This window comes from Anomaloglossus baeobatrachus, chromosome 1 (assembly GCF_048569485.1).
Source record: "Anomaloglossus baeobatrachus isolate aAnoBae1 chromosome 1, aAnoBae1.hap1, whole genome shotgun sequence".
Classification (NCBI taxonomy): Eukaryota; Metazoa; Chordata; class Amphibia; order Anura; family Aromobatidae; genus Anomaloglossus; species Anomaloglossus baeobatrachus.
In genome coordinates this window covers 356001506-356257873 of record NC_134353.1, presented here as the reverse complement: position 1 = coordinate 356257873, position 256368 = coordinate 356001506, and the positions used below count along the sequence as shown (strand labels likewise).

Here is a 256368-nt window from a genome sequence, read left to right as displayed (position 1 = left end):
GGGGACTCAAGCAGCGCTCCTCGTCCATGAGTGAAAAGGGGGTGGTTTGTTTTGGGAGATAGTTTGTGATGCCACCCACGGGTCGTGGTGATAAAGGGCACCACCGCTGCTGGTGATGGGGATCCCGGGAGCGATGATAGGGAGCAGCTAGGGTGTTGTCCCCTCCGTGGGTAGGGGTTGGTGATCCCGGGGCCTGGTGGTGTAACGGGGAGGCTGGATGGCTGGGGTGCAGGGTTGCAGGGACAGCGCGGCGCGGTGCCAGATGGCACTGGTGTACTCACTCAGGTAGTCAATGACAGAGTCTCTGGTAAACCAAACGGCTGGATGGACGGGTCCCGCATCCGGCTGCAGTGCTTGTGCTCTCCCCGGACGGCTGATGGTGGCTATCTTTCCCTGGACCTGGTTAGAATGTTCTGACTCCTGTGGTTGCCCATCGGTAGTCCGCTCCCCGGCGTATAGGCACCGAAGGAGGCCGTTTTGCCCGCAGGCTCTGGCCCTTGGATCTCTAGCCTATGGCGGTGGCTGTATATCCTCACGGTGTGGACTGTTGCCTTCTGTCGGGTCTTGGTTGTTAGGAAACCCCTGGGATTCCGGTCACACTCGGATTTGACCGTTGTCAGTGGCTCCAAGCCTAGTCGGGGTCCGATGGCCCTGCCTTTGTGCTTAGCTTCACTCCACTCCCCGGTTCGGTACCGGCGGGCCACTGCCCGACCCCGGTCCTACGGTTCCGCAGAGATCCACTAGCTCCTGCTGACGGCCACCACCTTCTGCCAACCTTGCTGTCAGTGCCTGGGCTCCGACCCAGACACTTGCAGTTTCTACTCCTCCCACTTTCACCTCCAAAACGCAACTACTCTTTTCCCGCCTCCAGACCTGTGAACTCCTCGGTGGGTGGGGCCAACCGCCTGGCTCCGCCCCACCTGGTGTGGGCATCAGACCCTGGAGGGAGGCAACAAGGATTTTTGTCTGACTGGTGTGACTGTCCAGGGGAGGGGGTGTGTGTGGTGTTATGTCTGTGACTACCTGGCTAGTCCAGGGCGTCACACATGGCATTACAACCCCTCTCTCCTGCTTCACTCAATTACTTCTCTCTATGGGGCTGCAGCAGCCGGTTATCCACGCTAACAAACTATCTACAGTAGTTGTGGCTTGCTCAACTTACCCAGGTGAGTGATTCCCTGAACTCTCACATTGGTATCACCAGGATAAGATGCCAGGTTTGCGCCTTTTTGTCTTTTCAACTCCTTTTTCTGAATGAACAGAATTAGTGTTATTCCTCATATTCACATACATGACAGCTTGTCCTGAAAAGTCACCTAAGACTCTGTTCCCACAATGAGTTATTGATGCTGCGCATTTTTGCGATGTCAAAAATGCAACATCTTACTTTCATACCATATAGAGAAGAATCATAAGTCATCTTCACTAAATAATATAAAATATAAATTTTACTTAACTAGATATACAGTACAGATCAAAAGTTTGGACACACCACATTCAAAGAGTTTTCTTTATTTTCATGACTCTGAAAATTGTAAATTTACATTGAAGGCATCAAAACTATGAATTAACAAATGTGGAATGAAATACTTAACAAAAAAGTTTGAAACAACTGAAAATATGTCTTATATTCTAGGTTCTTCAAAGTAGCCACCTTTTGCTTTGATTACTGCTTTGCACACTCTTGGCATTCTCTTGATGAGCTTCAAGAGGTAGTCACCAAAAATGGTTTTGACTTCACAGGTGTGTCCTGTCAGGTTTAATAAGTGGGATTTCTTGCCTTTATAAATGGGGTTGGGACCATCAGTTGTGTTGTGCAGAAGTCTGGTGGATACACAGCTGATAGTCCTATGAAATAGACTGTTATCTGCATTTTTCTTGCCATAATACAAATTCTAAATAAAGAAAAACGAGTGGCCATCATTTCTTTAAGAAATGAAAGTCAGTCCGAAAAATTGGGAAAACTTTGAAAGTGCCCCCAAGTGCAGTGGCAAAAACCATCAAACGCTAGAAAGAAACTGGCTCACATGAGGACCGCCCTAGGAAAGGAAGACCAAGAGTCATCTCTGCTGCGGAGGATAAGTTTATCCAAGTCACCAGCCTCAGAAATCGCAGGTTAACAGCAGCTCAGATTAGAGACCAGGTCAATGCCACACAGAGTTCTAGCAGCAGACACATCTCTAGAACAACTGTTAAGAGGAGACTTTGTGCAGCAGGCCTTCATAGTAAAATAGCTGCTAGGAAACCACTGCTAAGGACAGGCAACAAGAGGAAGAGACTTGTTTGGGCTAAAGAACACAAGGAATTGACATTAGACCAGTGCAAATCTGTGCTTTGGTTTCATGAGTCCAAATTTGAGATCTTTGGATCCAACCACCGTGTCTTTGTGCGACGCAGAAAAGGTGAACGGATGGACTCTACATGCCTGGTTCCCACCTTGAGGCATGGAGGAGGAGGTGTGATGGTGTGGGGGTGATTTGCTGGTGACACTGTTGGGGATTTATTCAAAATTGAAGGCATGGCTACCACAGCATCTTGCAGCGGCATGCTTTTCCATCCGGTTTGCATTTAGTTGGACCATCATTTATTTTTCAACAGGACAATGACCCCAAATACACCCCCAGGCTGTGTAAGGGCTATTTGACTAAGAAGGAGAGTGATGGAGTTCTACGCCAGATGACCTGGCCTCCACAGGCACCAGACCTGAACCCAATTGAGATGGCTTGGGGTGAGCTGGACCACAGAGTGAAGGCAAAAGGGCCAACAAGTGCTAAGCATCTCTTGGAACTCCTTCAAGATTGCTGGAAGACCATTTCCTTTGACTACCTCTTGAAGCTCATCAAGAGAATGCCAAGAGTGTGCAAAGCAGTAATCAAAGCAAAAGGTGGCTACTTTGAAGAACCTAGAATATAAGACATATTTTCAGTTGTTTCACACTTTTTTGTTAAGTATTTCATTCCACATGTGTTCATAGTTTTGATGCCTTAAATGTGAATCTACAATTTTTAGAGTCATGAAAATAAAGAGAACACTTTGATGAGAAGGTGTGTCCAAACTTTTGGTCTGTACTGTATATGACAAATTTACATAAATAGCATAACTGACATAAATAACAATAATAATCCCAATTCATATAATACAGACCAGTTGACCTCTATTTAGTACGCACTATTCATCATAAATACAAAATAAACTTGCAGACTGTAATAAACAAAAATATATCTATATGTGATGCACCTCTATGACCACTAGATGGCAGTAAAATTTGGAGTTAAGTCAGTGTCTTCATTAAGTACCATTTATTTCACTACACATGATAGTTATTGCTCAATGTACACATCTGACCACTGAGGGGCAGCAAAATTCCAGCAATAAAGTAAAGTGCCAGAGCTTATCCCAGTTAGGCTGCTTTCACACCTCCGGTTTTTGCTATGCGGCACAATCCGGCACTTTGCAGGAAAACCGCAACCGTTTTTTTTTGCTGCCGGTTGCGTTTTTCCTGCATAGACTTTAATTAGTGCCGCATTGTGCCGCATGGGCTTGCGTTCGGTCCGGTTTTTGCCGCATGCGGCAGATTTAGCCGATGCGGCGGCCGGATGGAACGTTCCCTGGCACGTTTTTTGCTCCGGCAAAAAAAAACCGCATCGCGCCGCATCCGGCCGATGCGGCGCTTTTCCCAATGCATCCCTATGGATGCCGGATGCGGCGCGATGCGGCAAAAACCGCATCCGGCCGCCGCATGCGTTTTTTGCCACTGCGCATGCTCAGTAGCATGCCGCAAGCGGCAAAAACCGGACCGGCCGCATGTAAAAAACTTATGCAAAGGATGCGGTGTTTTCACCGCATCCGTTGCATAGGCTTCACAGCCGGATTGAGCCGCAGAGCTCAAACCGGATGTGTGAAAGCAGCCTAACAGTTCTGCAGGTGCCAAGGATAGATGTCTGGTTAATAGTTTTTTCTATCTACACATTTGGCCTGGGACAACTCATAAAGTCCCATGGCTTCCAGTACCACCTATATGCTGATGATACTCAGATCTACCACTCTGGCCCAGATGTCACATTTCTGCTGTCTAGAATCCCGAAATGTCTATCTGCTATATCCTTTTTCTCTTTTTCTTTTTCTCCTCTCGCTTCCTAAAGCTTAATGTGGCAAACACTGAACTAATCATCTTTCCTCCATCTCACCTACACTCGCCACCTGATCTATCTATTACAATAAATAACACCATGCTCTCGCCAGTACCCAAAGTTCGCTGCCTCGGAGTCACCTTTGACTCTGCCTTGTCCTTCATACCACACATCCAATCCCTCACCACTTCCTGCCGTCTTCAACTCAAAAATATTTCCAGAATCCGTCCTTTCCTCAACTCGCAATCTACAAAAATGCTAGTGCATGCCCTCATAATCTCCCGCCTCGATTACGGTAACAACATCCTCCTCTGTGGCCTCCCTGCTAACACGCTCGCCCCTCTCCAGTCCATCCTTAATTCTGCTGCCCAAATGATCCACCTCTCTCCTCAATACCACCCCGCTTTTCCTCTCTGTAAGTCCCTCCACTGGCTCCCAATCTTCCACCGTATCCAATTCAAACTACGAACACTGACCTACAAAGCTGTGTGTGCATAATCTGTCTCCTCCGTAAATCTGTGAACTAATCTCCCACTACACTCCAACACGTCACCTCCGGTCCTCCCAAGATCTCCTTCTCTCCTCCTCTCTCATTCGCTCCTCACACAACAGACTCCAAGACTTCTCCCGAGCATCCCCAGTCTTCTGCAACTCTCTGCCTCAACACGTCAGACTATCTGCTACCCTTGCAAGCTTCAAACGGAACCTGAAAACCCATCTGTTCAGAAATGCCAATAATCTACAATGACCTCACTGCTTCACTACCGTGCAGAGCTGCCGCCCGACCACCGTGCGGAGCTGCCGCCCGACCACCATGCGGAGCTGCCGCCTGACCATAGTGCGGAGCAGCCGCCCGACCACCGTGTGGAGCTGCTGCCCAATTTACACCCCATCTACTTTCTCCTCCCCAAAATCCTATAGAATGTAAGCCCGCAAGGGTAGGGCCCTCTTCCCTCTGTACTAGTCTGTCTACTATAACTTGTGTATGTATTCTGTATGTAACCCCTTCTCATGTACAGCACCATGGAATTAATGGTGCTCTATAAATAATAATAATAATAATAGTAATACAGTGAGCATGTAAAGCAGTAAGGTTATTTAATGCTTATCCATAGTCAATGACAGTCTCCCCGCCATCTCCCCGACGTGTGTTTTGCCATGCTAGCTTTTTCAAGGGGTGTGGTTTATACCCCCAGTGCTGGATTTAAATATTGTGCCATATATGGTATACATGTGTGTATCATATACCACACACTTTAATTTATCCTGGTTCTGCGAATGGACACAATTGAGGGACCTCTGCACATTTGTCTTGTGTGTGTGTGTGTGTGTGTGTGTGTGTGTGTGTATATGTATGTATATATATGTATATGTATATATATATAATCACAGTGGGTACAGAAAGTATTCAGACCCTTTAAATTTTTCATTCTTTGTTTCATTGCAGCCATTTGGTAAATTCAAGAAAAGTTCATTTTTTTTCTCATTATTGTACACTCTGCACCCCATCTTGACAGAACCCCCCCCCCCCAGAAATGTAGATGTTTTTTACAAATTTTATTAAAAAAAAGAAAAACTAAAATATCACATGGTCATATGTATTAGACCCTTTGCTCAGTATTGAGTAGAAACACCCTTTTGAGCTAGTACAGCCATGAGTCGTCTTGGGAATGATGCAACAAGTTTTTCACACCTGGATTTGGCTCCTCTAACATTCTTCCTTGCAGATCCTCTCCAGTTCCGTGAGGTTAGATGGTGAACGTTGGTGGACAGACATTTTTAGATCTCTCCAGAGATGCTCTATTGGGTTTAGGTCGGGGCTCTGGCTGGGCCGGTCAAGAATGGTCACAGAGTTGTTCTGAAGCCACTCCTTTATTTTAGCTGTGTGCTTATGGTCATTGTCTTGTTGGAAGGTGAACCTTTGGCCACGTCTGAGGTCCAGAGCACTCTGGAAGAAGTTTTCTTCCAGGATATCTCTGTACTTGGCCACATTCATCTTTTGTTCAATTGCAACCAGTTGTCCTGTCCCTGCAGCTGAAAAACACTGATGTCACCACCATGTTTCACTGTGATGAGCAGTACCTGGTTTTCTCCAAACATACCGCTTAGAATTATCACCAAAAAGTTCTATCTTTGTTTCATCAGACCAGAGAATCTTATTTCTCATAGTCTGGGAGACCTTTATGTGGTGTATTTTTTTGCAAACTCTATGCAGGCTTTTATGTCTTGAACTGAGGAGAGGCTTCCGTCGGCCACTCTGCCATAAAGACCCAACTGGTGGAGGGCTGCAGTGTTAGTTGACTTTGTGCAACTTTCGATCATCTCCCTACTGCATCTCTGGACCTTATTCACAGTGATCTTGGGATTCTTTTTTACCTCTCTTATCAAGGCCCTTCTCCCACGATTTCTCAGTTTAGCTGGACAGCCAGGTCAGGGAAGAGTTTTGGTGGTCCCAAACTTCTTCCATTTAAGGATTATGGAGGCCACTATGCTCTTAGGGACCTTGAGTACTCCAGAAATTCTTTTGTAACCTTAGCCAGATCTGTGCCTTGCCACAGTCCTGTCTCTGAGCTCCTTGGGCAGTTCCTGTGACCTCATGATTCTCATATGGTGCGACATTGAGCTTTGAGGTCTTATTTAGACAGGTGTGTGCCTTTCCAAATGAAGTCCTATCAGTTTAATTAAACACAGCTGGACTCCAATGAAGGTGTAGAACCATCTCAAGGAGGATCATAAGGAAATGGACAGCATGTGACTTACATATGAGTGTCTGAGTAAAGGGTCTGAATACTTATGAACATGTGATATTTCAGCTTTTCTTGTTTAAAAATTTTTCAAAAACTTCTACATTTCTGGTTTTTTTTTCTGTCAAGATGGGGTGCAGAATGTACAATGAGAAAAAAAAATTAACTTTTTTTTCGAAAAAAGTGAAAAAATGTAAAGGGGTCTGAATACTTTACGTACTCACTATATATATCTATATCTATATATATATATATATATATATATATATATATATATATATATATATAATATAGCTGTTGTTAGAGTCAATTTCAACTACTGGGTTCGGATGAACAGAGATTAAATTGTGGTTTTGAATCTAAGGCTATGTGCGCACGTAGCGTTCTGTCCCTGCAGAAATTTCTGCAGCGATTTGAACAGCACACGTGCGCTTCAAATCGCTGCAGAAAGAGTCCGTAGTGAAAAAAAAAAAAAAGCCGATTCCATGCGCTCTGAGTGCAGCCCCTGCCATAGACTGAGCGGGGGGGCTGCAGGCAAAGCGCACGAAAGAAGTGACATGTCACTTCTTAGAACGCGCACTTAGGCCAGCAGCCAAAGCGCTGTGCTCTAATACGCCACGTGCGCACGGCTCCTGCATAATCTTCATAGATTATGCTGGGGATGCAGGACGCATGCAGTTACACTGCGGTGCAGATCACAGCGTAACTGCATGCAAATACGCAACGTGCGCACATAGCTTACAGTTTTAGTAAAGTGGATGGAATTTGTAGAGCTTTCATGTCTGTAAACTTTATGTGCAGATTTTTCCCATAGAATTGTATAGGATGCGGAAAATCTTAAGGTAAAAAAATGCACACATGTTCTTAAAAATGCATGTAATCCGCACATCACATAGCAGCTTTGTTTAAAACATGACATATAAAAAAAGACAAAAAACACAGTAAAAAAACACCTAAAAAATGAAAATAATGTACTGCCCAAAGGTACATAAATAAAAACTTACCAAAACCTCATTGTGGGAACGTAACCTAATATGTTCGGTGCTTAAAACAACAGAAAGATGTTGAAAAGAAATAAAAATCTGCTTACTGCAAAATGTAAACATTATTTTATTCCATCAAATGTTCATTGTAAGATGTAAATATAACATCTTCTTATATTCTGGTACTGGTGCTTTTGTTCTTAAACATTGGCTGATAAATAAAAATTGAAAAAGAAAATTATTTTTTCCAATGCTCATGGATGAGAATTCTAAAGGTGCTGTAGCCAACGCGTTTTACCAATTCATAATGAAGGCGAAGATAAGTCACATTCATCAGTGCAGTATATTGATCTCACCCTATGGATGCAAAGAAACCTGTACAGTTAAGCTTTTCTTCCATTTATATTGCCTGAAAATCACACTTTAAAACACACGACACAATATTTTTGGAACATATAAATAGAGGTATGATCCAGCTATACAATTACTGCCATCTCCAGTGATTTATAGTCTTAAATACCCAGCGGCATTGTTAAATAAATTGCCCACAAATGTGCCCCATTGTGGATGTTGTTATTAATAGGGAATAAGCAGCTTCCGATATTGTACCCAATTCGGATTTTATAGCGTATCTACTATAATGTTGAACTCCTTGCTGCATTGAGATGTAAATGTACATCAGTGTGCCGTATAATGCAATAATAGGGTCTGACATTGCAATAATGATACATTTCACACATGGCTGGTGGCTATCACTGAGAGCGTGGGTCAATATGGAGAAGTCCCTTATTGGCAACCACTTTGTATTTTTTTCCCCTTGGTCCAAAAAGGGCTTCTCTAACCTGAAGACCCCTTTATAAAAAATAATGTGCATATTAGAAAATAATCTTTCCTGCTCTTCTTACTATACTGTTCCATTTTTGTATAGCAAAAATACACATAAAACAGTTGTGCTGGTGGGTTGTATATTCTGTAGGTTACAGTGGGTAGTCTATCTTGGTGTCAAGTTTGCTGTTATAATTTTTATATTTCTTTATCATAACTAAGATACTTATATTTATAATAAGTTACTGTATATATAAACTTATGGCAAAAACATACTTTTGTGTTTTTGATTTAGTGTCATTCATTGTGCCACATATACTGTATGTACCTTTTTTCTATTGGTCGATGTGTTTGCAGAATACTGAATTTGTTAGTTTTATATTTTTTTTCTAAGTAAAAAATTAAAGAAAATTAATCTGTGCGCCTGGCTACCATATATTACAAACCTTAGATATATATACAAAAATGGGCTAATAGCATATAGAGCCACAAAGTAAACAACATCAAGGACTAAGAGCAATTAACGAAACTTACAATACAAATATTAATAATGGACAATGAACTGGAACCAAAGGAAACAAAATGTGGATAGGTCTGCGCTGCTATAGACAAAATGAGTTAAGACGGAGATTATTGAAAAGGTGGTTTAATTCTACGCGTTTCAAAGTGAAACCCCAATTCTTCAACAGGAAATGCCAACATACAGAAAATAACATAAAATAACAAAATAATAATCTTGAACCAGGAGGAGAAGGTCCAAGATGGAGGAGGTTGAGGAGGAGGTGGATATGTGCCGCCCCGTGCTCGGCGGCAGCCGAGCCACTCGGATCCGGACCTTCATTGGGTGGCTCGAGGGTCTCCGGACTCGGGGGTCCTGCGGTCACGTTGATCAAAAGGGGTTTGGTGGTTTGGGGACGTAGGTGTACGGCCGGAGCCGTGTTTGAGTTCGTGAAGCCACCTACGGGATGTGGTGAAGGTGGACACCACCACTGCAGTCACGGGGCACCCGGGGGAGATGTTATACAGCAAGTTATTAACCCCTCCGTAGGCAGGGATGGTGGCCCTGGGACCCGTTGGGGGGTGTTTGGCGGTGCAGGGAGATGGGCGGCCGGAGGGCACTGATGTACTCACGATTAGTAAACAGAAGGTGATGGTGGTCAGTGCCCGCAACCGGCTGCAATCTGGTCCCCCACCCGGTTGGTGGTCTCTGCCTTTCTTCTGCACCTGTTTGTGATGGTGGACTACCTGCGCTTGCAACTTCAGGAGTCCGCTCCCCGGCTTGTGGTTGTCCTGGTATGTGTAGAGCTTGCTCCACATGCTGGGACCTGGGCTGGCCTCTATCCACAATTGCCTCTTTTGCAACATAGAAGCGGTTATATATACAGGTTACAGGTATGTGTGCTCCATTATGGTTCTGCTTTTAACTTTATCTAGGAGGCCGCTTGGCACATGAAATACAGAATATAGAGTAGGACCCCCCTATTGAGATTTGCCGTGACGTTGGCAGGGGTGGCTCAAAGAATTGATCAATTATTTGCTAAAAATCTCATTTATATTATAGTACAGTTGGAATAAATCTGTGAATTTGCACTTTCTATATGATGCATGCCATTTTCAGATCGTGCTGGCTCCCCTCTCTCCCCGGCTTGTGGTTGCCAGAGGAGCCCTTTTCCCGCAGACGCTGGCCCATGGGATCTCTCTGCCGTGGTGGTGGCTTTCTATCCCCCTCGTTGGGCTGTTCCCTTCAGTCAGGACTTTGGGTGGGACAAGACCTATAGTCCTGGCCGCAATCAGTTAATTAGCTAGCCCCCAGTAGCTTCTGGACCTAGCTTCAGGGTCTGAGTACCCCCATTTGTGCTCCGGTTTCCGAGTAGGTTCTCTGGGTCGGTACCGGCGGGCCACTACCCTGTCCCGGTCCACCTCGGTTCCACCGAGCCGTCTCCCCAGCTCCTGCAGACAGAGGCCTCCGTCTGCCTCCTAGCCAGCAGTACCAGGGCTCCTACCCTGGCACCGGTTCAGTTTGCTTCAGGCCTGTCACACACAGGCCTGACCTCCACTTCTGCTCAACACTCAAAACTGATCTGAACTTTCCCGCCCTAGGCTTTCTTAGACTCCTCGGTGGGCGTCTTCCAACCGCCTGGTTCCGCCCCCTGGTGTGTCCATCAAGCACTGAGGGGGGTGACTAGGGTTTTAAATGTTTGGCTGCTGTCATCTTGTTAGGGCCCCGCACTACACCAGTCCCCTATCTGTGACTACCTGGCCCGGCCAGGGCGTCACACTCCCCCTTGGTTAACCAGAGACTGTCCGCGGGCTGCCCGACCACCACCGTTTATTTTTCTTTAACTGGAAAAAGATAAAAACATTTACAGTTATAACATTTGTACAATTTTAAGCATACTTTTGTTTTTTTTTCTCTTACGGGAGGCATGTTACTTAAACTTTGCAATAAACATTTTTATTAACCGGGTATGGGACGGGACCGGGTCCTTTCCATTTTGCCCACCCAAGCAAACCTAGCCCTGATCCTGCCTCTAAAAACAGGTCAGCACCCCTTTTCCCCAGTCCAGGAAACAGGTTTGGGTCTGGGTGTTGCCCACACGGGCCGGGTAATAAGTTACCTAAGCTGCCTTACCCGGCAGTCTCTCTGAGGCCCCACGTCCAGGGGACCACTGACCCGGAGGGTAGTTACCGGTTTCCTTGGGGACGGGACCCCGGCCTCCTCTGCCGCAGGCCCTTCCTCCAACCAGCCTCTCCGGAGACTGCAGGACAATGAAAAGGGTGGTCAGGGATTATTTACAAGGCCCAATAGTTTTTGGGGTGGCCTGCAAGTTCTCGGCCTTGTCTTTATTTAAATGGGGGGTAATAAAACTAGAACAGGGGAGTCAACAAAGTCCCAATGGGGACGGGCAGGTTGGTAGGCGGGAACCGCTACCTATTTAACATTCCTCTTCTTCATCCTTGGGACTGTATGGCGGGGGAGGGGAATGGGTGTGCCTCCGGGCACTGCAGCTCACCCTCCTTTTCACATCTAGGGCAAACCAACCCCTCTCCCCGCAATGCCGGGTGTAAGTGACTAACTAACTAACTCACCAGGTTCCAGGTCCCGGTCCGGGTGACCCATGGGAAGGTGGGGTTAGACATCCCTCTGGGACACAAAGATCTCCGCGTCCAGGTCCGGCTCGAAGATGAACCCCCATCCATTCCGGTGGTTAAAGTGCCGGACCTGGCCTTCATGCGTCGTGCCCCGCACCCGGAAGGTGGCGTTCCTTAGATTCTTTTTCCTGAATAGTCCGGGCCAGCACCTCCGCTTTTCGTTTCTCATGGGCTGCTATCTCCCGGCCCAGCTGGCGCTGCTGCCAATCCAAATACGGAGCGTCTGCCTGCTCCTGCTTAATTTGCGCGGGGGGCGGGCCCAGCCGGAGCTCCCCCGTGTCGGCCACGACCGACACCCTCCTTGGGGCACACCCGCTGTGTCGCGGCCTGCTCTGCTGCTTGGCAGCAGCAACCCCGCGGTGCCTCAGTCGAGGCCTGGATGCTGGGAGCGGCCAACTTTGCCCACTGGGCCGACTTCTGGTCACCGGCCACCTCCATCTTGGCCAGGCGGACTGCCGGGGCCTGGGTTAACTGGGACGCAGTCACTTCCGTGACTGGCGGGCCCACGCCAGGGCAAGGCATCCTCTGGAGGTGAATCTTCCTCTGGGCCGATGTCTGTACCACTGATCGCCGGCGGCTTCTGCAGGCGGGTCCTCGCGGGCTGGTGGAATGGACTCCGCTGCCAGTGTTGGTGGCAGCGGACCGAGCAGGGAATCAGCGGCAACCGATATGGACGGCGAGGGAGGCAATATAGGTCAGGGGCAGACTGGGTCCCTCAGCCGTATCGGACAGTTCTTCGGGGACATAGGGGTGTTGGTCGCTTACCCGCTCCTCTAAGGTTGCCTCCACTTCACGTGACGCCCAGCCAGGGCGTCACAAATATGCTGGTGAAGGTGAAAGAGGCGGAGGGGAAGGTAGCTAACACTGTTTCTTTTTATAATTTGGGGGGCTCCAAAACATTGGTAATGGCAAATAGAGTGAACAAACTATAGTGGAGTATAACAATGGCTGGGTGCAGCTGGTATACTTCTCTAGTCAGCCAAAGGTACGGACAAGTCCTGTGGTATTCATTTTAATGAATGTGAGCTTGCCCACGTTGGCTGTGGAAAAGCAGATGCGTCTGTCAGTTATCATAGCCTCTGCAATGCTAAACACACATTCTGACAGTACACTAGCATCAATGCAACTCCGCAGCTCCAAAGTGTAAAAGGCACGCTAAGGCAATGTGTCCAATCAATTTATAGACCCAGAAGTTAAATTGGACCCATTTCTCGGTCCATGGACACGTACTGTTCCACCATGCTGTTGCAATGCTGCCTTCTGCTAATACAGACTGTATCAGATGGTGGTGCCAAATGCTTTTGTCTCGGGCGGAGGAGGGGACGCTGCGCTCACCCACTGCTCGTGTCCGGCCGCTGCTGCTGCTGCTCGGTGGTGGCTCGAGCGGTGGGCCGGATCCCGGGGACTCGAGCGGCGTTCCTCGCCCGTGAGTGAAAGGGGGTGGTTTGGTTTAGGGATATTGTCCGTGACGCCACCCACGGTTGTGGTGAGATTGGTGACACCACCGCTGCTCTGGACGGGGATCCCGGGGAGCGATGACAGGGAGCAGCTTGAGTGTTGGTTCTCCCCTCCGTGGGTTGGGGGTTGGTTGTCCCGGGGCCCAGTGAGGGGTAGGGATGGATGGCAGGCGGGTTACGGGGCCTGGTGAGGTGCAGGGTCGCGGGGGCAGCGCTGTGCCGCACGGCACGGTGGTACTCACTCAGCCAGTAATTCACACGGAGTCTCTGGTCAAACAAACTGCTGGATGGACGGGTCCCAGAGGCGGCTGCGGTAGTTCTCCCGGTAGGTTGATGGTGACTGCCTTTCCCTGCACCTGTGTTGTGTATACGGTTCCAATGGGTTCCCACCGGTAACCCGCTCCCCAGCTTGGATGAATGCTGAAGGAGCCCCTTTTGCCCGCAGGCTCTGGCCCTGGGAACTGTAGCCTTTGCGGTGACTGTGGTTCCCTCTACGGTGTGAGCTGTTGCCTTCAATCGGGTCTTGACTGCTGGGAAACCCCGGAGGTTCCCTTCACTAACGGATTTGACAGTTTTACGGCGACTCCTAGCTTGGTCGGGGTCCGTAAGCCCTGCCGGATGGTGCTGGCTTCTCTTTGCTCCCCGGTCCGGTACCGTCGGGCCACCGCCCGTCCACAGTCCTTACGGTTTGCTCCAATTGGCCTCTCCTGCAGACGGTCACCACCGTCTGCCAACCTTGCTGTATGTGCCCGGGCCACGCACCCGGACACGGTCAGTCTGTTCCTCCACTACTACACTTCACTCCTCACTTCTCAAACTTCAAAACTCGACTCCTCTTCCTTTTCCCGCCTCCAGGACTGTGAACTCCTCGGTGGGCGGGACCAACCACCTGGCCCACCCCCTGGTTTGGACATCAGCCCCTGGAGGAAGGCAACAAGGATTTTGTTTGACTTTGGTGTGCCTAGCTGGGGTGTGGGGTGTGTTGATGTAGTACCTGTGACGACCTGGCTTGTCCAGGGCGTCACACTTTGGCCTGCTGAGGAAGTTTTTCCAAATTTCAGCCAGGATAACCCTCCGTTCCTAGGTGGTGCCAGTGGCCCTGCTGCATTGGCGATTTCCTCCTCCTTTGCCCTGGGCTTCCATTGAACTCTCGCTGTCACTGTGCACTTGTATTCCTGCTTTTTTCTGATCACACTCCAATGATAAAAGTATGAAAGGATGGCACATTGGCCTTGTAGCAGGGAAAGAGCAGGGTGGCCACTCAGAAATTATCACTGGAAATAATCTTTGCAATTCGACATTCATTGTGGTGGCAGAGTAGCATGTATTCCCTTATATTTTCTAGGATGCCCAAAGGCAATGACAAGCTGTCACGGTGGGAGGTGTTTCATCTGTGTCCTCTGCATCCCCCATGCCATGCTCCAGGGGGTGGTGCCCGTAAGCTGTTTTGATTGCCAACCTACTGTAAACTTGGTTCCTCCTCCTCATCATCCTCCAAAACTGTACCTTGGCTGGACAGTTGTATACCTGGCTACTGTTGGTACAGGAACTCACCCTCCGAGCCATGTGTGAATGACTGGCCTGATAATTTTGTGAATAGTCCCTGTTCCCCCTCCTCTTCCTCCTGTGCCACCATGTCATCCATCATTGCCTGAAGTGTTTTTTCAAGGGAGCATAGAAGGGGGATAGTAACACTGATGAAAGCATCATCAGTATTGGCCATGTTTGTGGATCGCTCAAAGCAGCGCAACACTGCACATGACGCGCCCACGGGGTCGGGGGGGTTACTCGTGGCCGGGTTGCGGTGCTTCTTCTGGGACGCCGCGGTGGCTTTGCCCGGTTCCGTGACCTTGGGTGTCAATAAAATGGCTGGGGATGGGGATGACGGGGGTAGTTGTTCGTGACACTATCTGTAGTGTGCGGCTAATATGAGCCACCACTGCGGAACTTCTCTGCTGGGGAGGATAACTACGCAGCTCGGATGGTTCAGCTCTCCACAGGCAGAGCTGTGCCCCAGGTAGGATGATGGTGGTGGTAGTCTCTCAGACGCTGATAGCGCTGAGGGCGCGATTGCGTGGGCGATCGCAGCAACGGGACGACACAAGCGGTGCAGTTTAAGGTCTCTTTACCCACTGCTCAAAAATTCAGCCGTTGGAAAGTGCCGGTCCCCGCTGTGATGAGCTCCAGCCGATCTCGGATACTTTGGAGGTCATGACCGGCGGACCCTTCTGTTAGTTTCCTTTCAATGGTCTCCCTCTATCCCAGCTCCTGGGCTGTGGAACAGGTCATGGGTGCCTGCTGCACTGCCCGCGAACATTGGGATTCCCCTTCCTTTCTGAAAAACCCAAGTCGAGCCTCCTGCTCCAGACCACGGGCCCCGAACAATTTGTTGCCTGCTGCTCCTCCTAATTGCGACCTCAAACGGACAATGTCCAGTGTAGACTGCCTGTTATGTATCGGATGGCTCCTCACTTCCCCTGTGGGTGCCCCGCCCCCCCGGGTCACTGACTAGTGGGCATGAGGCTATGCCACTGTCTACTGTATGTCAGATGAATGTGTTGGTGGCGCTGTGCTCTCGCACCGGCAATACAATCATCTCACATAAATTACTGACAGTGACTCTCACCTGCCGCGATAGTGACCGGGGGCACGGGCCTGGGGGCCGCACGAAGCAGAGATGAGGCAGCGGAGGGAGCGAGGGACAGGTGAGAAGAATGGTGTGTGTGTGTGTGTGTGTGTGTGTGTGTGTGTGTGTTGGACGTTAACCCCTTAGCGACCTATGATGTACTGGGTACGTTATGGCTCCCTGGTACTTAAGGACCCGTGACATACCCAGTACGTCATGGCGAAGTCGCAGCAAATATCTTAGATTCGGGGAAGAGGGGACCTTAGGAGTGGTGGTGTCTCATCCCCGGACCTACGGAGGCTGTGATTGGCTGACTAACGCCGCCCAGCCAATCACAGCCACTAATGTTTCAGCCATTGAAAATCTCTGAAACATTGAAATCCAGCCAAGATCAGTGCAGCTGTAGCCCTGATCATTGGCTGGAGCTGGGTGACCTGTGTTTCACCTGCCCCCAGCTCTGATTGGAGAGACTGGCCTTGTGACCGATCTCTCCAATCACTGTGGATCTGGGGCCGGAGACCACTCCCCTCAGCTTCACTCCAGTGTCTGTGGAAGGTGAGGGGAGCTGCTGACCTATTACTACAGGATGGGGACAAAGTGCGCACATTACTATGAGATGAGGACAAGGCTGGGGACATTACTATAGGATTGGGACATTACAAGGATGGACATTATTACTATAGTATGGGGACATTATTACTATAGTATGGGGACATTATTACTATAGTATGGGGACATTATTACTATAGTATGGGGACATTATTACTATAGGATAGGGACTAGGATGGGTACATGACTATAGAATGGGGACAAGGCTGGGGACATTACTATAGGATGGGGACAAGGTGGGCACAGTACTATAGGATGGGGACATTACTACAGGATGCGGACAAGGTGGGCACATTACTGTAGGATAGGGACATTACTACAAGGGGACAAGGATGGGAAACATTACTATAGAATAGGGATAATGCTGGGGACATTACTATAGGGTGGGGACAAGGTTGGCACATTACTAAAGGATGAGCACATTACTATAGAATGGGGACAGTACTATAGGATGGGGACATTGGGACAAGGATGGGGAACATTACTAGAAGATGGGGGACAAGGATGGACACATTACTATAGATTGGGGACATTACTATAGGATGGGGACAATGATGAACACATTACTATAACATGGGGACAAGGATGAACACATTACTACAAAATGGGGACAAGGATGGGGACAGTACTATAGGATGGGGCAAGGATCAGTACATTTCTGTAGGATGGGGACTAGGATGGGGTACAATACTACAAGGGGACAAGGATGGGCACATTACTGTGGGATGGGGCACAATACTACAAGGGGACAAGGATGGGCACGTTACAACAATATGGGGAACATTACTAAAAGATGTTGGTCAAAATTTCTATATAGTGCTAATTGTAAGACTATTAGTTACAAGAAAGGAATAAAATATAAAAAAAAATAAAATGTTTATATTTAAACAAAGAATCTGCACGTTTGCTATAATTAACAAGTGAAAATGTTCAAAATCAGTGGGTGTAAAAAACAATAAAATGACATTTTTATTGGTACCATATATAATATACTTTGTCCTGCAAAGAATGTGCCCCCCCAAATTATTTGTTTTCCTCTGTGCGGCCCATACACCCAGCCGAGTTTGAGACCCCTGCCCTAGATAAATATAACAGAGTGTAGTTTTCAAAATGGAGTTCTTTCTAACTTGCTACCATTTCTTAGTCAACATAAACTTGGTATTGAACAGAAAAACTAAATTTTTGCAAATTTCAACATTACTGTTACATTATTTCACATAATTACTTGCTGCTTTATAAAATAATTGATGTAAATGAGACACCCCACATCAGAGACATGCTTCCTAGGGACCCGTCGCCCTCCTTCCATCCCCATTTACACTGGACACTGTTTGTTTTTGTTTTTTTCCATGTAGCTGACGGGGCCACGGAGGCGGGTCAGGCAAGTCAAAGCGACCCCAAGAAACCACTGGCCCGGTGACGAGTACTCTAAGGCCCCGTGGGGCACTACAATTGGCACTGTGAGCAGGGTGATCGTGCCCGCAACCATGGGTACTTTGTGCCTTGAACTTTCCATCTAGTGGCACAAATCGGAATTTAATGTTCTGTAATTGATGGACTGTGCAGGAACTGTTTGCCCACCACTGACCATCTTGGCGCGTGAAAAAAAAGGGGTGTGCTGTCATGGGCAGAGCCCAGAAAGAGCATGAAAGAAAGCCCCATTGCCAGAATGTTTAATGACTTGTTTATTTTTTTTTTTATTTTATTTTAAATAACTTTTTATGCCAATATTTCTTTTTCCTTTCTTTTCTTCTCCTTCTTCTTTCCTTCCTGCTTCTTCCTTTCCTTTATTGGGTCGCAGTAAACGGGACGTGTTAATTTGTTGATCTATGAAAAATTGTGGTGTAATTTCTTTTTGCAGCCCAGGAGTGCTGAGTTTCGCTCTGGGGGAATGTAGCACCCCTTAGACTGGTCGCGACAGGGTATATTATTATATCCTTGCCAGGCAGGAAGAGGATAACCCGGTAAGTTTACACACACCTCACATCCCCATACAACAGGGATGCCCTCCCCAATGGGGACTGGGTTCAGGTTTGGGTCATTATGGGCACTCCCTTAATATGCTGGGTCCATTGTGGGTAAGAGCATGCCAGGCAACCTAGGGGATCCCCAGATCCACTGGACCTGGAGAACCAGGGTCAGGGAGAAGCAGTCAGTAGGAAAGAGTTAATAATTTCTCTCACATGGCTCGTCCAGACACAGCAAGGAGGTGACTACGCCAGTACCTGGCAGACCCAGGTCACCATAACAATGATCTGAATCCTTGCAAAGGTGGGAGGGCTGGAGTAGGAGTAAGTTACAAAGCAGACAGGAAGTAGAGTTTAGTTCCAGTCAGACAGACAGAGCAGACACGCTGTGTAACATTTCCCTGAGGGGTTGCCTGCCAGGCACCCCCTGGGGAGGCAGAACAGAACCGCCTGGGATATAACACCACACCGACCTCTGCAGGAATCTCCTGCAGAGGGGAGCCAGCCAGACCGGGGCTAGTAACACCTGCAGGGATGGGACCGGTACCAGTAATCGTGGGCTAAAGGAGTGTACAGTAGCTCAGGGAGTACTCACAGGACTGAGTATGGCGGGATGCAAAACCCTAGATCAGACAGACTCCAGCCTCATCCAATAACAATTTGCCCTGTGAGGTGATCTCCACAGTTCCTCACCAACTTCAGAGCCCGGAGCACAGCAGCAAAGGGAGAACCCAGGGAGCTGAGACAGAGGTCCAACCCCGACAAGGTTCAATCTGCCTGCATACGAGCCAAGACTGAAAGACCAGGAGGGGACCCTAAACGAGAGAGCCCACCGATTACCAGACTGGACCAGACCTCTGACCTCCCCGGGATCAACCGGAGTCTCTGACGGTGAGAACCAGCACCTGGGGCGCGATGCCAGCTTACCAGTGAATAAAAGCACCTGAAACCCGCACCCAGTGACTGGTGCTCTGTTCTCACCAACCTCCCGGGGTAATCCCGCTCCACCCGTGGGGAGCAATACCATCCTGGCTGCACCCAACACCTGCCCCGGAGAGAAAGACTGCAGCGGCAGCTAATCCCTGGCCGCGCACCACTGGTGGCGCAGCGAAGCATCCCCCATTCACTTCCAACACCGCCCTGGGAGAGGAACAGTCACAGGAAGGGTTTGCGGTGGAGGAGGCTGAGAACCAGTCGCCGGTGGAATCGGCGATATGCTTCCCAGGGACCCGTTGCCCTCCTTCCATCCCTATTTACACTGCACACCTGTTTTTGTTGTTTTTTCATGTAGCCGACGGGGCCATGGAGCCGGGTCAGGGTAGTCACAGCAACCGCAAGAAACCACTGGCCCGGTGACGAGTACCCTAAGGCACCATGGGGTGCTACATAAAAATTAAGATAATAAGTAAAATTATACATTTATTATTTGCATCCTATGTAAAGAAATATTTTATATCCAGCAATTTAATGTCGGATAAATACACTATTTAAATTTTTTTGCAATTTTTCAGAAATAAAATGCAAAACATGTGCATTTCATTTTATTGCCAAAAATACAACACATAACAAAAAAAATTGCTTTGAGATGTACAAACTTATTCTCTGAAATATTCCCGAGAGCTGTGTGAGATAGGAGATGAGCATATCTGGTGTTCACAACGCTGTGATCAGCAGATGTGGAAGAGTGATCAGACTGCTCATCCTTATAGTCCCCTAGGGGATAGGGGATTAGTAAAATAAAAAAAAAGTAAAAAAAAGTTTTGAAAAATCAAAATAAAAAAACCTAAAAGTTCAATTCACCCACCTTTCGCTCCATTGACAATTAAAGGGTTAAAAAATAAAAAACATGCACACATTTGGTATTGCCATGTTCAGAAATGCCTGATCTATCAAAATATAAAATCAATAAATCTTGGCGTAGTGGCAAAAAAATTCCAAACACAAAAATGTTGTGCTAAATGCAATAACAGACAATCAAAATGTAGCATCGGCGCAAAAATGGCACTGTTAAAAACGTCAGCTCGAGATGCAAATAATAAGCTGTAGATTCTGAAAAATGAGAACGTTACAGGTTGCGTAAAATGGCACAAAACATACGCCACTTTTTTTTTGGACAAACTTCTGAGTTTTTTTTAACCTCTTAGATAAAAGTAAACCTATCCATGTTTTGCATCTACGAACTCGCACCGACCTGAGGCATCACAAGAACTGATCAGTTTTACCATATAGTAAACACAGTGAATAAAATATCTCAAAAACAATTGTTCAATCGCACTTTTTTTTGCTATTTTTCTTCATGTGGAATTTTTTTTGCTGATTTCCAGTACAGTATATGGTAAAACTCATGATTTAATTTAAAAGTACAACTCGTTCCGCAAAAAACAAGCCTCACATGCCTATATTGACAGAAAAATAAAAACGTTACGGCTCTCGGAGGAAGGGTGTTGAAAAAAAAAAATGGGAAGCGCAAAATCAGCCGGTCATGAAGGGGTTAAAAAGCAAACAGGCTGCATCTGGTTGAACCATAGCAGGAGGATCTATACATTGGACAAAGTGACGTTACTACCAGTATTTAAAAATTGATTAAAAGCAGATAAAAACCGTTTAGTTATCTACATATCAAGTTCTTAAACCACATTACTCTTTTCTGGACATTAGACTCCATATCACCACTACTGTTGACTTCCTTGGGTTTGAGGAAACTCCTCCATTCGGATTGGCCTCTCTTGCACTACTAGTCCAGGGGATATTATGCTTTCTTCTGATCTTCTTGAGCCTCTTCCTCAGTAGCTTTAGGGTATGTGCGCACGTTGCTTTTTACCTGCTTTTTTGCTGCTTTTTCTTCTGCGCTGTTTAATGCCAAAATGGATGTGTTCTTCTATTCAAGCAAAGTCTATGGGAATTTGGGTTTCTTGTTCACACTATGTTGTTCAAAATGCTGCCTTTTTGTGGCAGAACTTTGGTCAAAAACTCAGCTTTTCAAAGAAGCAACATGTCAATTGTTTTTGCCATTTGGGTTTTGCACTGCAAAGCTGAGTTTTTAACCAAAGTTCTGCCACAAAAAGGCTGCAGTTTGAACAACATAGTGTGAACAAGAAGCCCAAATTCCCATAGACTTTGCTTGAATAGAAGAACACATCCATTTTGGCATTAAACAGCGCAGAAGAAAAAGCAGCAAAAAAGCAGGTAAAAAGCAACGTGCGCACATACCCTCATATTCTCTCCAACCATGACTGGTCTGGCCTTCCCTTTCTTTCTGATCTGAGGAATGCTAGATTGCACTTCTGCATAGACATGGACTTTCTTGTAAACACATAAGGAGTCGCCCTTCACCACTATTTGATTTCATTTGTAGGATTAAAGAGATTATCCTCTTTCTAAAAACTTTCATATGCTGCTTCCTCCTTATATCCAACCCCAGTCTCTTCTGTTGCCCAATCTCTGTTATTAGTCGGCCAATGTGACTTCAAGGCTGTAGATAAACAACCACCTGAGTAACAGTAAGGAGCCGGTACTGGACCTGAGCAGGGTAAGTGATCCCCACTATGGCTCAATTCATCATTGCATTTATGCCTATTTCTTGTCTGTTTTATGTGATTGCTCCTTTTTTGTTTTCCCCCCAATTCATTATTTCATTTGTGCCTTTTTTTTTTAAAAAGTCTGCTTAATACATGCTTTCCTGTAATTTTTTTTTCCACTTTATGGGCAGAATTGAATAATTCCAGATGTTTTCGACTGAATCATCTATTCTGACTTTCTAAAAATTCACAAAATTTGGCACAACTCCACTCCAGTCTCTCCCCCCACCGAGTATAGTTTTACTCATGGATTTATTTTTTACATGAGTGACTCAAAAGGTTACATGACTGGTTAATTCCAAATTCATGAACTGCGTGTGTGCACTATTTGGATGAATTTAGCACCATAAGAGTCAGCGAATACCTCAAGACAATAAAAGAAAAGTGAAATCCCCCTGCAAATGATGAATCAGGCCTTTGTTTTTTTTTGGGTTTTTTTTTTTTTATACCTACTGCAGTCTATGGAAGAATGTTTTCTGAAAGGGGACAACCCTATTAATTCCCTTAAGAGCCAGTCAAGAAGAACCTTGCCCTTGCTGAACAACTCTTGCCACAACTGGAGTGTGACTTGACACTGTTGACCTCAACTTGACTTTTGGTAAGAAGACCAGTATAAGGCCCTGTGCGCACTAGAAAAATTATTTTTCTCAAGAAATTTCTTGAGAGTCTGAAAGAATAGCGCACTTGCGTTAAATAACGCACCAATAACACACTGAAAAACGCATGCGATTTTACCGCGGTTTTAATGTTTTTTTTATGCGTTTTTTTCCCGCAGGTTGGTCTCTTTGTTTTTTTAACATTAACTATGCTATTTTTTTTTTCAATAGGATTTGCTTGGGAATGTCTGCAGAAAGGTTACAACCATTTTCTGAAGAAATTTCTGCAGCAAAAATGCAAAACAAAAAAGGGTAAAAACACACTGTGCACACAGGGCCTAATTACTAATGATCCCACAGTCAAAACAAGACCAGAAGATGCGAGGGCGTATGCACCGTCCTCACAGCGGCAAGGAAAGAATAACACAATATTACACTATCTTCACTAAGATGACACCAGAGAAAAACGCTATGTGCAGGCGCCAACTCCGATGCCATCTTAGTGAAGATGTTAGTAAAACTGTACTATAATGAAATTAGCATAAACAACATTTAGGGCGAGGAAGGACAGGCAGGGGAGGAAATCAATATCAAAACCCAACTCACCTATTAGCTATTTGGCAGCTAATGCCAATCAAAAAGCTGTACATTTCACAAACTTTACTTTCTTATACGAGGGGGCTGCTGATAAGTCTTTGGCTTTACACAGAAAGAAACGAGATAGGATGATGAAACTTCACATTTATTTCACATACTCTCCACTGATGTCAACACATGTCTTACATTGGTATTCCAAGTTCTGTAAGCCTAGCAAAAAGAAGGATTCAGTTGTGCCTCAAACCAAGCATCCAAACCAGGCAGCAGAAATGGTGTGAAATTTGGTACCCTTGAGGTGTTTCTTCAGGTTTGGAAATACATGATAATCGGAGGGAGCTAGATCTGGCGAATAAGGTGGTCAACCAGCTGGAAGCCCAGCTTTGCCAGTTTTGCTGTGGTTGCTTGTGCAGTGTGAGCGGTGGCATTGTCTTGTAGGAACAAGATTGCTTTTGACAGCTTGCTGCGCCTTTTAGCCTTCAGTGCTGCCTTCAATTGGTCCAAAAATTCAATGTAATATCTTACATTGATGGTGGAAACCTTTTGAAGGTAGTCCACTAGCAGCAAGCCCTGCTTATCCCAGAACACAGACCCCATCAGCTTAGTGGCTGATTTTTGCACCCTGAACTTCTTTGGACGAGGAGTGTTCTGGCACCCTCAATCTGTGCGTTGGAAGACGAGTTGACAGACAGCTTAACTCTTTCCCATCAATGCATTGACTCGGACGCTGGGGGTCCTTTACAACTTTTATTAATGAGATCAGTGTAAAACTACAAGAAATAAATGAAAATACTAAGTACAACATACAACATATCTGAGTTACATAGCATTCCATTTGATACAGGACATGCAGGGTAAATGCACTACATGGCGAATACATATTAGCTAATGACAGGATAATACTTGCAGAACAGACCAACTACATTATAATTTTGATGAGCCCTAACCAGGGGATCATAACTCACCGACTGTGCTATGTAGAGGCAAACATAAGGAGCAGAGATCTGGAGAGATATTCAGCATGCAGAATGTGTGTGTTCATGTAACTGAAATGGCTGCTGAAGAAGAAGGGGCAGAGCCTATGCAAGGTCTGATGGGTAACTACATAAGCCTTGGTAGGACAATTTTCATTGCACAGTAACCAGTGAAACATTAAACTAACTGCAGTAAGACAACATTGTCAACAGATGGCGCTGTTGGATATCACTGGACAAGTGGACAGTATCAATGTCAATTACTAAATGTAATCTTATTACTTGGCATAATAAAATAATTATATGCATTTCTATGAAGGCATGACACTCCCCGTCTGGCATCCGGGGGAATGCCACAAACTTAAACTAGAGCAATAGAATAAGTTCAGATACAGGTCTAAGAAACAGCTTTCCACTTTGCTTGGGAATCTTGATTTCCACTTTCCTGACCTGTCCGTCTTGACTTGGGAAGACCTTGGTTACCAATCCTAGAGGCCACTCGTTCCTTTTAGACTGAGTGTTCTTCACTAGGACGACATTCCCAGGTTTCATGTTGGGTCTACTATCTTGCCATTTGTATCTTGTCTGTAATGTAGAGAGATATTGTTTTCTCCACTTAGTCCAGAAAAGGTCTACTAACATTTGAACTCTTTTCCATTGAGATTTGTACAAGTCTTTTGTAGTAAACTCTCCAGAAGTCGGCATACTCACATTAAACTTCTGGGTGAGGAGAGTTGAAGGGGTGAGCAGAGATAGGTCATCAGGGTCATTGGATATGGGAACCAGTGGTCTGGCGTTCATTATAGCTACTACCTCGGCCATGAAGGTTGTTAGAGTCTCATGAGTGAGCTTCGAAGGACCAAGTTGCAGAAAGATGGAATCGAGGATTCTGCGAGCGATGCCGATCATGCGCTCCCACACACCTCCCATATGAGATGAGTGCGGTGGGTTAAAGGTCCACGTACAACCTAGTTCTGAAAGACGTCTTTTTACTTGGTTAATGTCCAGATTTGAGGGAATCTTTAGTTCACCACATGCTCCTACAAAGTTAGATCCTCTGTCAGAGCGTATATGCTTTACATGTCCTCTGAGAGAAATGAATCGTCTGAAGGCATTTATGAAGCTGGATGTGTCCATTGTCTCAATGACTTCTATGTGTACGGCTCTAATACTCAAACATGTGAACAAGACGGCCCAGCGCTTGCTGTTTGCATGTCCTCCCCTAGTCTGACGTGTGACAACTGACCAGGGACCAAACACATCGAGGCCCACGTTAGTAAAAGGAGGTTCGGTACTCAAACGGTCTGCTGGTAGGTCTGCCATTTTTTGGGATTGACAAGAACCACGGAGTTTCCTGCAGATGATACATTTGAAGATGACTCTACTCACAAGCCGCTTAGCTCCTGTTATCCAGAAACCCGCTTCCCGTAGGGCTCCTTCAGTTATCAAGCGCCCTTGATGTCTAACCTGTGCGTGATAATGCTCAACCAGCAGGAAAGCAACATGGCCGTGAGGAACAATGATTGGAGTACACTCGTCATTTTCAAGCTTTGCATTTGAAATTCGTCCCCCGACTCTCAGCAGTCCTTGAGTATCCACAAACGGGTCCAGTTTTTTAAGGGGACTATCTTTTGGGACACTTCTGTGGTTCCGGAGGGACTCTAGAGTCTGGGTATAAGCTTCATGCTGTACACAACAGATGATTGCGTGTTTGGCTTGCGTGAGCTCTTCCACTGTGTAAGCTTTATGACAACGATGCCAGCCTTTGCATGGAGCTGGTCTCGATTGTCTGTTTTTAAAGGATCTAATGACATGTATCAGGCAAGTCGAGGCTCTGTAGGCCGATCTCCAGGTAGAGAATCTGAGGAAGCGGCTGGAATCAAGGTGCCTGTTGGTGATCGTTGTGCTAAGTGTGGAAACTTGAGGCTGTAGCTCTACATCTGATTCGGGTTCGAAGAGTTCATGTGTATGTGTCTCGTGAGCAGTGGGTACTGGTTGATACAGAAATGCAGGTCCGACTAGCCAGTTAGTGTCTTTGAGGCGTGGTGCCGATACCGCTCTGGTCGCATGGTCTGCAGGATTTTGGTCGGTTGGTATTTTGAATATTTTGTCCATGAAAGCAAAGAAATGTACCTCCATTTCTGGCTTCTTTGAGAAACTTGGCTTTAAGTAGGTAAGGCGCTTTAGTGCCATCTCTTTGTTGTTAGGAAGACAGGGTCTTTGTGGCTTGAATGGTAGTGGAGCCACCCAGCTGTCGTTTTCATCCTTGTGAAATCCTTGATCCATTATCTCCAGGAAGGTCTCATCTTCAATGGAATGGGCTCGTTTATAATCTTCTTTGGTCTTTTGAAAGACAGCGCACCCTAGATGATCTTTGTCTCCGTCGCACAATTCATCCATGGCGTATCTGTCTTTCCCACCATCTAAGTGTGCTGAATTGGTGAGATTTTCCTTCACTGGGAATTTGTTGGGGCAGGGTAGGAAAAAGGATGGACGGCCACTCTCCAATGTGTTCGTGTAGAGAGATTGGATGTTGTTCGGCTTGGGAACTTTTCCGAGGCAGACGTCCCCTATAACTACCCATCCTAGATCTAGCTTCTGAGCGTAGGGCGAGTTATGAGGACCGTTTATCTGTTTCCTCACCTTGTGAACTCTGATGATGTCTCTCCCCAGCAAAAGGACCAACTTGGCTTGGGAATTAAGTGCAGGAATGAGATGCGCTATGTTTCTCAAATGGGGATGGTGTAGTGCCGCTTCTGGAGTGGGTATCTCTTCTCTATTGTTCGGGATGGCATTGCACTCGATTAATGTAGGAAGGGGTAAAGATGTCTTCCCATCTAGGGATTCGATTTGATAACCTGTTGCCCTCCTGCCAGATTCTTCACTCACTCCTGTACATGTTTTCAGTGAGTAGGAGCAGCTAAGTCCCTTGATTCCAAAGATGTCAAAGAAAGCTGAGCTGGCGAGTGATCTATTACTCTGGTCGTCGAGTATAGCATAGAGTTTAACCGCTTTTTCTCTGTAGCCCATAGGGTAAACTGTAACCAGACAGATCTTTGAGCAGGATTTGTTAGTGAGACCTTCTCCACAAACTTGAGTGCACTGGGGTGACACTTCAGGAGGTGTACTCTCTGTCTCCTCCCCGCCGTGCTCTGTAAGTCGGTCGATGTGCGTGGAATTCTGTGGGGCTGGTTCTGGGTGTAGAGCTGTGCTGTGCTCTTGACTGTTACACTCCGAACAAGTGATACTGGCATTGCAGTCTCTAGCTAAGTGAGATGTGGATGCACAACATCTGTAACATATGTTGTTTTCTCTGAGGAAGATTCTACGGTCTTTAAGAGATTTTCCTCTAAAACTCCTGCACTGTTGCAGTGGGTGAGGCCTTTTGTGTAGGGGGCACTCTTTGTCTGGGTCAATTGTTAGTGACCCTTCAGGTTCTGTTGTACTGTGGGTCTTGCGTGATGAATCTGTAGCAGACACATTAGTTTTGTGTACAGTGATAGGTGAGCCTCGAGGGTTGCGTACTGGAGCAGGCTTACCTGTTCGTGGGTTGATGGGATCTGCGGTGGAAAGGTCAAAGCTGGGATCATTCCTGATCTTGGCTTGCTGGTGCACAAAATCTACGAAGACATGGAATGGAGGAAACGGCACGTTGTGACGTTGTTTGTAATCTGAACCCCGGTTCAACCATTTCTCTTGCAGACTGTAAGGCAACTTATTCACTATGGGTTTAATACCTCTGGCTGCATCTAGGGACGCGAGGCCTGGCAGGTCTCCTTCAAACTTGGCGACTTGGAGTTCTACCAAGAGGTCGCTCAATTCTCTTAGCATGTGAAAGCTCTTATTAGAGATCTTGGGAAAGTCCTCCAACCTTTTGAAGAGGGATTCTTCTATCCTCTCTGAGGAGCCATAGCACTCATTATTATTATTATTATTATTTATTATTATTAAGTCTCTCCCATAACAGGCACAAACCTTTGCTCGGGTGGTTGATGCTGATATCCCTGATGCGTTTTGCATGTTCTGCTGATTCGTTTCCTAGCCACTTGACCAAGAGATCGATCTCTTCATTGGCAGAAATGTCCAGGCCGGCCGTGGCGTTTCTGAAGGAAGCTCTCCACGCTCTGTAACTTTCAGGACGGTCGTTAAACTTTAAAAGACCTTTGGTGAGTAACTCACGGCGTGCGAAGAACTTGAGGAAATCTGGTAGCTCTTGATTTCTGAGAGGGTGGTCCTGATACATGTTGCTATGATGAGGTCCCAGTGAGTTATTGTTGCCATCAAATACGTTGTCGCCATGATAGTCACCATCGGGGTCCTCCATTTTGGGACGGTTCGCTGTGTAATAGGAATCTACAAACTTGGGTGCAGGTGACACTGATGGTGTTAGGTGGACGGAATTACCTTCATGCTTAACATGGGATGTTTGTTGAATGAAGGTTGATGGCTGAATGGCAGGATTAAGTCTCTCTCTTGGAGCTGAATGTAGACGGTCGTCTGATGCGGTATGCTTTAGCACGTAGTCTGAAGTGCGTTGTGAGATATCCCGATGACTGAGTTCGGGTCCGAGCCTTAACCTGAAACTTTTACTGTCGCTGCGTGCTGCTTCTTCTAAAGCCTGTACTTCAGCTTCTGCTGCTGCTGCTTCTGTGTCTACAGCAAGTTTTGCAAGGTCGGCTTCTAGACGTGCTTTTTCTGTCTTTAATTTCAACTCTTGTTCAGCAAAGGCAGCTCTCACTTTGGCGGCTTCCGCCTTCGCCCTGGCGGTGGCAATTGCAGCGCTGCTCACAGACTTCCTTGAAGCTGACGAGCTTACATGGGAGCGTGTTACATAAACTTCAGATCCTCTATCTGACATGGTGTCTGTATGCGGCTTGACTGCTCTCTGATAGAAGTCGGCGTCTATGCTTCAACCCCGTTAATAGTAGTCGTTTTACTGTTCTGGCACCCTCAATCTGTGCGTTGGAAGACGAGTTGACAGACAGCTTAACTCTTTCCCATCAATGCATTGACTCGGACGCTGGGGGTCCTTTACAACTTTTATTAATGAGATCAGTGTAAAACTACAAGAAATAAATGAAAATACTAAGTACAACATACAACATATCTGAGTTACATAGCATTCCATTTGATACAGGACATGCAGGGTAAATGCACTACATGGCGAATACATATTAGCTAATGACAGGATAATACTTGCAGAACAGACCAACTACATTATAATTTTGATGAGCCCTAACCAGGGGATCATAACTCACCGACTGTGCTATGTAGAGGCAAACATAAGGAGCAGAGATCTGGAGAGATATTCAGCATGCAGAATGTGTGTGTTCATGTAACTGAAATGGCTGCTGAAGAAGAAGGGGCAGAGCCTATGCAAGGTCTGATGGGTAACTACATAAGCCTTGGTAGGACAATTTTCATTGCACAGTAACCAGTGAAACATTAAACTAACTGCAGTAAGACAACATTGTCAACAGATGGCGCTGTTGGATATCACTGGACAAGTGGACAGTATCAATGTCAATTACTAAATGTAATCTTATTACTTGGCATAATAAAATAATTATATGCATTTCTATGAAGGCATGACAAGGAGAACCATTGTGCCTTCACTCTTTTGACTGCTCCTTGTTTTCAGGGTCATACAAATAAATCTAGGTCTCATCCATAGTGACCAGTCGATCCAGGAAGTTCTTATCAGTCCGGAAATGCTGACAAATGGACCGGGAAGGTTTCACTATTATGCTTCTCTGATCTGTTGTCAGTCATTTGGGGACCCACTTTGCAGATAGCTTCCTCATGTCCAAATGTTCATGGATAATGACACAAACACATTCATGGAAAATCCCCATGTTGTCGGCTATTGCTTTAGCTGAAAGTCGTCGACTTCTCCAGTATAAGGTTGTATACAGCATCGATGATCTCTGGAACAACAACCACTCTCGGTCGTCTAGGACGTTCCTCATCAGTTGTGTTGAAGTGGCCAGTTTTATATTTTACCACCCAGTTCTTAACTGTGAAATATGAAGGGCATTGATCCCTCAATGTCTGCGACATATCACCATCAATATCCTTCGCGAACTTTCCTTGCAGAAACAAGAATTGTATCACTCCTCTGCTCTCAGTTGCTGTGAATATCGCATTAGACTCCGCCATTTTGTTTTCCCGCGTGCATAGAACACTGTTGCCATAAGCAACAAACACAAAATTTTGAAAACGTATATTAGACACATAAGGCTTTCATGTGATGTAACATTCGTTACCATAGAAACAAAAAACGATCACAAAGCCAAGGACTTATCAGCAGCTCCTCGTATTTCACAAACTATACATCCAATCTGACAACTAAAGGTATGTATAGAATCAGCATGATAGCACCAGTATAGCACTGGCTTTAGTTTATTTATGAAAATGATGGTGACTGGTTCTCTTTAAGTAAATGCTAAGCTTGACATAGGATGATACTGCCAGATAGAGGGAGTGATTGTTGCAAGGATACCTAATTGAGGGTAAGGTGAGAAATGTTTTCTGTAGGGAACCTTTTGGCTGTCATCATACTGGTATCGGGGGGTCTGATTGTCATAACTGTGGGGGAGGCATAAGCTGGATGTTACTATTTGGGGGCTCTGGATTTGGTTTGAGAACCTCTTTCAGAGTGAAATGTGGCTCTCGAGGTAAGAAAGGTTGGGGGGGGGTCGCTACAATAGAGCATCTTTGAAATAAATTACAGTGGGTAATTCAGAAAATCAGTACTTCCATCTAATTTTTGCATAGTGTGAGAAGCTATCCTCTCCACATGGGCGAATATTCCTGCAGCATGATTTAACACCTAATGGAATCTATGCCCCAATAAATTGCTGTAGTTTTGAAGTATCTGTGTATATGTGTGTTTGAGTGTGCATGGGGCCCACTGAGATTATTTCGCCCGGGGCCCATGAAAACCTGGAGGCAGCCCTGGATATTCGGGAATAGCTCAACACAGAGGATGGGTCGAGGGAAGGCTTTTTGAGGATGGGTGTGATCGAGGCATGTCTAAAGCATGAGGGGAAGACACCAGTTGTTAGTGATAGGTTGAAGAGATGGATTTGGGGATGAGATGAAGACTGAGGTGAGATTTGGGATGAGGTGGGACGGGATTGGTTCAAGTGCATAAATGGTGTGATTTGGAGTGTAGAGAGGAAAGTTTATCTTCTGTCCTGGATGAAAAACTGGTTTTGGGGAAGAGGACTGAACAGTTATGAGCTACTGCTGTGGGGACGGAAGGCCAAAGATTTCCCTAAAGTTGTCAATATTCTGCTTGAGGAATGAGGCAAAGTCTTTGGCTGAGAGGAGAGGGAGAAGGTTCTGGGTGACGGCAGAGAGAATTGAAAGTGTTGAATATCTGTTTTGGGTTGTGAGACAGGGAAGGTATGAGAGAGAAGTAGGTTTGTTTTGTATGTGATGAAGTGCTCATTGGTATGCAGTCTCTTCCATCTCCGCTCAGCAACCCTGGAGTGATACATGTATCAATTTTTTTCGACTGCGGTTTTTATCTCTTGTTGGTATGTCATGTTTCAAATAAAACTACTTGGTTTTGCATATTTTGGCAGAACTTTTTTGATAAATGTGCAGATTATGTTGCATTTCTGCTGCATATACAATAAGAACATGAGTTTCCTAATCCTATTCAAGTCATCGGGAAAAATCTGCTAATAAAACTCACATTATCCACAAGAGAAATTGACATGTTATGGATAAATAAAAACTGCACCTGGGGTCAATTTGTGCTGCATATAAAAACAGTTGGCATGAGATTTCTATAAATCCCATCCACTTTGACGGATGTAACACTGTGTTTTTGCACAGCAAAAATACATAGCATCAAAAATGCACTAAATACTTCTGAGGACTTAGCCTTATGTGTATTCTTATAACAACCCTGCAATACTTTTTTTATATTATTGTTTTTCTTTCAGATCTTCAATACTTAGATATACAATTAGTCTTAATATCCGAGCCATAATCTCATTGTTTGCATGGCAAGGCTTGTAAGTGTGTGTATTTCTGCTCATGGCGCTCAGTCAGTACTTAATAAATTGAGATATTTTGAAAATTTTGTTTCCGTTATTTTGTTTTTTCATCATTTTGCATATCATTAACATAATCCTGTGATTTCCATAACTCCATGACTTTTCCTTTGTGGTGATACAATTCTCATGTTGATTATTGTATTTATTATGAAATTAGCATAAAAATGAATTGGCGGTAAAAGAGAGCATTCACTAGGCTAACTTGAAATCTAACAAAATTTGATGAAAATTTTTTTTTTTTGCCTAAAATACAAAGGAAATGTGTCATTTTTTACTTTATGCCTTTTAGAGATCAGTTCAACTTCAACTTGCTTAAAGGGAACCTGTAACTAGAATTTTCGTTATGAAACTAAAAGAATCCCCTTCTGCAGCTCCTGTGCTGCATTCTAGAAAGGTTCATCTTTCTACTGGCCCCCCTTTCAGACCTAAATAAACACTTTATAAAATCTAACACTTTGGTATGCTAATGAGCTTTGCTGGCCACAGGAGAGGGCTGTATTGCGTCCGTTATTCCCCCTCCTGCCGCTGTTCGCCGTCCCCCAGTGTTGATTGACATAGATGAGGCTGCCGCCCTCATGCTACTCAGTGCTCCTGAAGTCTCGCGCATGCCCAGTGGCACTATCGCGGGACTGAGCACTCTTCAAATCGCCAGCGCCGGTGATCTTATTGCGCAGGCGAGAGATTATGGGCGGGTACTTGGATAATGCTGGTGATGACAATGACAGCCCAGGAGCTGCAGAAGGGGATTTTGTTTTTAGTTTCATAGCGAAAATTCTAGTGACAAGTTCCCTTTAACTGTTCACAACCACAATAATTTTTACCGGGAGTGCCCAAACCTTTGTATGCCACTATAGGTAGAATGTGGAAGAATGTACTATGGTCAAACTTTTTTGACTAAATTCAAAACACCGTGTGTTGCCAAAAACTACCACTGTATATTACACTGAAAACACCATCCCCACTGTGAAACATGGTGGTAGCAGCATCATACTGTGGGGGACACTTCTTCAGCAGAGACAGAGATGCTGGTTAGAGTTGATAGCAACCAGGATAATCCTGGGGAAAAACCTATTAGAAGCTTCAAAAGACTTAAGTAAGGGGCATAGGTTTTCCTTCCAGTAGGACAACGACCCTAAACATATTGCCTGAGCTACAATGGAATAGTTTAGATGAAAGTCAAAATCTAAATTCTTTTGAAAGTTGCAGTTCAAACATTCGCCATCCAATCTCTCTGAGCTGAAGCTAAAGAATGTGCACAAATTTCTATATGTGCAAAGCTGGTAGAGACATAGCCTAAAAGACTTGTAGCAGTAATCGCAGCAAAAAGTAGTCCTACAAGTATTGACTCAGGGGGGCTGATTACAACTGTATCACAATTTTCGGATTTATATTTTTAATATATTTAGAAAACCATGCATCATTTCCTTTACACTTCACAAATACTTTGTGTTGGTATTGAAGCGATGGCTGAGGGACCCCCACTGTGCGGAGTTCAATTACAGTACACAAGACGAGCTTGCAGAAACAAGGGAGCAGGGTTTTTTTTATTAACAGGAAATATATGTATACGCAACTCAATGGGGGATAAAATGTGGAAATAGTACAGTTTAACAAATACTACAATTTCTAGCTGGGCCGCTCCAACATGTCACCCCAGCAATTACAAGTCAATATAAAACGGTTAACTTTGCAAAAAGTATATATTCACAACTACACTGCACTAACAACCTAATCGGCCTCTGCTAATTGGGCTGCGTGGATACCACGCTTAGATTACTGAGGCCTATGCTATGCTCTATTGAGTTCGCACACCAGTAAAAGACTCACTTTACTGTTGAGGGGAACAAGTCCGCTCTCGGGAGCTTGATTCTGTGGTGCTCATCGGTACGCACTTCACCTTGCAGGGCAGGGCGGAACTTTTCTTCTTCTTCCATAGACCTAGGGTATCTAAGGTCCTCTCTTGTCCTTTTTGGAATCACCGACCTCAGGAGATTGTCCATCTGGTACTTGCTTGGTGAATACTAAGGCTCTCTCATGGTCTGGCTCTCAGTCTTTCTCACAGCCAACACCATGTCTCTTCCAACCCAATTTCTCCTGTTCCCACCCTAAACTGTTCTGCCCCTCTTTCTCTGTTTTCTGCACTTTTTGGGCAGAGTTAGCTCAACTGCACAGTTCAGAGGTAAGCGCCGACTGTACTGGCTAGTCCACAAAACACAACACAGAGGCGATCACCATCTCTTAAAGTCTTAGCGTGCTTAAACTTCTTATTGGGGCAACAACCCTACAGTATATCACATAAAACCCCAATAAAATACATTTACATTTAATTAAATTTAAAAATGAATATTTTTTCAAGCAAAGGTGTATATATACCATATTATCCAGAAAGGAGAATACAGCTAAGATTCACTTGTAGACGTGTTTACATCATTTAGGCTTAGTAAGGCATCATTTTCCTTTGGGTTGTCTGTTTGGTGAGGTAGATCATTGTTTATGTTCTCAAAGAACTGATCAGTATCCTTTTCGACTATGGGACTCATGGGAGCAACTTGCTTCCTATACTCAAACTGAAAATCTATCTCCACTTCTGTGTCAACTTCAGTCATTACGAGATCACTATCTAATAGCGTCTTAGTGCGATCCAAATCCTGCATCTCAGTTTCCTTCACAGCTGTCTCAATAGCTTCAGTCTTCATACTGGTCTCTACTATCAATGGGTCTGTATTTTCTTCTTCAGAGCTGGAGGGTACAAGGCAAGGTTGGTTTGAAATCTACAAGTACATAAATAAAACTATATTAGTGATATGTTTCTTTTGTTTCACATACAATAAAACTTGTAAAAACTGTCTGTGTTAGAAACAGTTCTAAAGTAAGCTCCTATTTTTTGTTAACCCCATATTTACGTGTCTTTCCTTTCAATTACAAGTGAACAGGTTTTGGTACCGTGTTAGCCCGTTGAAAAATTATTGAATGTTCTCAGTGAGAGGAACAAAATTATAATCTTGTGATACCTTTTAATGGCTAACTAAAATAAAATAAAGTGATGTTACAAAGCAAGCTTTCAAGACATCTCAGGTCCCTTCATCAGGCATGCCTGATGAAGGGACCTGAGATGTCTCGAAAGCTTGCTTTGTAACATCACTTTATTTTATTTTAGTTAGCCATTAAAAGGTATCACAAGATTATAATTTTGTTCCTCTCACTGAGAACATTCAATAATTTTTCTTTCAATGTTACAGTGAAGAAAAAAATCTATTTTCAATACGGCTCTTTTCCATGTAGCTTGAGGAATGTGAAATGCTTGGCTGTTTATTCAACTCTTACATGCTACAATAGAGACAGCTGCATTCCAAAACGACCCAAGCTAAAAAAAAAAAAAAAAGTACCCTAACCCATAGAATAAATGCCATTTAGAAAAATAAAATAAACTAGTGAAAAGTGTTCAAAAAAGTGATCCAAAGGTGTATAGAAAACAAATATGGTATCACTTAAAAATGTCACTTTGTCCTGCAAAGAAAGTGGGCCCCCAAATTGTTTTTTTTTTTCTATGTGCGGCCCATATACCCAGCCGAGTTTTGGGCCCCTGATCTAGAGTGTTAGAACCATTTTACCATGCACACTACACCTTGTAGTATAACAATATGATGTAATATAACAATAAACCTATTCCTATGTAGTATAACAATAAACACCTTAGTTTTTAAAATCCTATTTCTGAAAATGATTTGTTAGTGGAATACATACATTTTTATTATCACTGGGAACAAATGTTGTTGCAGTACTGTTGGTGGGATTTGGAAGGTCTTGGCATATGCACTGGTTTATTTTGTAGCTGAAAATTAAGAACAATATAATTAGATTTCATAGAACTTTTTCAAGCACTTTTTCATTTATAGTACAAACTGATGTTTTAGGGGATTTGATTATAAAACCAAAGTTATATGGAAGCCAAGGTGATATCACAATAATGATGCAGTGCTGAGGATCATGGCAGAGATACAATGTAAAATATTAGGAAACTAATTATAGACCATGAATATTTGCAATACTTTAGAGTTACAGGCATCATTGGGCTTCTTTTCCCCAATCTGGCAAGGAAAGAGTTAAAACAATATATTGATGATGTCCCTCTCAAGGTAAGGCCAGATAGTGGATATGGGAAGCAGTCATGGTAACGTCTATACAGTTGAAAAGCCATGTACAGTTGACTGCATGTATTTTTTACAGAAAAAAGTATGATTTTAACAGTGCATTTCTTTTACTATTTGCTTTTACTGAATCATTACCACAGGTGTTCCCCATTAATTAAATTGACCCTAGTAAATGTATAGTTTCATATTTTTAGGGTTGAAAGAAAAAACAATTACAGAAAGTTCAACTTGTTGATCCAGAGGAACGCAGAAACCACACAAGGCAAATATCAATTGCCCCATACTAGGGGAAAAATATTCTTCCAATTCAGCAATCAGACCAGTTCTCTGAATGAGCATCCTATCACAGAATCTACTGCCCATCAGTTTATAACCTATACTATTATATTTTTCAAGAAAGCTATCCGGACCCTCCATGTAATTTTCTAATGAATGAACCCTTACAACATCAGGTGAGGGTCACAACTCTCAAACAAGGCCAAAACTTTCAAAATCTTAATATTTTTCAGGTAAATACGATTACTGGGATACCAAACATGCATAATTACTTTTTATTTTAAAAAAAATTCAGATGTACCATGTTCATGTGTTGTGACTTTAGATCAGGGGTGGGCAATTAATTTTCCCATGGGGCCGCATGAGAAATTGGAATGGTTTTAGAGGGCCGGACTAATATAATTAACTCAGTTTTACCCAATACTGTATATAGCATATATACTATCCCTTCATATACAAACAGTAAGTTACGGACTGTGTGACCCCTCGTGGCCCTGCACGCACACATGTCCTTTTTTTCTCTGGCAGCACGGGTGTCACACGGATCGCACACTGATGTGATCTGTGTGACATCAGTGTGACAAATACCAGAGAAAACACGGGTCTTTTTAATAAAAAGATTTTCTATATTTACCTCTCTCCAGCGCTGCTGTCTCTGGCTCTGCTGCCTCCCGCTCCTTATCGCTGGTAATTATACTCACTGAATATTCACTGCAGTTAGCAGCTGGAAGCAGGGACAGCGCTGGGGACTGCATCGCTGGGTGAGTATACAGGTGTGTGTGTATGTTGAGAACCTGGAAGCCGGAGCATCTCGGGGACTCGTCACAGTTCCCAATGAACTCTGATGAACCCATGAAGCTGTAGCGTGGGTGACGCAGGATGGGCATCAAAGTTCATTTGAAACTCTGATGACCTCCTGGAGGTCACTGTGCTTGCAGAATACTCACCTGTCCCTGCGGTGATGTCGTCAACGGTGCTGTGCCCGGTGCTGTCATCGCGATGCTCCGGCTTCCAGGTCCTGAGTGCGGTGAATAATCAATGAATGAGCAGTGGTCAGGAGCGGGAGAGCAGCAGAGCTGAAGAAAGCAGGTAAATATGGAAAATCTTTTTATTTCACAGACTCGTGTTTTCTCCGGTACCTGTCACATGTATGCAAACAGGTACCGGAGAAACGCAATCAGGCCCTGTAATGGCGGTATGGCGCTGCAGGGGGCGGGGAGAGAGCACGTGGTACCCGATGTAACTCCAGTACCACTCGCAGTTACGGGCTTTTCTCTCTGCACGCACGCACACATACATACACACACGCTATATACATATATACACAAACAATCCCCATATACTACATCACTACACCCCCATATACACCTGTAATATACATCACTACACCCCCATATACACCTGTAATATACATCACTACACCCCCATATACACCTGTAATATACATCACTTCACCCCCATATACACCTGTAATATGCATCACTACACCCCCATATACACCTGTAATATACATCACTACACCCCTATATACACCTGTAATATACATCACTTCACCCCCATATATACCTGTAATATACATCACTACACCCCCATATACACCTGTAATATACATCACTGCACCCCCATATATACCTGTAATATACATCACTACACCCCCATATATACCTGTAATATACATCACTACACCCCCATATACACCTATAATATATATCACTGCACCCCCATATATACCTGTAATATACATCACTACACCCCCATATACACCTGTAATATACATCACTGCACCCCCATATACACCTGTAATATACATCACTACACCCCTATATACACCTGTAATATACATCACTTCACCCCCATATATACCTGTAATATACATCACTACACCCCCATATACACCTGTAATATACATCACTGCACCCCCATATACACCTGTAATATACATCACTACACGCCTATATACACCTGTAATATACATCACTGCACCCCCATATACACCTGTAATATACATCACTACACCCCTATATACACCTGTAATATACATCACTACACCCCTATATACACCTGTAATATACATCCCTACACCCCTATATACACCTGTAATATACATCACTACACCCCTATATACACTTGTAATATACATCACTACATCCACATATACACTTGTAATATACATCACTACACCCCCATATACACCTGTAATATACATCACTGCACCCCCATATACACCTGTAATATACATCACTACACCCCTATATACACCTGTAATATACATCACTACACCCCTATATACACTTGTAATATACATCACTACATCCACATATACACTTGTAATATACATCACTACACCCCTATATACACCTGTAATATACATCACTTCACCCCCATATACACCTGTAATATACATCACTACACCCCTATATACACCTGTAATATACATCACTACACCCCTATATACACCTGTAATATACATCACTACACCCCTATATACACTTGTAATATACATCACTACATCCACATATACACTTGTAATATACATCACTACACCCCTATATACACCTGTAATATACATCACTTCACCCCCATATACACCTGTAATATACATCACTACACCCCTATATACACCTGTAATATACATCACTACACCCCTATATACACCTGTAATATACATCACTACACCCCCATATACACCTGTAATATACATCACTACACCCCTATATACACTTGTAATATACATCACTGCACCCCTATATACACTTGTAATATACATCACTACATCCACATATACATCACTAGACCCCTATATACTACACCTGTAAAACTACATTGCCATATACTACATCACTACACCCAAATATTACTCACCAGTTACCCCCCCCCTCCCCTCCACTCCCCCCATTGTTCCCTCAGGTTACTAGTCACCACTCACCTTTCCCTCCTCAGGCACCTCCGTACGGGCTCCCGCTGACATCCTTCTTCTCTTGTACGGCTCCCCGCTGAGCTGCTTCCTCTCTCCGTACGGGCTCCGGCTGCTGCATCTTCTTCTCCTGCCGGGGCGGGAACTTTTCAAATGACACACACGCGCGCCGTACTGACGACATCAGGGCGCGCGCGTGTGTGTCACAGAGAAAGTGCCGGCAGGAAACAGAGGACAGATTCCTGCGTTCCGCTGCTGCACTGTGCGGTGCTGCAGTATCTGTCCTCTGTTCCCTGCCGGCACGCAGCGTGTGATGAGGGCAATCTGACCACGGGCCGCCCGGAGCCTGGAGCTCCGGACAACAGGTCAGATTGCCCTCATCAGTGACCGGCCAGCAAGGACGCCCGGAGCCAGGCGGGCTGGTCACAGAGAGTAGGCGGGCCGGATGTGGCCCGCGGGCCGCCCCTTGCCCAGGTCTGCTTTAGATGTAGCAGAGCTAGATCGTGGGACCTTGTGTGGATTACGTTGTACCTGAAGTGGGGTTTTTCGGGTTAATAAAGGGGTGAAAGAGGGTGTTTTTTTGTCTTTTTATTTCAAATAAAAGATTAATTTGGTATTTTTGTTTATTTACTTTCACTTACAGATTTTACTTACAGATAAATGCCTCCCATTACTAATCTAAGGCTTAGTGGTAGCTGTGATTAACCCCTTATTACCACGATTGCCACCGCACCAGGGAAATCGGGAAGAGCCAGGTAAAGTGCAGGGATTTTTGCATCTAATGGATGGAACAATTCTGGGCAGCTGCAGGCTGCTATTTTTAGGCTGGGGGGCCCAATAACCATGGGTCTCCCCAGCCTGAGAATACCAGCCCCAACTGTCGAGTTTAAATCATGGCTGGGTATCAAAATTGGGATGGGACTGCACGCCGTTTTTTAAAATAATTTGTTTAAATAATAATGAAAAAAATCCAGATGTGGTTCCTCTTATTTTGGTCCACAGCCACGATAAGCGCAAGGGGACTGCAGCCTGTAGCCATGGGCTTTATCTGTTTTGGGTATCATAATGTGGGGGGACCTGATGCTAAAGATTTTATTTATTTATTTTTATATCATGATAGACACACACATAGCATCTGTGATTGGAAGCAGTCAACTGACACGCTGACACTCAGGGTGGGGGCGCGTCTGACTGCAACCAATCACAGATGCTAGTGGGCGGGGAAAGCAGTGCATATGCAATGAAGGTAATGAGCGTCCCCGGAAGTGCATGAGCAACCAGGAACAGTTACAGCTGCACCAGAGCTTCAGTAAGTATAGCCCGCTTGTACCTATCCCCCTATCCCTTCTACCACCATTTTCAATCACCTGATTCTTGTCCCCATAGACTTATATGGGGACCAGCATCTGGCCAGATATCCGGGACCAATCCTATGTCAGAACTGAGTTGTTGTTTTGTGTTAACTTGGTTAGACCCGCTATTCCCGGTTATCTGCAAGTTCGCCCATCACTAGTCATGAGTTAAGCTTGATGGACTTGAGTCTACCTTAAACAGCATGAAAAATTATAACATTGGTCCTTGTGCTATCTGGTAAAATATTGGATAGTCCTCATCCATGTTGTATGCTTGTGTGAGCAAGCCATTACACATCCCACAACCATGTCTATTTGTACCTCCGAGTTAGTTTGACCATCTTTCTCTCATGTCATCCATTTTGCCATCGTTTTGCCTCTCTGTTGCATCCATTTTTTTTCTCATTCATTTTTAAAAACTGAAGCAGAGGTAAATTGTCAAACTTTTTTTTATTCATGGATAAAACTCATATGGAATATTGAAAAACAAAGTACGTCTTCTGTGTTTCTTCCATTTTATATAGAGCCCCATAGATTTTAATGGCAGAGTCTGATTAGCAAAACGGATGACAATGGGACAAATGCCATACTCTGGAAAAAAAATTGATTTGTGACTCCATTATTTGATTTATTATTTAACTTTTTGGTTCTCTTTGTTTGAACAATATGAGGGCTTTTTATCTTTGGGACAAACTATATATAACTTTTGTTGGATTACAAATGTCAATTTGATTTCTTGTATGATCCTATATTTTGGGGGGAGGTAATATTTATTTTTTACAGCATTCTTTGTGTAGGATGTACAGTATCATTTTTAAAGTTTGCAGTGGTACATGTGCTGCATACAGTTACACACCGAAATTGCTTAGTGGTGCTAAAATACCTGCCTTTATAATTTTAGCTCATTCACTACATATGGAGCTGTGAAGGGCACTAAAGAGTTGAAGCGGATAATGTCAACTGAAAACATGTCTTGGACACATGACACAACATACATAATAGCTACGCAAAGCACAAAAATTATATACAGTACATACAGCTTCTCATAGGTAGCAGACATGTGGGTGCTCCAGTCTTACATACTGTTGACCTTTTACAATAGACCATCAATATCAGATTGGTGGTAAACTGACACCTGCCACCCAGCTGAAGTTCAATCATTTCAATAAAAAAATTTGTTTAAAAGAACTGAAGTCCTCAGTGGTTGATACCTTTTAATGGCTAACTGAAAAGATGGTAATAATAGCAAGCTTTCGAGACTACTCAGGTCTCTTCATCAGGCATGGTATAACACAAAATCTGAAGAGTCACATATTTATACACAACAGGACATAGAATGGGGCAGTAAAAAAAAAAAACAACCAAGTTATATAAAACAGAACTATCTATCTGACCATCCGAGCGTGTCACAGCCTGGACCAGACCCTTATCAAAGGACAATAAAACTTTCACACTGAACTGCAGCAAAATTTATGGCCACAACAGTTTGCCCCCCTGCCATAGAGATAGTTCTGTTTTATATAACTTGGTTGTTTTTTTTTTTTGTTTTTTTTACTGCCCCATTCTATGTCCTGTTGTGTATAAATATGTGACTCTTCAGATTTTGTGTTATACCATGCCTGATGAAGAGACCTGAGTAGTCTCGAAAGCTTGCTATTATTACCATCTTTTCAGTTAGCCATTAAAAGGTATCAACCACTGAGGACTTCAGTTCTTTTAAACAAATTTTTTTATCTCTACTGGCTAACACGGTACAAAGATATATTTTACTTGAATCATTTCAATGGCATTTGAGAAGCAGACTCTGAGAACCGCCACTACGTTGTACATGGAGCTTTGGTTTTCCAGCTCCATATACTATGAGATTCTGGAGGCTTCATCTCTACTGTTGCGGCCTGTTTGCGTACTGCAGTTGGCAGCAAGGGAGTTGTCTTAAAGCAGCAGGATTTTGCTCCCGAAATTATTTGTGCCGCCCCCACGTCAGCAGCCGGGCTGCTCGAATCCGGATTTGCGGTCTACTTCTTAGCGCAAGGTTATCGGCATTATGGGCGCAACTGCCGCGGGTTCCGATGCCGCCGCATCAGCGTTAGCCTGGTCGGGTAGTGGCAGCACCGCCACGCTTCCATCATCTGGAGCAGACATTCTCGCGCGCGCCCCCTCAGTTTTCACTCAGCACTCTTCTTGATGCTGTGGTCCTCTGGGAACTTTTGGTTCCGGCCTCACACTCAGGACGAAGGGCGGGGCTTTTGCTTCGCGCACTTTCGCGGGGAAGATGGCGTTTTGGCGCGAAAAGATGGTGGAAAATGGCGGCATTGGCGGGAAACGGGATCTTGACTCGCGGCTTTCGGTCTTCAAGGCACACGTCACCCAGGTAAGTGGGTCCTGCTCATATCCTGTTCGTGACGCCAGGAATTTGAGGTGTGCTGCCCCCACCATCAACAGCCTGGCTGCTCGGATCCGGATGCGCGGTGGCTCGATGGGTGTCCGGACCCGGGGGTCGTGCGGCCACTCAAATGAAGGGGGTATTTACAGGGGATTATGAATGTAGAGTTTGTGTGGAAAGATGAAGTACCACCGCTGCCGTTGGGAAGTACCCAGGGTGATGAAACTGGCAGCCAGGTATTGCAACCCTCCACGGCTAGGGGGGATGCCCCCAAAACCAAAATGTTCGGGACACCGCTGCCGCCGAGGAGAGCTAGTTTGGGTCCCGTCCCCGATGGTGTTGCCTGATGATCTGTGACCTCTTCCCTGGCACTTTGTCTACTTCTTAGATGGCCCTGGTAGCGTAAAACTAATCGGGTTCCACTCCCCAGTGTGGCTAACTGTGGGAGCTTGCTCTCAGGGTTCACGCTTGGGATTTCCTGGACCGTTTTGTGGAAAGTCCTATCCCCCTCGTTGCGTTAGTACCCCGATTTTGGAGCAGGTGGAGAGCGGATCTTGAAGGCTCCGTTCTCGTCGGGTGAATTGTCAGGTTGTATGAAACTACTCCCTGACCTAGGTTCCACGTACCCCGTTGTGCCCTGGTCACAGCCCGGAGATGGTACAAGGCCGCCGTCTGTCCTCCTCGACAGTTCCGTGCCCCTTGTCACGATCCCCTGCGACCGGGGGTCCAGCTCCTACTAGGCCCAGACCACCGTCTGACACCTAGTTACTTCCAAGGAGCCCGGCTCCTGACCTCCTCTCTCCTTCACCTCCAACACTACACTGGCCTACTCCTGACACTCCTGACCTCCCCTTACCAACTCCCCAAGTGGGCGACCCTATTTCACTCAGGCCGTCCACTGGTGTGTCTGGTGGGTGTGGTGCAGAGTGTTCCTAGGATTTTGATTAGCTGGTTTTGGCAACACCATAAGTTGGGGACCCGTAACCAAGGAGGAGGTGGATATTGCACAGAAGGGCAGATTTTACAATACCCTGTGACGACCTGATAGGACAGGGCGTCACATATTTATATGCGCATATAGCTCTTTCAAAACCAAGTCCAGCAGCACTTCTACATGGCCAATCTGTTCCTACTTTACTGAGAAATCAGTGTTTGAATTTATATGCAAATTAGGCTGTAGGACAATGTTAAAGATGAAGCCCCTGTCACTCCACTTTTATTCCTTGCCCAACACCAACTCCTCCTGCTTGACTCCAACCTTTATGCTTTGTGACTTCAGGAAAAGAAGCTGTCAGTCAAACAGAAGGCGGTGCAGGGTATGGAAGAGACTTGGAGTGACAGAGGCATCAGGTCTCTTTTACTTGCCATGTAAAGTTATTGCAGAATTTGTTTTTGAAATAGCTACATACTTTCATTGTTTTTAGGTTGAATGTAGTTTACATAAGTTCATTGAGTACAACTTACTCACTAACATGTTGCTCAAGGGGAAGGCAAAAACACCATGAGACAAATGCTAATAATATGGTCACTAAAGTTAAGGTTCCTGTCCAGCCATACACCCATTTATTCAGTGAGAGTGTACTCAATTTTTTGACATTTAATACATAATTATACAATTATACATTTTCTTTCCTTTGACCAAGTGCAAGACTTTACATTTATTCACATTAAACTTTAAGTGTGTTTTTCAGCCAAAGCCTATAGCTTACATAAATCTGTCTGTGTAATAATAAAATATTTTATTCTATGTTGATTATCTTGCTGAGTTTATTATTATCTGTACGTGACAGCTGAGACCCGACTCTCACAGCCAGGACTAGTAACTGCACCCCTCCAGGCTATTTAACCCTTTAAATGCTGTGATCGATATAAATCACACCATTTAGGAGGCTGGAAGAGGAAGGGTGCTCTCTCCGTCCAAACGACGCCTTTAAGACATCATCGCATGGGTCTGATCGTTGCCATAGCAACCCCAGGTTACGGCAAACCTGTTAAACTATACTAGGAGCATGGTCTAAAGTGCTACTGTCAGTGCAGCACTGACAGGTGTAATACATTGCATTGCTGGTGTAAGGCAATACATTATTTCGGTGATCAGAGTAATGACAGTTAGGGTTACTTTGCACACTACGACATAGCAGCTGCGATGTCGGTGGGGTCAAATCGAAAGTGACGCACATCCGGCGTCGCTGTCGATATTGGAGTGTATAAATCGTTTTTGATACGATTAACGCTCAAAATCCATAGACTAGCCCAGGCAGATTAACTAACCGGTCTGATAGTGCAGAGAGGATGGGTTCTGGCGTGATTACCCTACCCTACCCTACCTATGGGTAGGGTAATCACGCCAGAACCCATCCTCTCTGCACTATCAGACTGGTTAGGTAATCTGCCTGGGCTAGTCTATGGATTTTTATAATGCACTATTTGGGGCATTTGGCCCTCTGTAGGCTTGCCTACATATTTCTGCCAGAGTAGCAGTACTTTATGGGATCTCACATTTTGCTTGTTATTTTGGCCTTTTCAGTATGTTACCATTGATCTCTTGCTAGGACTGCTATTTTATATATTGCTTTATCGCAGGTATTCTAAGCACTATCTGGCTTAGTGAGGCATTGTATTACCTGGTCTGCCTTAGGTGTGAACAGTGTGCCATTGTGCATTTATTCAGTACGGTTTCCCATATACTGTGTATATACTTCCATTTCCCAGCCATTTTTTTGGTCTATATAAAACTGACTACTATCAGTCTCTATAGTATTATATCTTATTGGAGTATTTGATACACAAATTTGCACTTGTCCCATCTATTCCAATAGTGTTTAGTTCACACAGGACTAAGCCCTTGACCTAACCATATATGTATTGTATTGTACTATAGCAGGCCAGTACTAATTTGTTAGTCTAGCCAATGTGATTATATCCTTGCTATAGCTGTAACTGCATTAGTATATGTATTCTATCGGTCCCTTAGGCATTGACCTATCTATGTCTCTTCTGAGGAGCTACATGTGAACATTGCTATTCTGTACTTATTTTGCATCTTTTTTCCAGATACTATGTATAGCTATAGGCCTTAATTAATTAACATTTGTTTGTTTTTTGCCTACCGGTTTCATTATAGAGAGGTTCCTACAAGCATTTTACATGCTAGTATTTCCTATTTCCTCATAGAGGGTTCTGACTTTGAACTGTATGCCTGATTGGCCTTTTTAATTGTTTTTAATCTACATTTCTTGTGTGTCCCACACTGCCAGTGTGTTCAGTAGTGTGGTTTCTGTGCTTTCAAATAAAGATTATGTATCTATTTAATACATGTGTTTGGTGATCCCTTTTATGGTATACTCTTTTTCTTGATGGTCTAGTGTGCTTTGGTATACCGGGAGATCCCATAGGGTGGTGCCCTTCCCCCATAGGTTGTCTCATGATTGTGCGATTTCACAATCGATCGTACCCGCCCCCGTTGTTTTTGCGTCACGGGCAAATCGCTGCTCGTGGCGCACAAACTCGTTTAACCCCCGTCACACGTACTTACCTTCTGGACAACCTCGCTGTGGGCGAAGAACGTCCACTTCCTGAAGTGGGAGGGACGTTCGGCGTCACAGCAACGTGACACATCCCACCCAACTCCTTCCTTCCTCATAGCCGGCGGGTGCCGCGGAACGGAGGTAAGCTGCTGTCCATTGTTCCCGGGGTGTCACACGGAGCGGCGTGTGCTACCCCGGGAACGATGAGCAACCGGCGCCATTTTAATTAAACGAGATTATGAAACCGAGCGACGAGTACACGACTCACGATTTGTGGATTTGTGAGCGATACTGCGTCGCTCGGAGGTGTCACACAGCCCGACGTCGCAAGCGATGCCGGATGTGCGTCACAAAAACCGTGACCCCGACGATCTATCGCACGATAGATCGTCTCGTGTAAAGCACCCTTAAGAGTCTCATAGAGGGACTAAGTAAAAAAAGTAAAAAAAAGATGAAAAAAAATTGTAAAAGTAATGAACAAAAAAACAAATCACAATATAAAGAAAAAAAGGAAATATTTGATACCAATAAATACATATATTTACAGTGTGGAAAATAAGTATTTGATACACTGCTGATTTTGCAAGTTTCCCATGTACAAAGAATGCAGAGGTCGGTAATTTTTATTGTAGGTACACTTCAACTGTGAAGGACAGAATCCCCCTCAAAAGTTCCAGAAAATCACATTGTATGATTTTTAAATAACTAATTTGCATTCTATTGCATAAAATAAGTATTTGATATAATAGAAAAATAGAACTTTTGGCACAGAAACTTTTGTTTGCAATTACAAAGGTTAGATGTTTCCTGTAGTTCTTGACCAAGTTTGCACACACTGCAGCATGGATTTTTGCCCACTTCTCCATATAGATCTTCTCCAGATCTTTCAGGTTTCAGGGCTGTCACTGGGCAACATTGAGTTTCAGCTCCTCCAAAGATTTTCTATTGGGCTTAGGTCTGGAGACTGGCTAGGCAATTCTAGAACCTTGAAATGCTTGTTACGGAGCCACTCCTTTATTGCCCTGGCTGTGTGTTTCAAGTCATTGTCATGCTGGAAGACCCAGCTACGATCCATCTTCAATGTTTTTACTAAAGGAAGGAGGTTGTTGGCTAAAATCTTGCAATACGTGACCCCATCCATCCTCCATTCAATATGGTGCAGTTGTCCTGTCTCTTTTGCAGAAAAGCACAGAGAAAGTATGATGTTTCCACTCCCATGCTTCACGGTTGGGACGGTGTTCTTAAGGTTGTACTCATTCTTCTTCTTGCTCTAAACACGGAGAGTGAAGTTGACAACAAAAAGGTCTATGATGCCTCCTCTGGATCATCCAGATGGTCATTGACAAACTTCAAATGGGCCTGGATATATATTGGCATGAGCAGGGGGACCTTTCTTGCCCTGCAGGATTTTAATCCATGAAAGCGTACTGTGATACTAACTCTAATTTTGAGACTGTGGTCCCAGCTCTAGTCATTGACTAGATACACCCGGGCTGATTCCTGACCTATCTCAGAATAATCCTTATCCCACGAGGCAAGATCTTGCATGGAGACCCAGATTGAGTAAGATTGACAGTCATCTTGTGTTTCTTTAATTTTCTAATGATTGTGCCAACAGTTGTTGCCTTCTCACCAAGCTGCTTCCCTATTGTCCTGTAGCTCATCCCAGCCTTGTGCAGGTCTACAATTTTGTCCCTGGTGTCCTTAAACAGCTCTTTGCTCTTGGCCATGGTTGAGAGGTTGGAGCGTGATTGATTGACTGTGTGGACAGGTGTATTTTATACAGGTAATGAGTTCAAACAGGTACAATTAATACAGGTAATGAGTGCAGAGTAGGTGGGCATCTTAAAGAAAAAATAACAGGCCTGTGAGAGCCAGAATTCTTGCTGGTTGGTAGGTGATCAAATCCTTATTTCAGGCAATAAAATGCTAATTAATTATTTAAAAAAAAAAAATTTTTTTAGGGAGATTATTTCTGTCACATCTGAAGTGTACCTGCGATACAAATTACAGACCTCTCCATTTTTTGTAGGTGGAAAACTTGCAAAATCATCAGTGTATAATACTTGTTTTCCTCACTGTATGTAAAAAACAAAAATAAACAAAGAAAAGCATATTTGATATGGCCACATCCGAAACAACCCAACCTATAAAACAGTCACACTATTTAACCCCTTCTGTGAAGACAATAAACACAATAAAAAAAAACCCTGGCATAAAGTTATGGTTTTTATAAAACTGACAAAAAGTGAAATAAAATACGATCAAAAAGATAAAATGTAAATAAAAAATGGTGTAGCTGAAAATGTCTTCTTTCCACAATAAATATGCTGCCAAAGAGCTCCATCAGCAGAAAAATAAAAAAAGTTATAGCTCTCAGAATATAGAGATGCAAAAACAATTTTTTTTCTATAAAATTGTTTTTATTCTGCAAAACTAGCAAAGCATTGAAAAAAACCCTGTATAAATATGATATCGCTGTAATCGTACTGACCTGAAGAATAAAGCTGTTATCACTTTTACCACACGCAGGATGGCATAACCCCCCCCCCCCAAAAAAAACCCAATTCCTGAATTGCTGGTTTTCGTTCATTCTGCCTACTAAAAATCAGAATAGAAAGTGATCTATGCTCCCTACACCCTTATACAAATTCCTCAGGAGGTGTCCTTTCCAAAATTCGGTCACACATGCGCAGTTTCTGCTGTTTTGGCACCATAGCAGCTCTTAAAGCGACATGGCACCTGCAGTAGTCTATTGCTGCCAAATCTATCCACATATAGCGCTCTTTCCCTTTCGAGCCCTGACATGCACCCAAACATTAGTTTTCCATCACATTTGAGGTATGGGCGTACTCAGGAAAAATTGCACAACAAATTGTATGGTGCATTTTCTCTTGTTACCCTTGTGAAAATGCCAAATTGGGGCAAAAGCAACATTTTTGTGGGAAAAAGTAACATTTTCATTTTTTCATCTCACATTGCTTTAATTGCTGTGAAGCACCTAAAGGGTTAATAAAATTATTGCATTTTTTTTTAGCACTTTGAGGGGGGCAGTTTTTAGAATGGTGTCACTTTTTGGATATTTTCTGTCTTATAGGTCCTTCAAAGTCACGACTTGATTTGGTTTTTATAAATTTTGTTGGAAAAATGAGAAATTGCTGATACAATTTTAACTCTTCTAACTTCCTAACGAAAAAAAAATGTTTCAAAAGTTGAGCTCATGTAAAGTAGACATGTGGCAAATTTTATTTGTTTGTTGTTTTGTGTGACATAACTCTGGTTTAAGGGCATACAAATTCAAAGTTTGAAAATTGCGAAACAATTTCAAACTTTTCACCAAATTTCAGATATTTTCACAATGAAACACAAAAAATATCATCCTATATTTACCATTACTATAAAGTACATTACGTCACAAAAAAAATAATCTCAGAATCACTGGATCTGTTTGAGCATCCCAGAGTTATTAAATCAGAAAGTGACTAGTCATGAAGGTGAATACAGGCTGGCAAGTGAAGGATATATATATAATATATATATATATATATTATATATATATATATATATATATATATATATATAAAAAGGAGATGATCTAAAATAGATATTAAAAAAGATGATGATACTGAATCCCATAGTACACCCCTGTTTATTGTGGCCCAATACGACCGTATTTCATTAATAACCTCCTTATGTTTCCTTTAACTGAGCCAGTTGTGAATCCAGTTAAAAATATTTTTTCCTATTTTCTCCCTTTTTACTTATAAATGAGGTAAAATCCTGCTGACAGATTACCTTTCCGGCTACCGATCACAAGACAAACAAGCAAAATGCTCATTTGTTGGGTGAAATGCTTTTAGGCCATGTGCCCACGGGAGATCGTACCTGCGGACATTTCTGCAGGCATTTCTACAGGTTCATGCAGCAACTCCCTGGAATCCGTAGCTATCCATTGCTGCGATATTTTTGCTGAATTGTTGCGGAATTCCTGCGGAAACAGTGCGGAATTCCTGGGGAAGTCCCGGCCTCTATCTCCATAGTGGAAAGGCAGGAATTCCACAGACAATTCCGCATGAATAATGGACATGCAGTTACGTGCGGCTGCAGGACATCCGCAGCATTTTCCGTAGCCGCAAATACCACAGCATTGATACAGCACTCCCCAAATCCCATAGGATAACATGGTAAGTGTCTGTACTTGCGTAAGCCCGCAAATTTATCTGGAAAATCTAGAAAATCCGCGGGTTTTCAACAGTAAATTACGCCGTAACTTTCTCCCGTGGGTACATGGCCTAAGATTGCTTAAAAATCATAGTTCTCGGCAGCATATCATACCGTGTGAACAGGACATGAATTGCCGAGAACAATGACAGTCTATGCACACAGAACTATTTTTACTGATTGCTTTGTACCTATTGGAAGCATGTTTATCTTGTCTATACACGCTATAAAACAACTGCCAACTGGCCAACAAGTAGCCGCTCAGCGGTTCTCTAAAGTTGCAGTTGGGTTTGTTGAAGGCATGTGGGTGTGTTGATGGTCCATGGGTTACAAGGTGCAAGATACTTGTCTCTCCTCGGGCACTGGCATCCCACACTACGCCACTGGGGTGCTGAACAAGAATTTGAATCAACAAGTAACAGTAAAAACACAGAATCCTTTTTCCACAAAACCCAATAATTTAACAACAACATGAAAGGTTCCATTTATAAAAGCAATACATCATAAGATATGGTAAAAAGTGTTATTTCTTCTGCTATTGTAGAGAAATATTTACCATGAAAATATGGTGCATAAAGGAACAAACAGTAAGGCAGCAATGATCCACACAGTTTTTTCCAAAATCTTCTTATTTGTATTCTCAACTGCAAATAAATAATGATACACTTTATATGTGAGAACCTTTGTTAAAACAATTAGGTAAACAAATGTTGGCAAAGTAATTATTTATATTATACTTATACCATCAACCCAGCCATAAATGGGATGGTATCTCCAAATCAACTGGCATTGTCAAGTGCATTAAAAAATCTGTAAGGCTGTATCAAGTTCTTAAAGGGAACCTGTCACCAGGTTTTCCCTTTTGAGCCGCGGCCACCACCAGTAAGATCCTATATACAACATTCTAGAATACTGTGTATAAGAGCCCATGCTGCTCTGTAGAAACTAAAAAAGACCTTTTATTATACTCACCTGCGGGGTGGTCGGGTCCAATGGGCATCTCTGGTCTCGGTCCGGTGCCTACTCTATCCTGTGCAGCTGCCATCCTCCTTCCCAGTTCCATGTGGATGATGCGTCCTAGGTCATCCACACATAAGCCTCTGTTGCGCTCCTGCAGCTGTGAAGAAAGGTCAAAGACCGCCCACACATGCGCTCTACAATACTTTGATCTGCCCTCAGCGAGGCAGATCAAAGTATGCATAAGCAGCAGTGCAATGGCAGCCTCTGTGTGGATGACGTAAGATACGTCATCCACATGGAGCTGGGAAGGAGGATGACGACAAACCAAGATCAGTGACGCCAATTGGACCCGACCGCCCTACAGGTAAGTATAATAAAAAGTGTATACAGAGTGGTCTTGGCTCTAATATACTATATTCTAGAATGCTGTATATACGGGCTCGCTGGTGCTGGCCGCATGTTATAAGGGAAAATCGTGGTGACAGGTTCTCTTTAAATGGTTATATCTGAGAAAGGCTTACAAAAACAAACTTTGCATTTTACATCGTATTAAAAATCATCTTAGGCTATGTGTACACAGAATCTTTTTTCAGAGCAGAAACTGATCAGAACCTCCAAGTTTTGAGATTTGGACTAGGATATGGAGAGTTTCTTTTCAGTTTCCACTCTGTCTCTTCCCCCCAAATTCCTCAAAAGAGCCTTGGTTCTTAAGAATGGAGCCATTTTTAATTCAATTGTGTACAGCTGCCTCTGTTAACAAAATTGGAAATCACTCAGCTTGGGCCAGTGGCCTGACCATGCCCCCAGCCCAAACTCAAAGTTTCCTGGAATGCACCGCTCTCTGTCATGTTAAAAGTGATAAGAAAAAATAATAATATTTTTTTTATTTGTTTCTCCTCCCTGTTGTGGACATTTAGTTATTAAAGTAGTTGCCACCCAAACATTTTTTTTTTAAGTCCAACTGGGCATTACCAAAGAGATTTCTCTTGGGGTGCATACTTTTTCCTTTTTTTAAGGGCGTAGTCACGCAACGATATGTTTAATCCAAGGATCGAATCACAATGATCAGACTGGCCGGCAGCTCTCCTGATCTGAGAGTGACACCTGCACAGAAATACACTGTCACGCTTGGGTCAGGAGAACCGCCAACCAGTCCGAGCATTGTGATGCGATCCTCGGATAAGTGATACAGCCGTGTGACTGAGCCCTAATTTTGTTTAATCATAAGCAGTCAGCAACACACTTGGGAGAGAAGAGCACAGCCCCACAATAGCATTGACAAACACTCACTGCTGAGTGATGACGTTTTGGAGCAGAGCAAAACTGCATGTGATTACCTAACAGTAGTAATGAGCGAGCTTGCTCACCAAAGCTCGTTACTTGGTCGAGCTTTGAGCATCTGAGTTTCAAAATACATGAGTTACCCATTGACTTACATTATACTCGGTACTCGAGTCGTGCTGGAAAACAGTGATGCTCGATCGAGAAACAAGCAGTGCGAGCATACTCACTCATCTCTACCTAACAGTTTTCAGCTCTCTTCTCTGGCATTCAGCTTTTATATTAATTAATAGATTTTGGAAAAATAATGTCTACAATTGGATGTGTTAAAATATGTTCCTGTGCTGAGTAAATCTTATAAATGTATCACTGTTATGTACTATTATTTGCTGCATGCGACTGTGCAAAGCTGCTCTAGTTCATAGTCGGCACATACCATAGTTCCTAGCAAGAAGAGGAATCTTAAGTCATTTATGATAAGTGAGTATACAGATAAAACAGCAGGGGCTCACAGCTGCTACTCTCTAAAGTAATACCTTTCCCTGTCTGTTTTATCACAGGAGTGAGTATTTCTGCTACATTTCCATTCCTGTGAGCTAATCATAAATCAAATCTGTGACATACAAGCTCAGCGGCCGGTGGACCTTTTATATTACTCACTTGATTTATGATGACATCAAAGGGCTGGAGCACACTATAAATTATTTTGATATATCAGACATATGTTTCTCAGTGGGGGCAGGTCTGGAAACAGTAATTCCAATTTATTTTATGTATTTATTTATTTCATGTATTTTACACACCTGGGCCTCCCATATGGGCATAAGTCCTTTGGGCTGCATTTGAGAATATTATTAAATTTGTTTTATTACTGATTTCTACTGTAACTGGGGCTGATATATTATCCCTAGTTACAGGAGAAAAATCATTTTTTTCTATGCATAGGAGAGCTGACTGGATTTCCAAGGGCCCAGCAGCTTATTTTCTCTCTCTACTCTCAGATGTCACATGATCTATGGGTCTAGAGTAGGAAGAACCATAAAGGCCCAGTCACATACAACGACTTACCAGCGATCCCGAAAACGATGCGATCTGATAGGGATCGCTGGTAAGTCGCTGGGAGGTCGCTGGTGAGATGTCACACAGTCAGACCTTATCAACGATGCAGGAATGATACAGGTCGCAGTAGCGACCTGTATAACGATCTCAGCAGTCACTGTGACCCTGTCACACAGTGTCAAACACAGCGATGTGCCCTGCCCAGCAGCACATCGCCTTTGAAGAAAATGGCCTGGACCATTCGGCAACGACCGGCGACCTCACAGCAGGGGCCTGATCGCTGGTAGATGTCACACATAACGAGATCGCTAACGGGATTGCTACTGCGTCACAGAAACCGTGACTCAGCAGCGATCTCGCTAGCGATCTCGTTATGTGTGACGGTACCTTAAGTGCTTCCTAATCTCTTCCTAATCTGTATACACAGTGATTATTCAGTGCTGTTTATACAGTGACTGAGAAGGTAGACATGATAATAAATGAAGTCTGCCTTGTCTGCAGGGAGTCTAGCCTCTCTACCAGTCGGTTCCCTGACCCCACAGCTGTATAATGACTTGCAATTTCTCTACAATGCAATAATGTTTTAGAATGTCACTGCAGACCAGATGTTTATGGACTATGGATGGTCCTGAAGTAGTTAATATTGTATGCAGCCTGTATTGTGAAATATGGAAGCAGAACCACTTTATAGGCATATGGTGGGTCCCAGAAAATCTATGTAATAAAGAATGAGACAATTTTTATTTATAGCTGGACCAAAGATAATAATTATTTGGATTGGTAAGCCATATTTTTTTTTTTTTTAAATTCACTGTATATTTACAAAATTGCTTTTGACATACCAAGAACTTTTTACATAGTTGTAAAAATAAATCTAAGAAACATATCGCTATATTATATTGTTTCTGATAATTTGTGTTGTTAGTTACCTTTCTGAGGGATGGATATAGGTTTAAAACTGCTCCCAGTTTGCTCTCCAAAAATAGTAATTCCCTTAATCTCAAAGATGTAATTGAGCCCAGGACGCAATTGTTTCGCAAGGTACTGAGTCACGGATGAGTTTTCATATGTCGCTAAAACAATTACATAGAATATTATGAATGTATGTGTTAGTAACTGCTGTCAGCATAGCAATAATAAACAATTTTTTTAATAGATTAATTTTTAATGCGGCAAGAGAGGAGTGATTTGAACTTTGTGGTTATTTTTATTTTTTAAATACTTTTTTTTCTTTCTACTTTTTAGTGTATTTAACCTTTTTACGACATTGGACGTACTGAGTACGTCATGGCTCATCTCGGGGTAATTACCGCCGGCTGCTGCACTGACCAGGCAGTGAGTACCGCACATGTCAGCTGATTTGAACAGCTGACATGGGCGGCTATCAGGGGCAGGTGAATCCTGCAACCTATACATGTTTGATGTTTACGAACTCATGGCAACCAGAGGAGTCAAACCAACACATCAGTTTTATCATATAGTGAACACGGTGAATAAAATACCCCAAAACAATTGTGCAATTGTACTTTTTTTTGCAATTTTTCTGCACTTGGAATTTTTTCACCGTTTTATAGTACATTATATAGTAAAACTCATGGTTTCATTTAAAAGTACAACTCATCCCGCAAAAAAAAAAGCCCTTATATGGCAAGACTGACGAAAAAATAAAAAAGTTACAACTCTCGGAGGAAGGGGAGCAAAAAACAAACCCCCCCCCCCAGAAAAACGCAAAATCACCTGGGGGTGATAATTGTCCCCTTAGGGGACTTGAAGCTGCGATCATCTGATCGCCTGTGCTATATAGAGCATTGCATCAGCACTGCTATGTATAGATGAAATCACGATCTCCTATGCATGCCGGCTACGGGCTGGATCGTGATGACAAGCACAGGGGTCTTCAGCAGGCTAACGGCTGTCATGTGAACTCATAGGTGCCCTGTGATCATGTGATGGGCGGGATCAATGACACGCCTCCTGTCTGCATGTGTTAAATGCCACAGTCAGTGGTTGATCGTGGCATTTAACTGATTAAAAGCTGTGAGTGTGTCTTGGGTGCCCCCATGGCTGTTAGAGGTACTTGTTGGCTGATTAAATCAGCCCTCAAGTGAGGGAAAAAATGCAGGCTCAGTATATAAGCCTGCATCAAAGGCAGGGACACAGACGATGACGTAAAAATAAATCATTGGTCATGAAGGGGTTAAGAATGTGTTTTGTAGTAAACGTGTTGACTATTTCCATTGACAACCAGCTAAACTGTAAATTCAACTCTGCACCATGATACAAATGCTCAATACAACTTATGTAGTGAGGTGTTTTTCCAAAATTACTTACCTTTTTAGGCAGCCTATATTTATATGAATGGTGTTCATAGGTGGACATACACTTCACACATAAATATATATTACCCTTTGAGATGTTAGTTTCAAGATCTTTTGTGATAATAATCCAGTTTTGTAAAATCTCTTGACATTCGTGAAGATCAAATGCATCCCATTTCAGATGAACGGAGTTGAAAGTAATATTGATGACTGTGAGATTTCCTGGTCCTATGCTAGGCAAAGCTGAAATAGAGTTATGCAGATGTCATGTACAATTCCTACTATTTACAAAAACATACACTCTCCAAGTCATAGCTTCATTCAGTTTAGAAGGGGTTTCTCCACTATATATACTGTATATCAGTTCCAGAGGATAGCTGATTAATTATAATTGCTAGAGGCTTCAGCATTGGAACCTCCACAATATAGGAGGTGTTGTAAAATGGCTGTAAAAATGGTTGTAGTAAGGGCTAGAGGGCTGTAAAATGGGGGCAATATGTATACGGAATAAATAAATAAAATTACATGGGGCTCCCGCCTATATTTGATACCTAGCACAGGTAGAGCAGACAACTGTGGGCTATAACCCTAGGCTGTCAGCTTTATCTTGGCTTGTTATCAAAAATATAGGGGATCCCACGCCATTTTTAAAAATTATTGAAATAAATATTTGGTCTCTGCCCTATTTTTGTTAACCAGCCAAGGTAAAGCAGACAGCTGGGGGCTGGTATTATCAAGCTGGGAAGGCCCATGGTTATTTGACCTCTGTCTGCCTAAAAATAGCAGCTTACAGATGCCCCAAAAGTGGCACATCAATTAGATTAGACAAATTCTTGTGCTTTGTCCTGCTCTTTCTGATTGCTCGGGTGCAGTGGCAATTGTGGTATTACTCTTGGGGTTGATGTCAGATGTGAACTGACAGCTGGCATCAAGCCTAGTGGTTACTCATTGATAGACATCAATCAGACACCCCCATTACTAACCTGGTAAGTATAAAATTAAAAAACATACACAGGTAACAAAATAAAACATTTGAATGAACACTCCCACACATGCCCTCGGTCACCAATTCATTGAATTATTAAAAAAAAACAACTTGATGTTTCGATGTAATCCAATTGGGGAATAAACACTCTCCCGCACTCCCTCATTTTACTAATTTATTGAAAAGAAATTCTGGAAGTTACAATGTATTCTAATGGAGTAATATCCCACAATGCCCATCGAAACCTATGGAGCTTGTTCTGAGAACGTTCTCAGAACGAGGCTGTATAGGTCACGCCTGGTCAGCGGTACATACGGCATTTCTCACGAGCGTGAGCGTGAGACCTATGAAGCCTCATTCTGAGAATGTTCGCAGAACGAAACTCCATAGGAATCTATGGGCATCTTGGGATATTACAATTTGATTGCCCCTAGTAAAATAACAATTATACTCACATTCCCGGGGTCACATGAGGTTGTTACATCATGTGAGCTCTGCACCCAGTCAGTACATACTTCCCTCCACCCAGTTTCAGACAAATCAAATAACAAGAAGAAGTGAGGGCCAGCCACAGCTTTGATTTCTTCTTGATGTTTGATTCATATGAAGGCAGGGAGAGTGAATCCAGCGCTGAATTTGCACAGGACTCACGTGAAATAACAATGTCATGTGAGCCCCAAGAGAGCGTGTGACAACAACACTGGAACTACGCCGACACCGGAGGTGAGTATAAGTGTTATTTTACCGGGAGTAAACATGGTGATTGAGAAGGAGTTGTCCGAGTAGTGGACAACCCCTTTAATGTACTAATATTGTTTTATGTACAATGAATAAATGCAAAAATAATTATTGCATTAGGTCTACTTTATTTATATAAAAAGGAATTTATGATGTCTGTTCTTTATGCATGGCCAAATGAGTGGACAAATCTGCATCAAATTTTTACGCATAGGTAAATCAGGCACTTTTGAAAATTTTACACTGGATTTTAGCTGTCTTGGACCTACCATTTCTGATATATTTGAAATAAAAAAAAACCAACAACACAAAAATAGACATTTGTGGCAAAATGACTGGTCCCAAATTTGCTAAATAGGTAAATCAGTCACTGTGAAAGGTTCCCATACCTGGTTTCAGCTCTGTGGAACCTACCATTCTCAAGATATTTTTTTAAAAAAGGATTATAAAAGCAAAGTTTAAGTATTGAATTTATCATCAATTTTTCAAGTAAATATAAAAATATATTTCTAAAGATGCTATTGACATGCATTTCTCACTAGACTTTGGCAACAACCCATCCAATCGACACAGGCAAATAAATAAAACCATAGATTTGGATAAATTTAGGGATGTGTAGTAATGAGAAATGACACAGTGAAAAGTATTGAACACGATTACTGAAATTTATTTAATGCTTGGAACAAAAGCCTTTGTTGATGATGGCAGCTTCAAGATGCCTCCTGTATGGAGAAACAAGTCACATGCTTTGCTCAGGTGTGATTTTTTCCATTCTTCCACACAAGCACTCTTCTAATCCTGAAGGTCCCGTTGGCTCCTTCTATGAACTTCTAACTTTAGTTACTTCCATAAATTATCTATTGGATTCAGCTCAGGTGATTGGCTGGACCATTCTAGTAGCTTTATTTTCTGTCTCTATAACCAATTGAGAGTTTCCTTGGCTAAGTGTTTGTTATTATTATCTTGCTGAAATGTCCACCCTTGATTCATCTTCATCATCCTGGTAGATGGCTAATTTTTTCAAGAACGTATCAATACATTTATCCATTCATCCTTTCTTCAGTTATATGAAGTTTGCCAGTGATGTATACTGAAAAACGTCCCCCACACCATGATGCTTCCACCTCCAAACGTCACTGTTGGTATGGTGTTTTGGTTATGAAACGTAGTGCCTTTTCGCCTCCAAACATGATGTGTATTATGGCATCCAAAGAGATCAATTTTGGTCTCATCTGATCAGACTATATTCTCCCAGTATTTCACAAGTTTGCCTAAATTTTGTGGAGGAAACTTTAAATCTTCTTGTACATGATTTTTGTTCAACAATGGAGTCTTGCATGCTGAGTGTGCTTACAGGCCATGGAGTTTCAGTGTATTACTTATTGTTTTCTTTGAAACAATTTTACCTGCTGATTCCAGGTCTTTCTGTAGCTTTCCACAAGTGGGCCTTGGCTCTTGGATGACTCTTCTGATAATTATTTTTATCTTATTAATCTAATTATTATATCTTGCGTAGAGCATCTTGCAGTGGCTGGTTTATGGTGAAATTATGTTCTTTCCATTTCCAGATTATAACCCAATAGTGCTCACTGGAAAGTTCAATAATTTAGAAATTCATCTGTATCCAATGCCATCAGTATGTTTTGCAACAGTAAGGTTGCGAAGGTCTTGAGACAGCTCACTGGTTTTACCCATCATGAGATGTTTCTTCTGTAGTACCTTGGTAATGAGCCACCTGTTGTGAACACATTTGGACTGGATTCAAGTTTTGGGCTCCCTCTGGTGCACAATGCTGGTAGTGGAGTTGGCTTCCTTGATAGAGGCCAGACAGCTGATGAGGATTGGAAATCAGGTGATTCTGACTGTCCTATATAACTGTGTAGTGTTCTCTTGTTCCTGGCTGGTGCTCAATATTTCCACCTGTGTTGTAGGACATCTTGAAGCCATCCTAACCTTCTGTTTCTACCTGGACTCATTTCAGATAAGTCTGGTCTTTGTACTTTGCTGGTTGCTTCCATTTTCTTGTTGTTTGCTGTTTAGGTACTAAGGCTTATTTTCTGATTTTTCTTGTGTGGAGTCTGGATGGAGTTGGATCATTCCCTGCTGGGAATGTCTGTGTACCTTGCTTCATTTTCTGCAGTATATTTTGTTTTTTCATGCTTGGTACTGATTTCAGTCCCTCCTCTATATTAGTGTTTTGCTTGGATCCCAGTAAGACCAGAGTACTGATATAGTGGGGGCAGAGTCAGTATTTTTCCATATCAGGCATGTTGGTATTTTCTAGGGTTTTGCACGGCTGCAGACAGTGCTCTTTCCTATCCTTTCCTATATAGATAGTTTGGGCCTCATCTTTGCTGAATTTGTTTTCTTCCTGTGTATTGTGTTTTCCTACATCACCGTAATCTTTATATGTGGGGGGCTATCTATATCTTTGGGGGACTGCTCCGAGGCAGATTAGCTTTTCTTGCATTTCTCTCTGTAGGAATAATTAGTTCTCCGGCTGTGTCAAGGCAACCAGGTCATCGTAGGCACGTCCCACGGCTACTTCTAGTTGTGTGTCAGTGTGAGGTCTGCAGTCCACTAAGATTCCAACCACTCTGGTGACACTCTGGGATTCCCAGTTTTTGTCCTTTTTTCTGATCCTCCTCGGTCACTGAATCACAACAGCCACCTTTTTATAGGCCGTCAGTTAAATCAACCGATATTATTTTTCACTGAGTAGCAGAATTTCTCTCTAACTACTAATAGATTTCAGCTGGTGTCATGACTTTTCAAGGCTTTTTGCACCTCTCTTTGTTCATGTGCTCAATACTTTTTTTGGTGTGTAATTTTTCATTATTACACATAATTTAATGTATACAACTAAACAATTCCAAAGATACATTTTCATCTTCTAGTCAACTAGTTCATTAAGATTGATACAACTCCAACAGCCTAATACCAATACAAGAAAACCATGAGTCATTTTCACTCAATATAAGAGGGGCTGCTGATAAGTCTTTGGCTTTGTGATCTTTTTTGTTTTTATGGTAACAAATGTTACATCACATGAAAGCCTTATGTGTCTAATATATTTTTTCAAAATTTTGTGTTTGTTGCTTATGGCAACAGTGTTCTACGCACGTGGGAAAACAAAATGGCAGAGTCTAATGCGATATTCACAGCAACTGAGAGCAGAGGAGTGCTAAAATTCTTGTTTCTGTAAGGAAAGTTTCCAAAGGATATTCATGGTGATATGTTGCAGACATTGGGGGATCAATGCCCTTCATATTCCACAGTTAAGAACTGGGTTACCAAATTTAAAACGGGTCACTTCAGCACCAATGATGAGGAATGTCCTGGATGACCAAGAGTGGTTGTTGTTCCGGAGATCATTAATGATGTGCACAGCCTCATACTGTAGAATCGACGAATTTCAGCTAAAGCAATAGCAGACATCATGGGGATTTCCTGTGAACGTGTTTGTGTCATTATCCATGAACATTTGGACATGAAGTGATCTGCAAAGTGGGTCCCCAATTGTTTGACAACAGATTAGAGAAGCATGCGAGTGAAAATGTCCCAGTCCATTTGTCAGCATTTCCGGACTGATAAGAACTACCTGGATCCACTGGTCACTATGGAAGAGACCTGGATTTATTTGTATAACCCTGAAAACAAGGAGCAGTCAGAAGAGTGGAGGCATAGTGGTTCTCCTCGTGCAAAGAAGTTCAGGGTGCAAAAATCAGCCAATAAGGTGATGGCGTCTGTGTCCTGGGATAAGGAGGGCGTGCTGCTAGTGGACTACCTTCAAAAGGGTTCAACCATCAATGCAAGATATTACTTTGTGAATTTTCTACTGATTGAAGGCAGCTCTGAAGGCCAAAAGGTGCGTCAAGCTGTCCAAAGAAATCTTGTTCCTGCAAGACGCCTCCGTTCACACTGCACAAGCAACCACAGCAAAAGTGACAGAGCTGGGCTTCCAGCTGGTTGACTATTTACCTTATTCACCAGATCTAGCTCCCTCCAACTATCATCTGTTTCCAAACCTGAAGAAAAAGCTCAAGGGTACCAAATTTCACCCCATTTCTGATGCCATGGCTGCTACAGATGCCTGGTTGGAGGTACAACCGAAATCCTTCTTTGTGCGAGGCTTAAAGAACTTGGAATATCAATATATGAAGTGTGTTGACATCAGTGGAGAGTATGTGGAATAAATGGAAAGTTTCATCATCCTATCTCGTTTCTTTCTGGGTAAAGCCAAAGACTTATCAGCTGCCCCTCGTATAACAATTTTATTCAAAATTACACATAAAAATAATAATAAAAAACAGTAAATTTTCCAATTCAACATAAACTGTTTGACCAGTGACTATATGGAAAATAGAATCTATATACAGTTAGGTCCAGAAATATTTGGACAGTGACACAAGTTTTGTTATTTTAGCTGTTTACAAAAACATGTTCAGAAATACAATTATATATATAATATGGGCTGAAAGTGCACACTCCCAGCTGCAATATGAGAGTTTTCACATCCAAATCGGAGAAAGGGTTTAGGAATCATAGCTCTGTAATGCATAGCCTCCTCTCTTTCAAGGGACCAAAAGTAATTGGACAAGGGACTCTAAGGGCTGCAATTAACTCTGAAGGCGTCTCCCTCGTTAACCTGTAATCAATGAAGTAGTTAAAAGGTCTGGGGTTGATTACAGGTGTGTGGTTTTGCATTTGGAAGCTGTTGCTGTGACAAGACAACATGCGGTCTAAGGAACTCTCAATTGAGGTGAAGCAGAACATCCTGAGGCTGAAAAAAAAGAAAAAATCCATCAGAGAGATAGCAGACATGCTTGGAGTAGCAAAATCAACAGTCGGGTACATTCTGAGAAAAAAGGAATTGACTGGTGAGCTTGGGAACTCAAAAAGGCCTGGGCGTCCACGGATGACAACAGTGGTGGATGATCGCCGCATACTTTCTTTGGTGAAGAAGAACCCGTTCACAACATCAACTGAAGTCCAGAACACTCTCAGTGAAGTAGGTGTATCTGTCTCTAAGTCAACAGTAAAGAGAAGACTCCATGAAAGTAAATACAAAGGGTTCACATCTAGATGCAAACCATTCATCAATTCCAAAAATAGACAGGCCAGAGTTACATTTGCTGAAAAACACCTCATGAAGCCAGCTCAGTTCTGGAAAAGTATTCTATGGACAGATGAGACAAAGATCAACCTGTACCAGAATGATGGGAAGAAAAAGTTTGGAGAAGAAAGGGAACGGCACATGATCCAAGGCACACCACATCCTCTGTAAAACATGGTGGAGGCAACGTGATGGCATGGGCATGCATGGCTTTCAATGGCACTGGGTCACTTGTGTTTATTGATGACATAACAGCAGACAAGAGTAGCCGGATGAATTCTGAAGTGTACCGGGATATACTTTCAGCCCAGATTCAGCCAAATGCCGCAAAGTTGATCGGACGGCGCTTCATAGTACAGATGGACAATGACCCCAAGCATACAGCCAAAGCTACCCAGGAGTTCATGAGTGCAAAAAAGTGGAACATTCTGCAATGGCCAAGTCAATCACCAGATCTTAACCCAATTGAGCATGCATTTCACTTGCTCAAATCCAGACTTAAGACGGAAAGACCCACAAACAAGCAAGACCTGAAGGCTGCGGCTGTAAAGGCCTGGCAAAGCATTAAGAAGGAGGAAACCCAGCGTTTGGTGATGTCCATGGGTTCCAGACTTAAGGCAGTGATTGCCTCCAAAGGATTCGCAACAAAATATTGAAAATAAAAAATATTTTGTTTGGGTTTGGTTTATTTGTCCAATTACTTTACTCTATAAATCACTTGTAAGGCCACATCTGGAATACGGGATCCAGTTTTGGGCTCCACATTTTAAAAAGGACATTCAGAAGTTAGTCAGGTCAAAGGCGGGCAACTAGACTATTACAAGGAATGGAAGGCCTCCCATATGATGACAGGTTGAAAAAGTTAGATATGTTTAGCTTAGAAAAAAGACGTCTCAGAGGAGATCTCATTTATATGTATAAATACATGTGTGGTCAATATAAAGGACTGGCACATGACTTATTCCTTCCAAAGACAGTACTAAGGACCAGGGGGCACTCACTGCGAGTGGAAGAAAAGCGATTCCGAAACCTAAATAGGAAAGGGTTCTTTACAGTTAGAGCGGTCAGACTGTGGAATACACTACCACAAGAGGTAGTAATGGCAGATACTATAACAGCTTTTAAAAAAGGGCTGGATGATTTCCTCAGTACACAAAACATTGTTGGTTATAAATGACTTAGTGACTAAATGTAGAACTGGTGGAGGAAGGTTGAACTAGATGGACCTAGGTCTTTTTTCAACCTAAGTAACTATGTAATATGTAACTTTTGACCTCCTAAAATGTGGAGTGTTTGTAAAGAAATGTGTACAATTCCTACAATTTCTATCAGATATTTTTGTTCAAACCTTCAAATTAAATGTTACAATCTGCACTTGAATTCTGTTGTAGAGGTTTCATTTCAAATCCAATGTGGTGGCATGCAGAGCCCAACTCGCGAAAATTGTGTCACTGTCCAAATATTTCTGCACCTAACTGTATATAATTGCCTTATTCTGTCTCTGTCTGTCTGTCTTGCTCCAAAATTGTGTCCTTACGGTGACACAAAGCTGATTGGCCGCTGGGCTCGCCATGGCCCCACCCCCCGCACGGATTGGCTGCTCGCCTCGCCTCGGCTCCGCCCCCCCACGGATTGGTCGCTCGCCTCGGCCTGGCCCCGCCCTCTGCATGGATTGGCTGCTCGCCCCGGCCCTCCGCACGCCTCGCCAGACATAAACTTGCGCTGCTGGGATCGTGACGGAGCCGGTGAACGCTGGTAACCATTATACACATTGGGTAACTAAGGTCCCGTAGTTACCCGATGTGTATCATAGTTACCAGTGTACACCGGCTCCGTCACGATCCCAGCAGCGCCAGACATACCCTTGCGATGCTGGGATCGTGACGGAGCCGGTGAACGCTGGTAACCATTATACACATCGGGTAACTAAGGTCCCTTGGTTACCCGATGTGTATCATAGTTACCAGTGTACACCGGCTCCGTCACGATCCCAGCAGCGCCAGACATACCCTTGCGATGCTGGGATCTTGACGTAGCCCGTGAACGCTGGTAACCATTATACACATCGGGTAACTAAGGTCCCTTGGTTACCCGATGTGTATCATAGTTACCAGTGTACACCGGCTCCGTCACGATCCCAGCAGCGCCAGACATAACCTTGCGATGCTGGGATCTTGACGGAGCCCGTGAACACTGGTAACCATTATACACATCGGGTAACTAAGGTCCCTTAGTTACCCGATGTGTATCATAGTTACCAGTGTACACCGGCTCCCGGTACACATGTGCAGGGAGCCGGCATTATACTCCTCTCCCCCAGGACTACTCCTCCTATTACAGTCCTCCTATTATACTCCTCTCTGAGTATAATAGGAGAACTATTATAGCATGGGGGATGTAGCATGATGGGGGATGTAGCACGATGGGGGGTGCGCAGCATGGGGGATGTAGCACGATGGGGAGTGCGCAGCATGGGGGATGTAGCACGATGGGGAGTGCGCAGCATGGGGGATGTAGCACGATGGGGAGTGCGCAGCATGGGGGATGTAGCACTATGGGGAGTGCGCAGCATGGGGGATGTAGCACGATGGGGAGTGCGCAGCATGGGGGATGTAGCACGATGGGGAGTGCGCAGCATGGGGGATGTAACACGATGGGGAGTGCGCAGCATGGCGGATGGAGCACGATGGGGGGTGCGCAGCATGGGGGATGTAGCACGATGGGGAGTGCGTAGCATGGGGGATGTAGCACGATGGGGAGTGCGCAGCATGGCGGATGGAGCACGATGGCGGGTGCGCAGCATGGGGGATGTAGCACGATGGGGGATGTAGCACGATGGGGGATGTAGCACGATGGGGGGTGCGTAGCATGGGGGATGTAGCACGATGGGGAGTGCGCAGCATGGGGGATGTAGCACGATGGGGAGTGCGCAGCATGGCGGATGGAGCACGGTGGGGGGTGGGCAGCATGGGGGATGGGGCACGATGGGGGGTGCGCAGCATGGGGGATGGGGCACGATGGGGGGTGCGCAGCATGAGGGATGGAGCACGATGGGAGGTGCACACCTCCCCCCAACACACACACACACAACACACCACACACACACTGGGAACCACAAACACCGCCATACACAGACACCTACACACACAGACAACGCTGCACACACACAACACCCAACACACAAACACCGCGGCATACATAAATATATGCACATACCGCACAACACACACATTGCACAAAACATACCTCCCCCCAAAACACACCACACCCACACAAACCGCGCAACACACACACACACAACGCGACAGACACACAGCGCTCCACAAACAACGCAACACATGCAACACACATACAACACCGCTCTCACCCCCCGCCACACCCAGACAACACCCAGAACATGTACAGCGCCCTACACAAACACTTGGTAACTACACACAACAACATCTATATATGTCGCGGGCGGAGGAGGGGACGCCGCGCTCTCCCACTGCTCGGGTCCGGCTGGCACTGCAGCTGCTGCGGCCTGCTGCTGCTCGGTGGCTCGAGCGATGGGCCGGATCCCGGGGACTCGAGCGGCGCTCCTCGCCCGTGAGTGAAAGGGGGTTTTTGGGTGTGGGGATTGTTTATTGTCCGTGACGCCACCCACGGTTGTGGTGATTTGTTAACACCACCGCTGCTCTGTATGGGGATCCCGGGAAGGATGGTATGGAGCAGCCAGTTGTGGTACTGCCCCTCCGTGGGTAGGGGTTGGTGATCCCGGGGCCCAGTGATGAGGTGGGTGATGCAGGGCTTGGTGGGCGCAGGGACGCGGGGGCGCAGGGACGCTGTGCCTTGCGGCACTGTGGTACTCACTCAGCCTGAGACGATGACACAGTTCTCGGTAAAACACACGGCTGGAAAGACGGTTCCCACGGACGGCTGCACTTGCGTTCCCCAGTAAGTGACGGTGACGGTCCCTTTTTCCTGCACCTAAAGTGATGATGGTTGCGATGGGTTCCCACCGGTAACCCGCTCCCCGGCTTGGATATGGGCCGGAGGAGCCCTACTTTGCCCGCAGGCGCTGGCCCTGAGAAACTGGTGCCCTGGCGGTGGCAGTGTCTCTCCGTTGCGGTTGGACTGTTGCCTTCAATCGGGACTTGGTTGTTAGGAGACAGACGTCCCCTTCACTGACGGATTTGGCAAATTATGACGACTCCTAGCCTTGCCGGGATCCGAAAGGCCCCTGCCCTGGTGCTGACTGTTCTTCGTATACTGCTCCAGACCGCCGGGTCACCACCCGTCCGCGGTCCTTCCAGCAACCTCCGAGCAGTCTCCCTGCAGACTATCACCACCGTCTGCTGACCTTGCTGTCACTGTCGGGGGCACACACCCGGACCAACTTCAGGCTTTACTACTGTTTCTTTCCACTTCTTTACTCCTCCACAAGCTCCTCTACCACTTCCCTTGCTTAACTGCCTGATTCTCCCGCCTCCAGGGCTGTGAACTCCTCGGTGGGCGGAGCCAACCGCCTGGCCCACCCCCTGGTGTGAACATCAGCCCCTGGAGGAAGGCAACAAGGATTTTGGTAGCCTTGGTGTTCCTAACTGGGGTGTAGGGTGTGGTGGTGTTGTGACCTGTGACCCCTGGCTTGCCCAGGCCGTCACATATATATATATATATATATATATATATATATATATATATATATATATATAACAAAAATCATACATGAACTACACAATACATAAATTCTAGAATACCCGATGCGTAGAATCGGGCCACCTTCTAGTTGTATATATTTATCAATTCATATTTTTTAAACCAACTGCAGTGAACCATAGATTATGTGTAATGATTATTTCTGGCCACACGAGGGAAACAGTCTTCTATGTGTGCCATACAAATGTTAAACTAAGTAAGGTGTTAGTGCATTATAGAAACCAATGATACGTAGCAATAGTCATAAGTTTAGATCTCATATTATATAACAGTTAGTGCATTATAATAGATTACAGGTAGTGACTATTTCTGGCCACAAGAGGGCAACAAACTTCCATGTGTGCCATCCAGTGGCGTAACTAGAGTTTGATGGTCCCTGGTGCAAAATTTGGACCAGGGCCCCCCCTCCACGTACACCGACACTTAGGGTACGGGATAATGACACTGACACTCGGGGTACAGGATAATGATGCTGACACTTGGCTCTTACCCTCAGCACCCAGGTTTCCCATGATCTGAAATCCCTCTTGTCCTTGGCACCCAGCTTTCCCATGCTCTGCTATACATCATTCCCTCAGCACCCAGCTTTCCCATATCAGAGCATGGGAAAGCTGGGTGCTGAGAGATGTACAGCAGAGCATGGGAAAGCTGGGTGCTGAGGGAAAGAGCCTTTTTCCCTCAGCACAAAACAATCCCATCCCATGCTCGTATCTTTGTCCCCCCTCGTATATAGTTCTCCAATACTATAATGGCCCCCACAGAGCCTTCCATATAGTATAAAGGGTCCCAAATAACCCTTCATATATTAGAATGCACCTCCATAGTCCTCCGTGTACTGTATTATAATGCATTTCCCATAGTCCTCCATGTATTATAATTCACCCATAGTTCTCTATATATTATACTGCACCACAGTCTTCCATGTTTTATAACCCACCCCCTTAGTCCTCCATGTATAAAGTAGCCTCCATCGCCCTCCATATATTATAATGTAGCCCCCATAGTCCTATATGTATTACAATGCAGCCCCATAAACCTTCATATTGTATTATGCAGCCCCATACTCCTCCATGTATAATGCACCCATATAGTCCATGTATAAGGTGTCCTTCATGTTTATTATGCAGCCCCACAGACCTCCATGTATAATGCAGCCCCATAGACCTCCATGTTTCATGCAGCTAGCCCCCCCAGGACCTCCATGTGTCAAGCAGCCAGCCCCTCCAGGACCTCCATGTGTCATGCAGCAAGCCCCCCAGGGTCTCTATGTGTCATGCAGTCAGCCTTTTCCTAGGACTCCATGTGTCCTGCAGCCAGCCCCCTCCAGGGCCTCCATGTGTCCATGCAGCCAACCCCCCCCCACCAGGGCCTCCATGGGGCCTGGCTGCAGGACACAGAGGCCCTGGGGGGGGGCTGGCTGCAGGACACATGGAGTCCTTGGGCTGAAGGCTCCCCCCAAGAACTCCATATGTCCTGCAGCCAGGGCCCTCCCAAGGACTCCATGTGTCCTGCAGCCAGGCCCCCCCCCAAGGACTCCATGTGTCCTGCAGCCAGGCCCCCTCAAGGACTCCATGTGTCCTGCAGCCACCCCCCCCCCCCCGCAGGGCCTCCATGTGTCCTGCAGCCAGGGCCCCCCCAAGGACTCCATGTGTCTTGCAGCTAGGTCCCCCCAAGGACTCCATGTGTCCTGCAGCCAGGCCCCCTCAAGGACTCCATGTGTCCTGCAGCCACCCCCTCCAGGGCCTCCATGTGTCCTGCAGCCAGGGCCCCCCCAAGGACTCCATGTGACCTGCAGCCAGGCCCCCCCAAGGACTCCATGTGTCCTGCAGCCAGGCCCCCCCCAGGGCCTCCATGTGTCCTGCCGCCAGGCCCCCCCCAGGGCCTCCATGTGTCCTGCAGCCAGGCCCCCCCCCAAGGACTCCATGTGTCCTGCAGCCAGCCCCCTAGGGCCTCCATGTGTCCTGCAGCCAGGCCTTCCCCAAGGACTCCATGTGTCCTGCAACCAGGCCCCCCCCCAAGGACTCCATGTGTCCTGCAGCCAGGCCCCCTCCAAGGACTCCATGTGTCCTGCAGCCAGGCCCCCTCCAAGGACTCCATGTGTCTTGCAGCCAGGGTCCCCCCAAGGACTCCACGTGTCCTGCAGCCAGGCCCCCCCAAGGACTCCATGTGTCCTGCAGCCAGGGCCCCCCCAAGGACTCCATGTGTCCTGCAGCCAGGCCCCCCCCCCCAAGGACTCCATGTGTCCTGCAGCCAGGCCCCCTCAAGGACTCCATGTGTCCTGCAGCCAGGCCCCCCCAAGGACTCCATGTGTCCTGCAGCCAGGCCCCCCCCAGGGCCTCCATGTGTCCTGCCGCCAGGCCCCCCCCAGGGCCTCCATGTGTCCTGCAGCCAGGCCCCCTCCAAGGACTCCGTGTCCTGCAGCCAGGGCCCCCCCAAGAACTCCATGTGTCCTGCAGCCAGGGCCCCCCCAAGGACTCCATGTGTCCTGCAGCCAGGGCCCCCCCAAGGACTCCATGTGTCCTGCAGCCAGGCCCCCCCCCAAGGACTCCATGTGTCCTGCAGCCAGGCCCCCTCAAGGACTCCATGTGTCCTGCAGCCAGGGCCCCAAGGACTCCATGTGTCCTGCAGCCAGGCCCCCTCCAAGGACTCCATGTGTCCTGCAGCCAGGGCCCGCCCAAGGACTCCATGTGTCCTGCAGCCAGCTTCCCTGTGTACTCACTGATTTATAAAAAAACAAACAAACACACAAGTACTCACCTCTCTTCTCCTTCCACTGCAGTTCTGTCCTCACCTTTACTTGCCCGTCCTCACTTCTGTCCTCGTTCTCCCGTGGCTCCGGTCGGCGGCGTCCTGTGCTCTCACCACACACAGCAGTCGCACAGGAGTGACGTCACCGCGCAGGCATGGGGGAAGACTGAGGATGCATAGAATGGCGCCGGCCACGCTATGCAATAACAAAGCAGAGCGCAGTGACGGGACCGCGGTGACGGTAGCGTAGTGACAGGAGCGCGGTGAGTGACGGGAGCGCGGTGACGGGCGTATGATGACGGGAGCGCGGTGACGCCACCGCTGATACCAGGCGGGGGGCCCAGTGTCAGCGGCGGCGACCGGGTTATATAGCGGCCGCCGCGCGGTCTGCGGAATAACAGAGCAGCTCCTCTCACAGAAAGGAGCTGGCTGCTGATCTGCCGGGCGGCCGCGGGCCCCTGACCTCCCGGGCCCGGTCGCAATCGCTGCGACCGCAGTAGTTACGCCCCTGCTCTGTGGCCAGGTAGGGGAAGTCTAGGGAATCCATCCTGGGCCCCTTCACCTCTGATGTATATATTGATTTATGACTAACGTTGTAGCAAATTTTTATTGTGCTGTATTCAATTGTGTGTGGTTTTAATTAAATAAAGTTATTGTTTTAACATGAATTTGATTTGCTTCCAGGTATGATGACATCACAAGGCACATAACATCACAGTGCACTTAATATCATAGACCTCCCATGACATCACAAATGCTATAGAATGTACAAAGCTCTAATCCAGAACCATCTTGTGCCACAGCTTGAAGACGACTGGTCCAGGTAGGTAGCTCTTCACTGAATACTGGAGGATCGGGCAACATCGGAGAGGGATGAAGAAGGACTTGCTGCACAGCACAAACAGCACAGCAGCATGAGGAACAGATCAGCAGCCTGTACTGTATGGACTCATCACCATGATTGTTCCAAGAAATAACTAGCTGCATGTTTTATTTCTTCTTGACCCTTCCACCAGGCTGTCATAGGACCTACAATTATCAAGTGAGAAGAATTTTCAGGTTCAGACCTAGGAGGTGTGTGTGTGTGTGTGTGTGTGTGTGTGTGTGTGTTCCAAGCAATGAAAGGTTGTTTGTGTGGCCCCAGCAATAAAGGGACTGTGTGTCAGTTTCTATTTGACCCCACTACTAAAGGGGTGTGTGAGGGTTTGTATGGCGTCCAGGTAATGAAAGGATTTATTTGTGACGGTTTGTGTGGAGTCCCAGCTATTAAGGGGTGAGCGTTTCTGTCTGCAGCACTGAAGGGGTGTGTGTGTGTGTGTGTGTGTGTGTGTGTGTGTGTGTGTGTGTGTGTGTGTGTGTGTGTGTGTGTGTGTGTGTGTGTGTGTGTGTGTGTTCCAAGCAATGAAAGGTTGTTTGTGTGGCCCCAGCAATAAAGGGACTGTGTGTCAGTGTCTATTTGACCCCACTACTAAAGGGGTGTGTGAGGGTTTGTATGGCGTCCAGGTAATGAAAGGATTTATCTGTGATGGTTTGTGTGGAGTCCCAGCAATTAAGGGGTGAACGTTTCTGTCCCCAGCACTGAAGGGGTGTGTGTTTGTGTATGTGTGTCTTGAGGTGAGTGTGTACGTGTGTGTTTGTGGGCATATGTGTCTGTATGTGTGTGAGCATCAAGTTGAGTGTGCATATCTTTGTGTGCATATGTCACATTGTATATTAGATTGTAAGCTCCTAGGAGCAGTGTGTGTATATATTTTTCTTTGTAAGATTAGCGCTCCATAGCTTATAATTACTAGTGATGAGTCAATAGATATTCGGGTTTGGATTAGTTGTACTGAATACCGAGTACTATTTCAGTATTAATGAAGAATAATTAACCTAATGCAAGTCAATGGGGAACCCGAGCATTTTTTTTTAAAAATGTCCTTAAAATAACACTCGAGTTCCCCATTGACTTGCATTAGGTCAGTTATTCATGATGAATACTGGAATAGTACTGGGTATTCGATCCAACAATCCAAACCCGAATATTTTACTATTCGCCCATCACTAATAATTACATATAAATATATTGCAATTTGCAGCAGGACTGACGTGATCCAGGGAAATATCCGATCGCCAGAACTGGGGTCAGGAAGGAATTTTTTTCCCCCCTGAGGCAGAACTCTCCGGGGGGTTTCTTCGCCTTCCTCTGGATCTTTGGGTCCAGTGCCTCTCAGCTGGTCCCCAATGACTGCAGCTGGTTCTGTAGTCCACACGGGGGCTCACCTGAGAGGCACTGTGACCATTGTGTAATTTCTCACAGGGCCAGTATACTTTCAATACAATGCTGCTTATTGATCTTCTAATAAAAAGCAAACATAAATTTAGATATATATCGTGTTGTGTGGTTTCTTTGTCTGAATTTCTCCTCACACAGTGATAATGATGGGAATGATCACTACTACCCTGAATATACCACAACTAGAATCGGGCAGTATAGAGGAGTCAATACAGAGAATAGATGTCATAAATTAAACTCCTGTCCCAAATGACACTACAATTATTATGGGATTCAGTCTCTGTGATTGGGGCACTAACATTGTGCACTTCGTACTACCTGAAAGAAGAATAAAGACCGAGACATAGAGCAGCAGAATACCCGAGACACAGGACCTTGTATAAAAGTAAAAAAATGACTAAAGAGGTTCAACAAGCAGAGAGGTGGCCCCCGGAGGCAACCAGGAGGGGGGCCGAACTCAGCAATGGTCACTATTCAGAGGAAACAGCCAACATTTATTACGTGGCAATCCCTACTTTATGAATATTGTGCCAAGATGGAGCGATTTGTGCCAATTTGTTAACACTTGAAGGCATCTTAATAAAAGTGGCACATTTGGAGCCATCTAATGGACACTTGTTACGTTTGTTCAGCAGCGCCTTTGTACTTGCAACCACTAGGCCAGTGCTGGAATTCTGTTCTGACTGGTCTTTGTATGGAAAGAGAACTAAGAAACCAATGGTAAGACATGGGGTGGATGTGGCTACACAATGTATTACAAAATAAATAGTGTAATCCAGTGGTGTAACTAGAGTTTGATGGGCCCCCCCAACCGTACACGACACTCGGGGTATGGGATAGTGTCGCTGACACTTGGCTCTTTCCTTCAGCACCCAGGTTTCCCATGATCTGAAATCTCTTTCTATCAGCAGCTTTCCTATGTTCTGATATCCATCTTGTCCTCATCATGTACCTTCCCCATGCTCTGCTATATATCTTTACCTCAGCACCCAGCTTTCCCATGATATCAGAGCATGAGAAAGCTGGATGCTGAGGAAAAGAGCTTCTTTTCCTCAGCACAAAACTTTCCCATGCCTTGCTTTATCTTTGTCCCCTTCGTATATAGTTATCCAAATACGATAATGACCCACACATAGCCTTCCATATAGTATAATGGGTCTCACAGAATGCTTCATATATTATAATGCACCTCCCACAGTCCTCCATGTATTATAATACACTTCACATAGTCCTCCATATAATATAATGTAGAGCATAGTCCTCCATATAATACACAGCCCACAGTCATCGATTTAAGATAATGCACATCCCATAGTCCTCCATATAATGCACACCCCATAATCCTCAATATAGTATAATGCACACTCCATAATCCTCCATATAAATGCACACACCATAATCCTCCATATAAATGCACAGTCCATAATCCTCCATATAGTGTAATGCACACTCCATAATCTTCCATATAGTATAATGCACCCCCATAGACCTCTGGCCACCGTTTACTCACTGATTAAAAAAAATAAAAACATGTCCTCACCAGAGGCACAGCTAGGGTTTCAGCTCAGAGCTTGTGTAGACACGCGTATTTTTGGCCCGAGTGCGATCTGATAAAACATTGGATCACACTCGGACCAATGTTATCCAATGAGGCAGTGGTTATGTTCAATTTTGTTCTTGGACCAAGTGGTCTGGGAAAGAAAAAATTGCAGCGTGCATGCGCACAATGATACTGTTAAGTGTAGCAGCAGGGCCGTAGTTGGTGTTCATGCTGCCCCTACCAGTAAGTCAGTCTAAAGCCTCAAGCCGATGTGGCTAGAAGTATGCATATCGCACACTTGTGGTCACATGACTGCCCCCTCTCACTGCCGGCACTGGAAAACCCTGACAGCTCACTGTGTGCATGCAATGAGGATTCACATTTCTGCAGTCACAGGCCGTTAAACTGCCAATCAGCTTCATATAACCAAACGGTCAGCGATCATTTAAAGGGAATCTGTCAGCAGGTTTTTGCCCTCTAATCTGAGAGCAGCATAACATAGGGGCAGAGATCCTGATTCCAGCGATGTGTCACTTACTTGACTGCTTAGTGTAGTTTTGATAAAATCACTGATTAATCCGCAGCAGATTATCATTACAGGACTATTTGGCCTGTTGCCAGGTAGTCCAGCATATTCAAAAGCTTTTATCTGCAGCAGAGAAAACATTGATTTTATCAAAATGACAGCAAACAGTTCAGTAAGTGACACATCGCAGGAATCAGGGTCTCTGTCTCTACATTATGCTGCTCTCAGATGGGGGAGCAAAAACCTGGTGATAGATTCCCTTTAAAGGAGGCGATTGTCCAGTATAAATGTTCCCTTAGATCCAGGTACCTTATTGGTGACTTCTTCTCAGATCGTAATGGTCTCATCCCATTCTTCTTCATCTAGTCCAGATGCCATGATGACCTTGGACATCTTCAACCTATCACTAACAACTGGTGTATTCCCTTCATGCTTTAAACATGCCTCTATTACACCCATCCTTAAAAAGCCGTCCCTTGACCCATCCTCTGTGTCAAACTATCGCCCCATATCCCTTCTCCCCTATGCCTCAAAACTACTGGAACAGCATGTCCATCTTGAGTTGTGCTCATACCTCTCCTCCTGCTCCCTCTTTGACCGGCTTCAATCTGGCTTCCGACCACATCATTCTACCGAAACTGCCCTAACCAAAGTCACCAATGATCTACTAACCGCCAAAGCCAAGTGACACTACTCTATCCTCCTCCTCCTGGACCTGTCCTCTGCCTTCGACACAGTAGACCATTCCCTCCTACTACAGATTCTCTCATCTCTGGGCATCACAGACTTGGCCCTATCTTGGATCTCCTCGTACCTAACTGACCGAACTTTCAGCGTCTCCCATTCTCACACCACTTCCTCATCTCGCCCCCTATCTGTCGGTGTCCCCCAAAGCTCAGTTCTTGGACCCCTGCTGTTCTCCATCTACACCTTCGGCCTGGGACAGCTCATAGAGTCCCACGGCTTCCAGTATCATCTCTATGTCGATGACACACAGATCTACCTCTCTGGACCTGACATTACCTCTCTACTAACCAAAATACCACAATGTCTGTCTGCTATTTCATCCTTCTTCTCTGCACGATTTCTAAAACTTAACATGGACAAAACAGAGTGCATTGTCTTTTCTCCTCCTCACTCATCTCCTCCAACAAGCCTTTCCATCAAACTTGATGGTTGCACACTCACCCCAGTCTCACAAGCTCGTTGCCTTGGAGTAACCCTCGACTCTGCTCTATCCTTCAAGCCACACATCCAAGCCCTCTTCAACTCATGCCGATTACAACTCAAAAATATCTCCCGGATCCGTGCTTTCCTTAACCAAGAATCTGCAAAAACATTAGTGCATGCCCTCATCATCTCCCGCCTCGACTACTGCAACCTCCTGCTCTCTGGCCTCCCTTCCAACACTCTTGCACCCCTCCAATCTATCCTAAACTCTGCGGCCTGCTTAATCCACCTCTCCCCTCACTACTCCCCAGCCTCGCCACTCTGCCAATCCCTTCACTGGCTTCCCATCGCCCAACGACTCCAGTTCAAAACATTAACCATGACATACAAAGCCATGCACAACCTGTCTCCTCCCTACATCTGTGACCTAGTCTCCCGGTACCTACCTGCACGCAACCTCAGATACTCACAAGATCTTCTTCTCTGCTCCTCTCTTATCTCCTCTTCCCACAATCGCGTACAAGATTTCTCCCGTGCATCCCCCATACTCTGGAATGCTCTACCTCAGCACATCAGACTCTCCACTACCGTGGAAAGTTTCAAGAGGAACCTCAAGACCCACCTCTTCCAACAAGCCTACAACCTACAATAGCCTTCAGTCCAGTAGACCACTGCGCAACCCAGCTCTGTCCTCACCTATTGTACCATCACCCATTCCCTGTAGACTGTGAGCCCTCGCGGGCAGGGTCCTCTCTTCTCCTATACCAGTCTGTCTTGTACTGTTAATGATTGTTGTACGTCTACCCTCTTTCACTTGTAAAGCGCCATGGAATAAATGGCGCTATAATAATAAATAATATTAATAATAATAACTCGTCTCCCCAGACTTCCATCTTCTCTGGTTTTCCACAACATATCCTAACACGATGCCCTAAAAAATTAGTGTCATTATTACACCTAAATAAAAAATATCCATACATGCTGTGCACTAAATAACCCGTATACTGTGCACCTGAAAAAAATAATTCCCCCACTATGCCCCTGACAAAATAGTTACCCCGCATTGTCCCCCTTATGATACATGGCCTCCACAATGTCCCACTCATATACTATGACCACTGCACCATTCCTCCACCATGAATTATGCCCCCCATACTGTCTTTCCTTATGAAAAATATTCGTAAAACCATCCCATCTCATTAACCCCTTCACCCCCGGGCGATTTTCCATTTTTGTTTTTTGCGCCCTTTCTTTGAAGAGCCGTAACTTATTTTTCCGTCAGTCTTGCCATATAAGGGCTCGTTTTTTGTGGGACGTGTTGTACTTTTAAATGAAACCATACATTTTATCATATAGCGTGCTGGAAAATGGCAAAAAAATTCCAAGTGCGGAAGAATTTTAAAAGAAAGTGTGATTGCACGATTGTTTTTAGGATATTTTATTCACTGTGTTCACTATATGGTAAAACTGATTTGTTAGTGTGATGCCTCAGTTCGGTGCGAGTTTGTTGACACCAAACATGTATAGGTTTACTGTTATCTAAGGGGTTAAAAAAAAATCAGACGTTGGTCCAAAAAAAGTTGCACATTTTTTGCGCCATTTTCCAAAAACCGTAGCGCTCTCAATTTTCGGGATCTATGGCTCAGTGATGACATAATTATTGCGTCTTGAGCTGATGTTTTTAATGGTACCATTTTTGGGCAGATGCTATATTTTTATCATCAATGAAATAGGCTGGCAGCACTCACCGATAAAACACTGCTTTTATTCATGCTTCATCCGTGCATACAAAAGGCAGGCAAAAGGGGGGAGGGAGCACGCTGGACAACAGCACCGTTTCGCACCACTAGGGGTGCTTCCACGGGTCCATCACACTCTACACCCCCATATGTCACACATCCTGCTTGCCATACAGCCTGCACCCCCCATATCACACACACTGCACCCCCATATGTCACACATCCGGCTCCCCATACAGTCTGCACCCCCCATATCATAATCACACACACTACACCCCCATATGTCACACACCCTGCTCCCCATACAGCCTGTACCCCCCACAGCACACACACTACACCCCCATATACCACACACCCTGCTCCCCATACAGTTTGCATCCCCATATCACACACACTGCATTCCCATGTCACACACTCTGCTCCACATAATCTCCTTCATGAATCGATATCTTCTGCTGCTTTCTGCCCGGCAATCCTGTGGCTCCTCCCACACAGTCACATGGGCGCATGACATCATCGCAGGTCCTGGAAGGATTCAGTCTCCTGTGCAGGAGCGCTTCTCTGCCGCAGCTCAAAAATGCCTGGTGGGCCTCTCCAGGTCAGGGGCCCCTCTGCCCCCTGATGACACCGGGACCTCCTGAATCACAGACTGGCGGTCGCGTGGTCGGCCACTGAAGAGCGCATCTCCTCTCTTAGGCTGCTTTCACACTACGTTTTTTTAACATGCGTCATGAACGTTTTTTTGCTGTAAAAGCGGATCCTGCTTTTACAGCAAAAAAACGCATGCAAACGCATGTGTTATTTTGCAGGATCTTGTCACTTTAAGTTTATGGGCGGGCATTGGAGTCATGTGATCGGGAGTGAGGGGAACTGAACGTGAAAGACTGGGAGCCGGCATCTGACAGCTGCCGAGGCTTGTAACCAAGGTAAACATCGAGTAACTAAGCCCGCGGTTACCCGATATTTAACTTGGTTATGAGCGTCCTCCGCTCTCAGGCAGGGGAGAGAGAGAGGAGAGGGAGAGGGAAGGGTTCTGGGCATGCTCAGTAGAGCAAGCAGGATCCTGTCTATCAGCATGCCAGTGTTCACCTGCGTTTGCGTGCAGTATAGTCAGGATCCAGCGATTTGCAGTATTTGGACGCAGCTCAAAAACGCTACAAGTAGCGTTTTTGAAAAAAGTTAAAAATCTGCAACTCGCTGGATCCTCACTATAACGCACGCAAACGCAGGTGAACACATGTTGACGCGAGTCCATTGCAAATGCATTGAAGTGAAAACGCATTTGCACTGGATCCGTTTTTGCGTTAAAAAAACGTTCATGACTCATGTTAAAAAAACGTAGTGTGAAAGCAGCCTTACAAAAAGGAGCCGGCTCTGCAGAGTGTCGCGGGCGGAGGGGACACGCTCGCCACGCTCGGGTCCGGGGCTTCTGCTGCTGCTGCTCGGTCCCCACCCTAGACAGTTACAACAGTCAATCAAAAATCCTTTTTGCCTCCCTCCAGGGTCTGATGTTCACACCAGGTGGGGCGGAGCCAGGCGGTTGGCCCCACCCAACGAGTAGTTCACAGGCCTGGAGGCGGGAAAAGTGACAGTTTAGTTTTGGAGGTGAAAGAGAGAGGAGTAAACACTTGAAGTGTCTGGGTTGGAGCCCAGACACTGACAGCAAGGTTGGCAGATGGTGGTGGCCGTCTGCAGGAGTTGGTGGAACTCTGCGAAGCCGCAAGGACTGGGGTCGGGCGTCGGCCCGCTGGTACCGGACCGGGGAGCGGAGTGAAGCTAAGTACACAGGCAGGGCCATGGGACCTGACCAGGCTTGGAGCCGCCGTCAATAGTCAAATCCGAATGTGACAGGAACCCCAGGGGTTTCCCAACAACCAAGTCCCGACAGAAGGCAACAGTCCACACCGTGAGGATATACAGCCACCGCCACAGGCTAGAGATCCAAGGGCCAGCGCCTGCGGGCAAAACGGGCTCCTACGGCACCTATATGCCGGGGAGCAGACTACCGGTGGGCAACCACAGGAGTCAGAACATTTCTAAAAGGTGCAGGGAAAGACAGCCACCATCAGCCATCCGGGGAGAGCACAACAACAACACTGCAGCCGGCTACCTCTGGCCCCAGCAGGGCCCGCTCAGGCCGCCGTCCCCGATGGAGGTGGCGGAGTCTGCGCTGCCCCGCCAGGGCCCGGAGGCCCGAGAGGATGCCAGCCAACCAATAGCTGTAGTGGTTGACTTAGAAGAACCGATGGCGGGCCTCCGTACACTGACCGATGACAGATCGCTTGCCACTGAGGAACCACAAGTCTGGGCTCAGTTAGAAACCGTTGCTGCCCTGCCGGGTCCCGTCATTAGCCCCCTGGAGTCAGATGACAGCGGCTCGGGGGCTGACACAGAGCCTGTCTCAGAGGAGGAGGGAATCTTCGGCTTGTATGACATGGAGGCCACTTACATCCCTCAGAGCGGAAATAATGGATGCCGGGCAGCCCTTCCCCGTCGCGCCTGCCGTGCGCTGGAGGGGCTGGAACCCGTGTTTCTTCACCTGGAGCCGGGTGAGGAGTACAGAAGTGAGCAATAGTGGCAGCGGTCCTCCGTTGCAACCAAGTTGTCCCCGTTGGGACCCTCAGCAGCTGAATGAATGAACACAAATCAAACCGAAGTTTATCACCTGATTGTCTATAGTGATTACCCCGGCCGTTGCCGGCAAGTTGTCCCTGGAGGGACCCTATGTGTTTTACCGCCCACATGAGAAACTGCTCATGAACATGGCTGAGAACTTGCAGGCCACCCACGAACTTGTGGGTTTGTAAATAAATTGTAGGCTGGTTTTCCGTCCGTTGGTATGTATGTGACTACCTGGCTAGTCCAGGGCGTCACACAGAGCGGCTGCCGGGCCCCTATAACCCTGCGGGCCCGGTTGCAGTGGCGACCTCTGCGACCGCGATCGTTACACCCATGGTGCCATCCATGTACTATACTAAAGGTGCTAATTAGGGACATGGGTGACCAGGATCAAAACTAGGGGGGGGGCAAGCCATGGTCGTTCAGGTTGTAAAATATTAGAACAGAAAAGGTGCCTGTATCCTCGCCCATCCCCCTCACCCCCTATACTGCTGCACTACCAGCTCTGCCCTCACCTACTGTATCCTCACCCATCCCCCTCACCCCACTATACTGCTGCACAGCCCATCAGCCTCACTTCACTATACATATATAATTATATACAGAAATTTTCAAGAAAAAAACAAAAATAAAAAAAAGAAAAACAGTGGCAATAATGCATTTAAGGCCTCCGGCCGTGGCTCTCCTGACCTGGGCTTCTTCTATTCTCATGGACCGGACCTGCTTCAGGACTGGAGTGAAGCGACCGGTGACAAGGTCCTTATTGCAAAGAGAGGAGGCGGTGTCGGCGCCGGCGTGCGTTACACTGTGGAACGCTTATGGGACAAACAATACCTAGTAATCAAGAGAGGGAGGAAGGAGCTGCCCCCCCATTCGTCATGCGTTCCACAGTGGAACGCAAATGGGAGGAATGCCGGCGTGCGTTCCACTGTGGAACGCTTATAGGAGGAAGTGCCTACTCAGAAGTGAATCTGTGCGCTGATCAGTCTGTGAAGCCCCGCCGACCGCCGTGGGAAGAGGAAATGACGTGCGGGGGCGGCCGCGGCGGGATGACAGCAGCAGGTTGGAGCAGGTCCAATACGCTCCACTCTCCACATTGCAAAGAGGAGAGAGAAGGCGGTCTCAGCATGCGTTCCCCTGCGTCTAGGCGGGACAGCTGCCTCTAGCTGGGTATGCCCATGATTAGGGATGATTGAATACCTCAAATATTCGGCTTCACGAATATTTGCCGAATAACTCGCCGCTATTCGACTCTTATTCGCGAATATTCGATGCGCAATGGAAGTCTATGGGAAACCCGAATAACAACTATTCGGAACTATTTGGCTTTACATAGACTTACATTGCGCATTGAATATTCACATAGCGGCGACCTATTCGTTGGATATTCGTGAAGCCAAATATTTGAGGTATTTGATCATCCCTAGTGCTAATGCAGAACCAAAGGTACACAGCAGCAATCATAAGTTTAGATTCCAAGCTTGTTGGGCCAGAAATAATCATTACATGTAATCTATTATAATGCACTGACTGTTCTATAATATGAGATCTAAACTTATGACTGTTGCTACATATCATTGGTTTATATAATGCACTTGCATTTAGTTTCATATTTGTATGGCACGCATAAAAGACTGTTGCCCTCGTGTGGCCAGAAATTATTATTACATATAATTTATTGTTCATTGCAGTTAGTTTAAATTTTAATATGAATTGCTAAATATATACAATTGTATTTACAATATAGTCACTGGTCAATCAGTTTGTTTATGTTGAATTGGGATCATTACTGTTTTTTATGATTGTTATGTGTAATTTTGAATAAAAATTGTTATATATTGAGTGAAAATAACTCATGGTTCTCTTAATAATAATAAAAATAATAATAATAAAAAAGTTTATTTGTATAGCGCCAACATATTCCGCAGCACTTTACAATCCGGTGGGGGGTTGTATAGACAAAAACAAACCAAATAGTACATGATTCAACAGCTACAGTAGGAATGAGGGCCCTGCTCGAAAGCTTACAATCTATGGGGAAGAAAAGGGGGACACAAGAGGTGAAGCACACTTGTAGATCTGGCCAGTCATTGTTATGCTAATTTATTGGTTACATATAAAGATGAATGATCTGGTCTTTAGACAGTAACCTTTTGGGTGCCCTTACATGCTGTTGGTTGTATGTAGGATGTGAGGACAGAAATAGGAGAGAAAAGGTTATGAATAGCATTTATAAGGTGAGACGGGGGAGAGTTAGGTTAGTAAGTTATTATGATAAGCTTGTCTGAAGAGATGTGTTTTTAATGTACGCTTAAAAACTTGGGGGCTGAATATTAGTCGCATTCTTTGGGGTAGTGCATTCCAGAAAACTGGCGCGGCACCAGAAAAGTCTTGGAGACGGAGGTGTGCGGTTCGTATTATGGAGGATGTTAGTCTAGGATCATTTACGGAATGAAGGGGGCGGGTAGGATCATAGACAGAGATGAGGGATGAGATATATGGTGGTGCAGAGCTGTGGAGAGCTTTGTGGGTAAGGGATATGAGTTTGTATTGTATTCTGTAGCTGGTAGGTAGCCAGTGTAGTGACTAGCACAAGGCGGAAGCATCGGTGAAGCGGCTGGACAGGAATATGACCCTGGCTGCTGCATTCAAGATGGATTGGAGAGGGGAGAGTTTGTTCCGAGGGAGACCAATCAGTAAAGAGTTGCAGTAATCCAGGCGGGAATGAATAAGAGCGACAGTAAGGGTTTTTGCAGTTTCAAAAGTAAGAAATGGTCGGATTCTGGAGATGTTTTTGAGATGCAGGTGACATGTGTGAGTGAGTGATTGTATATGGGGAATGAAGAAGAGTTCTGAGTCAAATATGACCCCAACACAGCGAGCATGCTGCTTGGGAATAATGATTAAATCATCGAAGGTAATTGAGATGTCGGGTGTAGGTTGGTTGGTAGAGGGAGGAAACACAAGAAACTCAGTTTTGGAGAGATTCAGTTTCAGATAGAGGGAGGACATGCTTTGAGAGACAGCAGACAGACAATCCCTGGTATTTTGTAACAAAGCAGGGGTGATGATTGGAGATGATGTATATAATTGGGTGTCATCAGCATAGAAATGGTATTGGAAACCGAATCTGTCCATGGTTTGTCCAATAGGGGCAGTGTATAGAGAGAAGAGGAGAGGGCCCAAGACTGAGCCTTGAGGAACCCCGAAGGTGAGGGGGAGAGGAGTGGAGTAAGAGCCAGCAAAGGAAACAGTGAAGGAGCGGTCGGAGAGATAAGAGGAGAACCAGGCGAGAGCAGTGTCCCTGAGGCCAATAGAGCGAAGCATGGTGAGGAGAATTTGGTGATCCACAGTGTCAAAAGCAGCTGAGAGATCCAAGAGAAACAATAGTGGCCTTTAGATTTTGCTGTTGATAGATCATTTGAGACTTTGGTGAGGGCCGTTTCGGTGGAGTGTAAAGAGCGGAAACCAGATTGAGAGGGATCAAGAAGTGAGTTTTCAGATAAATAGCGGATTAGCCGAGAGTGGACCAAGCGTTCCAGGAGCTTAGAGATAAAGGGAAGGTTAGAGACTGGTCTGTAGTTAGCGGCACAGTTCTAATTGAGGGAAGGTTTTTTTTAACTAGAGGGGTTATGATGGCATGTTTAAATGATGAAGGAAAGATATCTGATAATAGAGAGAGGTTAAACATTTTGGTTAGATAGGTAGTGACAGATGGGGAGAGAGCCTGAAGGAGATGTGAGGGAAGAGGGTCACTGGTGCATGTTGTTGGGTGGGAAGAGGCAAGGAGACGCGTCACTTCTTCTTCAGTGACAGGCTCTAATATTGATAGTGAGCTTGAGGTGCGGGAGAGGAGCTGATCCAGGCTCTCTTATAATGGAATAATTTAATTTATTTACATCCATGGTTTAATTTTCTGCCTGTGTTGATTGGATGGGTTGTTACCGACATCTGGTGAGAAGTTCATGTTAATAGCACCTTTTAGAAAAATATTTACTTAGAAAATTGATGATGTGTTGAATACTTATTTTACCTGTTGTAGGTAAGTCAGGTGCTTTGGAAGGTTTTATATTGGCGTTAAACTCTCTAGGAACCACTGTTCTCCATATATTCGAAAGAAGAAAATAAATAGAATACAAAAGCAACAGACACTTAGTAAAGTTTTATACTAGGTTTCAGCTCTCTAGGTTTGCCAAAAAACAGAGTACAAATGCAAATATTAATTGAATTTCTTTGCCCATAACAATAACAATTCACCATGTCAAATTACTGCAAATAACTCAGATATCCCATATCAGTAGCAAAGTTTTTAACCACACACACAAATAACAAACAGTTAAACCAAATACACCTGAGCAAAGTTAGTTAGATCTACTAGAGGAATATAGAAATATAACAATATGTACCTAAAATTACATGTATAACCACCATCAAGTGTGCAATCGGGTCAGAGGGGTCGGTCTTTAAAGGAAAAGCGTCATGAAAAATATGACCTATTGTTTAGATGAGGTTGTCATGTCAAATGTATTTTTTTAAATTGGTAATTATTTTTTTAATTTATTTTTAATTTTCATATTTTACAGATTCTTGCAATTTTTACATTTGCTACTAAACCAAAATGAAAACATCTTCCTACTGTTGGCGCATGGACATTAGCAACAATTGACTAATTCAGACTCTGTCTTTTGTATTGATGCCTTTGAGCATGCTCTAATCTGAACATAGTAATAAGAGGGGGAGGAGGGGGAGCCATAACATCATTTATTGTGAATGGTGGATCCTGTGTTATCTACGGAAAAAGAGCTGTTACCTTTAAATTTCATTTGCACTGTGATGATAATGAGATTGCTGAAAAGTACAGAACAAGTAAATTTAGCATCAGGCCTAAAGTTTTGTGTGAAAATTGCATGAATTCAATGTTTTTTAATATAACAGTGAAATGAAAATTACTATATATATTGTGAAATAGCAACCATTTACAACATTTATGGTCACTATGTGTCGCAGTGGAGAAGGTCACCTGCGAAATTAACCTGAAAATGTTACTATAGGATCTGTAGTGCCACAAGTCTTGGTATTGTATTAAAGGGTCAGGATCCCTTTAAGAATAGTCAGTGTGCTAGACAGGTCTGAATAATCACATTCTCCACCCATGGGTGTGTCTGACATGTGTCTGACAGGCCACATGGTTCTTTAATGAAGTCTGTTGTTTGGCACATGACAGACAGCGTGGAGTCTGTGAGCAGTGTGTGGTGCCACACTATAGGAGAAGCAGCCTGAGAGAGGTTGCTAATCTCTGAGAGGCAGGAGCCTCTGGTTGGAACACAGCTGAGGGATGTCAGCCTGTGTTGAGAGACTTTTCATGTCAGTATTCACACAGCAGTTTCTGCTATTCCATGTATTCCCCTTCCATAGTCACTGGAGTGCATACCTTATCTCCCCATAGTGATGTTTTTTAGGTTTTTTGCACCCAGTTCAGACATAGAATGGAGTTCCAAACGTTATTCCTTAATGTTAGTAGTTTTTTCGTTTGTGAACCCTCCCCATACACACCTATTGCCAATCCACATTATACGCATATATAGCCTGGGTCTCAGCGTCCCATACACGGTAAGTTTTTTAACTGCATGAGAGGACACACACAAGCTAGGGACCCCAACGTAGAGAAATACTTTGGCGTAGTGTTGGGGCTCTTCTGCATTGATCAATTCAGTAGCTAAATTTCTCTTTATTCATATATTCATGGCAGTAATGCAGGTTCCATTTTTCACATTTCATTCTATACATATAGCTATTGAATTTTTCATGTCAGTATTCACACAGCAGTTTCTGCTATTCCATGTATTCCCCTTCCATAGTCACTGGAGTGCATACCTTATCTCCCCATAGTGATGTTTTTTAGGTTTTTTGCACCCAGTTCAGACATAGAATGGAGTTCCAAACGTTATTCCTTAATGTTAGTAGTTTTTTCGTTTGTGAACCCTCCCCATACACACCTATTGCCAATCCACATTATACGCATATATAGCCTGGGTCTCAGCGTCCCATACACGGTAAGTTTTTTAACTGCATGAGAGGACACACACAAGCTAGGGACCCCAACGTAGAGAAATACTTTGGCGTAGTGTTGGGGCTCTTCTGCATTGATCAATTCAGTAGCTAAATTTCTCTTTATTCATATATTCATGGCAGTAATGCAGGTTCCATTTTTCACATTTCATTCTATACATATAGCTATTGAATTTTTCATGTCAGTATTCACACAGCAGTTTCTGCTATTCCATGTATTCCCCTTCCATAGTCACTGGAGTGCATACCTTATCTCCCCATAGTGATGTTTTTTAGGTTTTTTGCACCCAGTTCAGACATAGAATGGAGTTCCAAACGTTATTCCTTAATGTTAGTAGTTTTTTCGTTTGTGAACCCTCCCCATACACACCTATTGCCAATCCACATTATACGCATATATAGCCTGGGTCTCAGCGTCCCATACACGGTAAGTTTTTTAACTGCATGAGAGGACACACACAAGCTAGGGACCCCAACGTAGAGAAATACTTTGGCGTAGTGTTGGGGCTCTTCTGCATTGATCAATTCAGTAGCTAAATTTCTCTTTATTCATATATTCATGGCAGTAATGCAGGTTCCATTTTTCACATTTCATTCTATACATATAGCTATTGAATTTTTCATGTCAGTATTCACACAGCAGTTTCTGCTATTCCATGTATTCCCCTTCCATAGTCACTGGAGTGCATACCTTATCTCCCCATTGTGTTGAGAGACTGGCAAAAGCCAGACTGAGAGAGACTGCTAGGAGGCAGTGTCTGAAGAAGCTGCCAAGCTTCCATGAACAAACCTCATGGAGAGGTGTGTGGACTCACTTCAGTGAATGTGTGTAAAGACTGCTAAATCTCCTGAGAGGAATGGACTGTGATGAATCTGTGCATTAATCCTGACTGGGGTCAGTATGATCCATAGTTAAACGGACTGTAATACCATGTATATTCCTATAAGCCGAAAGAGGTCTTTGTGTTTAAGTTGCAAGTGTGCTTTATCTGGCTTTAAAATAAACCAACTGGACTTTTAAATGGAAAAGTGTACCTGTGTGCCTCAGTTATAGCAGTGCCTAGTGAGTGTCCCCTAATACATTCAGTGAGAGAAGCCTCACTATATATATATATATATATATATATATATATATATATATATATATATATGATGTGTGTGCAAAAAATACATGTTTAGCATAAACACGGTCTGTAATTACACAATACCCTTAACAAAAATATCTCCAAACTGTGACTGGTGTGTATTAAGATCTGAACACTGCATATTCTCCTCAATTAAATACATAATCATAGCTGTGAAGTAGAGTTAAGCTACGTTTTACAATGAAAACGATTCAAATTACAGAAGCAGAAATTTAGGGAGAAAGCTAATATTTACATACGCTTGAAGTAGTGTGTTGTGCCCACAGTTGCATGGCTTTTACTCATCCTGTGAATGTAAATTTTGTAACACTTCATTGGGAGGAAATTATCTGGAAAAAAAACAACAATTGTTTAAACATTATCACCAAGAAATAAAATACTAAATATGAATATCTTAATATTAATTAAAACTCATAAAGGTCATATAATATTAAAAGATATAAAAATATTTTCAAAATATTTCACAACAATAAACAAATGACAATTATATTTCTCAGAAATGGCAAACTCAGCTAACAGCGATGATGTCCCTCAGGTAAGTTGCGGGCACAGTTGGAGGTTCCCATGGTCCTCCACCTGTGACCGCAGCTAACCTAAGCTCAGGTGACCTCAGTAAAGCCAGTGACCTCAACACAGGTGGGGGTCACTGAATTTAATGAAGTACCCTGAGAACATATTATATGCAGTCACAGGTGGAGGACCGTGGGAAACTGAGAATACTAGCCCCAGCTGGTGGGCTTTATCATGGCTGGAAATCAAAATTGGGGGGACCGCATGCCATTTTAAAAATTATTTATTTAAATAATTTAAAACAAATCTGAATACAGTTCTTATTTTGATACACAGCCAAGATAAACGCCCAGCTGTGGACTGCAACCTGTAGACGTGGGTCTTATCTGAGCTAGGTATCATAATATTAGGGACCCTATGCCAAATATTTTATTTTTTTTATACCACGATATAGACCAGACCTGGGCAAAGGGCGGCCCACGTGCTGTCTGTGACCAGCCCGCTTGTCTTAGCTCACAGTTGGAGGCGTGGCCTGATCTATGCCTCAGCCCCACTCTCACTGCCGGGAGCTATGTATCCCGCAGTGCAGTGAGCCAATTGCCACACCCCCTCACTCTGCCGGCCACGCCCCCTCTTGCTGCCAATCACGCCTCCTCTGGATCCTGGCCACACTCTGTGGATGCCTTCCATGGCATCTATGCTGCTGGCCACGCCCCTTTAGCTGTCGTCCACACCCCCTCTCAATGCTGGACACACACACTCCTTGATGCCTTCCTTGTCCCCTCCTGCTGCTCTCCCGATGCTGTCCACGCCCCCTCTGCCTGCCCATTCTACCCAGGATCCTCACATGTAACCAACTCATCTCCACAGCGGCTGCTTCAAAAAAGTTTGTTCTGCAACTGAGGTAATGTGAGGCAAGCCAGTAGCAGCAGGGAGAGAGCAGTGTGCCTGTATGGGGAGAGCAGTGTGTCTGCAGGAGGGGAGAGTCCAGCACTTGTGTCTTCTCAGGTCCCCTGTGCCTGCAATAGAATATGCAGACACGCAGGGGACTCAGAGAAGGCAGCCAGAGGAGCCCTCAGGCTCTGCTGCTATAATGCTGCCAGCCTGTGCCCCCAGCGTGCTGCCAGCCTGTGCCCCCAGCGTGCTGCCAGCCTGTGCCCCCCAGCGTGCTGCCAGCCTGTGCCCCCAGTATCCTGCCAGCCTGTGCCCCCAGCGTCCTGCCAGCCTGTGCCCCCAGCGTCCTGCCAACCTGTGCCCCTAGCATCCTGCCAGCCTGTGCCCCCAGTGTGCTGCCAGCCTGTGCCCCCAGCGTCCTGCCAGCCTGTGCCCTCGGCATCCTGCAGTTCTGCCAGCCTGTGCCCCCAGCGTCCTGCAGTGCTGCCAGTCTGTGCCCCTAGCGTCCTGCCAGCCTGTGCCCTCAGCGTCCTGCCGTGCTGCCAGCCTGTGCCCTCAGCATCCTGCCGTGCTGCTAGCTTGTGCCCTCAGTGTCCTGCAGTGCTGCCAGCCTGTACATTCAGTGCCCCCAGGGCCAGTATGTATGCCCCACAGGCCACCACTGTCAGTATGTATGTCCACAGACCCCAGTAATGTGTATGCCCCCCACTGACCCAAATAATGTGTATGCCTCCCACTGACCCTAGTAATGTCTATGCCACTTAGGCTACTTTCAAGCCTTGTTTTTGCCGTCGGGCACAATCCGATTTGTCCTGATGCAACGCATCCGTCGCAGATTGTGGTAAAACTGATGTGACGGATCTGGTAAAAAAAAAAGGATTGTTGTAGCAGTTTGTACCGAGAATCCAGCTGTGGTTGCGGGTAACCTGAGTGACGTCACCACTGACAGCACGACTCACTTCAGTTGCTCTTTGGAGCTCACAGCGAGCAACGGTATTCTACGGCCGTTCCTGTCAGCTTCCGATGTAGCAGAGCTGAATGCATCGTGGGACCTCGTGTGGATTACGTCGGACCTGGAGGGGTATTTGGGGATTAATAAAGTGGTGAAAGAGGGTGTTTTTTGTCTTTTATTTCAAATAAAGGTTTATTTACTTTCACTACAGTTTAGTGATGGGGGGCTGTCTCATAGACTCCTGCCATCACTAAGCTAGGACTTAATGGCAGCTATGGGATGCCATTAACTCCTTATTACCCCGATTGCCACCGCTCCAGGGCAATTCAGGATGAGCCAGGTACAGTCCCAGGACTGTCGCATCTAATGGATATGGCATTTCCGGGCGGCTGCTGGCTGATATTTTTAGCCTGGGGGGCTCCCCAGAACGTGGGGCTTCCCATCCTGAGAATACCAGCCTTCAGCCATGTGGCTTTACCTTGGCTGGTATCAAAATTGGGTAGGACCGCACACCGTTTTTTTTTAGTTATTTTACTGCAAGATTTAGACCCGCCCACCGGCGGCTGTGATTGGTTGCAGTGAGACAGCTGTCAGTGTGGGGGCGCGTATGACTGCAACCAATCATGGGCGCCGGTGGGCGGGGGAAGCAGTGAATATGAAATGGAAGAATGAGTGGTCGGCATTTTCAAAAGCTGGAGAAGCCACGGAAGCTTTGTGACAGCCGTGCAGCACCACGCCACTGATCGGTGAGTATGAGAGAGGAGTGAGAGGGAGAGACCGACCGACAGAGAGAGGGAGAGACCGACCAACCGACATCGACAGAGAGATATTTTCTAACCGGAAAGGAATTTACATATCTGAGCATGCTCAGTTAAAAAAAAGATCAGTCGGTGGAATGCATTTTTTGCCGCATTAGGACGGATCCGGCGCCCGTAGGCTTTCGTTTTACAACACGCTGGTGACAAAAAACGTTTCCTTGTGTGTCCTTTCAGGCAGCTGGACACAGAAGTTTTGCCGGATCCGACACACGCGGATGAAACACAACGTCATCAGGCACAATCCGGCGCTAATACAATTCAATGAGGATAAAAACGGATGTGTGAAAGCAGCCTTACTGACCCCAGTAATGTCTATGCCACTTACTGACCTCAGTAATGTGTATGCCCCCCACTGACCCCAGTAATGTCTTAGCCACTTACTGACCTCAGTAATGTGTATGCCCCCCCCACTGACCCCAGTAATGTCTATGCCACTTACTGACCTCAGTAATGTGTATGCCCCCCCACTGATCCCAGTAATGTCTATGCCACTTACTGACCTCAGTAATGTGTATGCCCCCCCACTGATCCCAGTAATGTTTATGCCCCCCACTAACCGCAGTAATGTCTATGCCACTTACTGACCTCCATATTTTCATTGAATCTTTGTATTGTTTAACTTACTGTTTATTTATGAAGGGATAGTATATATCCTATATACAGTACTGGGTAGAACTGAGTTAATTATATTAGTCCGGCCCTCTAAAACCATCCCAATTTCTCATGCGGCCGCATGGGAAAATTAATTGGCCACCCCTGATATAGACGGACAAAGCGTCTGTCATTGGAAGCAGTGAGCTGACACACTGACAGTCAGGGTGGGGGTGCATCTGACTGCAACCAATCACACATGCCGGTGGGTGGGGAAAGCAGTGCATATGTAATGAAGGTTATGAGTGGCCCCGGAAGTGAATAAATGGCCGCGGGAGCAGTTACAGCCATGCCAGAGCCTCGGTAAGTATAGCCGTATACACATATATAGTTCATCTCAATATTTTGTTATATATCCAATGTGGGCAATGACAGAGGTCAAATGTTTTCTGTAAGTCTTCATAAGGTTGGCACACACTGTTGGTGGTATGCTGGCCCATTTTTCCATGCAGATCTCCTCTAGAGCAGTGATGTTTTGGGCCTGTTGCTGGTCAACATGGACTTTCAACCCCCTCCAAAGGTTTTCAATGGGGTTGAGAGCTGGAGACTGGCTAGGAGACTCCAGGACCTTCATATGCTTCATATGAAACCACTCCTTTGTTGCCCTGGTGGTGTGCTTGGGGATCATTATCATGCTAAAAGACCCAGCCATGTTTCATCTTCAATGCCCTTGCTGATGGAAGGAGGATTGCACTGAAAATCTCACGATACGTGGCCCCATTCATTCTTTCATGTACATAGTCATCCTTGTTCCTTTGCAGAGGATTTCCTTTCCTTTGCAGAGAAACAACCCCAAAGTATGATATTGCTACCCGCATGCGTCACAGTAGGTATGGTGTTCTTTGGATGCAACTCAGTATTCTGTCTCCTCCAAACACAACGAGTTGTGTTTCTACCAAACAGTTCTACTTTGGTTTCATCAGACCATATAACATTCTTCCAATACTCTTCTGGATAATCCAAATGCTCTCTAGCAAACTTCAGACGGGCCGGATATGTACTGGCTTAAGCAGGGAAACACGTTTGGCACGGCAGGATCTTGGCGGCATAGTGTGTTACTTTTTCCCCACACTGTATGCTCTGAGAAGATCACTATCTTTTTATGACACTTTATTTTTTTTATTGCCCAATTACTCGTGTCTGATGCACAATATGGGGTAGTGGTAGACATTATTATTTTATTGGCACAATCTATTGTTTTCAAGGTGTTCTACTGTATGTGTAGCAATATTTGCTGAGGATTATTTGTAAAATGTATGGGCTATGAACTCTTCAGAACTTGTAGCTGGAGGAAGTTTTTAAGAATGAATTTGCAGGATTTTGAAAGCTAATCTGAGAGCTGCATTAAAAAGGTGCAAAGACTTTGATTCCAGCAATTTATCATTTACTGGTGTGTGTGTTTTATCAGCAGGTGATTATTACTACAGGACTTCATGCCCTCTGGTCAACCGACTTTGTGCAATCCTGCCCCCTCCACTGATTAGCATCTTTCTGTTTTGTAAAATATTCACAGAAAGCAATAGTCTCTAGAATCATAGTCTATGTTCCTGCTGCTGTTATATTACACAGCAAAAACCTGCTGACAGATTTCCTTTAGGAATGTCTGGTCCAGATGGAAAAGAAACTGAAAATGAGCAACAATCAGTAAAAATATCACTTGAGTTTTAAGAGAATCTGTGAGAAGGATCAATCCTCATACGATTTCTATATGGGCATAGTTGAATGAAATTATACCTTAATATTCGGAATTCGATGTTTTATTCAGAGAAATCCACATTTTTCTGATATGTAAATGAGATGCTAAGATCTATGGGCTTGACATAGATCTCCCTGAGAATCTGCCTCCAGACAATGAGAGTCATGTAGATCAGAAGAACGGACTATCAGACCTTAGGCCGGCGTCACATGGTACGATATATCGTGCGATATGTCGTTGGGGTCACGGATTCCGTGACTCACATCCGACATCGTTAGATATATCGTAGCGTGTGACAGCTACAAATGACTGTGAACGAGCAAAAATACTCATCTTATCGTTGCTCATTGACACGTCATTCATTTTCATAATGTCGTTCCTCCTTCTGTGCTCCGGTTGTTCATGGTTCCCGAAGCAGCACACGTCGCTCCGTGTGACACCCCGGGCACGACGAACACAGCTTACCTGCGTCCCGCCGGCATTGCGGAAGGAAGGAGGTGGGCGGGATGTTACGTCCCGCTCATCTCCGCCCCTCTGCTTCTATTGGCCGGCCGCTGTGTGACGTCGCTGTGACGCCGAACGTCCCTCCCCCTTCAGGAAGAGGATGTTCGCCGCCCACAGCGACGTCGTCTGGGAGGTAAGTGCGTGTTACAGTGGGTTAACGACTTTGTGCGCCACGGGCAACTAATTGCCTGTGACGCACAAACGACGGGGGTGGGTACGATCGCTCGTGCAATCGCACGTTAGATCGTTCCGGGTGACGCCGGCTCACTTTCATATAAAATAAGCTCTGGAGCCAGATTCTCAGAGATCTATGTCTGACCCATAAATCTTAACAACTCATTTAAACATAAGAAAAACATGAATTTCTCTGGAATAAGCCATCAGATCGCAGATCTCAAGGTATTTTATTCAGCTCCATATGACCTGTATGCCCATCTAGATGAAATAAGAGGGTTGACCCTACTGACAGATTCCATTCAACTCCACTATGGTCTGTTGAGTGCCATTGTAGAATTGGCATCTTCCAATATATGGTCACTGTGTGGTGGTAAATTTGAATAGACTATTTTATTCAGTTACAGTATGGTAATATTATTTTCTCACAATGTAGGGAAATTGTAAAGGTCATTGTGTGAGGTATTATTTGGGTCTTGCTTAGTGGTGTCATAGGTAAAGTTAGTGTTTATAAAAAAAAATGCAGTCTGAACAGGTGCAAAACTGAACAAGACATATAATAACAAAAATAGACAGTTGCACGCTGATATTGTAAAGCCTGCAAACCATGAATGTAAAAATATAGACATGTGTGTCGCCCGGGGACCAGGGGTACTCAGATCCGGGCCACAGAGTCACTTCTCCGGGTATCACGGTGGCGTGACCCGGTCTGTGATCCCAGGCTCCACAGTAAAAGGGGGTATTTGGGTGTTGGGATATTGTTTATAGTCCGTGACGCCACCCACGGTTGTGGTGATGTGTAGCACCACCGCTGCTCAATACGGGGATCCCAGGGATGGTGAAGCGGAGCAGCTAGGTGTTGTGTTGCCCCTCCGTGGGTAGGGGTTGGTGATCCCGGGGCCCGGTGATGGGGTAAGCAGGGAGCAGGGCGCAGTGCTGCAGTGCGGTGCCCGAGGGCACGGGTGTACTCACAAGAAAGTCACACGGAGTCACTGGTAAACTAGGAATTGCCGGTGTCCGCAGCCTTCAGTACGGGGGTGTTAGTGTCCCACATACGGTGCAGCAGCCCTTGTTGTTCCTTCCCTGCAGCCAAGTGCCTTTCTCTCCTCTCTCTTCCTCTTTCTCCTCAGCCGGGAACGGGGAATCCACTCCCCTGTAGTGATCCGGGTACCCAGGTACCGAGGGGCCACCGCCCTGCTCCGGCTACCTGTTCTGGCCCCTTCCTCACTACGGCCTGTCCCGGCCCTTTCGGAGCACGCTTCACTCCCAGCCTGGGAGCTACAACCTCAGACTTCTGTCCTGTCTGCCCTCCACACACTCTCTGCTCCAGCCCCTCCCCTCTCCTCTGCTTTTCTCTTACACTGGGGCTGTGGCTTGTCTGGCTGCACCGGTGTGAGATCATATTACCAAGGAGGATTAACTCTTTCTGTGACAACCTGGCTGTGCCAGGGCGTCACACACCCCCTTGGTAAAACACGGCCCGTCCTCGGGCCGTCTAGGCACCGACATTTATTAGAACTGGAAAAAGAATAAAACATTTTAAACATTTTCAATCTTCCCACAGCGGGATGCACATTGCTTCAACGTTGCAACAACAAATAACACTTTTAATAATGTCAACGTAACGGGTCCTTTAGTCACCCACCCAAACAACCTAGCCTTGGTGCTGCCCCTAGGAAGTGGGCAGCACCCCTTGACCCCAGTCCAGAAACGGTTCCAGATTGGTCAACGGGACCGGTACTTCGCTGCCGTTGCGGCCGGGCGGACTGCTGGAGCCGTCGTCATCTCCGTCGCGGCCGGGCGGACTGCCGGGGCCGGTGGCAGGGCGGTGACAAAGGCGAGGCCTGGGGACCCCAGATCTGGGTCCTCCCCAACAGGCGCTGCGGGCTCCGCTACCGGTAACAGGGGTAATGGGTCGGTGCATCGCTGCGGCGGCCTCTCCAGGAACCAAATGCTAGCAGAGTCCTGGCGTCCCTGCCTTTACAGTCCCGGTCACATGAACTGCAGTTCCTTCCTACTGCTCCCCCTTGGTACTCGGGAGCAGTCCTTCTAGCAACTTTTAAAGTTTCTCTTTCGCTTCTGGTCCTCCGGAGCTTCACTTCCGCCCGCGTTCTCAGGGGGCGGAGCCTCTTTTTCGCGCCCGCCGCTCGGAGAAGAAGGCGCCAAGCTGTTGTTTTTGGCGCTTAAAATGGCGGCTAAAATGGCGGACTTCGGGATTTTTCCTCAGCGGGACGCCGCTGACGGACGGGGCAAGGCGTACTTCCTCCAGGTAACTGGATGGATTCGATCCTGTTCGTGACGCCAAATGTGTCGCCCGGGGACCAGGGGTACTCAGATCCGGGCCACAGAGTCACTTCTGCGGGTATCACGGTGGCGTGACCCGGTCTGTGATCCCAGGCTCCACAGTAAAAGGGGGTATTTGGGTGTTGGGATATTGTTTATAGTCCGTGACGCCACCCACGGTTGTGGTGATGTGTAGCACCACCGCTGCTCAATACGGGGATCCCAGGGATGGTGAAGCGGAGCAGCTAGGTGTTGTGTTGCCCCTCCGTGGGTAGGGGTTGGTGATCCCGGGGCCCGGTGATGGGGTAAGCAGGGAGCAGGGCGCAGTGCTGCAGTGCGGTGCCCGAGGGCACGGGTGTACTCACAAGAAAGTCACACGGAGTCACTGGTAAACTAGGAATTGCCGGTGTCCGCAGCCTTCAGTACGGGGGTGTTAGTGTCCCACACACAGTGCAGCAGCCCTTGTTGTTCCTTCCCTGCAGCCAAGTGCCTTTCTCTCCTCTCTCTTCATCTTTCTCCTCAGCCGGGAACGGGGGAATCCACTCCCCTGTAGTGATCCGGGTACCCAGGTACCGAGGGGCCACCGCCCTGCTCCGGCTACCTGTTCTGGCCCCTTCCTCACTACGGCCTGTCCCGGCCCTTTCGGAGCACGCTTCACTCCCAGCCTGGGAGCTACAACCTCAGACTTCTGTCCTGTCTGCCCTCCACACACTCTCTGCTCCAGCCCCTCCCCTCTCCTCTGCTTTTCTCTTACACTGGGGCTGTGGCTTCTCTGGCTGCACCGGTGTGAGATCAGATTACCAAGGAGGATTAACTCTTTCTGTGACAACCTGGCTGTGCCAGGGCGTCACACATGCATTACTGCTTAAGGAAATCTAGGAAAAATTAAGATATTTAGCATACAAAATGGCCATTTTTTGTTTAGATTATGGAGTCATGCCCTCTTACTCTGCACCCCTCCCCCATTAGCGACAGGTGATTTTATTCTTTATAGCAGGTTCCTACTCACCCATACACATGGAGGTTTGTAACGCAGAGAGAGGCGTTAGAGTAGGTACCCAGTATATGAGATATACCTTGACGTGGCTACTGGGCAGATATAGAAATGGCAATTTTTCTTTGCTAAATATCTAAATTTTTCCTACATTTCCTTAAGCAATAATGCATGTCTATATTCTTAGACGGTTAGCAGGTTAATGGTTAGCATGCTTTAGCATTTCAGAGTGCAATTGTCTTTTTTTTGTTATTATATGTCATGTTCACTTTTGCACCTCTTTAGACTTCATATTGGGAGTGTCGTCAGTTTTTTTGGCACCCCATAGTACTCTACAGTATATAGTATATTGCACCTGATAGTCCCCCATATACCGTAGTTTAATACACTCCCCATAGTTCTCCATCTATTATAATGCACCCCGTAGTCCTCCATGTAGTATAATGAACTCCCCATAGTCCTCCATATAGTGTAATGGGCCCCATATTGCCTCCCTTATAATATAATGCACCCTCCATAGTCCTTCATATAGAATAATGCACTCCCCATAGTACTCCATATAGTATAATGCACTCCCCAAAGTCCTCTATGTAGTATAAAGGGCCCCATATTGACTCCCTTATAGTATAATGCACCCCCCACAGTCCTCCGTATAGTATAATGCACTCCCCATAGTTCTGTATATAGTATAATGCACCTCCATAGTTCTCCATATAGTATAATGCACCTCCATAGTTCTCCATATAGTATAATGCACCCCATAGTCCTCCCTATAGTACATTGCACACCCCAGAAATCCTTCTTGTTACATACATGTGTAGACATATTTGAAATAGTGCCTATACATCTTTGATAGCTAAATGCTTCTTCACTATTAGGTATTTCTCCTGAGCCACTTATATACCTGCAAGCTGTGCTCAGGTAAGCATGTGTGTGTTTTCCATAGCTAAGGAGGAATTTGCCACTGCCAGACTCATTCTACTGTGGCCTACATCAAGTGGGTATAATGAATCAGGATGATCCTACTTTTCCTAATATCCTCGGCTAAGGGAAAGTCTATACACCCTCATTTATATGGTTGATAGACCCTGTTGAATTTAGTGTCCAGTAAGTTAATCCCTTCATTGAGTTGGCCAATCATACAAACATTATTGCACAGTACTAGTTAGTTATGATCTACTGTTTACCTATGTAGTAGATTACCTGTAAGTATGGTTGCCTCATTGGATAGGTTTTCTACAGGATTGCTAAGGTTCACCCCTTTCATCTCACTGGTTTTCCATGCAATGCAAAATGATGATCTTCCTGCTTTCTTTCGTTTCCACTTCATTGTTAGGTTATTTCCAGATAATGTTACATTTTGAAAGGGTATTGCTGAAAGTATGTAATATAATAAGTACAGGAACAAACACATGTTTACATTAAATTAGGTATGTGCAAGTGTTTAGACACTTTTCTAATTTTTGCAAATTAGTTCTTATTTCTTAATTTGTTTGGTTTTAATACAAGTCAAGAAAAGACTATTAGAGAACAAAATGGCTGTGTAAACCTCAAAGAAGTTGTCTTCATGGCACTGAGCTGATTAGCTCCATGGAAGCTGACAGAATAGCTTTAGTGCAGTGCTTACAAGCTCTAAATAGATTGTAAGTACTTAACTTCTTGTCCAGATGACTGGCCACCACTAATATACTGCAGCAGTGACTGATAACCAAGGCAATGAGCAAGAAACAAAATTAAAATTAAGAATGGAGAGGATTTTGAAAGTTAATTGCAAAGTTGATTGTTTGCTCAAGCACTTGCAGTTTCACCCATTTTATAAAATGACTAGCTGTACTACCCGGCTTTGCCGGGTTAATAACTGTTGTTAACAAAATAGAATGTATTAACATTCCCGGGATAGAATGTATAAATAGAATGTATTAACGCCCGGGATAGTAACTGTCTCTCTGTTTCTCTCCCATTCTCTGTCTGTCTCCCCCTCTGTATATCTCTCTCTGTCTCTCTCTAGCTCTTTGTCTGTCTGTCTCTTTCCCTGTCTGTCTCTGACTGTCTCTGTCTCCTTCTCCGTCTGTCTCAATCACTTTCCCTGTCTGTCTATCTATCTCTTTCCCTGTCTGTCTATCTATCTCTGTCACTTTCCCTGTCTGTCTCTTTCCCTCTCTTTCCCTGTCTGTCTCTTTCCCTCTTTCCCTGTGTTTGTCTCTTTGTCTGTCTCTTACCCTGTCTGTCTCTTTTCCTTTCTTTCCCTGCCTGTCTGTTTCCCTGTCTGTCTCTGTCTCTTTGTCTGTGTCTGTCTCTTTCCCTGTTAGTCTGTCTTTTTGTCTGTGTCTGTCTCTTTCTGTCTGTCTCTTACCCTGTCTATATCTGTTTCTTACCCTGTCTATGTCTGTTTCTTACCCTGTCTGTGTCTGCCTCTTTCCCTCTCTGTGTCTGTCTCTTTCCCTGACTGCATTGTGACACGCCAACATTCCATATAAGGGCGTGGCTGCGCATTCTTCTGAAGTTCTGGCTGAACTGTGGCTCCCAGCTCCCTTCGCTTTAATGGAGGCAGGTTTTTTGGTGAATAACTGTAAAGCGCGGGGTTAAAATTTCCCCTCAAAACATACCCTTTAAAGCCTCACTCCAGCATTTTTTTTTCTTATTTCAGCGCTGGATTGATGCTTTAAATGTATGTCCCCTGCCCCTAGCCTTATACTAATCTGCCACAGTCTTCATCTGTATCCTGAATTGCTTCGGTCGGTCTCAGGCGATTTATGATCTACTGGCAATTCCAGAATTTCAGGAAGCGAGCCGGAAGTCACAACTCAATGTAACGCTATGAAAGCCTCATTCTGGTTCTCATAGACTTGTATTGAGAGCTTGTGACATAACGTCTGACTTCTCGCCAGTCAGACGTTATGAGCACAAGATGACCCCTTGGGATCAGATCAACACCAAAAAAGGAAAAAAATGCCAGAGGGTAATAATAATACAGGGAGCTTGGGATTAAAGCACCACTCCAGCATTGAAATAAAAAAAAAAATGCTGGAGTGGTGCTTTAAATATTTCAAGCCGCTTATTCAGCAAAGTATGGCTTCTTCAAGGAAGTTTAGGTTTTGAAAGTACACAGAAAATATATATCCCAACATCCAAGGGTAACAGCTACATATTTCACTTTCACCCAATATTGTCCTGAGATTCATAAACAGAAATTGGCTATATACAGTATATACTAATTAGATCCTGTTTGCAATTTCCATTTCCACTATCCAAAATGTTAAGAAATACACTGTAAATTAAGCTATGGTTTATCTAGAAGACCACAAATGAAATGCTCCTTGACTGGTATCCCCTGCAGATCACATATCACAATCTGGGACTTGTAAAGACATTTAGATGTCAATGAAGAAGTGGTACAATTGTCCAAAATACTGTATCTTCCATCTGAGCAGAAACGGCGTATCTAAGGGATGATGTTGCTGTGGGGTAAGATAGTGGGTGCTATACTAGCGTTTGATAATATATTTATACAGTACTATGCAAAAGATTTAGGTAGATGTGTAAAAAATGCACAAAGTACAAATGCTTTAAAAATTAGAAGTCATAGATTATTTTTATCAATTCACAAAATGCAAAGTGAATGAACTAATAGGAATTTAATTTTTGGTGTAATCACATTTTGCTTTCCGAGCAGCATAAATTCTTCTCTATACAACTGCTAACAGGTTTTGAAAAAATTCAGCAAGCAGGTTGCTCCAAACATCTTGAAGAACTAACCACAGATTTTCTGTGGAAGTAGGCTTGTGTAAAACCCTTTGCCTCTTTATGTAATTCCAGGGGTAATGTTGAGATCAGGTGTATGTTGGGTCCATATAATCACTTCCAGGATTTCTTGCTCTTTGTTATGCTGAAGATTGTTTTTAATGACATTGACTGTATATTTGGGGTCATTCTCTTGCTGCAGAATAAATTTGGATAAAATCAGTGGCTTCCAAGATGGTATTGCTTGATAGATAAGTATCTGCCTGTATCTCTGCATTGAATACATTATTAACCCCTTCACAACTGAGGACGTACTGGTACGTCCTAAATCATGAATGGGTAATCACCACCGGCTGCTGCGGTGAGCCGGTGGTGATCCCTGCACATGTGTGCTGATTTGAACAGCAGACATGTGTGGCTTACAGGCGCAGGTGGATCCGCGATCCACCCACTCCTCTTAACTCCTTAGATCCCGCTATCAAAATGTGCCAGCGCGATTTAAATAGCCACGGCAGAGAAATTGCATTGTCCCACTGCCAACAGAGGCCCCATGGTAGCGACAGGTCATGTGATGACTCCTGTCGCTATCATGATGTAGTTCCTGTTACAGTCGGCAGAGCAGCAGCTCTGCTGATCAGAACTGTGCAGCTCTGATCAACAGAAATGAATCATTGATCAGACTGATGATCCTTATAGTCCCCTGAAGGGAACTAGTAAAATAAAATAAAGTAAAAGAAAAAAAGTTTAAAAAATCCCCAAAACCCTAAAAGTTCAAATCAACCCCCATTTGCCCCATTGAAAATTAAACGGTTAAAAAATTAAAAAATATACACACGTTCAGTATCACCGCCTTCAGAAATGCCCGATCTATCAAAATATAAAATCAATTAACCTAATTGCTAAATGGTGTTGTGTCAAAAAAATTCCAAACACCAAAGTTACATTTATTGGTGGTTGCCAATTTTAAGCAAAATGCAATAACAGGTGATCAAACTGTATCATCTGCACCAAAATAGTACCATTAAAAACATCAGCTCAAGACGCAAAAAAAGCTGTCCTTGAACCCCATATCCTGAAAAATGTGAATGCTACGGGTCGCAGAAATTGGCGCAAAAAGTGCACAACTTTTTGTGGACAAGCTTCTGAATTTTTTTTAACCCCTTAGATAACAGTAAATCTATACACATTTCGTATCTACGAACTCGCACCGACCTGAGGCATCACACTGACACATCAGTTTTACCATATATGGAACAATTAAAATATCCCAAAAACCATAATGCAATCGCACTTTTTTTTGCAATTTTTCCACACATGGAATTTTATGCTGTTTTCCAGTACACTATATGGTAAAACTTTTGGTTTCATTTAAAAGTACAACTCATCTCGAAAAAAAGCCCTCATTTGGCAAGATTGACGGAAAAATAAACAAGTTACGGCTCTTGGAAGAAAGGGGAGGAAAAAACAAAAACAAAAAATGGAAAATCACGTGGGTGTGACAGGGTTAAACCTCACCAAATCACTAACTCCGATACCTGCAATACATCCCAAACTTATGAGGATCTTCCATCATGCTTCACGGTTGCCTGCAGACATTCGTTAACGTACAACTCTCCAGTTCATTGGCAAACAAACTGCCTGCTGTTATAGCCAAATATTACAAACTTCGACGCATTGGTCCAATGCACTGTTAACAGTTTTTTAAATCCCAGTTCCTATTTTTTTTGTGCATAGTTGAGTCACTTGGTCTGGTTTCCATGTCAAAGGTATACCTTTTTGGCCTCAATTCTTCCCTGAAGACCACTTTTGACTGAATGTCTCCAAATAGTAGAAGGGTTTAGCTCGGGCCCACTGGTTGCTCCCATTTCTGAGCTAATGGCACTGTTGGACATCTCCTAATTTCAAAGGGAAGTAGAAATGAGGTGTCTTTCATTGGCACTAAGTTTTCTTAGCTGACCACTGCGTCTACCTATTTCAATGTTGTCCATTTCTTGGTGCTCCTTCAAGAGCTTCATCAACACATCTTAAGGCTGCTTTACACGCTACGAGTTATCGTGCGTTCGCATGAGCGGTCGCACCCGCCCCCATCATTGTGCGCTACGGGCAATTTGTTGCCCGTGTCGCACAAAGTCGTCAACCCCCGTCACACGCACTTACCTTCCAAACGACCTCGCTGTGGGCGGCGAACATCCACTTCCTGAAGGGGGAGAGACGTTCGGCGTCACAGCGACGTCACACAGCGGCCGGCCAATAAAAGCGGAGGGGCGGAGATGAGCGGGACGTAACCATCCCTCCCACCTCCTTCCTTCCACATTGCTGGTGGGACGCAGGTAAGCTGCAGTTCATCGTTCCCGAGGTGTCACACGGAGCGATGTGTGCTGCCTCGGGAACGATGAAAAACCAGCGCGCTGAAGGGCGTTCCATTTTTTGAAAATGAGCGGCATGTCAATGAGCAACGATAAGGTGAGTATTTTTACTCGTTCACATTCGCTCATAGCTGTCACACGCTACGATATGTCAAACAATGCCGGATGTGTGTCACCAACGACGTGACCCCGACAACATATCGTTAGGTATACCTTAGCATGTAAAGCGGCCTTTAGTACCGAAGTCTCTTTTGAAATGTTTGCAAGGGAGAGACCTTGCTGTTGTATTACAACTACTTTGTATCTTGTTGATGGTCAGTTTTGCCAAGTATGACCTGTGACATGAAACTGTCTTCCATAATGTCACATTTATAGCAGAGTTTGGCTGTTCACCCAGTTTTAAGCCTCCTACACAGCAGTTTCTGTTTTAGTTAATGACTGTGTTTCAGCTTATGTGCCGCCCTGGCAAAACCAAGGTGTCACAGAGGTTTGCATCATCTTTCTGGTGCAGATATCACTCTCTCTTGGGGAGTTTTTAACACAGTGACAGACAATACCAGTGGGCGGAGCTCAGAGGTCTGAAGTGTCTGGGAGGAAACTATATAGGGAGTTTCCAGTTTGCAGTGAGCAGTCAGTCTGCAGGAAGCGTAGAGTCTGGAAGGAGCTCCTGTGTGGAGCTTGGGAAGAGGGGCAGTAAGGGCCTCAGGAATAGGCCAGCCGCTTGTGGGCCCCGAAGTGGACCGGGAAAGGGTAGTGGCCCCCTCGGGGCCGACTGTCGGGGCTGGGTCTGAACCTGTGCACGGAGCAGACTCAGGCAGGAGAAGAGCACCTGTAGTACACCCCTGGGTGAGGGTCCCGTCCTCACAGCAGCCGAGGGCACCAGTTACCAGCAATTTGGTTTACAAAAGACTCTGTGTTTACTGACCCTCCACATCAAAACAACCTCATCCAGCACCAGGACAACTGAGCTGTGAGTGTAGTATTCCCTGCAATCCCTGTCACCACCACAACTCCCAACTGGGCCCCGGGACTACACCTCCCCTACCCGTGGAGGGGATCCCTCCTTGCTGCCCTGCTTCATCAGCCCCGGGCACCCCCCATATCTAGGCAGCGGCGGTGTCAACATCCATCACCGCAACCCACGGGTGGAGTCACAGACAATCTCCCTTGTAAATAACCCCTTTTCACTTGTGGGTGGCGGACCGCTGCTCGAGCCCGGGTCCTGTCCCCACTCGAGCCACAGTAAAGCCCTGAATCCGAGCATCCCCGAGCAGCCCCTTAGCTGTGGCCTGGCCCCCGCCCGCAACACTTACATATGAAAATGATGACGATTATCACTTGTTTGGTAAAATTAGTTACTCGTACACCTGACTATAATCCTTCAAAATCCCTCATTTTGTGTAGCTGTACTAAAAGAACTGATGTTGTTTTGAAGGCAAAGGGTGGTTAATGGTCATCCTTTTTTAATTTACACATTTTCTGCTGTGTACATTAAACCAAAAAAGAACAAATTTAAACAACTCAAAACAGTAACTATAACAAGTGGTTACTCTAAGATCAACACAAAATACTTTTCCTATACCTGTCATGTCTTCTTCAATGATTGTAGACCATGGAGCAGTGGTTTGAGCCTGATTAGCAGCTATAACAGTCACATTATAAGCTGCTCCAGATATGCTTGTACTGAACAAGCTAGTGTTCGTTAAATGATTTGTGGTCACTCCAACACAATCGAGAAAGGTAACATTTACATGGTAATTCATATCGCCTTCTTCTTTTGTGCTGTTCTGTAAATATAAAATAAAAGCATAGAAACAGTGACAAAGATTTATTGTATTTATTACACTTTTTAGTTATGCTTTTGCATACATTGATGTACTAGAAATCATAGTCTTCTTGTATAATGTTAGCCATCAGACAATAAAATGGTCGGTAATGTATCAACTGAGAATGTGCTAACTTAAAGGGAATCTGTCACCAAGTGATTGCTACCCTATCTGAGAGCAGCATAATGTAGAGGAAAATACCCTGATTCCAGTGATGTGTCACCTACTGGGCTGCTTATTGCAGTTTTGATAAGTTTCCAATCAGTGGTAGTTATACCAAACTCATCAACATGGAGGACTTTATAACAGCAGGTTTACTAGTCCTCTAATGATAATCTCCTGCTGATAAAACAGTCATTTTATAAAAACTTCACTAAACAGGTAAGTGTCAAATCGCTGGAATCAAGGTCAGGGTTTGGTCTGTCCAAAAAAAGAGGTGTACTTTTTGCACCATTTTCTGAAACCCGTAGCATTTTCATTTTTCTGGATTTGGGGCTCATTGATGGATTCTTTTTTGTCTCGAGCTGATGTTTTTAACGGTACCATTTTTGTGCAGATGCTACATTTTGATCGCCTGTTACTGCATTTTGCGCAAAATTTGAGGTGACAAAAAAACATAATTTTGGCATTCGGAATTTTTGTACAGCCATGGATTGTTATTGAACAGGACCCGCTGCCATCTCCCCTTAGCCTCCTGATGAACCTCTGAAGGGAGAGGAGAAACGCGTTGAGGCCTGGCAGGCCTGGATTCCTGCTTCTCAGGGAAGTAATTAATCTTTTCTCCCTGTTATACTATATTATATAGAATATGATTGGAGCAACCATTTCTATTTTGCAGTAATTTGCAGGGGTGTCTGTATCTCAGTTTTCTTTCAGCTCCTGGGGTATAATGGGGAAATTATCTGAGCCCCTTGTGATATGACTCTAGGTGACTGTAATATACTTTTGGCGTATACCACCCTGTGACATATGTGGTTGTAAATAACTCTTATGGATCACTACCTTGCATAAAGATAATTTATTAGGAATAGAAGTCTATACGTCTTGTCCAGTGCTAGTATCATGAATAGGCATTCCTGGTTATAGATCAGTAAATTGATACCTTCTTGATCTTTGAAAAACAATATAGGGAGGAGTATTACCATTTGGGAACTCATTTATATTGTACTGTGCAAGCACCACTATAGGGCCTTCCATCCCATCCCTATATCAGGGTCAGGGAGAGGGAGAGCCGACGTGGAACGGGGGCGCCCGGTAACTTATGGTGTCATACCCTCCACTCTTAGGTAGGGATACACTACCCTTATAGGGCTATATTAGTTTCCCTTCCCTTTCCTAAAGTGAGTGTGTATATAAAACTCCTTGGTTATTTACAAGGATAACGTGATCCATTCTCATTTATATGTTTGTGTGTCTGTTTGTGGGTACATTTTAATGAATATTAATAAAAATTGCACATTTTAAAATAGGGTTGAGATTACATGTTAGTCCCTTTTAGAGTACACATCGGGTTAATTACCCGATGTGTACTCCAGCTATGTGTGCAGGGAGCAGGAAGCCGGTACTGGCAGCGTGAGAGCACACCGCTTAGCGCTGGCTCCCTGCACTCCTAGCCAGAGTACACATCGGGTTAATTACCCGATGTGTACTCCAGCTACGTATGCAGGGAGCAGGGAGCCGGCATTGGCAGCGTGGAAGCGGCGGACGCTAGTAACTAAGGTAAATAACGGGTAACCAAGGAAAGGGCTTCTTGGTTACGCGATGTTTACCGTAGTTACAGCTTACCGCAGGCTGCCAGACGCCTGCTCCCTGCTCGCTTCATTTCGTCGCTCTCTCGCTGTCACACACAGCGATGTGTGCTTCACAGCGAGAGAGCAACGTAAAAAAATGAAGCAGGACATTCAGCAACGACCAGCGACCTCACAGCAGGGGCCAGGTCATTGCTGGATGTCACACACAGCGACAGCGACGGGACGTCGCTGCTACGTCACAGAAAATGGTGACTTAGCAGCGACGTCGTTGTTGTCGTCGCTATGTGTGACACCACCTTTACTGTTGGGCAGATCCAAATCTCTAACAAGATCATTCAGTTCACTTTGTGTTATAAGGTGTGGTTCATATGAGGTTGCCGACAGAAATTCTCGGTCATGAGTCGGAAAATACTTCACCAAGTATCCTTTCCTTCCTCACTTAAATTGACTGAAAATATTTCTGGTGCTTTAGGAACCATCAGTTCTTCTGTATGTGATGCTGGGCGCATTGCAGAAGGAATGTTTGGATACTGTAAAGTCCACTTCTTCCTTGAAACTCCTTTCCTAATGGGGGTCACTATGCAAACATACCAGGTAGCGTGATCAGTTAGCTCTCTCAACATTATTGGGACTGCAAAAGGAATAGATTGCCTCCTCCCATGCAACCACTAGGTAAGATGTGATGCACATCTATTGGAGCATATGTGTTGAGCTCCACTCTTGTCCTGATCTCCTATTCTGCAGCCAAAATACAGGCTGTAGGTTTTCCTTATCATGGTAGACAAGTCTTGACTTTGTGATGCAAAAGTGACTTCTCCACGTGTGTAGCAAAAACTATCTACTTTGTTAATGCAAAAATGAGACATATCTGAAAAAACATAGTAACATGTAAATATGCTAAGAAACTAAGCTAAGAAATCCTCAAACTGTATACCTTTTACACAGAGAGCATTTTTAAAAGTATGTGATGCAACTGTAAGTAGAATTACATAACCAGAACTGAGTTGACGTTTTTTGATTGATCACCCTAAGATGATAGACTACTGAAGGCTCTAAAGACTAAATAGATAATGTAATAAACTAGCTACTAACAATGCAATAATGATGATGAAATAATATAAACATAATTTTTCTATAATCTTGCACGAAAGGTGTCATAAGTAATTACAACCTCCTCTGGATCTTGAAAATTAGAGCCAATCAGAAAATCTAAGCATCATATTCATTTTCAGCAACACAAAATTAGTGAAGCTCAACTATTTTCATCTCTGAACCAATTTGACTTTAGAAGAGTGTTATTACTTGCTTTAAGGGCTCGCTCACACCACCGTATAACACGGATGAGTGCTATCCGATGTTTTATCGGCTAGCACTCGCTGTAATATTATACTATGGAGCAGTGCCCAGCAGAGTTTTTTTTTATCTCCTGCTGATTCGGCATGAGAAAAAAATTCCAGCATGCTGTGATTGACAGTGTATCTTGGATCACGCGCACCCACACATGTCTGGGTTTGTGTGATACATCAGTCTGCACTCGGATGTCGTCTGAGTGCAGTACAATATACTCTGACACAGACTGTGGAGAAGATGGACAGATTACGGTAATCTCTGCATTTTCTTCTCACCTGTGATCCGATTCTTGAATGCAGAGTTTGAGCCGAGTGTCATTAGCGTATTGCATCCAACTCTCTCGCATCGGATACTATTGTTCGTGGCAGCAGCCAAACATATAGTTCAGGAGAAACTCTTACTTACTTTCCAAAGTAATGAGACATGTCTCATTCCTGCAAGGTTTAAAGCACCAATAATTATTTTTTCTTTCTGGATAGGTCCAATTTCTGGAAAAAAAAGAGAAGATTCATACATGTTAAGCATCTTATTCCTAATGGAGAAAGAACATTTAATTAACTGGGATTCATGAATCTTAGCCATCATTATAAATGGTCCTGGTCTACTAGCTCATATAAGCATGCTGTAGGGTATTTCCAACTACAAACCTTTATAATCATTGTAACATGTTGGTTCATAAAAATTTGTTAACTCTTCAGAATTGTATATTCTTCTGTATGAATTTAACAAATCTACATAAGATATTCACATACAGTAAGTGTTAAAAGTAGAAAAACGAATCAAGTAAAACAAATTAAAGGGGTGGTTCACCCATTTTTTTTATTTTCTGTAGGAGTTCTACTTACAATTCTAGGTATTTTATCCATTGGCTTGTATTTCCATTTCTGGCACTGAGCGGCGCTATCCTGCACGCTCAGTGCCTGTCACATGACCCCCTGGAGCTGTGGCCGCCAGTATCCTCTTACGTCCCGGCAAGTTCCGGGCTCTCAAACTTGACTGGTACGTCAGAGGAGGCTGGCACCACTCAGATTGAGTGACAGGGCTGTGGGCGGTGACTACCGCACGTCACAGCCCAGCATCGAGGGGAGGAGCCGGAGGACGTCAGTGTGGAGCCGGCTAAGCGTCCTGCAGATGGTGAGGCACGGGGCGCCAGTGTGCAGTACAGGGGGGGGGTTCTTCAGCTGAAATCCCCCCTGTCACGTAAGTATGTGCTCACACTTTCCACCCGCCCACTCTGCTGCGATGTCAGGAGAGAGGCCGGTGTCGGGCAGTGTGATCATCTGCTCCTCCCAGCAGCACTGCAGGACGCAGCAAGACACTGACAGGCATGTCACCGCTGTGCTCTGCCATCTGTCCTGCTGCATGGGACCAACTGTCTGCACTCTATCACCTGCACCACAAGTCACAGAGTGGAGACAGCACCTCTGCCCCCCCCTCTCTTCTTTCCCCACTCTCTTCTCTCCCCCCACTCTTCTCCCCCTTCTCTCTTCCCCCTCTTCTCTGCCCCCCTCTTATCCCTTTCCCCCCTCTTTTCCCACTCTCTCTCTTTTCCCTCCCCTTCTCTCTCTTCCCCCCCCTCTCTCTTCTCCCCCCTCTCTCTTCTTCCCCCCTCTCTCTTCTCCCCCCTCTCTCTTCTTCCCCCCTCTCTCTTCTCCCCGCTCTCTTTTCCCGCTCTTTTCCCGCTCTCTTCTCCCCCCTTGCTCTCTTCTCCCCCCTCGCTCTCTTCTCCCCCCCTCGCTCTCTCCCCCCCCTCGCTCTCTCCTTCCCCCTCGCTCTCTTCCCCCCCTCGCTCTCTTCCCCCTCTTGCTCTCTTTCCCCCCTCGCTCTCTTTCCCCCCCTCGCTCTCTTTCCCCCCCTCGCTCTCTTTCCCCCCCTCGCTCTCTTTCCCCCCCTCGCTCTCTTTCCCCCCCTCGCTCACTTTCCCCCCCCCGCTCTCTTTGCCCCCCCTCGCTCCTTTCCCCCCCTCGCTCTCTTTCCCTCCCCTCGCTCTCTTCTCCCCCCTAGCTCTCTTCTCCCCCTCACTCTCTTCTCCCCCTCTCGCTCTCTCCTCCCCCCCTCGCTCTCTCCTCCTCCCCCCTCACTCTCTCCTCCCCCTCGCTCTCTCCTCCCCCCCTCGCTCTCTTCTCCCCCCCTCGCTCTCTTCTCTCCCTCTTGCTCTCTTCTCCCCCCCTCGCTCTCTTCACCCCCCTCTCTCTTTTCCCCCCTCTCTCCTCCCCCCTCTTACTTCTCCCCCCCGCTCTCTTTTCCTGCTCTTTTCCCACTCTCTTCTCCCCCCCTCGCTCTCTTCTCCCCCCCCTCACGCTCTCCTCCCCCCTCGCGCTCTCCTCCCCCCTCTCTCTCTTCTCCCCCCCTCGCTCTCTTCTCCCCCCTCGCTCTCTTCTCCCCCCCCTCGCTCTCTTCCCCCCCTCGCTCTCTTCTCCCCCCTCGCTCTCTTCTCCCCGCTCGCTCTCTGCTCCCCCCCTCGCTCTCCCCCCCTCGCTCTTCCCCCTTGCTCTTTCCTTCCCCTCGCTCTTTCCCCCCTTGCTCTCTTTTCCTCCCCCCCTCACTCTCTTTTCCTCCCCCCTCGCTTCTTTTCCTCCCCCTCGCTCTCTTTTTCTCCCCCCTCGCTCTCTTTTTCTCCCCCCTCACTCTCTTTTCCTCCCCCCCTTGCTCTCTTTTCCTCCCCCCCTCGCTCTCTTTTCCTCCCCCCTCGCTCTCTTTTCCTCCCCCCCTCGCTCTCTTTTCCTCCCCCCTCGCTCTTTTCCTCCCCCCTCGCTCTCTTTTCCTCCCCCTCGCTCTCTTTTCCTCCCCCTCGCTCTCTTTTCCTCACCCCTCTTTCTCTTTTCCTCCCCCCCGCTCTCTTTTCCTCCCCCTGCTCTCTTTTCCTTCCCCCCTCGCTCTCTTTTCCTTCCCCCACTCGCTCTCTTTTCCTTCCCCCCCTCGCTCTCTTTTCCTCCCCCCCCTCGCTCTTTTTTCCTTCTCCCCCTTGCTCTCTTTTCCTTCCCCCCTCGCTCTCTTTTCCTCCCCCCCGCTCGCTCTCTTTTTTTTTTCCTCCCCCCCACTCGCTCTCTTTTCCTCCCCCCCCGCTCGCTCTCTTTTCCTCCCCCCCCTCGCTCTCTTTTCCTCCCCCCCACTTGCTCTCTTTTCCTCCCCCCCTCATTCTCTCTCTTTTCCCTCGCTCTCTCCTGGCATGGTCAGTACAGAAATCTCTCCATCGTGGAGGGGTGAGAGGGAGTAATAAACATGGAGTCCCTACTGTGTCTGTGTATTTATTTCTAATAAAGTATTTTTCTCTGTGTGATGTCTTTTTTTTTTAAACCCTTTGTTGGAGATTCTTAATAGCCAGGTCAAACTTGGCCTGACATTAAGAATCTCGGCTTTATACCAGCTGGTAAAACATAGCTGGTATTAACCCCTTATTACCCAGCATGCCACCTGCCACCAGGGCCACTGGAAGAGTTAGATACAGCGCCTGAAGATGGCGCTTCTATGAAAGCGCCATTTTTTTTGGGCAGCTGTGGACTGCAATTCGCAGTGGGGGGGCCCAGAAAGTTTGGGCACCCTGCACTGCGGATTCCAATCCCCAGCTGCCTAGTTGTACCTGGCTGGACTGAAAAATTCGGCGAAGCCCACATCATTTTTTTTTTTTTTTTTAATTATTTCATGAAATTCATGAAGAAAAAGGGCTTCTCTATCTTTTTGGTTCCCAGCCGGGTACAACTAGGCAGCTGGGGGTTGGGGGCAGCCTGTAGCTGCCTGCTGTACCTGGCTAGCATACAAAAAGATGGTGACGCCCACGTCATTTTCTTAAAAAACTTTTCAGGGAAATACCTTTATAAAAAAAAATGCTTCCCTGGATTTCTATTGCCAGTGAAAGTAACACCAAGCAGCGGGGGCTAGCAGCCAGTAGCTGCTTTGGTTACCCTTAGCAATAGAAAATGCAGCGGGAGCCCACAAACAATGTGATTGTTTGTGTTTTTTTTATTTTTAATGAATTTTTTAAAAAAAAAATCGGCATGGGCTTCGCCCATCGAGCACCAGAGCATTTTACTGCTCATTCATCCCAAGTAATCAGATGACTCCAGTGTCGGCCGATTACTTGTTCTGTGTCCCCCTGCATCCATCGCAGCGTGTACGGGCTGTGAGGTCACCTGAGTTCAGTCCAGCACTGGAGTCAGCTGATCTGAACTCAGCTGAACTCCAGCCTGCACACGCTGTGATGGATGCAGGGGGACACAGAACAAGTAAGGTCTAAGCCACACGGCGAAAAAAACAGTGTGAGTGGAGTGCGATAAAACATCGCATTCCACTCGGACCAATATTAGCCTGTGTGTTAGCGCACATGAGTGATTATTTTCTCAACCCTAATTGGACCGAGAAAACAATAGCAGCATGCTGCGACTGTAATGCAAGACTCTCTCTTTTACCCATTCAAGTGTATGGGGTGAGAGAAAAATCGCACTGCACTTGCGGTAAATTGGTGGACTACGGAGGAGAGAGGGAGAGAAATCCCTCCCACCCCTCGGTGCTGGCCCACCCCTCGAGTGCTGGACCGCCCCTCGCAGCTGAGGTCTGCTCGCACAGTCGGACCTCAGTCACAGGGACACACGCATGACACTCAGCTCTGCTGTACTGAGCATGAGCCGAGTGTAATGCGAGGGGATCGCAGTAATCCCCGTGTGGCCCCAGCCTAGAGAGATGAATGAATGAATGAATGAATAGAGGGCTGGATAGATAGATAGATAGATGAGAAAGACATATATAATGTCCCACCCCCATGCATATTCTAAGCTGGCACCCTTTTGTGACTTTCATGTGGCATTAAGGTGCTTAGTCTTGTATTTAGCCAAAAATAAATAATTAAAAAAATGACATGCGGTCCCCCTATCTTTTGTAGCCAGCTAGGGTAAAGCAAACTGCTGCAGCCTGCAAACCACAGCTGGCAGCTTCACCTTGGCTGGTAATCCAAAACAGAGGGCACCCCACGCTGTTATTTTAAATTAAATAAATAATTTAAAACAAAAAACACGGGGTCCTCCGAAATTAGATCACCAGCCAAGGTAAAGCGGACAGCTGTAGTCTGGTATTCTCAGACTAGGGAGGTTCACCATTATTGGACACTCCCCAGCCTAAAAATAGCAGGCTGCAGCTGCCCCAGAAGTAGCGCATCCATTAGATGCACCAGTCCTGGTGCTTTTCCCCTTGCGGTGGCAAACGGGGTAATATATGGGGTTACTACCAGATGTGTAATGTCACCTGGCATCAAGCCCTGGAGTTAGTAATGTCAGGCGTGTATCAGATACCCGACATCACCAACCCAGGCAGTAATAAAAAATAAAAATAGACAACAAACACATTTTTATTTGAAAAAACACTCCCCAACACATTCCCTCTTTCACCAATTTATTAGAAAGAAAAACAAATCCAGGTCTGGTGTAATACAAGGGGGTCCCACGACGATCCATACCATAGTCAATGTTCCAGTCAATGAAGAACAGAATGTTCCCTATTTGCTGGGAGAGCCGTGCAGTGACCTGAGCTAACATCAATAGGCCAGCCCAGGTCACTGCAGGGCATGACGAGTGCTGCTATCAGGAGGTTAGCGAAGCATATTACCTGCGATGATCTCTGAACTCCTGACAGCAGCGCTGTCACCGAGTTCAATGACCACCGCCTTCACAAACCAAGTATCGCGAGCGGCCCATGACGTCACCACTAGTCACAGTCTCGGGTCGACAGCAAGAGGTGATGTGACAAGCGGCGGGCATAGAAGGCAGTGACGACCGCTGACGTCAGGAGGGCAGGACTTCATCACCGTAGGTAATGAACTTACTAACCTCCTGACGGTAGCGCTTGTCATCCCCGTGGCTGCTGACACTGCAGTGCGGGCCGCAGCTGACACTGCTGAGCGGGCAGCCGCGGGGCTGGGGCGGGACACTGACTGCACGGGCACCCAACGGAAGTCACACAGAAGTGTTTCCGCGTTGCTTCCGGGAATTTTGTGGACCCATTGACTTGTATTGAGTCACGGTTCGTTATTACGGAACAGAATAGGACATGTTCCATAATAACGGAGTGGACATACGGCATCCGATGGTTTTTTTGTAGGATCGGATGCACATGGAAGTGCTACCATGTGCCATCTGATCCTACACAAAAGACATTGAAAAGATGGTCCTGTCTGTGGGTCCGCAAAAAAACAGGAACTGACCAGGACAAACGGAACGGTCATGTGAATGAGCCCACCTGCAGCCATTGCAGCATGTGTGAGCTGTGAGATCAGGAGTCAGCTGACTCCAGCGCCGGCCGATAAATTCTGTGTCCCGCTGCAGAAGGATCCAGTAAAATAACGGTTGCATGCGCTGCACATTTAATCCACAGGATCCGGTCATATGCGGTTTGCGGATGATACGGACGACACACAGACTAGGCAAGAGGGAAAAAAAGCAATCTCATGACCCCTTCACTTTTTTTTCCCCAATTATTTTTTTCACATGTTGCGCCGGCTAATAATCATAATTTCTGTACACACACACTCACACTCACACACTCACACACTCACACACACACTCACACACACACACACACACACACACACACACACTCACTCACACTCTCACACTGACACACACACACACTTTCCTCCCCTGGCTGTGCAGAGCTGGCAGCTTCGGATGTCTCTGTGTGATTGCTCTCAGTGCATCCACACAGGGAAGAGGCAGGGAGGAGGCTTTGGGTGGAGAGGAGAGTGGGGGTGTTAGACACAGTGGGTGTGTTAGATAAGCTAGACACCGCCCCAGAGCCACAAAGAATTCTGGGACTTGTAGGAACTGAACACAGGAAGTCAGAGGAGAGATTAACCCCATCAGAGCTGGAGCCAGCAATGAGCATGTGCTGCTAGTGCACAATAAAAGGTAATTTTGCTGAAAAAACATAATAGATGTGTTGAGGGGCACATATTAGCAAGATTTATCAGAAAAAAAAATAATCAGTTTTGGTAACTGGACAACTTCTTTAAGTTCGAGTCTTGTGATAAAGAAAATAATCAAAACCGCAATGATAATCCAGAATTTGTCAATATGTTGTATTACTTGTTATAGACCCAGGCGAAGAGATGGGGTAGTGGGGTCAGTGACTGACACTGCTCACATGTGTGCCTGTGTCCTGGCCATCAGTATGCTGGATGCCTGCGGTCGGAGGAAGGTACCGGGCAGCTGCAAGCATTCAGCAATGTCAGATTTTCTTAAAACTGTGCTTTCCTTGGAGAAGCAAGAGGAGGTGCCCTTGTCTGGTCCCTAACCTGCTTACAGTTTCTGTCAGCCCTGCACTAGATCACTCTCTCATTTTCATAAGAGTAAGTAATAATAATATATGTAATATTTTTTTTACTTATTTAGTGGATTAATTCCACAGCACTTTACATATATCAGAAACAATGCCCCCATTGGGGATCACAATCTAAGGTGTTCTAGGCCGCTTGGGGTGAATTCAGATGTATCAGTGCTGGAATCGTCGTGGGACTTCGTGTGGATTACGTCAGACGTGGGTGTTTTGGGGGTTAATAAAGTGGTGAAAAAGGGTATTTTTTTGTATTATATTTCAAATAAAGAATTTTTTCAGTGTTTGTGTTTACTGTATTTTTTTCACTTACAGATTAGTGATGGGGGGGTCTCATAGACACCTACTCATCACTAATCTCAGGTTTAGTGGCAGCTGTGAGCTGCGATTAACCCCTTATTACGAAGATTGCCACTGCCCCAGGTTAATCAGAAAGAAAGAGCCAGGTAAAGTTCTGGGACTATCAGACCTAATGGATGCCACAATCCTGGGCGGCTGCAGACTGCTATTTTTAGGCTGGGGGGCTCCCAATAAGCATGGGTGTCCCCAGCCTGAGAATACAGCCCCCAGCTGTCTGGCTTTATTTTGGCTGAGTATCAAAACTGGGGGGAGTGAAAGCCGTTTTTAAAATCATTTATTTAAATAATTAAAAAAAAAAGCTGCATGCGTTTTTTCCTATTTTGATACACAGCCAAGATAAGCGCACAGCTGAGAACTGTAGCCTGTAGCTAAACACTTTATCTGTGCTGGATATGATAATTTGGGGAGGCCCTATACCAATTTTTTTTTTAATTTATTTATTTATTTTACAGTATGATAGACCCACAGACCGGGTCTGTGATTGGAAGCGTCAGACATTCTGTCACTTTGCGTGGGGGCGCATTTGACTGCAACCAATCACAGACACTGGTGGGCAGGGAAAGCATTGCACATTCATGAAGGTAATGAGGATCTGGGAAGTCAATGAGCGGCTGCAGGAGCAGTGTGACAGCCGCGCTGATGACTCGGTAAGTATGAAGCGCTTCCTCCTACCCCTTTGCGCCAGATTCTGGTCGCCGTAGATTATATGGGGACCGGCATCCTGCCACATACCAAGGATCAATCCCCCACTGATCTGCGGGGGATTGATTTGTGAGCCCTTCCATCACTAGTGAGAAACGCAGGGACAAAACGTAAAAAGAAAGAACATGCTGCAGTTTGTCAGAAGTTTGTGGAATAAACTGCAAACAAAAAACTACAACCTGCCCACAGCAAAACTGAATTCTCATAGACTTTGCTGCAAAGTCAAAAGTGAGAACTTTCTGACAACAAAACTGCACAAAAAAACGCAGTATGTGCATAAAGCCTTATGGTATTTGCAGACTACTGCACTTGTCTTATTCACAACTACTATTGTACAACACACACTGTCTGTAGTATTTCTCCAATATTTTATTATTTTCTTCCTATCGATATTCCTAAGCTGTCAGCGGAGACGTCCTCTTATTAGCTACATTCACCCTAACATGGCTGTCTAATTCCCTGCCTCGGCTTTTATATAGGATATGATAGTCCCTCCTAATGGACTGTGTTATACTATGTGATCTGGTAGCAAATTACTCGAATTTGCTGGGCCCAGTGAATTCCAGAAAATTCAATACAAATTCAATTTGCATCAAATTGATTTGTTCATTTCTAGTATCAAGCTTACCTGCAGGTACAAAGATTGAGTCACTCCATTCACTCCATACACCTTCTTCATATTTCTGTCTGATTTGGATGTCGTGACCTTGCTGACCGTCAAGAACATATGAACAATATTCTAAAGGGAAATAATTTTTCCTCGGTTAATTTTTGGTTGCGTTTTAAAATATAATTTAACACTTGACACATGAGTGAGCTTGCCCCATACTCGGCAGGTAATGGCTGTATATTACAGCCAGGACCTTCCTCTAATAATTGCAGGTGTATTGATCTCCGGCCGCTATTGTTAACCTGTTAAATTCCCCTGTCAAACTCTGACAACGGCATTTAACATTCGCCAGCATGTCATTCTAAGCTCCCATCGGCAAGCCCGTGATGTGACTGTGGGTCTCCGATGGGGTGCTATAACAGCAGGGGGTCTGCTGAAAACCTCCATGCTTGTCATTACAACTCTCCTTTGAAACCCAGCTTGTGGCCAGGCTATATGGGACACTGATTTTCACTATATACAGCAAGTTATGGCATTGCTGTATATAGCACAAGTGATCAGATGATTGCAGCTTCATGTCCCCTAAGGGGACTATTAGGAACAGTGAAAATAAAAAAAAATGTTTTAAAACATATGAAAAAAAATTACTTAAAAGCTCAAATCACCACCTTTTCCCCCGTTAAAAATAAATCTAATGAAAAATTGAAAAATACATGTTTTCTCTGCGCTCAGTAATTTAAATCTATCAACATTTTAAAAAAAAAAAATTATATCAAAAGGTATACCTTGTCCAAAAAAAATTCAAGAACACCAAAATTAAGTAATTTTGTTTGCTGCAATAACACAAAAAATGCAGCAACTAGCTATTAAAACATCATATCTATCCCATAATATTATTAATAAAAATGACACCTCACCCCACAAAAAAAACGATCACACAGCTCCATTAACTAAAAAATGAACAAAAACTTTACTGCTTATTTGTTGGAAAATGGTGACCCCCCCAGTTTTTTTTAAATAATTTCTGATTTTTTTCACCACTAAAGTAATAAAAAAACCTGGACGTGCTCTGTATTGCCATAATCGGACTGATGAGTGGAATCATAATCCAAGATCATCTTTGCCACAAAAAGTGCAAAAAATAGTTCCCAAAAATCCTGTCAGAATTGCGTATTTTTCACAATTTCTCCCCTTTAGGAATTTTTCCGCATTTTTCAGTACGTTATGTGGTAAAATGAATGGTGTCATTAAAAAGTACAACTTATCCCACAAAAAAACAAGTCCTTATATGGCTATGTGGACAGAAAAATAAAAAAAGTTATAGCTCTGGGAAGAAGGGGAGGAAACTTATAAAGAAAGGTACACCATACCAACAGTGAAACATAAAAGAGGATGCATAATGCTATGGCACTACTTTCCTGACTCTTTGACTTGAGGACTGTGTTATAGGAACAATGAAATCAGAGGATTTAGAGCATTTTTGAGTAAAATGTGATCCGGAGTGTGAAAAAAACTAGCAGCATAACGACCCAAATTAGACATGCAAATGTATAAACAAATGGCTAGCTGGTCAGGTCCCCTAAAATCTGAAATTTGGGGGAAAGTCATGACAAAATTGTATTTGTTACAAATGAATTTGCTCATCTCTAGTCCTCATCTCAATGCAATTGCAAAACTTTTTGGAAAGAGTTGAAATTTGTTACTGGAAAAATAAAATCTGCAAACATGGGATTGAGAAAATTATAGTGGAAGAGTAGAAGAAGCTAGCAGATGACAAGTGCAAGAAGCTCACAGATGGTACACTAAACATTTAGAGATTGTCATTGTTGCCACAGAATGTGCAAACAAGCAAAAGTGAAGAGTGTGGTTAAAAAAGTTGTACATTTGTAGGATATTGATGAACTGTCCTCAGGAGAGGTCATACATTTTAGAACTGTGGGGGTTCATCACCCAGCAATCCCATCAAACAGTTACTAGCAGCTCCAGCAGAGATTGGATGTGAACAATGAAAGGAGCTTGATTACGCAGTTTAGTTCCGAATGCAGTGGCCACTACTGAGTACAGCAGAACAGCTCCTATTCTTTAAAATAGCCACTGGAGCAAATAGTTGCTGACCGGTAAGGTGGATGGGGGAGGGGTGGAGTGTTTGACTCCCATTGATCTAATAATGTTGACCTAGCCTGAGGATAGATCATCAATATCTTTTGATCGGACAAATCTTTTAGTCTTATCGATGTCCTATGCTATGTTATGTTATTTCTCTTTAAAATTAGTACATGTATGGGAGAGATGGACAGGGCATTCTGAATTACTATGTGGAATTCTTTTGTTCCAGGAGAACTGCAGTACAAAAGAAAGGCCACCATTATATACAGTACAGAACTTGTAGACTGTGAACCTCTAACAGCTGCAACTTCAGTCGTCAGCTGAGTGGTTGGGTTGCTGGGTATCAGAAACCTAAAACTCAGACGTTTCCTCAGGATAGGTTATCAATATGTTTGTTAAATATTTTAAAACGTTTCCTGAACTAAGTAACTTAAGGGCAACTACTTTTTCAAACAGGGTAAAATGGTGATGATGGATCTGTAACAGATATAAACATTTTAAAAACTGGATTAAAGGGGTTGTTCACTTCTCGGACAACCCTTCGTCAATCCCTATGTTTCTCCCCAGTAAAATAATACCTATACTCACCTTCAATGCTGGGGCCATTGCAGTGGTGTTGGCACTGGCTCTTCCAGGAATTGCATGACAATGTTATGTCACGCGATTTCTGCTACCAATCATCGGTGGTTTTACTCTGCCCTATTTTGGACAAATAGGACATCAGGATAAAGTCAGAGCTTCGGCTCCTCTCGCTTCCTCCAGAAGTGAATTACTTTTGAAGGTGGAAATAATAAAGTGACTGATGATTGGCCATAGGGATCACATGACATAAAGTTATCCAATCCTTGGGAAAGCAACTGTCAACAGTGTTGTAACAGCTCCAGCACTGAAGGATGAGTATAGGTGTTATAATTTTACTGGGGGGGAACACAGGGAATGAGAAAGGGTTAACTGAATAGTGAACAAGCCCGTTAATAATACAATCTTGATTATATCAGTTAAACTATGATCTCCTTACTCACATTTAGTTGTAGAAGGATTAAAGGAATCCTCCTCTACTGGACAACACTGGCTTTTAGTCAGTGGAGGACCTTAATTAAGATAAAAACAGTGTATACACAACTACTTCAACAGTGCCATTCCTGCTCTGCTTTGTCATGCTGACAACTTTATGAAAGGGCATGAGAGACTGACTGCATTCATGGGGGACTGAGAGTAAAGAAAACATCATTTTTCCATAGTCAAAGAGGAGAAGATGAGATTTTCACATTATCTATATAGAAGTTTATGTCCGTAAAATTCTATGCAGACAGTAGGTGAGCAGAAGAAAGGAGAAGGAGGAGGAGAGTGACAAAGACAGACACAGAAATGATGCTGAAAATTTACCTGACACATTAGGAAGTTTATTATGGTCAAACTGAGGGCAGCAGTTGGACTCTGGGAAAGTATTACTTTATAGCAGCATAACCGGAAACCAGACTAGTCTAGCCCCTCCCCCTAACGACTCTTCATAGCGCCTTTTCAGATGATGAACCGGTCACTCCCTATGTACATACATGAGATCTTTAAAGTATATTTAAAGATCATTAAAGTATATTTTTCCTGAAACACTGTAGCGTTTCAGAGAATGATAAAGATGGCCGTATTAAGTTATATCCTGTGGTTTGGGTAGCATCAATACAGGTTCCTCTCAAGTCTCGATTTTCAAACATTAAGCATAAAAGAGACATTTTTAATTTATACACACACACACACATACACACACACATACATACACACACACACACACACACACACACACACACAAACATTACAGTTCAAACGTTTGGGGTCACCCAGACAATTTTGTTTTTTCCGTGGAAAATCATACTTTTATTTATCAAATAAGTTGCATAATGGATTGGAAATATAGTCCAGACATTGACTAGGTTAGAAATAATGATTTTTACTTGAAATAATAATTTTCTCCTTCAAACTTTGCTTTCGTCACAGAATGCTTCTTTGCAGCAATTCCAGCTTTGCAGACCTTTGGCATTCTAGCTGTTAATTTGCTGAGGTAATCTGGAGATATTTCCCCCCCATGCTTCCAGAAGCCCCTCCCACAAGCTGGATTGGCTTGATGGCCACTTTTTGCGTACCATACGGTCAAGCTGCTCCCACAACAGCTCAATAGGGTTGAGATCTGGCGACTGGGCTGGCCACTCCATTACAAATTGAATACCAGCTGCCGGCTTCTTCGCTAAATAGTTCATGCATAATTTGGAGGTGTACTTTGGGTCATTGTCCTGTTGTAGGATGAACTTGGCTCCAATCAAACGCTGTCCACACGGTATGGCATGGCGTTGCAAAATGGAGTAATAGCCTTCCTTAGTCAAAATCCTTTTTACCTTGTACAAATCTCCCACTCTCACCAGCACCAAAGAAACCCCAGACCATCACATTACCTCCACCATGCTTGACAGATGGCGTCAGGCACTCTTCCAGCATCTTTTCAGTTGTTCTGTGTCTCACAAATGTTCTGTGTGATCCAAAAACCTCAAACTTCGATTCGTCTGTCCATAACACTTTTTTCCAATGTTCCTCTGTCCAATGTCTGTGTTCTTTTGCCCATATTAATCTTTTCCTTTTATTAGCCAGTCTCAGATATGACTTTTTCTTTGCCACTCTGCCCTGAAGGCCAGCATCCTGGAATCACCTCTTCACTATAGATGTTGACACTGGCATTTTGTGGGTACTATTTGATGAAGCTGCTAGTTGAGGACCTGTGAGGTGTCGATTTCTCAAACTAGAGACTCTAATGTACTTGCCTTGTTGCTCAGTTGTGCAGCGGGGCCTCCCACTTCTCTTTCTATTCTAGTTAGAGCCTGTTTGTGCTGTCCTTTGAAGGTAGTAGTACAGACCGTTGTAGGAAATCTTCAGTTTCATGGCAATTTCTCGCATGGAATATCCTTCATTTCTAAGAACAAGAATAGACTGCTGAGTTTCACATGAAGTTCTCTTTTTCTGGCCATTTTGAGAGTTTAATGGAACCAACAAATGTAATGCTCCAGATTCTTAACTAGCTCAAAGGAAGGTCAGTTTTATAGCTTCTCTAATCAGCAAAACATTTTCCAGCTGTGCTAACATACTTGCACAAGGGCTTTCTAAACATCTATTAGCCTTCTAACACAGTTAGCAAACACAATGTACCATTAGAATACTGGAGGGGTGGTTGTTGGAAATGGGCCTCTATACACATATGTACAGTAGATATTGCATTAAAAAACAGACATGTTAAGCTATAATAGTCATTTACCACAATAACAACGTGTATTTCTGTTTAATTTAATGTTAGCTTCATTGAAAAAAAAAAAAACACACACACACACACACACACACCCACACACACCCACACACACACATGCAGAGTTGCAAATGTCTGTACCTTTGCAATTGGGTATGCCATCTCTACCTGGATAGCAAGTTCTTGGAGTACTGCTTGTGCAGGGTAGGGAATCCTAGAAAAGAAATTTGTTTTGATACTTGCAATGACAGTGAACGAATACAAGTTAAAGTAACATACGTGTATGTTCCCTATATTTTCCTATCTAGCACCAACATATTCCAGAGTGCTGCAGAGACATTATAATCACTGACTATCCCAAGTGACTTGGAACTCTTATATAAGTATTTTATTCAGAGCACAACATAGAACACACATCAGAAGGGGAACATTAGATATTTTTCAATTTCAGCTGAAAAAATATCTCATTTAAAAATTGATGATGGCAACAAATTTCAAAAAAGTTGGGCCAAGGCCATGTCTACAATTGTGTAGCATCCCCTCTTCTTTTTACCACAGTCTGTAAACGTCTGGGAAGTGAGGAGAGAAATTACTAGAGTTTTGGGAGAATAATGTTGTCCCATTCTTGTCTGATATAGGATTCTAGCTGATGAACACTGCTGGGTCTTCTTTGATGGATTTTTTGTTTTAAAATCCGGCAAATATTTTCTATTGATGAATGATCTGGACTGCAGATGTCTAGTTCCTCACCCAAACTCTCCTTCTGTAAAGCCATGCTTTTGTGATGGATGCAGTATATGGTTTAGCATTTTCTTGCCAAAATATGCAGAGCCTTCCTTGACATAGATATTGTCTGGGTGGGAGCACATGTTGTTCTAAAACCTCTATACGTATAATGCTCAGTAATGATAAAGCCTTTCACGATGTGTAAGGTGTCCATGCCATATCCGATAATTGAACTCAATACCATCAGAGATGCAGACTTTTGTACGGTGCTCTGATAACAAGCTGGATGGTCCTTATCCTCTTGAGTTCTCAGAACATACCGTCCATGGATTCCATAAAGAATTTAAAATTTTGATTAATCTGAACACGGAACAGTTTTCCATTTAACATCAATCCATTTTAGACGACCTTTGCTTGGCACAGAGAAGACAGCAGCATTTCTGAAATGTATTGATACATTGTTTCTTCTTTGCATGATGCAGTTTTAACTTGCCTTTGTGGATTGCATAGTGAACTTTGTTCACTGATAGTGATTTCTGGAGGTAATACTAAACTGAGTTATTTACATAACTGAATAATGTTTGTTTTTAATTACATTGTTGCCTGAGGGCTTATAAAACACAGAGGGGTGAACCTCTGACCATCTTTACTTATAAGAGACTCTGCCTCTCTAATATGCTCTTGTTAAAGTCATATCTCTTAGTTGAAAATTAACCCTCCAGCTGTTTTTCATTAGTATCGCTTACTTTTCCAGCCTTTTGTTAGCCCTGTCTTAACATGTTTGAGATGTATTGCTGCCATCAATTTCTAAATGAGTTAATTTTTTCAAATGTACTGGAAAAATCTCTAACAATCAAACTTTTGATATAAGTTTTATTGTGCATAAAATATGTCTCTATGTCTATATGTCCATATGTCTATAAGAGATTTCCAAATCATTGTATTCTTGTTTGCCTTACATTTTACACAGTATTTCAGCTTTTTTGCAATTGGCATCTGCAATAAAGCTATATTTTATGGTTCTTATAAGGCTTCTCTAATATGTATTGTAATATGCATAAATCTGTCAATACACTTATCAGCTGTTTCTAATGACAACCATATATTCAGTACTCCATTATAATGTATGACGGAACTGAAGATCTGCTCAAAATAAATAATTTAATTTAGTTATAAATTTGGTTAAATATTTGTGTATATTTTCCTATTTATGAACTGTAAAATTTTATTTGAATGCAGACAAACCATTAACATATTTGATTTACCTTAGGAATTAAAGGGAATCTGTCAATTGTATCAACCCCCCCCCCCCCCCAAGGCGTCAATATGGACAACTAGGTCATAGGAATAAAATGATGCCTTAATAGCTGCGATATAATGTTTTGTTCCGGAGAAATCCAAGTTTTTCTTAAAATATAAATGAGTTAAGATCCATGGGCCAGATACAGCTCTCCCCGAGAATCTGCCTCCAGAGTTTATTTTTAAAGGAAAGGCGTTGTTACCAGTGTAAGACATGTAATGACTGATAGTCTGTTCTCCTGATATACACGTCTCACGCTACATGTACTTTAACCTCTTCATGACATATGACATACTGGGTACGTCATGGATCATGTCAGGTTAATCTCTACAAGCTGCCGCAGGCAGCCGACAGCGAATTCTGCACATGTCAGCTATCAGGCATGAGTGGATTCGCTAGTCACTCATGCCTGTTAACCTATTACAGCGCGCTGTGAAAATGTCACAGCGCGCTGTATATGCCGGCCACGGTAAACATTCACTTATTCGGCGCCATCAGAAGTCATGTGATGTGATCACGTGGATCTGATGGTTGTCATGGTAGCACAGGGTCATGTGATGACTCCTGTAGCTAGCATGAGTCACTTTCTCTTTCACACGGCTGACTGCTACCAGTGACAAGAGGTAAGCTTTTCTGCAGATCGAGCAATGCTGCTCTGATCTACAGGAAAGAATAAGCGATCAGACTGCTGATCCTTATAGTCCCTAGAGGGACTAGTAAAATTAAAAAAAAGTAAAAAAAAATAAAAAAATCAAATTAAAAAACCTAAAAGTTCAAATCACCACCCATTCGCCCCATTGAAAATTAAAGGGTTAAAAATAAAAAATAAAAACACACATATTTGGTATCGCTGCACTCAGAAAAGCCCAATCTATCAATATATGAAATCAATAAATCTGATTTTTAAATGTCATAGCGGCAAAAAATCCAAGCGCCAAAATTACGTTTTTTAATTTAATCACCGTATATTTTGCGCAAGATGCAATAACAGGCTATCAAAACGTAGGCATCTACACAAAAATTGAACCGTTAAGAATGCCAGCTTGAGACACAAAAAATAAGCCGTCACTGAGCCATATATCCTGAAATTGAGAACGCTACGGATCACAGAAAATGGAGCAAAAGGTGCGCCTTTTTTTGGACAAACTTGGTAATTTTTTTAAACCCCTTAGGTAAAAGTAAACCAATACAAGTTTGGTGTCTACAAACTCGTACCGACCTAAAGCCTGCTTTACACCAGGCAATCTATCGTGCGATAGATCGTCGGGGTCACGGTTTTTGTGACGCACATCCGGCATCGCTGGCGATACCGGCCTGTGTGACACCTCCTAGCGACGCAGTATCGCTCACAAATCGTGAGTCGGGTACTGCTCGTTAGGTTCCATAATATCGGTTACTTTAGTTGACCATCGTTTCCGTGGTAGCACACGTCGCTCCGTGTGACACCACGGGAACGATGATCAGCTCACCTGCCTCCCGCGGCCGCCGCCGTCTCTATGTGGAAGGATGGAGGTGGGCGGGATGTTTACGTCCCGCTCATCTCCGCCCCTCCGCTTCTATTGGCCGGCACCCGTGTGACGTCGCTGTGACGCCGAACGTCCCTCCCACTCCAGGAAGTGGACGTTCGCCGCCCACAGCGAGGTCGCACGAGAGGTAAGTATGTGTGACGGGGTTTAGTAACTTTGTGCGACACGGGCAGCGATTTGCCCGTGACGCAAAAAGGACGGGGGTGGGTACGATCGATTGTGAAATCGCACAATCGGTCGTACCGTGTAAAGCAGGCTTAAGGCATCACACCGATACATTGCTTTTACCATATAGTGAACAATGTGGATAAAATATCCCAAAAATAATCAAGCAGTTGCCCTTTTTTTGCACTTGGAATGTTTTTGACATTTTCCAGTACACTGTATGGTAAAACTAATGATTTTATTCAAAAGCAGAACTCGTCCCACAAAATATAAGCCCTCATATGGCAAGATTGATGGAAAAATAAAAATGTTACGGCTCTTGGCAGAAGGGGAGGAAAAAAAAAACAAAATGGAAAATCGCCCAGGGGTGAAGGGGTTAAAATAAGCTCTGGAGGCAAAATCTCATGCAGATCAGTGTCTGGCCCATAGCCTGGAACAGCTCATTTAGATATTAAGAAGAAAAGTCGATTTGTCTGGAATTATACGTCAAAATCACAGATTTTTACTTGCGCTTTCTATCACCTTCATGCCCATATAGATGGCTTAGGATGGTTGATTCTACTGACAGATTCCCTTTAACGTTCTAAGTTGAGTTGTTTTGTTACAGATTTTTCACTACTGGATTTGTGCACATGTACATGCGCCTCAAACAAAAATGCGAATGCCATTAAAGTCATTAGTTTTAATTCAGCTTTGTTCTCCATACAATACATGATTCCTTATTGTAGTTATATTATAAATGCATTTTATTTGAAAAATTTACTACACATTTTATTGATTAGTAAGTTAAACTTACCAAATACAAGTTATGTTCTTTATACCTTACTTCTTTTGTGGTATTTAAGCCCGCTGAAAAGAAATCAACTCTTGTCCAGGAAACTGTTACGTTATTGGCTCTTCGAGTAATAGTGATTTTCTTGTGATCGGGAGGGTCCAATTTTACTAATAGATTAAAAAATGAAATGAATAATGGTTTAAAATTGCAAAGAATTGAAAAAATATTAAAAATAATCTCCCTAAGTTATCAGTTGAGATATTCACCTGGCATCCCTGCTAAAACAAGTTTTAGTAATATATTTGATTCTAGGTGGCCACGCATAACATACTTGATAAGTAGAGATGGGCGAACCGGCAGATGTTTGGGTTTGGCGGGTCCAGCCAGCCCATCTCCGGACCAGACTTTACTTCAAACTTGAGCCCGGATGCCAAACCCCATATAAAAGTCTAAGGAACCCGAACTTAAGTGTTATAAAATGGTGTTAGTAAGGGCTAGGGAGCTGCAAAAGGAAGCAAAATGAAGATTAAAGCAGGACAATTATACTTATCAAGTTTTCGTGTGGCTGTCACACGTTTTCTGGATCCACTCATGAAAGGTCATGAATATGCACTACGCACATGGTCAAAATTGTTGGTAGCCCTCATTTAATGAAAGAAAACCCCACAATGGTCACAGAAATAACTTGAATCTAATAAAAGTAATAATAAATAAAAAATCTATGAAAATGACCAAATGAAAGTCAGTCAAGTTATTTCTGCAACCATTGTGGGTTTTTATTACTTTCATTAAACAAGTTCCAACAATTTTGACTGTGCGTATATTCCACGCCCATCCTCTGCTACAGCATCTGTGATTAGTTGTAGTCAGACTGCCGGTGTGCCAGCATTTGTGATTGGTTTCCCTCACACTAGCTGTTTGAGTCCCGAAGTGAAGTGTAAAAATAAATAAATATTTGGAAAAATTGGCGTGGGGTCCCCTGTATCTTGATATGCAGTGAAGATAAAGCAGACAGCTGGAGACTGCAGCACCCAACTGTTTGCCTTATCTTGGCTGTGTATCAAAATATGAGGGACCCCATGTGGCTTTTTTAAAAATATTTAAATAACTAATTTAAAAAATGGCATGCAATCCCCCTTAGTTTTGATGCTTAGCCAAGCTAAAAGCAGACAACTGGAGGCTGGTATTCTCAGGCTAGAAAGGCCCATGGTTATTGGGTCACCTTAGCCTAAAAATAGCCTGCGCTGCCCCAAAATTGGTCCATCCATTAGATAGTAGTAAAAAGTAAAGCTAAGCAGTAGGTAGGTGTAGGTAGATGGTAAGCAAAAAGAAATGAGCACAAAACACAGAAAAATAATTTATTTTAAAAAAAAAAGAAAACCAACATATTTCTCCAATTTATTAACCCCAAAAATACCCCTGCAGGTCCGTTGTAATCCACACTATAACGTCCCACAATAATTCCGGCTCTGTTACATGTAAGGTCGCAGTGAGTGGTTACATTACAAAATGCAACTGAGCACTACAGCATCCAAGACACATTGAAGGAGCCCCAGCTGTGAGCGGAGACGTCAGTATGTTCACATGAGGTCACAGCTGGCGATTCCCACTGTACCCCAGGGGAACTCAGTGAACTCAATGAACTTTGTGCCAGATTCCTGGCTTAGGCTATGTGCGCTTATTGAGCATTTAGTTGAAGAAAATCTGCATATCCTGGTAGAAAAATGCACCAAAAACGCAATACAGTTTTGATGCATTTTTCTGCCGGCAGATGCAAATTTGGTGCAGAAATATGTTGCAGAAATATGCGCCAAATTGGCATCTCCTGGCAGAAAAAGACACCAAACAAGTGATGTGGTTTGACACATTTTTGATCAGTTTTTTTGCCAGGAGATGCAGATTTTCTGCAACCAAATAGTTAACGTGCACACATAGCCTAAGGCGGTAATGTGGCATTGAGTTCACGGAGTTCACCTGAGTTGAGTTCATAGAGTTCACCTGAGGTGAGTTCATGGAGTTCATCTGAGGTCACATCTGGAGTACTATGGGAACCTCCAGCTGTGATCTCAGCAGAATGTCCCACAAGCTGCAGTGCTCAATCACATTTTCTAAAGTCACTGAAAACTGCAAGCTCAGATGTAGCAGAGCCCGGATCATCATGGGACATCGTGGTGTGGATTATTTTGGACCTGCAGGGGTGTTTTTGGGGTTAATAAATTGGCGAAAGAAGGTGTTTATTTTTATAAATAAAAGCTCTTTCTCTGCATTTTGTTTATTTCTTTTTACTTACAGAATTAGTAATGGGGAGGGCTCATATACCCCTTCCTATTATGAACCTCGGGTTTGATGACAGCTGTGATTTTTTGACAAATCACAGCTGTTATTAACTCCTTATATTACCCCGATTGCCACTACTTCAGGGCAATCGAGATGAGCCAATTCTATTGTGGCTCTGGGCTGCTATTTTTAGGAAGAGGAGGGACCAATAACCATGGGCTTACTTTTCCTGATAATACCAGCACCCAGCTGTCTGCTTTATCTTGGCTTGGTATCAAAATTGTTGGGGCTTCTTTTTTTAAAAGTTTTATCCAGGTGGCCAAATCCAAACAGTGACACTAACTTCCCTGAAGAGTCAGTGTTCGGGACCCGCACTCGTCTAGTCCAGCAATGTATGTGCAATGTGGGGATACACAAGTCTGCAGTCACAAAGTATGATTGCATACTTGTCATTTTAAACAGGACAACCCATTTAAATGGAATCTGCCGGCAGCTTTTTGCTGTTATCTGAGAGCACCATGATGTGGTGGAAGAGAGCCTGATTACAATGATGTGTCACTTATTGGGCTGTGTTTTGTTTCATCAGCAGGACATTATTACTACAAGACAACTGATGGGGGAACATTATGTCTGCATGTATTGCAAAAAGGCCTGATGGTTAATCAAGGAGAAGGCTCTTGACTTGTTAAAGCTTCACAGAGCATGTAACAAAGCTGATCTTGGAAGTAAGCCAATTTGAATTTGCTTTCGAAATCTGGAAGAAATTCCCCGATTTTGCTTTTATAGTGACTCTAGAAAAGCATGGCTATCCAATTGTCATCACTTTGCTTCATGTTGACAATGCAACTCTCCTCTCACATGCATTGCAACTTTGCAACAACAACTTGCTATGCAAACCAGCATGACCAAGTACCTCTTGTTTCATTATCTTAACCCCAATGCAACATTTGCTTCTCATGGCCAGTGTCGTAGTCATCATCATTTTCAGGATAGAAAATTTTGGGGTACTTTGGAGCTGAATAGAAACAGGTGTAATTGATGGATTGAAATTTCGTCTCTGTACAACGTTAACTGTTATGGTAGCAGAGGAAGCAGACTGAGCTGATGGTGTCTCTGTCAAAGACTACATCATCCTTCTGTGATTGAGATGAGGGATGGGATAAATACTTCTTTATGCCCTTGCCTTGCTCAAAGCTAATGTGCTTGCCAGAGGTAAAGGAGGTCAAAAATCGATTGTGTTTGGTACCACTATTGTTGGGACAGCTTTTGCCAGCATTACCGGTGGTGATAGAGTTGCTGCTATTGGCAAACACCAATATTACCTAATACCTAAATACCTATATAAATACCTAATACCTAAACCAAACACCTAATATTATCCCTAATATTAGGGGTTTTTTTTCTATTTGCCTGCAACATCCGTCACCCATGCCATGATTGGGTTTAGCATACATTTTGTACAAAAGTATAATGCTTAATTGAGTCATAAAGTTTGTTAGGAAAACAACCAATTTTTGGTTTAAAATTCTCCAACCATTTGACAAAGAAGCTTAATCCTAAATAAAAAGGTTTTGACATATGTACACACATAGAAAGCAACTTGTGGCAACGAAAAGCAGTATTGTCGTAATACAATTGTTGAATGCAACTAGTCAAACAGATGCAAAACCTTAAGCTCTTGTTGTTTTTTTACTCTCTAGGCTCTGAGGGCTCCTATCTGACACAGTGCAGGCATAAAATGGCATCCATGATAAAATGTCAAAACCTCAAAAAAGAAACATTATTTTTTTGATACATCTACAAGGAACTGCTGATAAATCTTTAGTTTTATCCAGAAAGAAACGAGAAAGGATGATGAAACTTTACATTTATTCCACATACACTCCACTGATGTCAAAACACTTCTAAAGGCTGCTTTACACCAAACAATCTATCGTGCGATAGATCGTCGGGGTCACGGTTTTTGTGACGCACATCCGGCATTGCTGGCGATGCCGGCCTGTGTGACACCTCCTAGCGACGCAGTATTGCTCACAAATCGTGAGTCGTCTACTGCTCGCTGGGTTCCATAATATCGTTTAATTTAGTTGTTCATCGTTTCCGGGGTAGCACACGTCGCTCCGTGTGACACCCCGGGAATGATGAACAGCAGCTCACCTGCGTCACGCGGCCGCTGCCGGCTATGTGAAGGAAGGAGGTGGGCGGGATGTTTACGTCCCGCTCATCTCCGCCCCTCCGCTTCCATTGGCCGGCGGCCGTGTGACGTCGCTGTAACGCCGAACGTCCCTCCCACTCCAGGAAGTGGACGTTCGCTGCCCACAGCGTGGTCGCACGAGAGGTAAGTATGTGTGACGGGGGTTACTGACTTTGTGCGACACGGGCAGCGATTTGCCCGTGACGCAAAAAGGACGGGGGCGGGTATGATCGATTGTGAAATTGCACAATCGGTCGTACCATGTAAAGCAGCCTTTACATCAGTATTCCAAGTTCTGTTAGCCTAGCAAAAATAAGGATTTCAGTTGTGCCTCAAACCAGGCATTCGTAGCAGCCATGGCATCAGAAATGGTGTGAAATTTGGTACCCTTGAGGTGTTTCTTCTGGTTTGGAAACAGATGATAGTTGGAGGGAGCTAGATCTGGTGAATAAGGTAATTGGTCAACCAACTGGAAGTGCAGCTCTGCCAGTTTTTCTGTGGTCGCTTGTGCAGTGTGAGCGGAGGTGTTGTCTTGCAGGAACAAGATTCATTTGGACAGCTTGCCAAGCCTTTTGGCCTTCACTTGGTCCAAAAGCTCAATGTAATACCTTGCATTGATGGCTGAACCATTTTGAAGGTAGTCCACTAGCAGCACGCCCTCCTCATCCTAGAACACAGACGCCATCACCTTAGTGGCTGATTTTTGCACCCTGAACTTCTTTGGACGAGGAGAACTACTGTGCCTCCACTTTTTTGACTGCTCCTTGTTTTCAGGATCATGCAAATAAATCCAGGTCTCATTCATAGTGACCAGTCAATCCAGGAAGTTCTTATCAGTGCAGAAATGCTGACAAATGGACTGGGAAGTTTTCACTCGCATGCTTCTCTGATCTGTTGTCAAACATTTGGGGACCCACTTTGCAGATAGCTTCCTCATGTCCAAATGTACTTCATGGATAATTACACAAACACGTTCACGGGAAATCACCATGATGTCTGCTATTGCTTTAGCTGAACTTCATTGATTCTCCAGTATGAGGTTGTGCACAGCATCGACAATCTCCGGAACAACAACCACTCTCGGTCGTCTAGGACGTTCATCATCATTGGTGTTGAAGTGGTCCGTTTTAAATTTGGGAACCAGCCCAGTTCTTAACTGTGGGATATGAAGGGCATTGATCCCCCAATGTCTGCGACATAGCACCGTTAATATCCTTTGCAGACTTTCCTTGCAGAAACAAGAATTTTATCACTCCTCTGCTCTCAGTTGCTGTGAATATCGCATTAGACTCCGCCATTTTGTTTTCCTGCATGCGTAGAAAACTGTTGCCTTAAGCAACAAACACAAAATTTTGAAAACATGTATTAGACACATAAGGTTTTCATGTGATGTAACATTCGTTACCATAGAAACAAAAAGATCACAAAGCCAAAGACTGATCAGCAGCCCCGTGTATTGTATGATAAATGTGATAAGATCTAGCAGTAGACTTAACCCCACAGATCTCGTGTTGAACCTGTGACTAATACTTGCATATTCATCCTCAGCTCGAATATGCTGAATTACAATTTCATTTTAACCTTACAACTGGAAATTACAAAGTTGACGAAAAACCTGTCAACATGGGGAAATCCCTTGTGTAACAAATATTCAGTTTTGTAAGGTAATTTGTGACTAATGCAACAATTTAAAATGTTCACAGTTGTTTTAACAAACCTCATTGACCAATAGTATAGCTAAATATCGCTAATTTGTATCTTTTGCCACTTCGGAGCCACTTCTCCTTTCTGGCTTCTGAACTCACTAAAAGAGCTAAAATCATCTAAAATCTATCTTATTCAAAATATGACGGACTGCAAGTTCATGGAACATAAAGGTGCCTACTGATCTAGATACCTCCTGAAAGGTGAGACAAAGGTGTAGAATTAAAGAGAGAAGCAGACACACACACACACACACACACACACACACACACACACGCTGCTGCTTTCTAGTGCATATTAAAGATGTACCCTGAAAGTTAAAACTGATAGCAGAGGGCAAAGCAAGTACTGTAATGCGCAGGTGGGAAAAAAAGATCAAAGACCGCCCATGCATGCACACTACAGTACTTGACAAGTTTAACATTGGCAGCAATTTTCTTTAACAAAAATTACTCGGCTGCTCCCAGTCACGGACAGCCTGTACCTTAGCAGGATCCATCTGAAACTCTAAATCAGAAACAAAATGTGAGCTAAGAACTGGACTTGCTGCATCTCAAAATGACATTTCTCCAGCTTAGCAAATAAATGCTTGCTATAAAGAATCTGAAGACCCTGCTGTACATGTTACCAGTGTTCCTCCTGAGAATGTGAGTAAATTAAAATGTCATCCAGATAGATTATCACATATCTACCCACCAGAAAGTGAAAAATGTGATTTATGAAACTCTGAAAAAACGCTGAAGTGTTAGTCATTCTGAGTGGCATCACCAAATTTTCAAAATGACCTTCAGGTGTATAAAAAATGATTTTCCATTCATCGGCCTTTCAACATATTAAAGATTGTATGCCCCGTTCAAGTCAAGTATAGGAAACCATTTGTTTAGCCTAACTGATTAAACAGGTCGAGTGTGAGGGTTAAGTATAGGGATTGTGGACTGTGATTTTATTATCTAATATATATAGCGGAGTGTGTGTGTGTGTGTGTGTGTGTGTGTGTATATGTCCTCTAAAGGAACCCGCACCATTGCATTTACAATCACGAAATTTTGCACAGACACTCCATGTGACCCAGTGAACGTCATAGACTATGTTTTGCTAGGAAAATTTAACCCCGCGCTTTACAATTACTCTCCAAAAAAACCTGCCTACATTAAAGTGAATAGGAGCCTGGAACTACTGGATATTAATATGAGCTGTGATTGGTTGCTATAGGAACAAAGGACAGTCACAGCATAAGAAGCTTATGTGTGAGGTAATATGATGTCGGTGGGGAGACGGATAGAGAGAGAGACAAAGAGACAGGCAGACAGGGAAGGAGACAGAGAGATAGAGACAGACAGAGACAGATGGTAAAAGGGACAGACAGAGACAGATGGGGAAAAAGACAGACAGGGAAAGAGACAGACAGCGGCAGACGTGAAAAGAGACAGACTGGAAAAGAGACAGACTGGGAAAGAGACAGAAGGGAAAAGAGACAGACGGGAAAAAACACAGACTGGTAAAGAGACAGGCTGGGAAAGAGACAGACAAAGACAGACGGTGAAAGAAACAGACAAAGACAGACAGGGAAAGAGACAGACCTGGAAAAAGACAGATGGGGAAAGAAACAGAGATAGAGACAGATGGGGAAAGAGACAGACGGGGAAAGAGACAGACAGGGCAAGAGGCAGACAGGGAAAGACAGAGACAGACAGACAAAGCAATAGAGAGACAGACAGACACAGAGATATAGACAGATAGACTTATACAAAGACAGAGAGATAGAAACAGACAGCCTGAGGCCTCTTTCACACGTCAGTATTTTGCATCAGTGTTTCGTCAGTGTGTCATCAGTATTTGGATGCCAAAACCAGGAGTGGAACTTACTAGAACAACTATAATTGAAAGACTGACACGTGTTCTGTGTTTTGGAGACATTCCTGGTTTTGGCATCCAAATACTGATGACACACTGATGAAACACTGATGCAAAATACTGACGTGTGAAAGAGGCCTGAGACATAGACACAGACAGACAAGGAAAGAGACAGATAGAGAGACAGACAGACAGAGACACACAGACAGAGACTGGGAGAGAGACAGTGACAGTTACTATCCCGGCAACGCCCGGGTACTACAGCTAGTTCTCTCTAAAGTCCAAGCATGGACACTACCCTCCATCTTTTCTCTTGAAGAAAAACCCCAAGATGACTAGACAGGTGGACGGCCTCTCTCTCTTGAAGAGATCAGTTATAAAATGAGAGTTTACACAATATGTCCTATGTGGTGGGACACTCCACCTCAGAAAATACATCATCAAAGTCCTGAATGAATTCTTGAAGGTGAGATCTTACAGAACCTAAAACCTAAATAAACTACAAAAACAAGAGTCACACTAAGACTTAACCTCCTGAGGCTCCCAATTATTAGTAGGATTGTGCTTAACTAGCCAAGGGAAGTCTAAAGGGTGCTTTACATGATGCGTCATCGTCACGTCGTTAGTGACGCACATCTGGCGCCGGTAGCGACATCGCAGCATGTGATACCAAGGAGCGACGATCAACGATCGCAAAATCGTTCAAAAACGGTGATCGTTGACACGTCGCTCCTTTCCTTAATATCGCTGCTGCCACAGGTACGATGTTGTTCGTCGTTCCTGCGGCATCATACATCGCTATATGTGACACCGCAGGAACGTCGAACATCTCCTTACCTGTGTCCACTGGCAATGCGGAAGGAAGGAGGTGGGCGGGATGTTACGTCCCGCTCATCTCCGCCCCTCAGCTTCTATTGGCCGGCCACTTATTGATGCCACAGTGACGTCGCTATGGCGCCGAACGCACCTCCTCCTTGAGAGAGGGATTGTTCGGCGGTCACAGCGACGTCGCTGACAAGGTATGTTCGTCTGACGCTGCTATAGTGATAATGTTCGCTACGGTAGCGCGCACCAAATGTCGCACGAACGACGGGGGCGGGTGCTATCGCGCTCGACATCGCTAGCAAATGCTAGCGATGTCGCTGCGTGTAAAGCACCCTTAACACTAATTTTGCAGGTAAAGAAGGAGATACCATAAATGAAATGGCTTCAGTGTGCAATACTGCAACCTTCATACATACATCCTCGATCTCTGATGTGTGGCGCCCCTGACCTGGTCAGGCACCACTGAGTACTGCACCCATGCTGGGGACAGTACAATACAGGTAATCCAGAAGGCTGACCGGGGTGTGGAACACAGGCGCATAGTGACCAGGCCTCACACATGTACCCATGAGAGGACCCCTGGGGATCCCAGGAGGGGGCAAAGCCTATACCTCCACTGGAATAGTGGCAGGGGGTTAAAAGCCTCCATCTCCTCTCAAGGGGTGTGGTGGAGAGTCTGGTTGCTAGGTGGCGTAGGCAAGAACAGGAGAGGAGGAGCAGTGAGTCAGTTAGAGCAGAGAACTCCAGAGGGCTCAGTGAGGAGCAGACCTGTGGGGCTGCTGCTGTCTAACAGCGCCCGCGCAGTGGCTACAGACGGGGGAGAACGGTCAACTAGGAGTGCTGCCTGAAAGCCAGCTTCAGCTAGAGAGTGCACGGAGTGGGAAGTAAGGAGACTTCTAGAGAGCACCAGGCCCAACCGGGCGGCAGATCCCGAAGCGAGGATAGATTCACCTTTCCCTGCTAAACCTGCCGGTGTGGGGCTCTTACAGCCCACACCACAACAACCAAAAGCCGCAGCCACGTAACCGCAAGTAGGGCCCATAGGTCACAGGAGGCAAGAGGCTGGAGTGGCCTGGCCCGGGGAACAAGCACACGGCAACACAAGAAGGGGAGAGAGGCTTGGAGCATCTTCCCTGGGTGACCCCCATAGGGACTCAAAGTCGGGGTCACCCCAAACCACCAAGGGCTAAGGAAGGCGAGTTTGTAGTCACCCTCATACAGTCAGCCGGAAGGATACCTGGTTCCCACCTGGTTCATCCCAGCTACGCCCGGGTTACTCACCCTGCCACCTGAAGTGAGTAAAAACCCTGAAAGACACTCTGCCTGTGTGTGGTCATTCTGCGACTTGTGGTACTACAGCTTTACAAAGGGCCCTGGGGCTTGCCTCACTCTCAGGAGGCTACTACACCCGACTGCACCCACCATCAGCCCCAGGTGCCTCCTAATCTGCAGTGGCGGTCCCCTCTGACCGCAAATCTGAGAGTGGCGTCACGATCAAAACTGAAGATTCCCTACCTGTGACCAGAACCAGCTACGTGGAGTCCCTGAAGGTATGCACCGACACAACACCTGCGGGGCTTCACATCTGGCGTCACGAACAGGATAAGGACTAGACCTGTTCAGACAGGTGACCATGTGCCTGGGCGGTCCGCTTGAAAAATTGGAAGCGCCGCCATATTGCCACCATGAAAAGCGCGCTGAAAAACAACAGCAGCCCGCGCTGGAAGAAGTTGCCGCCCACGAAGAGGTGTGGCTACCCAGAGATCCCCTGCAGAGTTCTGACCTTGCCAGCTATGAGAGTGGAAGCGTCGAGAGACGGCGGGAAGGAAAGGAAGCCACAAGCCTGCTGCTGGGAGAGGAGCTGCTGAAAGAGGCAGAGCAGAAACTGGACAGCTTGTTACAGGAGGCAGCGAAGAGTCCACTGCTGGGAGACCGTGCAGAAGACGGCGCGGAAGAAATGGCGTCTGACCGCAGGAACCCAGAACCAGGCTCCGCTGCCTGGTGGTACCGAGAGCTGGCCCAGTTTTGCAACCGGCTGGAGACCCGGGTCGTGGAGCAGATTCGGGAGGAACGGATGGAACTGCAGGAGATGACCGCGGCGGTTCGGGCCTATGAAGGGAGAGCTGCGCGCCGAGTGTCAGGCAGGACGGCGACGACGCAGACCCCAGTGCTACCAACAAAGGGTGAGTCGAATGATGCCCCGGCCAGCGCAAGTGCCCCGACCCCTGCTGCCACGTCCGCGGTCCCCGAAGAGGCGTCCGGTGCGGCGACGCTGAAGCAGGCCGCAGCCACGCCAGGTGCGGCCTTCCAAGCCCCAGCGGCCGCAGCGATGCCCTGCTCGGCCCACCAAGACCCGGTCCCTGCAGCGATGCCCTGCCCGGCCCGCCAGGACCAGGCCGCCGCAGCGATGCCCTGCCCGGCCCGCCAAGACCAGGCCGCCGCCATACAGGGCGCGGCCCGCCAAGCCCAGACTGCTGCAGCGACGTCCAGCCCAGCCTGCACAGAGCCCCCTGCAACAGCGACACTGATCCAGGCCGCCGCCATGCCAGGCGCGGCCCGCCAAGACCAGGCCGCCGCCATGCCAGGCGCGGCCCGCCAAGGAAAGACTACCTCAGCATTTACCCCGGCCTGTAAGGCCAGAGCAGACACCGCTCCCCGGTCCACAGAGGTTCCTGATAGGCAGCCCACGGTGGGTGAAGACCCTGCATATTGGCAGATGAAGGCTGACCTGGAGGCCAAATTTCCACAATGGTTGGTGAGCCAGTACATACCCCCTCCGCATACCCCAAAGAGTCTCCTGCTAACTCCTGCAGCAGCTACACCAAGGAGTCCCTCACCTGGGCCGGCCGAAGAGCAGCCATCCCCGGCACTGCCACAGCTGGAGTGCCAGGAAGAACTAAGGGGGAGAGGAGGCCAGGAAGCAGAAGGGTTGACTCCGACTCCAGTGCCACCAGTAGCAGTTGTGTCTTCAGAGCCGGAAATGCTGCCATACTCCCGCTGGGACGAGGAGGACCTGACCCCCTCTGCAGAAGAAGAGCTGCCTAAGAGCTTCACCTGGGAGCCCACAGGCATGGATCCAGCCCGCAAGACACGGCGCAGAAGAACACAGTTTGCTCCAGCACCACAGTCTCCTGAACAGAGAGCAGTCACCGCCAGAGACCTAAAGGAGAAGCGTATGTTGAGAGAGTCCAAAAGCCAGGCTAGAGGACCCCTGTGTTATGGCGTAGTGGAAGACTTCAACTTGAAAAGTGGTTATGGCTTCATTGTAGCACCAGGAATAAAAGAAGGGATATTTGTAAACCGCAGAGATGTGAACGCTCATCTGCCAAGAGGACACCCTTGCAGAAATCTGAAAATGGGAGATTTGGTACAGTTTACCATGCACCAAGGTGAAAGGGGATTGTACGCACTTGATGTAGCCTTACGTACCAGCAAACCCTACAGCCATCCCATGCCACAAGAAAGACAAGAAAGACAAGAAAGACAAGAAAGACAAGAAAGACAAGAAAGACAAGAAAGACAAGAAAGACAAGAAAGACAAGAAAGACAAGATAGAGATAAAGAACCAGATGTAGAAACAGATGAAGACCAAGAACGGAAAGATAAAGATCCTACAGATGAAGAAAGAGACAAAGAGCAAGAAAGTCACAGGTGCCAGTGCCCAACGTGCCCTCGCCCTAGTGAAAAAGAGGAGTAAAGTAAAGTAAAGTAAGAAGTACAGAAGTTAAAGTTTTGAAAGTTTTGTTTGCAACGTTTTAAAGTTCAAGAATGTGCCCACATAAACTGATGTGAGAAAACCCATAAACCTTAAGGCTATGAACTTGCTATAGCCACAAACTCTCGCAGTGTAAATAGTTACACCAGTGGCACCACCACCAGGGCCAGCCTGTTTAGGGGCTTGGCTCGTCTGCAACCAGGGGGGGCCCGTCCGTAGAAAAGGGCCTTGGCTCACCTGCGACCAGAGAGCACGCCTGTTTATGGGGCCTTGGCTCACCACCACAAAGAGGGTACCTGGTCAGCACCAACTGTGGAGGCCGCCTCTGAATCCTGCCAGAAGAGGCTGAAGGCGCGGATCCACCAGGCCAGGTATACCCTGAAACCACCAACCCATGTAAGCCGCCTCTACATCCTGCCAGAAGTGGCTGAAGTCGCGGCCAACGTGAAAGGGTTTTGGGTGGGTTAACGGACTTGTGGGTGGAGGGTGGTGATGTATGATACCTGGTGCTTTTAAATGTTTTACATGTTTTAATGTTTTATGCATTTTAAAATGTTGTCTTGCAGCCCGAGGACGTGCTGGTGATAACTAAGGGGGAATGTGGCGCCCCTGACCTGGTCAGGCACCACTGAGTACTGCACCCATGCTGGGGACAGTACAATACAGGTAATCCAGAAGGCTGACCGGGGTGTGGAACACAGGCGCATAGTGACCAGGCCTCACACATGTACCCATGAGAGGACCCCTGGGGATCCCAGGAGGGGGCAAAGCCTATACCTCCACTGGAATAGTGGCAGGGGGTTAAAAGCCTCCATCTCCTCTCAAGGGGTGTGGTGGAGAGTCTGGTTGCTAGGTGGCGTAGGCAAGAACAGGAGAGGAGGAGCAGTGAGTCAGTTAGAGCAGAGAACTCCAGAGGGCTCAGTGAGGAGCAGACCTGTGGGGTTGCTGCTGTCTAACAGCGCCCGCGCAGTGGCTACAGACGGGGGAGAACGGTCAACTAGGAGTGCTGCCTGAAAGCCAGCTTCAGCTAGAGAGTGCACGGAGTGGGAAGTAAGGAGACTTCTAGAGAGCACCAGGCCCAACCGGGCGGCAGATCCCGAAGCGAGGATAGATTCACCTTTCCCTGCTAAACCTGCCGGTGTGGGGCTCTTACAGCCCACACCACAACAACCAAAAGCCGCAGCCACGTAACCGCAAGTAGGGCCCATAGGTCACAGGAGGCAAGAGGCTGGAGTGGCCTGGCCCGGGGAACAAGCACACGGCAACACAAGAAGGGGAGAGAGGCTTGGAGCATCTTCCCTGGGTGACCCCCATAGGGACTCAAAGTCGGGGTCACCCCAAACCACCAAGGGCTAAGGAAGGCGAGTTTGTAGTCACCCTCATACAGTCAGCCGGAAGGATACCTGGTTCCCACCTGGTTCATCCCAGCTACGCCCGGGTTACTCACCCTGCCACCTGAAGTGAGTAAAAACCCTGAAAGACACTCTGCCTGTGTGTGGTCATTCTGCGACTTGTGGTACTACAGCTTTACAAAGGGCCCTGGGGCTTGCCTCACTCTCAGGAGGCTACTACACCCGACTGCACCCACCATCAGCCCCAGGTGCCTCCTAATCTGCAGTGGCGGTCCCCTCTGACCGCAAATCTGAGAGTGGCGTCACGATCAAAACTGAAGATTCCCTACCTGTGACCAGAACCAGCTACGTGGAGTCCCTGAAGGTATGCACCGACACAACACCTGCGGGGCTTCACAGATGCAATGTGGCTTTTACAAAATGGAGAATTATCAAAGCTGAAACTTGAATGCGATGATTAAGAATAGAGACTTTATAACCCCAGTTAATATTGAAGTTATGATCAATAGAAGAACCTGATTACATTTGTAAAAATAAAACCCTGAGGCTTGTATCAGAGATAATTTCAAGCTCTTGGGGCTTGCATCTTTATACTTAATATTTTTCTTTCTTTTCTTTTTTTTTTAATTTAAATTAATGCACTTGAATCATTGAACTATAATGTGACCACAACAACCACACTATAAACGAAAGCGAGTTGATGTGCTGTGTTCCATATTCTATCTGGAATCCCTGCAAGAACTAATTTGCATAGGTTCACCAGTCTCACCTGATAAAGGAGATGCCACAAAAATACCCTTACATGTGTCATGATCTCTCAGGCATCTGTCTAGACAAATAGCAAGGGTCATAGCCTCCTCTAAAGTCTGCCTGCAGAAAATATAAGCAATTCTATGCTTAATCTGATCTGACAGTCTCTGACAGAACTGACTCCGAAGAGCAGGGTCATTCCAAGAGGTCTCCACAGTCCAACATCTAAACTCTAAGCAGTAGTTCTCTACTTTAAGACCTCCCTCAACTAATCTATGAATATTAGTTTATCAAGGCCATCATAAATGATGCAGAGAGCCAAGAGAAATGCGTCTACAGAGGTCAACTCTGGCGAATCCTTAGGCAAAGAAATAGCCCAGGCCCGTGGATCTCCATGGTGTAAAGACAAAATAATGCCTACTTGTTGACTCTCTGACCAAGAGGATTCCAGACATAAACGGAAATATAATTTACATGAGGTAGAGAAAGTAGAACACTTACTTCAGTCTCTGTCAAAGCAATCTGGAATTAGATTCCAATGTGAAATTTTTATGACCTTGGTCATTAGTAGTGACTAAACACGTATGCTGCTGTAGGTCCCTAATTTCTGCAATCTCATAGTTACATAGTTACATAGTTACTTAGGTTGAAAAAAGACCTAGGTCCATCTAGTTCAACCTTCCTCCACCAGTTGTACATTTAGTCACTAAGTCATTTATAACCAACAATGTTTTGTGTACTGAGGAAATCATCCAGCCCTTTTTTAAAGGGACAAGGCTTGTAGTTGTGGGGTCTATGAGTAAACTGGATCCATATGGATGCCCCAGAATACACCAAATGGGCTGGCTATAATGTTACAACTGAGTCCTACCACTCACATGGAGATGAAGAAACCATGAAAGATGTAATACCTGCAATCAACATGTCAATAGTCAGACTAGAAGAAGACCTAATTCTGACCCTGACTTGTCCCTGCCTGACCACAGGAGGTTGGCACCCTCAAATAATTGCATCACACACACTGAAAAAAACTAATCTTTGGTGGGGGTGTATTCTTTTTTCGTTGAGTGTTGCTGCCTGATTATGATTGGGCAACTCATAGAGGGAGAAGTAAATGTGTAATGCTCACAGCTGGAGATTGTAAAGCGGCGAGCAGAAGTGGACCCAATGGGATCCCAGGCTTACCCTTTAGTTGGAGGGGCTTGATTAAGCACCCATCACAAGGTGATGGGCTACTCTCAAAGCAGAGACTGTGACTGTGGCAGCTGACTCCTAGGGCAGAGACAAACACAAGTACAGACAGGCTGTCTCCAGTGTAGACAGCGACCACCAGGGTAGCTGAGGCAGACAGCATAGGCAAGATGGACAGGCAGAGTCACTAGCATGGCTGGGATCACCGGAGTGGCTGAGGCAGATGGTACGGCCAGGATGGACAGGCAGAGTCACTAGCAGGACATGAACCCATGGAGTAGCTGAGGCAGATGGCATAGCCAGGATGGAAATAGTTAGTCACTAGATCCAACAGGACAGGACAGACAGGTAGCAGGTACCAACAGGAGAGAAAGGACTGGAGCCAGGTACAGGCAGGACCAGACAGACTGGAAACAGGTGCCAACAGGACAAGATGGACTGGGACCAGGTGAGAACAAGACAGGATGGACTGGGACCAGGTACAGGCAGGACAGGACAGACAGAACAGACAAGGCAAACTGAAAACTAGACTAGAGCACGGAACACTAACTAAACAAGGCGTTGATCAGGCACCTCCCTTAGTGGGAGAGTACCTTAAGCACTCAGTGCCTCTCAGCGATTGGCTGAGAGGCACTTCCTGGGTGTGACGTACTGGCTCTTTAAGAGAAGGGTGGAGGGGGAAGCAGGAGGCACCCTGTGGAGAGCCATGGAGATGTCGGGTAGCGTGGAGAGAGCAGGCGTCACTGCGGGGAGAAGAGCAAGGGGTGCAGGGATGCCAGCACTACAACATGCCACCAGTGAAAACTCTTTAAATACCCATTACAACTAAAAAGTTAACTTATAAGGTGGCAACACTTTGATTGCTGATATCTCCACTATAGAAAAACAAAATAAAATAAAACAAACAATTAAACATGTTACTTTGCTTTGCAGCCACTATTACATCGTGTGTCAATTTCAATATTAATTATTTTGATACATGTAAGATGGCATTTCATATATAGTGACGCACCCACCGGGGCCGTGGAGGGGCGACCCGTTACCGGGCTGTGGCTTCTGTTCCTTGGGGATGTCACGGCGGCGGGGCCCAGTTCCATGACCCCGACGGTGGTCATGAAATGGGGGTTATTTACAAGGGATTTAAAGTAGTCTTTTTGTGACGCCACTTGTGGTACTGGGCCAGAGGTAGCTGACGCTGTAAGATGGGGACCGCTGGGGCAAATGGTGATGCAGCTTGGTTGGTATAGCTCTCCACAGGTAGAGCTGGGCCCCAGGGAGTAGTAGTAGGTGTTGGTGAGGGTGCAAGGCTAAGGCGTAGGCAAATAATGGAGCGACACGGGGGTGCAGTCTCAAGGTTTTTACTCACTGTAGCAGGTTCCAAGGTAACATGACAAGTCAGTGACCGCCTTTGGAGTGCTGGGTTCCACTGTCATGGGCTCCAGTCGATCCCGGGTAGTTTGGAGGTCAGGATCGGTACACCCTGCTTATGTTTCTTTCCTGGTTGACTGCTTGTGCTGACTTCTCACCCGCCTGTCCCGTGCTTATGCACACAGTGCCCTGAGCCGGTGTTCGCGGACCCTGTAGGGTGGCTTGAAGCTCTGTCCCTTGGCCCTCTATGGGTCACCTTCCAGCGGATGCATGTGCAGAGTTGGCTTCGGTACTAACTGTATCCTTAGCCTCCGGTTTTACTAGATGAGTACGTTGGTTCTTCTCTTTTTGTCTAGGGACCGGATCACCGTTTGCGGCCAAGTCCTTCCACTCAGGTATGTTGTATGTGGAATGAGGCCACGGGAGTTTGATCGCTTCCCGTGGGCTCTAGGACTCTTTCTTTCTTGTACCTGTGCCGAGCTGCACCAACTCCAGACCACAGGTCTTCCACTGCTACTTCTCGACTCTCTACTCCAGACTGCTCCCGCCAACTAGACTTTACCCCTTTGCCTGCTCTGACTGTGCATACCAATGGCGATATCAAAGATGCAACTTGCCCTAGCCCCGGTCCAGTGGAGTGTTGCTAACTGAGAGTGTGTGTGTTCTGTGTCTACCAGTGGATGACCTCTTCCTTACCCAAGCATGGGATACCACACCTCTGGATAAGGTGCAGTACCTCTGAGGCGACTGAAGCTTCAGGGGCGCAACAATAGCATCTTATTTCTTTTTTTTCTAAGAACCACAAAATGTGTAAAATTCCACAATACACATATAGTTTATCAATTTCTCTACTATGCCATCCGCTATTCAGCTTAAATAATCCCATAACTTTATTTCACAGGTTTTAATAGGCATATAAGCACACCAAGTGGACATTTATCATTATTATTTTGGTGGGAGTGGTTATCAGAGGATCCCCCACTTACATGTACCTGATATTGCTGGAACAGTTTAAAAATTGAAATGTGTTACCCATGTATGGAAAGATATAAACCCTGGTGCTTTATAGAGGTCCAATAGATCTTGTACTAAACAAATTATATGTTCACAGTCACACCACATACAGATGAAGCATACAAATACAGATGCATATCTAGTCTTGATGAGAGTGGCATGTTGGAGTCAGAGGCACAGGGCTCTTAATGAATCCGGCATGTCTTAAAAGTGGCGTGTGCCTTGGCACAAGTCTCACTCCAATTAAGGAATGAAGTAAGATTTGTCTCGTTAGGCATGTCAGAGACCATCATGAAATAAATGAGTCGTTAGCACTACGTCTCATCCTGCCCCTTTCTCAACCTAGGTAATCATGGGGCACTATAGTAAACCTTAACATTTTTCCCGGTCTCTCATTTAGTGCCCGCAGTCATTACTATGCGTGCTACCCTGGTAGTTGGTACTCACCTGCTTTTTCCAAAATAAGAAAAATTTGGTTAGATGTATAGTTCTTCCCATTTTCTTCTGCAGTTACTGCTAACGAAATGTTTTCCTCCATGTGCACTATATCATTAGTCAAAATTTTATAAGTCAGTTTTCCTGTGCCAAAATGTTGACATTCATCATCTCTGAGGAGGCTGATAGAGAAAAGACACATGCCATTAATAACTTGTAAAACAAACAAATCTATTATACATATTCATGCACTGTTTAAGGTTTATTATGAGAAAAATTCTTAATTTCAGAAGGTTTTATGTGTACTGTATACTCTTGCCATTTGTAATTAGCGTGGTTTAGAGCAGTTTGTTATCTCGTAAGAACTACTGACTAAACATAGTTTGGTGTGACACTGTATCAACCTGATCTTCCTGAAATGAGAGAAGTAAACAGATTTGCTTTATGTTAAAATAAAAAAAATGCAAAAATTAAGAAAATACACTTAATCTTTTCGCTACCAGAGCAGATTTTTTTAAACATTTTGTGCCTCTAATAACCAAGACAGTTACCATTTTTTGACATGTACAAATAAAATCTAAAATAGAAAATAAAAACATGACATTGAACCAACTTACCTACCATATTTTTTGGATTATAAAACGCACTTTTGCTCCCAAAAATTTGGGAGGAAAATTAGAAAGGTGTCTTAAAATCCAAATGTAGCTTACCCGGAGGTGGTGGAGAGAGGCCACAGGAGGCAGGGTAATGCTGTGCTGTGTGCGCTGCTCTTGTACCGCCCCGGGGCTCGGCCAGCTGCTGAGCCGCTCGGATTCGTGCTCGTCGGTGGGTGGCTTGAGCTCCTCACGGACCCAGGGGTCACGTCACTCTGAAAGGAGCTGGAGTCTTCTGGTAAACCAAACAAGATGGTGAACGGTACCCGCAGCCGGCTGCGGTTTTCCCCTTTTCAGGTTGGTGGTTTCCGCCTTTCTCCTGCACCTCACTTTTGTAGAAATGGTGACTCCTATGCCTGAGCAATGGTAGTCCGCTCCCCAGCCTGGTGTGTGCCGGTAGAGCCCTTTTGCCCGCAGACGCTGGCTCGTTGGGTCTCGATGCCTGGGCGGTGGCTTTCTACCCTAATGGTTGGGCTGTTGTCTTCAATCGGGTCTTAGGTGGGAAAGGGCCTAAAGTCCAGTCCTCAATTAGTTGATTTAACTCAGCCCAGTTGTTTCCAATCGGTTCCCCGGTTCGGTACCGGTGGGCCACCACCCGCCCCGGGCCTTATGGTTCCAACGGCTGTTATCCCAGCTCCTGCAGGTGGCCACCACCGTCTGCCTCCTTGCCAGAGGTGACTGGACTCCAACCCAGACACCTGGTGTAGACTATGGCAGACCTGGACACAGGTCTGCATTTGACCTTCACTCCACTCCACTCCGAGTGCAGGGAGCAGGCTCTGTGTGACTCTGTGCAGCGGGCGTCCCTGATCTGTGCGGCTTTGTGTGGCGGGCAGCGAGTCTCTGTGCGGTGGGCAGCGAGGCATTGGCCATTCTGAAGATGTCAGCAGTAAGGGATTCAAATAATAGCACCCAGAGTCGGCGCGTGCGCAGATGGAGCTCTCCGATCAAGCTCTCATTTGTGCACATGCCGACTCCGACCACCATTTCTTTGAAGCCCGCACTGCCGACATTTTCAGAATGGCCAATGCCTTACCTGCCGCAGCGAGCACCAGCTGCATCCACTGCCCCAGCACAGAGCAGTGCCCGCTGCCCCAGCACAAAGCAGCGCTCTCTGCCCCAGTACAAATCCGCAGCCCACAGCGAGCATCTGGGCCCCCCTCTGCACCGCCCGCAGCATCGCCATACTCCAGCATCACCCCTGCCTCCTGTGACCCGCTCCACCAGCACTGCTGCCACACCTCCACAGTAAGACACCACGGTATTATAAAACGGACTCCATATTTTTTGTAACCTTTTTTATCTCTAAATTTGGGATGCATCTTATAATCCGGTGCGTCTTAGAAAATGAAAAATACGGTATATATTTTCTGAATCCATATCATACGCATAAATAGCCTGGGTCTCAGCTTCCCATACACGGTAAGTTTTTTAACTGCATGAGAGGACACACACAAGCTAGGGACCCCAACGTAGAGAAATACTTTGGCGTAGTGTTGGGGCTCTATTGCATTGATCAATTCAGTAGCTAAATTTCTCTTGATTCATATGTTCATGGCAGTAATGCAGATTCCATTTTTCACATTTTCACTCTTGCATATAGCTATTGGATTTTTCAAGTCAGTATTCACACAGCAGTTTCTGCTATTTCATGTATTCCCCTTACATAGTCACTGGTGTGCATACCTTATCTCCCCATAGTGATGTTTTTTAGGTTTTTGCACCCAGTTCAGACTTAGAATGGTGTTCCAAACGTTATTCCTTATTTGGACTCCAACCCAGACACCTGGTGTAGACTATGGCAGACCTGGACACAGGTCTGCATTTGACCTTCACTCCACTCCACTGTCAAGACTAATCTCAACTCACTGTTTTTCCTGCCTGAGGGCCTGTGAACTCCTCGGTGGATGGGGCCAAGGTTTTGTAGGTTGGCTGCTGTCACCTTATTAAGGGGGGAGGTGTTTGTGTAGGGGCCTACCTGTGACTACTTGGCTAGTCCAGGGCATCACATTCTATGCGGCGCTGCTCTGTGCAGCGAGTGCAGGGTGCAGGCTCTGTGCGACTCTGTGCAGCGGGCGTCCCTGATCTGTGCGGCTTTGTGTGGCGGGCAGCGAGTCTCTGTGCGGTGGGCAGCGAGGCATTGGCCATTCTGAAGATGTCAGCAGTAAGAAATTCAAATATTAGCGCCCAGAGTCGGCGCGTGCGCAGATGGAGCTCTCCAATCAAGCTCTCATTTGTGCACATGCCGACTCCGACCACCATTTCTTTGAAGCCCGCACTGCCGACATTTTCAGAATGGCCAATGCCTTACCTGCCGCAGCGAGCACCAGCTGCATCCACTGCCCCAGCACAGAGCAGTGCCCGCTGCCCCAGCACAAAGCAGCGCTCTCTGCCCCAGTACAAATCCGCAGCCCACAGCGAGCATCTGGGCCCCCCTCTGCACCGCCCGCAGCATCGCCATACTCCAGCATCACCCCTGCCTCCTGTGACCCGCTCCAGCAGCACTGCTGCCACACCTCCACAGTAAGACACCACGGTATTATAAAACGGACTCCATATTTTTTTTAACCTTTTTTATCTCTAAATTTGGGATGCGTCTTATAATCCGGTGCGTCTTAGAAAATGAAAAATACGGTATATATTTTCTGAAAGTAGGCACTAGGCACATTGTTAAAATGACACATGCACTTTAGGCCACAAGACATGTGTCGAGCGACAAGAATTCTCATAAAAATTGCATGAATATATTGTGCCTGCAACTTGTTGTTCAGCTATTTTACAGACATGATTTAGCTGTATGTGACTTGCCCTAAAGTTTTTTGCAAGCGAGTTGCGTACAACTTGTGACCAGCGTCAGAGAATTCAAACACATTTGAAAACATTTCCAACTGTGTGTGGCAATCGCAGGAGATTTCAGCTCACACGAGACACTATAGGATATCATTTGATGCAATGTGACACTGCTATTTGAGTGTTACTAGACATGTGTCACCACCATGTATCCATAGCCTTATACACTCAGGTACCAGAAGAAAATTATACTGGTACATAAAGATACATCTGTACATAGCAGTGTATTTCTATGTCACTGTATGTTATTTTATTGCACAGAAATTCTGCTGTGTTTAATTGTCTATGCAAAGTGGATGTGCTTTAATGAAAACTTCACCCACTGTACATCTAAAAATGTGGCTGAACCTTGCAGATTTGATCCTTTTTTTTTCTTCTAGAGGCTTCTATGTGGAGCCTAAAAAGACACATGTAAAAAAATTGTAGTTGTTTTTTTATGTGCAGATTCAAAGCTTTTATAAAAAAAACACAAACGCGACTTTACATCTGCACCAAACATGCATCAAATAATGGGGAAAGGCATAAAAAATGAAGCACAAATGCAATAAGCAAAGAAGATTGTTATTGTGTAGCTTGGTGTTGACACCTGCAGAAACCAAAAAACACAGTATTCATGCAATATACACGACCTTACAGACTTAAAAAAACTAGAAGTCATATAGTGAAGCTTACATAAAAATGAGAACATTCTGGTAGCTACGACTATGAATGAACGAACAAAAATTAAATCCATAGGTGCCAACTAGAGTTGAGGAGGATGCACAGATCTCATCCTGGCTAATCAAAAGTCACGTCGGGGTTGCCAGAAGGTAAAACATTTGTGGGCCTCCTCTGTACCACTGACCTGGATGCTGGACTGGAGTAATGTAAATTAATCTCCTCATCTCTAGTCTCAACTGTCCTGGATACAGCAGGATAGTCCTGGATTTGGGTCTACGCCCTACAGTCTCGGGTATTTCCTGAATGTCCCTCACTGCTACCATGCCCCCTCTAACTTCTCCTCCTGCCAAGGTAGAAAGAAGGAAATAATAAATGGGTGTCGCTAGTTGTAAGGTCACAATTTGCCATGGCTCTATCCACATTTTCTGTTCTTCAAAAGCTGGGAGGCATGGGTGAACTGTGACAACACCTAATGTGAATGGTGCATCCTTGGTTATCTACTGTATATAAAGGTCTGAACTTTCATGGTAATTTTGTGATGGTAATCACTGAAAAGTCTCTTTTAAAGGAAAGAAAGAAACCTACCTCATCCTAATAACCAGTTTTCTATTATACTTCTATTACCTGCCATTCTCCTGTAGGCTTATATCTGTGTGGCTGCTATATTCTTGTGTTGGATGCAGCATCAAACGAAGTGAACAGTGCAGAGTGGGGGCAGAGGTACCTCTCAGTGCATGCCAGCAGTCACAAACAGAAGAGGACCCCTATGCAACAACCTAAAAGAGGGACCCTTTGCAGTCCAAATCTTTCTCATAGTGCCCTCATTTATGTGCCTGTGATAGAAGCTATTTGCTGTTCTTTTGGTGTAGGTAGGCCCTCCCTACCTCCCTGGGCTGCACACGTTGCACAAATGGTATGTCAGCCCCTATGCTGAAATGGTTACAGCTGTAAGAAGGTGGACTAGGCCCTGCTCTGAAGACACTTATCGCTGTTGTAGTAATGTGAACTGTGTTTATGTGGCTGTTATGTATGCAATTTGTTTATGGATCAAGTATAAATGTGGCCATCTAGTGGCCACGTTTCAGGTACTGCTCCCTGGTGTAAAGAGTAGGTTCTGCCTAGTGACATGAGGACAATAGGCAGGGAACAGTTAATCTCTATTGGTCGCCCACGTGAGGAGTAACCAGCTGCAGGAACCAGCCTGACTCCATCTTGGTTTAGTCAGTAGTAGTTAGAGTGTAGAAAGCTGTACTAGTGGGTAGTATAACCAGCATCAGATGTGTACAAGACAGTCAAATACCTTAGGCCGAAGAAATGGGGTGTTTCTGGCATGCGGAACCTGATCCTCAGAGACAAACCGGGAACAGAGCACGTGGGAAGGACGCCAGGCGGGAAAGGGTAGAGGGTCACCTCTGTCCCGCAGTGATGAGTACCATGCCCAAACTCTAGAGAGGTTTCCCGGTCAGTACAAGTCCTCAAGGAGAAGCTTGCCATAGACCTGGGCGAACAGGTCGGCATCAAAACCATGGTAGACAAGGTGAGTCCAACGGAGGTCAACACAATTATAGAGAATGGGTCCCTGTAGGTGGAACGAGACCCTGGCCAGGGAAGACTATATGACTTTATCATGTGGGACTGTGGTGCCAAGCAATAAGGAGGAGTACGGACAAACAGCAGCAATAATACTTGGAATGCGCTACTTAGCAGTAAAAGTGTGTCTTAAAGTGGAATACGCTGTACAGAACGTGTTCAAATGTTGTGCACGCAGTATTGATGTGTTGAAAGTAGTGTGCGTAACTGTTAGTAAAAAGACTGTTGAGAAAGACACAAGTATCTGTTTCTGTGACTTCCAGTGGGAAGAATCCTGATCTACACAATGGCCTATTAACAGGTATGGCTTGCACACACAAAGACCACACACCCAGCCAGGATCATCTCAACCAATCCCTTCCCCCATGCTCTGTGGCGGTGTCGGGGGCACAGACCACCAAAGAAGGACTGCTGCTGAGCCCCTCGCCAGCGGCTACCACCCCGATCCACCCCCAGACAGCCAAGGCTAACAGAAGACAATGGGGCATGGAAGGGATGCAACAAGGTAATTGTGTAGAGGGCATCAGGGTTACGCCCACCCCTGTAGAAGTAGCCGGCACACGGGTAGTCTAGGTCTGATGTGTAAATATGAATGTTTATTGTGTAAATAGCCACCAGGTGGCAGTGTTATAGCATGGCTGTCCAAGCACCTGGGTGAGCAGGGAGAGAGTTAATAAAGAGGAGGAGAGTAAGTCGTATAAAAGAGAGAGATAGGGAGTAGGGATCAGTAGAGTTCCCCAATAGGAGTTGTGTATAGAAGCCCTTTGAAGATCCTGACCCTAAAGGTCACCCCTGTGGCTGTGACATGTGGGATCCGCTATAGGATTGGTGAACTGCATCCCCAGAAGCGGGGTATAGTGCTGACGGTCGGGGGTCTGGCATCCGTTTCTTTCTGGCTTCAAATACTCCAAGATTCCCTCACTATAACTGAAGGTCAGTGCGCCCTCAAGGAGAAGGGTATGTCTGGATCCTGGCCTGGACACGGGCAGGGGAGCGCCGTCATGTGTGGTTCTTCGTGTGCGCAAGCATGCCCTGTGGGTGGGGTGAAGTGGCCCAACAGACTTTATGAACCAGTCTGTGCCAGCGTGAAGTTAAGTGGAGGGATGAAAGGCCTAGAGGTGTCATACAGAACCCAGGTGCCACAAGGATGGACAGCTGATAAATTTAATACCAGAATGGAGTGTAGGGGGAACCCTAATGGGACATGTAATGGTGCTGGTGTTATGTGGACCGAAGTAATGCAGGAGTGAAAGAGAAATAAAGACAGTTTGTTTAAAAGAAGAAATTATGCCTCGGCTTTATTGTCGCTGAATAAGTATGCTGTGTCGCCTGAACTGTTGTGGCGTCCTCCTGTATGTGTTGAGGCGAAGGGGGGTTAACGAGCGGCTGCACTGTGGCCTGTTGACTCCTAAAAACACAGCTACTACTGCCTGCCCCGTACCGGCTGATACCACAGATGCACATGCATTTTATTACTTATTCTGGCACTATAGATAGTACTGAGCACCTATATAGATATCTGAGAAAACTCCCTTAACGTAATAAAGACTTTTAAACATGTAACCTCTTTAAATAGTATAAGCCCCAGAATTCTCTTCTTATAATTTTTTACCTGTCAGCCTGTAGATGTGTGTGGTTTGTTCTCAGAAATATACTTGGAAGCCACATGAACCGTGAGAAAAAACTGAAACTTTAATGCTATAACCACTTCCTATCAGAAGCCCTATCCTCTTACCTATTTCTACCTGTCTGCTTCTACAACCAGTCATAGTTTTCTACTAACCCACTTTTTATTTTAGTTTCAGCTTTCTTGACTAAGAAATGAAGTTTATTGACGTGAGCAATCTACATACCTCATGTATTAATATTTCTATTCACATGCAACAAAATATCAGCTCACATTTCTGTTCAATATTCTATCCAAGCCCCCACAATCCTTATATTCATGCATTGAAGCTAGGGCTCTTAAAGGGCCAATGCACAAAAAGTACCTTCTAGCCAATGCCTGTGTGACCAAGCATTTATTGGGGTTTTCACTACACCACTCTAGATATGAGTAGTAAGGTTTATTAAACTCTGATTCAGCCAAGGTGTGTCATTTGTAACCTGCTTGTTTTCTTAAATTGAACCAATCATCATGATTTTTGTATATAAGGTAAAGCCAGTGCTATACTGGCACTATCAGGCTGCTTATCTACATACCATTAGTGGTCAGCTTGGATGTTTAGGCTTTCAAATCCAAGAAAGTAAACTTTAAAAAATCATCAGTTTCTTGAGTGACAATTGCAACTGAGCAGATAATATATGGGTGGGTATTCATATGGATTCCCACACCCCTGCCTGTTGTTCCTCCCTCTAACTGTTCTCTATGGTAAGTATTATACAAACAATTCACTTTGTTGAAGGACCTGTGTGAGGTCACATGGGTATGACATCAGCACAGGTCCTTCAACAAAGTGAATCGTTTGTACGAGGCTGTCATAGACTTATATTGAGCTATAACATGTGGCATGCTCCATGAAATATCGGAGCTGCTGGCAGGTCACAAACTGGAGAAAACTGACTGAAGCGGCGCCAAAAAAAGATGAAGACACTGATGGATAAGCATAGGACTAGGAGCAAGGGACTTAGATTTAAAGCACCACTTCAATGGTGAAATAAAATAAAAAATGCTGGAGTGGTGCTTTAACCATTTTTGGAAACAGCTACACTGATAGAGACTTTCTTCAAAGCTTTTATCCTTGAGAACAGATAATTGGACATCTCATTATTTGTTGGCATGCCATGTATAAAGTGCCTACTGCCATATTGTATTTCTGCATGTTTTGGAGCTCAATCTGACTATTGCCTGATCTTTCCTAAGAAACAGAAACTGCACAAGTCAATTTTTGCTTGATCTACTTGTTCTGTCCCCACTTAAAGGCGATTGAAGGCGCGTAGTTGTGAGAGGTTGTGAGAATCTTACCTTCGTTTTTCCTATAGGTGAGGCAGACAGGACCAGAGCGCTCCAGAGTTAAACATGCACATGCTGAGATGAAACAATGGTGGTTTATTTTCTCCAAAGGTTAAGGACATGCAGAAGTACAGCAGTCCAAGTACTTGGCATTGTAGTTCTCCTGTGATGCTTGTCTCTGAAGCTACTACGATCAGAAGACTTTGCTTCTAGCAGCTCCAATAAGGGATGTTGTTCTCACAAACTCTGGTTTGGAATGAACATACCAGGATGTGATGCAAGAGGGTCATCAGACACTCCCATGGGCTGGACAAAAGAAACAGAGGAGCCGAAAGGTCTGACCTGTAGATGGCAGCAGAGACAAGCATGAAAAACATTAAATAACAGTTTTAACTAAGACAAATAGAAACAGCACACTCCCCGTCTGAAATTCACTTTGGGGATTTCACTATTGAGTCCATAATACAACCTGAAAGGAAAGGTATGTTAAATGCAAAAACAAGATCAATTGAGTCCAAACAAGGAGGATGGCTCAAAGTTCAGGTCCGGTAGCGTTCATCCCGTTGGGACACTCTCTATGGGCAACAGCAGAACTAGTTCGTGGATTGGCCTTGCAAAGGACTTCGTCTCGCCTTTCCTGATGACCTTTAGCTCCACCTTCCGAACATTGCCGTCCTGACTAGGCAGTATCCTAGTAATCCATCCCATAGGCCAGTCAGTCCTTTCTGTGGTCTGGTCTTTCATGAGGACTAGGTCTCCTTCTTTGAGGTTCGGCTTTGGATGTCGCCACTTCTTTCTTCCTTGAAGAATGGTGAGGTATTCCTTCCTCCATCGGTTCCAGAAGTAGTCAGCCAAGTATTGAACCCGTTTCCAGTGTTTTTGATAAGCGTACGCGTGGGTGAACTCTCCGCTGGGCATTACCGCGTTGTCAGTTTTTTGGGTAATAAGAATAGTAGGAGTCAATATGGTTGGTGTTTCTGGATCCATGGTCACCGGCACAAGGGGTCTTGAATTGATAATGGCTTCAGCTAAAAGAGTGACTAGAGTCTCATGTGTGAGTCTTGAGGAATTGACATCCATTAGCATGGAGTTCAAGATGTTGCGTGAAATCCCGATCATCCTCTCCCAGGAGCCTCCCATGTGAGAACTGTGAGGGGGATGGAAGATCCAGGTGCAACCTTTCTCTGCCAGCTGATCTTGGATAGGTTTGGTGTCGATGTTCAGTTCTCTACATGCACCGACGAAGTTGCTTCCACGGTCAGACCTTAGCTGTTTCACTGGTCCTCTGATTGCAAGGAACCTTCTCAAGGCGTTGATTAGGCTGGAGGTATCCATGGACTCTAACACCTCAATATGAACGGCTCGAACACTCATGCAGGTGAATAACACAGCCCACCGCTTACTGTTTGCTTGGCCGCCACGAGTTCTACGTGTGGACACCATCCATGGTCCGAAAACGTCTAGGCCCACGTAGGTGAAAGGTGGCTCTGTAGAAAGTCTGTCTGTAGGCAAGTCAGCCATTTGTTGGTACAGTTGTTTTCCTCTCCCTTTAGGACAGTGCACACAATCGTGTAGTATTTGTGCTACACTGTTACGGTTGCTGCGAGCACTGGAGACTATGTCCAGATTTCTTGCTACTGCACATGTGCGAGCGCTGGAGACTAAGTCCAGATTTCTTGCTACTGCACATGTGCGAGCGCTGGAGACTAAGTCCAGATTTCTTGCTACTGCACATGTGCGAGCGCCGGAGACTAAGTCCAATCTTGGAGCCATTGCACATGTGCGGGTGACATCATCGCTGACACGAGGTCACATGTCTCTGACACCTTCTATGCCGATTGGTCGCTGGTCATGTGCTTGTGACGTCTTGCTCGGTGATAGGCCAGCATGACGTCACTCCTGTCGTTCTGGCAGCGGATTGGCTCTGGTGTCCTCCATCTTGGATGAGGCACAGAGTCTATATAAGACCCTGACACACGCCGCATGGTGCTCAGTCCTCTTGGTTCATGCATATGAGTAGACGCTCTGTGCGCGTTCCTCTAGGCATTCCTCTGTCTATGCTAGGTGAGCGCTACCGGCAGGGTAGCGTTCTTATACCTTACAGCTTCGGCTGCTGTCCGTATCCTTACCTCTTAGGGGAGCGGACATAGGCAGGTGCCTGAGGCACATGGTCTGGCTGGGCCTTGTGATTCTACTCGTAGGTGTACGTTGCCGCTAGGGTAACGTTCCTTATACTGCGTCTGGCAGTTGTTCGTATCCTCGCACACTAGGGGAGCGAACAGAGGTAGGAGCTTTGTGCGGCTTACGCTGCTGTTCGTCTCTTTTGCACCACTAGAAGAGCGGACCTAGGCAGGTGCCATATCTAGTGGTTCGTGTCCTCGCACACTAGTGGAGTGAACGCAGGTAGGAGCTTTGTGCGGCTTATGCTGCTGTTCGTCTCTTTTGCACCACTAGAAGAGCGGACCTAGGTAGGTGCCATTTCGCACACATTGCCTTTGTCTCTGTGATTATTAACAGAGATCATTCCACACACCCTCCAAGTAAGGGAGGAATTGCTTTACTTACTTATTATATCCTTCTGTGAGTTAACAGAGGTATTGCACTCTGCCATAGTCTGCAGCAAAGTCTTTGCACGGTGGACCCTGACTGTCTGATACTCCTTTCGGTTATTATCAGACAGCCCCCCGTAACATTAGGACTGAGCCAAGGGTCTGGCAGTTATGGCAGAATATCAGCAGTTACACCGTTACATACAAGTACTTGAGTCACGGCTCAAGAGTATAGAGGATAAACCTCAGACCATGGTGACATCTGCACATGATCCTCGACTTGCTCTGCCAAACAGATATTCTGGCGATGCCAGATCATGTCGTGGTTTCATTAGTCAGTGTCAGATACACCTAGAGGTCAACTCTTCTCGCTTCTCTACGGAGAGGTCCAGAGTAGGCTTTATCATCTCCTTACTTCAGGACAAAGCCTTAGAATGGGCGACTCCCCTATGGGAGCGCTCTGATGTGGTTACTCTGAGACATCAAGACTTTCTTGATGCTCTTAAGGCGGTATTCATGGGTCCGCAGGTTACCCATGATGCGGCCCTGAGACTGTTAGATCTATCTCAGGGTTCGTTATCCACTAGTTCTTATGCCATTGCTTTTAGAACTCTGGTGGCAGAACTAGATTGGCCAGAGAAGGTGTTGATTCCTATCTTCTGGAGAGGGTTGGCAGGCTATGTCAAGGATGCCCTTGCTACTCGTGAGGTCCCTGCTTCTCTGGAGGACTTGATCACAGTAGCAACGAGGATCGATGTACGCCATAAGGAACGTAGACTCGAGGTCTCTTCCTCACGCCCTAAGCATCGGGCTATTCCAGTTGTTGAGGGTCCACTACCATCTTCCTCAGCATCTGAAACATCTCCCACTCCTATGGAGTTAGGTCATACGTTCTCCAGACTACGCAAGTCTGGTCCTCCTATATGTTACGTATGTCGTCAGGCTGGGCACTATGCCAACAAGTGTCCTAGTCGTCAGGGAAACTCCCTGGCCTAGTAACCATTAGAGGGGGGTTACTAGAGACGTCTTCTGCACCCTCTAAGTGTTGTATCCCAGGTCAGCTCTCGTTATCTGAGAATACATGGCCTATTATGGCTTTTGTGGATTCCGGAGCTGACGGGATTTTTGTGTCCTCAGGATTTGTAAAGGGACACAATATTCCCTCTATCATGTTAGAGGCGCCTATTCCTGTCCGTGTTGTTAATGGAACTATGTTGTCTGACTCCATTACATTGAGGACAGTTCCCTTGCGCCTTTCCCTGTCTCAGGGTCACATAGAGGAGATTTCTTTTCTTGTTTTGCCTGAGGGTATAGACAACGTCCTTCTGGGTCTTCCATGGCTTCGGACTCATGCTCCTCAGATTGACTGGGAGTCTGACAGCATTATTAGTTGGGGTTCGAAATGTCAGTCCCGATGTCTTCCCTTACCACCTAAGGTCGTTGCGGTTGCATCAACTGATCTCTCTCCCATACCTACACCCTATTTGGATTTCGCTGACGTGTTCTCCAAACAGGGTGCTGAGGTTCTTCCACCCCATAGGCCGTATGACTGTGCCATAGACCTTATCCCAGGTTCGGTTCCACCTAAAGGCAGGGTTTACCCCCTGTCGATACCTGAGTCGGAGGCCATGTCGACCTATATAAGAGAGAGTTTAGAGAAGGGGTTCATTCGTAAGTCTGTCTCTCCCGCGGGAGCTGGGTTTTTCTTTGTTCGGAAGAAAGAGGGTGATTTGCGTCCCTGCATAGATTACAGGGGTCTCAACGCAATCACAATAAAGAACAAATACCCATTACCTTTAATTTCGGAGCTCTTTGACAGACTGAGAGGAGCTCAAGTTTTTACGAAGTTGGATCTGCGGGGTGCGTATAACTTGGTACGAATTCGAAAGGGTGACGAATGGAAGACCGCTTTTAACACCCGAGACGGTCACTATGAATACCTCGTCATGCCTTTTGGGTTATGTAATGCACCCGCAGTATTTCAGGACTTCGTAAACGATGTGTTCAGGGATTTACTGTTATCCTCAGTAGTGGTGTATCTGGACGACATCCTGATTTTTTCTCCTGATCTGGAGACTCATCGTCAGGATGTCGTTCGTGTCCTTTCCCGTTTAAGGGAGCACTCATTGTTTGCTAAACTCGAGAAATGTGTATTCGAGCAGTCCTCATTGCCTTTTTTGGGTTACATTATCTCACAAGAGGGTCTGGCTATGGATCCTGCGAAGCTCACTGCTGTCCTGCAATGGTCCGAACCTCATTCCTTGAAGGCGGTGCAACGCTTCTTAGGATTCATAAATTATTACAGGCAGTTCATACCCCATTTTTCTACTTTGGTGGCCCCTTTGGTGGCCTTGACTAAGAAAGGTGCTAATCCCAAAGCCTGGTCTACTGAGACATCTCAGGCTTTTGAGGCAGTAAAAAGACACTTTTCAACTGCTCCCGTTCTTCAAAGACCCGATGAGAATAAGCCCTTCCTCTTAGAGGTTGATGCCTCTTCAGTGGGTGCTGGTGCGGTCTTGTATCAAAAGAACGGTGCAGGTAGAAAAAGGCCGTGTTTCTTCTTTGCTAAAACCTTTTCACCGGCAGAGAGAAACTATACCATTGGGGATAGGGAACTGCTCGCCTTGAGATTAGCCTTGGAGGAGTGGCGTCACTTGCTGGAAGGAGCGAAACATCCTTTCCAGGTCTATACAGACCATAAGAATCTGACGTACTTACAAACCGCTCAGCGTCTGAATCCTCGCCAAGCCCGCTGGTCCTTGTTTTTCTCCCGCTTTCACTTCTCCATCAACTATCTGTCTGGGAGTAAGAATAACAAGGCAGACGCCCTGTCTCGCTCTATGCTTTCTACCCAGGAAGAGATTGACGAACCTCGTCTTATCCTTCCCTCCAGGGTTTTTCATACGCTCTCCCCTGTGACGTTAGACCAAATCCCACCGGGCAAGACCTTTGTTCCGCCTGATCGACAGAATGATATACTGTCATGGGCCCACACCTCAAAGGTGGGTGGGCATTTTGGTATTAGGCGGACACGAGAGTTACTGGAGAGGTGGTATTGGTGGCCACACTTAGCCAGCCACGTCAAGAGATATGTCGGTTCCTGCTACTCGTGTGCTCGCAACCGTCCATTACGGCAGAGACCGGCTGGGCTCTTGCATCCTTTACCAGTGCCAGATAGACCATGGGAGGTGGTAGGCATGGACTTTGTGGGTGATCTTCCATGTTCACAGGGACATAGATTTGTGTGGGTCATTACGGACCATTTCTCCCGGATGGTTCATCTCGTACCGTTATCGAGAATCCCATCTTCCAGGGTACTAGCCAAACTATTCCTCAAGCATGTCTTTAGGCTTCACGGGATGCCAGATCGTATCATTTGTGATAGAGGCCCGCAATTTACTTCCCGTTTCTGGCGAGATCTTTGTAGCCTTCTGCAAATTGAGTTGAATCTCTCTTCGGCATACCATCCGGAGACTAATGGTTTGGTTGAACGTACCAATCAATCTATGATTATATACCTTCGACACTTTGTTGCTGAGAACCACGATAACTGGTCCTCCCTCCTACCCTGGGCAGAATTTGCCCTTAACAATTCGCTGGCTGAGGCCACTGGGCAGACACCGTTCGTACTCAATAATGGGCAACACCCTAGGGTACCGGTACCGTTTCCCGCTGCTGCACCTCCTCCTCTTGTGGCCGACTGGGCAACTAATGCCAGAGAGGTTTGGGATCGGACTCAAGAGTCGATCCAAGCAGCTAAGGACCGTATGAAGACGGTGTCCGATCGGTTTCGTCGCCCGGCTCCTGTCTTTTCTCCAGGGGACTTTGTGTGGCTCTCTGCAAAACACGTGAGACTTAGAGTGAGCTCTGTCAAATTTGCTCCTCGCTTCCTGGGTCCTTATGAGGTTCTTCGACAGGTAAATCCTGTAGTCTATCAATTGAAGTTACCTGTCCATCTTAGGATTCATGACAAATTCCATGTCTCACTGCTAAAGCCGGCTATTTTACCTCACGCTCGTGAAGTGCACTCTCCTGCCTCTGATTCCTCTCGCTCTAGCTATGAGGTACGAGCCATAGTTGGTTCTAAGATGGTTAGAGGGCGCAGGTTCTTCTTGATAGATTGGGAGGGCTATGGCCCGGAACATCGCTCTTGGGAGCCTGAGGAGGCTGTCCATGCTCCCGACTTAGTTGCCGATTACCTGCGTCGCCGGGAGGGGGGCCCTTGAGGGGGAGGTACTGTTACGGTTGCTGCGAGCACTGGAGACTATGTCCAGATTTCTTGCTACTGCACATGTGCGAGCGCTGGAGACTAAGTCCAGATTTCTTGCTACTGCACATGTGCGAGCGCTGGAGACTAAGTCCAGATTTCTTGCTACTGCACATGTGCGAGCGCCGGAGACTAAGTCCAATCTTGGAGCCATTGCACATGTGCGGGTGACATCATCGCTGACACGAGGTCACATGTCTCTGACACCTTCTATGCCGATTGGTCGCTGGTCATGTGCTTGTGACGTCTTGCTCGGTGATAGGCCAGCATGACGTCACTCCTGTCGTTCTGGCAGCGGATTGGCTCTGGTGTCCTCCATCTTGGATGAGGCACAGAGTCTATATAAGACCCTGACACACGCCGCATGGTGCTCAGTCCTCTTGGTTCATGCATATGAGTAGACGCTCTGTGCGCGTTCCTCTAGGCATTCCTCTGTCTATGCTAGGTGAGCGCTACCGGCAGGGTAGCGTTCTTATACCTTACAGCTTCGGCTGCTGTCCGTATCCTTACCTCTTAGGGGAGCGGACATAGGCAGGTGCCTGAGGCACATGGTCTGGCTGGGCCTTGTGATTCTACTCGTAGGTGTACGTTGCCGCTAGGGTAACGTTCCTTATACTGCGTCTGGCAGTTGTTCGTATCCTCGCACACTAGGGGAGCGAACAGAGGTAGGAGCTTTGTGCGGCTTACGCTGCTGTTCGTCTCTTTTGCACCACTAGAAGAGCGGACCTAGGCAGGTGCCATATCTAGTGGTTCGTGTCCTCGCACACTAGTGGAGCGAACGCAGGTAGGAGCTTTGTGCGGCTTATGCTGCTGTTCGTCTCTTTTGCACCACTAGAAGAGCGGACCTAGGTAGGTGCCATTTCGCACACATTGCCTTTGTCTCTGTGATTATTAACAGAGATCATTCCACACACCCTCCAAGTAAGGGAGGAATTGCTTTACTTACTTATTATATCCTTCTGTGAGTTAACAGAGGTATTGCACTCTGCCATAGTCTGCAGCAAAGTCTTTGCACGGTGGACCCTGACTGTCTGATACTCCTTTCGGTTATTATCAGACAGCCCCCCGTAACATACACGTCTCTTCATCCCAATAATCCAGAGGCCTGCAGACCGTAAAGCGCCCTCTGTAATTTGCCTGCCTTGGTGTTCAGTCTTTTCATGGTGGTGTCGGATCAGCAAGACTGTAACATGGTCTTTGTTGGGAATGATGAGAGGATTTTGTTCTGCAACTCCAAGATGAGCCTGATTTAAACGACCGCCGACTCTCAGTAAGCCGAAACTGTCGATGACTGGGTTTAAATTGGCGAGAGGACTTCTTAATGGAATCTGCTGTTTGTTGTATAAACACTTCCATTCTAAGGCGAATTCACTCTGTTGGAGGTGGCGTATTATGAGGGACTCGCTATGGGAGATGCCCTCAGCAGAAAGGGGTTTGTGGCAGACATGCCAGCGATGACAGTCTTTGTTTCTAAGGTCCATATGATAGCATCTGGCGATGTGCACTAACCTAGCGACAGTCCTGACGAGCCTCATCCAGCTAGAGAAACGTTCAAAACGTTGGCAACCGAGGTTGGAAGTTTTTTCTGCACTGGTGGCCAGGATATTGACTTCAGCTCGGACATCTGGATCGTCGTCTGGATCTAGGATGCTGAAGGCTTCCTGGACACCTTCTTCTGACTGTTTCAGCAGGAACTCTGGACCTGTAAGCCAAGAAGAGTTAGCAAAAGAACTTATAGACATAGGTCTAGTTGCGTGATCTGCTGGGTTCAGTTCAGTTGGTACAGGTTCTACTAGGTTGTTGCAGACTTCCTTGTCCATAAAGGCGACGCTGTTTTCTCTCATTTCAGGCTTGCTGTTCATAGAACGCTGAAGAGATTTAAATCTGGTCTGAGCTTGAGCTCGGTTGTTTGGGAGTCTTACCCGGGTAGATTGGAAGGGTAATGGAGAGACCCAGTGGTTGGTTTTGTCTTTAGAAAACTCACAGTCCATTATTTCGATGAATTCTCTGTCCTCTACTGACAAGGCTACTTTATCGTCGTCCTTGGTTGTGTGAAAGACTGATCTTCCCAAGTTGTCGATATGCAGAGAAGAAGCGATGTCAGGTAGCTGTATTGTGTCTGGAGACTTCTCTTTCACTACATGGTGATGAGGACATGGCTTTAAGCAGGTTGTGCGCCCATCTCCATGCACATAAGTCTTGAAGGAGTCAATTTCTGATCGATCAACGCACGCATTTCCTATGACTACCCATCCCAAGTCCAGTCTCTGGGCGTATGGTGCATAGTCAGGCCCATTACACTGTTGTTGCACCTTGTGTACCCTTAGATTGTCTCTGCCGAGCAGGAGTAGAATCTCTGCGTTATTGTCCGAGGGTGGGATAACGCTAGCGAGGTGTCTTAGGTGTGGTTGATGAAATGCAGCTTCTGGGGTAGGAATTTCATTCCTGTGGCTGGGTATTTGGTCACATTCAACGAGCGTTGGTAGAGGTATTTCAGTCTTCCCATTGATAGGAGACGCAATTTATCCCTGGGCTCTTCTGCCGCTAGTCTCTATGCGACCCGAGCAGGTGTTCAAGGTGTAGGGTTCTGATGGTCCATTAATTCTGAAGGCTTCAAAGAATTTGGTTCCTGCCAGGGACCGGTTGCTTTGGTCATCTATGATGGCATACACCTTCATTGCCTTTTCTGGATGTCCCTCGGGATAAACCTTGATGAGGCATATTCGGACACAACATTTCTGCATTTGGCCCTCTCCACATACCTCTGAGCATAAGCAGGAGATGGCTGTGGTGGTGTCAGTCTGATTCTTGGACTCCCCGCCATGACTTGGAGTGGGAGCGGTGGTGACTGCAGCCGGTGTGTCTCTAACTAGCTGGGTTGGGTGCATGGCTGAAACGTGTTTTTCGCTATGACACTCCTCACACTTGATGATGGATTTACAGTCCTTGGCTATGTGCTCAAGTGATGTGCAGCATTTGAAACAGATCCCCAAGCTCTGTGAGGACTTTCTTGCGCTCCTGTAGGGTTTTGGATCTAAACCCTCTGCACTTGTTCAGTGAGTGCGTTTTTTTATGGATGGGACATTCTTGATTGAAAGACTAATCTAGTGATGAGATGGTGTACTGTTTATCTGTGGGTGCTGCAGGTGATGGTAGCTCAGTCTTCCTGACACTCACAGTGTTCTTAATGTCTCTGCGTTTGTTTATGGCACCTTCATACCTTGATGATGATGTTGTTGCAGCTGCCGAAGTGTTGAACTCTAGGAAGTCGAGGCTGGGGTCGTTCCTCATCTGGGCCTGCTCGTCAATGAACTCGCAGAAGGGAATAAATGGGGGAAAGGTGACGTCATGCACTCTTTTGTACCTTGAGACTGACGTTGCCCATTTCTCCTGCAGACTGTATGGCAGCTTCACCACGATTGGGTTCACTCCATGGGCTGTATCCAGGTAGCACAGCCCAGACAGATGAGGATCTCTTTTGGCAAGCTCCAGCTCCATGAGCAGATCCCTTAGGTCTTGAAGCTTGTGGACTTCTTTAAGGTTGATCTTTGGGATGTCCTGCAGTCTCTTGAATAGGGCTTTCTCTATTGCTTCTGTGCTGCCAAAGGTGCGTTCCAGTCTTTGCCATGCAGCAGCGAGACCTGCTTCCGCTTGTCCCACAAAGACGGTTCTGAGGCTCTTGATACGGTTTGTAGAGCTTGGGCCCAACCACTTGATCAGGAGGTCAAGCTCCTGTTCTGCAGTTAAGTTGAGATTGGCGATGGCTGCCTTGAAAGTTGCTTTCCAGGCCCTGTAGCTCTCTGCACGATCATCGAATTTCGTGAGACTAGTGTTGATTAGCTCTCTGCTCACCATGAACCTGGCAAACTCAGACATATCTGATTTCTCACCACTTGTTGCCACGACAACTCGTGATGCCCCTGCGGCGTATGGGCTGCCTGGCGTGAATGGATGAGATGTTCCCGGGTAGAATGACGTTGCTGCAGGGTTGAGCTGTGGTTTAGCCTCTGTAGATTCTGATGACCGCTGTGTGAGCTGTGGAAGTGGGTCAGGAAACACTTGGTTGCCATCTTGCCGTGGTGACTGTGTTTGAGAGGGCACCTCTTGGTGACTGTCATTAATTTGCTCGAGTGCTTTAGGTGGTACTGGCACTGGTAGAGGTAAGTTGGATGTTTCGGTGTTGTCGGCTTGGACGGTATTGCAAACCGGGGTTGCTACAGGTAACTGATTCAGTACATAGTCTCTTGTGCGATCAACTGGATTGTCTGCTTCCAGTGGTGGCGAGTGAGCTGGATCAGGACCTTGGATCAATGCTTGCTCTAGTAGTCTCACTTTAGCTAGTGCAACTTCCTCTTCCATCTGTGACCGAAGAATCTTTATCCGAGCCTCCGCTTCTGCCCTTTTGGCTTCTGCTTTAGCGGCTTCTGCTTTTGCATGGGCTTCTGCTTTAGCGGCTTCTGCTTTTGCAAGGGCTTCTGCTTCTGCCCTTTTGGCTTCTTCCTCTACTTCTCTTTCTGTGAAGGAACGTCTCACCTTGGATTCCTCTGCTCTTATGCGGGCCTCTAGTATCCTGTCACTCAGGGCTGAGCTTCTTGAGGATGATGACCCAGATGACCGAGAGGAACGTCTAGATGAGGTTGATTGGTGTGATCTAGTTTCATGCTGGTGAGAGATATGGTGTTCTGCCTTGTCTATGGCATCTTGCACCTTGGCATCTCTTTCCTTGTCCACCTCTTCTGCCTTGCTCAGGTCTGAAAGAGCTTCATCAATTTTAGAGTCTTTTAGAAAGGTAATGTACCTTGTTGACAGTCTCTTGTATCTTTCATGAGCTGTGTTCAGCTGTTCCATAGCGGCTAGTAAGCATGCGGCATCACCTGATGAGGATTCAAGTTTTGACATGTAATAGGTGACTCGTTCCCACTGTTCTTCCAGGTGTTCACATAGCTCATCTTTCATAGTGTGATAGTTTTCAGAGGCCTTTATCGTGGGTTTGGAAGAGCGCTTCGGTCGGACAACTTAGTCTGCTGGAAGCGCGGGATCTGCCTCCTGGGCTTCATAGTGGACAGTATTGGGGTGTATTTGCTCTGTTTCAGCAGTGGGGAACTGTCCGAGGTCTTTTTCGGCCATTTTGATTTAAGGTGTACTGTCTCTTTAAGAAACTTGACTTTTGAATAGGGGTCTGAAAATCGTTGTGCAGCTCTGCAAGGACTCCCTGATGAGATTCCCAAGGTGGCTTTAGCAAAAATTGGGGTTCGCAATCCAGTAATATGCAGTAATGAGGTGTAATGTACTGCAAGTCTATAGAAGGGGTAAGGCTAGAGGGAAACAGCAGGTGCATAAACTGTCCCTTTACAATGCAAGCAGAGGTGCCACAGGACGTGGCAGATGGGAGAGCTTCCCCTTAGGCTTGTCCAGGCATGCACTGTGCAGGCAGACTAGTGCACAAGGCTTGTTGCTAGGCAGATTACAATGTAAGTTACAGGGTTCTTAGGGATCTGTAGCCGTGGTACTGAGCTGTTAAGCAGTCTTCTGACTGATTGGGCTCTCAAGGAAGTTTTGACTTTGGGCTGTTAAGCAGTCTTCTGACTGTTCTGTCCCCACTTAAAGGCGATTGAAGGCGCGTAGTTGTGAGAGGTTGTGAGAATCTTACTTTCGTTTTTCCTATAGGTGAGGCAGACAAGACCAGAGCGCTCCAGAGTTAAACATGCACATGCTGAGATGAAACAATGGTGTTTTTTTTTTCTCCAAAGGTTAAGGACATGCAGAAGTACAGCGGTCCAAGTACTTGGCATTGTAGTTCTCCTGTGATGCTTGTCTCTGAAGCTACTACGATCAGAAGACTTTGCTTCTAGCAGCTCCAATAAGGGATGTTGTTCTCACAAACTCTGGTTTGGAATGAACATACCAGGATGTGATGCAAGAGGGTCATCAGACACTCCCATGGGCTGGACAAAAGAAACAGAGGAGCCGAAAGGTCTGACCAGTAGATGGCAGCAGAGACCAGCATGAAAAACATTAAATAACAGTTTAAACTAAGACAAATAGAAACAGCACACTACTGTAAAGTTTAGGGTTCGTACTGAATAACTGGTGTCCAGGTACCCTCTGACAGCGTGCCCACCACAGGAAAAGACAATCCTATGGTGGGCACGCTGCCTGAGTGTACCCTCCAGATGGGTAAGCTGCCAGAGAGCATTTAGATTGACTCTCACACTTATTTAAAGATATATCCTCAGCTGCCCGTGTTTGCTGTCCGTATTAGGGCAGGAAGGCCACCTACTTTGTGCTGCCGTGGAGGGTGAGAAGAGAAAATGATGTGGTAGGGCATCATACACACCCTGGAAAAAGTGGGGGCGAGGGTTGCATCATGACTATTGATATGGTGGAAGAGAAGAAGGACACAAAACGGAATAAAACCAGAACTGTATGCCCTTGTTTGTATGGGAGGCAGTGCATGGGAATACATCAGATACAATGGAACATTAAAATTACCTTTATGTTCGGCTGCTGTTGTCTAGTGGGGTTAAGAAATCTGGGCTAATCCACACTTTGTTCATTTTGATAAGAGTCATGTCGGCGTCACACGGTACAATATATCGGGCGATATGTCGTTGGGGTCACGTCGTTAGTGACGCAGATCCGCCATCGTCAGAGATATCGTACCGTGTGACACCTCCGAACGACTGTGAATGAGCAAAAATACTCACCTTATCATTGCTCGTTGACACGTCGTTCATTTTCAAAATGTCGGTCCTCCTTCTGTGCTCCGGTTGTTCATCGTTCCCGTGGCAGAACACGTCGCTCCGTGTGACACCTCGGGAACGAAGAACACAGCTTACCTGCGTCCCGCCGTCAATGTGGAAGGAAGGAGGTGGGCAGGATGTTTACGTCCCGCTCATCTCCGACCCTCCGCCTCTATTGGCCGGCTGCCGTGTGACGTCGCTGTGATGCCGAACGTCCCTCTCCCTTCAGGAAGAGGATGTTTGCCGCCCACAGCGACGTCGCCCAGGAGGTAAGTGCGTGTGTCAGGGGGTTAACGACTTTGTGCGCCACGGGCACCTAATTGCCCGTGATGCACAAACGACGGGGGCAGGTAAGATCGCTCGTGCGATCGCACGATAGATCGTCCCGTGTGATGCCGGTATCAGTCTGTCAGCATTTTCAGCTATCAGGCGGATGTGTGCCGCCCCCGCGTCAGCAGCCGGGCTGCTCGGATCCGGATTCGTGGTGGCTCGAGGGATCTCCAGACCCAGGGGCCGGGGTCGCGCGGCCACTCGGATAAAGAGGGGGAGTATTTACAGGGCATTATGTGGAAAGTTCGTGACGCCACCCGTGGTGTGTGGTAAGGTGGAGTACCACCGCTGCAGTTGGGAGTACCCAGTGGCAATGGTGTGGGCAGCCAGGTGTTTAACCCCTCCATGGGTAGGGGGAATGCCCCGGGACTCCATGAGGGCGACGGGGAGGTGCCGTTGGGACGGTAAGGGTAACTTGCGTACTCAGTCCAATAATGCTGACACCGACAACTGTTGTAAACCAAAGTTCTGGACACCGCTGCCGCTGAGAGGGAGCATGCCTGGATCCCGTGCCCGTTGGTGTTGCCTGTTGTTAGTCTGTGACCTTTGCCTTGGCACCTAGTTTTCTGTTTGATCCCTTAAGTATAAAACCAAATCGGGTCCCACTCACCAGTATGGCTAACTGGATGAGCTTGCTCTCAGGGTTCACGCTTGGGATTTCCTGGACCGTGTAGTGGGAAAGTCCTATCCCCCTCATTGCGCTAGTACCCCGATTTTGAAGCGGGTGGAGAACGGATCTTACAGGCTCCGTCCTCGTCGGGTAAATTGTCAGGAAGCCTGAAGCTTCTTCCTGACCTAGGGTTCACATACCCCGTCGTGCACTGGCCCCTGCCCGGTGATGGCACAAGGCCGCCGGCTGTCCTCCTCAACACTCCGTGTGCCTTGTCACGATCCCCTGCGACCGGGGTCCAGCTCCTACCAGGCCCAGACCAACGTCTGCCACCTAGTAGTTCACGGAGTCCAGCTCCTGACCTCTCCTCTCGAGAGTCACCACTCAACTGACTGACTCTTAACACTCCTGACCTCCACTTAAGCAACCCCTCAAGTGGGTGACCCTATTCCACACAGGCCGTCCACTGGTGTGTCTGGTGGGTGTGGTGCAGAGTGTTCCTAGGATTTTGATTAGCTTGTTCTTGGCAACACCAAAGGTCAGTGACCCGTAACCAAGGAGGAGGTGGATATTGTACAGAAGGGCAGATTGCACAATACCCTGTGACGATGATCATAGATGCGCATGTCAGTTATCAGTTATTATGTATAGGGTGGCACTAAAAATTCGCTAAGACAAAATGATAGCTGCAGGCCAGGACCTCCAAGGCAAAGAGGGACATTTCACGCCACATGTCTAGCTTGAATACCCAATAACTGTACGGCCCAGAGGAATCACAGAGGATGCTCATATGTTTGGCTAGGTACTGCATACCATCTTCATAAACTTTTCCCACCTTGTCAGAGTACCCTGTGCATCAGGACCTGGACACTGTGAAGGTCTAATGAACTGTCGCAGACTTTTGGTAGTTTTGCTCTGCCTCTGTTGGTTCGGCTGTGCATCGCTTTCCTCTCTACTCCTTGATTGGCCAAAGAACTCTGACCTCGCCTGCCAGCGTTCAAAAGATGGGAATTTTTAAACAATTTCTTCTCGTATTGCACCATCTTTGTAGCCCTCTCCACTTCACGAAGGAGAGATGGAAAGTTCTTCTTGTAGCGTTGATCAAGACAGGTGCCCAATCAGTAATCGCTGTCAGTCAAAATGCACATAACGCAAGGGTCATAGTAAAGGCAGCAATACATAAAGTCCGCCATGTGTGCAGACCTGCTCCACAAGCAATGATTCCTCTTTAATTGGGAGCAGCGAGCGTTTTAGAAGACAATGAAGCTGGATGCTTACTCCGATTATGGAGTCATCACCGCTCACCATCTTGGTGGATTCCTCTAAATTTTCGAGAACTGCACAGATGTCAGAAATTTATGGCCATTCATCTGTTCTTATGTCTGGAGGCTGACCGCAATACCGACAGGCATGTCATAGCTGGTATTCAACTACTGTCCTCTTCTGCTCACAAAGACTTGCCAACATATGTAATGTTGAGTTGCAGTGCTTGGACAAGTCGCAAACCAGTTGAGGTTGTGGCACATGTAAGTATTGCTGCAGCACTTCAAAACCGGTTGTTGACTTAACATGACATGTTGGCAACTGTGTCTCATCATCATCCACCTCTTGAGACAGTAATTGCTTTTCCCCACCATCGGTTTCTTCCGACTATGGCTGCGCAAATATTTGGGCATCACTGCACACAATCTCCTCACGTCCCAACTTGTAAAGTTCATGGTAAGAGGCAAGAAGAAGCCATAATAGGACAGGTAAAGGTTTCAGTTGTCTCCTGAGACTCGTCATGTTGATAACAAGGAGGATCAGGGTGAGGATTATGTGGTCCAGACTCTTGGCTAGTGAGACTGGACAGTGTAGAAGACAGGGTGGTGCTGGCAAACAGAGTTGAAGCATTATCTGCCATCCAACCCACCACCTGCTTACACCATTCTAGCTTCAAGAGTGATGTCCCGCACCTCCTTGTAAACTGGGACAGGAAGCTAGTCTGGGTATATGGGCTGCACATAGGAAAACAAAAAATTGCAGGGGCCCTATTCTTTGCAGGACAAAGTGACATTTTTAGTGATACCATATTTTTTTTTCTATACATCTTTGGATCACTTTCTTGAACAGTTTTGCTTGTTTATATAATATAACAAATGTGCACTTTTTGTTTACGTTAAAACATTTATAATGGTAAAACAAATTTCATGCATCCTTTATTTAGATTTTTTTTTTAAACAAGTTTCACAATTAGCTGCATTATATAGTAATCTTGGCCAACATCTTGTAGCATTGTTCCCTATCCTTGTGCCTTGTAGTAATGTTCCCCATCCTTGTGCCTTGTAGTAATGTTCCCCATCCTTGTGTCCAGTAGTAATGTTCCCCATCCTTGTGTCCTGTAGTAATGTTCTCCATCATTGTGCCCTGTAGTAATGTGCCCATCCTTTAATAATGTCCTCATTCTGGTCCCCTATAATGCCTCTATTCACATCCGCAAAAAAAAAATTCTTTTCACCTGTCCTGGTTCTCTCGGTGCCCTCATACGTGCCCACGATCAGTGTTAGCAGCGTTTTGGAAGCAGCATGATTCAGCTGCGTCCGAAACACTGTGATATACAGTACAAGCACAGTGGATGGGATTTCTAGAAATACTAAGCCCACTGTGCTTGTTTCTCCACAGCAAACACTGACCTGCGGTGCAGCTTTCCAAGCCGCAGCATGTTAGTTGTATTCTGCAGAGTCGCAAGTGTCCTAATAGAGAGAACACAAGCGAGAGACCGCAACTGCCCGATCCCAGATCGTGGGTACGAGCAGCTGTGGTCTCCTGCGGAGGAGACTCACGGCCCTGTAGGTCAAGACCTGCTGTATCCAGGACGCAGCGGGTCCTGATTGTGAGCATGTACCTGACTCTTGCGGCTGGCAGACTACGTGATGATCGCAGCTCGATGTAGAGGTCCAGCGCTGGCAGGGCTTTACTTCCTTTGAATCATTTGCGTCTCCGCGGAGCTCTAACCACTATACATTGGCAAGCAACCGGCCAATCATAGGCAAGCAGGTGACGTCATACACCGACGGCTGCCATTGGTTTAGTGCTTAGAGTTCTGCGGCACCGCAAATGATTCAAAAGTAGCAAAGCCCTGCAAGCACTGGCTCCCTGCATCGGGCCGCGATCATGACAGGGGGCCTCATGCGGCCCGCGGGCCACGTATTTGAGACCTCTGGTCTAGATGATGGCTGTTTTTGGTGTGTTCCTGCTGCAAGCCCAGTTTGCTCTGTTCCACAGCCAAGCACTACCAGCAGCAAATTGTCCACTTCCCCTTACCCCACTCCATGAGCATTTTAAATTAGGCACACAGTTAAGAGAGATATTATTAAAGAATAGAATCTATTTAAATTAGTCCTAAAAGGACTTTTGTTGTATTTGGCAGTACCAAGGACTATAAGTCAATAATCTCTGACTAGATGCTTTTAATACGTTGTCCCTTCTCCAGCAGCAGCATACACTAATTACAGACTAAAGCCTGCTTTACACGCTGCAATACATCTTACAATGTGTCGGCGGGGTCACGTCGTAAGTGACGCACATCCGGCATTGTAAGTTACATTGCAGTGTGTGACAGGTACGTGCGATTGTGATTGAACGTTAAAACGTTCATCGCATACACATTGTACATTTCTCTAGAATTGCACGTCTGATTGTTCATCGTACCCGGGGTAGCACACATTGCAGTGTTTGACACCCCAGGAACGATGAACAGATCTTACCTATGTCCTGCGGCTCCTGGCCCACAATGCGGAAGGAAGGAGGTGGGCGGGATGTTTACGTCCCGCTCAGCTTCGCCCCTCCGCTTCTATTGGCCGGCTGCCGCGTGACGTCGATGTGATGCCGAACGTCCCTCCCACTCCAGGAAGAGGACGTTCGCTGCCCACATCGAGGTCGTATGGAAGGTAAGTACGTGTGACGGGGGTTAATCGTTTGTGCGGCACGTACAACAAATTGAACGTGCTGTACATACGATGGGGGCATTGCAAATCGCATACGATATTGTATGCGAAATTGCAACGTGTAAAGCAGGCTTTAGAGTGGTGTTATTAGACAATAGAATCAATTTGAACTAGCCATGAAAGGATTTTTGGTTGTACGTAGTAGCAGCTATGCACAGAAAGGCAATATTCCCTGACAAGATGCCTCGAATACTCTATTTCTTCTCCAGAAGCTAACAACACACCAATTTCAGACAAAGAGTGGCATTATTTGACAATAGAATCTATTTAAATTGGCCCTGAAAGGACTTTTGGTTCTATTTGAAAGCAGTAAAGTGCGGAAAGGCAATATTCCCTGACTAGATGTGTCTAATATGCTATACCTTCTCCAGAAGATAATCTTGCACTAATTGCAGACTAAGGGCGGCGTCACACGCTACGATATATCGGGCAATATGTCGTCGGGGTCACGGATTCCGTGACGCACATCTGGCATCTCTAGACATATTGTAGAGTGTGACAGCTACGAACGACTGTGAATGAGCAAAAAAACTCACCTTATCGTTGCTCGTTGACACGTCGTTAATTTTCAAAATGTCGGTCCTCCTTCTGTGCTCCGGTTGTTTATCGTTCCCAAGGCAGCACACATCTCTCCGTGTGACACCCCGGGAACGAAGAACACAGCTTACCTGCGCCCCGCCGGCAATGCGGAAGGAAGAAGGTGGGCGGGATGTTACGTCCCGCTAATCTCCGCCCCTCCGCTTTTATTGGCCGGCCACTGTGTGACGTCGCTGTGATGCTGAACGCCCCCCCCTTCAGGAAGAGGATGTTCACCGCCCACAGCGACATCATCCGGGAGGTAAGTGCATGTGACAGGGGGTTAACGACTTTGTGCCCCCTTGACGCACAAACGACGGGGGCGGATACGATCGCTTGTGCGATCGCCCGATAGATCGTCCCGTGTGATGCTGCCCTAAGAGCGGTATCATTAGACAATAGAATCTATTTGAATTAACCCTGAAAATTACTGTTGGTTTAATTTAACACCAGCAAGAATTGTAAATCAGTTATCTCTGGCTGGATGTCTCTAATATGATATACCTTCTGCAGCAGCTAACTCTAATTCCAGCTAAGAGTGGTATTATTAGAGAATAGAATATATTGGAATTAGCTCTGAAAAAGACTTTTGGGTTAAGGGAGCAACAGCAAGGTATGTAAGGCGAGAATCCCTGCTGTCATGCCTCTAATACACTATCCCTAATCCAGCAGCTTTCCCTACACTAAATGCAGAAAAGAATGGTATTATTATGGAATAGAATACATTTTCTATGTAGCAGCAGCAGCAAGGTATGTAAGGCAAGAATCCCTTCCTACATGTCTCTATTAGACTATCCCTTTACCAGCAGCTCTCCAATAGAATCTATTTGAATTAGTTCTGAAAAGGACTGTTGGTTTAACCTACCACCAACAGAACTGTAAGGTGATAAAACATGGTAACATACTGTCCTCCAGCAGAAACTCTCCCTATACTATTTCTGGGTACAGTGCACAAAGGATGGCATCTCCAGATATTATATAGACCCGATGACACTATGCGGTCAGCCAATCACAATCATGCCAATAGCCAACATGGCTACGACATTACCGTGATTAGCAGGCATTCCATGCATGATCTTCAGTGGCTAAAAAAGAGCCACGAAATATATGGGGCGAGGAATCAAGCATGGTGACTGAGCACAAGGATATTCAATTGAGTATTGAGTGTGGCGAGCACGTTCGCTCATGACTACTTATTGGTAAGTAAATGAAAAAGACTTACATTTCTTGTTAATTATTTTATATAATAAATAATATTATGCTGCCCCCGAGCCAGCAGCCGCCACTGCTCGGATCCGGACCTTCAGGAGTGGTGGCTCGAGGGTCTCCGGACCCGGGGGTCTCGCGGACAAGCTGAATTAAATGGGGGGACGTAGATGTACGGGCTAGGCCGTAATAGGTTTGTGACGCCACCCACGGTGTGTGGTGAGGTGGGACCACACCGCTGCTGTTACAGGGCACCCAGGGGAGATGTTGTGCAGCAAGATGTTAACCCCTCCGTGGGCAGGGATGGTGGCCCCGGGACCCGATGGCTCTGGTGCAGGGGGGATGATGACCGCAGGGGGTGTTGGTGTACTCACTTTCAGTAAAACACACAAGTCTCTGGTAAACCAAGGTGGTGGTGGCCGGTGCCACAGCCGGTTGCATTCGGGATCCCCCATCCGGCTGGTGGTCTCTATCCTTTTCCTGCACTGTTTAAGTAGAAAAGACTTCCCAGTATGAAACATAGGAGTCCGCTCCCGGCTGGATGTGGCCTAAGGAGCCGTGCCCGCAGACGCTGGCCCGTGAGATCTATGGGCCTAGGCGGTGACCTCTTATCCCTAATCAGTGGGCTGTTGTCTTCTATGAGGTATTGGGTGGGACAGGATCTCTAGTCCTGGCCTCAATCGGCTAATTAAGCAGTTCCAGTAGGTTCTGGTTCCTGGCTTCAGGGTCCGAGTACCCCCGTTCATGCTACGGGGTCGGTTCCACGTGTCGGTACAGGCGGGCTCCTACCCTGGCCCGGTCCACCTCGGTTCCACCGAGCCGTCTTCCCGTCTCCTGCTGACAGAGACCACCGTCTGCCTCCTAGCCAGTGGCACCAGGGCTCCTACCCTGGTACCTGTCAGTTTGCTTCAGACCTGACACACAGGCCTGACCTCCTCTGCACTTGACCTCCACAACTCTGAACTGATCTCTCAAGCTTTTCCCACCCCGGGCTGTCTAAACCCCTAGGTGGATGTGTTCCAACTGCCTGATCACGCCCACTGGTGTGTCTATCTGTCCCTAAGGGGGGGTGACTAGGGTTTAATGGTTGGCTGTGTGTTTCCTAGTGAGGGAAGGTGTTATGCAGGGGCCTATTTGTGACTACCTGGTTTTGCCAGGGCGTCACAATATAACTTTGACATTTGTATATATAATAAAATTGAACCTAAATTGAATAGTTTTATAATAGTCAAATGTGATTCATAGCTTCATTCACAATTCTCAAGGCTTCAGAGCTGGCTCCATGTATGCACAGAGCTCTCTGATGATTTGCATTCTGAAAATGATACTCTTTATACTAGTCAGTCACTGTATAATACTACTATTTTACAGATAATAACATAATATATTGGAGGAGGGGGTAAAAAGTTGAGCCAAATAAGTATTGGTGTGTCTTTCTACAAACTGTCAATTGGGTATATTGGCAAAAAGAATTGTGAATGCAGCTATCGACTACACTACAAAGTATTCAACTTCAATCCAAATATAAACTGTCAAATGAGGTACAAAGCTGAACACAGGGTACTTCCTTAATGAAATTGTGAATGAAAGAAAAACTAACTCAGTACTAAAGGAGGAAATGATCAATCGGTGGAGGAACATATTATATAGCTTACTCTTTCATTATAACATACCAATATTGCAGTGTAAAAATAGGATTTTGCGATTCTTCCCCAGCTCTCCAACTACAATAGCAAAAGTTATCTTGTGATGTATAATTCTGGTAGCAAACAAGATCCTCAGGAATCTTCTTATTTTCATTTATACCTGTAGAGATTAACACAATTATATTACTGGTACTATAAACCTTACATCTGTTGCCAGAGAGAGAAAATGGTGCATTAATTAACCGATGACATACCCAGTGGCATACCGTTAATAGCAGCAGACCACGCAAATGCTATTGGGCCCCCAAACCGGGGATCACATTTTCAACTGTATCAGCATACTGAATGCCAATACAGTTAAAAGCAATGATGGAACAGGGAGCCATTATACAGTTTTAAAGACTGTGTGGGGCCTTAAAACAGTTTACAGGGCTATGTGGGGGGAATTACACAGTTTAAAGGGCCATGAGAAGACCCTAACACATTTCCAGGGCTATGTGGGAGCCTGTATACAGTCCACATGGCTATGGCCATGATGATACAATTTTCGAGGCTATATGGGAGCCTTTATACAGTTTGCAGGGTTATGGGGGGCCATTGTCCAGTTTGCATGGCTGTGTGGGGTACATTATATGGTTTGGAGGGCTGTGTGGGTTCCATTATATTGTTTTGAGAGCTATTGTGAGTCTGTATACTATTTGGAGGACTGTCTGGGGGTTAATATACTCTGTGCAGGGCTGTGTGGAGACACTTAAACAGTTTGTATGGCTGTGTGGGGGTTATTATATAGTTTACAGGGTTATGTGGGGGCCATTATAACGTCTTTAGGGCTACGTGAGGGCCATAATACAGTTTGAAGGGCTATGTGGGGACCATTGCAGGGCAGTGGGGGGGGACATAATTATACTGTTTGGATGGCTCTATGGGGGCCATTATACTATTTGGAGGGCAGTTTTGGGGCTAATTATGCTGTTCGAAGGGCTGTGTGGAAGCTATTATACTATTTGACAATTTGGAGGACTATGTGGGGCCCATTATACTGCTTCAAAGGCTATGCAGGTGCTATTATACTGTTTGGAGGGCTATGTAGGTGCCATTGAACACTTTTAAGGACTATGTGGGGGCCATTATACAGTTTGCAAGGCTATATGGTGGCCATTATACAGTTGGCATGGCATTTGAGATCCATTATACTATTTAGAGGGCTATGTGTGGGCCATTAGACTATTTGGAAGGCTATGTGTGGTCAATTATACAGTTTGGAGGGCTTCGAGAGGGCTGTTATACTGTTTGGAAGGCTAGTAGGGTACATTATACGTTTGTGGGCCAATATAAAATGTAGAGGGTTGGTTGGGGACTATAATACTGTATATAGAATTGTGTAGAGTTCATCATACTGTGTGGAGACATGTAAGGGCTATTATACTGTATGGTGGGTTATTAGATTGTATGGATGGTTGTGTCTGGGCCATCATACTGTATTGGGGTAAATGTGGAGGTATCATACTTTGCAGTGTAGGGAATAATGTAGGGTATAAATTACCTAAATAAATGAACCATAAAGGGATCCAGAAAAGTATTGTTGTTAAGAAAAAAATCACAATAGTTTTATTTCTTTAATAGATATACATTAAAAACATGTGTAGTCCAAGACAATCAACTCTCCCCATATGTTTTGGTACCACTAGACAAATAGGGAAGGAGACAATAAACACACAAAAAGGGATTAAACAAGATAGGGAAAAATATATATTTCGGCAGTTCAGCCTGTAAATCCCTATAGTTTCCCTATGGTAAACTCTACCTGACAATGGAAGGTATGACAGCCTAATTTGTACTGGCACCCCCTTTCAACGTTGTCTGTCCCTGAGCAAAATCCCTGTCTAATAAATCAAAATTATACTAAAGGCACCAAATTAATCTACTGCGATAAGTAAATGCAGAATATAATAAATATGATGACATAATATGCATCGCCCCAATAAAGAATAATTTAAGTTTTCTTTATGTTGGTTGGTTCTCTATAACTGTTATGTTGATATGTTTGATATCACACAGAATCATCTGTGCTTGTCGTCTGTCTTGTTTATAATGCAATTTCAATAAAAGTTCCTTTTATATCTTCTGTGACCCTCACAAATATTATTTTTTGTCTTTTTGTGTGTGTGTGTGTGTGTGTGTGTGTGTGTGTGTGCGTGCATGCATGCATGCGTGTGTGTGAGTATGGGGCAATTAGGACTTCTGTTAAGGGCCCCATGATTGTATATACGCCCCTGAACATACCTAAACAAAAAAGGCAGTAAGCCCCCATTTAATTACAGTAGTGATAATTAACTAGAGAAAATTGAAATTTTAATTTCAATTAAAATTCCCTAGGATAGACTAATTTAAAAAAATAAAAATAATAATGTGCAGCAATTTGCTTAGCTATGAATTGCCAGTACTGCTAAGCATTTATTTGCCCAGTAAAGTTGTGCAAAACTTTGAGACCTCATAGGACTACATTAAACTCATCTTGACTTATTTAACGCAAGCTCAGCCTTGTCAAAGAGGTGTCACCATATAAGTGGATGGTCCATGGTGGTCCATGGTGCCAACCGACAGCCTGTTTGACACTACACAGAACTAACAGACATTTTAGACTTTTTTTAGTTGTAAAAAGGATCCTAAAACTATCACCATACTTTGGGGCCAGCTGTCTGACTTGCAGGTGCTTCTACACAGGCGCTGCACAAGAAAGAAGCTGTGACTTTTTCAAAAGGGTGATTGGCGGAGCTCCTTAGCTGAAGGACACTTCTGCAGGACAATGTATCATGCCAGAAGGATTGTATAGTCGTGAATTTGTTCCAGGAACATGACAATTTTACTTGCTAGACTGGCCTTCACAGTCCCTAGATCTAACATCTATAGAGCATCCGATGCACAAGTTACAATGGGCTATTCAAAGCATGTCTATATGTTCATCAAACTTGTGGCAACTGCCTGGTAAACTTCTTCCTATCTGCTTGGGTCAATATTTCTTCAAAATTATTTTAATGACTAGCAAAGTCTTTGCTAATGTACGGTGGAGGACATGCTGCCCCCCCCCCATTTGTCTAATGCTTGTATTTCTTCAAGGTTTTTCTGTGGTAACAAGTGTTAATTTCCCTGTGGGCTGCAGTACTAACCACAAGAGGTCACTGTCTTCTTTTTTACTGTTATCTAGACTCTAGTTTGGAAAGGTCAGGTTTAATCTCTAGTCAGCCAAGAAGAGGAACCAGTGTAAGAGGGTTCCTGGTTCAAGTCAGTGAAGTAGTCATCTTTGGATAGGATACAAGTTGTTTGGTGTGTGTGTGTCAAAAAAAAGAGCAAGTCCAGCCAAGAACCTTTAGTTGTGACACAGATTCACCATACAGGCAAGTAGGTGATACCTGCTAGAAAAAGACTTTTGTGGGAGTGAGTCCAGTGTTGGCCAATCAAGGTAGACCCTAGGAAGGAAAAGGATCTGCCCAGCTGAGATCACAAAAATAGGGTACCAGCTTTAGGAACAGCCCTTGTAAGGGATCACAGCTAATAGTCTGGGTACAGTGTTCACAGCATAACACATTGACCCGTGTGGTCCTGTATCAGGAAAATGGAGGTTGAACACATCTGTCTTGTCTGTATAACGTGCATTATGTGTGAATACAGCAGAATGCTGTATTCCTCACCAGATAATTGCACCGCAGTACTTGGACTGCATGGAGGCTCTCCTGACCTGAGTGTAACAGCTGCATAGAAATATGTCGTGGGCGGGGAGGGCGCTGCGCTCACCACGCTCGGGTCCGGCGCTGCTGCTGCTGCTCGGTGGCTCGAGCGGTGGGCCGGATCCGGGACTCGAGCGGCGCTCCTCGCCCGTGAGTGAAAGGGTTGGTTTGGTTTGGGGATTTGGTCCGTGACGCCACCCACGGTTTGTGGTGAGGTTGGTGCACCACCGCTGCTGGTGACGGGGATCCCGGGAGCGACGGCAGGGTGCAGCTGGGATGTTGCTTCCCCCTCCGTGGGTAGGGGTTGGTTGTCCCGGGGCCCGGTGAGGTGTGACGGGGAGGTACGGTTAGTGAGGTGCAGGGTCGCGGGGGCAGCGCGGTGCCGGATGGCACGGTGGTACTCACTCAGCCAATAACGGATGCAGAGTCTCTGGTAAAACAAACGGCTGGATGGACGGGTCCCGCAGCCGGCTGCTGTGGTTTCTCCTGGACGGTTGGTGGTGGCTGCCTTTCCCTGCACCTTTTGTGTAACTTCGGTCCCGATGGCTTCCCACCGGTAACCCGCTCCCCAGTGTGGATATATGCCGGAGGAGCCCTTTTGCCCGCAGTCTCTGGCCCTGGGAATTCTAGCTGTGGTGGTAGCTGTATTTCCCTTTTGCTGTTTGGACGGTTGCCTTCAGTCGGGTCTTGGCTGTTTGGAAACCCCTGGGGTTCCGGTCACTAATGGATTTGACCTGTTTAACGGCGACTCCAAGCCTGGTCGGGGTCCGCAGGCCCTGCTGGCTTGTGCTGGCTTCTCTTCGCTCCCCGGTTCAGTACCAGTGGGCCATCGCCCGACCCCGGTCCTACGGTTCCGCGTTGATCGGCCTCTGGCTGGTAATTAGGGCATATACTATACCTGCAGGTTACTTTATATCTTGGGGAATCCTACCTCTGCTGGGGGATACTCTCTCCTTGCAAAATTATAGTGGTATAATCAATTGAAACTGCATATTTAATCTCTGTGTTTTATTTGCATGTACAGTTAGGTCCAGAAATATTTGGACAGTGACACAATTTTCGCGAGTTGTGCTCTGCATGCCACCACATTGGATTTGAAATGAAATCTCTACAACAGAATTCAAGTGCAGATTGTAACGTTTAATTTGAAGGTTTGAACAAAAATATCTGATAGAAATTGTAGGAATTGTACACATTTCTTCACAAACACTCCACATTTTAGGAGGTCAAAAGTAATTGGACAAATAAACCAAACCCAAACAAAATATTTTTATTTTCAATATTTTGTTGCGAATCCTTTGGAGGCAATCACTGCATTAAGTCTGGAACCCATGGACATCACCAAACGCTGGGTTTCCTCCTTCTTAATGCTTTGCCAGGCCTTTACAGCCGCAGCCTTCAGGTCTTGCTTGTTTATGGGTCTTTCCGTCTTAAGTCTGGATTTGAGCAAGTGAAATGCATGCTCAATTGGGTTAAGATCTGGTGATTGACTTGGCCATTGCAGAATGTTCCACTTTTTTGCACTCATGAACTCCTGGGTAGCTTTGGCTGTATGCTTGGGGTCATTGTCCATCTGTACTATGAAGCGCCGTCCGATCAACTTTGCGGCATTTCGCTGAATCTGGGCTGAAAGTATATCCCGGTACACTTCAGAATTCATCCAGCTACTCTTGTCTGCTGTTATGTCATCAATAAACACAAGTGACCCAGTGCCATTGAAAGCCATGCATGCCCATGCCATCACGTTGCCTCCACCATGTTTTACAGAGGATGTGGTGTGCCTTGGATCATGTGCCGTTCCCTTTCTTCTCCAAACTTTTTTCTTCCCATCTTTCTGGTACAGGTTGATCTTTGTCTCATCTGTCCATAGAATACTTTTCCAGAACTGAGCTGGCTTCATGAGGTGTTTTTCAGCAAATTTAACTCTGGCCTGTCTATTTTTGGAATTGATGAATGGTTTGCATCTAGATGTGAACCCTTTGTATTTACTTTCATGGAGTCTTCTCTTTACTGTTGACTTAGAGACAGATACACCTACTTCACTGAGAGTGTTCTGGACTTCAGTTGATGTTGTGAACGGGTTCTTCTTCACCAAAGAAAGTATGCGGCGATCATCCAACACTGTTGTCATCTGTGGACGCCCAGGCCTTTTTGAGTTCCCAAGCTCACCAGTCAATTCCTTTTTTCTCAGAATGTACCCGACTGTTGCTTTTGCTACTCCAAGCATGTCTGCTATCTCTCTGATGGATTTTTTCTTTTTTTTCAGCCTCAGGATGTTCTGCTTCACCTCAATTGAGAGTTCCTTAGACCGCATGTTGTCTGGTCACAGCAACAGCTTCCAAATGCAAAACCACACACCTGTAATCAACCCCGGACCTTTTAACTACTTCATTGATTACAGGTTAACGAGGGAGACGCCTTCAGAGTTAATTGCAGCCCTTAGAGTCCCTTGTCCAATTATTTTTGGTCCCTTGAAAAAGAGGTGGCTATGCATTACAGAACTATGATTCCTAAACCCTTTCTCCGATTTGGATGTGAAAACTCTCATATTGCAGCTGGGAGTGTGCACTTTCAGCCCATATTATATATATAATTGTATTTCTGAACATGTTTTTGTAAACAGCTAAAATAACAAAACTTGTGTCACTGTCCAAATATTTCTGGACCTAACTGTACTTGGGTATGACTCTGTATATTGTATTATATATTGGTATTTCCCCTATATATTCCCCTACCTGTATGAATTATACTCCATAGTGCCTCCCTTTGGCTGGTAATTGGGGCATATACTATATCTGCAGGTTACTTTACATCTTGGGAATTCTTACTTCTGCTGGGGGATACTCTCTCCTTGCAAAATTATAGTGGTATAATCAATTGAAACTGCATATTTAATCTTTGTGCTGTATTTGCATGTACTTGGGTATGACTCTGTATATTGTATTATATATTGGAATGTTGGTATTTCCCCTATATATTCCCCTACCTGTATGAATTATACTCCATAGTACCCCCCTTTGGGTAACAGAGGATAGTCCAACCTTAACGGAGGTCTGGACATTTTTTGATATGTGGCTTTATGCTTTTTAAATGGTTTTAAAAGTGTGTGACCCTGTGTCCTATTTGAAATAAAGTACTTTTTCACATAATTTGGTGTATCCCTCTTATGTGCACACTTCTTTTTCTCTTGTTATAACTGGCTAACTTTTCCCTGCGCTACTCTAGTTGATTGACAAATCAAATTTGATCATTTTTCCCTATTTAAAAAAGTCTAATATTTTTCACTAATTTATTTGCCTTGGGTCTCTTTATCTAAATTTAAGAAAATATGAAAAAGTGGGAAACTCTAATATACAGTATGAGGAGAGCCAGACAGGGCCATAGAAGATCAATCCAGGAGCAGGACTGACTGCAGTGATCCCAAAGTCATAACAGCAGGGACCTTCTTTTCCTCCAAAACCCCATATAAATAACTACACTATAACTCGATAATTATTATAAAACGATTTCTATAATATATAATTTATAGTATAACAAGAAAAGAAAGGCAGTTAAAACTTTGACAAAAAAACACTTGTCCCTAAATGCCCTGAAGCACTTAAACAGGCGAGTCTGCCTACATAGTTGAAACATTCTGGTGGTTCCTTTTTTAAACGAATAAAGGATTTTAGTCCAGCACCTGAAGATGGATTATTCCAATTCCAAAATATTCAAGGACTTGATAAAATCATTATTGTTTATTATGTATAAAAATACAAAAAATTAAAATCATTGCGTCTTACGCGTTTCAAGCCTAAACAGGGCTCTTACTCATTTATTAGTGTATAAAAATACAAAAAATTAAAATCATTGCGTCTTATGCGTTTCAAGCCTAAACAGGGCTCTTACTCATAGCATGCTATGAGTAAGAGCTCTGTTTATGCTTGAAACGCATAAGACGCAATGATTTTAATTTTTTGTATTTTTATACACTAATAAACAATAATGATTTTATCAAGTCCTTGAATATTTTGGAATTGGAATAATCCATCTTCAGGTGCTGGACTAAAATCCTTTATTCGTTTGAACTCCCGGGAACCGGCCCGCTGACTGTCCGTGCACTGATCATTTAAATCGGCCACAGCAAATCCAAAGGTGAGCTGAACCAAAAACCCTTGTCTTCCTTTTTTAATTGAACAGCCGCTGTGACTTGAATTTCTACAATGAAATATCAATTATTAAAACAAACACACAATGAGAAGTAAGAGCAGGACAAGAGCACCTATGGGAACCGAAAGGGAAGAGGAAGAGACTGGCAAGCAACGGGCGTCTTAAACCAAGAGGAATGGGCTGTGCTAGCCCATCTGGCTATTATTGGTCTCATTGAAAAGGTACTAGCCCCTCTAGGTATGATAGGCCACTTTGAAAAGGTAAGCAAACATTTATCTTTTACATTCAGGAGGGAGGCCACATAATTACCCACTGACCTTCATTGGGTGGGGGGAAGGGGACACTACAGTCAGTGACTTATTTTAATCAGTGTAGTGCCATCGAGATGGGGGCGACCTCAAAGTGATAACACCAAGTGACTCCCTTCCCTCCCAAGGATAGGTCATCAACGTCTGATCAGCCGGATCCGCCACCTAACACCCCTGCCAATCAGCTGTTGTTGGTCCCGGCAGCGGCAACAGGCAACCAGAAATGCTATTGATTAGAATGAAAGACGAATGAGCAGTAAACTGCCACGGCCACAGCCACTACCAGAAAACAGAGCAGCGCCGGATCTAAGCATTTCTGGCTGCCTGCTGCCACCACCGTGACCTATAACAGCTGATCGGTGGGATTGCGGGGTGTTGGACCCCGGCCGATCAGACATTGATGACCTATCCTAAGGACAGGCCATCAATGTAAAGGTAGTGGACAACCCCTTTAAGCATTTATGAAAAATAGCATAGAATTGAAAATTCCATCAAGAGGGAAGCATCTGTATGAACCAAGAAGAATTTACCGCCACATACTCAACATAAAGGAAATCTGTCAGCAGGCTTTTGCTAGCTCATCTGAGAGCAGCATGATGTAGGCAAGGAGATTCTGAATCCAACGATCTATCACTTAAGCCCGCTTTACACGCTGCAATATATCTTACAATGTGTCGGCGGGGTCACGTCGTAAGTGACGCACATCCAGCATCGTAAGGTACATTGCAGTGTGTAACAGCTACATGCGATTGCGATTGAACGGTAAAACGTTCATCGCACGCACATCGTTCATTTCTCTAGAATTGAACGTCAGATTGTTCATCGTACCCGGGGTAGCACACATCGCAGTGTGTGACACCCCGGGAACGATGAACAGATCTTACCTGCGTCCTGCGGCTCCAGGCCAGCAATGCGGAAGGAAGGAGGTGGGCGGGATGTTTACGTTCCGCTCAGCTCCGCCCCTCTGCTTCTATTGACCAGCTGCTGCGTGACGTCGCTGTGACGCCGAACGTCCCTCCCACTCTAGGAAGTGGACGTTCGCTGCCCACAGCGAGGTCGTATGTACGGGTAAGTACATGTGACTGGGGTTAATCGTTTGTGTGGCACGTTCAACAAATTGAACGTGCCGCACATACCATGGGGGCGGTTACGATCGCATACGATATCGTATGCTGGATCGTAACGTGTAAAGCAGGTTTTAGATTAGTGGCTGCAGCAGTTCTGACACAATGTACATTTGTAGCTTTAGTTATGTAGCAGAGTCCACAGAGCTGTCCCTGTCCACAACAGGCTCTTTATAGAGATTGTACATTGACTGTAAGGTGTCAGAGGAGGGAGAGTGCCAGACAACATGGCACCAGCCAGCTGGCCACAGCATTGATAAGGGTCCAACTGCTAAAACAAACATATCAAATGAACAAAAGATTGGACTGTGACAAAACAGGCATGCCTGGACATTCTGTGTTAACCCTTACAACATGCTGGCTTCAGTTTATATAGCAAAAACCTTCTGAAGGATTCCCTGTAAATAGTTGGAAACTAATTTAAATTGGCAAACTGAGCCTGAAACTGAGTGTAAGGAAACTCAAGTGCCCCATGCCTGCTGGGTCTGTTTTTGATCTGCTAATATGGAGATGCATCTCGTTTTACCCAACAAAAACGTTGTCAAATAGTAAGCAATCAACTGAACTATTTTGTTTAACTTGGAATTAATTAATTAGTTAATACACAAGGCCCCAAAAATGAAATTATGAACACGGCTGACAAAGAGATGAAGTGGGAATAACAAAACAATGGTGTAAGGAACATTATATGACCAGTTAAGAAGAGATAAATAGGGCGTCATCCTTTCACTGTCCAATGGGCTCATCACCAAGGATGCTTTCCACTATACAGTAAGGGCAGCCAGGGACTCCTCTGATGGATATAAGTAGCTCAAGGGAAAATCTGGGTGTGATAAAAGAATATAGTCCTCTGGGTTCCTTCCAGGGATTCATTTTACTGTCCACTAGGCTCATTCTCAGGGACCCATTCCAGTGTCCAGTGAGCTCACCCAAGAATCTATACACCATCCACTGAGCTTGCCAAAGGACCCATCCACCATCCACTGAGCTCACACAAGGACCCATACACCATTCACCGAGCTCACACAAGGACCCATATAGTGCTCACTGAGCTCACCCAGGGACCCACCTTTACTTTACGCACTTTTAATGTTTTCTGAAAACCCAGGTACCTATATTTTCATTGTATACTGAGCTTACTCAAATTAAATTTTTGGAAGATAGCCGCTTTTATTCAGATAAAACCCATACATAAAACATTTTTACATAATTAAAAAATGTTTCCCTGCTCTTTTGTGCAAGGAACAGGAGGAGCACTGCCAGAGTTATACAAAATTAGCTCCGACAGGCTACTGGTGAGCATTTTACTGACCAAACTATAATAAAAAAAAGCCATCAGAATGGCGTAACAATCACAAGTACGACAGGGCCCGGCAGGGTTAGGGACCCAGCATCAGTCCAGCACAGAAGCAGCCAGCTCCTCTCTGTAAGAGAGAAACTGCACTGTTCAGTGACAGACCACGCAGCTGCTATGGGGACCATGAGTCAGGGGGGCCCTGTGCTAGTGGCAGCACTGGGCCACCCTCGCCCGCGGGCCCTTGCCCGTCATCGCACAAAGTAATGTAGTTGTATGGAGCGGAGTGCTCCGCTCTATCTTTCATCGTTCTCCCCCTGTGCTTGCACTCAACGTCTCAGTACAGCAGAGCGCAGTGATGTCACTAATGGTGTGCTGATACATGCAGAGTGCAGAGCGCATGACGGGAGGACGCTCTGACTGGAGCAGTGGGGGAACGAGGAGAGGTAAGAACTTGTTTGTTTTTTTTTTAATCAGTGCATACACGGTGGCCAGAGGCCTATGAAGGTGCATTAAATAATATGGGGACTGCATAACATAATATGAAAATAATATGAAGGACACCTTATACATGGACTATGGGGGTGCATTATAATACATAGAGGACTATGGAGGTACATTAAATGGTACGAGGGCTGCAGAATATAATATGGCGGACTATGGGGATGCATTAAAAAATATGGAGGACTACGTGGCTGCATTATAATATATGGAGGCCGATTAAACAGTATGTGGGCTGTATAATACAGCATGAAGGAGATCTTATACATGGACTATGGGGGTGAATTATAATACATGGAGGACTATGGGAGGTGCATTATAATAATTGGAGGGCTATCTTATACATGGAGGAGTATGGGAGGTGCATTATAATATATGGAGGACTATGGGGTGCATTCTAATATATGAAGGGTTGTGTGGGACCCATTATACTATATGGAAGGCTATGTGGGGGCCACTATAGTATTTGGAGAGCTATATACAAGTGGGGACAAAGAAAAAAGCATGAGTGCTGAGGGAAGGAGGTTCTCTCCCTCAGTGTTCAGGTTTCCCATGCTCTCATATCATGGGAAAACAGTGCTGAGGGAAAGATGTATATCACAGCATGGGAAAGCTGAGTACTGAGGGAAAGATGTATAGCAGAGCATGGGAAAGCTGGGTGCTGAGGTAAAGATGTACCGTATTTTTCGTTTTATAAGGCGCACCGGATTATAAGACGCACCCCAAATTTAGAGCTAAAAAATGGTAACAAAAAAATGGGGTCCGTCTTATAATCCGGTGTTGTCTTACCGGCGGGGGGCAGCAGTGGTGGTGAAGCGGGGTCACAGGAGGTAGAGGTTGTGCTGGCAGCCACGGCGGGTTAGTAGCGTCAGCCGCAGCAAGTCCATGGCGGCAGCAGCAGTCAGTGGCGGCAGCAGCGGCGGCGTCCGTGGTGGGAGCCGCAGCGGATCTGTGGTGGGAGCCGCGGTGGGTCCGTGGCAGCGGGTGACAGGTGGAGCAGGCCCGTGAAGTAAGTGTCTCAGTGTGTCCGCGGTCCCGCTTCAAATGATGGTGCCTGGAGCGGCGCATGCGCAGATGGAGCTCTCATCCAAGGGCTCCATTTGCGCACGCGCTGACTCCCGGAGCGGCGCGTGCGCAGATGGAGCTCTCATCAAAGAGCTCCATCTGCGCACGCGCTGACTCCCGTCTCCATCATTTGAAACTGGGACCACAGACACACTAGGACACCTGCCGCACAGCCACCCGCCCGAAGCACACACACACAGAGTGACAGCGAGCAGGCCGCCCGCCCGCACGCAGAGGCAGGCGGCACCGACAGGCACCCAGATGCCCGCACGCACACCTGCCGCACGCACGCACAGAGAGGTAGTCGGCACCGACGAGTACCTGGCTGCCCACCCGCACAAACGTACAGAGAGGCAGCCGGCAACAACAGGCACCCGGCTGCCTGCACGCAGCCAGAGGCACCCGGCCGCCAGAACGCACCCGGTCGCAACACAAACAGCACTCCGGTAAGCTGTATTCGGATTTTAAGATGCACCCCTAATTTTCCTCCCAAATTTTTAGGAAGAAAAGTGCATCTTATAATCTGAAAAATTCGGTATATCACAGCATGGGAAAGCTGGGTGCTGAGGGAAAGATGCATAGCAGAGCATGGGAGTAGGTGTGTGCTGAGGACAAGTTGGATATCCGAACATAGGAAAGCTGGGTGATGATAGAAAGAGATATTTCAGATTATGAGAAACATGGGTGCTGAGGGAAAGTGCAATAGAGCACAATGCAGCTAGATGGATATTGACCAAATAACACCAGAATTGGTAGGTACACCATTGATGCCATGTTCTCTTTACAAATGAGAGCCGTTTCACAGTGCTCTTGTGTGACATATGTTAAAGAATCTGAAGACAATCTGAATATTATCCTGCTTGCAACATCATCCAGCATGACCAATTTGGCTGTGGGTTAGTGACGGTCTTGGAGGGCCATATAAACCTCAATGTCATAACAGTACCCTGACTACTGTTATGCACCGGAATGACATCCTCAGAGCTCTTGTCCGATCTTACAGAGGTGGGCCTGGGTTCCTTCTAGTGCCTAAAAAAAGATGAACCTCATGTGACCAGCATGTGTAGGTTGTTCCTGTTTGAAGAAGACACTGATGCTATTGACTAGCCCTCACTTATCTCATAACTGAAATGAGTTCACCACCACTGGGACATAATGCGTCAGTGCATATGACAATGTCAAGTAATGCCACAGACTGAGAACTCACAGATCTTAGGGGCACTTTGCACACTACGACATCGCAGCTGCGATGTCGGTGGGGTCAAATAGAAAGTGACGCACATCCGGCGTCGCAGTCGATATCGTAGTGTGTAAATCCTTTTTGATACGATTAACGAGCGCAAAAGCGTCGTTATCGTATTATCGGTGTAGGGTCCGGCATTTCCATGAATTGGGAAATACCGATGTTACGATGTTGTTCCTCGTTCCTGCGGCAGCACACATCGCTGTGTGTGAAGTCGCAGGAGCGAGGAACATCTCCTACCTGCGTCCTGCGGCTCACGCCGGCTCTGCGGAAGGAAGGAGGTGGGTGGGATGTTTACGTCCCGCTGATCTCCGCCCCTCCGCTTCTATTGGCCGCCTGCTGTGTAACATCGCTATGACGCCGCACGACCCGCCCCCTTAATAAGCAGGCGGTTCACCGGCCAGAGCGACGTCGCAGGGCAGGTGAGTGCATGTGAAGCTGGCATAGCGATAATGTTCGCTACGGCAGCTATCACCATGATATCGCAGCTGCGAAGGGGGCGGGGACTATCGGCTTGCGATGTCGTAGTGTGCAAAGTGCCCCTATGTCTGGGAGGAGAGATTTCTGCATCACCATGCATCATATCATTAGGAACATGCCTGGACATTAATATCAGGTAAGATTTTCATCTGAAAATTTTTGTTTATTCAGATCCTTTGTATGATTTAAATGTTCCCTTCCATTTTTTTTAGCAGTGAATAATGCTACAGAAGACTTGAACAGAAATGTTTACTATATAAATGGTAAATATGACATTAAATTCTTAAAACTAATTGACTTAAGCCCACACCAATTATGCATCTCCTAGTGTCTTATTTGCTTAGTCAGTTATGTAGAAGTTACAGAGATTTCTTATTGGCATGACACTTCTGATCACTAGCTCATAGGATGCACAATTGTTGTACCTCATTTCTATTACTATAATTTTGACTGATAAAAAAGTTGTCATGAACTAAGTACAACTTGACAACTTGACTTAATGATCTGACGTTCAAAAAATGTCAGTATTATGTAAAAAAAAAGGTTCCTAGACAATTACATTTACAAAATCATTTTGTAATCAGTGTGTATCAATCTTCTCATAACTATGATGACCTCACTCTTTGTATGCAAAGTGCTGATTAGCCCCTTTCTGATTCTATCATTGGCTAGTTATGATTGTGTTTGAAATATATTTTCATGCAACAAGATTAAAAGCGCTCCAAACTTTCAAGGGAATTTGTCAGCAGGATCAACCCTCCTAAGCCTTCTACGTGGGCAAGGATGTCATACAAAGTTGATTAAAATGATACTTTGATGTCTGCAATCTTACAGTGCCTTGTGAAAGTATTCGGCCCCCTTGATTTTTTCAACCTTTTCAAACATTTCAGGCTTCAAACAAAGATAAAAAAATTTATGGTGAAGAATCAACAATAAGTGGGACACAATTGTGAAGTTGAACGAAATGTATTGCTTTATTGTAGCGCCACCTTTTGCTGCGATTACAGCTGCAAGTCGCTCAGGGTATGTGTCTATCAGTTTTGCACATCGAGAGACTGAAATTCTTGCCCATTTTTCCTTTGCAAATAGCTTGAGCTGAGTGAGGTTGGATAGAGAGCGTTTGTGAACAGCAGTTTTCAGCTCTTTCCACAGATTCTCAATTGGATTCAGGTCTGGACTTTGACTTGGCCATTCTGACACCTGGATATGTTTATTTGGGAGCCATTCCATTGTAGGTTTTGCTTTATGTTTTGGATCATTGTCTTGTTAAAAGACAAATCTCCGTCCCAGTCTCAGGACTTTTGCAGACTCCAACAGGTTTTCTTCAAGAATGGTCCTGTATTTGGCTCCATCCATCTTCCCATCAATTTTAACCATCTTCCCTGCCCCTGCTGAAGAAAGGCAGGCCCCAACCATCATGCTGCCACCACCATGTTTGACAGTGGGGATGGTGTTTTCAGGGTGATGAGCTGTGTTTCTTTTATGCCAAACATATCGTTTGGCTTTTGTGCCCAAATAGTTCGATTTTGGTTTCATCTGACCAGAGCACCTTCTTCCAAATGTTTGGTGTGTCTCCCAGGTGGCTTGTAGCAAACTTTAAACGACACTTTTTATGGATATCTTTGAGAAATGGCTTTCTCCTTGCCACTCTTCCATAAAGGCCAGATTTGTGCAGTGTACGACTGATTGTTGTCCTATGCACAGACTCCCCCACCTCAGCTGTAGATCTCTGCAGTTCATTCAGAGTGATCATGGGCCTCTTGGCTGCATCTCTGATCGTCTTCTCCTTGTTTGACATGAAAGTTTGGATGGACGGCCGGGTCTTGGTAGATTTGCAGTGGTATGATACTCCTTCCATTTCAATATGATCACTTGCACAGTGCTCCTTGGGATGTTTAAAGTTTTGGAAATCTTTTTGTAAGCAAATCCGACTTTAAACTCCACAACAGTATCACGGACCTGCCTGTTGTGTTCCTTGGTCTTCATGATTCTCTCTGTGCTTTAAACAGAACACTGAGACTATTACAGAGCAGGTTCATTTATACGGAGACTTGATTACACATAGGTGGCTTATATTTATCATCATCAGTCATTTAGGACAGCATTGGATCAATCAGAGATCCTCAATGAACTTCTCGAGTGAGTTTGCTGCACTGAAAGTAAAGGGGGACGAATAATATTGCACGCCCCAGTTTTCAGTTATTTATTTTTTAGAAAAGGTTAAAATAAGCAATACATTTTGTTCAACTTCACAATTGTGTCCCACTTGTTGTTGATTCTTCACCATAACATTAAAATTTTTATCTTTATGTTTGAAGCCTGAAATGTGGGAAAAGGTTGAAAAATTCAAGGGAGCAGAATACTTTCACAAGGCACTTTATATATTATTCCATAAAAATTCACATTTTTTAAATATGTAAATGAGCTGTTAAGATCTTAGGGCTGGACAAAGATCTTCATAATAATCTGCCTCCAGAGCTTATTTTAAATGAAAAGGAATTACCAGTATGAGTCATGTAGATCAGGAGAGCAGACGTTTTGTCATTACTAGTGATGAGCAAATATATCCGACACTATTTGTTAATTGCACAAATATTAAAAGGTATTCAGGATATTTTTTACTGTAATGAGAGGGGGGATCGCAGATATCAAGTGATCAGGTTATACAACTCTCATTGACCTGTATGCCTACTGACGGGTTTTTCTTTCAGTTCCCATGGTCCCTCCATAAGGATGCCTTTAGAGTTCCATAATTAATTTTGGTTTGAAAGTCAAATCTAGAAGATGAGCTTGTTGTGAATGCCAGCCAACCTTGACTTTCTGCATAGACGACATAAGGGTGCTTTACACGCTGCAACATCACTAGCGATAGCTAGCAATGTCGTGCGCGATAGCACCTGCCCCCGTTGCTGTTTTGTCATGGGGGTGATCGCTGCCGTAATGAACAATATCGCTACGGCAGCCTCACACGCGCATACCTGCTTAGCGACGTCACTGGAGACACCGAACAATCTCTCCTTTAAGGAGGAGGTTCGTTTGGCGTCACAGCGGCATCACTAAGTGGCCGCCCAATAGCAGAAGAGGGGTGGAGATGAGCGGCCGGAACATGCCGCCCACCTCCTTCCTTCCTCATTGCCGGCGGCCGCAGGTAAGGAGATGTTCGTCGTTCCTGCGGTGTCACACATAGGGATGTGTGATGCCGCAGGAACGACGAACAACCAGCGGCATGCACCACCAACGATATTATGAAAAGGAGCGACGTGTCAACGATCAACGATTTTTGACGTTTTTGCGATCGTTGATCGTCGATCCTTTTAGTCACACACAATGATATCGCTAACGGCGCCGGATGTGCGTCACGGAAACCGTGACCCCGACGATATATATCGTTAACGATATCGTTGTGTGTAAATGTAAAGTACCCTTTAAACTTGTATGAATTTAGTATTGCTGAACAGTATTAAAATGTTAATACATACAATATTTAAAAATAACAACCACAATACTAGATTGACATATTTAAACTTTTTCATTTAGATCTAAAATGTAGAATACTTTTACAAGTCAATATGAATGCATGCAGTGTCTAGAGCGCCTTACCTGTCTGTTGTCCAAAAGAAATATAAATTAGTAACAGCATCCAACATGATATATTGTTCCCAGTTCTGGAACCAGTATGTGCTAGCACCTTACTCATCCACATCATGGTGTGAAGACCTACAAGTCAATTATGAGATGCTCCTACGACAATGAGAATTGTAGACTGAGCCAGAGGATCATCTCTTCACTGCAGAAGTATTTCTCATAAATAGTAACTGAAATCATAAATGGGGAATATAGGTGACAAAATGACAAGTGTCTTAAAAGAAGTTTACTGCTGTGGTTTGTAGTAAGATGTCTCTGCAGAGTGAGGAGGTGTATGTAGAGCAGCTGTGACATACTTAAAACCACAGCCAAGCTAAGCATGAGGCAGATACAGAAAAACTCCTAGTGCCTTTCAAACTGTGGCGTCCTTCAACTATCCGAACAGGGATGTGAAAGGAGCGTGGCTTCAGTCACTACATTGTGCACCTGGTCATCTCATAAGTCAGTTCTCTTAGTATGGAAACTTTGTAACGGAAGATTTTTCACTTACAAATGCAGGGTGAACTTACTGTTCCTTCAAGACAACACATGACTATGCAGTAAATGGAAAATTAATTATGTAATCGGCAAGAAAGTGGGAAATTCCTTAACTAATCCAAATTAGTAAAAACAACATCATCTTTCATTATACATGTCTTCTGTTTAACTTGAAGGAAGTATAGAGATCTATTCTAAAAATAGGCTGAAAGTATAAACGGTGATCGAATATTATCTCATACAGGTGGCACAGTTTTAGCTAAGGACAGTCAGTCATATTACACGTAGGTAGAACAGATATAGTCAGATAGAGAATCGTATCAATTGTTGGCCATAAATCCAAGTCTGGGGTTCAAGAAAAAAAAAAATGGTTTTATTAACTCTTTCACAACCAATGACGTACCCATACAATATGGTTGGAAAAGGGTACCCAATTTATAACATATGGGTACATCATGGATATTGTGTGGGTCTAAAGGGGGTCAGGGTTACGCCCACCGCTGGCACACTTAAGGGTTATATTTAATGTATTCTAATGTAAATGTATATTGTTTAACACTAGAACTACTGGACTCGTGACACCTATATAGAAATACATAGTGCAAAGTAGTCAAAATGACTACCTCAGTAGTTCTAGTGTTAAGTGGCTACCAGGTGGCAATGTGGCTTAGGAACAGCAGTGCTGACACCTGGGTAGGCAGATTAGGAGTTAAGGAAGAGGCATATAAAAAGGACATTATGAGGGAGGAAGGGTAGCAGAGTCCCCAGTAGGAGCTACAGAGAAGAATCCCAAACCTATATACTTTAGTTATCGATCCTAAGGGTCACCTCTATGATTGCGGACACATGGGATCCTGTACATAGAGGATTGTGTAACTGCGTCCCCAGAAGTGGGGTATAGTCCAGCAGTCGGGGAGGTGTCTGTTTTCCTGGATACGAATACCCTAAGAAATTCCCTGCGAGACCAAAGGTCAGTTGTGCCCTCAGGAGTAGGATAGGTTTTGGTACTAGCCTAAGCACGAATGGAGGAGTCCTGTCACACGTAGCCCCTCCATCATGCAAGCAATCCCTGTTGGTGGAATGTATAGACTTAAAAGACTATTTGAATTGGTTTACATATTGTTACAACGACGGGGGCGGGTGCAATCGCATGCGACATCGCTAGCAATCGCTAGCAATGTCGCAGCGTGTAAAGCACCCTTTAGACCATGCCAGGAGCATCTTCTATTAATGGCAGTGCATTATATCAGTGATCAGAGTAATGAAAATTAAAGTCCCATCGAGGGCCTAGGTAAAACAGGTAAAAAAATGTTGTAAAAAAATTGTTAAAATATTTTAACCCCTCCCCAAATTAAGAAACAAAGTATTATACGAATAAATAAGTATATATTTATGTAAAAACAAAAATAAACAAAAGAAGTGAACAAATTTGGTATTTCCATCTCCGGAACAACCTGACCTATAAAACTGTCACACTATTTAACCCCTTCAGTGAACACTGTAAAAAGGAAAACAAAAAGTGCCATAAAACTATGCTCTTTCATTAAATTGCCAAACTAAAAGTGGAATAAAACACGATAAAAAAGATGAACGTCTAGAAAAATTGTATTGCTAAAAATGTCCCACATAGAAACAAGCCACCAAATAGCTCCATCACCAGCAATATAAAAAGTTATTGTTCTCAGAAGATAGCAATGCAAAAACAATTATTTTTTCTATAAAATAGTTTTTATTGTAGAAAACCAGCAAAAAATAAAAAAAATATATAAATATGGTATCGCTGTAATGGTACTGACTTTAAGACGGGCTTTGCACGCTGCGACATCGGTAACAATGTGTTACCGACGCTGCAGCGATAGTCCCCGCCCCCGTCGCAGGTGCGATATCTTGTGATTGCTGCCATAGCTAACATTATCGCTACGGCAGCTTCACATGCACTCACCTGCCCTGCGACGTCGCTACTAAGGGGGCGGGTCGTGCGGCATCATAGCAACGTCACACGGCAGGCAGCCAATAGAAGCGGAGGGGCGGAGATGAGCGGGGCGTAAGCATCCCGCCCACCTCCGTCCTTCCGCATAGCCGGCCGGGACGCAGGTAATGTGATGTTCCTCGCTCCAGCGGCTTCACACACAGCGATGTGTGCTGCCTGCTGGAATGAGGAACAACATCGTACCATCGCAGCAGCGGCATTATGGAAATGTCGGACCCTACACCGACCATACGATAACGACGCTTTTGCGCTCGTTAATCGTATGTAAAAGGCTTTACACACTACGATGTCGAGAGCGACGCCGGATGTGCGTCACTTTCGATTTGACCCCACCGACATCGCACCTGCGATATCGTAGTGTGCAAAGCCCGCCTAAGAATAAAGCGGTCTTATCACTTTTACTAAATGTGGGAAGGCATTAAAAATAAACAAATAAAGCAAAAAGAATTGTAGGTTGTAGTCAGACAGCTGTCACTCAGCGTGGGGGCGCGTCTGACTGCAAACAATCATAGGCGCCGCTGGGTGCAGGAAGCAGTGAATATGAGATGAACCTAAAGAGCGGCACTTTCAGAAGCAGGAGAGGCCGCTGGAGCAGCGTGACAGTCGCACCGGTGATCAGTGAGTATGAAGCGGAGAGAGACAGAGAGGCAGAGACAGAGAGAGAGAGAGAGAGAGAGAAAGAAAATAGAGAAAAGTTGGTGACCTGCATTTTTGTTGACAAGAATGGATCCAAAACACAACAAAAACGTGGTACAAATGCACAGCTAACATTTTAGTTACGTTTTTGATACACCTCATTCATTTTAAAGGGGAGACAAAACGTGACCAATACGCAAAAAGAATGAACATGCTGATTTTTATTTATTAAAAGATTTTGACAAATATTTGTGAAATAAAACGCTGACAAAAAAAATGCAACGTGCGCATAGAAATTCTGATTTTTCATACTTTGCTGGGGAAGCAAAAGCATACAGTTTGTCATTGACACAGTGCAGTTTAAAATGCGACGAAAAAGCAAGAAAAAACGCAATGTGTGCACATAGCTTTACAGTATATGTTGGAGGTGTGACATTGAAGTGACAGTAGATGGCGCTGCCCCATCAGTGCATAGTTAATGTTATGTATTTTAACTTGTTTCATACACTGGAGATCAGAGAACAACACAATTTTCTAAATGTTAAGGTCATTGTCTAGTCCTATGTGATTATATCCTAACATGAGTAAACTAGCAGTATTTTAAGCTTATTTCATAAATTGAATTGATTCCAAAGCACATAATAAAAATGTAAATAAGATAAATGAAAAAGATCACTGTTCAAAATTAGTGAACACTTTCAGATACCTGCACGTTATTGGTGTTAATTTGGCACCTGGTGCTAATTTCCTTAATTATCTGACAAACCCTATGTAACTGGCAGCCTAACTTTCAAGTTTCTACTGACTTTGCAAAAATGGTGTGCCGTTCCAAAGTGACTGAAACCCTCCGGCAGCAGGTTGTCCAGATGAAGGCCAAAGGGGTGACCCTATCAGCCATACCCTCTTTATTTGGGATCTGCTGCCGGGCTACCCATTGTTTCATCTATCTCAAACATTCACCCTTGTCTTGAGCAAGCCTCCACTCTTCTTTAGTTCATCCCAATGATTTAGTGGGCACACAGGCCTCTCCGCTTGTCAATGCCGCCATCACTACAGGCAGGAACGTCCGGAAGTCAGGGGTCTCTTCCTCTTCCAAATCTTCATCACGATCCCCTAAGGGGACCTCGATAGTTACCCTTAACAGACCGTTAGCGTTCTCTACGGTGGCCCAATACCGGAGGCTGAAGTCAAACTTTGCTAGGCGAGCCACCCACTTCTGTTCTAGGGCTCCCAATTTGGTGTTGTGCAGGTGTGGTAGCGGGTTATTATTTTCCGGACCCTGTCAAGAAACCCGCAAATTTCTCCATCATGGCCCAAACCAAGGCCAGCAGCTCCAGACGGAAAGAACTGTAGTTATGGGGATTCCTCTCTGTGTCTCGTAGGGACTGGCTTGCATATGCGATTACTCTCTCCTGACCATCTTGTTCCTGGGACAGGACAGCCCCAAGCCATGGAGACTACCATCTGTATAGAGTAAAAAAGGCTTGTCAAAATCCACATAGGCCAGTATAGGTGCCATGGTCAAGGCATCGTTCAGGGCCTGGAAGGCTTCCTCCTGTTTCTGAGCCCAAGGGATGGCTCGATTCTTCGGCGTGCCTGCTGTCCCCCGTTGCAACTCATTGAGGGGGCCCGCCAACTTGGCAAAGTCTGTCACAAGGCGCCGGTAGTATCCTGCCAGGCTTTCAACTCTCACAAAGTCCGGGAAGTCGGTCATTGCCGAATAGCCGCCACCTTTTCTTGGGACAGTAATACTTCATCTTGTGACACCGTATGGCCCAAATACTCAGTCTCCGTCTTGAAGAGTTGGCACTTCCTCGGTTTTACTTTCAGATTGTGGGTCCGTAGCCTGATTGATATCGCCCCGTAGCGGGAGGTGGCAGGTAAGTCCGATAGGGTATTGTGGAAGCAGGAAAGGAACTTAAGAGGCGAGACTGCTCCTCATGTCTACAGCTGGGGTAGTGGCTATGCCTGATAGGGATGTTGTGGAAGCAGGTAAGGAACTTCAGGAGCGGGGCGACTCTTCATGTCCAGCTCCATCTGTATCAATTTCTCTTGCATGCCGGTCAGGAAATTCTGTAGATTTTGTACTGCCTGAGCGAGGACTGTCTCTGATGCAGAGCCTCCACTAAGACTTGCGGCGCGGTAGCGTACCACCCCGGAGGTGTAGATTTCTTCTCTACTTCGGGTCACCGCCTCCGCCAGAATTTTCCGGAATGAGAGGGTTGGGTCCACCCGGGCACTCTCTGACAACGCCCTTCATAGCGAGGTATTGTAAAGCCCCAGGATGAACTGATCACAAAGTATCTCATCCACTGACTCTAACCCGACTGCCTGGTTGCCTTCTTTCTTCTGTATTTCTGCCATCACCTCCTGTGTTGCTGTGGCATATTGTGTAATGTCCTCTTCCTCCAGCTGCAGCCTCGAGAAGAATTTAATCTGGAGATGACCCATATTTGCGTTGATCTCTTCTAGGAATGCTAGCTACTAGCTCCTCTAACATGTTCAGTGTGCTTTCTGGCTGAAAGTAGATGCCTCTGCAAGTTTCCGCTTCCAAGGCTGCTAGTTTGATGTCTGCTTCCAGCTCAGGGCCAATCCCATAAACCTTAAGTACACTGTGCAGCCGCGAAACCCAGTCAGACAATAGCATGTTCTTTCCATCAAATTTGGGCAGGACATTAAATATAGTGCCCAACAGGAGAGTCCTGCAGGGGTGCCACCATTTGCCGCTGCACAACCGGCCAAATTAGCGCCAGACACAACACTTCCCTCATGGCTATCTGCAGCCTCCATCTTGATAACTGTAACCCTGCTCGCAGCGACACTTGAAGTGATGGATCGAGGGCCCACCACTCTGCAGAGCAAGTCATGGGTTCAGACAGACTTAAGGGGTAAACTAAAAAGATAATTTATTTTATCAGGGAAACAAACGGGAGCTGCAGAGCAGCAGCGGGGTAGGGACAAAAAGGAACAAACAGTAAAAGAGACAACTCCAATACAATCGTATATAGTTTAGCTGAGGCGGGCAGGCCAGGTCGCCACAACTAGTACAGTAAGCAATACAACAATGTGCACATTACCTTGAGAACGGCGGCAGCTATAGGCATAGAAGTGATGTCTAGGTATAGTAAAGTAGCCATTAGCTACGTAATGAAACCCCCTATAGCGCCACCTGGAGAAAAACAACGAAGTTAGCATTTTTATCTCAAAAACGGAACGAGATAGAAAAAAAAAAAGTAAATTAACTAAAAAAAAAATAAAAATTGTAGGGCATCATCAATTCAATACGAATCGATACCTTGCATACAAAAATGTTATGATATGAAACCCATGACCCCCCAAAAACATTGAATGCTGGTCACGCATGTGGTGCTCATTTAACTTTGATGCTCAAAGTGGCCACCGTCAGCTGCAATGCAAATCTGGACTCTGGACAGTATACTGTATCTTACTGCACGTTGTGCAATATGGTAGGTGACACGTTTGCACAAGCATCTGTGATATGTCGTCGTAGGTCCTGCAATGTTAGTGGAGGGGTCGCATACACCTGCTGTTTGATGTGACCTCACAGAAAGAAGTCCTATGGGGTCAGGTCAGGTGAGCGTGGAGGCCACTCCACGCAGCCACCATACCCAATGACTTGTAGGAAGGTCTCCATGAGGTATTGCTTCATCTCCGCAGCCTTGTGAGTTTTACACGTTATTATCATAGCATTTCTGTATACAAGGTGTCGATTCGTATTGAATTGATGATGTCCCACAACTTTGTAATTCACTTTTTTTCTCTATCTCGTTCCGTTTTCGAGATAAAAATGCTAACTCCGTTGTTTTCCACCAGGCTGAAAGTGCTCTCTGGAGCCAATAATCGCCCCATGTAAAGGTACCTGTATAAGTTAAGGTTTCAGAACATTATGACTTTTATTATATTATGAACAGTCAAGTTTTTCTGGTTGAAGTAATAAAAGTCTGTGTTTAGATTTTGAAGATATAAGTCATTTAGCTTTCTCACTGTCCAGACAAAGCTGAACCCATAATAAAATGTTGAAAAATTAAGTATATCACTCAATGGTACTCATAAGCGTGAAATCAGCTGTATTGCATAGCATATTTATGTATGTCATAGCATGATTATATAAATAAAGTAACTCTTAATATATACTGTGTATATATATATATATATATATATATATATATACTGTAAATGTGTATATATATATATATATATATATATATACACATACATACTGTATTTTTCGGACTATAAGACGCACTTTTTTGCCCCCAAATATTGGGGGAAAGTGGGGGGTGCATCTTATAGTCTGAATGTTTGGCATGATGCGGGGAATGAGGGTGCTGAGGTGGCGCTGGTCATCGGGTGCACGAGCAGGCTGAAGCAGCGCCTGCCGTGACCACGTGGGCCCGCTCATTTAATATGCACGCCCATCCTCCCGCTCATCATCTCTCAGTGCTGAAGCCAGCGGTGACAGGTGGGCAGGATGATAGGCGGGGGGTGCGCGCATAGAAAGATTCGGCCCGCATGATCACCCCTGGCAACTACAGCCTGGAGTGATCATGTGCGGCTGTATTCACTGCCCCCCGCGCATCATTATCAGCGCAGGGTGCAGTGAATCAGTATAGTCACCCATCACCGTTCCCCTGCAGCACCACTCCTCGTCCTGTCAGCGCCGCTGGAGTGTAGAGAAGTCCCCGTTCCCCGGCAGCATCGCAATCTCCTCCTGTCTGCCGGCCAGCTAATCTGTGTAGAAGCGGTGAGCACAGCGGTATCTTCATCGCTGTGCGCACCGCTAGTCTCCACACAGGTCAGCTGACAGACAGACAGGAGGAGATCGCAATGCTGCAGGGGAACGGGGACGGCTGCACACTCCAGCAGCGCTGACAGGAGGAGGAGCGGTGCTGCATGGAGCGAGGAAAGGTGAGTATGAACGTTTATTTTTTTTGTGTGCCACATGTAGCCGGTCATATAGCAGGATGGCAGTATATAGCAGGATGGATGGGGGTATATAGCAAGATGGGAGTATATAGCAGGATGGATGGCAGTATATAACAGGATGGATGGCGGTATATAGCAAGATGGGAGTATACAGCAGGATGGATGGCAGTAGCAGGATGGATGGGGGTATATAGCAAGATGGGAGTATATAGCAGGATGGATAGGGTATATAGCAGGATGGGGGTATATAGCAGGATGGATGGGGTATATAGCAAGATGGGAGTATATAGCAGGATGGATGGGACATATAGCAGGATGGATGGGGTATAAAGCAGGATGGATGGGGTATATAGCAGGATGGATGGGGTAAATAGCAAGATGGTAGTGTATAGCAGGATGGATGGGGTATATAGCAGGATGTATGGGGTATATAGCAGGATGTATGGGGTATATAGCAAGATGGGAGTATATAGCAGGATGGATGGGGTATATAGCAGGATGGAGGTATATAGCAGGATGGATGGGGTAAATAGGAAGATGGGAGTGTATAGCAGGATGGATTGGGTATATAGCAGGATGGATGGGGTATATAGCAAGATGGGAGTATATAGCAGGATGGATGGGGTATATAGCAGGATGAGGGTATATAGCAGGATGGATGGGGTATATAGCAGAATGAGGGTATATAGTAGGGTGGATGGGGGTATATAGAAGGATGGATGGGGTATATAGCAGGATGGATGGGGGTATATAGCAGGATGGATGGGGTATATAGCAGGATGGATGAGGGTATATAGCAGGATGGATGGGAGTATTTAGCAGGATGGGGGAATATTCCAGGATGGCAGTATATAGCAGGATGGGGGCATATTCCAGGATGGCAGTATATAGCAGGATGGGGGTATATAGCAGGATAAGGGCATATACCAGGATGGCAGTATATAGAAGGATGGGGGTATATACCAAGATGAGGGACATATATACAAGGTTGGGGATTATATACAAGGTAGGAGGATCATTACCAGGATGGGGTACCTTAGTAGAGAATTTGGGGACATTACCCCCATAACAGTGTCAGCAGCAGATCCTCGCCCCATAACAATGTGTCATGACTACATTTTTTGCTTACAATTTTATTTTCCTATTTTCCTCCTCTAAAACCAGGGTGTGTCTTATGGACCGGTCCACCTTATAGTCCGAAAAATACGGTGTATATATACATATACATATATGCATGTATGTATGTATGTGTGTATGTATGTATGTATGTGTATATATATATATATATATATATATATATACATGTATACATATACACACACATATATATATATATATCTATATATATAATTGCCTTATTCTGTCTGTCTGTCTGTCTGTCTGTCTTGCTCCAAAATTGTGTCCTTACGGTGACACAAAGTTGATTGGCCGCTGGGCTCGCCATGGCCCCGCCCCCCCACATGGATTGGCCGCTCGCCCAGGCTGCGCCCCCACACGGATTGGCCAGCCGCTCACCCAGGCTCCGCCCCCCCACAGATTGGCCTCTCGCCCCGGCACCCTGCAGGCATTGGCAACTCGGCCACGCCCCGCCCCCCTCACGCAATGCACGCTATCTCTGGCCCCGCCCCCCAAACGCATTCCTCGAACCGACCGACACGGAGCCACGACTCCCAGGTGAGTACTGTACCCCCGGGAGCCCACGTCAGCGTACGCCGCCAAACCAGCCGACACATACCCTCGCTTTGCTGGGGCTGGCCGGCGTATGCTGGTGTGGGCTCCCGCGCGAGCGGGGGACGAGATACGCTGGTAACCATGGTAGCATAGTTACCAGCGCATCAAGGTCCTGCAGCGGCGGAACATACATACACACACGCACGCACATAACAGCACACACACACACACATACACACACACATCAGATCACACACACCTCACACACACATCACATCGCATCCACATACTCACAACATCCTGGTATATCGCTTGCTTCTCGGCGGCGATACTGTGCTGTGAGCTTCCAGGACCTGCCGGAGGATCACATGGCCAGAAGCATGTGGTATCTCCGGATGTTGTGAGTATGAGCGCGTATGTGCAATATCGTCAATGTGTGTGTGTGTGAGTGTATGCGATCGGGTGTGTGTGAGTGTATGCGATCGGGTGTGTGTGAGTGTATGCGATCGGGTGTGTGTGAGTGTATGCGATCGTGTGTGTGTGTGTGTATGCGATCGGATCTGTGAGTGTCGGCAGAGCAGCACGGCGTGCTGGAGGAGGCTGGGAGGAGAGAGGCTGATCCTGGGGAAGGCTGGGATGGGGAGGCTGAGAGAAGAGAGGCTGATGCTGGGGGAGGCTGAGGCTGGGGTACGCTGGGAGGAGAGAAGCTGATGCTGGGGACTGAAAAGGCTGATGCTGGGAGGAGAGAGGCTGATGCTGGGGGAGGCTGAGGCTGGGGTAGGCTGGGAGGAGAGAGGCTGATGCTGGGAGGAGAGAGGCTGATACTGGGAAGAGAGAGGCTGATGCTGTGGGAGGCTGAGGCTGGGGTAGGCTGGGAGGAGAGAGGCTGATGCTGGGAAGAGAGAGGCTGATGCTGGGAGGAGAGAGGCTGATGCTGGGGGAGGCTGATGCTGGGGGAGGCTGAGGCTGGGGTAGGCTGGGAGGAGAGAGGCTGATGCTGGGGACAGAAAAGGCTGATGCTGGGAGGAGAGAGGCTGATGCTGGGAGGAGAGAGGCTGATGCTGGGAGGCTGAGGCTGGGGTAGGCTGGGAGGAGAGAGGCTGATGCTGGGAGGAGAGAGGCTGATGCTGGGGACAGAAAAGGCTGATGCTGGGAGGAGAGAGGCTGATGCTGGGATGAGAGAGGCTGATGCTGGGGACAGAGAGGCTGATGCTGGGGACAGAGAGGCTGATGCTGGAAGGAGAGAGACTGATGCTGCGGGTAGAGAGGCTGATGCTGGGAGGAGAGAGGCTGATGCTGCGGGCAGAGAGGCTGATTCTGCGGGTAGAGAGGCTGATGCTGGTGCAGCATGGGGGATGGAGCACGATGGGGGGTGCGCAGCATGGGGGATGGAGCACGTTTGGGAGTGCGCAGCATGGTGGATGGAGCACGTTTGGGAGTGCGCAACATGGCGGATGGAGCACGTTTGGGAGTGCGCAGCATGGGAGATGGAGCACGATGGGGGGTGCGCAGCATAGGGGATGGAGCACGATGGGGAGTGCGCTGCATGGGGGATGGAGCACGATGGGGAGTGCGCTGCATGGGGGATGGAGCACGATGGGAAGTGCACACCTCCCCCCAACACACACACACGCGCGCGCACTGCACAACACACCACACACACACACTGGGAACCACAAACAACTGCCCTACACAGACACCCACACACACAGACAACGCTGCACACACACAACACCCAACACACAAACACCGCGGCACACACAAATATGCGCACATACCGCACAACACACACATTGCACAAAACATACCTCCCCCCAAAACACACCACATACCCCACACCCACACAAACCGCGCAACACACACACACACAACGCTACAGATACACAGCGCTACACAAACTACGCAACACACGCAACACACATACAACACCGCTCTCACCCCCCGTCACACCCAGACAACACCCAGAACATGTACAGCGCCCTACACAAACACTTGGTAACTACACACAACAACATCTATATATATATAAACAAAAATCATACATGAACTACACAATACGTAAATTCTAGAATACCCGATGCGTAGAATCGGGCCACCTTCTAGTATTTATATAATTGCCTTATTCTGTGTCTGTCTGTCTTGCTCCAAAAAGATGTCATTACAGTGACAACCGTCTCATTGCCCGCTCGGCCACGCCCCCGCCCATTCAGTGCCCGCTCGGCCACGCCCCCCGCACACTGTGCCCGCTCGGCCACGCCCCTGCACATCATGCCCGCTCGGCCACGCCCCCCACACACCGTGCCCGCTCGGCCACGCCCCCCGCACACCGTGCCCCCTCGGCCACGCCCCCCACACACCGTGCCCACTCGGCCACGCCCCCTGCACACCGTGCCCGCTCGGCCACGCCCCCCACACAACGCTGCAGACACACAGCGCTCCGCACACAACGCAACACACAAACAACATTGCTCTCACACACCCCCACACCCCAGACAACACCCAGAACATTTACAGCGCCCTACACAAACACTTGGCAATTACACACAACAACATCTATATATAACACAAATCATACATTAACTACACAATAAATTCTAGAATACCCGATGCGTTAGAATCGGGCCACCTTCTAGTATATATATATATATGTATATATATATATATATATATGGATATATGGTGTGTGTATTTGCATCCATATATACTGTAGCACTGCAGAAAAAATCTTATCTACAGCAGCAAAAACACACCAATATTCTGGCCTGGAAGGATATAGTCTAGACTAGGCTACTTTACACCCCGTGAGGTATAGTGTGGCCTGGAGGAGTATAATCTGGCCTAAGCCACTTTTAACCTTGGGTGCGTATAGTCTGGGCAGGGGTTAATCTGGCCTGTTTCACCAGGACATTTTCCACGTTGCTTTTGCTACTTTTTATAATAATAATAATAACAATAAATCTTTATTTCTATAGCGCCAACATTTTCCGCAGCTCTTTACAGCCATGGCCAAACGTTTTGAGAATGCTACAAATATTAATTTTTACAAAGTCTACTGCTTAAGTTTTTCTAATGGCAATTTGCATATACTCCAGAATGTCATAAAGAGTGATCAGCTTAACAGCAATTACTTGCAAAGTCAATATTGGCTAAGAAAATGAACTTCAACTCCCAAAACACATTTCAACATCATTGCATTTCTGCCTTAAAAGGAGCAGCTAACATTGTTTTAGTGATTGTTCCATTAACACAGGTGTGGGTGTTGATGAGGACAGGGCTGGTGATCAATCAGTCATGATTAAGTAAGAATGACACCACTGGACACTTTAAAAGGAGGCTGGTGCTTGGTATCATTGTTACTCTTCAGTTAACCATGGTTATCTCTAAAGAAACACGTGCAGCCATCATTGCTCTGCACAAAAATGGCCTAACAGGGAAGAGTATCGCAGCTACAAAGATTGCACCTTAGTCAACAATCTATCGCATCATCAAGAACTTCAAGGAGAGAGCTTCCATTGTTGCCAAAAAGGCTCCAGGGCGCCCAAGAAGGACCAGCAAACGCCAGGACCGTATCTTAAAACTGTTTCAGCTGCTGGATCGGACTACCAGCAGTGCCGAGCTAGCTCAGCAATGGCAGCAGGCTGGTGTGAGTGCTTCTGCACGCACTGTGAGGCGAAGACTGCTTGAGCAAGGCCTGGTTTCAAGGAGGGCAGCAAAGAAGCCACTTCTCTCCAGAAAAAACATCAGGGACTGACTGATATTCTGCAAAAGGTACAGGGAGTGGACTGCTGAGGACTGGGGTAAAGTCATTTTCTCAGATGAATCCCCTTTTCGATTGTTTGGGACATCTGGAAAACAGCTTATTAGGAGAAGAAGAGGTGAGCGCTACCACCAGTCTTGTCTCATGCCAACGGTTAAGCATCCTGAAACGATTCATGTGTGGGGTTGCTTCTCAGCCAAGGGAATTGGCTCACTCACAGTCTTGCCTAAAAACACAGCCATGAATAAAGACTGGTACCAGAATGTCCTCCAAGAGCAACTTCTCCCAACTGTCCAAGAGCAGTTTGGCACCCAACAATGCCTTTCCCAGCATGATGGAGCACCTTGCCATAAAGCAAAGGTGATCACTAAATGGCTCATGGAACAAAACATAGAGATTTTGGGTCCATGGCCTGGAAACTCCCCAGATCTTAATCCCATTGAGAACTTGTGGGCAATCATCAAGAGACGGGTGGACAAACAAAAACCAACAAATTCTGGCAAAATGCAAGCATTGCTTATGCAAGAATGGAGAGCTATCAGTCAGGATTTGGTCCAGAAGTTGATTGAGAGCATGCCAGGGAGAATTGCAGAGGTCCTGAAGAAGAAGGGTCAACACTGCAAATATTGACTTGCTGCATTAACTCATTCTAACTGTCAATATAACCTTTTGATACTCATAATATGATTGCAATTATATTTCTGTATGTGATGTAAACATCAGACAAACACAATTAAAAACCAGAGGGCAACAGATCATGTGAAAATATAATTTTGGTGTCATTCTCAAAACTTTTGGCCATGACTGTACAATTCAGAAAGTTCATATACAAACAAATAAAAGCCTACCCCTATCTGCTGTCTTTTCCCGCCTCCAGGCCTGTGAACTCCTCGGTGGGTGGGGTCAACCGCCTGGCTCCGCCCCACCTGGTGTGGACATCAAGCCTGGAAGGTGGCAACAAGGATTTGATTGACTGGTATCACCTACCCAGGGGAGGGTGTGTGTGTGTGATGTTAGTGTACTGTGACCCCTGGGGGTGCAGGGCATCACATTAGCATCTGGAGGGAGGCCTAGTATCGAATTGAACAAGTGGCACAGTGTTCTGTCGAGTTCCTGCGGACCCACCGATTCAGGGATTCCCCTTATTCTAATATTGTTGCGCCTTCCTCTATTTTCTAAGTCGTCGAGTAAGTCTGTCAGGTGTTCAATTTGGGAGGCCTGTTCAGTTAGAGCTTGATCCTGTATGGCAATTAGTTGTGAGACCGTATCTGTGCGGTATTCAGATTTCTCTATTCGTTCTGTCAATTGTTGCATTTCTCCTCTTATCGCAGATGATTCTGCCTTGTAAGTGGCCTCCATTCTTGTAATATAATTCTCCATCTCTTCCCTGGTAGGGATGGCCCGTATCCATGCCTTTAAATCATCCCATACACCATCTTCTTGTTGTGAACCACCTTGTGACACCTCTCCTGTTAAACTGGGGGCAGGGGTCCTGAGTATAGGAGGGAGCAGTCCTCTTTCGGGGGAGGATGGTAAAGACATTGTGGATGCTATAGTCTGCTTGCTTGACAAGGTGTTATCCATATCAATATCAGTATCAGGGGCTGGAGAGGATTCCTTATTATTCCTTTGCTGTATTTTATTATTTGCATTAACTTCAGAAGGGCAACAGCATCTCTCATCAACTGAGCTGTGTGGCATGGCCACAGCTCCTGATGCCAGCCATCCTGTGCTTCTCTGCAGGCCTGAGGATATGTGCAGGGTAGCTACCTGTGGCAGACTGGCTGTATTAACCTCTGTTGCTCCTGATCCCGGAGGTCTGCTGCCTGTGTCTTCCTCCCTCCCCCTGCTGGATTGTTGTTGCTGTCTCCCTACCTCCTGCGGTGTCAGGCCATGTGGCTCCGTCTCCTCCAGCATCCCCACTGCCCTCTTGCCTGAGATATCAGCATGGGGTCCAGTCTGGAGCGTCTTCTCTTTTCCCATGTTGTCCAGCTCCTGCTCTGTGCTGATTTCTGGCACCGTCGCTGTATGTTCAGTGTTATGAGCCCTAGTGTCCCGCTCCGTACCTTATGTGTCCTGCCACGCTGGGAGAGCTGCATGAGAGGCTGCAGCCGCCATCTTAAGGTGAGTCTGCTTCTGCCCTGGGCCCGACGAGCTCCTTAGAAAATGTGTAATTCCGGGGGTGAAGGGTGTCGACAGGTCTGAAACCGTTCCACGTTTGTTCCCCCTCCGTCTGGCCAACATTGGGGGGTTTTCTGGCTGTGTGCTGGAAGGTAGTGTGGTCCTAGGGCCGGCTTCAGCACGGGAGCGGAGTTACCCACGTCTGTTCTCCTCAATGGCCAGGCCACGCCCCCATCCAGCCCTTTTTTAAAAGCTGTTGTAGTATCTACCATTACTACCTCTTGTGGTAGGGCATTGCACAGTCTGACTGCTCTAACTGTAAAGAACCCTTTCCTATTTAGCTGTCGGAATCGCTTTTCTTCCACTCACAGTGAGTGCCCCCTGGTCCTTAGTATTGTCTTTGGAAGAATAAGTCATGTGCCAGTCCTTTATATTGACCATACATGTATTTATACATATAAATGAGATCTCCTCTGAGACGTCTTTTTTCCAAGCTAAACATATCTAACTTTTTCAACCTGTCACCATATGGGAGGCCTTCCATTCCTTATAGTAGTCTAGTTGCCCGCATTTGAACTGACTCTAACTTCTGAATGTCCTTTTTAAAATGTGGAGACCAAAACTGGATTCCATATTCCAGTACGTTAGGATCACGGGATCTAATCTCTCTTTTTATACACCCTAAAATCTTGTTTGCTTTAGCAGCTGCTGCTTGACATTGAGTGCTGCTGCTCAGCTTATTGGTAATAAGAATACCCAAGTCCTTCTCCTGTTCTGTAGTCCCGAGTTTACTTCCATTTAATGTATACGCAGCTATTATAGTCCCCGCCCCCGTCGCAGCTGCGATATCCTTGTGATAACTGCATGCATACATACATATTATGCTCACCTTACCTTCCTTTCCCTCGCCAGCCTCCCAGTTCTTGTAGTTCGCCGGTACAGGATGTGTATCGGGTAACCATCGCGGCGATGGAGGTACTTCTGCTGTCAGCCGCTTCTCAAAGGCAGCGCGCTGACCACTCAGAGGTAAGCGGCTCTTGCCTTTGACGTCAGCGCTCTGGCAGCGGAAGCTCCGGCATCAGTCGCCATGGTTACCCGATACACATCCTGTACCGGTGAACTACAAGAACCGGGAGGCCAGTGATGGAACGGAGGGTAAGGTGAGTATAATATGTGTGTGTGTGTGTGTGTTTGTGCATGTGTGTAATGGCACAATAGGGGACCAGGATGGGACATTGAACAAGTTGTGCAACGAATTGTCTGAGCTTCTATTATTTCCTATGGGGAATTTTGCTTTGCTAGACGAGTAACTTGGTTTACAAACACACTCCCAGACTGGATTGTTCTCGCAAACCAAGGTTCCTCTGTATGTAGCCCCATCCTGCTGTTTGTTCCCATCCTGGCCACATACTGGTATATGTTCTCATCATGTCCCCATCCTGTTATATGTCCCAACCATGCCCACAACCTGGAAACTATGATCCCCCAGCGCTCCGCACACACTAAGAAAAAACAACAAACTTCCTGCCGATCCCCCAATGTCCTCCTCCGACACTGGTAACTGACTGTCTGTCATTCACACCCACTTACAGCGTTGTCAACTGGATTATGGGTGTGGGGAGCAGTGAATATTCATAGCCTTAATTGGCTCTTTCAGGTGAATGCACGCCCTCGGATGCACATAAAGCTGAAACAGATGCTGAGGTCGGGGCCCCCGCACCCAACTTTCTATATCTCCTATATGTGGAATTGACAGATATAAACCAGTAATGTCACATGTTAACCACAAAAATCCGTCCTGCCAGATAAACTTATCCATCATACTAACTATAGCTTTCGTGTCTCTAACATAGCTTGGTATTTTTTCTACCAGCAGCTGTAGGTAGTGGTCAACCCACTCCCCTAACCTCTCTCCCAAAGATCCTATGCCAGTGGCTGTAGAAAGTTTAATTTTTTATCTAGAAATATATCGTAATTATGATCCAGTCATTAAACATATTCTAGTTGATTGAGTTCAATTTTTACTGAATCATAATTATTTTTCATTTAACAGCAGTTCAGTATCGGGGCAAGTTCACACCATCCATGGCTAGCAGGGGCGGACACAGACTTCAGGGGCCCCCGTGCAAGAAATCTTTTGGGCACCCTCCTTCTTACCTGTGTGTTTTGCAGCTTGTCAGTGGTATACGGCTAAAGAGTCTGAAACCAGTGATTGTCTGCAGCGGTCACATGGGGCACCTGGGCTGTGATGTCTACAGCCACTGTAAATAGAAGCATCAGGGAATGACACACTAGAGCTGTCAGGTGGAAGAAAGATGAGGATTTATAGTTTATTAAAGGCATTGTCCAGCAGATTCTGTAAAAAAAAAATAAAAAATTGTATTCACCTGCTGTCACCCCCTGGATCCAGCGCAGGCCGTCCTGTGCTCTGTGCCAGCATTAATTATGTCACCGTTCTATGGAACACAGGACCGCTGCAGCTTATGATGCCTGCAGTTCAAGTCACCTGAGCGCTGCAGCCGATCACAAACTACAGCGGTCCTGTGTCTGGTAGACCAGTGACATAATTAATGCTGTGACAGACCACAGGACGGCCGGCGCAGGATCCAGGAGGTGACAGCAGAGGTGAATAATTATAGTTTTACAAAATGTAACCCCCATTAGATCCTTTTGCCAGGCTATTTTTTAACAGTACATGTATTATTTCAGACAACTACTTTAAAAGGAACCTGACAGCTGATACCCATGAGCCGTGGGCAGCCTGTACCTGACAGCTGATACCCATGAGCCGTGGGCAGCCTGTACCAGGCAGTGGCTGTATGTGTGTCGCCCTGGGCAAGCCAGGGGACACAGAACACAACCACCACACCCCACATCCCAGGTAGGAACACCACAGTCAAAACACAAACCCTTGTTGCCCTCTTCCAGCAGTCTGTTGATGCACACCAGGGGGTGGGCCAGGTGGTTGGCTCCGCCCACCAAGGAGCTCACAGATCTGGAGGCAGGAAGTTACCAAGCAGTCAGCTCAGGGACGAGCTTGAGTAGAGAGTTAAGCCCAGGCAGGGCAAGAGTGAAGTCCAGTGAAGGGCTAGAGTGAACAACCAGAAGTGAAAGTAGAAAGTAGAAAGTGACAGAAAAGCCTGAAGGTCCGTGACTGTGTGTCCGGACGGAACCAGCAAGGTTGACAACGACGGTGGCTGTCCGGAGTGGGACGGTTCGGAGGTTCCTGGAAAGACCCCGTTGGCTGTGTGCCCGGTGGTCTGGAGCAGTGTTCCGAAGGACAGTCAGCACCAGGACAGGGGCCTTTCGGACCCCAGCAGGGCTAGGAGTCGTCAGATCTGCTAAATCCGTTAGTGAAGGGGACGTAGATCTCCCAGCAACAAAGTCCCGATTGACGGCAACAGCCCGACCATTACCGGGGAGACACCGCCACCGCCAAGGCACCAGTTTCCCCAGGGCCAGCGCCTGCGGGCAAAGTGTAGAGCTCCTCCGGCCCAGATTGCAGTCGGGGAGCGGGTAACCGGAGGGAATCCACCGCTACCACCATCAGAACACAAGGTGCAGGGAAGAGTGACAACACCGTTAACTACCGGGAGTGCAGGTGCAACCGTCTGTGGGACCGTCCTACCAGCCGTTGGTTTACCGTACAAACTGTGTCCGTGTCTCAGGCTGAGTGAGTACCACAGTGCCGCAAGGCACAGCGCTGCCCCCGCGTCCCTGCGCCCTCCAGGCCCTACACTTCACATTTCTTCACCGGGCCCCGGGATCACCAACCCCTACCCACGGAGGGGCAACACAACACCTGGCTGCTCCCATCACCATCCCCGGGCTCCCCATCCAAAGCAGCGGTGGTGCAATCACCACAACCGTGGGTGGCGTCACGAACTATAACCCCAACAAACACCCCCCTTTCACTCACGGGCGAGGAGTGTCGCTCGAGACACCCCGGGATCCGGCCCGCAGCTCGAGCCACCAGGAGCAACTGCCGGACCCGAGCAGAAGGGGTGAGCGCGGTGTGCTGACACCCTCCTCCCCGCCCGCGACAACTTGGCGTCACGAACAGGATCTTACCGCTCTGCCGTCAGGTAGCGGTGCGCCTTGTTACAGCCGGAGGTGTCCGGCAGAAAAATTTCAGAAGCCGCCATCTTTGGCGCGAAAAGTTCCCGCTCGAGCGTCTTCTCGAGCAGTAGAGGCACGAAGGCCAAAACCCCGCCCCGAGAGAGGAGGGGCCGGAAAGAGCTAAGGGGGACGCGATGGCGGCTGGCAGCATGTAGTCGCCGCTATAAAAGCAAGGACGCCAGGACCTTGCCAGAAAACCGTTCCTGGAAGCAAACAGCAAAGACACCATGTGGATGCCATCCCGAAACACCGTGGCCCCCGCACCGGGAACCGCAGCGTGGGTGGAGATCCGGACCGCGCAGCTCCATCTAAGGCTGCAGGTCAAGATGCAGCTCCTCCTGGAGGAGTGGGAGACCGACATGGCGGACGTTTTGGCAGCCGTGCGGAGACGCGAGGAGGAAGCGGAGGAAGGGAGGGTGAGTGACCCACGCCCCTATGTCCCGGAGGGACCGGTCGCTGCGGCTGAGGGACCCGGTCCAAGCCCTCTCCCCCCATTGCCTCCCTCGCCACCCGTCTCGGAGGCCGTGACCCCGCCACTAGGCCCGCTGCCACCGCAACCGGTAGCGATACCCAGCCCGTCCGCCCCAGCGGACCGACCTGTAGCCGGAGCCCGAAGCAAACCGGAGGCATTGCCATGGAAGGCCCCGAAGATTGTGCCAGAGACAGTCCCCGAGCAGTTCCCCGAGCCGGAGCCGATGACCCGCTCCGAGCCGAAGGCCCAACTGCGGAAAGCCCCTGTGCCCATCCCCCACACCTCGGCTGAGGTGGCGCCGGGTTGTTGCTGCAAGGCAGCGCCCAAGGCCATGACACCGCGGGATACGCCACCCACCTTCCTGACAGTGGGTAACGTACTGGATGTCCCGCGGGGCTCAACCCGTGCGCCGGAGCCATACTGGGACAGGGAGCCGACCAAGCTGGGCCTGGAGATCGCGGAGAGGGAGCGGAGGAAAGCCGAGCTGGTAGCCCGAGCCATCCGGGAAAAGGAGAACCTGCGGCAAGCGACCTTCCGTGTCCGGGGCCCGTTCTACGAGGGGCAGGTGAGGCGATTCGATATCCGCCGGGGCTACGGGTTCATATACGAACCGGGCCTGGAGGCCGAGGTGTTTGTAGCCCAGCGGGATGTGCATGCTCACCTGCCCGAAGAGCATCCTGGCCGAAATCTTATCCCGGGAGACATGGTGCGGTACACTCGGCATTGCGGAGAGAGGGGGTGGTTTGCCCTGGATGTAAAGCTGAGGGGCAGCCCGGAGAGCAAGATGAGCTCTGCACCCCCTCCCTCGGATGAAGCAGCAGCAGGACCGGAGTAGGGCAATGGAGGCCCGCAGCACCGTCCCCGTAGGGACCAGCACTTTGTTTGTTTGAAAGTTTGTTTGAAAAAGTTTGTTGAAAGTTTTGAAAAATGAAAAATGATTACCGAAGTGTTACCTGATTATCTGTGTGATTAGCAACCGGCTGGAGCCGGCACCGTTGTCCCCGTGGGGACCGTTCAAAGTTTAAAAATGCATGGGAACTATCCATGGACAAGCCCGTGAACTCTGCAGGGCAACCACAAACGTTAGTGGCTTGTAAATATGTTGGGTACCGTTACCGTTTCCGCCATGCCGCCTCCGGAGAGGCAGGTTGGAGGGAGGGCCCTGAGCAGAGCAGGCCAGGGCCCAGCCACCAAAGGGACCGGTGGCTACCCTCTGGAGGGGAAGGACAGATCCCGCTCGGGTGACTTGTGCTGGACTGTGGGTCAAGGGGTGCTGCCTGGGTTTTAGGGGCAGCATCAGGGCCAGGTTGCTTGGGTGGGAGAGAGCGGAAACCGTGACCGTACACCGTTGTAACGTTAAAAGAAAATCTGCCTCCCGTCTTGGGAAGAGTTATTGAAATGTATGCTTTGTTTAACCCTGTTATCCCCTTTTTCACAGAAAAATAAAACCGGTGTAGGACGGCAGCCCGCGGACGGTCTGCATTTTGCTAAGGGGGAATGTGTCGCCCTGGGCAAGCCAGGGGACACAGAACACAACCACCACACCCCACATCTCAGGTAGGAACACCACAGTCAAAACACAAACCCTTGTTGCCCTCTTCCAGCAGTCTGTTGATGCACACCAGGGGGTGGGCCAGGCGGTTGGCTCCGCCCACCAAGGAGCTCACAGATCTGGAGGCAGGAAGTTACCAAGCAGTCAGCTCAGGGACGAGCTTGAGTAGAGAGTTAAGCCCAGGCAGGGCAAGAGTGAAGTCCAGTGAAGGGCTAGAGTGAACAACCAGAAGTGAAAGTAGAAAGTAGAAAGTGACAGAAAAGCCTGAAGGTCCGTGACTGTGTGTCCGGACGGAACCAGCAAGGTTGACAACGACGGTGGCTGTCCGGAGTGGGACGGTTCGGAGGTTCCTGGAAGGACCCCGTTGGCTGTGTGCCCGGTGGTCTGGAGCAGTGTTCCGAAGGACAGTCAGCACCAGGACAGGGGCCTTTCGGACCCCAGCAGGGCTAGGAGTCGTCAGATCTGCTAAATCCGTTAGTGAAGGGGACGTAGATCTCCCAGCAACAAAGTCCCGATTGACGGCAACAGCCCGACCATTACCGGGGAGACACCGCCACCGCCAAGGCACCAGTTTCCCCAGGGCCAGCGCCTGCGGGCAAAGTGTAGAGCTCCTCCGGCCCAGATTGCAGTCGGGGAGCGGGTAACCGGAGGGAATCCACCGCTACCACCATCAGAACACAAGGTGCAGGGAAGAGTGACAACACCGTTAACTACCGGGAGTGCAGGTGCAACCGTCTGTGGGACCGTCCTACCAGCCGTTGGTTTACCGTACAAACTGTGTCCGTGTCTCAGGCTGAGTGAGTACCACAGTGCCGCAAGGCACAGCGCTGCCCCCGCGTCCCTGCGCCCTCCAGGCCCTACACTTCACATTTCTTCACCGGGCCCCGGGATCACCAACCCCTACCCACGGAGGGGCAACACAACACCTGGCTGCTCCCATCACCATCCCCGGGCTCCCCATCCAAAGCAGCGGTGGTGCAATCACCACAACCGTGGGTGGCGTCACGAACTATAACCCCAACAAACACCCCCCTTTCACTCACGGGCGAGGAGTGTCGCTCGAGACACCCCGGGATCCGGCCCGCAGCTCGAGCCACCAGGAGCAACTGCCGGACCCGAGCAGAAGGGGTGAGCGCGGTGTGCTGACACCCTCCTCCCCGCCCGCGACATATGATCACAGCCAGATATGTGTGACTCTAAAACGCTGAGGAGATTCAGAGAAAAACATTATTGGATGTCGGGGACTGAGCCGCATCAAATACTAGTCGTACAGATGTGATGTCTAATACACGCTGTTTGAGCCACGGGTGACATGTATCCGCTGTCAGGTTCCTTATAAGCAGTGCCTTATACCACAGGAGGGTACAGTAGAGAAACAGAGGAAATACAACAAAAAACAGCGGCACCACAGACACCATTAACGAAGGTCTCACTAATTTGTTTACTGATGGAATATGTGTATATGCATGTAGTGTCATAATATACTCACCTACCGCCGCTCTCTCTGGTGTCCTGCGCTGTTCTGCTCAGTGTGTCAGCTCAGCTGCAGCATATGCGTTCAGCTGATCGGGCCCCTGCTTCTCCTGTTAGTGTTCAAAGCTGCCACTGTCAAAGGAAATCCTCATGTTTTCAGGCCCTGGGGGCCCCCCTCCCGCTCGGGCCCCCTGTGTGACTGCACATGCTGCACATGCGGTATGTCCGTCAGTGATGGCTAGTATAATTATAGCGAGATGGGAGGAATTGACATTCTATAACTCTATTAATCCATATAGGTGAAACACTGGCACTCAAAAAAGGGACAGAAAGGTGGCTGTGGATAAATAAATTCTAATATATTTATTCAATTAACTGGGAAACTTGAGTGATAAGGATGCTGCAGGTAGTGGACAGGGTCCGCGTGAGCACCTGTCAAAGGAAAGCCAGGGGTAGTAAAATAGAATTTAGGGACTACCGCACTATCCTATGGAAGAAAACCCAAATGTAAAGCTGCAGATGGTGCTTGGATAAGTGTCTCACTCTGCAGTCAATAAGTATGGTGCTGATGATATACCAATGTTTATGCTGGGGAGAAAAAAAATATTAACAAATGGTAAAAATAGAGTAAATAAAATGTAATGTTAGAAATAAAGTGAACAGATGTAGCTACGGGGAAGACTTTTCTCCTTGCGGAGACCTGACAAACCAATCTGGCTGTCAGTGGTGAGGGGTCTTATAGCGGCAATGCCCCTCTGGGAAATATTCAAATTGTCTCTTCAGGTATGAAGGAGACAAACTCTAGCACCACCTATTGGAAATGGCAATCCTAAAAGTCAAAAGTGGCCCTTTAACGAGCCTTTTCATATGACTTAGAATTTATACCAGATCAGAACCCCAATTGCAAAGTATGGGATCTGATCTGGCTTATGAGAAGCTATAGTGGGATCTATAGTGTGGTTCTTACATAGTTACATAGTTACTTAGGTTGAAAAAAAGACCTAGGTCCATCTAGTTCAACCTTCCTCCACCAGTTCTACATTTAGTCACTAAGTCATTTATAACCAACAATGTTGTGTGTACTGAGGAAATCATCCAGCCCTTTTTTAAAAGCTGTTATAGTATCTGCCATTACTACCTCTTGTGGTAGGGCATTCCACAGTCTGACTGCTCTAACTGTAAAGAACCCTTTCCTATTTAGCTGTCGGAATCGCTTTTCTTCCACTCGCAGTGAGTGCCCCCTGGTCCTTAGTATTGTCTTTGGAAGAAATAAGTCATGTGCCAGTCCTTTATATTGACCACACGTGTATTTATACATATAAATGAGATCTCCTCTGACACGTCTTTTTTCCAAACTAAACATATCTAACTTTTTCAACCTGTCATCATATGGGAGGCCTTCCATTCCTTGTAGTAGTCTGTCTAGTTAGCCGCATTTGAACATACTCTAACTTCTGAATATCCTTTTTAAAATGTGGAGACCAAAACTGGATTCCATATTCCAGATGTGGCCTTACAAGTGATTTGTAGAGGGGTAACAATACGTTGGGATCACGGGATCTAATCTCTCTTTTTATACACCCTAAAATCTTATTTGCTTTAGCAGCTGCTGCTTGACATTGAGTGCTGCTGCTCAGCTTATTTGTAATGAGAATACCTAATGCCTGCTTTACACGCTTCAATAAATCTTTCAATCCGTCGTCGGGGTCAAGTTGTAAGTGACGCACATCCAGCATCGTTCGTGACGTATTTGCGTGTGACACCTACGTGCGATCAAGATTGAACGCAAATACGGTGATCGCATACACGTCGTTTATTCCTCATACATTGGACGTTTTGTTGTATGAACCTAGTCAATTGTAACGTGTGACATCCCTCATACGATTGTGATGTCTGAGGCTATGTGCGCAGGTGTGCGCTCTGCACCGCAGCTTCCGCTTCAGAGAGCAGCTGAAAAGCTGCGTTCTGAAGCGCCTCACAATGTCTGTCATGCACTAATCTCTGTCAGTCGGTCACTATCTCTGTCCCTCTCTCTCTGTCCATGTCAGTCTATCCCTCTTACCCCCCCTCTCATACTCACCGATCCCCGATCCCCAGCGCGGCACTGCACTGCATTCACACTGCTCCGGCGGCTTTTACTATTTTGAAAAAGCCGGCCGCCCATTAAACAATCTCGTATTCCCTGCTTACCACGCCCACCGGCGCCTATGATTGGTTACAGTGAGACACGCCCCCCCACGCTGAGTGACAGGTGTCACACTGCACCCAATCACAGCAGCCGGTGGGCGTGTCTATACTGTGCAGTGAAATAAATAATTAAATAATTAAAAAAAACAGCGTGCGGTCCCCCCAATTTTAGAACCAGTCAGATAAAGCCATACGGCTGAAGGCTGGTATTCTCAGGATGGGGAGCCCCACGTTATGGGGAGCCCCCCAGCCTAACAATATCAGCCAACAGCCGCCCAGAATTGCCGCATACATTATATGCGACAGTTCTGGGACTGTAACCGGCTCTTCCCGATTTGCCCTGGTGCGTTGGCAAATCGGGGTAATAAAGAGTTATTGGCAACCCATAGCTGCCAATAAGTCCTAGATTAATCATGTCAGGCGTCTATGACACATCTTCCATGATTAATCTGTAAGTGACAGTAAATAAACACACACACACGAAAAATCCTTTATTAGAAATAAAAAACAGAAACATATACTCTGGTTAACCACTTTAATCAGCCTGAAAAAGCCCTCCATGTCCGGCGTAATCCAGGATGATCCAGCGTCGCTTCCAGCGCTGCTGCATGGAGGTGACCGGAGCTGCAGCAGACACAGCCGCTCTGGTCACCTCCACACAGCAACTGAAGACAGCCGCGCGATCGGCTGAGCTGTCAGTGAGGTTACCCGCTGTCACTGGATCCAGCGGTGGCCGCGGGTAACCTCAGTGACAGCTCAGCTGATCGCGCTACTCACCGCCGCTCCTCTCACCTCCACGCAGCAACTGAGGTGAGTAGCGCGATCAGCTGAGCTGTCACTGAGGTTACCCGCGGCCACCGCTGGATCCAGTGACAGCGGGTAACCTCAGTGACAGCTCAGCTGATCGCGCAGCTGTCTTCAGTTGCTGTGTGGAGGTGACCGGAGCGGCTGTGTCTGCTGCAGCTCTGGTCACCTCCATGCAGCAGCGCTGGAAGCGACGCTGGAGCATCCTGGATTACGCCGGACATGGAGGGCTTTTTGGGGCTGATTAAAGTGGTTAACCAGGGTATATGTTTGTGCTTTTTATTTCTAATAAAGGATTTTTTCGGGTGTGTGTGTTTATTTACTATAATTTACAGATTAATCACGGAAGGTGTCTCATAGATGCTTGACATGATTAATCTAGGACTTATTGGCAGCTATGGGCTGCCAATAACTCCTTATTACCCCGATTTTCCAACGCATCAGGGCAAATCGGGAAGAGCCGGGTACAGTCCCAGAACTGTTGCATATAATGTATGCGGCAATTCTGGGCGGCTGTTGGCTGATATTGTTAGGCTGGGGGGCTCCCCATAACGTGGAGCTCCCCATCCTGAGAATACCAGCCTTCAGCCGTATGGCTTTATCTGGCTGGTTTTAAAATTGGGGGGGACCACACGCCGTTTTTTTAAATTATTTAATTATTTATTTCACTACACAGTATAGACACGCCCACCGGCTGCTGTGATTGGGTGCAGTGTGACACCTGTCACTCAGCGTGGGGGCGTGTCTCACTGTAACCAATCATAGGCGCCGGTGGGCGGGGAAAGCAGGGAATACGAGATTGTTTAATGGGCCGCCGGCTTTTTCAAAACAGTAAAAGCCGCCGGAGCAGTGTGAATGCCGTGCAGCGCCGGGGATCGGGGATCGGTGAGTATATGAGAGAGGGCTGCTCAATTCAGTTACTCAGGAGTTTAGCGGTCACCGGTGAGCCCTTCACAGGTGACCGCTAATCAGGGCGCGACACAGACAGAGCCGCAGCATGACAATGAAGTCGGGTGAAGTTCACCCGAGTTCATTCTGACAGTGCAGCTCTGTCTGTGTCTGCTGTCATCTGCCATTCAGCTCTGCTACATGGCTGTCTGTGTCTGCTGTCAGCGGCCATGTAGCAGAGCTGAATGGCAGATGACATAGTAAAAACGCATCCCTACACATTACACATGCTTGTCAAGTCAATAAATAAAAAAAAAAAAAAAAAAAAAAGGTGCCCAATGCATACGTCACAGAACACATGATCTAAAGGAGCGCACGCAAAATTGATCAATTTAACATAGACTACTAACGCACGTGTGACAGCAAATGAACGACCTACGTGCAATCTCATTCAATCGCATATGCGACCTGGGCGTGTCACATCGCATACGAGATCGCACACCTAATTGTAAGGTGTAAAGCTGGCTTTAGTCCTTCTCCTGTTCTGTAGTCCCGAGTTTACTTCCATTTAATGTATACGCAGCTATAGGATTACTCCGTCCTAGGTGCATTACTTTACATTTATCAACATTAAATGTCATTTGCCAAGTATCTGCCCATTCCGACATCTTATCCAGATCTTTTTGTAATATTGTACAATATTCTGATCTGGTATAAATCTAAGTCATATGAAAAGGCTCGTTAAAGAGCCACTTTTGACTTTTAGGATTGCTACTTCCAATAGGTGGCGCTAGAGTTTGTCTACTTCTTCCCTGGAGAGGCAATTCAGATGTAGCTAAAGGTTTGTCAAAGAGCAGTATAATAGGGTGTGTACTTACTATTCTGGGAATGGGACCCCGGTAGAAAGGTGTTGTAAGAAGGAATTCAAGGTAGGGATCTACTAGATGAGAGTAAAATATTCAGGTAGGAAAACCTTGAACAATGGAGCACAGTATAAGTGTGAAACAATGAATACACTGACTGTGTTAAAAGTGTCATGCTGAGATAACTAAAATATTTATCTGGAGGAGATATAGGGGGCTAACCTACCATCACTTGGTAATTGCTGGTAGTAGTTAGTGATGAGCGAGCATGCTTGTTACTACTCGGTACTCGCACGAGTATCACTGTACTCGGTCTACTCGGCGGGGACCGAGTAATCTCGCGATACTCGTGCTGTACTCGTGGTCTTCATTTCTGCATGTTGGCGCTCTTTTGAGAGCCAGCCCTCATGCAGGGATTGGCTGGCAGACCACTGCAATGCCACAGCCCTGTTAGTTGTGGAATTGCAGTGATTGGCCGGCCTGGACTGCGTGACCGAGCCTTTATACCGGCGGGCGCGCTGTGCTCTGCACACAGCTATCCAGACAGTCAGTGCAGGGAAAGTGTTGCTGCTTCAGGGAAAGGTTTGCGGCCCTTTATAGCTATTTCCGTAGCAGGGCTGCAAACAGTGTGACCAAAAGTCCTTCTCAGGACTATTCTAGTTGTATACAGGCAGGCAGGGTATAGCCAGGTCGGAGTACAGTAGCAGAGTCCTTCTCAGGACTATTGTTGCTGTATACAGGCAGGGTATAGCCAGGTCGGAATACAGGCTAGTGACCAAAAGAGTCCTTGTCAGGACTATTGTAGCAGTATACAGGCAGGCAGGCAGGCAGGCAGGGTATATAGCCATTCCTAGTGGTGACCGTATACCAGCCTTCATCATATCTGGGGCTGGTGTACACAGTCTAAAACAGTCCACATAGTGTCAGAGTTCTCATAAATTTTTGCTCCTAAAACCTGTTAGGTTCTTAGTGCGTCCGTGCTTGCATTTAAAAACCGCACGTGTGTGCCTGTCGGTGGCAGCGTACAGGTGCACTTGTGTGCGTTTTTACCAAACTATTATATAACGCACAAGTGTAGTGTATAATACACGTCAGTCAGCAGTGGCTGATAGTGTCAGAGTTCTCGTCATTAATTTTTGCTCTTAAAACCTGTTAGGTTCTTAGTGCGTCCGTGCTTGCATTTAAAAACCGCACGTGTGTGCCTGTCGGTGGCAGCGTACAGGTGCACTTGTGTGCGTTTTTACCAAACTATTATATAACGCACAAGTGTAGTGTATAATACACGTCAGTCAGCAGTGGCTGATAGTGTCAGAGTTCTCGTCATTAATTTTTGCTCCTAAAACCTGTTAGGTTCTTAGTGCGTCCGTGCTTGCATTTAAAAACCGCACGTGTGTGCCTGTCGGTGGCAGCGTACAGGTGCACTTGTGTGCGTTTTTACCAAACTATTATATAACGCACAAGTGTAGTGTATAATACACGTCAGTCAGCAGTGGCTGATAGTGTCAGAGTTCTCGTCATTAATTTTTGCTTCTAAAACCTGTTAGGTTCTTAGTGCGTCCGTGCTTGCATTTAAAAACCGCACGTGTGTGCCTGTCGGTGGCAGCGTACAGGTGCACTTGTGTGCGTTTTTACCAAACTATTATATAACGCACAAGTGTAGTGTATATTACACGTCAGTCAGCAGTGGCTGATAGTGTCAGAGTTCTCGTCATTAATTTTTGCTCCTAAAACCTGTTAGGTTCTTAGTGCGTCCGTGCTTGCATTTAAAAACCGCACGTGTGTGCCTGTCGGTGGCAGCGTACAGGTGCACTTGTGTGCGTTTTTACCAAACTATTATATAACGCACAAGTGTAGTGTATAATACACGTCAGTCAGCAGTGGCTGATAGTGTCAGAGTTCTCGTCATTAATTTTTGCTCCTAAAACCTGTTAGGTTCTTAGTGCGTCCGTGCTTGCATTTAAAAACCGCACGTGTGTGCCTGTCGGTGGCAGCGTACAGGTGCACTTGTGTGCGTTTTTACCAAACTATTATATAACGCACAAGTGTAGTGTATAATACACGTCAGTCAGCAGTGGCTGATAGTGTCAGAGTTCTCGTCATTAATTTTTGCTCCTAAAACCTGTTAGGTTCTTAGTGCGTCCGTGCTTGCATTTAAAAACCGCACGTGTGTGCCTGTCGGTGGCAGCGTACAGGTGCACTTGTGTGCGTTTTTACCAAACTATTATATAACGCACAAGTGTAGTGTATAATACACGTCAGTCAGCAGTGGCTGATAGTGTCAGAGTTCTCGTCATTAATTTTTGCTCCTAAAACCTGTTAGGTTCTTAGTGCGTCCGTGCTTGCATTTAAAAACCGCACGTGTGTGCCTGTCGGTGGCAGCGTACAGGTGCACTTGAGTGCGTTTTTACCAAACTATTATATAACGCACAAGTGTAGTGTATAATACACGTCAGTCAGCAGTGGCTGATAGTGTCAGAGTTCTCGTCATTAATTTTTGCTCCTAAAACCTGTTAGGTTCTTAGTGCGTCCGTGCTTGCATTTAAAAACCGCACGTGTGTGCCTGTCGGTGGCAGCGTACAGGTGCACTTGTGTGCGTTTTTACCAAACTATTATATAACGCACAAGTGTAGTGTATAATACACGTCAGTCAGCAGTGGCTGATAGTGTCAGAGTTCTCGTCATTAATTTTTGCTCCTAAAACCTGTTAGGTTCTTAGTGCGTCCGTGCTTGCATTTAAAAACTGCACGTGTGTGCCTGTCGGTGGCAGCGTACAGGTGCACTTGTGTGCGTTTTTACCAAACTATTATATAACGCACAAGTGTAGTGTATAATACACGTCAGTCAGCAGTGGCTGATAGTGTCAGAGTTCTCGTCATTAATTTTTGCTCCTAAAACCTGTTAGGTTCTTAGTGCCTCCGTGCTTGCATTTAAAAACCGCACGTGTGTGCCTGTCGGTGGCAGCGTACAGGTGCACGATTTGCACAAACTTGGATATAACGCCCAAGTCTAGTGAATACACGTCAGCACAGCATTGCAAAATGCGCAAGGGCGTTGGCAAGGAACAAGGAAGTGGACGTGATGGTGGTGCAGGCAGAGGCCGAGGTTGTGGGCAAGCTCTAATTTTGCCACAACAAAGGGCCACATCTAGTCGCTCGCACGTCCTGTCCCAAATTCTTGGGGACCGCAGCAGTACACCGCTCTTGAACCAAGACCAGTGTCAACAGGTTGTTAGTTGGATAGCGGATAATGCTTCCAGTCAGATTGGCACCACCACAAACACTCTGTCTTCCACACGGTCAAGTGTCAGTAGCCGTGATACTGCACCGCACATTTCAGAACCTGATCGTCCTTCCTACCACAAGGCTGAGTACACGTCCTCGTACATTAATGATCCCACACTTGGACACTCGGAAGAGCTGTTCACGTTTCCATTCGCACATTCTGGCCTCTCGCCAGCTCATGTTGAAGTGGGTCATGAGGAGATCGTATGTACAGATGGCCAAATATTTGAGCAGCCACGTTCTCATGAAGTTGGCAACGTGTCTCAACAAGGGGTGGACGATTATGAGACACAATTGTCAGGAAGTCAGGAGGAGGAGCAGGGTGCGGAAGAGGAAGACGACGTGGTGGATGATCCAGTAACTGACCCAAACTGGCAGGAGGATATGCAGAGCGAGGACAGCAGTGCACAGGGGGAGGGAGGCGTAGCATCCCAACAGGCAGTAAGAAGCAGGGTGGTGGCTCCAGGCAGAAGTCAGGCAACCGTTCCCCGGAACAACAACACGACACAAGGTGCCTGTACAAATGTTAGGTCTTCCCGAGTCTGGCAGTTTTTTAAGTTGGCTCCAGATGATTCTAAAAAGGCCATTTGCAACACCTGCCGTGCCAGCATCAGCAGGGGTACCAAAACTAGCAGCCTGACCACCACCAGCATGATCAGGCACATGTCAGCCAAGCACCCGACTTTGTGGGAAGTACAACAGAGTCGAGGAGCAGTGCTTGCTAATGTCACTGCTACGTCTTCGCTGGTTGTGCATGCGAGCCAATCCCCTGTCCATGCTGCCTGCGAACAAGCCTCCTCCGGTCCTGCACCTGCAGTTGCCTACGCAGAAATAACACCATCATCAAGCACGTCCTTGTCCCAGCGCAGCGTTCAGTTATCCATTCAGCAAACCTTTGAACGCAGGCGCAAATACACTGCCAACACCCCACATGCCACAGTTCTAAATGCTAACATTTCGCGACTGCTTGCGCTGGAAATGTTGCCTTTTAGGCTGGGGGAGACAGAAGCATTCCGCGACCTGATGGCGGCAGCTGTCCCACGTTACTCGGTCCCCAGCCGCCACTATTTCTCCCGGTGTGCCGTCCCCGCGTTGCATAACCACGTGTCACAAAACATCACACGTGCCCTGAACAACGCTGTTTCACCCAAAGTCCACCTAACCACAGACACGTGGACAAGTGCTTGTGGGCAAGGCTGCTACATCTCGTTGACGGCACACTGGGTTAATATTGTGGAAGCTGGGACCCAGTCTGAGCGAGGGACGGAACACGTCCTTCCCACACCAAGGTTTGCAGGCCCTACCTCAGTCAGTGTTTCACCCACACTCTACAGCTCCGGAATGTCATGCTCTTCAGCCTCCTCCTCCTCCTGCGCATCCTCATCCACTGTACCCTCCACACCAGTCCCAAGCTGGAAGCACTGCAGCACTGCCTCGGCGAAGCGGCAACAGGCTGTGCTGAAGCTAATCTGCATAGGTGACAAACCCCACAATGCAGAAGAGCTGTGGACAGCTCTGAAACAGCAGGCAGATCACTGGCTCACACCTCTGAACCTAAAGCCAGGAAAGGTCGTGTGTGACAATGGCCGGAACCTGGTGGCGGCTTTGAGGTGAGGCCAGCTGACACATGTTCCATGCGTGGCCCATGTGCTCAACCTCGTGGTTCAGCGGTTTCTAAAGTCATACCCAGAGCTGTCTGATCTGCTGGTAAAAGTTCGCCGCCTGTCTGCACATTTTCGAAAGTCACCTACTGCTTCAGCCGGCCTTGCCGGCTTTCAGCACAGTTTGCATCTTCCGGCTCACAGACTGGTGTGTGATGTCCCCACGCGTTGGAATTCAACTCTGCACATGTTGGTCAGGATATGTGAGCAGAAGAGGGCAGTTGTTGAGTACCTGCATCACCTAAGCCGTCGGGAAATGGGTCAAACTCCACACATAACACCTGAGGAGTGGAGATGGATGTCCGACCTATGTACCATCCTCCAAAACTTTGAGGACTCCACCAAGATGGTGAGTGGTGATGACGCCATTATTAGCGTCACCATACCGCTACTCTGCCTTCTAAAACGGTCTCTGCTCAAAACCAAACATGATGCATTGCAGGCGGAGCGCGATGAGTTGCAGCAAGAAACAGTAGTGGGTGTGGGTGATAACACACAGCCCAGCCTCGTCTCATCACAACGTGCAGTGGAGGACTATGACGAGGAGGAGGATGAAGACATGGAGCAAATCTCCGGCCAAATTGAGGATATTACATGCACACCAGTCATATCCTCGGTTCAGCGTGGCTGGCCAGAGGACAGGGTAGATGAGGAGGAAGAGGAAGAGGAGGAGGAGGAGGAGGAGGACAGCATGTTCAGTCAACGTGTTGGTCAGGCTACTGAAGTCCTGGCTGTTAAGAGTCTGGCGCACATGGCTGACTTTATGGTAAGCTGCCTGTCTCGTGACCCTCGCGTTAAGAACATCTTGGCCGACAATCATTACTGGTTGGTAACACTGTTAGACCCACGCTACAAGGAGAACTTTATGTCTCTTATTCCCGAGGCGGAGAGGTCAACCAAAATGCAGCAGTTCCGGAAGGCCATAGTCACGGAAGTAGGCAAAGCATTCCCCTCACAAAACGCTAGCGGCATAGGTCAGGAATCAGTGGACAACCAAGGCGTACAGCCGAGAGAGGCACAAGTCCAATCCGCCAGAGGTAGGGGAACAGTCTTTAAGATGTGGGACAGTTTTCTCAGCCCCTCACGTACCACAGCCCCTGAGGTGCGGGGTAGTGCCACAAGAAATCCTAAGTTTGCCCAGATGCTCAAGGAGTACCTTGCAGATCGAACAACTGTACTCCGACATTCCTCTGTGCCTTACAATTATTGGGTATCCAAGGTGGACACGTGGCATGAATTGGCTCTCTACGCCTTGGAAGTCCTGGCCTGCCCTGCCGCTAGCGTTTTGTCAGAGTGTGTTTTTAGTGCCGCAGGTGGAATCATTACAGATAAACGCACCCGCCTGTCAACTGAAAATGCTGATAGGCTGACTCTGATCAAGATGAACAAGGGTTGGATTGGGCCAGACTTCACCACACCACCAGCAAATGAGAGCGGAATTTAAAGTTTGTAACGGGAATTTGCCATGTACCTCCAGTCACCCATGGGTACACACTTCTGGACTTTGGATAATCGCTGGACTGCTCCTCCTTCTCCTCATGCGCCACCATGATGACCGTTACAAGAGTTAGGCCTTTGTTTCAGGTATACCCCCAGTGGTAAATTTTTTCGCCCATTCTTTGCAGAATGGACATTACAATGACAGGAGACCCGCTCCTTTGCAATGGGAACAATGTTTTGAGGCCCTCATGCACGTCTCTATGCAGGGACAACGTGGAGCCTCCCAATTTTTGGCTGCCCTGCCAAAGGGCTATACTATAATACACCCACTTCCTGACAATGGACACTTAATGTTTTGAGGCCCTCATGCACGTCTCTATCCAGGGACAACGTGGAGCCTCCCAATTTTTGGCTGCCCTGCCAAAGGGCTATACTATAATACACCCACTTCCTGACAATGGACACTTAATGTTTTGAGGCCCTCATGCACGTCTCTATGCAGGGACAACGTGGAGCCTCCCAATTTTTGGCTGCCCTGCCAAAGAGCTATACTATAATACACCCACTTCCTGACAATGGACACTTAATGTTTTGAGGCCTCATGCACGTCTCTATCCAGGGACAACGTGGAGCCTCCCAATTTTTGGCTGCCCTGCCAAAGGGCTATACTATAATACACCCACTTCCTGACAATGGACACTTAATGTTTTGAGGCCCTCATGCACGTCTCTATGCAGGGACAACGTGGAGCCTCCCAATTTTTGGCTGCCCTGCCAAAGGGCTATACTATAATACACCCACTTCCTGACAATGGACACTTAATGTTTTGAGGCCCTCATGCACGTCTCTATGCAGGGACAACGTGGAGCCTCCCAATTTTTGGCTGCCCTGCCAAAGGGCTATACTACAATACACCCACTTCCTTACAATGGGCACTTCAGGTTTACAGGCCATCATGCACGTCTGTATGCAGGGGCATTGGTGAACCTCACAATTTTGGACTGCCCTGGCAAAGGAAAATACTACAAAGACTCAGTTCCTCAAAATGGGCACATTATACTCAGAGGCCTTTATGTACGTCTCTTCTCAGGGACATCGGAGTGCCACACAATGTTTTACGTAAAATCTTTCATGTATTGATCTCAAAAAGTAACATACATTAGCTCTATCTCACTATTGGGTATGTGCCCTTAACATTTCCGCCATGAAAATTCATTTTGGTGTCATTTTGGAAGGTTTTCTGGTGAGTCCGTAAAAATGGCGTAAAACGCGGACAAAATTGTTCACAGCTGTGACTTTTGAGTGATAAATGCTTCAAGGGGTCTTCCCCATGCTGTTGCCATGTCATTTGAGCACTCTTCTGAGACTTTTGTGCCATTTTTAGGGTTTCTACATGCTGCCGGTGGTCATTTCACAAAAATACTCGGGTCTCCCATAGGATAACATTGGGCTCGTTGCTCGGGCCGAGTACACGAGTATCTTGGGAGGCTCGGCCCGAGCTTCGAGCACCCGAGCTTTTTAGTACTCGCTCATCACTAGTAGTAGTATCACAATTTCTGTGTAAAAGTAAAATAATGTTAAATGAAATATACACACACATATTATATACTGTATATAGTGGCTGGTATAGTGAAGTGGTTAAGTACACTGCCTCCAACATGGGAGACTGGGGTTCAAATCCCAGCCCAGCCATGTGGCAATATAAAATAAAAATAAATTACCATGTACCTTGGGAAAAAGCCTCCTAACACTATAACACCTACCTTCCAGTGGGTATTATAGAATAGTGGTTAATTGCACATCCACCAGTATACCAGTAGGGGTCCTTAGGCAAGACCCCTAACACTATAATGCCTACCTCAATAAACATGAGAGTGTCACGAACAAAGAGAGTCATGCCGGCTCGGACGTCGCCCGGATTAACAAGGACAACCTGATGATAAATGGGGCTACTGGAACAAACCATACATGAGAACCTGGATCTGATAAAATGCTACTACAACAGCAGACCAAATGAGAGGATACATAAAGCGTATGAGGATATGTGACACCCTGGACGCCCAGGGGTCACAGGTCACTACACTCACCACATACACCCCCACCCTAGTAAGGTACCATCAGTCAACCAAACACCTGATTGCCTCCCTCAGAGTCAGACAGGCACACCAGGTGGGTGGAGTCAGGCAGATAGACATGCCCTCCGAGGAGTCTGCTGGCCTGAGGCAATAAAAACACTAGCAGAGAGAGCAAGAGATAGATTGAGTTGGAGAGAGGAGTACAGTTCTGCGTGGGGTCTGGGTTGGAGCCTAGGACCCCTGATCAGGCAGACAGTAGTAGCCAGTAGCAGAAGACCAGGAATACGACCGGTGGAACTGTAAGGGACCGGGACAGGGTAGTGGCCCGCCGAAACCAAACCGGGGAGCCAACTGGATACCAGAGCACAAGGCAGGGTACTCAGACCCCGAACTAGGCTATATAAGCCACCACCATAGTCAAATCAACTGATTGCGGTCTGGACCTCAGGGGTTCATTCCCCAATTGAAGGCAACAGCCCAACCCATCCAGATAGGAGCCACCGCCAAAGGCCAGAGATCCAAAGGGCCAGCGTCTGCAGGCAAATGGGCTCCTATGACACATATATGCTGTGGACTACCAGTGCCCAGGCACAGTGGTCAAGATACATACACAGGTGCAGGAGAAAGGTGGACATTGCCAACCAGACTGGGAAGCTGCTGCAGGCCCCGTTCATCACCCCATTTGGTTTACCAGTGACTATGTGTGGTTTAATCGTGACTACACTGAATGCCCTCAGGCACTGCACCGCTGCCTTTTTTTGTATTTCCTGGTAAATATGTCCCCCATCCTCTTGTATGACCCCCATCATGGCTATATGCTGGTATATATTTCCCAATCATGTCTCCATCCTGGTATATTGTCCCATCTTGGTACATGTCTCCATCCTAGCCACATCCTGGTACAGTGGAACCTCGGTTTATGAGTAACTTGGTGTGCGAGTATTTCGCTATACAAAGCTTGTTGTACATTTGTAACTCAGTTTACGAGCAATCTTTGCTGTATGAGTATATACTCACCACACACACTTCCGATTCCGTACTTTCACCGCTCTATGACCCGCTCTTGCAGTCCGCACAAACACACACAAACACGCATGCATACATACATATTATGCTCACCTTACCTTCCTTTCCCTCGCCAGCCTCCCAGTTCTTGTAGTTCGCCGGTACAGGATGTGTATCGGGTAACCATCGCGGCGATGGAGGTACTTCTGCTGTCAGCCGCTTCTCAAAGGCAGCGCGCTGACCAATCAGAGGCAAGCGGCTCTTGCTTTTGACGTCAGCGCTCTGGCAGCGGAAGCTCCGGCATCAGTCGCCATGGTTACCCGATACACATCCTGTACCGGTGAACTACAAGAACCGGGAGGCCAGTGATGGAACGGAGGGTAAGGTGAGTATAATATGTGTGTGTGTGTGTGTGTGTGTTTGTCCATGTGTGTAATGGCACAATAGGGGACCAGGATGGGACATTGAACAAGTTGTGGAACGAATTGTCTGAGCTTCTATTATTTCCTATGGGAAATTTTGCTTTGCTAGACGAGTAACTTGGTTTACAAATGTGACGCCCTGGGCAAGCCAGGGGTCACAGGTAATGACATCACCACACCCTACACCCCGGTTAGGTACACCTAAGCTAGACCTGAAATCCTTGTTGCCTTCCTCCAGGGGCTGATGTTCACACCAGGGGGTGGGCCAGGCGGTTGGTCCCGCCCACCGAGGAGTTCACAGTCCTGGAGGCGGGAAAACCAGGCAGTTTAGTGGTGGAGGTTGAAGTGGTAGGAGTGAAGTGGTAAAAGAGCAGCCTGAAGTTGGTCCGGGTGTGTGCCCCGGACAGAGACAGCAAGGTTAGCAGACGGCGGTGACCGTCTGCAGGAGTGGCCTATCGGAGGTGCTATAAGGACCGTGGACGGGTGGTGGCCCGGCGGTACCGGACCGGTACACAAGGAGAAGCCAGCACCATTGGCAGGGGTCTTTCGGATCCCGGCAAGGCTAGGAGTCGCCGTAAATTTGCCAAATCCGTCAGTGAAGGGGACCTCCGGGTCTCCAAACAACTAAGTCCCGATTGAAGGCCAACCGTATGAGAGAGACACCGCCACCGCCAAGGCACCAGTTTCTCAGGGCCAGCGCCTGCGGGCAAAGAGGGGCTCCTCCGGCCCATATCCAAGTCGGGGAGCGGGTTACCGGTGGGAATCCATCGCTACCAACATTACACAAGGTGCAGGGAAAGAGACAGTCACCGTTAACTACCGGGGAAAAGCAACAGCAGCCGTCCGTGGGAACCGTCTTTCCAGCCGTGTGTTTTACCGAGAACTGTGTCACCGTCTCAGGCTGAGTGAGTACCACCGTGCCGTACGGCACAGCGCTGCCCCCCGCGACCCTGCACCTCACCAGGCCCCGCACCCGGCCTGCCATCCACCCCTACCCCATCACCGGGCCCCGGGACAACCAACCCCCTACCCACGGAGGGGAGAAATAACAACAAAGCTGCTCCCTGTCACCGCTCCCGGGATCCCCATACAGAGCAGCGGTGGTGTCCACACAATCACCACAGCCGTGTGTGGCGTCACGGACAATGAATCCCCAAAACCAATCCCCTTTTCACTCACGGGCGAGGAGCGCCGCTCGAGTCCCCGGGATCCGGCCCATCGCTCGAGCCACCGAGCAGCAGAGGCCGCAGCAGCAGCGGCAGCCGGACCCGAGCAGTGGGAGAGCGCAGCGTCCCCTCCTCCGCCCGCGACAACTTGGCATCACGAACAGGATCTTACCGCTCTGCCGTTGAGTAGAGGTGCGCCTTGTTACCGCCGGAGGTGTCCGGTCAGAAAATTTCAGAAGCCGCCATCTTTGTCGCGAAAAGTTCCCGCTCGAGCGTCTCCTCGAGTAGTGGAGGCGCGAAGGCCAAAACCCCGCCCCGATAGAGGAGGAGCCGGAAAGATGCTAAGGGGGACGGAAACAAGATGTCTGCGCCCGACGGAGCTGCTGGAGGAGCGGTGGTCGCAGCCGCAGTGGCACCCGTGGATGGGAATGGGCCTGCCCAGGTCCCCGCCGCGCTGGCGGGGGGTGCCGCGGTCCCAGCTCTCGCTCAGGTGATGCCGTTCTCCTTGCCCTATGTGCCCGGAGCTACCTGGCTACCGCACTACGACGGGAAACCTGATGCGTTACAGGTCTTTCGGAAAAAGCTTAACCCGCTCCTGGAATTGTACCCCCTGACTGATAAGCAACGTACAGCGGTAGTGCTGGGCCAGCTAACCTGTGCGGCTGAGCAGGAGGCGGAGACCTGGGCCGAGGGGGACCGGTTCTCTGTAGCCACCATCTTTGAGAAACTACAGACTGCCTTTGAGACCCGCGCCGAAGCTGAGCTGAGGATGCAGTTTTACCAATGTCGGCAACGGTCTGTGGACAGCATACGGGACTACACTTTACGTCTGCAAACCGCCCTCCGCACACTGAAGCGGGTGGACACCATCAATGAGGCGGACAGCAACAAAATGCTAGTAGAGCAATTTGTGCAGGGGATGAGGTCCTCTGAGGATCACAAACAACTCCGGCTGTGGGCCCTAGAACACCCTGATGTGGACTTTGCTGTGTTAAAGGAACGGGCCATTAAAGCTCTGCAACCCCCAGCTTCGGAAGTCTTGGAACTGGCCCCGTGGCCAGTTGAGACGGCCCCTGTCGTGGTGGCCCCTGCCCTACCAGCCTCTCCAGTGCCTACAGCTCCAAGCAGCACGATGGAAGAACTGGCTGCCCAGGTCCGCCGCATGGACGGAGACCTCGCCAAGATTCTCGCCGCACTCCAACCTCTGACCAGATCCCAGCCTCCAACCCAGATACAGCTCGCCGACAGCCCTGAGGATGTTCCCTGGATGCAGCGGAGAAGTGCTAACAACTCGCGGAACAGACCTCCAACCTGCTACAGGTGCAACAAACCTGGCCATTACTTCCGACAGTGCCCGTTAAACAAGCAACCCCTGGGGCCACGGGCCAATCCTCAGGAGTAGAACCCCGTGGCCCCGCAGACTGGCGGGACCGGTATATCAGGGCCCGACCCATCATCCCCGTGGCTGTGGACGGCATACCGGTTATGGCTCTCTTGGACACTGGATCACAGGTAACCACCATACCATACACATTGTACCAACGGTATTGGGGGACAGACGAGCTGGCTCCCCCAGATACTAGTATAACACTGATTGCTGCTGATGGACTCCCACTGACCCAAGTGGGGTATAAACAAGTGGCCATGATGGTGGGGCGAGCTGAACTGCAACACCAGGGTATGATTGTGATCATGAATGAACCCAGTGATCATAACCCGAAGATAGTGCTGGGAACCAATGTGATGGAGCACTGTATGAGTGATGTGTTGGCCCTACTGCAGCAGCTGGCCGCCACGGCGGCGGGGAGCCGACAAACAGCTGTGCAGCGTGAGATCCGAGCCTTGATGTACCGCCAGCATGTAAACTCGACGGGAGGGGAGATTGGTGGAGTGAGAGTGATGGATGTTGCCCCGTTGACTGTGCCCCCTAGGAGTGAGATGATGATTTAGTGTTGGGCAGCAGTAGGGCCTCAGGGGCGTGACTACCCTGCCATGATAGAGCCCATGCCCTCCGCACACTGGCCCACGGTAATGGCCGCCCGAGGAATGGTAGATGTAAAGAAGGGGAGAGTGCCCGTGAGGGTGCTGAACTGTGGGGAGGAAGAAGTCAGGCTTCCCCGGTATGCTACACTTGCCAAGTTGCTCACCCTAGATCCCCATACCATCCATGAAGCAGCTCCTCCAGTTTCACTACCTACTGCCAGCACTCACCCGCCCCAAGGGGAGTCAGAGGAGTGGCACCAACAGCTACACGTGGGCACTAAGAAGGGGTATACAGGGTGGTACGGGAGTACAAGCAAGTTTTTAGCAAACATCCCCTAGACTTTGGGCGGATTAAAGGGGTCCAACACCATATCCCTACCGGTGAACATCCCCCTATCAAAGAGAGGTACAGGCCCATTCCCCCTGCACACTACCAGTGCGCCAAGGACATGTTGAGGAACATGAGGGAGGCAGGGGTTATCAGGGACAGCTGTAGTCCCTGGGCCGCCCCGTTGGTGCTGGTTAAGAAGAAGGACGGCACCATGCGGATGTGCGTGGATTACCGGAAGATTAATCAGATAACACATAAGGATGCCTACCCTCTGCCCCGTATTGAGGAGTCCTTGTCCGCGCTGAGAACCGCCAACTACTTCTCCACCCTTGACCTCACCAGTGGGTACTGGCAGGTGGCCGTGGCGCCCGAACACCGAGAGAAAACTGCCTTTACCACCCCTATGGGACTCTGTGAATTCAACAGTATGCCGTTCGGGCTGTGCAATGCCCCGGGTACCTTCCAACGGCTGATGGAGTGCTGTTTGGGGCACCTGAATTTTGAGACCGTCCTGTTGTATCTGGATGATGTAATTGTGTATTCACAGACATATGAAGCCCATCTGGAACACCTAGCCGAGGTGTTCGCATCCCTTGCCAAGTATGGGATGAAGTTGAAGCCCTCCAAATGTCATCTGCTGAAACCCAGAGTACAGTACCTGGGGCATGTGGTGGGAGCAGAAGGTGTCGCCCCCGACCCCGAGAAGGTCACTGCCATCCAAGACTGGCCGAGGCCAACCACCGTGAGGGAAGTAAGGCAGTTTCTGGGTCTGGTAGGGCACTACCGTCGCTTCATCAAGGGATATACGAAGATGGCTGCCCCCATGCAAGACCTCCTCGTGGGACAGACCAAAGGTGGTAGACCCCTTGGAGCTCCACTGGTGTGGGAAGAGAGGCATGAGGAATCCTTCCATCAGCTGAAAGCGGCCTTGACCGGGGAGGAGATCATAGCGTATCCTGATTACAGCCACCCGTTCATCCTTTACACCGATGCCAGCAATGTGGGCTTGGGGGCAGTCTTGTCCCAGGTCCAGGATGGGAAGCAAAAAGTAATTGCCTTTGCTAGCCGAAAGCTCCGACCGACTGAAAGGAACCCTGAGAACTACAGCTCTTTCAAGCTGGATCTCCTGGTGCTGGTGTGGGCTATCACCGAGCGGTTCCGCCATTACTTGGCCGCAGCAAAATTCACCGCTTTCACGGATAAGAATCCGCTGACCCATCTGGACACGGCCAAGTTGGGTGCGCTGGAACAGCGGTGGGTGGCCAGGCTAGCCAACTACGACTTCACAATTAAATACAGGGCCGTTCGTGCCAACGTTAATGCTGATGCACTCTCTCGAATGCCCCACTTGTCAGAAGAAGGGTGCGAGGATGATGACCTCGAAGAGATCGAGTTGCCTGCATTTCATCAGCCACCAACTGAGAAGGTACATGTCCACCAACAACGGGTGAACCTGGATCCACTGCCCAGCCAGGAGTGGCAGGAAGCTCAAAACCAGGCGCCCGCTGTCCGCCTAGTCAAGACTCTGGTGGAGCAAGGCGCTGCTGGAATAGACCCTGCCGCCCCAGCTGAAGCCCAACGCCTGTGGAAAGAACGGACCCCGCTGTATCTACACCAAGGGAAGTTGTACCGTGAGCTGATCAACCCAAAGACTCATGAGAAAATCCGCCAGTTGGTGATTCCCCAAGCTAATGTGCCCACCATTCTACAAGCGTACCATGATGGTGCCGGACACTTTGGATGGAAGAAATTGGAAATGCTGTTGAGGGAGCGGTTCTATTGGAGTAGGATGCGGGAGTCTGTGGAGGCCTGGTGCCGAGAGTGTGGCCCGTGTACGCTGAGAAGGAAGGACGAGGCCAGCCAGAAGGCACCCCTGCACCCGATCGTTACACATTAACCGCTAGAGATGGTCGCCCTGGACCATGTGAAACTCACCCCCAGCCGAAGTGGGTACACTTACGCTCTCACCATAGTGGATCATTATTCAAGGTTGTACCGCCGCTAGAGCGTTCCAAGCTTACTTCTGTCGACCACATGGATACCCTGAGAAGGTGCTTACTGACCAAGGCCCAGCCTTTGAAGCGGAGGTGTTCCATGAGTTCTGTCAGCTGTACGGCTGCAAGAAGATCCGGACCACGCCTTACCATGCCCAAACCAACGGTATGTGTGAGAAGATGAACCATTTGGTCCTTGGCCTCCTCAAGACGTTGCCGCTAGAAGAGCGGAACCTGTAGCCGGAGAAGCTGCCTGACTTGGTCGATATGTACAACAATATCCCGTCCAGCTCAACGAAGTGCACCCCAGCATATCTGATGAGGGCTCGCCCCGGCCGACTGCCGGTGGACCTGGAAATGGGACTGGAAGCCCCGGAAACACTCCCCTCAACGGCTGACTGGGACACCCGGCGGAGGGTTCAGTACCGACAGATTCAGGAATATGTGGAGAAGAACTTAAGTCAGAGTCGGGAACAACAGGAGCGGCGCTTCAACCAGAAGGCGTCTGCTGGCCCTTTCCAGCCTGGAGATGTAGTGCTGAAGCGGAAGAGGAGAACCCACAAGCTGGATGATCAATGGGAACAAACCCCATACGTCATACAGCCCACAGGATGGGAAGATGGGAAGGCCTACCAGATCAGTCATGACCGAGGGGGCACTTTGGCCACGGTCTCCCGGGACCATCTGAAAAGGTGCCCACCAGCATTAAGGGCAACGGCTGAAGTACCGGTCCCTCCACCAGCAGAGAAGGCAAAAGAGGTAATCCACACCGTGATGGGTGACTTCCCAGTGGACTGGTCTACACAGAACGGCGCGGTGATTCTTCCAGTGATACTATTCCCACAACCCTTGGATGAAGAAATGATGGAGGCGGTCAACCGTGAGCCAGAACCAGTGCCAGTGCCCAGGGATGAACCTGTGCCCAGCTCCCCTATGCCTTCGCCTGCCCCACACGATAACAGGGAAGCGGGACTGATTGTTCCCTCTTCCCCTGCCTGTCACCACTGACACTGGACCCCGGAGGTCCACTCGCCCCAACCTAGGTAGACCCCCACTTAGGTACAGGGAGACCACTATTTAGAGGGGGGGGTGAACATGTGTGTTAAAATTTTAAAGGTTTTGGAAGTTATGAGAAAATGATAAGTGATCAACCGAAGTTCATCTGATTGTCTACTACTGCTTGATTGAACCGGTCGTTGCCGACACCGTTGTCCCCGTGGGGACCGTTTGAAGTTGCGTAAAGGACTCCTTACGGACAAGCCCGTGAACTTGCAGGGCAACCACAAACTTATGGGATGTAAATAATGTTGTTGTTGCAGCTTCCACCGTTGCCGCCTCCGGAGAGGCAGATTGGAGGGAGGGCCCGCAGTGGAGTAGGCTGGGGCCCAGCCACCACCTGAACCGGTGGCTACCCTCTGGGGGTTCCAGGTTCTCCCCATGGACGTGGGTCCCCTGGAAAGGACAGATCCCGCTCGGGTAACTTGATGCTGGACTGGGGTCAAGGGGTGCTGCCTGTTTCTTAGGGGCAGCATCAGGGCCAGGTTACTTGGGTGGGTGAGAGCGGAAACCATTAACCGTTTGAAACCTTTTGCAACTTTTAAGAAAAGTGCCTCCCGTTGTGGGATGATGTTACTATACTTGTATGTGTTTTTTTTTTTTATCTTTTTCAGAAAAAAAAATAAATAAAACGACGGTCTGCATTTTGCTAAGGGGGAATGTGATGCCCTGGGCAAGCCAGGGGTCACAGGTAATGACATCACCACACCCTACACCCCGGTTAGGTACACCTAAGCTAGACCTGAAATCCTTGTTGCCTTCCTCCAAGGGCTGATGTTCACACCAGGGGGTGGGCCAGGCGGTTGGTCCCGTCCACCGAGGAGTTCACAGTCCTGGAGGCGGGAAAACCAGGCAGTTTAGTGGTGGAGGTTGAAGTGGTAGGAGTGAAGTGGTAAAAGAGCAGCCTGAAGTTGGTCCGGGTGTGTGCCCCGGACAGAGACAGCAAGGTTAGCAGACGGCGGTGACCGTCTGCAGGAGTGGCCTATCGGAGGTGCCGTAAGGACCGTGGACGGGTGGTGGCCCGGCGGTACCGGACCGGTACACAAGGAGAAGCCAGCACCATTGGCAGGGGCCTTTCGGATCCCGGCAAGGCTAGGAGTCGCCGTAAATTTGCCAAATCCGTCAGTGAAGGGGACCTCCGGGTCTCCAAACAACTAAGTCCCGATTGAAGGCAACAGTCCAACCGTATGAGAGAGACACCGCCACCGCCAAGGCACCAGTTTCTCAGGGCCAGCGCCTGCGGGCAAAGAGGGGCTCCTCCGGCCCATATCCAAGTCGGGGAGCGGGTTACCGGTGGGAATCCATCGCTACCAACATTACACAAGGTACAGGGAAAGAGACAGTCACCGTTAACTACCAGGGAAAAGCAACAGCAGCCGTCCGTGGGAACCGTCTTTCCATCCGTGTGTTTTACCGAGAACTGTGTCACCGTCTCAGGCTGAGTGAGTTCCACCGTGCCGTACGGCACAGCGCTGCCCCCCGCGACCCTGCACCTCACCAGGCCCCGCACCCGGCCTGCCATCCACCCCTACCCCATCACCGGGCCCCGAGACAACCAACCCCCTACCCACGGAGGGGAGAAATAACAACAAAGCTGCTCCCTGTCACCGCTCCCGGGATCCCCATACAGAGCAGCGGTGGTGTCCACACAATCACCACAGCCGTGGGTGGCGTCACGGACAATAAATCCCCAAAACCAATCCCCTTTTCACTCACGGGCGAGGAGCGCCGCTCGAGTCCCCGGGATCCGGCCCATCGCTCGAGCCACCGAGCAGCAGAGGCCGCAGCAGCAGCGGCAGCCGGACCCGAGCAGTGGGGAGAGCGCAGCGTCCCCTCCTCCGCCCGCGACACAAACACACTCCCAGACTGGATTGTTCTCGTAAACCAAGGTTCCCCTGTATATAGCCCCATCCTGCTGTTTGTCCCCATCCTGGCCACATACTGGTATATGTTCTCATCATGTCCCCATCCTGTTATATGTCCCAACCATGCCCACAACCTGGAAACTATGATCCCCCAGCGCTCCGCACACACTAAGAAAAAACAACAAACTTCCTGCCGATCCCCCAATGTCCTCCTCCGACACTGGTAACTGACTGTCTGTCATTCACACCCACTTACAGCGTTGTCAACTGGATTATGGGTGTGGGGAGCAGTGAATATTCATAGCCTTAATTGGCTCTTTCAGGTGAATGCACGCCCTCGGACGCACATAAAGCTGAAACAGATAATGAGGTCGGGGCCCCCGCACCCAACTTTCTATATCTCCTATTTGTGGAATTGACAGATATAAACCAGTAATGTCACATGTTAAACACAAAAATCTGTCCTGCCAGGTAAACGTATCCCATCATATTAACTATAGCTTTCGTGTCTCTAACATAGCTTGGTATTTTTTCTACCAGCAGCTGTAGGTAGTGGTCAACCCAGTCCCCTAACCTCTCTCCCAAAGATCCTATGCCAGTGGCTATAGAAAGTTTAATTTTATATCTAGAAATATATCGTAATTATGATCCAGTCATTAAACATATTCTAGTTGATTGAGTTCAATTTTTACTGAATCATAATTATTTTTCATTTAACAGCAGTTCAGTATCGGGGCCAAGTTCTCACCATTCATGGCTAGCAGGGGCGGACACAGACTTCAGGGGCCCCCGTGCAAGAAATCTTTTGGGCACCCCCCTTCTTCCCTGTGTGTTTTGCAGCTTGTCAGTGGTATACGGCTCAAGAGTCTGAAACCAGTGATTGTCTGCAGCGGTCACATGGGGCACCTGGGCTGTGATGTCTACAGCCACTGTAAATAGAAGCATCAGGGAATGACACACTAGAGCTGTCAGGTGGAAGAAAGATGAGGATTTATAGTTTATTAAAGGCATTGTCTAGCAGATTCTGTAAAAAAAAAATAAAAAAATTGTATTCACCTGGTGTCACCCCCTGGATTCAGCGCAGGCCGTCCTGTGCTCTGTGCCAGCATTAATTATGGAACACAGGATCGCTGCAGCTTATGATGCCTGCAGTTCAAGTCACCTGAGCGCTGCAGCCGATCACAAACTGCAGTGGTCCTGTGTCTGGTAGAACAGTGACATAATTAATGCTGCACAGACCATAGGACGGCCTGCGCTGGATGTAGCGCGGACGTAGCGCGGTGCACGGGCAAGGAGGACGGAGGCGGCATGAGGGCCAGGGGCAGACCCGGTCCCTCAGCCGCAACGGCCGGTCCCTCGGGGACACAGGGGCGTGGGTCACTCACCAGCTCCTCCATCATGGCCTCCATTCCATACACCCATGCGACTGCAGCTACCTCCTCCACCTCCGCGGTCCACTGCTCCATCAGCATACAGATCTGGCTCCGGTAGTGTTGGCAGATCCCTGCCGTTCGGGCCTCAGCCATGCCGCTGTCCCGGGCACCGGCTTGGTAGCCTCCGCATAACTAGGTGGAGCGGACATTCTTTGCAGGGGTCAGTGGATCGTGGGGTCCCGGCGTCCCTATCTGTATAGCCACGAGCTACATGCGGCCAGACGCCATTTCGTCCCCCTTAGCCTCTTTCCGGCTCCTCCTCTATTGGGGCGGGGTTTTGGCCTTCACGCCTCTACTACTCGAGGAGACGCTCGAGCGGGAACTCTTCGCGCCAAAGATGGCGGCTTCGGCAAATTTTCAGCCGGACACCTCCGGCAATAACAAGGCGCACCTCTACTCAATGGCAGAGCGGTAAGATCCTGTTCGTGACGCCAAGTTGTCGCGGGCGGAGGAGGGGACACTGCGCTCTCCCACTGCTCGGGTCCGGCCGCTGGTGCTGCCACTCTGCGGCTGCCGCTGCTGCTCGGTGGTGGCTCGAGCGGTGGGCCGGATCCCGGGGACTCGAGCGGCGTTCCTCGCCCGTGAGTGAAAAGGGGATTTGATTGTGGGGATTTATTGTCCGTGACGCCACCCACGGTTGTGGTGATAATGGTGACACCACCGCTGCTCTGGACGGGGATCCCGGGAGCGGTGACAGGGAGCTGCTTGGTTGTTTTTTCTCCCCTCCGTGGGTAGGGGGTTGGTTGTCCCGAGCCCCAGTGATGGGGTAGGGATGGATGGCAGGCGGGTTACGGGGCCTGGCGAGGTGCAGGCTCGCAGGGGCAGCGCTGTGCCGCACGGCACGGTGGTACTCACTCAGCCCAATGATGATGACACAGTTCTCAGTAAAACACTCGGCTGGATGGACGGGTCCCACAGACGGCTGCGGTGTTGCTTCTCCCGGCAGGTTGATGGTGACTGCCTTTCCCTGCACCTAAGTACGGTTGATGGTTCCGATGGGTTCCCACTGGTAACCTGCTCCCCAGCTTGGAGATGGGCTTGAGGAGCCCCTCTTTGCCCGCAGGCGCTGGCCCTGAGAGACGGTTGCCTTGGCGGTGGCGGTGTCTCCCTCTGTTGGTTGGTCTGTTTCCTTCTGTCGGGACTTGACTGTTTGGAAACCCAGGAGGTCCCGTTCACTAACGGATTCGGCGACTCCTAGCCTTGCCGGGGTCTGAAAAGCCCCTGCCAGATGGTGCTGGCTTCTCTTTGTGTACCGGTCCGGTACCGCCGGGCCACCGCCCGTCCACGGTCCTTACGGTAACTCCGATAGGCCACTCCTGCAGACGGTCACCACCGTCTGCCAACCTTGCTGATCTGTCCGGGCCACACACCCGGACCAACTTCAGGCTGCTCAACTACTACTTCCTTCTGCTCACTTTCACTACCAAACTCTATCTGCCTGGTTTTCCCGCCTCCAGGACTGTGAACTCCTCGGTGGGTGGGACCAACCGCCTGGCCCACCCCCTGGTGTGGACATCAGCCCCTGGAGGAAGGCAACAAGGGTTTTGTGTCTGACTTCGGTGTGCCTGCTGGGAGTGTGGGGTGTGCTGGTGTTGTGCTCTGTGGCCCCTGGCTTGTCCAGGGCGCCACAGGTACAGTAGAGAAACAGAGGAAATACAACAATAAACAGCGGCACCATAGACATCATTAAAGAAGGTCTCACTAATTTGTTTACTGATGGAATATGTGTATATGCATGTAGTGTCATAATATACTCACCTACCGCCGCTCTCGCCGGTGCCCTGCGCTGTTCTGCTCCTCTTCTCAGTGACATCACTGCTGCTCTCTCTGGTGTCCAGCGCTGGTCTGCTCCTCTTATCAGTGACATCACCGCTGCTCTTTCTGGTGTCCAGCGCTGTTCTGCTGCTCTTCTCAGTGACGTCCCTGCTCTCCAGTATCTGTGGGTCACATTGCTCTGCATATAACGTCAGAAAGATGCTCTATAGGCGTTAATTGTAAAAGGCTTCTGGCTCAGAGTGTAGTGTGATGCAAGATACTGGAGAGTGGTGACTGCACTCAGGAAAGTAGAAGAGCATTAGGTGAGTATATAAATACACTCACACTACATTATTTGCACAGACTCACTCCATCAATAAAAGTGACTAGGAGGCTTCTGTATATGACTGTATTCACCTATATGCTCACATGCAACTTCACCACATCCAGCCTTTCTCATACTTGTAATGGAGCTGAAATAATATGAGCATATAGGTGAATACAAGGATGTATACATATAAATACAAGTACAACATATACACATATAGGCATAAATACATAGACCTGATACATATACAAACATGTTAGACATAAAAGGGTGCTTTACACGCTGCGACATCGCTAACCATATATTGTCGGGGTCACGGTGTTTGTGACGCACATCCGGCGTCGTTAGCGACATTGCAGCGTGTGACAGCTGGGAGCGACGATCAACGATCGCAAAAACATCAAAAATCGTTGATCGTTGACACGTCGCTCCTTTTCATAATATCGTTGGTGGTACATGCCGCTGGTTGTTCGTCGTTCCTGCGGCATCACACATCGCTATGTGTGACACCGCAGGAACGACGAATATCTCCTTACCTGCGTCCACCGGCACCGGCTATGAGGATGGAAGAAGGTGGGCGGCATATTCCGGCCGCTCATCGCCGCCCCTCATCTGCTATTGGGCGGCCGCTTAGTGACGCCACTGTGAAGCCGAACGAACCTCCCACTTGAAGGAGGGATTGTTCGGCAGCAACAGCGACATCGCTGAACAGGTATGTGCATGTGACGCTGCCGTAGCGATATTATTCTCTACGGCAGCGATCACCACATCTCACCCTTAAGATGAATGGATGGATAGATCATAGATAGATAGCTAGATAGATAGATAGATGGATAGGTAGCTAGATAGATAGATAGACAGATAGAGGGATAGATAGATAATAGATAGATAGATGGATAGAGGGATAGATAGATAGATAGATAGAGGGATAGATAGACAGATAGATAATAGATAGAGGGATAGATGGATAGATATATCATAGATAGATAGACGGATAGATAGAGGGATGGATGGATAGATAGATAGATAGATAGAAGGATAGATAGATAGAAGGATAGATAGATAGAAGGATAGATAGATAGATAGATAGATAGATAGAAGGATAGATAGATAGAAGGATAGATAGATAGAAGGATAGATAGATAGAAGGATAGATAGATAGATAGATAGAAGGATAGATAGATAGATAGATAGAAGGATAGAAGGATAGATAGATAGATAGATAGATAGATAGAAGGATAGATAGATAGATAGATAGATAGAAGGATAGAAGGATAGATAGATAGATAGATAGATAGATAGATAGATAGATAGATAGATAGATAGATAGATAGATGTTCACACATGGACTCACCCTCTCTGCAGATGATGGCACATGGTGGTCAGGACAGCTGGTTCTTCCCTCTGGAGCCTGTACTTCCATCTTGTCTATGGTGCAGCCTCCTCTCCTCCTGGGGCCCGACTGCTGTTCTTGAAATATTTCCAGTCCTGGAGGGGGAGAGCAGCTCAGGGATGAGGGGGGGCAGGGAGCCATGTTTGCATACAGAGGCCTCTGCTGGAGACTTAGCTGGTGGGCGGAACCTCCTCTCTGTCTCTGAGAAATGTCATCCTCTGCGCTGCTGTCAGCTCCTGCAGACATGAATTCTCCCTCCTGTAGCCCCTAGCAGGTGAGGAAGGGGCCTGTGTCAGCTCAGCTGCAGCATATGCGTTCAGCTGATCGGGCCCCTGCTTCTCCTGTTAGTGTTCAAAGCTGCCACTGTCAAAGGAAATCCTCATGTTTTCAGGCCCTGGGGGCCCCCCTCCCGCTCGGGCCCCCTGTGTGACTGCACATGCTGCACATGCGGTATGTCCGTCAGTGATGGCTAGTATAATTATAGCGAGATGGGAGGAATTGACATTCTATAACTCTATTAATCCATATAGGTGAAACACTGGCACTCAAAAAAGGGACAGAAAGGTGGCTGTGGATAAATAAATTCTAATACATTTATTCAATTAACTAGGAAACTTGAGTGATAAGGATGCTGCAGGTGGTGGACAGGGTCCGCGTGAGCACCTGTCAAAGGAAAGCCAGGGGTAGTAAAATAGAATTTAAGGACTACCGCACTATCCTATGGAAGAAAACCCAAATGTAAAGCTGCAGATGGTGCTTGGATAAGTGTCTCACTCTGCAGTCAATAAGTATGGTGCTGATGATATACCAATGTTTATGCTGGGGAGAAAAAAAATATTAACAAATGGTAAAAATAGAGTAAATAAAATGTAATGTTAGAAATAAAGTGAACAGATGTAGCTACGGGGAAGACTTTTCTCCTTGCGGAGACCTGACAAACCAATCTGGCTATCAGTGGTGAAGAGTCTTAGGGTATGTGCGCACGTTGCTTTTTATCTGCTTTTTACCTGCTTTTTTGCTGCTTTTTCTTCTGCGCTGTTTTAGGGTATGTGCGCACGTTGCTTTTTACCTGCTTTTTACCTGCTTTTTTGCTGCTTTTTCTTCTGCGCTGTTTAATGCCAAAATGGATGTGTTCTTCTATTCAAGCAAAGTCTATGGGAATTTGGGTTTCTTGTTCACACTATGTTGTTCACAATGCTGCCTTTTTGTGGCAGAACTTTGGTCAAAAACTCAGCTTTGCAGTGCAAAACCCAAATGGCAAAAACAATTGACATGTTGCTTCTTTGAAAAGCTGAGTTTTTGACCAAAGTTCTGCCTCAAAAAGGCAGCATTGTGAACAACATAGTGTGAACAAGAAACCCAAATTCCCATAGACTTTGCTTGAATAGAAGAACACATCCATTTTGGCATTAAACAGCGCAGAAGAAAAAGCAGCAAAAAAGCAGGTAAAAAGCAGGTAAAAAGCAACGTGCGCACATACCCTAATGCCAAAATGGATGTGTTCTTCTATTCAAGCAAAGTCTATGGGAATTTGGGTTTCTTGTTCACACTATGTTGTTCAAAATGCTGCCTTTTTGAGGCAGAACTTTGGTCAAAAACTCAGCTTTTCAAAGAAGCAACATGTCAATTGTTTTTGCCATTTGGGTTTTGCACTGCAAAGCTGAGTTTTTGACCAAAGTTCTGCCACAAAAAGGCAGCATTTTGAACAACATAGTGTGAACAAGAAACCCAAATTCCCATAGACTTTGCTTGAATAGAAGAACACATCCATTTTGGCATTAAACAGCGCAGAAGAAAAAGCAGCTAAAAAGCAGGTAAAAAGCAACGTGCGCACATACCCTTATAGCGGCAATGCCCCTCTGGGAAATATTCAAATTGTCTCTTCAGGTATGAAGGAGACAAACTCTAGCACCACCTATTGGAAGTAGCAATCCTAAAAGTCAAAAGTGGCCCTTTAACGAGCCTTTTCATATGACTTAGAATTTATACCAGATCAGAACCCCAATTGCAAAGTATGGGATCTGATCTGGCTTATGAGAAGCTATAGTGGGATCTATAGTGTGGTTCTTACATAGTTACATAGTTACTTAGGTTGAAAAAAAGACCTAGGTCCATCTAGTTCAACCTTCCTCCACCAGTTCTACATTTGGTCACTAAAGGGGGCTTTAGACGCTGCGACATCGCTAATGCGGAGTCGTTGGGGTCACGGAATTTGTGACGCACATCCGGCCGCATTAGCGATGTTGCTGCGTGTGACACCGATGAGCGATTTTGCATCGTTGCAAAAACGTGCAAAATCGCTCATCGGTGACATGGGGGTCCATTCTCGATTATCGTTACTGCAGCAGTAACGATGTAGTTCGTCGCTCCTGCGGCAGCACACATCGCTATGTGTGACGCCGCAGGAACGAGGAACCTCTCCTTACCTGCCTCCCGGCCGCTATGAGGAAGGAAGGAGGTGGGCGGGATGTTCCGGCCACTCATCTCCGCCCCTCCGCTTCTATTGGGCAGCCGCTCAGTGACGTCGCTGTGACGCCGCACGGACCGCCCCCTTAGAAAGGAGGCGGTTCGCCGGTCACAGCGACGTCGCTGGGAGGTAAGTATGTGTGATGGGTCTGCGCGATGTTGTGCGGCACGGGCAGCGATTTGCCCGTGTCGCACAACAGATGGGGGCGGGTACCCACGCTAGCGATATCGGGACCGATATCGCAATGTGTAAAGTAGCCTTTAGTCATTTATAACCCACAATGTTGTGTGTACTGAGGAAATCATCCAGCCTTTTTTTAAAAGCTGTTATAGTATCTGCCATTACTACCTCTTGTGGTAGGGCATTCCACAGTCTGACTGCTCTAACTGTAAAGAACCCTTTCCTATTTAGCTGTCGGAATCGCTTTTCTTCCACTCGCAGGGAATGTCCTATGGTCCTTAGTATTGTCTTTGGAAGAAATAAGTCATGCGCCAGTCCTTTATATTGACCACACATGTATTTATACATATAAATGAGGTCTCCTCTGAGATGTCTTTTTCTAAGCTAAACATATCTAACTTTTTCAACCTGTCATCATATGGGAGGCCTTCCATGCCTTGTAGTAGTCTAGTTAGCCGCATTTGAACAGACTCTAACTTCTGAATGTCCTTTTTAAAATGTGGAGACCAAAACTGGATTCCATATTCCATATGTGGCCTTACAAGTGATTTATAGAGGGGTAACAATACATTGGAATCACGGAATCTAATCTCTCTTTTTATACACCCTAAAATCTTGTTTGCTTTAGCAGCTGCTGCTTGACATTGAGTGCTGCTGCTCAGCTTATTTGTAATAAGAATACCCAAGTCCTTCTCCTGTTCTGTAGTCCCGAGTTTACTTCCATTTAATGTATACGCAGCTATAGGATTACTCCGTCCTAGGTGCATTACTTTACATTTATCAACATTAAATCTCATTTGCCAAGTATCTGCCCATTCCGACATCTTATCCAGATCTTTTTCTAATATTGTACAATATTCTGATCTGGTATAAATCTAAGTCATATGAAAAGGCTCGTTAAAGAGCCACTTTTGACTTTTAGGATTGCTACTTCCAATAGGTGGCGCTAGAGTTTGTCTACTTCCTCCCTGGAGTGGCAATTCAGATGTAGCTAAAGGTTTGTCAAAGACCAGTATAATAGGGTGTGTACTTACTATTCTGGGAATGGGACCCCGGTAGAAAGGTGTTGTAAGAAGGAATTCAAGGTAGGGAACTGCCAGATGAGAGTAAAATATTCAGGTAGGAAAACCTTGAACAATGAAGCACAGTGTAAAGCCTGCTTTACACGGGACGACCGATTGTGCGATTTCGCAATCGATCGTACCCGCCCCCGTCGTTTTTGCGGCATGGGCAAATCGCTGCCCATGGCGCACAAACTCGTTTAACCCCCGTCACACGCACTTACCTTCCAGAGGACCTCGCTGTGGCCCACGAACATCCACTTACTGAAGTGGGAGGGACGTTCGGCGTCACAACGACGTCACACGGCAGCCGGCCAATAGAAGTGGAGGGAAGGAGATGAGCGGGATGTAAACATCATGCCCACCTCCTTCCTTCCATTAAGCTGGCGGGTGCCGTGGGATGCAGGTACGCTGTGTTCATCGTTCCCGTGGCGTCACACGGAGCAACATGTGATGCCACGGAAACGATGAAAAACCTGCACCCATGAAAATAAACGAGATTATGAAAGTTAACGATGAGTACATGACTCACGATTTGTGAGCGATACTGCGTCGCTCAGAGGTGTCACACGAGACGACGTCGTGCGCTATGCCGGATGTGCATCACGAAAACCGTGACCCCGACGATATATCGCACAATGTATCGTCTCGTGTAAAGCCCGCATAAGTGTGAAACAATGAATATACTGACTGTGTTAAAAGTGTCCTGCTGAGATAACTAAAAGATTTTTCTGGAGGAGATGTATGGGGCTAACCTACCATCACTTGGTAATTACTGATAGTAGTATCACAATTTCTGTGTAAAAGTAAAATAATGTTAAATGAAATATACATATTATATACTGTATATAGTGGCTGGTATAGTGTAGTGGTTAAGTGCACTGCCTCCAACATGGGAGACTGGGGTTCAAATCCCAGCCCAGCCATGTGGAAATATAAAATAAAAATAAATTACCATATACCTTGGGAAAAAGCCTCCTAACACTATAACACCTACCTTCTAGTGGGTATTATAGAATAGTGGTTAATTGCACATCCACCAGTATACCAGTAAGTACTTAGGCAAGACCCCTAACACTATAATGCCTACTTCAATAAACATGAGAGTGTCACGAACAGAGAGAGTCATGCCGGCTCGGACGTTGCCTGGATTAACAAGGTTAATCAGGACAACCTGATGATAAATGGGCTACTGGAACAAACCATACATGGACAAGAGAACCTGGATCTGATAAAATGCTACTACAACAGCAGACCAAATGAGAGAGGATACATAAAGCGTATGAGGATACAAAACCTGAATGTCCATTGACTGAGAAACAACTAGTCACCCAACACTTCAATATCATAAAGAGAAAGCCATTATGACAGCTTGAGATAGATCAACTGCACTGCATAGCAAGACCTGGAAGAACCCCGTGAAAATCCTGATCTAGAGGGTACAATAGCTTATCTGAAACAGAAAATCATAGAGACACTAAATACCATGAGCCCCAGAAACCGTTTGCCAAGGCTCAGCAGAGAAGTACCCCCATTAAGTATGCTAGAAGATGCCAATAGAGCACTTGCATCAATACCTACCACTACCATAACATAAACTGATCTATTACTGGCTCAGTACTCCTGGAAATGCTTGGCTATACCAACAAGAACAACAGAAGCACGAGCCCACCATGGAAAAATCAAGGAGACACAAAGAGAAGTCAGCCAACAGCACATATGGGTGTAAAGCTCAAGAATAAGACCAAGCTGAACAAGTACAAAGGCCTGACTCCATCTGAAGCCCTAGAGACTGCAAAACAAAGGCTTACAGCACTGGCTGCAAGACTAGGGAGATACACTAGAGAAGCTGAGGCCAAGAGGATAAATGCCCTGTTCTCTAAAGAACCATCCATGGTGTATTCCCAGCTGCAGAGTAGCAGCAATTCCACCGATAGCAGAGACCGAACAATACTGGAGGGACATATGGAAAAAACACAACAACACCGGTGCAAAGTGGCTACAAGATCTGAGAATGAAACACAATAACCACCCAGAACAAGAACCAAACACCATCACAAGATGTCACATCACATCAAGAGCGCATCAAGAACATGAAAGAGCTGGACAGCACCTGGCCCAGACATGATCCACACCTACTGGCTAAAGAAATTAACAGCAGTACATGAATGGCTGGCAAAACAGATGAACCAACTGGTAGAAGCAGGCCACCACCTAGCTTGGCTACCACAAGGAAGAACAGTGCTGATCATGAAGGACCCTCGTAAAGGAACAATTCCATCCAACTACCGCCCAATAACCTGCCTTACAACGACATGGAACTCCTGTCAGGCATCAAGCTACAGAACCATATGAATCCAGCTCAGAAAGGCATTGGGAACAACACCAGAGGCTCTAAACACCAGCTGCTAGTGGATAGAGCAGTCGCTCAAGACTCAAGATCCAGACAGACCAATCTTTGCACAGCCTGGATTGACTATAGGAAAGACTTTGACTCAATGCCACATACATGGATCTGTGAATGCTTGCCTCTCTATAATGTCAACAGGAAATTGAGAACCTTCCTCAGCAAATCAATGGGGCTATGGAGGACAACACTGGAAGTCAACTCAAGGCAACTAGCACAAGTGTCCATCAAATGTGGCATATACCAAGGTGATGAACTACCCCCATTGCTGTTCTGCATAGGCTTGAACCCCCTCAGTCAGATACTAACAGAGTCTGGCTATGGATACAAGTTCAAGAGTGGAAACATCATCAGCCACCTACTCTACATGGGTGACATCAAGCTGTATGAGGAAAAATGAATGTGACATCAGTTCACTGATCCACCTGACCAGGATATACAGAGAAGACATCAGGATGTCCTTCGGACTGGAGAAGTGTGGCCGGATGGTCATAAAGAGAATCAATGTAGTAAAGACTGATGGAGTAGAACTACGGGCAGGGCACATAGCAGATGTACAAGCCTGCTACAAGTACCTTGGCATCCCACAGGGATATGGTAACCATGATGAGGAGGCAAAGAAAGCAGCAACATCCAAATACCATCAAAGGGTAAGACAGGGTCCTAAAGAGCCAGCTCAATGGGAAGAATAAGATCCACGCCATCAATACATACGCTCTGCCAGTAATCAGATACCCTGCTAGCATAGTGTGCTGGCCAAAAGAAGAAATGGTACCTAACTTAAATGCCACTATCTAGGTTAAAAACATCTGTGTCTCGGCAAAATGCCACTATTTGGACTACAAACCTCCATGTATGGGCAGCTAGGCTCCTGCTATAATGGTTATGAATACAGCCAGGTCTTAGGGCGGAGTGCCCAATCAGAAAGAGACTCCCTACAAATATCCAATAAACTGACTCGCACATCCAACAAATGTGAACAGGTGCTAGCCAGAAAAAACATAGTAACTATAAAATGCATACAGCTGCACACTGAAAAGCCAAAAATGTACAAGGGAAAATATGGCACTGCATTACTGCAAAAGAGAGATATTTAGTTTATGTATTGTCCAATGCATGTGGGCCCGGAAACCAACTATTTGGACTACAAAGCTAGCTGCCCATACATGGAGGTTTGTAGTCCAAATAGTGGCTTTTTTTTTAACCTAGATAGTGGCATTTAAGTTAGGTTCCTGGATTACAGCGATATACCTTGCCCTTGGTTTCCGGGCCTACATGCATTGGCCAATACTTAAACTAAATATCTCTTTTTTGCAGTAATGCAGTTCCATATTTTCCCTTGTATATTTTTGGCTTTTCAGTGTGCAGCTGTATGCATTTTATATGTGTCTATGTCTCGGTCTGTCTGTTTCTATCTCTCTGTCTGTATTTGTATCAGTATATTTGTCTCTATCTCTGTCTGTCTCTCCATCTATGTGTCTGTCTGTCTCTCTCTATCTCTGTGTCTGTCTCTATGTGTGTGTCTGTCAGTCTGTCTCTTTCCCCGTCTGTCTCTTTCCCCATCTGTCTCTTTCCCTGTCTGTCTCTTTTCCCATCTGTCTCTTTTCCCATCTGTCTCTTGCCCATCTGTCTCTTGCCCCATCTGTCTCTTTCCAGGTCTATTTCTTTCCAGGTCTGTCTCTTTCCCCATCTGTCTTCTTCCCCTGTCTGTCTCTCTCCCCGTCTGTCTCTTTCCCCGTGTGTCTCTTTCCCGGTCTGTCTCTTTCCTGGTCTGTCTCTTTCCCTGTCTGTCTCTTTCCCTGTCTGTCTCTTTCCTGGTCTGTCTCTTTCCCTGTCTGTCTCTGTCTGTCTCTGTCTGTCTCTTTCCCCATCTGTCTCTGTCTGTCTCTTTCACCGTCTGACTGTCTGTCTCTTTCACCGTCTGTCTGCCTCTCTGTCTGTCTCTATCTCTCTGTCTCTTTTTCTGTCTGTCTGTCTCTCTCTGTTTGGCTGTCTCTTTCTGTCTCTCTCTATTCGTCTCCCCACTAACATCATATTACCTCACACATAAGCTTCTTATACTAACACTGTCCTTTGTTCCTAGCAAACAATCACAGCTGCTACTAATAAACTGTAGTTCCAGGCTCCATTCACTTTAATGGAGACATGTTTTTTGGAGAGTAGCTGTAAAGCGTGGGGTTAAATTTTCCTGTCAAAACATAGTCTACGACGTTCCCTGGGTCACATGAGGTGTCTGTGCAAAATGTCGTGATTGTAAATGCGTCGGTGCGGATTCCTTTAGCAGACATACACACATACATACACGCACTCAGCTTTATATATTAGATTTACAACTTCAACAATCAGGATGCAATTTTGAAGAAGATTGAAGATGAAATAGCAGATATTATATTCTTGCCATGGTATGAATCCGTGGCTTGATCTGGTAACCTCTGGTTGTATGGTTGGCTTCCCCATCTGTTGAACCACAGCCTGTTTTGCCTCTCTCCTATTACTGATAGTTCTCTTGTCTTTCCTTTCCCTTTGTTTTCCTTTTTAGTTCAAGTCAATTGTTTTCATTTCTTTGTTTTGTTTGCCCTATCAAATCTTGGGAGGGGCTATTTATACTCTCCAAGCATGTGCATTCATTGCTGGCTATATACTTTGATAGATGGATGCCTGGAGTCCTAGATCTTCAGTTAAGGATATTATTGTTGAGTTATTTTTATTGCTTTTCCTTTCAGTTTATTTGTTTTTCCTTTCTCAGCATTGTTCTCATTATAGAAGGTGTGAAGTCTAGCTCACCATGTTGCTAATCCTCATCCCCTATGAAACTCTGATAACCACTTTACCATAGCCAGTGTAATCCAAAAGAAAAAAATTGTAGACGTCCAGCACCCTTAATTATATGTTATGTTTTGCTTTTGGGGGGTTTCCACATATTCCGTAAGTGTTTCAGGTTTACTCTGTCTTCCTCCATGTTCCTTGTATGACTGTGTGAACAAGTTCTTAACACTGTCTTGAACTCTGCTTGTGTGCACTTTATGGTTACTGTTGTTTTGTGTTATACTTTGCTTATAGTTTAGGGTACAATTAAGGACACTCAGGGTCAGCCAACTTTGAGTGGGGGCACCATTGTGTAATCTTACGGTGCCAACCTCCATGTCCAGTCAAGGACAAATCAGGGTCAGATTTAGGGCTTCTCTAAAGCAGGCTTTACATGCTGCAATATCGGTCCCGATATCACCAGCGTGGGTACCCGCCCCCATCTGTTGTGCGACACGGGCAAATCGCTGCCCGTGCCGCACAACATCGCCCAGACCCGTCACACATACTTACCTGCCCGGCGACGTCGCTGTGACCGGCGAACCGCCTCCTTTCTAAGGGGGCGGTCCGTGCGGCGTCACAGCGACGTCACTGAGCGGCCGCCCAATAGCAGCGGAGGGGCGGAGCTGAGCGGGACGTAACATCCTGCCCACCTCCTTCCTTCCGCATAGCGGCCGGGAGGCAAGTAAGGAGAGCTTCCTCGTTCCTGCGGCGTCACACGATGTGTGCTGCCACAGGAACGAGGAACAACCTCGTTACTGCTGCAGTAACGATTTTTGAGAATGGACCCCCATGTCACCGATGAGCGATTTTGCACGTTTTTGCAACGATGCAAAATCGCTCATCGGTGTCACACGCAACGGCATCGCTAATGCGGCCGGATGTGCGTCACCAATTCCGTGACCCCAACGAGTTCGCATTAGCGATGTCGTAGCGTGTAAAGCCCCCTTTAGTCTAAAATAAATCTGGTACTTAAAATTGATGCAAAGTGAGGGTTTAATTTGAAAAAAACAAAACAAAAAAAAAAAACGTATAGTGTACAACATGTGATGTTTTAGTTCAAAAGAAAAAGGTTTTGGTACCGTGTTAGCCAGTTAAAAAATGATTGATTGTTCTCGGTGAGAGAAGCAAAATTAAAATTTTGTAGTTGCGATACCTTTTACCATGCCTGATGAAGAGACCTGAGATGTCTTGAAAGCTTACTTTATAGCATCATCATATTTTATTGTAGTTAGCCATTAAAAGGTATCACAACTACAAAATTTTAAATTTGTTTCTCTCACTGAGAACAATCAATCATGTTTTGGTTCAGTACTTTTCTCAAACGTACACTGTGATAAGAGAAACATAATATATTAGACAACAGATGAGAAACAAGTTAGAAGAATACAGTGGAACCTCGGTTAATGAGTAACCCAGTTAGCGAGTATTCCACTTAATGAGCAAAGCTTGCTGTAAATTTGTAACTCAGTTTACGAGCAAGCTTTGCCGTACGAATAAAATACTCACCACACACACTTCCGGTTCCATACATCAAATGCGCTCTAACCCGCTCTTGCAGTCCGCACAAACACACACAAACACACACTAATACACACTAACATACACAAGCACGCTGAAACACACACAAACATACACAAACACGCATGCACACACATATTATGCTCACCCTACCTTCCGTTCCATCGCCGGCCTCCCGGTTCTTGTAGTTCGCCACTGCAGGATGTGTATCGGTAACCATCGCGACGAGGGAGGAACTTCTGCTGTCAGCCACTACTCAAAGGCAGCGTGCTGGCCAATCAGAGGCTCATGCCTTTGACGTCAGCGCTCTGGCAGCGGAAGTTCCGGCATCAGTCGCGATGGTTACCCGATACACATCCTGGAAGGTAAGGTGAGCATAATATGTGTGCGTGTTTGTGCGTGTTTGTGGGTGTTTGTGTGTGTTTGTGCGTGTTTGTGCGTGTTTGTAC

At 46.4% G+C, this 256368-nt stretch overlaps 2 protein-coding genes across 2 annotated transcripts; both read right to left on the bottom strand.

Annotated features, from left to right (window-relative positions):
- Positions 1-28170: 28170 nt before the first annotated feature.
- Positions 28171-29797, bottom strand: LOC142303258 (uncharacterized). The gene is made up of 2 exons (XM_075344496.1): positions 29495-29797; positions 28171-29299 (listed from the first exon to the last, which is right to left on the bottom strand). The coding sequence occupies exon 2, from the start codon at positions 29092-29094 to the stop codon at positions 28171-28173; it is 924 nt and encodes a 307-aa protein (XP_075200611.1). The 5' UTR covers positions 29095-29299; positions 29495-29797.
- Positions 29798-34707: 4910 nt separating this feature from the next.
- IL12RB1 (interleukin 12 receptor subunit beta 1) lies at positions 34708-194394 on the bottom strand. The gene is made up of 15 exons (XM_075352434.1): positions 194289-194394; positions 176827-176959; positions 146193-146362; positions 127523-127668; positions 123151-123223; positions 117639-117749; positions 109037-109119; positions 105287-105491; positions 98801-98971; positions 88361-88450; positions 56838-56993; positions 55362-55505; positions 51689-51776; positions 36053-36140; positions 34708-35079 (listed from the first exon to the last, which is right to left on the bottom strand). The coding sequence occupies exons 1-15, from the start codon at positions 194392-194394 to the stop codon at positions 34708-34710; spliced, it is 2136 nt and encodes a 711-aa protein (XP_075208549.1).
- Positions 194395-256368: the final 61974 nt, after the last annotated feature.

Bases quoted from the DNA above. Each gene is read 5' to 3' on its own strand.
- LOC142303258 (XM_075344496.1), bottom strand. From the start codon at position 29,094: ATGTCAGATAGAGGATCTGAAGTTTATGTAACACGCTCCCATGTAAGC.
- IL12RB1 (XM_075352434.1), bottom strand. From the start codon at position 194,394: ATGATGTGGATGAGTAAGGTGCTAGCACATACTGGTTCCAGAACTGGG. The intron at 109,120-117,638 runs GTAAGCTTGATA...TTTTTTTTCCAG, and splicing joins CTCAATCTTTGTACCTGCAG to AAATTGGACCTATCCAGAAA. The intron at 56,994-88,360 runs GTATGTAAATAT...ACTCTATTTCAG, and splicing joins CACAACACACTACTTCAAGC to CTTTGCCTAGCATAGGACCA.